Source organism: Chrysemys picta, chromosome 2 (assembly GCF_011386835.1).
Source record: "Chrysemys picta bellii isolate R12L10 chromosome 2, ASM1138683v2, whole genome shotgun sequence".
Lineage (NCBI taxonomy): Eukaryota > Metazoa > Chordata > Testudines > Emydidae > Chrysemys > Chrysemys picta.
Window position 1 is genome coordinate 180075752 of NC_088792.1, and position 268519 is coordinate 180344270.

At 42.1% G+C, this 268519-nt stretch overlaps 5 protein-coding genes and 2 long non-coding RNA genes across 22 annotated transcripts; 3 read left to right on the forward strand and 4 right to left on the reverse strand.

The window, feature by feature from the left end:
• Nucleotides 1–10956: 10956 nt before the first annotated feature.
• PAK1IP1 (PAK1 interacting protein 1) lies at nt 10957–25040 on the reverse strand. 2 transcript variants are annotated; one of them, XM_005309968.5, is made up of 10 exons: nt 24905–25040; nt 22820–22982; nt 22005–22125; nt 21838–21912; nt 19986–20038; nt 18869–19014; nt 18686–18783; nt 16596–16695; nt 13497–13623; nt 10957–12203 (listed from the first exon to the last, which is right to left on the reverse strand). In XM_005309968.5, the coding sequence occupies exons 1-10, from the start codon at nt 24965–24967 to the stop codon at nt 12055–12057; spliced, it is 1095 nt and encodes a 364-aa protein (XP_005310025.2). In that variant the 5' UTR covers nt 24968–25040; the 3' UTR covers nt 10957–12054. The 2 variants fall into 2 exon arrangements, with proteins under 2 accessions (XP_005310025.2, XP_065441087.1); XM_065585015.1 differs by having other exon boundaries at nt 13488–13623.
• LOC101949370 (tRNA selenocysteine 1-associated protein 1) lies at nt 24673–39497 on the forward strand. Of its 9 annotated transcripts, none has more exons than XM_005309971.5 (10): nt 24673–24832; nt 26631–26815; nt 29429–29498; nt 30629–30705; nt 30795–30934; nt 31629–31760; nt 32833–32952; nt 35839–36031; nt 36619–36664; nt 37797–39497. In XM_005309971.5, exons 4-10 carry the CDS (start codon nt 30676–30678, stop codon nt 37931–37933), a joined length of 798 nt encoding a protein of 265 aa, XP_005310028.2. In that variant the 5' UTR covers nt 24673–24832; nt 26631–26815; nt 29429–29498; nt 30629–30675; the 3' UTR covers nt 37934–39497. The 9 variants fall into 9 exon arrangements, with proteins under 9 accessions (XP_005310028.2, XP_042716457.2, XP_042716459.2 ...); XM_042860523.2 differs by having other exon boundaries at nt 30798–30934; XM_005309970.4 differs by lacking the exon at nt 24673–24832 and adding an exon at nt 25166–25301.
• A 6501-nt stretch (nt 39498–45998) lies between these two features.
• LOC101947902 (nuclear pore complex protein Nup153) lies at nt 45999–109345 on the forward strand. 5 transcript variants are annotated; one of them, XM_005309963.5, is made up of 22 exons: nt 45999–46162; nt 67401–67617; nt 69600–69848; nt 71217–71356; nt 71439–71567; nt 73754–73870; nt 74000–74044; nt 74137–74190; nt 76995–77141; nt 82283–82335; nt 87400–87532; nt 89559–89696; nt 90991–91083; nt 91320–91407; nt 93987–94106; nt 94502–95125; nt 99445–99639; nt 100147–100995; nt 103173–103541; nt 105956–106246; nt 107209–107368; nt 107970–109345. In XM_005309963.5, the coding sequence occupies exons 1-22, from the start codon at nt 46055–46057 to the stop codon at nt 108052–108054; spliced, it is 4404 nt and encodes a 1467-aa protein (XP_005310020.2). In that variant the 5' UTR covers nt 45999–46054; the 3' UTR covers nt 108055–109345. The 5 variants fall into 5 exon arrangements, with proteins under 5 accessions (XP_005310020.2, XP_042716451.2, XP_005310022.2 ...); XM_005309964.5 differs by having other exon boundaries at nt 46002–46162; nt 67404–67617; XM_042860517.2 differs by lacking the exon at nt 93987–94106.
• A 2871-nt stretch (nt 109346–112216) lies between these two features.
• Nucleotides 112217–129348, reverse strand: LOC101951932 (protein FAM8A1). Its single transcript, XM_065585014.1, has 5 exons — nt 128893–129348; nt 125830–125950; nt 117911–118034; nt 116719–116858; nt 112217–116176 (listed from the first exon to the last, which is right to left on the reverse strand). Exons 1-5 carry the CDS (start codon nt 129281–129283, stop codon nt 116032–116034), a joined length of 921 nt encoding a protein of 306 aa, XP_065441086.1. The 5' UTR covers nt 129284–129348; the 3' UTR covers nt 112217–116031.
• A 4492-nt stretch (nt 129349–133840) lies between these two features.
• Nucleotides 133841–147304, forward strand: LOC135981645 (uncharacterized). The gene is made up of 3 exons (XR_010598766.1): nt 133841–134360; nt 141911–142085; nt 147210–147304. It is a non-coding gene; the product is annotated as an uncharacterized LOC135981645 (long non-coding RNA).
• Nucleotides 138976–232010, reverse strand: LOC101947464 (cyclase associated actin cytoskeleton regulatory protein 2). 3 transcript variants are annotated; one of them, XM_005309961.3, is made up of 13 exons: nt 231677–232010; nt 219230–219354; nt 215537–215637; nt 189589–189666; nt 170085–170228; nt 169487–169572; nt 167398–167503; nt 148361–148550; nt 147186–147361; nt 145697–145820; nt 145385–145467; nt 142532–142672; nt 138976–140771 (listed from the first exon to the last, which is right to left on the reverse strand). In XM_005309961.3, exons 2-13 carry the CDS (start codon nt 219351–219353, stop codon nt 140688–140690), a joined length of 1437 nt encoding a protein of 478 aa, XP_005310018.1. In that variant the 5' UTR covers nt 219354; nt 231677–232010; the 3' UTR covers nt 138976–140687. The 3 variants fall into 3 exon arrangements, with proteins under 3 accessions (XP_005310018.1, XP_008163553.1, XP_042716449.1); XM_008165331.3 differs by lacking the exons at nt 215537–215637; nt 219230–219354; nt 231677–232010 and adding an exon at nt 195552–195644; XM_042860515.2 differs by lacking the exons at nt 189589–189666; nt 215537–215637; nt 219230–219354; nt 231677–232010 and adding an exon at nt 185017–185157.
• A 16048-nt stretch (nt 232011–248058) lies between these two features.
• LOC135981646 (uncharacterized) lies at nt 248059–253918 on the reverse strand. Its single transcript, XR_010598767.1, has 2 exons — nt 252523–253918; nt 248059–249921 (listed from the first exon to the last, which is right to left on the reverse strand). It is a non-coding gene; the product is annotated as an uncharacterized LOC135981646 (long non-coding RNA).
• Nucleotides 253919–268519: the final 14601 nt, after the last annotated feature.

Genomic DNA, 268519 nt, shown 5'->3' on the forward strand with positions numbered 1-268519 from the left:
CTCCCAGCGGGAGCGAGGGACCGTCCGCCGAATTGCTGCCAAATACCTGGATGCCTCGCCGGAGCGGCCGCCCCAAGCACCTGCTTGTCAGGCTGGTGCCTGGAGCCGGCCCTGGATCTGCAGGGGTGAAAGTAACTTACAGGACTTACCGGTACTGCCGGAGTCCTGAGGGGGCGTGGCCTCATCCGGAAGAGGCAGGGCCTCTCAAGGTTTAAAGGCCCTGGGGCACCGGCTGTGGCTGGGAGCCCCAGGGCCTTTAAGTCAACCCGGGGCTCCCAGCTGCAGAGGTGGCTGGGAGGCCCCCAGGGCTCAGGGGCAAATTAAAGGGCCTGGAGCTCCCGTGGCTGCGGGGAGCCCCGAGCCTTGCCGGGCTGGGGCTGGGATTTAAAGGGCCCGGAGCTCCCGCTGCTGCGGGGAGCCCCGAGCCCTTTAAATCCTGGCCCCGGCCCAGCCGCCGGAGCTGCGGGCAGGATTTAAAGGGCTCTGGGCTCCCCGAAGCGGCAGGGAGCTCCGAGCCCTTTAAATCCTGGCCCCGGCCCAGCCGCCGGAGCTGCGGGCAGGATTTAAAGGGCTCTGGGCTCCCCGAAGCGGCAGGGAGCTCCGAGCCCTTTAAATCCCCACCGCGGAAGCCGGTGCGGTCCGGCACGGCACACTGGCTCTTGCCAGTATGCCGTACAGTACTGGCTTACTTTCACCTCTGGTGATCTGACTGGTTGAACATTTTCAGGTTTAAGTTAGAAGTAGATGGCTATAGAATAAAGTGAATATAATGATGGACAGGGCCATTTACTCAGCTACTCTTCCTTTATTTTTAACATGCGGTCCTGTACTTCTACTGGCACAGACAGGTCTCAGTTATTAGCAGTCTCTCATTCCCCTGTCAAGTCACCTCACTTGCTTTTACTCCTCCCCTCAAAAAGAAAAAAAATCCTCTTTCCTCTCAGACTGGGAGTCAGGAGACCTGGGTTCCATTTCTGGCTTTGCCACTGAATTACCACATGACCTCGAACAGGTCACTTAAATTCTGGATCTCAGTTTCCCTATCTGGAAACAGAGGATAATAATGCTTACCATTTTGTAAAGTGCTCTGAGAAATACTGATCAAAAGGTCAGTGTAAGTTCCAAATGTTGTTCATTACCTCCATCCTGACTGGTCATCTACAGGATGAAGCAAGCTAGTGGAAGCACATTAACAAGCTCTCTGGAGCTCCAATTTATTCACATTTGTGGGCAAAACTCCCACTGAATTCAGTGATATAGGAGCAGGTCCTCGGGTAACAGCAATCTCCTCAGTCCACATTAAACATGGGTCTATCCTAAAAATTGAATGAGGGTTTCCACATAAATTGAGGCCTCCCATTGCAAGAATTTTACAGCTGATGATCCACAGTTCTGTATGAAGGAATGAAAACCAAGAAAAGCAGAACTGGAGCAAGCAGATCAGGGAATAAAGTTCCAAGTGCAAGTATATTCAATGCAGCTCTGCAAAGAAATATTGCTAAATAATTCTGACAGCACAAACAAGTCACACTACTTACAGAAAGGTTAAAATGGAAAGCTGAGCTCTCTAAATACTTGCAGGTACTCTTCTAAATGTACCATTTGTAGAAGTGATAGGGGACCATTTGTAGTGTACAAGATGGTGCTAGTATCAATTATAAAAAACAAAATTAAAAACTACTAACAATTAACCTTTTTATATGTTCTCTGAAAATATATAAGTAGGTCATTGATATTCAAGACATCAGCAATAAAGCCTTTCCGAAGTAAGCTTACTGCGATTCACCCAAAGAACATAAAGGCCATCAGGAGACGACTGGTATGCCTGATTGTGAGCTTATCACAAAAGAACACCAACTCAAATAATACAGCTCTCCACTCCCAATTACAGTGAAAGTTTTGCATAAACCTTAAACTGTCAAAGTTAAGAACAGCATGAATATTTAGATAACCTGTTTTTATAAGAAGTTACACTGTGCAGAAGACTTGATATTTTGCTTTGGCGTGGGGAGGCTGGTTCCGTTTCCCAACATCTGATTCAATTATGCACCAGAGTTTTTGAGGATTTATCAATACTATACCTGCTTTTGCATAGCCAATTATTCCACCTGATGTAACCAATGCTGCATAGCCAAAACCGATCCAGTCCAAACCCATTCTGGGAACATAACAAGGAAATCAGAGCTATATTAATTCTTTTCATTCCCTCCTTCCTTTACCCAGTTTTTATACAATTTATATTTATTTTTAACTTACTTTAATGCTCACAAAGGTATTAGCTTGATAACACTTGAAACGAAGTCCTCTATGTATAATGTACAGATTATGTATAATGACTAAAGGTTGGGCAACAGTAATGCAAACTTCCCTATACGGCTTTGTTTTTAGACAATTATTGGCAATCACTGAGAAACAAGAACAAACATACACCACAAACTTAAAATCCTAAGAACATGAAAGCATATATCATGATACTAGTGTATCTGGATGCAAGTGTGAGGGAGAAACATCCCATATGAATTAACAGTTCTGGACTAAGTGAAAGGATATCACACACATTAAGTACAGAATATAAAAATAGATTTTAAATGCGTTTGATGAACACTGAACCTGAAGCCCAAGGAGAAGCAATGTGTTAGGAAGATGGTTCAGTGTCTAATGGTTTGAGACAGATGCACTAAAGCTGCTCCTTAACAGAGGCCATTGGTAATGTTTCCATGTCAAGCATCTTAAGCAAGTCCCTATAAGGGGTAAAAAAACCCTCATCGTCCTGCAATAGCTCTAGCCCAGAACTTCCCTGAAAAGCCAGAGACTGGGCCATGTTGCCATGATCAGATCTGGATCTGAACTTTCTCCAGGCTCAGGGGTGTCTAGATCTAGGTTTGGGTTCAGCCCAGTACGCACACAGGTGCCAGCCACAAATCTGGACCCAAACCTCCCCACAGTCTGGGGAAACTCAGAGGTGGGGGCTGGTTCAGGCTCGGTTTTGTAAGATGGGTTGACAGACCCCTGCGATCACCCCAGAGGGATGCAGAGTGACTACAGGAAAGCAGTTCTTGAAGCAAATAGAGAACAGTCCTGCCCTGGCAGGGCGAGGAACCAGCCATGACCAGAGGGGAACGTCACCATCTCCAGAGTCTGGGGTCCCCAACCGCAACACACAGAAAACACCTCACTCCCGAATACTAGCACCTCCTCCCCCCAGCACAGCCTAGCTCAACCCCCGCCCTACTGCCCGCGTACAGCTCGGCTCAGCACCAAGCGAGAGGTACAAAGCCAGGTACTTGCCCCCTCTCTTCCCCCCACCCAGGGAGCCCCAGGGCCGGGCGTGTGGGACTGCAGACCAGTACCCTGCAGGCCCGCGGCCACGAGGCGCCCTATCCCCCGCCGCACTGACCTGCCCTCCCCGGCCTGGAGCCGCGCTGTAGCGGAAACCTTGGCACAGGGGAGTCCCGACCTTCCACCCCCGAACCTTCCCGGCGCGGGGCAGCCAATCAGAGCCGCGCCCGCAGTAGCAGGGCGGGGAGAGGGCAGCTAAGCAGCCCGTAGCTCGGGGTTTCCCGCCCTCTCTGCCCAGGGGACTGGCTGACTTGGCTCCCTTTCCCGCCCCTCCCCCCAGCAGCTGAGCACCTCACAGGCCTCCATGTATTTCCTCCCCGTGAGGCGGGGCCGGCCCCGGGGCACGTATGGGTCTTGCGGGGCGATTGCATCTTATGTCAGGGCTCCTTTCCCACAGTCCCTGGGACAGCTCAGAGAAGGGGCGGCCTTGACCCCCTCATTCAGGGGCAGCGAGTTATTTGGACCCGTGGTCCCCGTGCTCCAGCAGTATTCAGGGCCCGGGGGCCCGGCTCCACCAACGTTTGGGGCTGGGTCTCTTCCCCTGCACCTCCCCCTAGTGTCCTCAGCCTCCACTTGCTGCCCCTACACACCTCCCTGGGGTCCCTCTCCCCTGTAGCTCCACACTGACTCCGCTCTTCTGGCTCCCGGCATGAACTGCCCCCGCTGGGTCCTAGTGCCCCCCAACCGGCCTGCCCTGCCCTGCCCCTGCGCTTCTGCCTCGGATCCTTCCTTTTTCTGGCAGGACCCTCCACCAGCACAGGGGGCCCCCTGCCCGCAGTCACCGTGCCTGCCCCACATTGGGTAAGGGACACCCCCATCCCTCACCCCCAGTGAGGGGTAGCAGCAGGGGAGGAGGCGCACATGTTATTTCAGCCCCCCCCCCCCAAGAGGGGAGGCGAGGGGACTTCCTGGATCTGAGAGGGGCCCTAGGAGCATGTCTAGTGACAGTGGTGCAATGTGAGTGTGCTGCTGGCGTGGAGAGGGCTGGGGGAGTCCTCTCTGGCCCCAGCCCTGGGGCAGCCTGCCTGCACCCCAAACTCATCCCCAGCCCTGCCCCACCCCAGAGCCTGCACCCCCAGCCAGAGCCTTCACCGCCCCTGCAACCCTCTGCCCCAGCCCTGAGCCCCTCCCACATCCCAAACCCCTCATCTCCAGCCCTAGCCCTGAGCCCTTCCCAAACCCCTCATTCCCAGCCAGAGCCCTCATCCCCCCGCACCCTAACCCTGTGCCCCAGCCCTGAACCCCCTCCTGCATCATGAACCCCTCACCCCAAACCCCTCACCCCTGCACCCCCTCCCTCCACATCCCCTCCCACCCCCAAGATCCATCCCAGAGCCTGCACACCCACCCCCTTCCCACACACCTTCTCCTGCCCCCATACTCCCTCCCGGAGCCTGCACCCCTCACCCCTTCCTGCACCCCCACCCGCTGCCCCAGCCCGGAGCCTGCACCCAGCAACCAAACTCTGGAGCTTGCACCCCAGACCCCCTTCCCCACCCAAACTCCCTCCCAGATGCCAACCTCTCACCCCCTCTGCACCCAAACTACCTCCCAGAGCCTGCACCCCAATCTCCTGTCCCAGCCCAGGCCCTGCACCCCAGACCTCCTCCCTCCACCCAAACTCCCTCCCAGAGCCTTAGGCAGGTGGGGGGCGGAGTTTGGGGGGCGGGTTCCGGGCACCACCAAAATTTCTACAAACCTGCCACCCCTACCCTCATTCCTCACACAGCCTAAGCGCCACTGCTGTCAAACACAGGGAATTCCCAGCAAGCAGGCTTGGGCCCTTAGAAATAGAGACTCTGAGCACATGCAGATACAGAACGCAAGTCATTAATTAGGGCTGCTTATTTAGATGTGTGTGTGTGTGTCTCGTATTTCGTTAACAGCCACGCTTTGAACCACAGCAGCAAGTTACACATTACATGTCTGGTCCCCTGGCTTGTCCCTGCTCCGGTTACAAGTTAACACCTGATTCCTACAGAAATGAAAGGGAAAAAAAAAGTTGCCTCTCTCATTTGTATTTTTGACAGCACTGTTTCACTGTTCCTCTAGTCAGTCAGTTGCTCAGTTTCCCCCGCTGTCTCCTGAGACGACAACTCCATGGCAGGGATCTCCCTTAATAGTGTGACAAGGGGCAACTGTGACTACGGCATTATTCCTGGTAGGGCAGCTCCATTACAGCCGTGCTGCCAAGAAGCCAGTGATGGGGAGGAATAGCCGGGGCAGACAGCTTAGTGGAGGCACAGAGCCTCCTGTGATCCTTGGAATCAACAGATCCCTGGAGATCCAGCTGTTTTGAAGACCTGCAAAGAGCAGGGATACCAACTTTCATCATCCTTCTAAGAGGACATTGTGAGAGAAACTGTTCAAGGGGAACCTCATAAATTTCCTTCTTCACCAGCTCCCACAGGTTTTACAAAAGAAGAGAGACAGAGCATGCATCAAGAATCTTTCTGACTGGGTATGTCAATTTTTTACATGTTTTAGCTCAGTCACAAACCAACCAGCCACAATGGGTGCAGTTGTGATAAACAGATCATGGGTCATTGTGCCTGGTGCTTCCGATCTCTTCTCAGCCTCATGTCTGTCTTATCAGAGACTTCTCTCCTGGATTTGCCCAGTAAGACAGCAAAAGGTCTTTACTATAGATTTCATAGAGACTGTACTTATTGTGATAAGAACATGCTATCAATGTACAGTGTGGAACATATGTTTCAGCTAAGAAGTGTTGTTTACCTTGCAGGACCTTTTTTTTTTTTTTTTAAACACACAAATATCTTCAGCCCCCACCCTGGTTATTGCTGAATTACACTTGCTAAAAATATCTGACAGGAGCACATGGAAGAAAATGGTTGGTCTGTCACTGCATACACCTCTCTCTCTCTCTCTCTCTCTCTCTCTCTCTCAAAAAAAAGGCTTAATAGATTTTGCTGAAAGGTTTTTGTTGTTGTTTTTTAAACATCACCTCTGACCTATAAAAACCATGAAAAACATTTCTTTTCAGCCCAAAAGGTGTTTGAGAATGTTATCAGTAACTATTTAATAGTAAAAAAATAAAAAGAGAGACTGCAGTTGACAACAGGAGATGCATTTCAGACTTAACTAGGATAACTGCCACTGTAATAACTGAATCCTGACTTATGGAAATTGTGTCCAATATCCAACTTCGGGCCTACAGTTAGCATAAAATAATTTATAGTTTATATACTCCTCTGCAATTAGAGAGGTAAAAACTAGAGATGGGCCTAAGAAGAAACACCAGAGCCAAACCTCACCCACAAATTTTTAGGAAATTCAGATCCAGACAATAACTTGATTACTGGGATCATATCTAGTTAACAGTATTATTCCATTGCAGCTCAGTTCTTATCGAAGTGTAACATGTACATTTCAGATGTTATTGATTAGTAGTTTTTTCCAATATGTTTCTTCTGTCTAGTAATTAGCTGAAAGTCCAGTTACAGAGGATCCTTCTGGCACTCATCAAATACATTCACAACTATAGTAAATGCAACAGCTTCTTCCACTATAGTAAGTATGCAACACTGGCAAAATGGACACATTTGGTGAGGGAAGTGTTTTGCACTAACATTTCCTGCCAACACCTTGTGTACTATGAGGTAAAATATATCCCCAAAGTCATACAAAGAATATAGAAATTTTTTTCTTACAAACCACTAAGATTTAAACAAAACCACCTGAACAAGTGCTTAAACTATCTTCTCACTTTCTTCAATTCAATGGTACTACAGGGTTCAAAGAACCTGAGAGATGTTGAATAGGAATTCAGAGTGCACACCACATTTCTGGTTTCAAAGGAAAAAGGTGAGCAGTCCCAAACCAACACTGTACAGCACTGAACCTTTTAACTAATATTAGAGTCAGAAACAGAAGCAAGCTATAGTCAGCATGAGTATACTTGCACCTGGGGCCACAGAATTGGCTGTGGAGACATTTATGGAAGGGGGCTAACGTCATATAGTTCTTTAGGCCTACATCCTGCAAAGATTTACATGCAACCAATTCCACTGAAGACAATAGGTCTACTCATGTGCAGAAAGCAAGTGCAAAAGTCATGGCAGGATTAGGGTCTTAGCCAAGAAACTCTTAAGTTTTTGATCCACATTCTTAAAAATGTATATGCTTTATTTTTTGGGTACAGATTAATCTGCATATTTCCATGTATTAAAGTGTTTGTGAAAATTCATCCTACATATTTAAAAATCCACAACTGCTATCTACTAGTCTACATGTATAAATGATATCCATCACCTCAGCCCATAGACATATTAAATAGAAATAAAAATAGACATCTGAAAATACTATACAAAATATAGTTCTAAAAGAACCATACAAATCTCTCAATATCTGCCACTAAAATGGCCTAGCAACTAGCAATCAGTTAAAAGTTTGATTGGATACATCTCACACAGCACCCTCAACTGGATCAGGCTTATTTTATATAGGTAGAAGCTATGTATACAACCAGAAGCTTCTAAAAAACTATTTTAGGTCTTAATGTATATCCAGAGTTGTGCAAATTTAAATAAAGGTGTGACTTTAAACTGTCCCTGTGAAGCTAAGCTAAAGCAATATAAACCAGGTTTAAAAATCAAATTAAGACAGACAGGGTTGAGTTCAACTAAATAAGGGGAAAAATTACAAAAGATTAACTTAGATACCTATTCCAAGAGCACATTGCCACCATAAAGTGAATGATCCTAGCAGAGTCCAGAAAATGTTTGTTTTGTTTTTGTGTCAGAGGACCCTTTAGTGCTCAGCCAGAGTCAGGCTGCTGTGCTAAAATACTTTACAGGTTTTATTTTATGTCCCCCCCATGATACACTGCATTCCTTTACCAGTGTGGCCCCATCCATTTTGTTGAGTTTTCCTACCCCTTCAATACTAATCTGATCCTCTATATTCAAGTTCATCAAATTTTTATATAGAGTAGAACAGGGGTTGTTCTCAACCTTTTTCTTTCTGAGGCCCCCACCAATATGCTATAAAAACTCCACAGCAGGGGCATAGCCAGATTCTAACATCAGGGAGAGCGAACACATTAAAAAAAAGGCTCCACCCGACACATCAAATTACTAATTACATACTTTTAAATTCATTATATTTATTTTGTACTTAAAATAAAAACACAAGAATGATATTGTTTTATAAGTACGTGTGTTATTTTGCATTTAAAAAAGCGCCGACAAAAGGGCGAAGACAAAATGTTTAAAAAAAATGTGGGCCTCTTGGGTCTTGCAAGGGATTCAGACTGACTAATGCTGTAGTGGTAAGTGTTACATGTGTACAGATGATGTTTCTACCACATTTGATTATGTGGTGGAAGCTACTGCCCGATACCAGGGGCTTTCCTCTCCCCACGCACCATACCCCCACAATGCCAGATTTGCTGTGTCAGAAGCCCAAGGCTGGGTCCAAGCGGGGGGGAGGGGGCGCCCCCCCCCCCCACTCCGCAAACCCCTCTGCGAGCTCGGGAGAGGCACCAGAGCTAAGCACTGCGAAGCTGGCCCAGCCCCCACTCCCTGGCCTGTGCACACACTGTAGCAAAGGGATCAGCTGAGACCAGCTGGGGTGTGTGTGGGGGGGGCGACACCACCAGGGGTCTGTCTCTCCAAAGCCCCAGCCTCAAACTGCAACCTCCTGGCAGGTGAGTGCTGTAAGGGGAAAGCCCCCCAAAGCGGAGCAGGCAGCCTCTGAGGTGGGGGGGGGGGGGGCAAACTGGGAGCTTACTCCCCATGTGAAAAAAAGACTCCGTATTGTCTGGAGCCACCAGATTTCTGCCTTTTTTAAATTAAAAGCTCCAAAGGAGAAGCAGATTGCTCGCGCCAGGCTCTCCTTCCCTGCGCGGCGCGCGGCTGGAGTCCAGGCACAGCAGACCCAGGAGTGGGCTGGGGCAGGGGATTGGTGCAGGCTCTGGGAGGGAGTTTGGGGATGGGAGGGGTGCAGAGGGATGGGGTGAGGGCTGTTGGGTGTGGCTGCAGATGAGGGGTTTGCAGTGTGGGAGGGGCTCAGGGCGAGAGTAGGGGTGAAGGCTCTGGCTGGGACTGGGGATAAGGTGTTTGGGGTGCTGGAGGGGCTCAGGGCTCGGGCAGAGGGTGCGGTGGAGGGGTGAAAGCTCTGATTGGGGGTGTGGGCTCGGGTGGGGCAGGGCTGGGGATGATTTTAGGGTGCAGGCAGGCTGCTCCAGGACAGGGGCCAGAGAGGACTCCCCCCCAGCCCTTTCCCTGCTGGCAGCAGCAAGCTCTGGGGGAGCCCCCCTTTCCTGCTTCCCTCCCCAGCAGCACATGGTCACTGCATGTGCTCCTACGGCCCCTCTCAGATCCAGGAATCTCCCTCGCCTCCCCCGTGGTGGGTGCCAGAGGGCGCTGCATGCGCCTCCTCCCCTGCTGCTGCCCCTGACTGTAGCCTCACTGGGGGTGAGGGATGGGGCTGCCTCCTTGCCCAGTGTGGGGAAGGAGCAGTGACTGCGTGCGGGGGGCCCCCCTGTGCTGCTGGAGGGTCCTGCTGGAAAAGGGAAGGGTCTGAGGGGGAAGGGCAGGCTGAGGCTCAGAGTCAGTCTGTCCTGGCAGTGGAGATGGGGGGGCACTAGGACCCTGCACATGGAGCCACACACAGGGACACTCTGCTCCGGGGCGGGGGCAGCAAGTCGGGGCCAGGGGAAACTCGGGGAAGGTGTGTGGGGGCCTCAGGGGGACACCGGACCCCAAGTATTACTGGAGCTGGGCCCCCATCTCTCCTCCTCCCAGGAGCGGCCAGCTTGCTGGAGCTCAGCTCTTCCCCCTCCCCGCCACCGATCAGCTGCTCCCTCCTGCTGGGAGACAGCTGATCGGTGGCAGGGCGGGGCGGGGGAAGAAGCTTGGCTGCTGCCCACAAAGCCTGCCTTGATGTAGGAGCCCAGCGCCCGCAGCACCAAGCTTCAGAGCAGAGCGTGGGCCCCACTGGCGCCATGTTAACCCCTAAGGCGCCACTTTTTGACAACATGCTTAGTGGGGTAGCGGCCACTACCCCTGCTCCCCCCCCCAGCTATGCTACTGCTCCACAGCCCACCTGTGCCACAATAACTTATTTTCTGCATATAAAAGCCAGGGCTGGTGTTAGTGGGTAGCAAGCAGGACAATTGCCTGGGGCCCTGGCGAAGCTACATTGCTCAGGCTTCGGCTTCAGCCCCAGGTGGTGGGACTCAGAGCCCCAGGCTTCAGTCCCATGCGATGGGACTTCGGCTTTCTGCCCTGGACCCCAGCAAGTCTAACACTGGCCCTGCTTGGCGGTGCCCTGAAACCTGCTTGTGGCCCCCAGGGATCCCCGGACCCCTGGTTGAGAACCACTGGAGTAGAGAACATTTCTGCTTTAGTGCCTATTGTCAGCCATGATTCTTACTTTGACTACTGAACATTCTCTGCTCATTTTCCTTTAAAGATAGGTGGAATTATGCCCAGTACGAACACTTAGCACAATAGTATAATGGTTCATCAGGGAGGCAACTTTACGTACATAATAAATACTACTCTTTGTCCGTTTTACACAATAAATCTCAGAGCACAGACTTGATAAACATTTTTAGGGGAGAAAAGGAGAAGGAAAGAAATGAATATAAACTTTTCCAACTTAACTAATTTATATTAGATTTCTTTGAACATAAAGATTTAAAACATATAGAACATCTTAAAGTTGTTCTAGCCCACTTCTTATTAACACTGGCATTTCAACAGCTCAAGAGTAAATGTAAATACTTGTAAAATGCCTGCATAAAACTTACCAAAGTGTTTGTTTCAATCATGTAAACCAACTCCTGGAGAAAGAGGACATAAACAGAGTTGAATTTAGGGACACAGACAGGTCTTTTTAAAATTAAAGACTTGAAATATCAGAAGGCAAAAAATATACTGTTTGCTTTTACACCCTCTTTTCATTGCTGTCTCAAGGGTTAAACACAAGTTTTCTTTTTGTGAATATATGAAGGATATTTTTGGTAGTTCTATTTTTCTGACATCATGGAGTATACATTAAGATTGTCTAAAAATAACCCTTAAAGTGATAAAGGCAGGCACATTTTTTAGTACAAAAATCCAGCGTAGTGGGTGTATTTAAAACACAGCTTACCCTGAATTATATAAAAATCTAGCCCCCTCCAAAATTAAGTCCTCCTAGATACAAGTGCCCAAACACTGTGGAAGATCTTTATGGGCTGCCAGTCCTGTTGCAAACAATTTAACATTGTAGAAATGGTTAATTGCAGACATTTTCATTGTATATTTCACTGAAACCTATTTTCAAATTTTAATGATTAAAACCAGAAAATCCAAGTATATTAATACAGAACTGCAGCAATTTTTGTAGTTTTAAACTGAATTTCAGAACTGCTCAAAGAGAATTTTTATACTATACTTGATATAATTAAAATATACATTAGATACTACTACATTATGTGTTTACTTCTGAATGGTATAATTCAAGAGAAGTTAGTACCGTCAGATTTGCCACCTTCCAAAATTCTGAATGGTCATTTCATTTATCAATGTAGAAACATTTTCTACTCCCCAAATTAAGATAGTTTCAGAGATATGTGCCCTGTTGAGATGGCAAAATATGCCTTGAGTAGAAGTGAGAGGTGTAAAAAATGGTTACAGTGATACCGAAATTTACTGATATCAGCTTATTATTTGAATGGTAAAGAAGTTACATTCATTTTGAGCTCTATAGTTTCATTTTCTTCTTTTGCTGTGCACCTTCTGATTTTCGTTTCTTGAGCATCACTTGCCTATCTCCCTTTGCTGATTTATCACTATTATCAGTCCAACAAACTTTCTTTTTCCTAGTTATCAATGGCTGTTCATCTTCATTTACTGAAACAAAGGAGAAAGTTATTCATCATGAGTTTTTAAGTTCAATATTTGGAATCTCTGATGGCATGAAGTACAAATTTATTTCCCCCCATTTTAAAAAGAAATTGAAACAGCATGAGCTCTATAATCTATTTTAGCGGAAGAGATGAGAGTGCCATGGTATGCAGTGTCCAAACATCAAGCGAGCAAGTAAATGTATTTTAGATGGTCAAGCATGACTGCCGAGAAAAAAATACTGGGCTAGATTTTCTAAGTTAGGCCCATGCAATGGGTAAATACATCTGTCCATACCTACTTTATGCATACATACCTGACATGCAAGTGACCTATTAGGTACACAAAACTGCATACGTTTAATTTTGAAAATCTGACCCAACAGGTTTAAGGACACATGCACAGCATCTGCCAGTCAAAAACAGTATCCTAAAAGCCTGAGCATTTTATTTACATAAATATTACCACACTAATTCTTACTTAAAGGTACTTAGAGAAGACTGCAGAGAATTAAGATTTTGGTCAAACTAGCTGTGACCCTCCGAGCACCCCAATGCCAGATGGCCAGGGCCTCACTAGTATATAACAGTAAATCTCAGCTGGCCTGACCAGCTCAATGAATTTCACACACTTGTTATAATATTCATTTAAAAGGTGTCTTGTAATATATCACTGGAAAACCAATAACCCGCTGGTCATTAATATCACTGTGAAATGTGTGTAATAATGCTGTATGTGAAATTATGGATATTCCGATATTATGATTTGGAGTCTGTAAACCAGTGGTTCTCAAACTTTTGTACTGGTGACCCCTTTGACATAGCAAGCCTCTGTGTGCAACCCCCCCTTTTAAATTAAAAACACTTCTTTACGTATTTAACCCCATTATAAATGCTGGAGGCAAAGTGGGGTTTGGGGTGGAGTCTGACAGCTTGCGACCCTCCGTGTAATAACCTTGTGACCCCCTGAGGGGTTCCGACCCCCAGTTTGAGAACCCCTGCTGTAAACAGACAAAAGAGAAAGGCCAACACCTCTATAGCTCAACTGCAGATTGAACCAGGTAAGACAAGAGACAAGGACAATGAGCCATTCATTTGCATCGGAGATTGCAGGAATATCATTTGCACTGTAAATCTCAGGAGACTGCAAAATTAACATGGCATCTGGTCCCCGGTGGAGACAGAATGTTGAGCCCAAAAACTCACACCTGCTCTCATATTTTCTATTTTCTCACTATATTAATAGCACTTAAATAGGAATTATTTTCAACATAAAATAATCAAGATGGACCTCTGTTACCATAAGAAGAGGTTGTAGCATTGTCAGGGTTCTCTTTGGTTTCTGAAGTTCTGTCTAGCCATACTGCTAGACATGTAAGCCTGGCTTTGGTATTGACTTCACATAGCAAAGATGGTCTATCCTGGATCTGAGGAAAATATAGAAACAGATTCATTAAAAGGTTATTTCAATATAGTTTAAGTCACTTAACCTGTACATCTACTTTTAAGGCCTTATATCTCCACGCCACAACTGTTAACTGTGGTTTTGTAATGCTGTCAAAGCCATGGCTGCCTTAAGGGTACATCTTGAGGGGCAAGACGGGTGTGTTTTTTAATCACGTTGGTTCAACTGAGAGAGCTCAACACAACTGAAAACATTAGTTGGCTGGCTGTAGCCTGGGTGAATCTTGGCTACAACAAAGCTAGCTAGTCTGCAACTTAATGGGGCTCAGTGGTGTTAAGCTAACATGACTGAAATATATCCCACCCCCCATTTATTTCATCAAATACAGGGTTATAACTGGTTACAAGTAACGTGGTTCAGTTTATGTGCACACAGCAGCTTTTCTGCAATCACAACCACATTTGTGTATCGACATCTACCATACTGCTTAACTGTGTTTGTATCAGTGTGCTTTGGGAAAATCTGAGCAAACATTCCATAATATCTCATCAAAACAAAGTGTGTCCTGAGAACACACAGAATAGCAATAGCAGCCCATGAAGCACTGCACTTTGGAATGTCCCACCACACAGAGAGTTAGGAGGAGGAAGGAACAGGCACACCAGTTACGTAAACATGTTTAGGACAGCAGCACTTGCGGGGGGGTGGGGGGGGGGGAGCATCCTGAACCAGTAACAGCAAAACAACCATGTGCCAGCCTAGGTCTCTGGCTGAAGCCAAACAAACGCTGTTAGCTGCCATGGTTGCTGAGCTTTAACAATAATGTTTAAATCTTGGAATGTGAACTTCTTGGATCAGGGATTGTCTTTGTGTCATTTGCACAGTGCCTAACACAATGAGGCCCTCTTTGAGGTCCTTAAATGCTACTATAATAACAACAATGATAAAAAAGTGAGGACATAACCCACAATTGGAGCCAACCAAGGCAGTAATTGGCTACAAACTTGGTTAAAAACTGTAGTGAGGACTAGGCCTATCACATTTCAATGAAGAATGAATGATTTATAAACCTTGGCTAACTATAGTTACTAAAACTGTTCATCTTTTGCATCATGGAAAAAGGCATTGGGATAAAAATGAAAAAGACACATTCTGAAGTGATTTTTTTTTCTGCTTTGTTAAAAAATAAAATGTTTGGAATAAATACTGAAATAAAAGTGCTCAATATAAAATTGAAATGCCTAATGTATCACCATCTTTGATTTTTTTCAATCAGGACTGTATTTTTCCCCTCCTGAACACAAAAAATAAATAATACATTTTGTGTTTTTGAAGAGTGGTGTTAGTCACCAACATTACAAACATTATAGTAACCACCAAAGCATAACAGATTGATTAGGAAGCTGTAAGTGTGGCCAGTTAGATATCAGGGAGAGCATAACCTTGCACAAGATGGAGGGGTGAAGTGACTTGAGAATTTCATAATTTTTTTTTTTAAATCACCACTAAAAATTAAAAGTTTTTAAAGTTATGTAAGAGGAATTGATAGCCAAAAGATCTAAGTGCATATAAATAAAAAAATTTCTGATAAACATGGTGTGGATGAAGTTCAGGATTTCTAGATTGCAAACAGGTTGATTCAATATTTAAAAATAATTTGTAAATGCATGTGTGACACTGCACCCCATATTCTTCGCAGTGATATTATTATGATACGATTATGACATCATCATGATTTTATGCAAGATAGGTCATGTGAGGTAGCATTGGAAAAGTTATAATTTGCTGAATATGATTATCCTATTTGTATGCATGTATCATTTTTGTATATGAAGTTATGAATATTGACTATGTATCTATTTCACATGTAGCCATTCCTGGGCAATGCCTACTAGGCAAAATCCTTTCAGTCTAGATGGCTGGCTGGGAAGGGCCCATTCAGGTTAATGAGCCATTAGGAAGAAACAATAGGCTTTAGGAGAAGCATATCTCCACCTGGGGATCCTTCCTGAGGATGCTACAGACAGCATCCAAGTAATGGCTGCTATGACAGGGACATGTGACCAGGTCACCTGGTGCTGGTCCTCCACCTTGGGATATCAGTATTTTTCCACTAACTGGCATGGGAACCAAATTGTGAAACAAAGGGTTCCCACCATATGCAAAAGCTATATAAAGCAGGGGAGTGACATCATTTTGGTTCTTCACTGATTCCCAACCCAAGAAGACTCCTGGAAACACCTAAGAAACAAAGACTGAGTTGGGGGAAGTGCTGGACCCAGGATAAAGGGATTTTTAGCCTGTGAATGGAACATCTGGGAATTCCAAGCTATAAACAAGTGCAACTTGCCTCCTAAGAATCTGCAGCCTGCTTGTATCACTACTTAGGGTGAGAATTTGCTATTCATATCCAATCTCGTTAGTATATTAAGCTTAGTTTGCATTTTTGTTTATTTGCTAGGTAATCTGCTTTGATCTGTTTATTATCCCTTATAATCACTTAAAATCTATCTTTTGCCGTCAAACTATTTTGCTGTATCTAAAACCACTGTGTGGGAGTCATAACTTGGGGCATAAAGCTGTTGTATATTCCTCTCCCCATTGAGGGAGAGGGCGAATTTCATGAGCTTACACTATACAGTTCCCTGCATAGTGCAAGACGGTATAATTTTGGGTTTACACTCCAGAGGGGGTGCATGCCTGAGTAGCTGGGAAGTTTCCTAGCTGGAGCCTTTCCATGCAGGGCTGATCACAGCATCTGCATGTAACTGTAGCTGGGTGTGTTCTGGTGAAAGTGCAGGCTGGAGCCTGGAGAGAGCTTGTCACAGCAATACTGTGTAAAGGGAGCCCAGGCTGGTGGGTCAGGGGGGCTCTGTGGTACGCCAGTTCCAGGAGGTACCCCGGGGGAATCTGTCACAGCATGCTTTTTAAAACCTAATGTTAACCTGCAAATTAGTTCTCCAGAATTTTTCCATGAGTTGTTAATGTACTAACCTTATCAAGTTCAAGACTCCACAATTTAATATATCCATCACTGGATGCAGTAACAATAACCTGTAGTCCTTGCTTTTCAAAACTGTAGATGTCTTTTATTCTAGAACAAAATATAATACCTGGATACTTAATACTATGACAGGTGGCTTCAAACAATAAGGACAAATGGTAAGAAGTTGTCAGAATTTAAAAATGAAGAGAGAACATTCTACACGTCATTTAGAGAGCCACAAACTATGGATGCTTTATGTGAATATTTTTGATTTAGGCATGTAAGATACAGCTCATACACAGGACTAATCTGTTTTGTATTCTGCCATTGGGAGCAATATGTGCCTTTGAAAAATACATGTTGAGGACTGTTAGGACCCTGATTCAGGAAAGCACGTAAGTGCTTAATTTTAAGCACATGCTGAACACTCACTGATATCAACAGCACTTTAGCATATGATTAAGTGCTTTGCTGAATTGGCATCTAAATTAAGACAGAGTACTAGATAGTTCTTTAATGATAAAGGGGAACATATAAGATTCCCTTGCTACTGGCCTGGATGGAGTCCAACTGTGCTATTTTACATAGGTGTCCATTTGGATACCACTGCAAGATTATAAATTGGTAACAGCCTGCTAGTCAATCCTTATGTGGATTCAGGAAAGAAATAAGAGACTCCTTATGCCATTTTTTTCTATTTTTATTCATAGATTCTAAGGCCAGAAGGGACCATTGTGATCTAGTCTGACCGCTTATATAACAAAGGCCATAACTTTACCCAAAATAATTCCTAGAGCACATCTTTTAGAAAAATATCCAATCTAAAAATTAGCATTGATGGACAACTGTTTGAGTTAGTACCTGGTGTTGAGCAAGACTTATGACTGCTTTGTGGGGAAGACCATGGAAAAGGTGCAGACACTACCAAAGCAACTAAGTTCTGGTACATGTTTGTCAAAATACCTGCATAGACATTGTGGTTTGGGCTGGAGATCGGGTTCTCAAACTTGAGGGTTGAGGTGGACTTGAGACCCTTAGCTGCCACGTCAAAGCTACCTCTAAACAGCTATGTTTAGTGCGCTAGTGCGAGCCCCACTGGCATAGATCTGTGGACCTGAGCTGCAAGACTCACTCCCACATGCAGTGTAGACATACCCACTGTGTTTTAGAACAGAAGCACATTCCTCCAATGCAATTTGTTCCACCTCTTTTTCCGCTGTTTCCATCCTTTCTTGGCAATTTATACTTCAAACACACCTTCCTCTCCTTCCTTACATGCTTTGACCATTAGTGAAATATTGAACAATATAGATGACTAAATTATCATCATTGGGCATCTGAGCTAAGACCATTTAGATGAACAGAACAGTTCACACCTCTCCGAGCTATAATTTCCAGTTCTCTGCAGATGCAGGTAAACATCTCTGCATCTGTTTAATTTGTTTTGCTTGTTTTCAAGATTCTCTCCTCAACCACAAGGGCTTGAAATTTTAATTAAAAACAAAAACAAAAAAGAGTAAGCTGAGATTCTGGGAACAAGATAAAAAAATGCTAAGTACCGTTTGGCACCCTCGTGCCGAGGATAGATTAGAAATGAAACCTGAAATTCTTAAAAAGTAGTTCCTCAAGAACTGATTTGAGGCACACTGATGGGGCAAAATAGGTCATTATGCAATTCTTGTGCCTGTGCTGTAACTATTTTATGGATAAAAAAATCATAATCTGGAGGTATAAATCCGTATCTCTTTAGAATACAGCCACGACAATTTAAAATCACATACACACAACAAACTGTATTTAACATATATAAAAAGATCATCATATATATCCAGTGGGGAGGTATTAAAATAAATCTCACACAGGGATTCCTTCATGTTTCATATAACAGGTGTACACTTACACTCAGTGAGAATGCACAAATCTGTATTGAATTTGCAACTCAGTACATCAGAAACAAGGCAGTTTACTTTCTATTTTAAAAATAAAAATAAACTGTATTAAGCCAAGATGTTCTCAATGTCGCCACTAACCAGGCAGTAGTGTGTATTCAGCACTGCCATAAATTTTAAAACAATTTAACAGGACAAATATAAAATACCTGTTTTCATGAGCTTTAAATTCACAAAGGCACTTTTGTGAGTCACAATCGTACAGTCTTATAACTTCATCATCTCCGGCAATAGCAAGAACAGAATCCTTGAAGACGAAGAGAAGAAAATGCAGATGAGGCTAAAGTAATTCAAACAATTTAGTTTCCCACCCCCTTCTTTTATGTACTTACTGTTATAAATCTAACTGAAGAAATTCTCTTCTCAGTTGTGATGGCACCACTGACAGATGCTGTTTCAAGTTTGTAGACATCCACTTTATTAGTTACGACCACCACATACTTCTCTCCACTGGGAGACCATTTAACTATGTGTGCATCTGAACAATTTTAAGTAAAAAACAACCAGAAAGACCATCAGTTTTGCCATAATAATAATTTAAAAACTCTGAATCTCATTCTTGACATCTTCACTCTGGAATCTTTAACATGCAATGTATATGACCCCAATCCTGCAAATATTTATGCCAATGCTTAATTTATTATTATCAGAAGTAGTACTATTGACTTGAATGATGCTCATAGTAGTAAATGTAAGCATATGCATGTGTGTTTTCAGGATAGAAGATTATATTACCACCCGGAAGGGGAAATCATATCAAATCTTCATATCTACTGGAATAAATCTAGTAGTGGCAAAACAGATTTTTAAAGACATTGTTGGGTTCCAAAATTTAGGTTTTGTAAAAACAAGCTTTTACAAAACCCTACCTAAAATCAATGTTCCAAAGAACTAAAAACAGAAACTTCCAATAAAGAGTTATATTTTGAAACAAACATTTTTCTGTAGTCTTTGCAACCCAAATTCATGTTAGTGCATAAGAATCTAAAAGTGAAAATCTTTAGAAACTGTCTAGTCTATTTTCAATGTCCAAGCTGAAATAAATGCAGAAAGTAAAGTAATACAAATACTACTACTACTACCAGAATAAATAGCAAACTATTTTTTTTAATTTTTCGGTTTTGATAATCTAAAGGGTTATAATTAAAAGAGGTACAGAATTAAAAAAAAAAAAGGTTTTTAGCCTAACAATGTGTATTTGAGGAAAGAAATAAGATTTCTGCCATAGTATTACTATAGCCTGTCCATGGCAATTTCTGTATTGAGGATATGTGCTTTTGATATTTAGTATAAGGTAGAGCAGAGGGAATTACCATAATTAAAAAGTCAAACATTTGCAAACCAAAGGCTACTCCAGTGTATCTTTTAAACAAACATGCACATACATAAAAGGAACTCATCTGATTTTAGTTTTAATAAATACTTTGCAGATTAGATTGACACACTCACTTTGCTTCAGATTTTTGATGAAGGCAGATCGTCCTTCTACAAGATTCCATGTTCTGTAAAATACCAAAAAGGGGTTGAATATTCATCACTTAAAATAGCACAGAGAAATTAAAGTACCATTTACTAACCATTGTAAGGCTATGTTTTAGTCACGGGTATTTTTAGTAAAAGTCATGGACAGGTCACAGACCTGTCCATGACTTGTACTATATACCCCTGACTAAATCTTGGGTGCTCTGGAGGGGGGGCTTCGGGGGCACCGCAGGTGCTCTAGGACCGCCGCTGCTGTGTGTGTGTAGGGGGACAGCACGTGGCCGGGGACCCTGCTGGTGCTGGGGAGGGAGGGGTGAGCACACAGCCCGGGACCACCGCTGGTGCTCAGGGGAGGGCGGGGGGAGGAGGGGCAGCGCGGCCCGGGACTACCGCTGGTGCACAACGGGGGGGAGGGGGTGGCAGCATGTGCCCGAGACTGCCACTCGCACTGTTCTTTAAAAGAAATACTTTAAAATGCTGTTGCTATTTTAAAAAATGTAATAGTCTGCACTCCCGTCTAGAGCAGGCCATCCAGTCCTCCTCCCTACACCAATCTCTTAGCTTTGTATTCTTCCCTGAAAGGTTGGCACTTGTTCCACCTGCAACTGACATCAGTCTTGAGACTAACAGAAGACATCAATCAAGCACAGGGGTAGGCAACCTATGGCACGCGTGCAAAGGCGGCACGCGAGCTGATTTTCAGTGGCACTCACACTGCCCGGGTCCTGGCCACTGGTCCAGGGGGCTCTGCATTTTAATTTAATTTTAAATGAAGCTTCTTAAATATTTTAAAACCCTTATTTACTTTACATACAACAGTAGTTTAGTTATATATTATAGACTTACAAAAAGAGACCTTTTAAAAACGTTAAAATGTATTACTGGCACGCGAAACCTTAAATTAGAGTGAATAAATGAAGACTCGGCACACCACTTCTGAAAGGTTGCTGACCCCTGAAGCAGTTTGATAAAGGTGGGCTTCCCTACTCCTTTGTGTTAAAAGGCCAGTTTTGTATACTACAGAGTCAACAGGATGAATATTAACTCTTTAATATTGGAGCTAAGAGGAAATTTCAAAGTGCTAGGTACAGCTACACTATGGAGACTTCACCAGTATAGCTACATCACCATAACTATGCCAGCATGACCCCCTAGTATTCATAGATCATAGAATATCAGGATTGGAAGGGACCTCAGGAGGTCATCTAGTCCAACCCTCTGCTCAAAGCAGGACCAATCCCCAAACAGATTTTTGCCCCAGATCCCTAAATGACCCCCTCAAGGATTGAACTCACAACCCTGGGTTTTGCAGGCCAATCCTCAAACCACTGAGCTATCCCGATGCAGACTAGACTGATGGAACACCTCCTCCCTGAATGATGGTTGCTATGTCAACGGAAGCCCTCTACCATAACCATAGCTGCATCTACGCTGGGGGTTAGGTTGGCATAGCTATGTCGGTCATAGGTGTGCGGGGTTTTTTTTACATCCCTGACTGACATAGCTATGATGACCTAACTTAAGTGTAGGCTCAGGCACAGATGTACTCTGTCTAGATTCTAGAGTGACCCTTATCCCAACCATAATCTCTGCCTGGTATAAAACAAAGTGAAATTCAACGGTACATTTTGATAGACCAGGAATCCTGCAAGTGTGAAAACATACACTGTTACATAGGTTAACTGACAGCAGCGTTACAGATGCTTCCCTGATCCTTGCTTCACAGTCTAGTCCCAATATATAATCCTTGTTTATAATTCAATAAGAGAATTTAGTAGTAAATTTCACTAAGTAAGATTTTCAGCCAGTTTTGACTCACCTTAATGTTTTGTCTGTTCCTACTGACAAAGCTAATTTTCCAGAAGGGTGAATAGAAAGAGATGTCACATGCCCCCTAATAAAATCAACAACAAAAAGTTAATCGTATTTTCTTTGTCACATAAATAACCAAAAATATCTAAAAAAGAAGCAGTTCAGAAGACTCACTTATGTGCTTTAATGGATTTCAGACATTCCCATTTCTTTGTGTCCCAAATACAAATTAATCCATCTTCTGCTCCACTCAATAAGTGTGCATTCCCATAGAACTCCAGGCAAGTTATCGTGCCTACAGAACAAGATCAGCACTATTAAGCTACATTATGACACCCTGAATAAAAATACTACACAAAAATAGTTTTATATAAAATGCAAGATATTCACTTAAAGACATGCTAATATTTTAAAACTTAATTGCATAACTTCCAATAAAGTCACACATATGAAATTGTATTTTGAAGTGCAAAATGAAAGTCACTTAAATTGTTGTCATTTTGCATCACACCTATAACAGATACCTTTTTACATAATACCTGTCTAGGAATTACATCATTATAAGTACACCTCATATATTATTTGCAAGAATAATGCATACACAAAACATGCAGCAATGCCTCTCTATCTGTGAAAGAACAGCCTGCCTCTAACATCCAAACATGCCAGCCTTTTGTTCTGCTTGTTAGATGAAACCTGGCTTACTTACTATATATTTCTTCATGAAAATAAGTTTAACTACCATATTTAGATCACTGATGCCCCTCTATTGTCCTTGTCTGTTGTAACATACAATTTTGAATTCTGTCTGATCCCTCGCTCTCTAAAGTAAGTCACATTTATTTATTTATATACATTTGATAATTCCTTAATCCATTTCAAATGCATCTCAACTGAGGCCCCATTAAAAATTGACAGTTCTCTGTTACAGAAACACACCCACCAGTAAATCATGTAATTAATACCTCTAAAAAGAAAAGTTCCCTTACCATTATGATGCAGCAATGCCCCATGTTCTATCTTCTTTTTCATATCATATATTTGGATTGTTTCATCTCTGCTACCAGTGACTACATATCTGTTATTCACAGCTACTGCTGATAATGAGGCAGTGTGGGCATGATGGGTAAAGTCAGGGATAGGCGTCCAGTTCTGAAAACAAAATATAAAATGAATGAACCTTTTTAGAAACACACCCAGTGTGATGTTTTAACTTGTCTATGATTAGATTGTCAATATCATAGTATAAGACTAATTTTTAAAATAGCAAAAACTAGCCATGCTCATTTTGCCAAACATACAAAAACGTTATATTCTGTTACAAATCTAATGGGACCCTGTGAAGGAAGTTTCCTAGTGGTCACTGTATGATTAGAATGACACCATCAACCTAACAACTCTCCGGTCTCCAGAGCTTCGGTTGTGACTGGTGATGGGGGTGGATTGGTGCTTTGTGGAAAGAGGTTCTATGGCTTCCAGAAGAAAGAGACAAGTCGAGGCTCTTAGGAAAATCCAAGCCAGTCCTGCCCTTTCTCCTTCAGCACTTTGGCAATGACTGCCTAGGAAGGAGTACTGCGGAAACGAATCTAGGGGTTATTTAGTGGATCACAAGCTAAATGAGAGTCAACAGTGTAACACTGTTGCAAAAAAAGCAAACATCATTCTGGGATGTATCAGAAGGATTGTTGTAAGCAAGACATTAGAAGTGATTCTTCCAATCTACTTGGTGCTGATAATACCTCAACTGGAGTATTGTGTCCAGTTCCGGGAGATACATTTCAGGAAAAAAGTGGACAAATTGGAGAAAGTCCAGCAGAGAATAACAAAAATGATTAAAGGTCTAAAAACCATGACCTGCGAGGAAAGATTGGAAAAACTCGGTTTGTTTAGTTTGGAGAAAAGAAGACCGGGGGTGGGGGTGGGGTGTAAATAACAGTTTTCAAGTACATAAAAGGTTGTTACAAGGAGGAGGTGAAAAACTGTTTTCCTTAACCTCTGAGGCCAGGACAAGAAGCAATGAGCTTAAATTGAAGCAAGAGAGATTTAGGCTGGACATTAAGAAAAACGGTTGTGGAATCTTTGTCAATGGAGGTTTTTAAGAACAGGTTAGACAAACACCTGTCGGGAATGGTCTAGTTATTACTTTGTCCTGCCTTGAGTGCAGAGGACTGGACAAGCTGACCTACTGAGGGCCCTTCCAGACTACACTTCTACAATTCTATATTCTCAACATTCCCCTCTCCACCCTTACTATGCAGCCTTGATGCTTCCCTGAGTAGTTGAAGCAGAGGTGGTAAATTGTGGAACTAATGTGCCATTTGCTGCAATCACATAGTTTTTTCTGCAGGTATGTTTTATGCCTTCCACCCCGCTGTATCTGTCTTTTCTAGGTAGGGTGTAAACCCTTCAGATCACAGACCATCTAGTGTTCTATGTCTGGGCAATGCCCAGCAAAACAGGGCCCGATTCTGGGTTGGTTGTTAGGTATTAAGGACCACAATAAATGTACTAAATAATAATCATAAAAAGCGTGGCACTCTGTGCCCCTCTAGAGGTGGCTGGGCCAAAGAGAGTGTGGCTATGCCCATTGCAGCAGGGTAACTCGGGCTGCAAAGGCGCCTGCTTTTAGAGCCCCGCAGGGGACAAGGCCCCCAGAGGACAAGGCCCCCAGATATGCGGAGTTGCACCAGCATGTGGTTGGGTCCAGGGGCAGGGAGGGCTGACATGGAGCTGGCGACGTGCAGCGAGAGGGAGGCGCAGTGTTGGCTGCCCGTCGTGTGCAGCAGGCAGGACTCCCGGCATCCCCTGCTGCAAGCCGGGCCCCGGCGCTGATGAGATCAGCTGCGAGCAGCCACGCCCGGCTCACAGCTCGCGCCGCTCACCGCACCGGCCACGAGCGCCCAGCAGGGGGAACCCATCGGCGGCGCGCGCGCGCGCGCCTGGAGCCACCCTGCTTAAAGCCCGCGTGGAGGCGGGCAGCATTGGACGCGCGCACCTCCGCGGTAGGTTACTGGGACACCCGGGCCCCTGGGTGACGGGAGGGCCACCAGCAGCTGCCACCCCGGCGCCATTACCTCCTCCGGCCGCACCGCGAACCCGAAAAGAATCTGCTCGTAACAGCCGCCGACTAGCTCCATCTCCCGGCGCGACCCCGGTCCTCCTTCCCCCACACTCGGAGGCGACGCCTGGGTCCTTCCATCCACCCGTCGCACAGGCTGTCCAAGCACTGCCTGAGCCGAAATTGACAACGCCCGGACACCCCCGAGCCCGCAGCCCACCCCTCGGGTTTTCTAGCCGGGGTGTATCCCTTGGAGTCCCCGAGTCGGATAGAGAGTGCGCGGGCTGTGGGCGCGGTAGGGCCCTGGGGTTGGGGTAACAGGCGTTGCTGGGGGCAGCCTCAGCGTGAGGTCCCGGGCGGGGGCGGAAGTAGGACCCGTCCTGCTCCTTATGGCGACGCCGTGGATGGGAGACGTTAGTGCCGGGACCGGGTCGGAGGGGGGGAGTGAGGGCCTCGCGAGCAGGGGGAGGCCGAGGGGAGGGGCTTCTCTCGTCCTCCCAGGGTTATCACCCCCGCTCCCGGGGCGGTGTCTGTCCTTCCCCTTCCCCTTCCCCTGGGCCTTTCCCGGAGCCGCCGCCGCCCCTCCCCCTCTCCTGGCGGGCGCCTCCGCCCGCTGACTCCCCGCGCCCCCAGGAGGCCGGGGAAAGTCACCGGGGGAATCCGCCCGTGGGACCATCGGGGGTCGGGTCGCTGCCCTCAGGGTCAAACGGCCGCCCTGGGTCAGCGGGTGAAAATATCCCCCTCTATACTCCCCCCCCCTTACTGATCCTTTAAACGTTCCTGCCCGGGGGGCGCTCTGCGCCTTTGCCACGCAACATAAATACCGTCACACGCAAACCACGGGCAGCAGCTTCCCTCCCCCCATCAACTATAACCAGTTCCCACCCTTACACAGCCCGAGAGTGTCTCCTCTGTTTTACTGTGTAGTGACTTACAGCTTCGAGGTCTTAACCATACCTCTGGATATTTGATTCACTGGCCATGGTTTTTCCATTTTACTATAAAAAGAACAGGAGTACTTGCAGCCTGTAGTCCACGAAAGCTTATGCTCTAATAAATTTGTTAGTCTCCAAGGTGCCACAAGTACTCCTGTTCTTTTTGCAGATACAGACTAACACGGCTGCTACTCTGAAACCTTTCATTTTACTATAAAGTCTGAGAAAAGAATTGGAATTAAGGCTATTTATGCACCAATAGTTGCATAATGGTCTTTTTTTTTTTTTTTTTTTAAGCTTACCTTTACAAATCTTTCCTTCATGCTACTGCCTGAAAAAGTTAGGCCTGGTCTACACTAAAAAAGTTTTACTGATAGGACTGTCAGGTGATATGTTCTACCTATACAGTTATAAGCCATATTTTGGATGCAGTTAGACACGTATAAAGGTGCTTTTTATGCTGGTATAGCTTATTTTGCTTCCCATCCCAGAATAAGTTATACTAGTCTAAGCATTTTGATACAAATATAATTAAATTCACCCTAGGGTATTTTTGTCACTTTAACTATATGAGTATAATTAAAGAGACAAAATTTTCAGTGTAGACAAGCCCTTACGTGCATGCTTAAGGTTAAACGTGAGTAGTCCCATTGAGTAGCTTTATTGGAGTCAAATATTTGAAGTTAAGCATGCAAGTCTTTCCAGGATTGGGACCTTAATAACTAAATGGTAAAGTTAGTATGAAAAAGTAATGTATCCTGTCAATGTGCATGCCTCTAACTTTTTTTAAATTTGTTTGAATTACAGTGAAAAGATCAAATGACAACACTGAAGCTCAGAGAATAAAATACCAAAAATATTGTTTCGTATAGAAGACCATGATAACTGTGATCAAGATATTATTGCCTCACTTTTTTTTCTGATACAATTTTTCTGCGGTCAAATTGCTTTTTTATTGTGCTGCAGCTTGCATTAAATGTGCACACAGAGTGGTAAGTCCAAAAACAAACAGCATAAGTGGTCAAAAGTAAATTGGACAGTTTTTAATCTAAACGCCTAGTATTAGAATTTTATTTTTTTTATACAAAAGTGGAATTCTGTTGGCTCTGTCTCTTTTTAAATAGCAGAACTATAGTAAAACCTTGCTGATGCACATTTTGCTAATATGTGCACTTCATAATTTGTGCAAAATGACATCTATCTCTATCAGGAAAGAGTTAATAGTAGAGTGCTATTGTAAAGTCTCCCATATTGTTAAAAAAAATAATTGCTGAAATTCAAAATGAAGTGCTGATCTTGAAAAAATTAAAGCAGTGGTCTCCAATCTTTTTATGCCCAAGATCACCTTTTGAATTTAAGGGCAACCCAGGATCTACCCCTTCCCTGAGGCCTTGCCCTGCTGACTCCATCCCCCCCCTCCGTCGCTCGCTCTTCCCCATCCTCACTCACTTTAACCGGGCTAAGGAAGGGGGTTGGGGTTCGGGAGGGGGTGCAGGCCCTGTGCCGGGGTCCAAGGGGTTTGTAGTGTGGGAGCAGGCTCTGGGCTGAGCCTGGGGCAGGGGGTGCAAGCTTTGGGAGGGAGTTTGGGTGCAGAAGGGGGTATGAGGTGCTGGCTCTAGGAGGGGAGTCGGGGCAGGGGGTTGGGGTGCTGGATCCAGGAGGGGGTTGGGTTGGGGTGCGGCCTCCCGCAGGGCGGCATTTACCACGAGCAGCTCCTGGTTCACCAATACGAGTGAGGCTAAGGCAGGCTTCCTGCCTGCCCCAGCCCCACACTGCTCCCAGAAGGAGCCAACATGCCCCTGTGACCCTGGAGGGGCACGTAGCTCCACGTGCTGCCCCTCTTTGCCAGCACCGACCCCTCAGCTCCCATTGGCCACAGTTCCCCATTCCCAGCCAATGGGAGCTGCAGTGGTGGTACTTGCAGGCAGGAGCATTGCGCCAAGACCCCTGCCCCCAACCCCAAAGGGGCCGTGGGGCTGTGCTAGCCACTTCCGGGAGCGGAGTGGGGCTGAGGCAGGCAGGGAGCAAGCCTAGCGACAGCCCCGCTGCACCACCGGAGATCGTGATCGACTGGGAGAGTCCCCAGGATTGACTAGTCGATTGCGATCAACTGGGTGGTGACTACTGGATTAAAGCATGTGAATGACTAGTCACATGAATAGTCCCACTGAAGTCAGTGGGGTTGCTCACCTGTTACAAAGTTATGTGCGTGTTTAAGGGCTTGTCTATACATGAAAATTAATTTACATTAAGGAAGGTTGTGAATCTAAAGCCCAGTTGCTGTTCCTGAATAACTCCATATGTAGACAAGCTCGAAGTCTTTGCGGTACTGGGGTTTTAAGTTTTCAAACTGTGTTACTATTGTGATTTACTAAATTTGCAATAGTTCCCATAGTCATTAGAATGAAAGATGTACTACGTATTTTGCTACATAGATCCCACTTTGGGGTAATATGTTACAGAAATCTGTTATGTGGAATAATAGGGGGTGGAATTTCATCAGGCAAGCATTTATTAATGTGTACAAAATACTCTATTGCAAATGATTTTTACATTCAGTAAGAGTTTTAAAAAAATTGTTGAGGGAAAGTGCTGTGTGCAATGACTTGCTTTAATCCCCAACATTGTTTGACTAGCAAGATGATTTAAAAGAAAATACATAGTGAATAGCTATTTCAGATTTTCCTTAAAAATTGTATAGAGCAAGTGAGTGAGCTAAGGGGAAAAGACATTGAAACTAATGAAATGACTGCACAAAGCTGTAGCCCTAGCACGGGCCTTTGGCCGCTATTGTAATACAAATAATAATGAGAGGCTAAATTCAGAGGTGCTAAATGGCTATGTAAATTACAAGTCAGTAAGAGGGTGAAATTTGCATACCAAGCTGGCAGAAGGGCGGTAGCTAGGAAAGATACAGGAGGGCAAAATTCTCCCTTTTCTCTACCTTATATCGTCTTGTTGCTTTTACCGCTACAGCTGCCTCTTCCATATGTACCACTCTGCACTCTTATTGATTTGTAACTTACACCAACAACCAAGGCATCTTTGAGTTTGGCCCAAAGAGAGGAGGAACCAAGGAAACCTCAAAGGCCCATAAAAATGAGCTAGCTATCTTTTTAATCTTTTGGATGATAGATATTTCTTCACTTCTAAGCTGACCTTATATCCCCCACCAACCAAGCACATATTTAAAATAATAGTATGGAAAACCTTGAGGCAGGGGTGGAATAAGAACAAAAACTCGCAACTGTCCTCTAGAATAGAGAAGTTGAAAGATAATTACTGGTCTTGGTGAATAGAAAGGATGTGTGTGCTCATTCCAGGTTATCCCCAAGTCAGGCTGTGTCTCGATATGATGCAATGATGATTTGATCCACAAGTGGTCAGTGGTTGCCAATAGCAGTAGTCTGCATAAGTGTATTATGGTTAGGCTTTTGCAATGCAAGTCTAAGCTCTGGAACCTTTCAAAATTCCCCAATTTAAATCTCTTAAATCAGATTTAAAAGAAAGTGAACAAGTTCTCAGCTGTGCAGCAACAAATGTTTTTAGTTTAAGTTTAATTACTTTTCATAAAAGCTTCTCTCCTCCCCTTTTTCTTTAAATAGAGGATCAGAATAAATTGTGAAACAGTGCAGCATTCCTTGTGAAGAAAACTTCTGAACAGTGGCAAACCAGGTAAGATCATCTGGTGAGAACAAGTCCAGGTCCACAGTGCTTAGGAGGGATTCTAAACCATATCCAGAATTCTGAGCAAATATAAAACTAAAATAGTTTCTCTGAGTAGGTGAATTCTAGCCCTGTGGTTCCTTCAGGTAATTTGCTAATTAATAACTCTCCCCTGCTCTGGAAACCTAATTATATCAACTGAAGCAGGTTGTGGGACCTGACATGAAGCATTGGACTTCCCATTATTTAAAAGTGAGTTCTCATGGAGGGGCTTGCCTGTAACACACTCTGAGCAGGATATATGCAAGCACTCACACAGACATTAATGTTCTACTTCTAGTAAGTAAAATGTATTGAGAAATACCAAATGTATTAACTCTTGGAGCCCTAAGGATGAGAATCCTCATTCTTAAGATTCTAAGATGAGGAACGTGACCTGCGTTAACTCTACAACCATCTCCCTTCTTCTCTTCTCTGTAGTTGTCCTACCTCCTTCCTCTTTTTTTGAGTGAGGCATGCTTTCTGCCTGTTTCTTCTTTGCCCTGCATCTGGGCATGAGTTCCCCTGGGCTCCAAACTAGAGTCTATCTGTGTCCCTCGTCTGCTTTCCCCTTGCATCCCATCTACCAACCTCCTCTTGGTTCTTGGCCTGAGCGAGTGACTGACAACTAGCTGTGAGGAGAGGTGTCTCACAGCAGCAGGAAGGGAAGATCTCCCAGCAAAAGGGAGGCAGGGCCAGTTGAGGCTCATTCTAGGCAAGAGTGATGACCTAGCTGTGCCTTTCAGTCACCCAAAAAAATGCTACTAGAGTGCTCTAGCACAGTGTTTCTCAACCTTTTTTGATGCCAGCGACCAGCGTGCTGCCTTCCTAAACTGTGTCAGGAAGATTTCAGGGACTAGCGCTGGTTCACAGACCGATCATTGAGAAACACTGCTCTAGCAAGTCCTACAGAACATTTAGGTGCAGTCCGGTCCTTAAAGTGATTAACATTTAGGATTGGCCAGCATCTAAGGGATAACTGCTTTATTTTATTTTACTTTTTTTAATTCCAAGAGGAAGCTTTCAATCCTTTAGCCAGATTGACAAGTCAGGGGAATATGGCTGTTCATACAATCCTTTGGCTCTGTTATTTTTGCCAGGCGTTTTCCCCAGAGGCTGCTTTCCCTCATGGGAGGCGGAGGGAGAGATGGGACCCCAGGCTTCTTTCAAGGGCAAGGTGAATATGGGGAAATCACCTGTGGTGATGGGGAGTGGGTGGGAGGAATTTAAATGAGACTAAGTACTATAAAGCTTTTTTCATCCCAGCAGGATACAATGGGAAAGAACAAAAGAGAGTCCCTACAAACCTATAGCTGGTGGAGAGGACCACAGAAAAAACGAAAGAAAAAGAACAAAATAAAAGCAGGAAGAACAGACTATGTTAGTGTTGTTAATCTTCCAATCAGGTAAAAAGCTCTTGAAACAGACCAGAAGAACTAGCCCCTGTCCATAACAATCCATCTAAATCAATAGTGAGCAGTGAATGAATACTTTGAGATTCTTAAATGGAGGTTCTTATGTAAGTGCCAGTATTGTTTATGCTAGTATATTTTGTAAAAGTAATAGTCTTTGTAATGAGATTTCATTACACCACTCTGCTGTCAAATCTTTGCTGAGACGTGAGTGACGCCAATAGTGTATATTTTTTTTTGGGTTACCATTTTACTTAGTACTTTGAGATCCATCAATATGCATTTATTCGTTTGTTGCTGGTATTTTTATTGCTCCTCTTCTTTCCTCTTACTAAGATAGTAAAATCCAGTCAGAGGTGTGGGTGTGTATGTTTTAAGGTGGATTGACTTGGACATCTGCTCTCTCTCAAAGCAGAAATAAAGCTTGTTTAGCTAGAGAAGTAGGCTGGACTCGTTATCTTCGAGAATATTGCGCCACAGTGGTTGTACTACAAGATTTGGACTGATCCTGCAAACATGTACACTGCCAAGTGCAACGATTACTACAGTGTGTAGTGCTATAGACCACAGTGTTTGCAGGATTAGTCCCATAGTTATTTGTTATATGCAATAACTAACAGCTTTCTGACCAGTCTCTTAAGATTTCAATATTCTTGCAATCTAATTACTTCTTTTCAATCCTTTTTAGACCAGATTTCTCAATAGTTGTAGGAGAGCTAACTCCTGAAGTGGATGATTTTCAGCTATATGACTATTTTGTGAAAAGGTACCCTACATGCATTGACTGCAAAATAGCCACAGATCTACTGGGATACTCCAGGTAATTTTTACACAATCAAAATGCTGCTTATAAAAGGACTGTAGACAGTTATTTGTAAACCACTTGGTCAGACTTAAATCTGTATCCTGTTTCTGTGGTGTCGTCGTCTCCCTCTTCTCCTCTCTCCCCTCCCCCCCCCTCCCCGGGGGGGGGGCAAAGAGAGGGTAGAACAGAGGTTAAAGTCTAAAAATAAAGCAGTATTTGAGGAAAATCCCTTGTGCTATTTCAAGTCTTTGTCTGGATTGCACACGTAATAGGCTAAATTGTGATTTCACTGTGCACATATTTGCATGCCAGAAAATTTACCTGGGGAGGCAAAGGAGATGTACATTGAATTAATGGGGCTCTGCTCATGCCCAGCAGTGCATCTAATGCATAATCAAGAGCTGTACTGAGGGCTAAGTATTATCCCCATTTGATGGATGGGGAAAATAGACAAGGGGCCACAAACTGAAGTCAGTGGAGTTGAACCTGCTTATACCAGCAGCAGAAAGGGCCCAGAGAGAGTTTGTGACTTGCCCAAGGCCACCCAATGAATCAGTGGCAGGGCTGGGACTATAACTCTTTGTTGCTAGTTCCCTATTAAGATCACAGTACACTTTGTGGGCAAGAAACACAAAGTACTGAGAAAGTGAACTTTTCTTCTTAAAATGCTAAGTACTTTAAATTGATAGTTCTTGGTTAACACGAATTGAGAATGTGGGTAAATCAGTTGCCATATACTCCATTAATATGAAGTCTGCCTAGATACACAGGTAACTTATTTTTATTTTATTTATTCTTTTGTTGAGAACCACCATTAAAAGAAGCTTGCTCTATTAATCTAACTGCAGTCAGCTGTCAGTATTTGCTTTTTGACACGACTTTGAGCTCTGAGAGAAAGCATTTAGCACAGGTGTTTAAAAACAAAAGAGAAAAGGTAGAAAGCAAATATGTACTGTAAGCCATAGTAGCTACAATGCTAAATAAGGGTTTTGTCTACCGAAGAAAACACTAAACTTATTAACTCTGTTATAATGTTATTGGTGTGTATACTGGGATTACTACAATATCTACATTTTGAAATTTGCAGGGGGTATGGCTTTGTCAGATTTGGTGAACAAGGTGATCAGATGAGAGCACTGCAAGACTGCCAAAATGCACCAGGTCTAGGTGGAAAAAGAATCCGACTGAGTATAGGAATTTCTAAAAGGTAATGAATCAGTCTTGTACTGATACAGGAATTAAAGGTAGTCATTAAACACTGGTAGCTTCACCTTGTCCAAGCATATCTCATCTACTGTAATGGTGGTGTCCTCCCATATTTCATGACATAAAGGATCTAGTTTTGCATTTCTTCTAGTTAGTGTTTCTCTATCTGCTTTTCCTTTCTGGTAACCATGAAGTACCTAGAGCCTGGCCAGAATCCTGGGGTAAATGTTTTTTCAAAAGCACCTAAGTGAGCATGTGCTTAACTTTACTACTGTGAATAGTCCCATTGAAATCAATGTGGCTATTCATAATAGCAAAGTTAAGCACATCATAAGTGATTTCAGGATCAGGGCCTTACAGAGTAAATAAAAAAAAAAGTTTCCCAATGAAAATAGCACAGGGTTTATTTTACAGTGATCTGGTGAAGTGAAGGAGCACTCTTAAGGAGGGAGAACAAAAAAGTCTATAGTACAAAAGCCAAAACCAGATCCCAAATGTGATATACAGAAAATACACCAACTTCCATCAATGTGGTCCAAGGATTCCTGACTTTGAAGTTATTAACATGCAAGTGAGGACTGTGAACCACTCTTAAAAGGTTCCTTGTTCTGCCTCCTAAACTCTTAATCGGTTAAAAAGTGTATATGAGGCAATCCCCGCTTTTTACCAGTTAGGTTTGGGTAGGTTGATATCAAATTGACATACGTTCTCTCATCCAGTACATGGGTGAAATGGCATGTAACAAAGAGGGTGAAACTTCCTAAACATACTTAAATTACCTTGCCTTGTATTCCTGTTAGTCAGTGGAAATATTCAAAAATGAAGCTCCCTTTTCTAGGTATACCCAGACCTTGTAAATATTACCTTTTTCCCCTTAAAGGAGGTAAATCTTCTAATTCAAGTTGGCACTACCCAAAGCTGGTCTGAGAGCTAGATACCATTGTCTTCAAACTGTCAGGTTATGAACAAAATGTCTGTTTCTCCTTTTTGGCGATCCTGTGATGTGGGGTATGTTTAAGTCTTTCACACTCCAAAACAAGATCAGTGTTGGATACTTATAAACAATAAAGAGTGTGGTTTTTTTCTTTTTTTTAAGGTCCTTTCAAAAACTTCAATGCCTTTCTTTGCTAATTTCGTCCTTTTCCATTTGGTAAAAATAACTTGATTGTTCCTCTGTGTAATAATTGAGAAAAGATAACTTGGTTCAGTTTGTTTAAGTATTATCCCATTCTCTTGTTATGCTAGTAACTGTCATTAAAGTGTGGGTGCAGCTTTCATGACAAAGGCACTTATGTGTAGGTCCTATAGTGATTTATATTTCTAATTTAGTGATGACAGACTGGTTGACTTCTGTGCCTTTTACCAAAAAAAAAAAGGAAGACATTACCCAGCTAACATTTAATCTGTTTCAAATTTAGGTTTAAACTAGAGGTTTTACTTTATTTTGGTTTATTTTAGTTTTGCTTTCTTGGTTAAGGGGCAGACCATACAAGTAGCTTTTCTGTGTAGAGAGCTATCAAAGTAAATGGGGGGGGCCCTACAAGTACAGGAGTCTGCCTGCACAGGGCCACATTTAGCATTGGGTATTAAATATTGAAAATCTGATATGTCTCTGGAATGTGCAATCAGTCCATCTGACTTCATTGTATATTGTATAATGATGAATGAGTATCAGATGAATCTAAATTAGGGAGTTTTCTAATTTTTTTGAAGAAAAAATTGTCAAACAACTATTTTACATTTCTTCCTTCACTCTCTATTAGTAAATGAATCCGGCTCCTTTTTAGAGTTTATGTGCTTTTGCTGCTTATTCCCCATTTCTGACTTCATAAATTGTTGTGGCAATGATTGTCATAAACAGGATTACAACTTCAGATGGGAAATAAACTCTGGCAGCTGTTGAATGCCAAACCAGTCTCTATGCAAAACAAGTTCAGGCGGAGTGTGTGTGGGGGAGGAGGGAAATGTGTGTGAGCGGTAGGTTGTGTGGTGGGTTTTTTTTTTTTTGGTTGGTTTGTTTTTCTTTTTTACAAAATAAAAACAAAAGTGTCAGATGCTCCTTAAAATATAATCTGGGATCTCTTTGGGATTTTTTTGTTTCGTCCATCCCCCACCCCGAACAAAGATTTAGTAATTAGCCACACACAACAAAGGGCTAAATAAAAAAGAATGGTTTCAGAGTTACTGCCGTGTTGGTCTGTATTCGCAAAAAGAACAGGAGTAGTTGTTGCACCTTAGAGACTAACAAATTTATTTGAGCATAAGCTTTTGTGGGCTACAGCCCACTTCATCGGATGCATGCAATGGAAAATACAGTAGGAACACACACACACACAACACATGAAACAATGTGATCAGTTAAGGTGAGCTATTATCAGCAGGAGAGCAAAATAACTGTTTGTAGTGGTAATGAAAATGGCCCATTTCCTGCAATTGACAAGAAGATGTGAGGAACTGTGTGTGGGGAGGGGATGAATGTAGCTCAGCTTTAAAGCAGATGTACTTGATAGCTGTCTGACAAGTACTACTTAACCAATCTATAGCAGAGCACGAGGCTTTAGCTGCAGAAACTGTGTTTATGCTGACACTGAAACTTACTTTAAAGTAAATGGATAGAAGTAGTAGTAGTTTCATGGATTTGGATTTTACCCAGGATAGTAATTACTATTGGTATTGGCAGAGGTGAGACCATTTACTTCTCTATAAACACAGATGAAAAGTACTGTGCAGTGATTTCCTCACCCTTTCATTTCTGGCAACTTTTTCAGAGAAATGTTCACCTTCATAATTTGATGTACAAAGACTTACTGAATTGTTTAATTTTAAACTAAAATCAGTCTTGCATCCTGTTCTTAAATTCTAATTATACACTTTTAAATGTTTTTAGAATGAAAGCAGAATTCCAGCGGTATCAGTCCTATAACTATAATGATTATTATCAAGATTATCAGAACTACTACTCACAGTGGGGTTATGATCCTTATGCTGATTACAACTATAGCTATCCTTCCTATGACAACATGCATGCTGTTGGAGATTCTGCTATAAGAGAGTCAATTGTGACTCCAGCTGTATTTGAGGTATTGATGTTACTGAATTTACATTGAAAATCAGTTCTTGCCAAAATCTTAAATCACATAATGAGTTTAATAATTGATAACAGAGCTGTATGTCATTTCCCCCCTTTAGTTTTAACATGGAAACCATGCTTAAAGCCTATGATAATGTATAAGATAAGGACTAAGTGGCAGATTGAAAATCCAAGCCTTTACATGATACACTTCTCTAGCATTAAACCTCTATAATCCTCTAAATGTGTACCATTTGTTCTTGCATTTTTTCCCAAATGTGACTAACATTATCTGTAAGTAACTTTTTATCCTAATAAGTCTGTCCATAATGCACATAATTTAATTCTCTAGTTGTTCTAAGCCATACTAAACTATAAAATTGCCTTTCTCCTGAATGTCTATTTTTTAGAAAGGGAATGGATTGAGGCTGGGGGGGGGGACATTTTTTTTACAGCTTTTAAGACTTTCCTTGAAGATGCATGAATACATTGAAAATCCTTTTTTTCGGATAATGGAATGTAAAAATTTTTGAAGAACCTGGAATTATTAATTCCACTTCTATAAAACTAACACAAACATATTCTTGTTTATTTCAGGAGACCCCAATTGTGGCTGAAAGCAATGATGAACTAATAACTGAAGGTAACGCTAATGCTATCATACTTCGATTGTTTGGTCCTAATAAGGTCTGGCTTTATAAAATTTCTATACAGAACTGCTGATAAAGTAGTGCTAGTTCATGGAAAAAATCTACAAATATTCCATTTTCATTTCCAAATGAACTATTCTAAATACTGGCACAGAGGTCAGCAAGTTGGGAATGTAACGTAACTTACGTTGTATGTAAAATTAGGAGTTTTCAGACTTGGCACTCTTTTTAAAACAAATGACTTTCTTCTAACTTGCTCTTACATGAAGATAAAATAGTCTTTTGTCCCACTCCGCTAATTTTCATCAATGTGCTAATTTCCATCTCATAATTTCTCCAGCTCTTTACAGCCTTGACTCTCTGTTTTAAAAATATCTCAGTAGAAAACAGGTTTCTTAAATGTTTTACAGCATGATTAATATCCATACTGCTTAACAGAATCATATGCTAAAAAGCAAAAGATCTGTTACATTTTGTACAGAACTCTTCTTCTCCCCCCCCCCCCCCCCCCTTGTCCCAAACAAAGTGGGATGCCCTTTCATTTATCTAACCATATTGGCAAGCTAGCTTATGCCAGAGGGCTCTTTCCCTGATTGAATTGCTATTTGTCATGATTGTCTGTCTGAACCTGACCAGATATCAAAGTAAGATTTTGAACCTAAGTCCTTCAGCAACTTTTCACCCTTGTGCCTGAGAAATAAGTGTGTGTTGGATACTGGGATATTAGGAAAGCATATCCTGGCATGCATTTTCTCTCCTTTTTAAATGTAGGGGTAATGATATTTCACAAATTTGTAGCAATGGATGTATAATTTAGGTTAATACCTTCAACAAATCTGTGTAAGTTTGTTTTAATAGAATTTAAATTTTCACAAAGTAGTAATGTAGTCTCTGTACTTTAAAATAAACCCCATACACAACATTCAATTACATTAATGCTTAACCTTAAAGTCCAGTTTGCAGAGGGTTTTTTGATGGTGGTTTTTTGGGGTGGAAAGATTGGTGCAATGAATAACAATAACCACATGTCACGTATGAAGCTCTTGCCATTGCTTTTTTGTGTGCCTGTGTAGGTCTTTTTGTGCTGGGCCAATTTATTTTTATTTACTGGGTTTATTTTTGTAGATCCACAGCTCCATCTGGATATTGATGAAATGAACAGAGAATTTATGGAGAGAAGTGAAGAACTCTATGACTCACTCATGAATTGTCATTGGCAGCCTCTGGATACGGTCACCTCTGAAATCCCTAATGCTTTCTAAAAGTGTCTTACATGAATATATAGCATGACCGTTATGACCAAGGTGCTAACATTACATTTCTTCTACATTACTCTAGACCATACGTTTTAAAGCACAAGGATGGGTGGTTGTTTTGCTAAGCTTTTGACAGCCTTTGTAATTTTTGTTCATCACTCTATTCATGAAGCATCTTGAAATCATGTAAATATTCTAGAAATGTAAAGAGTTGAATAGAATCTCAAGATAGACTTGCTTGTGTAAATAAAATCTCGTTTCTGCAAACCTGTCAGTGGGGAATTTCACTTCTTCACATGTAGTAGTTGGTACACATTCTCTTTTGGGCTTGCAAAATCCAAATGGTCTCCTTGTTTCCATAACTTTCTAACTTCTACTTTGGAACTGACACCATGCTATAGAATGGCTATAGCTAGAGTGAACACTAGATCTAGTATCAAAGAAATATCTGAAAAATAAATATAGATGTGAAGATATTCTGAAGATACTGTTGGTGGCTAACTAATTGAGCCATCAGCCTTAGGGACTCCTGTACGTGGGAATGGAGCATTCATTCCCATGGCTCTCCTGCAGCCTCCTGACACTGAAGAATTGCAGTTGGGCAGCCACTTGCTCCATTGTTTCAGTTTTTTAATAAACTGATTTAAACTAGTTAGAGGCATCCTTAACTTCTGCAGTGATGTGCAGATGGGGCAGTTGGCATCTGGCACGTCTGTCCTACTATTTAATATGTCTATCAGCAGTCCACTTCTATTTGCATAGTGTCCAAAGGTTCAAGGAAACCTTTGGAAAATATCCTTGTCATCTGACATTTACTTATGTACAGAGAGCCCAATATATACCATATTATGTATCCTTAATTCTCCTGTGAAAACTCCATTCTTTTGTACCTTGCTTTCCTCACTGCATTTCCCTTTTCTGGCCCTTTGGCATGCAAGTAAGTTGTACCAACTCAGATTTCTGTTAATTTTTGTTAGGGTTCCTTACATTCAAACTCTGTGCCAAGTTCAGTTGTAACGTGCAAAGGGAGGTGTGTATACAGAGACTCCATTGGGACTTAACTGTTCTCATATTCACACCCTGTGTGTTGGGGGAGCTGGAAGAAGGTGTATGTTCCTCCATTTCTTTCAGTTGGACTCTGAATCGGAGGAGTCCAATTGAAAGACTTCACTACCTATATATAGGACTTTAATCCTTAAGGACAATAAAGTATGTTGCAGGTACAGGGATCCCTTCACTGTGTGTGTAGTTTGAGCCTGAAACTGAAGAATAAAGTTCTTAAGGAGCCACGTAAAAAGAAACTACTGTCATTACTGATTTTTTGCCAGTATTAAGGCTATGGAAGATGCCATACAGTCTTTTAACTGTCACAAGTAATCAGGACCTCACTTTCACATCTGATCCTGGCACCAGCAATATGACATGCTTGTTTTGTTAGGTTGGTGGGAAGGTCATCATTCTAGCTTGTTTAGTCTCTAGTATGATTCATAACGTAAGTGAGGTTTGTAAACCATGTACTGTATCATTACACATTTTTAATAACTGATAAATACAATGGTGGTTGAATCAATGCTCTTTTTTTTTTTTTTTTTTTTTTTTTTTTTTTTAAATAATGCAAATACCTAATCATTGATAGTTAATCCCTTGTACTATAGCTAATGGTGAATTTGGTTCTGAAGTGCAGTGGGCTTAAATTTAGTGTTATGACTTGATTTCAGAGCTTCAGTTTGATACAGTTGTTAGTTTTCTGATAATTTGTTAAAAATAAAGTGGCCAAAACAAAATCTGGGAGGGCTGCCTAAATGGCAAGCAATGGGCCAATTGTGTAACCAGAAGGGGTTCAAATAGCTTTCCCTCCTTTAAGGGGCTGACTGGTGGGAGTTTGCAGACTTCACTTATTGTGCTGTTTCTGTACAGACCAATAGTAGCAGATGAGGAAAAACAGGCTGCTAAAGAATGCAACAGTAACACAATGAGTGCAGTTCACCCACAGTGCGGTGTCTCCATCTTTCCACTCAACTACTCCCCGTGCCCTATGCCACTATTGGCTTTTCTGACTGCTGACCAGAAATTTCTGTTGCTGCTGCTGCTTTCTCTTACCTGCTGTTGGATGCTCTCCCAGCCCTGCCTCTGCTAGGCAGATAGAATTTATACTGGAAGATGCCTCTCATAGACCTGTTAAGCTGTGAGAGTGGAACAGGACCCATAACACAAAGAGCCTCCTGTATGGCAGGGGGCGCAGCAACATAGAGTGCCATCACCAGTACCTTCCTCCCTGCTATTAAGAGCTCCCATGAAGAGCTTGCCCAGTCAGTTCATAGTGTGAAGTGACCAGCTTTGCATCCAGACCTACAGTTTGGGAACCCCTTGAAGAGGGGACTGAAAGAGGAACTGGTGGTCTGGAGGGAGAGTGGATGAGGGTGGGAGGGAGAGTTGATGGATGTGTGTGGGGAGGAGAAGGGAGAGTAATTGATAGACTCAAGGGGAACTGAGGGGGGGGAAGGGGACAGTGATGTATGTGTAGGCCCCTCGAACCTTGATGGAGAAGGTTTGGTAAGGACTTCAAGACCTTTGCAGCTCTGGAAACTGAACTCACTTTGATATAATTTGCCTGTGGTGTTGAGCTCTAGAGTGTGTGGCTTGAATTTTGTACATTGGTAGCAGTGACCCCTACACCTCTGACATGTAAGCTACCTAATTTGGGGTCCAACCTCTATGAAGTTTGTAAGCCCAGATACAGTAGCTGCATGTCATTGCTAAACCCTGGTACAATTGTGCCCTGTAGTCCCCCTGCCCATGCATGATTCTCACTTGGGGCCAATGCCCCCAATGTGAGTCACGTAGTCCAGGGCTTCCCAAATTGTGGGCTGTGGCCCAAATGTGGGCTACAACCCAATCCTGGGTGGTCCACTAGCAAAACTGCATTCTCCAATCAAGTTAAGGGCAGAGACTGGGGCGGGGGGGCTTGTAGGGGCATTGCCCCTTCTCCCCCCCCCCCCCCCCCAAAACTGCATCTTTCCATTCCCTTCCCAACCCTGGCCCCTCAGCACAGCTCCAGAACACAGCCCTATCCACTTGCCCTGCCTGACAGAGCCTGTGCAGGGAAAGCATGTGGGGCTGCACTCAAGGGTTGGAGTCAGCAAGGGGCTGAAAACTGAAGATGAGATCTGGTTGAGCCTCAATAACGTGTCCCCAGCTGGAAAAACTGTACAAGGAGAAGCAGGTACTTCCATCCCATTAAGAAGACGCCTGGCCCGTAAGTTATTTTATATATTTATTTACAATACTTGATTATTTTTTAATTAGCAGAGAGTAGGGTTAGGTCTTTACTTATAAAGCACAGAAATTCAGATTTTACACTTAAAAAAATTGAAAATGTAATATAGTGTTCAAAGTTGGACAACACAATGTGGTGGTTTTTTTTTTTTTAAACAATTTTGTTAAAACCGTTGTTTTGCTTATTTCCAGTTTTATACCAAATTGAGTTTTCCCTGTTTGAACACCACACTTTGGTCTCAACATTTTTTTTTAACATGTAGTTTTACTATAATGGGGTTTCAAAGATTTTTAAGCATTTCTTTGAGTGCATAGTGCTAGGGCATACAATCATTTACGTTAAAATGAAAAAGGAAACGTACATTGTTTATTTCCTGTGAAATTTATATGTAAGTAATCATTAAAATTAATAATTTTCCTCAAGAAGTGTTAATAGTGGGCCACAATGCCTATTGCAGTTGTACAGGTGGGCATCAGGGAAAAAAGTTTGGGAACCCCTGACATAGTCAACCTGGTCTAAGGTCTGAAGAATATTTTGCCCCTCTCAGGCTCGGCCCTACTAAAATGCTCCAGCCTTTGATACCTCACAAGACTCTGCATTCCATCCACTGCCAGAGAAGGGAGCATCTCAGCCCCACAGGGACCAATGGTTCTGTGGTTCCCTCTCCCCCATTCCAGCCCTGCCAGAGGCTGGGGGACAGTGGGAGGGGTGTCCTTTTCCTGTTATCCAGTCAGCCCTGCTCGTTCCCTGAGCCAGGAGGCCATGGCTCTGGGGGTCTGAGCTGATTAGCTGTTTACTCAGGCTCTCCAGACCTTGAGTGCTGCTGCTCCTCCTTTTCCATTCCCTGAGTTACAAACTGGCTGTAAAACTGTCCTGTGCCTCTTGGGTTGGAGAGAGGGGCTGGGGGTGTTCCCAGGTGGCATGAGGATGAGGCTAGGGCTGTTTTGGGTTGGGGCTTCTGTAGAATGTACCTTTCCCCTGTCTTGCCCCCCATGTTCAGCACTTGGCTCCAGGACAGGGAAGTGCCACTTCAAGAGCCCGTGAAGCCATTGCCCCAGAGCCCCTAAAAAACTACATAGGGTCCCCTGCCCTGGAACTGAGAACATGGTGGGAAGAGGGAGCTTTGGGACTGGGTAGTGGGCAGAGCCAGGTGGAGGAGGAAGGAAGCGAGCAGTTCCTTCATAAAGGGTGTAGCTTCCGCAGATGCACATAGTTAATATCAAAGCACCTACACCACGAGCTTCTAGAGGGTGGCGCCCATTGGGCCATTTGCCCCTCTCTCCCATTCTCTTGCAGAGGGTTCCATGATATAAAGGGGGAGTGGCCCCAACCACCCTTCCTTTCCTTCTCATCCTTCCCAAGAGCAGTGCTAGGCACGCTAGGCACTGTATAAACACATTGTCAGAGACAATCCTTGGCCCCAAAATTATTTCATGTTGTTATTATTATTTATTAACTTATACTAGCACCCACTAAGGGCTTGATTCAGGAGAAGTGCTATAACATAACTTTGTAGTTTCTCCAACCATCTATGCAGCTGTCCCTCAAGAATCCTGAATCTAAGTAGTGGATGTAAGATTTTATCTCCTGCAGATTGCTGATCCCTGCTGTTGAGTGTCCATCCTGGGGCTGAAACAGTCCCAGTTCTCATTTAGGTTTATAAAGCAACTATGCAAAGTACTTAACTAGTAGCTTCTGTCACTTCCCCCTTGGTATCTTGGATTTGGCCTTACCATCCAATCTGCAAGCTGAGACCAAGGACTGGCCTGATCATGCTCCAACTGGGATTTACTGGTGCAAAAGAGTTACAGGCTTCTGCACCCCAAGCTGGAGGAAGAAAAAACAGGATCTCTGGATCTAGAAGTGGAGCACAGACACGTGTGGCTCACCATCCTGGCTGAGGAAGGAACAGATGGTCAGTTTCTCCATGGAGGCTAGTGGAAAAAGTCTCACCAAAATTTCTACTCCTTGTTCAGAAGTCTATTGGTGTCCTGCAAATAGTGAATGAGACCCCATAAGTGGTTGGGGGTGAGTGGATTTTGGAAGGTTAAAGACTTTGGGGTACGTTGTAGTCAGATGGATGGGGGCGGACAATATAGACTGTGAATAATTTAGGAAGGAGAAGGGCAATTGGGAAGAAGGAATTGATGCAGGGAAGGAGATGATGAGATATGTAGTGGGAGAAGGGAGAGATCACTGCTCTACAAAAGGGATGGGGAGGTGCATAAGTCCCTAAATGTTGGTGTCCAAGTTAGAAAATGTTGATGTAACACAGTTTTTATGTCAACTTGATTTTATACTTGTGCACAACAGTCTGGGGCTGTGATGGGAACTCATAATGGGCATGCTTGGTGCATGCCACAGGCAAACTCCTGTAGTATTTCCACTGTTGCTGTGGAGTCTGCTAACAGACCATGAACAACTCTTCCCACTGTCCCAAGCAACCCTGCCTTAGTCTCCCTCACTTGGCTTCTTGTCACATTCTCTTCAGCTCGTTCTAGTCTACCAGCACCACTTCTAATAAGAGTTAAATGATTTACATAGAATTCTTCCTGTCAAGACTTTCCATGCCATTCCTCCTGACTTAATTTTATTCCCATCCAAATTTATTTAAAGCCTGTCGCTCCCTGATTGATTTTCTTTCAGCAGTTTGGAAGGGCTGCTTTTCATTGACTCCTGTGGTGTGTCCATTATTTCTGTGAAGTCTGCGGGCTGGAACAACAATGAAGGACTTTGCCCATTCTGTTTTAACAGGGCATCCATTGGTCTTTCAGCCTCAACTAAACAGTGTTCTCATTTTTCTGGGGTTGCCAAGTTGGAATTCTGACTCTCTGGTATCTCCTCAGGTGAACCTTCTGCGTAATTTTGGGCTTAGTCCTGGATCCACCTGTTTTGCTATTCACCACTTCATTTATTCTTGTCAATACTGTACAGAATCCCTCCCAAGGTTAATCAGTTTTAGGGCTCCTACCTTTCCTTCCACTAAGAATGTGGAATCAGATTGTCTCTCTTCCCACCCCCCAAAAAAGTTTCCCCCTATGAACTTTATGGTTGAAGTCTTTTTTTCATTTTCAAATGGTTTCAGATTTTCCCAAGGAAATGTGTGCTTTTTCAGTTTGGGGCTGTGGAATATCTATATCGTTCAAATGATCCAAATTCCTTTGCTCCTTCCCAGAAACTCTATAGGAGATTTCCTGGGTCCCTTGTTTGTCCAAACATGAGGTGAACTGGGGTTCTTTTTGTACTTTAAATGATTGGTATCTTATAGACCATCAAAAATAATGAGAGATGCTGGTTACAGTCTGTTTGATGCTGTTCTGAAAAGGTAGCCTGCTTAACCTTTTTTTGACCCATTCCACCTTCCCACACAATTGTGGTGTGAGTCTTATGGATTTCTAGAATCTTATAAGCCTGTTGAAATACTTTTGATTCATATTTTTTCCCTTGATCTGTGTGCCAATCATCTAGAACCCCAAATCTGGTGAAGAATAAGTTCAGTAAAACTTCAGTGACTGGCGCAGCCTTTTTGTTCCTTATTGATTAAGATTCAGGCCATTTTGTAAAGAAGTCCATCCTATATTTGTGAACTGCTCTCCATAATGAGAAAGAGAACCAGACAGAAATAATAAATAGGCATGTCATGAATGATTGACTGTTTCTTCTCCAGCGATCAGTGAAGGCAATTTGTGGGGCAACATCTTCTCTATTAAATCTATCTGGAAGGGCATTTTTATATTTTACTGCATAGTTGACATAGATTTATAAATATAATGGGCCAGATCATCATCTGGTATAAATCAGCATCACTTCATTGACTTGTTTTAAGCAGCTAAGGTTTGGCCCTTTGTGTGTGTTTGTTTGTATTAATACTTATTTAACTGTAGTGGCTACATTTTTGCTAGACATGTTGGTCTGACTTCACCTAGAAATAGTTCTGACTCTTATGTGTCACTTACAAATCATCTATAAAGGACTTATCTCCGTTGGCCCAGCATGTGCTTCTCCATGCTCACTGCTCTTCCCTGCACCACAACAAAACAACTCTGTCCCTCCACTTGCACGGTGGGCTTTTATAACAGCCAACCAGAATCTGGCCCCCAGAAATTGGTTTATGGACCAAAGCAGTTATGGATCCAGTGGCAGGTGTTACTTTTCTTTACCACATTTTCTGATTATATTGTTTCAAATCTTTTTGATCGCTGCAGAGATTATCCACCAGAGTATGTGCTTGCGTAACCTGAATTTACACAGCACCATTGCCAACCTAAGCCTCTAAAAACGCTAAATAAACCATGCGATAGCCTTAAAAAAATCACACGATGGTGGGGTTCGGCGTATTTGCCTGTGAGGAGTTTTTGCTCAATGCAAGCTGCGATTGGAGCTGGGAAAAAAACACCCCTGGCCAGAACCTGGCTCGGTCTCTACCTGCCCTTCCCCTATCGCCAGCGCCTACAGCCCCTGCCACTTCCCGAAACTACACTTCCCATGAGCGTTTGAGGTGGGGAGCGCTCGCTGCTGGGTAAGACGCAGCAGGATGACGCATCCCGTTGTGCGCGAGTTAGTGACGCAACCTGCCCGGGCGGGCGCTGTGTGGTTGGTCGGACGGGGGGGAGGGGTGCACGGAGTCGGCCGCGGCGCGGGCGGGACGGAGCCGGCAGCCAGCAGCAAGCGCGTGAGGCCCCGGAGTCCGCGAGACAGGCCTTGATGCGCGTGGCGGGGGCATCTCCATAGTGACAGTGACAGCGACAGCACAGAGGGGAGGAGGGAGCGCGCGGCGCGGCCAGGCCGCGGGGGGAAGGGGGAGCGAGCGGGGGCCGGGCCCGCTCTGCGCCGGGGGGCCGGATCCCAGCATGGCCTCGGGCGGGGGAGGCGGCGGCGGCAGCGGCAGCGGAGGGGGGAAGATCCGGACCCGGCGGTACCACCTGGGCGCCTCGAAGCCCTACCCGAGAAACAAGCAGGTGAGAGGCCGGGGATGGGCCGGGCCGCGCCGCTCTGCCAGGCCGGGGGCTCTGACTCACGGGGGCCCGCGGGGTCTGGGAGCCGCCGGGCTGGGCGGAGGATCCCCGGCCTATCCAGGCCCCGCGGGCTGGGGACCCACGTGGAGCCCGGGGGCGGCGGGGCCGCGTGGGGGATCGGGCTGCCGGAGCTGCGGGAGGGCGCTGGGGGCGTGTGAGGAGCCACGGCCCGGGGTTGGGGGACAAGGGACTGGGGGCCTGTGGGGGAGGCTTTCCCATGCGCTGGGGCCGGTATGCATGTGTGGGGGTTTCCTCTCGGGCAGCGGGGAGGGGTTTGGGATTTCCCTCTGGGAGCGCGCGGGGGGCGGGAGTTAGGGATTTCCTGCCTTTTTTTCGGTGAAGCTGGGAGGGGTCACTGGAGGGAAGAGGAAACGTGTTTAGCAGTTGGTGCCATGTGTGAATTAACCCCGTCTCAGTTTGCTTCAAACAGCTTTGACGGGGCGGGAACGGGGGAAAGAAAAGCGTTGGAAGGAAAAATCTGGAGAGCGTTTCCTGTCACAGAGACGAGCTGGTGTAGGGTGCAGATTTTCCCAGGATGTAAACTTTGACTCTGCCCATCGTGTAATATCTCTGGGCCTTTGGGATGGTGTAGCTCCACTCTTGATACAATCTTCTTTTTCTATACTGCTCAACTTACTGGTTGCTTTCCAACTCAGATTGCCAAAAGATATTTATATATTAGCAGGAATGTTTTGGGTTCACTTTTGGGCAAACATTATACACAATCAGGATAAACTTCTAGAATGACATTATCTTAAATAGGTGTTTAGTTAGCATACAGTGAATTTTGAGATTTGAATGTCTTTAAGATCAAACCAACCAAATTTTTAATTCTTATGTACAAGTTTCAAAACATCACACAAACCACTTTGTAAGGGCAGTGTGCAGTTAGTTGTCCTTGTGATAATTTCAGTAGGCGAATAGTTCATAATCTTCAACCGCTCATATAAATTGTTCTGGTACTTCATTCTTATATATCTGTTGCTAGCATATTTTGGGTGCTAATACAGTATAAGTAATAACAGTATTTAAAAAAACTTTTAATTGTTTTTTTAATCTTGCTGAAGTGGTGGATAAATAACAAAATAACTTGTTTATATATTATAGCGCTTGACATTGCAGGGCATTTATAGATAAAAATCCAGAAACTAGATGGGATGGCTGGTGAACAGGCAAATAGATCCTTCATTATTAGTGTGTGTGTTTCTAGGAGTTTTAGGGTGCTCAGATACCTATGTACTGTACAAATCTCATCTGTGTGGGTATATATGTATGCATTTGGGAATGTCTTTATGTAAATTGTTGAACTAGGTTAATACAAATTCAGTTATGTTCTGTTTGTATATAAAGTGAAGGACTATCCAACATAAATCTCATAACATACTGCTTCTCAGAATAATAGAAAGGAATTGTAATTTTTCTACAGCCTTAAGTATACGTATACAATTGTGTAACACTGTTCTGCATCTGTCCCTGAAGCTCTAGGACAGGGGTTCTCAAACTGGGGGTCGAGACCCCTGAAGGGGTCATGAGGTTATTACAGGGAGGCTGACAGCTCGTGACCCCTCACCCCAAACCCCGCTTCACTTCCAGCATTTATAATAGCATTAATTAAAAACACTTTTTTGTATATTTTATATGGGGGGTTGCACTCAGTGGCTTGCTATGTGAAAGGGGTCACCAGTACAAAAGTTTGAGAACCACTGCTCTAGGAGATAGTAGTTTAATGACATTTAAACAGTAAAAATGAGTTTCTTCATCTCGAAGTGTAGTATTGAAACATTTGTGTAAAAGCTAAAGAAGTATTGAAATAGCAAGTAATGAATGTGTTGATCACTGCTAGTTGAGGAGTGACTTTGAAGGAGATGTATGGAAACGTTTAAATAGGGGGTAATTATGGACCTAATCCTCTAGTCTGAATGCACCAGTTGTGTTGTCTTTGTATATTCCCAATGGGTTCATTTGGATAAGTGCTGAAGTAAGGAATATTGGGAATATTTGGAGGATCAGGCCCCAAGAATAGATACTTGAATGTACTGGTCAAATTTACAGATGTAACGTGGTGTAATAAGAAGAAAATTGTTTTCTTTATTGTAATACTTTAAAACTCAGTTTTTCAGGCAAAAATTATAAAGCCTGAAAGCACAATTCTTTGTTTTTCCCCCTGGGGTAAATCAATTTTTACTGGCCAGGCTTTTTAAAGCCTGCCACCAACCTGTATGTTCACTTTAAGGTTCAGACTAGTGGTTTTAATCTTGGGGATATGTCATCTGTAGTTTTAAGGATTTGACTACCTTTTTGTGCAATGGTGTAAAAAGTGACTTGCACTGGCTTATCTGTGTTTGAAACCTGGGTAAGCTGCACCAGTGTAGTATGTCTTCACAAGGGGTTTGCAGTAGTGCAACTACATTGATGTAGTTTTAGCAGGGGTGGGCAAACTTTTTGGCCTGAGGGCCACATCTGGGTATGGAAATTGTATGAATGCTCATGAAATTGGGGGTTGGGGTGTGGGAGGGGGTGAGGGCTCTGGCTGGGGGGGCAGGCTTTGGGGTGGGGCTGGGGATGAGGGCTTGGGGTGCAGGAGGGTGCTCCGGGCTGGGACCGAGGGGTTTGGAGGGCGGGAAGGGGATCAGGGCTGGGGCAGTGGGTTGGGGCACGGGAGGGGGCCCGGGGCATAGGTTCCAGGCGTTTTACCTCAAGCAGCTCTCAGAGGCAGCGACATGTCCCCCCTCTGGCCCCATTCGCAGGCACCGCCCCTGTAGCGCCCATTGGCCGCAGTTCCTGGCCAATGGCAGCTGCAGGGGCAGCGCTTGGGGCGGGGGCAGCGTGTGGAGCCCCCTGCCTGACCCTACGCGTAGGAGCCAGAGGGGGGACATACTGCTGCTTCCAGGAGCCGTGCACAGCAGGGCAAGTTCTGGACCCTGCTCCCCAGTTGGAGCACCAGAGCAGAGCAAGCCCTGGACCCCGCTCCCGAGCAGGAGCTCGAGGGCCAGATTAAAACATCTGGAGGGCTGGATAGTTTGCCCACCTCTGAGCTATAGTATTGCAGCCTCCTCCCAAGTCCTGGTCATGCAAGTTGCTTTGAGCATGTGGAACCCTACTGAAGTCAGTGAGGCTTGATGCCTGGGTCTGCGTGTGCAGAGCAGTTTCAGACCTAATCCTGCATCTACCAGTGCTTTAAATCATTATTTTTTCACGTGCACACGAACAATCCCTGATTCTAAACTGTTGGTTGTTTTGCTTCTGAGTGACATGAAATACAAGAGCCAAAAGAAATAAAAAAATTGTCATATATCTGAACTACCTGCCCTGTTCTGTGAGGAACATCTGATTGCTGCTGAATCATCCTAGGAAGAAAAATGTTTCATGATTAGGCATAACTTTTAGAATTTTGCAATCAACTGTATAATTTGGTGATGTTCTGCAAATGAGACAGATATTTTTTAGTTTAAGAATAATAATGTTCATTTGACTATTTTGTGTGTCTGTCTCTACATGCTTTAGTTCAGTAGTAGGCTGGTGTAAGAAACTGAACACTAACAGGTTTTTAAAGTTTGTCTTTTCTTTCAAGAATTGGGCTATAGTTCATTTCAGCACATATTTTATCTCTGGTACCTTCTATTCGTAAGTGGCAACCATGTTATCAAGAACAGTGTTTAACTATGATTCTTGTTAGCAGGTATTAACACAGTTTCTGCCATCAGCATAAAAAATGACTCCTACTCTACTGGGGCCTATCTACACTGAGAATTTTTAGCAGTTGTCTCGCATTTAGTCTAGCAGTTGTGTCAGTAAAACTGGAAATGCCAATGTAGAGTGGGTGCAGGCATTTTTACCAATTTTCATCTATCTCAACTCACTTTCAATGCAGCTTAGCATAGTTTTGTGAAACAGTTTATAGCACTGTTCATTAGTGTATATTGCCCAGGGACCTCATATTAGCATGCAGTTCCAGCACAAATGTAGACAAGACTGTCGGTTCATAACAGTCCTTATTGGTATATACTTCAGTTCTGTCTCAAGGATTAGGTTCTTTCATTCCCAATGGAAGAATAAAGTTTGTAATGCAGAAAAGTCCTTTCTGAAGGAGAGAAATAATGTTTACATCCGCTTTTGTATATTACCCTAGGTAGTTTATCCATCAATTTAGAACATGAGATTCTCTCTGAGCAAGAACATGCCTAAATTATTTTGTTTAAATTACTGTTTCTAAAAGTGGTCCGTGGACCATGGCTGACTTACGGAAAACTGACAGATCATGTGGTGCAGGCTCTTCTATTTTTCCAGCTGCTGTGTCACATGAAAGACAGCTAAAAATGATTGAATTGTTCATAATATTTTTCTGATATTGTATTAATGCATAAACATCATGCAACTGCAAATTGTGAAAGGGAGGTATTCTGCACAGTCCTGACACAGGAGAAAAAGTGGTCCCCAGTATAATCTTTCTGTTAATACATGATCTGCTATGAAATGTTGAGAATCCCTGGTCTCTACTACATTTTGTATAATACACCCCTGTGGTCACTGGTGCTATAGAAGTAATAATTATGCTGGGTATTCCAAAATGCCACTTTGCAGAAACCCTTTCTTGTAGTCAGTGTTTTTAATTTTGACTCATTAAAACAGAACTTTAGGATTATTCCTCAGTTTGTCCACTCTTTCTGTATTTAGTCTCAAATCTGATTCTTTCCAAGAATAGCCGTGAAAAATTTGGACAACTTTCATGCGTTGCCATCAGATATATCTCAGTCTGTCCCATTGTCTGGGCATTCACCAGATTGAGTGGTTTATTTCTTTATGACACTTCAAATATCTGCCATTTCTTCTTTATCCCATTGTCAAAACGCTTATTGAAGGCTTGTGCACACAAAGTTGCACTGATTTAATTAAAAATGGGAATTTAAATCAATATTTTTAAACAGATAGAAACCCCTGTGTGGATGCTCTTATTTTGGTTTTAGAGCTGTCCTTTCTGGTTCAGTTTAAGACTGCTGGGAACAGGTTTAAGATAAACTGAAATAAGCGACTCTTAGTCCTGGTCTACACGGGGGGGGGGGGAGATCGATCTAAGATATGCAACTTCAGCTACAAGAATAGCGTAGCTGAAGTCGAGAAGTCGACGTGACTTAGATTGAATTCTGGTGTGTGTGTGTGTGTGTGTGTGTGTGTGAAAGATGTTAGCTTCTCCTTCCACCCTTAAATAAAAAGGTTAATATTTTTACATGCAGTTTGAAAAGGAGCTAACAAAACAGCCTATCTTAATTCTCTAACTTTAAAATAACAAATTGCTCTAGTAGTGTTCAGAAGCACAGAAAGATATTTTTCATATTTTTAAAAAGATATTGGTTGGCTCACCTCAGTTCTCCAAGTGTACTGATGGGTTGGTAGCAGTAAGAATTATAGAATACTGTAGGCTATTTTTTATAGATACACACTCCAAAATATTTGGATAAAGCACAATTTGAACTTTTTTCCCACATAAAATGTGGGGTTCCTTTGAGACAGATATTAGCTCCATGTTCTTTACAAATTATTTGCAGGCTTTTGGTTTCTTTAGTGTGAATCTCTTCAGTTTGGCTTATGCAAATTATTTAGTGGAGGCTGTCATGTTAACATTTAGATTCTTTATACAAAGTGTAGAAATATATATAAATTAACATATTCCATTCATGTTTTTTTTTTACTGCAGCTATTACTATGCAGTTGGAGGCTGGTCTACATTGTCTTAAAAAAATTGAAATCAAGTGAATTAAATTAGTGCAGATCTCTAATATAGCTGTACTTAAACTGATTTAACCCTCACTTTAAATTATTTTAACTTAATTTGCTTAGTAAGGGTCAAACAAGTTTAAGTATATCTGTATTAATGAGTTGCACTGTATTAACGAGATCAGTTTTTAATAGCCTTAATTAAACTGGTGCAACTTTTCTAATATAGGCAAGTCCTGATTGCCTTCCAGTACTGCATTAAGTGACATGACTACCATCTGTGTTGGAAAATTTAGGCAATAAAGGAGCAATGTCCTGAATCTTCACAGTACACCTCTACCCCAACATAATACGACCCGATATAACATGAATTCGGATATAACGCGGTAAAGCAGCGTTCTGGGGGGACAGGGCTGCGCACTCTGGCAGATCAAAGTAAGTTTGATATAACGCAGTTTCATCTATAACGCAGTAAGATTTTTTTGGCGCCCGAGGACAGCATTATATCGGGGTAGAGGTGTATATGATGCTACTTATGGCTTTCAGTGTGCTTACCTCATGTTAATTAAAATAAAAAAAACTGCTAATGAAATCTTAAAATTACAGATATAAATACACACAAGTAGGGAAATGGGTATTAACATTAGTGACATTAACTTGCCCACTCAGTATATATTTTTGATTTCCACTTTGCAACTTTAACAGTGCCTTAATATATAATATTAAATTGATGTTTCTTGTGTTTTGTTTTTTTGAGAGACACAAAATGCTTGTGACTGACTGTGTTTGCATTTAAATAGTTCCAATTTGGTTTTGATGTTCACACCTCAATTGAAATTAACAGAGCAGAAGAGCTGTTATTACCATCTTTGCTGCTATTTGGCTGCAGACATCTTCCATATAGGTTAAGAACATATTGGGGCACCTTAATCTTTGCCAGAGAAAAAGAAAATTGGGGCTGGTCTACATTAGACAAGGTACACCCACATATTCAAACCCCTAGTATAGATTCACTTAAGCAGTTTTCAATCTTACATCTGTTTAGCTTAAGTCAATTTAAGCTAAACTGATATAAACAAGGTTTAAACTGATTCAAGTGTATCTATATTAGGGATTTACTCTGGTGTAACTAGATCAATTTTAAATCTGTTTATAAAAATTGCACTGGTGTAACTAATGAACAGTTCTTTATGTTATTAATAGAAGATTAGAATGTACAAAACACTGCAGAATGAATCAGGAATTGTAGACAACCATGATGAAACCTCAGAATCTGCCATTTTTGCAATCACAGGTTTCTCTTGTCCCTGATGTTCCGTCTGTCTTCAGAGGAACTTGTTGTGTGCTTCAGTGGATACGTACAATCTCCCTTAAGTAAACTGTCCAAGTGGCAATTCTTGTGTTTATCAGACTGGTCAGAGAACACATAGCAGGATTAGACAAAATGTAGATTTAAAAACTCTTGAGCCCTGACTAAAGTAACTACAACTTCCACTGTTGCTACCCAAAAGTGAATTTTGGGTCCTAACTCTTCTGTTGTAGACAAGGCCTCTGCATGATGCTTAAAAGTTGATAGGGCTTTGTTCAGCCATGCTAAAAATCTTAGAAGGCCACTGAGCATAATAAAGGTGATTTTTTTAGTTACCTACCTTACTTTAATATTTCCCATTTCATCACCTAAACTTAACAAGGTGCTACTTCTAAATAAGGGCTCTATACATGCAAAGTTTCAAACTTAAGTCTAGTCTACATTAGGATTTTACATGAGTATAGCTACGTCTCTCTGGTGTGAAAGTACACATCCCTGAGAGATGTAGCTATGCTGACCTAATCCCCGGTATAGACAGTGCTAGGTTGACGGAACAATTCTTCTTGTGCTAATGGGTGAATCCTTCCCATTGGTGTAGGTAGTGTCTATAGTGAAGTGCTAAAGAGTTTGTCAAATTCAAAAATTGTATCTTCACTAATAGGGAGGACTCCTGTGAACAAGATGAGATGAATACATAATAGGATTGGCACGTTCAGTGTTTGATTCACAATAGCCCCATCATATATCAGCTCAGTTTGTAATAAGGAAGGGAGATAAAGATAGTACAGCATTGATTCTTGAAGAGTATTTGTCTTATACAAATCATATGGCTAGAGAGTAAACAAAACCAAGCCAACTGCTGACACCACTTGTAAGCAATGAGTAATTTTCCTAGAGTAGACCCTGCTACAATGCTGAAGACACTTAGGAAGTTCTGGGCAGTTAGATGACACAGTCAATGTTTAAAAGGTTGGTTAGTTTATATTAATGCTCCCAGCTGGTATTGCTGCAACAGTGGTAATGAAAGAATAAAAATTATAAGTCTTGGGTGGGCATAGCGGTCTTTTATGTTATGTATGCGTAATGGTGCTAGAACCCACTCTTTGCTAATATTGTTGATGTGCATTCTAAACAGAGTGTAGAAAAAAACAAATATTTGGGACCTGCCTACAAAATTAACCACATTTAAACGTGATTGTGGTTAAGCCATATTATAGCAACTTTTTTTCTTTCTTGCATGGACAGATAACATGTTGAACTAAGTTTTAATCCTGGTTGATATGCCTACACACACACACACACACGTGCACTTAATTGTTTTAGAGAGAGAATGTTACTAAAGTCGGGGTAGCCGTGTTAGTCTGTATCCACACAAAAAACGAGGAGTCCGGTGGCACCTTAAAGACTAACAGATTTATTTGAGCATAAGCTTACTAAAGTGCATTTCCTTTCAACACAGTCACAAAAAATCCAGGAAATCACCAGTTAGGCTACACTAACACCCAGAGCAGCTTCAGTTCATGTAATTTATTGCTGTAGTCTCACCCGTCCCAAACCTTCAAAAACTCTTAACAAAGAAATTCCTGCTGATGCCAACTAGTATCGGCACAGTTGGGGTTCCCTAGTAGACAAGGCTCTAGTGGCTTCGATTGGCTTTACTGCTATGTTAATTAAAGCTGCTAGAGCCTTGTCTTTGCTTAAGCTCCCACTGTTGTTAACATGGGTTCAGCTGAATGTGTAATAACATTAATAGGAAATTCTTTTGTAAATAAAGCGATAGATTCTTTACTTCCACAACAGACTTTCGCTTCCCATATATAACTACCCAGAAAGCACACATCCAGTTTCTCCAAATCACAAAGAAATGCAAAGGTTTAATTATGACCTCAGCAAGACATATTAAGATAAGCATACGTTGCTTCACTGTGCAAGTATATAATGAGTTTTTACAAACTTAAAAATTCAAGGTCTTAGTTAAGGTTTGTATATGAAAGTTGTGGGCTTGGGGAAAATGACAAGGATTTTTATGGAGGCAATGGCAGCAAGTGATGGATTGGGAGGTTTTGGGTTTGAGGGTAAAGAATTTGTCAAGGTAGTAGAGGTGCTTGGAGTTTGGGGGTAGGGAATGATGGGGGTAGTATATAAGGAGCGCTGGGGTACAACACGAGAAAAAGGCAGGGTTTGGCTAGTGTTTCCTTGTTTTCTCCATCCAACAGATGCTCCTGCTGGAATTCTGTGCCACTGCACAATGCAGAATTTGCACAGAATTAATGTTCTCTGCAGAATTTTATTTTTTCATGCAGAATTTGACAGCCAGAGCCCCTGCCGTCCACGCCTGATGGTGGGAGCCCCAGTTGCCCCTTCTCCAGTTTATCTGGATTTTTGGTTATCCAATCTGGCCCCGATCCCAATTAGATTGGATAATCAGGGTTCCACTGTACTTTTATACAGCATATTTTTATATAATGAGTTTGTTTAAATGAAATATGTAATTTCACTGAAACAGAAGATAACTATCAACAAAGATGCATCAAGTTCAGTTTTAATACGCCTAGTAAGGAATCTATTTGTCAAAAAACATGTCCTGAATCTTTTATGTTGTCTGTATTGTTACAGATATACTTGCTGACAGGTATTTTGAAATAAATTACCAAATAATTGAAACTGGCATGATTATATTGTGTTATTTGACAAATAAAATATGCAGAATTTTGTAGAATTTTAAAATATTGTGTACAAAATATTTTAATTTTTTTGGTGCAGAATTCCCCCAGGAGTAAAGAGATGTGCAAAGTCTCAGTGCAGAGTGACTTACTTCCTCAGCAAACTTTGAGATCTGGTGGGTGGAGAAAGCAATAACATTCTAGTGCTTCCCTGGTTTCTTCATTTCCTGTACTTGCATCTCCCCTAACATGGTTGCTCCCTCCTTACGTGCCAGAATCCCACTACATCATACTCTACAAACCTTGCTCCCCTGTATGTTAACACAATCTCACTGCAATTTTCCCCATCATCTGACAGCCCCGGTGGCTATAGTGGCTCAGAGCAGTCTACATGATAGGATGGTAAAAGTGTCGGTATGTAATCTACGCCAATGACTTGTCACTTCTTCGAGTGCTGATCCTTTTGGGTATTCACTATGAATGCTCTGTGTGCCAGTGACCAGAAACTCTTCATTAGCAGTGTCTGTTGGTTTGCACCTTGCACCTCCTCATGCTTTCAAATGAGGGCAGAAGGGGCAGCACAGAATGACCACCTCTCCAGAACCTTCTTTGTCCATTCTCCTCTTCTTCATTCTCCTACCTAGAATCTGTAAATATTGTAAACAATATTTTAGCTGAGATAGTTTAGTCTAGTTTTAGTGCTAATTAGTGGAGGATTGAGGGTCCTCCTCTATTACCTTCCCTTTGTCTTGTTTATCTGTTATGCCCAAGGTACCATGCTTTAAGCTTTGCCTGGCCTGACCCGGGTCTTCCTGGTGAGCAACCTGCATGACAACTGCCTGTATTGCCTTGGGGAGGTTCACATGCCCTTGAGGTGTGGCATTTCTTGCTCTTTCCCGCCATGTACCAGGTAGTCTTATGAACTCAGGCGCTGAAAACACTTCATGTAGCTCTCCATGAGACCCTGCTTGTATCCTGAACCCTCCTGCTCCTCTTCAACCTGTTTGGAGTCACTGGGCAGTGTTCCACTGCCATCTGGTACCAGTGGTTCAAAGTCATTCACCAAGAACAGGGGCTCCATGAGGCAGAAGCATGAGTGGGACAAGCCCCTCACCTCTTCCTCTAGCACCGCCTGAGACTTTGCACCCTGGAACAGGTGCACTCAGAGCTTGTACTAAAAAGGCAGTGTTGATGGTACTGGGAGCTTCCAGTGCCCCAATGCCACACATTGAAGGATCATTAACAACGCCTGTGCTGCATAAAGTCAGAAGGGATTCTCCCCCACTCCTTCATTTCAGTGGTGCCAGCCACTTACAGATCCTCCTCCTCTAATACAGCACCAATTGTGTAGACAAAGCCAAAGACATCAATCAGCCCAAGGCCCTGTCATCTTCTGGAAGATTTAGCTATATATGCAGACCTGACATCTCTGATTTTCTCTGAACTGATCCTGCTCGAGGTGGTCTCAACCCCATCGACTCTCCATTCATTTGCCAATACTATGAACCAGCTGGAGCAAGAGGTCAGCCTGATCCTCTCCACTTCCTGCTTGTCCTTGCTCCTGATTGGTGGGAACCATCCCACTACGCCACCAGCCCCACCATTGGAACATGAAGAATTCTGTTCATCAAACAAAAATGAGCTTGAACTGACTGTCCCTCCAGCTACCCGACAAAGAGCCATCACCCCAGAATGCTTCCAAATGCACTCGCTTTCCCTCATGTCCTCGCCAACAGCATTTGTTGTCCTGGGACTAATGGTAGTCCTTGTGGGGGTCCCCATCAGTACCCCTACACCGCATCCTATATCTCTGTTGAGGTCCCTGGGAACCATACTTCCAGGCACCTGAATATGAGGACCCTATATTCTGCATCCAGTAGTGGTTACCACTAGACGAAGAACCATAGTCACCAAGGGAGCAGCTGATGGAGGAGGAGCAGCTGGATCCACCAGTGAAACTCTTTGTGATCTCCACATGAGGCGCTATCACCAGCTTCTCCTTTATCCCCAGATTATTATAAACATTACCAGGATCACAGGAGAATCACAGATGCTCTCCGAATACCACTAGAGGAGTTCCAGGATCCAACCCACATGCTCTTGCACATCCTCCAGGCTACGTCTCCATTTTAAATGGCAGTCCAGATTGACATGGCCATCATGGAACCTGCCAGAGTTACTTTGCATACTACTGCAACCTGTGCCCCAAAGAGGGCTAAGAAATGTTACTTTGCTCCCCCCAAAGGCGTGGAATTTCTCTTTTCCCACCCTACCTCCAATTCCTTTGTGGTCCAAGCAGTTACAAAAAGAAGCCAGCTACCTCAGCCCAAATCCACTTCACTGAATAAAAATACCAAAGGACTTGGCCTCTTTGGAAGAAAGGTGTTTTTGTCAGCTTAGTTTAGCATTCTGAATAGCAAACTACCAACTTCAGTGTCTAAGTATGACTTCTTGAATTATAGCAAGCTCCTTCAGGAAAACACACCTTGGTTCCAGGCCATCCTGGATGAGAGAAAGCTAGTGTCAAGTTCTTGTCTCCAGGTGTCCTTTGATGCAGTGTCACAATCCATAGTCATGAGATGGGTATCATGGCTTCTGGCCTTGGGGTTCTGCAGGGATGTCCAAACCACACTTGAGGGCCTTCCCTTTGAAGGTCACAATCTCATTAGGGATAAAACCAACAAGTCGCTGCATATTCTCTGCTCTCTGGGTACTTATTCTTCGGCACCCTGTAGAAAATATTCCACGTAGGGTGACCAGATGTCCCGATATTTAACCCTTTGTCCCGCGTCCCGATCAATGTACGATTGGGACGCCATTTGTCCCGATATTCAGCTAAGGAGAAGAGCGGGAGGGAGGTGCTGACCCCGTGGGTGCTCTGGGGCTGGAGCACCCATGAGGAAAAATTGCAGGAAAGCTCCCCCCCTCCTCGCCTCTTATCTCCCCCCCCCTTCCCCCAGTGCACTGCGTCCCCCCTCTTCCCTCCCTCCAGCGCTTCCCGCCGCCTAACAGCTGTTTGGCGGCACTTAGCGCTTTCCAGGAGGGAGGGGGGAGGAGCGGGGACACGGCGTGCTCGGGGGAGGAGGCAGAGAAGAGGCAGGGCAGGGGTGGGGACTTGGGGGAGGGGGGTGGAATGGGGGCGGCGCAAGGTTGATGCAGGGGCGGGAAGAGGCGGGGGCTGGGCGAGCACCCACCCAGCAGAGGAGAAGTCAGTGCCGTAGGGGTGAGTGGCGGGCGAGGGAGTGAAGAGGCGAGCGGGCGGGGAGGCGAGCGGTGGTGGGGGACTGAGGAAGGACGCAGCAAGCCAGCGGCAGGCCGGGGGATGAGGAAGGGCGGGGGGGGGGTGAGAGGGGGGGCAGAGTGGGGGTTGACTGGGAGGGGCTGATGGCACCCCAATGCGTCCCGATATATTTTAGTGTGATGATCTGGTCACCCTAACTCCAGGTCTCCTTTCTGCCTTGACATCAACCACCATCTTCTTCCAACAGAGGATGTGTGAACCCCCAAGGAAATGACAGAGGATCCAGCTGCATAGGCACCCTTCATCACAATCCTCAAGTTTACAGTCACAGCTGCTTCTTGTGTCGTAGCACCTCAGGGTTGACAGCCAGTCTCCACAATGTCTGCTGCTGTCCCCTTCAGAGGCCATGTGGTCCATTTCCTTCTGATGTGGCACACTATTACAATGGACAAATAGGTCCCGGACATGTCAAATGGCTACTCATCAAGTAGGGGTCGGGCATTCCTCTTGTTCTGGAGTATCTTTTCTTGTTAAAGACATGTGGCTTGTCTGTCAGGTCCCAGTGGGTACGTGTGGCAGCTCTTAGCTCTTCCCACCCAGTGGCAGAAGGCTCCTCAGTCTTTACTCATCCTATTACTGCAAAGTTCCTGAAGGATATCATAACGACATTCTCTCCAATTGCAAAACCAGTCCCTGCCTAGGATCTGAGCCTCATCCTCTCTGCTCTCATGAGATGACCGTTTGAACTCTGGCTTTCTGTTCCTTCCTGCACGTTCCTCGAATGTCGTTTTCTTGATGCCAGTTACTTCTGCTAAAAGGGTTGGGGAGCTTGAGTTCCTTATAGCGGACCTGTCTTATACAATTTTTCACTAGAATTAGTTTTCTTTGTGACTACATCCAAAGTTCATACCTAAAATACCTTCTGAGTTTCACCTTACCTAGACTGTTTGCCTTCAAAAACCTGAGCATGCAGGGGACTTGACTCTGTTCCTTGGACTTGTGTAGGGCTCTAGCCTTCTACCTGCACAGAATGGCACCTTTTTTGGAAGTCCCCAAGGTTTGTTTATCACTGTTGCTGAAAAGGTGAAGGAAATGGCTGTCTCTTCCCAAATAGTCTCTAAGTGGATTTCCTCCTGCATCATTCTGTGCTATGATCATATGAAAGTCCATCCTCCTCAAGCTGTCAGGGCCCGTTCTATGAGAGTCCAAGTGCTGTCAGTATTCCCATGACAGGGAATCCTGCTCTCAGAGATATGCAGAGCAGCTACTTGGGGCTCTGTATTCACCTTCACCAGGCACTATGCTCTGGTCCAAACTGTGGCTGTGAAATGCTTCCTTTAGCACAGCAATCCTGCACTCTGTGATGTAACAGACTTCCTTGTGCCCTCCTCCTTAATGAGCACTGCTTGGAGTCACCCAAAGTGAATACCCATAGGTACTAGCACTTGAAGAAGAAAGGAAGGTTACTTAACTTTTAGTAACTAGAGTTCTTTGAGATGTGTGGTCCCTATGAATATTCAAGACTGCCTTCCTTTGCTCAGGTCCTTCTGGGATCCATGTTAGAATCACAGCTGGAGAGGCAGTTGGTCTGTGCTGCCTTTATGCCCTCTGTTGAAAGCACAAGGAGGCACAAGTGCAGACCAATGGACACTGCTGTTGAGAGTTTCTGGTCCCTGGTGTACAGGGTGCAATCACACCCACAGTGACTACCCATAGGGACTATACATCTTGTACTCCAGTTACTATAAGATAAGTAACTTTCTCCATTCCAAGGGTTAGATGATACATTGGTAAAAATGCATAAGTCCTGTCTACACTACAGTTTACATCATTGTTAACTGCATGTGTTAGAGTGGTTCCACTGATAAATTGTGGGGCCTACTTTTTCTAGTCTAAACAAGGCGTTTCTGTCCATATATATTAAACAAAGCAAACACCCCCCCCCCACACACACGCACGCACATATTTGGGTTATGCAATCACATTTAAACAATTTTGGAGAAGGTTACCATAGGATAGTCTATGACTTCCTCATATATGAGTGTGCATCATGTGTGGATGAGTCCTTTATAGATTTAAAAAAACAAAAACACAACGGACTTGTCCTTACTAGTGTCTCACATTTTTATTTTCATGCTTAATTTATTTGAAATATTATTCTGCACACTAACGTAGCCCCACTTTCACGGTTCTTAATTAAGTATGACTACGCTAATTGTTCAGAAATCTAATTGAGGACTTTAAATTCTGATTGTCATTCATTTGCTAAGTATTTTGGCCAAAGGTGTTAAGTTATGATTCTGTTTTATCTTGGGGGTGCTTAGCAATGCAAATTGTCACAAACGGATCACTTCAGTGGTCCATTCTCTGCACTGTCTCCCCATTGAATAGAGAAGTTATCTGTCCTAAATTTCAAAGCTCTTCATGGGAGTGGTGCTCTCTCCCCTCTCCCTGAGAGATTGCCTTTTCTTTGATGACCTTGCATGATAGCTACATTCCACTGGAAGAATAAAATTGTTGACCAATAGGTGGAAGTTTGTAAATGTGGAGACAGAACTTTTACAGCTCTTCCACTGAACTCACAACCAAACATTTAAAAAGTTAATTGAGCTATTTTTTTACAGACTGGGAAGGAAGAGGGGGAGGGGGTTGTTACTCCTATTTTTAAATACTATGTAAGTGTTCAGATAATATGGTGAAGGGCCCATATAAGCACATAATCAATATGAGATGGATTGGAAAAGGTATTTCTGGATGATTTTCTATTCAGTCAAAGTATTTGTCAGGAGTGTTGTACTCTACTTTGCCATCCTGCTGTCATGCCTGTCTTTAAATAAAAGTTCTAATTTTAGTCTGAAACAATTTCTCTTTATATGAAGACTCAGTGCCATTGATTTTGAGCTGGCTTTCCATTATTACAGTTCTAAATTTTGTTTTTGTTCAATTGTAGATGTATTTTACACTATGTAAATCTAGTAGTCTTGCTGCAAACAAAAACAGTTAGCTAAATCCCCAGTCTCTCTTCTTAGGGTTGCCAGGGATTCCTCTGTTTTTCCTTGCATTTTAGTGAAGTGCCCATAATAGTGGTTAAGGTGCATATTAGTATTTTAAATTTATATTTTTCTTTTTTTCTTTCCAGTGTTGTAATTGATGGCTATCTCAAGGTGTTATACCTAGCATGTGCTCTGATAGTAATATGTTGTACCTGATCAGTACTAAGGCTTGCATGCAGACTGTAGTCTCACATTTTCCACTCTTATGTGGTTTTATGAAATGTTTACACTATATACTATAGGATATAAAGATAGAATATATTTACCTAGACAAAGACTCTCAGTCTTGGGGGGGGGGAGCTGGGCAGGAACAGGCTTTAACCAACTGGTACCTTGAATACCTTAGAACCGGGAATGGCTGGGTATGACTTCTCTTGCAGAGTATACACTGTGGATTGGTGGTAATGATAGGCTGGGTGTTTGCTTTGCAGATTTGCAAGCAGTACTAAAATGTAGAACATTGAAATATCTTCTCTGAGATGTTTGGATCTAGTAAACTAGCTAGATATTTTTTAAAATGTTTCCAGGTCTCAATTTAAATAATGAAAGAAAAACAAGCTGGTATCAAGAGACACAATCCTTCATTCGGGATTTTAGAAACAAAATTTTGGAAGTATTCCAATTGCCCTAAATGAAGCAAACATTCCAAAGGATTATGTAATTGGTGGCATGCCAGTAACATGCTGTTTGGAGCAAAATACCGATATTAAATCAGAAATTTACTGATGCTTCATTTAAAAAAAATAAAAATAAAACCAATAATACAGTTCTGTCATATTTTATTCCTGGGGGAATTCTTCACCCAAAATTAAAAATTCTGTGCACAATATTTTAAAATTCTGCATATTTTATTTGTCAAAATAAGACAATACACCTCTACCCCAATATAATGCGGTCCTTGGGAGCCAAAAAATCTCACCGTGTTATAGGTGAGGCCACGTTATATCAGGGTAAGGAGAGGAACCGCTCCCCGCCCCAGCTCACCTCCGCTCTGCCTCTGCCTCCTCCCTGAGTGCGCCGCCGCCGCTCCACTTCTCCCTCCCTCCCTTCCAGGCTTGCCGCGCCAATCTGCTGTTTGGCCCGGCAAGCCTGGAAAGGTGGGGGGGGAGAGAAGCGGAGTGGCGGCGGCGCGCTCAGGGGAGGAGGCAGAGATGAGCTAGAGTGGGGAGCGGTTCCTCTGCGCCCCCCATTACTTGATGCGGCCCTCCCCGGGGCTTCCCTCACCCCAGCTTACCTCCATTCTGCCTCCGCCCATGAGCGCGCTGCAGCTCCGCTTCTCCTCCCTCCCTCCCAGGCTTGCCGCGCCAATCAGCTGTTTGGCGCGGCAAGCCTGGGAGGGAGGAGAAGCGGAACTGCAGCGCACTCATGGGAGGAGGAGGTGGAGCGGAGGTGAGCTGGGGCAGGGAGCGGTTCCTCTGCGCCTCCTCCCTTAATTGCTGCGGCCCCCCCTGGAGGGAGGGAAGGATTGTTAGAGAGTTGGGGAGCATCCTCCATGCAGAACCTGGCTGACCCCTAGCCTCTCCCATTCAGCCAGACACATCTGCCCCTGTCCCCATGTGTCCCAGCATCCAATTCAGCCAGGCATACTGACACATGTCCCCATGTGTCCCTGCACCCCCACTCCCCATTCAGCCAGGCATAGTTGCCCCGTACCCATGTATCCCTGCACCCCCACTCAGTCATCCGCACTTCCTCTATCCCTGTGTGGTTCTGCACCGCCGCCCCATTCAACCCCTGGCTTAATGTTGTCACCCCACTAGCTGCTGTGCCCCCACCCCAATCTGCCCCCCACTAGCCCTTCTAAACCCCCATCTGTGTGAACCCCACCCCCAGCAGCCCCTTGTGTGCTGCTTTATCTCCCCCCCCCCACTTCCATCCAGTGCATCCTTAAAGGCCCTGTGTGCAGGGCTCTGTGAAGAAGGTAGCCTCTGCCCCCTCCCGCTCCACAGCTGGCTGCTCCAGCCCATGGGGCAGCTGCCTCTCTTCTAATGCCACATCAGCCCTGTGAGCGAAAGGTGTAATTGCAACTTCCCTTCACCTCACCATCAGAATCAGTTATTCTGTGGGGGAGAGGGGAATCTGTGGGAGACATTAATTCTGTGCTTGCACTGTGGTGCAGAGTTCCCTCTCAGGAGTAATACTTCAAGATCACTTTGTTACTTACGCATAGCAATATGCAGTTTCATTTTGAGATTCATGCGTTCTAAGAAATTAGAGTAAACTGACAGGAAAAAGGAAAATCTTGAGAACTTGGCTGGACGTGAACATTTACAGCTTGATAAAGATGCTTATTGGTGGCTAATTTCCACTTGTTATTTACGTTAGTCAGTGTATACCTTTGACTATTTGAAGGTATGATCTGAACTTCATGCATAGTCTTTTAGCTTCTGGGTTCATTAAGGCAAATTGCAGTTTTGCAGCTGATGTTCTTTAATGCTATTGGCTTGAAATCTAATTAGTTTTTTTAAAGAAAATAATTTCATGTAATTTCATGTAACACACCTGCTCTGGGTTCCCTTACCACTTGTTGTGGTTTTACAAACACGCTTTCTTCTTTTTAATTTTTTTCTTTCCTATTGCTGTGTGAAAGGCCAATGTAAATAGGTGAAACTGTCACATGCATAAAGTAGTTTCATGGTATGTCTCCGTTTACAGACACTGCACACCCAGCTAGCACGGGTATAAATAGCAATGTAAATGGTGAGGCACAGCTTAGATGAGTAGAGTGACCTACGTGCCTAACCCTAGAGTAGGGGTTCTCAACCTTTTTTTTTTTTTTTCTGAGGCCCCCCCAACATGCCATGAAAACTTCACGGCCCAGCTGTGCCACAGCAATGGTTTTTCTGCATATAAAAGCCAGGACCGGTGCTGGGGGTAGCAAGCAGGGCAGTTGCCTGGGGCCCCACACCACAGGGGGCCCCGCAAAGCTAAGTTGCTTAGTCTTCAGCTTCAGCCCCATGTGGCAGGGCTCATTGTCCTGGGCTGCAGTCCTGCATGATGTGGCTTTGGCTTGCTGCCCTGGATCCTAGCAAGTCTAACTCCAGTCAGACTTCGCAGACCCCCTGAAATCTGCTCATGGCCCCCCAGGGGGCCCTGGACCGCTGGTTGAGAACTAGTGCCCTAGGGTATATACCAGGGGTCGGCAACCTTTCAGAAGTGGTGTGCCGAGTCTTCATTTATTCACTTTAATTTAAGGTTTCGCGTGCCGGTAATACATTTTAACGTTTTTTTAGAAGGGGTCTCTCTCTAAGTGTATATTATATAACTAAACTATTGTTGTATGTAAAGTAAACAAGGTTTTCAAAATGTTTAAGAAGCTTCATTTAAAATTAAATTAAAATGCTGATCTTACGCCGCCAGCCTGCTCAGCCCGCTGGGTGGGGGGTACAGGGCAGAGGGCTGGGTGTGGGGGGGACTCGAGGTCAGGGCAAAGGGCTGGGGTGTGTGTGGAGGTGCAGGGCACAAGGCTGGGTGTGTGTGGGGGGGTCCAGGGCAGAGGGATGGGGCTGTGGGGGTGCAGGGCAGAGGGATGGGTGTGTGTTGGGGTGGGGAAGTGCAGAGCAGAAGGCTGGGGTGCTCGGCTTGTGGGGGTGCTCCCAGCCCCCTGCCCTGAGCGGCTCATGGCAGGGAGTTGGGAGGGATATGACCTGTTCCACCCCCTTTCCCCAGGCCCGTCCCTACCTCTCTGTGCCTGCTCTACGGAGCAGCGAGCACGCTGCGCTCGGCTCTGCTCCTCTGGGAGGAGAAGGGGCCGGAATGCACCACGTTGTGCGAAGAAGCGGGGGAGGGGGAAGCCTGGCTGCCGCAGGACCAAGCTTCTGCCTCCTGCCCCCGCAGGGGAGAGCAGTGGGCGGGGGGGGGGGGGGGGGCGGGATCCCCTCCCCACCGCTCCCCCCTGCGGCGGCAGGAGGCAGAAGCTTGATCCTGTGGCAGCCAGGCTTCCCCCTCCCCCGTTTCTTCCCACAGCGTGGTGCATTCCGGCCCCTCCTCCTCCTCCTCTCAGTGAGCAGCAGCGTGCCACTCAGAATCGGCTCGCGTGCCGTAAGTTGCCAACCCCTGGTATATACCCTACATAGCTCTCTCTTTGCCCAAGCCGTGCTTCCTGGATCTACACTGCTACTTTTAGCAGTGTAGCGTCCCAGTGCCTCCATGCTGCCGGAGCCTTTTCCCACCACAACGAAAGACTCCGGCAGTGAGGGAAGGTTCCGGAAGGGGGAAAGCAGTGGGGAAATGTTCCAACAGCTCTCCCCTGCCAGAGGCCTTCCCCATTGCTTCCTGCCACCACAGGCTTTCACTGTAGTGAGTGTGGATGCAGCCTGCCTTTTACTGTAGTCTGTAGTTACATGTACCCTACACACCACCTCAAGTGTAGACAAGGTCTCAGATGAAGAAAGTAAACTAAAGGATCAGAAGGGTTATTTTAAAATAAAGTTGGGGAATGAAGTTTCTTCCAGGTACTTTTCAACATCAACTTAGTTCAAGAGCACAGTGTCTTCAGCCCTCAAAAATTAATAACCAATTGATGACTCTTTCAATAACACTAATATAACAATGATAAATCAGCATTGATTACTCACTCATATTAACAGTTCATCAGAGGATACAGATATCTGTTCAAAGCACAGTATTTTATAGATCTTGATACAACAAGTCAATGTTTAAAATGCCATGAGCAAAAAATCTTGAGGCTCATGGTTGTTGGAAGTAACTTGATGTCACTGTAGATGTTGACTAAAGGTTTCTTTGCATATATAGTTGTTCCTGATTAACTCCACATAGGCATACATTTATTCTAGAAAAAGAATAGCCACATATGGAATTAATCAGGAGCAACTCCATGTTTAAACAAGCACTAAGAGAAGGGGTAGGAAGAAGGTCTTCTTACACTGGAGGAAAAACGTAGCTTAGTGACCTGGCTCCTGAAGTTCAATCAGAGTTTTGAGAATTAGGTGAGAGAAGGGCATCAGGGAGATTGAGAACTCTGATACAGGGAAATAAATAAATTGTCCAATGAATAGGCTTCATATTTGTCCTCGAGGAATATAATACTTTCTTTAAGGGTTTGAAATTCTTGTCTGTTGTATTCATTTTGTCAGCAACTCTTGCCTGACGTCTGTCTTTAGTGTCTGCGTGTAATGTTGCATGTCAAAATATATTTTTGGGTTCATGCTTGTGGTTAAATATAAGCACTTTCTTTTTCAAGCAGGGAATCATTAGCAGAGTTACAGAATCAGTGAAGAATATCGTACCAGGGTGGTTACAAAGGTACTTCAATAAAAGTGAAGATGAATGTGTAGATGCAAGTGAACCTACAAGCCAGCAGGAAACTCCAGTAAACTACCATCATGGTTATGCCGATGATGACACCCCCGTGTTTGATGGGAGGGTCACTCCTGAGTCAACAAGAATTAATTTAGAAGGTATGTGGGAGATGGCAATCAAAACTGTCGCCAGTTAGTTGAATAATCTTTATTCATAGATTTACATTTCCGAATTAATTATAACTTAAGGGAAATTGGAAGGAAAAGCAATTTTACAAAATCTGATAAAAATGTTTTAATAACTTTTTTCAATTTTAAGTGCAAACATGTCATTTGAACATTGTCTTCCTGTGTTCTCTGAGGAGTGTCCTATAGGGAATTATATGTCAATGAGTTTCACGTAATCCATTAAATAGCTGTTAAATGGTCATGATTTTTAGTCAGGAGTAAGCCGGATTGTTTATAAACAAAAGATCTCTAGATGGAAAAACTCTTATCCCATCACCATAGAAACAATGGTTATGGTTCTTGTTTTGGGAACTGTGATACTGATGAGCAGTCCTAGAATGAGTGGAAGATACCCTCCTTGGAGTCCTGACCTTTTTAATCAGGCTCCTTTGATCAGTAATAGAAGTGATAAATTCAGGTTAGTTCTTAATTACCTTAAAATTAAGATACCTATAAACATGACAAGGTTGGCAGGACATGGAAATAGTTTCTCAGGTTTGCAGTACAGGACTATCCAGATACTCCCATCTGTGAGCATGTATTAAAAATGTTTGCTGTGGTGGTGATCACCAAAACTGCTAGCCTGGGTAAGGAGGTCATTTGTGTGCATCTATCCTTAGATGACTGTCAAATTGGAGAAAGTTAGTTGCCTCTGCTAGCAACACCATCTGAAGAAGACTTTAAGGGCAAATAAGAACATTTACAGCACTCTCAGAGAGCAAGTTTTCATAAAGGAATAGGAGATGTCTTCAGGACTGAGGAACACATACTGTCTTCAATGGAGAAGTACTTACAGGACTTCTCAGCAAGGACAACCACACAGCAGATTTACTCAAACAACTCCAAAGGATTAGGAATTACACTACTATCCAGAACCTTTGACCAGTTATGATGTGAATGGGGAATGCCACAGATAAATCTTAATGACTTGAGAACAGAAAAAACAAACTCCATATAATCAGCTTTCAGGAACCATTGACCTGAAGCACAGATGCTCTCTCCCAGGCTGGACCTTTAGCCTGGTATATATAATTCCTCTCCAGATGTTGTCATAAAAATCGGCTGGAGATTGGGCAGACTGGTTAGTGACCCCACCATGACTCTGGACACTGAGCTAATCCATAGATGCTGATATCAATAGCATTTGCTTTCCTAGAACTTCTGAGTAAGGCCTCGGGCTCCTTTTAGATAAAATATATTGCAATAGCCATCTCCTTCACACAAGAATTATAAGACCTAATCTACCAATAGCCTTTCAGAACTTCAGACCTTTTGATTTATTTGAGAAGTTGCTCATCTGGTTACTATAGGGTGGCATCAGTTTCACACAAACTAAGAGGTTTGTATCCTCTGTATGCTAAAATCCCAGCAATAACTGATGGCAGGGACCCAACATTTTTCATCTGTAGGGGGAGCCAGTACAATAACATTTAGAGAAGATACCAAAAAAGTACCTTTATTACATATAATCAAGTGACTATTAATACTTTTTATCTAACAGAGATTGTATTAATTAGGTGAATTGTCTGTCTGAATCTCATCATTTCTTCATACATGCATTTTGTAAATTTGCATATATTTTGTGTGATGAAAGACCCTATTTGAGAGTAATTGGACATAGGGGACAAAATTAGGGCTGCTAAGGAAACCTTGACATTAAATTTCCTAACTTGTTTGTAGTTTAAAATTTTGTTTAATGTCACAGTAGGTTAAGTATTTGCATGTAGTGCTGCTGCTGTCCGCACCACTGTATGGGTGAGGAAGAAGTTAAATTTGGCTTATCTCTATTTTGTACTTGATACATGGCAGTAGAACGACTGTTGATAAAAAACAGCTCTTGATTTCTGTGTGCTTGTACACTCACCTTGCCTAATAGAATCCTAATTGCGTTTTTTTTTTTAATTCCTCTTTAGAACCGTCCACAAGTAGATCTGCATTAAACTTCTCAGATGTATTAACAAGACCCTCTCTTCATCGGAGTCATTTGAATTGCACCATGTTGGATTCCCCATCAGCACATTGTCAGCCTTCCACATCCTCTGCATTTGCAATTGGCAGTTCTGGACTCTCTCTTGTAAAAGAAATCAAAGATTCTACCTCTCAGCATGATGATGATAACATCTCAACTACTAGTGGCTTCTCCTCTAGAGCATCTGATAAAGGTAACTTTTATTTTGCTACGGTCAAATCTGCCTTATATGATGATCGTGTTTCACAACATGAATAAATTGAGTTTGCTTTGTATGCCATCTGTCATCTTAGTAAATACAAAATTTGTTAGTGCCAATTACTTAGATGTATATCTTCTGGTATTTAAGAATTTAACTTTGTTTAAGTATCTGAAATATTACATCACATTGTAATTTTTAGATGAGTGTTCTGAAAAATGCTGTTATGAGGCTAGGATGTCTCAGGATATGGTGATGGAATACGAAGCCTTTCACCTAGGTTATACTCAAATCTAAGTTGAGGTAGTAGTGACTGACAGCTCATTGTACTCATGAAATGGGGTGATGGTCTCAATCTATTTAATCTTAAATAGATGTTCACATCAAAATCACCAGTGTAATTCAGCCCTGAAAATGGGCTGGGGTGTTCTGCAGGTTAAAGTTGAGGCATATGGTCAGGGTCACATGGGGAGACTTGCACTGCCTGTGCTTTATCTGTTTTGTGGACAGAGGACTTCAGTTTTCAATACTGACAAGTCTGTCACATTTCATGAATACTACATTCACTAAGGAAAAACATTCTCAACATTTTAAAGTAAAAATCTTAAGTTTTGGACTGACACCTTTGGAGACTGAGGTTCTTTATCTTCAGAATAAGTGCTGGACAGCACAGGCAGCCATATTGCAGGTCTCCACATACTGTGCATCTAACATAGCTCTTCCAGAAAGGGGGAGAGCAATCCTTAGGGGTGAGGATAGTTTTTTCCATGCTATTGCAATTCTTGGCCTACCTGAATTTGCCAGTAAGAATGCTGGTGGTTTCTATGGACTATTTGATAGTAACGGGAACAAGAGCATTATCTCATTTCAGATGGATAACTAAACAGTTACCAGACTTATGAATGAGGCATTTCTGACCTGGGCTAGTCTTGAACCATTAACTTACATATGAAGGACTTAGTACCTGATTACCAATCTACCAATCCCCATGTGTTATAGTCTCCTCCTGTCTTCGTCAGAAAGAAGAAATACTCTTTTATAGTAAATCCATCAGTATTGGTCAGTTCTGTTCAGTTCCTTGAATTTCCATTATAAGGGCTAGTTGTGTATGCACTTTTGTGAACAGGGCCTTGGTTCAGGGATGATGTTGGTGCTCCTACTTTTTGATGCAGATTATATTGCCATAATACACAATATTAGTCTGTTTAAAGAACCCTGAAACCTAGGGGTAGAATAGTGCAGGATTAAATATTGGATTTTATTATGTGTCTCCTTAATGCTGTTTTATATCCAATTTTCTGTGTGTATTAACTAATTTACAATTTATAATATGATTTACACACACAATTGTCCTTTTGTCAGATATAGCAGTTTCAAAAAATACATCAGTACCACCACTCTGGTCCACAGAGGCTGAACGATCTCATTCTCTCACACAACATTCTGCTACCAGCTCTAAAAAACCTGCATTCAACTTATCTGCTTTTGGAGCCCTATCCCCTGTGAGTACTGCACAATACAAGTTTTAATCACATTAGTTTTGTGTCCATTTTGCTAACTGCCTGTTAATATGTCTCTCTGCAGTCACTTGGTAATGCTTCTGTCCTTAAGACAAGCCAGCTTGGGGATTCTCCATTTTACCCTGGAAAAACCACTTATGGTGGTGCAGCTGCAGCAGCAAGGCAATCTAAAATACGACTTACTCCTTATCAGGTAAGAAAAACTATTGGTAATCTGGGCAGGGAAGAGCAGTTGAAATGTAAAATGAAAATTTTGTCTTCAAAACGTGCACATAAGATAGATCAAAAACTTACTTTATTATCAAATACTTCAGTAGTAGAGACTAAACTATTATAGAGGTATCACTGACATTTAGTAATGGGTGAGGAAACTGTCAAATGTAGAAGTCTTTAACCAGGAACGCTTCCAGTCTTAAAAGTAAATTTCATGAGCTTATTAACCTGTGGGACTATTGGTGATGAATAGTTGCTTATTAAAGTGATTTTGAGTTTAAAAACTGTTGTAGAGCAACCGTTGCTTCTCCAGTGTGCATACACACTCTTGCACAGTTTTTATATTTCAACAAACAGCCTCTAAAAGGAGTGTTGTAGCCATGTTGATTCCAGGATATGAGAGTCACAAGGTGGGTGAGGTAATATCTCTTAGCGGACCAAATTCTGTTGGTGAAAACTTGAACTCTGTAGCTTGAAAATTTGTCTTTCACCAACAAAAGTTGGTCCAATAAGAAATGTTACCTCACCCACCTTGTCTCACTGGAGGAGTGGTACTCAGTCCTTGGCTCTCATGAAGACCTGTGCTTCTCCTGTTCTTCCTGGATGTAAACCAGAATAAGTGAAACACTGAATACAGGTTTCCATGATGAATTACATGCATCCTAATCTCTGCTGAGTAGAAAAGTAAAGGGTCAGTCAAACTGCCTTGTTTGTGTAATAGTAATGTTGTAGAAGCGATCAGTGAAACTTACAAATAGTACAGTGCTGTTTGTTGTCTGAGAGACAGGGACAAGCTGTATTATAACAAAGTTATACTTGATCATGGAAAACTTATAGCAGAAACAGTAGTGATTGCTTTAAAGTTGCATAACAATTTATATATAATTTGCACGTGCTTAACTATACACATAGTATGTATGTGTATATAGTGTGTGTGTGTGTGTGTGTGTGTGTGTGTGTGTGTGTAAAACATCAGGTAACCTTAACTACAGCAGGAACAGATGTTTGTGCCTATTTGAAAGTTTTCATATTTAAAGTGACCTACTACTTACAAACAAGGTAGTTTTGCTGACATTTATTCTTCTACTCAGCAGAGATTAGGATACAATCCTAAATGCAATGTCAAGATAGACAACATAACACAATCCATTTAAACATTTACATAATCCGAATGGATGTACATGGCACTTTACAAAGATACAACTCTTAAGGACAGAGAATGATTTATAGACTAAGACCATGTCTAATATAATAAATGCTATAAACAGCCAAAAAAAATTGATTGCAATTTTTCAAAAATCAGTTTTAAAAAAATAAACATAATTGGGCCTGGGGAAGGGGAACTAAAATGGCAAGCTTCCTTTGAAGGAGGGACTAAGCTCACATCCTGCCCATGCTATTTGTTGTGGGTTACAGCCAGTATTACTAGCTGCTTGTACCCTCTATGCTTTGCTTCCTGCCTGCACATAGCAACAGTGTGATACACAGCATTCATCTGTGATTACACAAGGGGAACCTAGGATGCCAACAATAAATTAGTATTCAAGAAAGCTTTCCGAGTATTCTTCCTTTGGACCTTTGTTGCTTCTCTTTTATAGTTTTATTTGATATGTATTGTTGTAAATATAAAGGTTTTTCTTCTTTATAAAGAAGTTACAAGGCACTGTAGTAGCAAAATATAAACTCTGAAAATAATTAAAAAGAGAAACTAAAAATTGGAATTCCTGATCATGATGTAAACTGGTTAAGATGATTCACTATACTGTCATGTAAATCTGACTTCTCTTGCTTACTCAAAGTATATTCTTCAGAAGTGACTTGCAATATGAGCCTTTATTTAAATTTTCTTTCCTGCCCTCCTTCAAAAAAGATAGCAGGCCCATTATTTTCTTCTTTTTCAGCCTTTTACATTTTGATTCAAAGAATAGGAATTGAAGTGATTTAAGATGTCACTTTGTCCCACACCTATCTTTCAGGCACATGGGGGGATAATCCAACTCTTGCTGTGAAGTCAGTAGGCTCCCATTTTCTTCAGTTGGTCCTCATTGAGCTCATTCCCCACATCTCTTCTAAAATATTGGGATCCAACCCATTGTTGTCCCAAAACAAATAAATATATGAATGTTGAAGTCCAACATTTTAACATTTATCATGCTAACTTTTCAGACACCAGTCAGAAGACAAATGAAAGCTAAGCAAGCAAATGTGCAATCCTATGGAGTGACAAGTTCCACAGCGCGGCGCATCTTGCAATCTCTGGAGAAGATGTCAAGTCCTTTAGCAGTAAATGGCTCTCATTTTACTCTATTGTGTTTCAGTGCAAGAGCATGTAACACATTCTAAACTTACCTGCACCATATTGGTGAAAACTTTCTTAATATAGTTTAACTTACTGTAATATTTATTCAACAGGATGCTAAAAGGATTCCATCTTCTGTTGCTTCTCCACTGTCTTCTGTAAGTTGGTCTCTAAACTGTCTTCTCTTTTGTTGGCTGCCAACCTCATTGTAAAGAATTTTTCCTCTAACATGTGGCTTTTTTCCTTACAGCCTGTGGACAGGAGCATGGTGGATATTACTCGCTTCCATTCAAAGAGAAAACAGGTAAGGATTCGCTGATACCCAGGTGGTTTATCAATTGAATTAAAATATTCATTACTTTTAAGTACTGTGAAGTTTCTGCAAACCTATAGTGCAGTGGTTCCCAAACTTGTTCCACCGCTTGTGCAGGGAAAGCCCCATGCGGTCCGGGCCGGTTTGTTTACCTGCCACGTCTGCAGGTTCGGCCGATCGCGGCTCCCAATGGCTGCGATTCGCTGCTCCAGGCCAATGGGAGCTGCTGGAAGCGGCGGCCAGGGGCCGAGGGACGTACTGGCCGCTGCTTCCAGCAGTTCCCATTGGCCTGGAGCAGTGAACCACGGCCACTTGGAGCCGCGATTGGCCGAACCTGCAGACGCGGCAGGTAAACAAACCGGCCTGCCAGGGGCTTTCCCTGCACAAGTGGCAGAACAAGTTTGGGAACCACTGCTATAGTGGATATAAGCAATAGGATATTAACTCACATAACATTAAAATTATATTTTGTTTGGGTTATTAATGACTAAAAATGTTCTCTTGTCCACACTATAGCTGGGAGGGCTGGGATGATTATCCACTCCACTTCTGGGGTAGGCTACTTTTGTGTTGCTCTTTGTTGCTGTTACTAAAAGGAACATGGCTGGAACTCTAAAGGGAGCTTTGCTTCTTCCCGTTACTTGTTGGCAAGCAAGGTGTGTGTTAGACAATAGTTTGAGGAAGGTCTTGTGCCAGAAGAGTGACCAGCATTGGGAAAAAATATATATATATTTATAAATGGTGCTAAATGACTTTGCCAGGCTTGTGTTTAAACTAACGATATAAACTTGTTACCTGGGCTTCTTAATGCTTCTGTCTTGAAAAATGGTGGTGTGTCGAGGAGGGAAGGAATTTTGTAATTTCTGGTCATCTCTGTAATTTTAACCAATGTTCTTACACATAAGAATAAGTTTAAACTGTTGTTAAAGAAGCCCTAATTAGTAATAATGGTATGGTAAATCCTGATTCCTGTCATGGTGTTAACAAGTGAAAAATGCTAATGAATTTTTCAAGTTTTTCAGATATTTCTAATATTGCATAAATTTGGGATCTGAGACCACTATAGAAATAGAAATATTGTTTTCCTTCCATAGCATCCACCACGTGAAGTTTTACACAGAAAATGGAGAGAATGTCTCTTACATTTCTATACTGACCTTTTGACTAGAAATATTATTACACTTGACGGTGTACCAGATCATTATAGAATCCAAATCTTTTGTAGTTGAGCATTTGTTGAAAAGATGACACTCTCAAACACGAAGTATAGTGTGTAATTTCTTCAACGTAAGTGTCACTGCAAAGAAAACTGTAGTATAGCATTTTCATTTAAATTATAGAGCCACACCTGTGTTGAGGCATTAAAAAAGATGTAGCAGTTACGCAACAGAGAATCTGGCGATGTCAAACTAAACAAATGTTGCACACAGCTGTCACTGGCTGAAAGGAAAGGAATTGTCTATTCATACTGCAATATTTGGCAAGAAGAGGGAAGCCCTTGATGATAGTAATTGCTGGTCAAGACAAGGATTGTTGGGCGATTTTTGTTTTGTGTTTAGCTGCCAGAGTAAGTGGACTGTTGACAGAACACTTGTGTACTTAGTAAAAACTGTTTCAGTTGATACCAGTGGTGCAGTACATTTCTTATTTTAAAAACCCACGTAGGCCAGAATAGCACTCACATTAGTGCTTTAGATCTGTAATCCAGTATCAGAAAATATTCCACCTACCTTTCCTTATAATGTTTTGATAATGCACATTAAAATTCGCAGTGCAAAATTCTTCCATTTAGAGTGGACTTAAACTTAGTTTAACACATACTTTATGGAAGGTTTCAGAAGGAGACAAGAAGCATTATTGTAATGAGCTTCAAGAAAGATCCTTTTCATGAAATAATCCTTGAAATTACGCTAGGGGAAATAAAATTTTGGCTCCATCCTGAGTTATAGGGATATTGTTAGTTTAAAAATAACATTGTAAATTATTTTCTCTACTGGTGTTTGACAAAACTAGTTTACTGCAAGTGAAGCAGCTTATAAAATTCAGATTAATTTTCATTATTTACATATTCAAACATTTCTTTGTTAGGACAATGAAGACCAATGAAGTCAGTTTAATTTTTAGATATGTAGTGTAGCAATGTATATGTTGCAAATATAGTGCATGTGGTATTTGTTTAAAACAACTCTTAACATTGGAATGTTTTTTAAAAAGAAAATAAATGAAAGATTCTTTTTGTGTTCGTCTTTTTGGTTCTTCTGTAGAAGCTTGATTTATGCAAAATCCAAAATGGGTCTCTTCTTAAAATGGGTCAGTAAAATAAAATGTGGGGTAAAATTTTCAAAGTGCCTGCATAGTTCGAGGGCTTAGTTGACTAATGCTGTTGTATTTTTTTTAGGATGAGATTTGTTGGAGTAATCAAATCCAGAGGGTTGACTGATTAGCCATTAGCACTTTGACATAGAAATCTATTACGTGGCTTCAACTATGAGCACAAATTTCATTGTGTGTGTAAACCAGGATAATACTCTGATGATTTCAGTGAATTAATGTTACTAAAATGTTACTAAAATTAGCTGAGGAATCCTGATTTTAGATTCAAGACACTGTTGGATACTTTGCTTGACTTTCTAATTTCCCCATGCGCATTAAATACCTGTATAGCACACGAAAACACCTCACTGAGTGCAGTGATTGCGTAGATGTTGTTAGCTAGTTTTATTCAGGTTTTTAAGTAAATATAAATGATCCCAAAGCCTCCAAACTAACTATATTGATTGCTGCATCTTTTGAAGGTGGAATCCCTGCACCCTCCAGTCCAGAAATTAGTGACACCGAAGACAATTTCTCAGTCAATGAGTCGGTTACAGTATTTTAAACCATCTCTGACTCCAGCTGCTGAGTCAGGCAAGATTAGACAGAGAGTAGACGTAAAGCACAAAGTAAGTACGCTTTCTCTTAACAGTGGAAAAGCTATAAATAGTTCTCCTATTGAGATGTTCTTACCTGTCAAGACAATTTATAGAACATTCAGGGTAATGCTTAAGACAGTAGGAATCCTTGTAAAAGGAATATTTGAATTTGTGTCAATATTTATTCATGGATCAGTATGTGATTGGTTGGTCATCCTCAGTGTAATGATGTGCTACTGGCTTGGACTATATTTTGGACTGAAAGGATAGCACAGAAGTGCAGTAAATTTTGAGACCTAGTTATGATCAATTCTAGTCTTACAAGAAACATCTGCTGAAATAATTATCTAGCAAAACTTGGATTGCTGTCATGCTAAATAAACACACTTAAGCTGGGTATAAACTACCCTTCAGTTAAGCTATGGTCTCCCAGTGATCTAATTTGTGGCATTTCAGTTTGTGTTACTCTAAAATTTTATAGGTAACTTATAAAACATATAAACTTTTGCAGTTTGTTCTAATATACCATAGTTCCCAGACAAAAATTGTACCTTGTCCTTTTCTATTAAGCAAATACACCTCTACCCCGATATAACGCTGTCCTCGGGAGCCAAAAAATCTTACCACGTTATAGGTGAAACCGCGTTATATCGAACTTGCTTTGATCCACCAGAGTGCGCAGCCCCACCTCCCTGGAGCGCTGCTTTACCACGTTATATCCGAATTTGTGTTCTATTGGGTTGTGTTATATTGGCGTAGAGGTGAACTGGGGACTGGAAAGTTAAGAGGATATCTTTTGAGATGGTTGAACCAGAAGAGTGAGGGAACCCCACTGCCTGTGCTGCTATCTGTTTTGCCAGATATAGTCTATGGAGGAGGATTAAGTAGCACTGGCATGAGTGGGAGGAACCAACCTATGGAAATTTTTGAAAGTTAAGTGAAGTTTATGGGTTGTAAAACGGTTGAACAACCAAGTGGAATAGGCTTGGAGGAAAGAGGGTGCCATTTACATTTCTGTAGAAAGCATAGTTGTTAAAACTCAGAGCAAGTATTGATATTTTCACTACGTATTCTCCCTTGGGCTCTTCTGAGTAAAACTTGAATGGATTTTAGGCAGCACACCAACATATTATTTCCCAGGCACAGACATTTGTAATAGTGTCTATTATGGTGGAGTTGGTTATGGCTCAGTAGTTAAGTCTCAGTTCCCTTTTGTCCTTAAAAGCAGGGATTTAACCTTTTTGTTATTAAAAAACTACAGCATACCCTCCCTAAACTTACAGGACTTGCTCTTTTTACAAAACGAATTTTCTGAGAATTTACAAGTAAATCTGTTAATAAGTTTGAGTTAACTTTCTTAAATGATAGACTTAATCAATCTGTCAAGTCTTTTTGTTTTCTTGACTGATCTTAATAAAAAAAGACAGACACTTCAAACTTCTATGTGCAGTACTTAAAATCAATTGAAATCTTTTGTGCATAGGCTGTATTTGAAGAAATTAGGTTGTAATGAAGCTAAATTAATGATTGTATTTAATTGTTATGAATATAGAGGCTACAGAGTTATGTCACTGCTCAAGTTTGTGACAGTGCTACAGTTTGTTTGCTTGAAGCAGTTCTGTTGGTTGTAATGAGTCAGTGGCATGAGAAGACAGCACTTGTGTGTCAAGAGTTTCTCATTGGTAGATGACTTGGCCCTTAACTGTCTCTACTTTTAGAGGTTCCGTGGCCATAACTTGGGCATTAAGGCCTGAAAGGCTGCCAATGGCACTGCTCCTTGAACTCCCCATTGTGCACCAAGGCAGCACTGCTGGGGGAGCTGAGACAGGAACATACGGTGAGCTGTTACAGTGCAGAGACATTGGGGGCATGTCTGCACTGCAATACAAAACCCACGGCACTATGTCGCAGAGCCACGGTCAGCTAACTCGGGTTCTTGGGGCTCAGGCTGTGGGGCTAAAACTAGAAGTGTAGATGTTCAGGCTCAGACTGGAGCCTGGGCTCTGAAACCCTGCAAAGGGGGAAAGTCTCAGAGCCCGGGTTCCAGCCTGAGCCGGAACATCTACGCTGTTATTTTTAGCCCTGCTGTCTGAGCCTTGCAAGCCTGAGTTGGTTGACCCAAGCTCTGAGATTCGGTGTGGTGGATCTTTTATTGCAGTGTAGATATACTGTGGGACTCAGGGACTGGGCTTGCCCTGCCCCTCTTTTTACAGAGTGCCAGTCTTACAGATTAAGGGCCAGGATCATCACTGCACTTTGACTGACTTGCACTACTTTGGTAATGCAAATCTGCTGTAAACCCAGCTTAGCTGGCCACGATAGTCAGGATGCTGTTTGTTGTACCATTGAAAATCTGCCCTTAAATCTTTTTTTCTTTTAACTTTTAAAGTTGATATTACATATCATACAAATCATTTGAAATATTGGGTGGCAGCATTCTCTTTTGGGTTTTCTTGTTTAGTGTTGCTGTATAATTTTTTAAATTACTTAGAAACCAAGGAAATTCCAAGCAAATAATTATTAAGATGGAATTAAAGTTGAGAGGTAGGTATCCGTAACTTCAGGATAAAAAGCATTACAAGGATGTAGTCAGTATCCCCCAACCAAACATTACAAACCCAGGAAATTCAAAATTAAGGTTACACTTTAAAAGAAATCCAAGCATACTAAGGTATGGGGGACATGCCAGGTAAGGAACCCAAGCAGTCCTAACTTTGACCTGCAGTGATGGGCGAGGACAGAACTTGAGGGTTTTCAGTTTTACAATATAGAACTTAAACTGAAATTTTGAGCTGTTATGTAGATAGCATAAATATTTTATCATGATTTTCATTAGACTCAAAAGTTGTCAGAATCAAATAAAAATATTCAGTGAATTTTGAACTCTAAATGGGAAATGTCTGCTAGTAAATAACACAGCACAGCTGCCATATGTGGGAGTGCCTCAGTTCAGCATTTTTGTGTTTAACATTTCAGTTTGGATTTAAGTATCATGTCTGGAAGGGCCCAGGGAGCAGGAGGATCTGTTTTATGTTGTTGACCTTAACTGCCTCTTGTAACTAATGATGATTACATGGTGATCCAAGTGAGAATCTAGAGAAGAAACTCATTGCACTTTAGAGGGGGGAGTAAAAGTGTTTAATAGAAGAAAAATAAGTAGTTATAAAAAGGAACTAAAGAGAGAAACCTAGTGGTTGTGATCTGTTAGGGCTGCCTTTTTAGTCAGCAAGAGACTAAAGATATTTTGTTCCAATAGCAACTCAGAAAAAATGGCTTTAGCTTATCATAATGCATACCCACAAGAGGTAGAGCTAAGATTATATGTGCAGGCTTAATTTTGAATTTTCTAATTTTTTGAGGGTCTACCTCTTTAACCTTAATGTTATCTTAACATGGAGTTTTATATGGAATATTATGTGTATTTTAGTGACTAGCTTAGACTTCCTGTTACATTAAAGGGGAGAGAGATGAGCTGTATTTCACAGTCATCTGTGTATCTGTTCTAATATTTCCTCACACTGTAAACACTTTGTTTTGAATATAAAGTTCTGTGCAAATGACATAATCAGTGTGGCACATATTAAATGCATTAAGAACTGGCTAATAGAGCTCACAAAGTAATTGTAAGTGAGGAATTGTTATCAAGTGGGGCATGTTTCTAGTGGGGTACCTCAGGAATCTGTTCTTGGCCCAGTGCTATTCATTATCTTCAGTGATCTGAAGGAAAATATACTTTTGCAGATGATGCAAAAATTGGTGGAGTAATAATAATAATAATAAAAAAAAGGTCAGTTCTACAGAGCCTTCTGGATTGCTTAGTAAGCTAGACTCATTTGAACAACTTGTATTTTAATATTGCCAAATGTAAGATACATTTAGGAACAAAAAGTGTATGTCTCACAGTGAGGGACTACATCCTAGAAAGCAGTGATTCTGAAAACAATTTAGAGGGTCATGATAGATGCTGTGCTAAGAGGGCTAACATGATCCTTGTATATATAAGCAGAGGAATATTGAATAGGAGTAGAGAGGTGGCAGTATGTCTACGTATAGTGTTAATGAGACCATTAATGGAGCCCAGCATCCAGTTCTGGTCTCAGTGCTTCAAAAAGGATGTTGAAAAATTGGGGTTCAGAAAAGAAGGTTCAGATGAATGATTAGAGGTGCAGAAAACTGCCTTGCAAAGGAAGATGTAAGAGTTCAATCTGTTTAGTTTATCCAAGAGAAGATTAAGATCACAGTCTGAGTACCTACACAGGGAGAACATTTCTGATTAAAGGGTCTTTAGTCCAGTATACAAAAGCATGACCAAGTCCAGTGTCTGGAAAAAAAACTAGACTAGAAATAAGGCATACATTTTAAATAGGGTAATTAACTGTTGGAACAAATTACCAAGGTATGTGGTAGATTTTCCATCACTTGAAGTCTTAAAATCAAGATTGAATGTCTTTCTGAATATATGCTTTACCTCATATTGAACTTATGGGCTTGATGTAGGAATTACTGAGTGAAATGATAGGATTTGTGTTATGCAGTATCAGAATGGATAATCATAATGGTAATTTCTGGTCTTAATATCTATGAATTCAAAATTGTTTAGGTTGCAGAGTTTGTGTTTTGTCCTGATAGAAGATTATGATGAGAGTCTGATGTCAATAGATGTTTGTTTCTATGATTAATGGGATTGTAAAATGGCATGTGATTTCTAATATAAAAACCTTGCTAGTATTATATGATATACTACTTAATTTCAATAAATATTACCTCAGTGGGAGTTCATGGACTTGTAAGTCAGCCCAGATTTTGGTCCAAAAAGTTTATAATATATAATTTGGAATCCAGTGTTTGTAAAGATTAGTACTTAATGTGTCTTGTATGCAGGCTATGCTAGTGAAATTTGGTTAATATAAAAATAATTGCATCTCCCATAATTTTAATCAGTAATAGTGATAAACTGACACCCATTAGAGCTGCAAAGCTTAATTTGAGTGTGTCTGTAATATTGATTTAACTCTGAAGTCTAAGTAGATGCAGTAAGATTTTTCTAGTTAGATTAACTAATAAAAGAAGCAGAAGAAATTTTGTAAGAATTGGCATAACTATAGTCTTGTTTTGTGCTTGAAATAATAGCAAATTCAGAGAAACCTGAAGTCCTTTTCCTTTATTTGCAGGGAGTGAGGGAGAAGAATTTGACTGCAGAACAGCAAGTAGAGCCACCTGAAAGGTATGTCAAACCTCCTAGATGTAATCTATATTATTTATGTGAGAGGAGTGTGGTGGCTTTGTGCTTCCTTCGCTGGAATCTCCAGGCTTACCCTTTTTGTAAAGGACGTAAGAAATATTTCTTGATCACACAACAGAATGTGAAATTGGGACTCTTTTTAGTTAAGAATTGTTTCTCAGAAATGGCATATGAAATGTCGGAAGTCTCTAAATATACACGTAGAAAAGAGGAGAATGATGATAGATACATTAATAACGATAGCAGTAATTATATTAAATGAAAAAAGGATACATGAGAATAATATGATTTACAAACAACCATTTATTAGCCAGTATGTGTCTTCCTACCAGCAAATGAAGACCGGAAATAAACAAAGTTCTTGCAGTGTCACAAGACAATCCAGGAAGTTTTTGGAAAGTGTAGGGGACAATTTCCTGGTGCAAGTGCTGGAGGAACCAACTAGGGGCAGAGCTCTTCTTGACCTTCTGCTCACAAACCGGGAAGAATTAGTGGGGGAAGCAAAAGTGGATGGGAACCTGGGAGGCAGTGACCATGAGATGGTCGAGTTCAAGATCTTGACGCAAGGAAGAAAGGAGAGCAGCAGAATATGGACCCTGGACTTCAGAAAAGCATACCTTGACTCCCTCAGGAAACTGATGGGCGGGACCCCCTGGGAGAATAACATGAGGGGCAAAGGAGTCCAGGAGAACTGGCTGTATTTTAAAGAATCCTTATTGAGGTTGCAGGAACAAACCATCCTGATGTGTAAAAAGAATAGTAAATATGGCAGGCGACCAGCTTGGCTTAACAGTGAAATCCTTGCTGATCTTAAACGCAAAAAAGAAGCTTACAAGAAGTGAAAGATTGGACAGATGACCAGGGTGGAGTATACAAATATTGCTCAGGCATGCAGGAGTGAAATCAGGAAGGCCAAATTGCACTTGGAGTTGCAGCTAGCAAGAGATGTTAAGAGTAACAAGAAGGGTTTCTTCAGGTATGTTAGCCACAAGAAGAAAGTCAAGGAAAGTGTGGGCCCCTTATTGAATGAGGGAGGCAACCTAGTGACAGAGGATGTGGAAAAAGCTAATGCACTCAATGCTTTTTTTGCCTCTGTCTTCACGAACAAGGTCAGCTCCCAGACTGCTGCACTGGGCAGCACAGCATGGGGAGGAGGTGACCAGCCCTCTGTGGAGAAAGAAGTGGTTCGGAACTATTTAGAAAAGCTGGATGAGCACAAATCCATGGGGCCTGATGTGCTGCATCTGAGGGTGCTAAAGGAGTTGGTGGATGTGATTGCAAAGCCATTGGCCATGATCTTTGAAAACTCATGGTGATTGGGGGAGGTCCTGGATGACTGGAAAGGCTAATGTAGTGCTCATCTTTAAAAAAGGGAAGGAGGAGGATCCGGGGAACTACAGGCCAGTCAGCCTCACCTCAGTCCCTGGAAAAATCATGGAGCAGGTCCTCAAGGAATCAATTCTGAAGCACTTAGAAGAGAGGAAAGTGATCAGGAACAGTCAGCATGGATTCACCAAGGGCAAGTCATGCCTGACTAACCTAATTGCCTTCTATGAGGAGATAACTGGGTCTGTGGATGAGGGGAAAGCAGTGGATGTGTTATGCCTTGACTTTAGCAAAGCTTTTGATACGGTCTCCCGCAGTATTCTTGCCAGCAAGTTAAAGTAGTATGGGCTGGATGAATGGACTGTAAGGTGGATAGAAAGCTGGCTAGATCATCGGGCTCAACGGGTAGTGATCAATGGCTCCATGTCTAGTTGGCAGCCGGTATCAAGCGGAGTGCCCCCGGGGTTGGTCCTGGGGCTGGTTTTGGTCAATATCTTCATTAATGATCTGGAGGATGGCATGGACTACACTCTCAGCAAGTTTGCAAATGACACTAAACTGGGAGGAGTGGTAGATATGCTGGAGGGTAGGGATAGGATACAGAGGGACCTAGACAAATTAGAGGATTGGGCCAAAAGAAACCTGATGAAGGACAAGTGCACAGAGTACTGCATTTAGGACGGAAGAATCCCATGTACTGCTACAGACTAGGGACTGAATGGCTAGGCAGCAGTTCTGCAGAAAAGGACCTAGGGGTTACAGTGGATGCGAAGCTGGATATGAGTCGACAGTGTGCCCTTGTTACCAAGAAGGCTAACGGCATTTTGGGCTGTATAAGTAGGGGCATTGCCAGCAGATTGAAGGACGTGATCATTCCCCTCTATTCGACATTGGTAAGGCCTTATCTGGAGTACTGTGTCCAGTTTTGGGCCCCACACTACAAGAAGGATGTGGAAAAATTGGAAAGAGTCCAGCGGAGGGCAACAAAAATGATTAGGGGGCTGGAGCACATGACTTATGAGGAGAGGCTGAGGGAACTGGGATTGTTGAGTCTGCAGAAGAGAAGAATGAGGGGGGATTTGATAGCTGCTTTCAACTACCTGAAAGGGGGTTCCAAAGAGGATGGATCTAGACTGTTCTCAGTGGTACCAGATGACAGAACAAGGAATAGTGGTCTCAAGTTGCAGTGGGGGAGGTTTAGGTTAGATATTAGGAAAAACTTTTTCACTAGGAGAGTGGTGAAGCACTGGAATGGGTTACCTAGAGAAGTGGTGGAATCTCCTTCCTTAGAGGTTTTTCAGGTCAGGCTTGACAAAGCCCTGACTGGGATGATTTAGTTGGGAATTGGTCCTGCTTTGAGCAGGGGGTTGGACTAGATGACCTCCCGAGGTCCCTTCCAACCCTGATATTCTATGATTCTTGTAGAGGGGGCTGTTTGGCTGGTGAGGCATTGTAATTTCCCTTCTCCAGGAAGGGACAGTGGACAGTTTTCCAGCTAGCTGAACTAAATTTCTGATATTACCTTAGCTCCTTTAGCAATTCTATCAGGATTAGATATTGTAGAAGTAAGGCATTTTGCAGTGAAGATGTTTCTCTTTGTTCATCTGGGCACTCTGTATGGTAGCAGCTTCACTTTTTTCTAATAGTTTGGAATGTGAAACCTTGGTTTAAGGTGCTCTAAGCTGACCTACCACTTCCTATGACATGGCAGAAGTAACCCCCCAGTGCACTAGCCTCTGTGGTTCCACCTGTCCTACCCTGTCTCACCTTCAGTTTTGTCTCATGATATTGAAGAGTATATTAACCTAGCAACCAATTGATGCATCAGTTCTATTGTACGCATATGGTTACTACAGTAAGGTAGGTTCTGTCTGATGGAAGTTCTTTTGAGTGTGACCCAGTACCATTTTCTTAATTGTATCTCATGCTCTTTGTGGAAGGCGGCATGGCCTTATCAGATGCTTTGCTGTGCGTAACATACAGGACAAATTGCTGCTTCATCCCTAGATGAGTCACTAGGCTCTGTTAGCCTTCAGAGCTAGCCCTCACCCTCTTGGAGCAATTCTGTGGGCCTTGGAAATGATTTACCTGAGTGTTCCTCTATGATTTTTATAAGTCTCTCAACTTTCATAGCCTCAGTATCAGTTTCAGTTTAGCATTTCCCCCTCAAAATGGATTATTCTGTAGCAGAAATAGAATTTTTCTCACAAGATATAGTCTGCGTGAAGATCATGAACTTATACAAAGCCTGACCTCTGGGGATTTCTACTCTCCTGCAGAAGGGATAATTACACCCTTTTTTATATTATTTTTTTGCAAGAGAGTCAATCCAGTTGCATTAATTGATCAAGAGAGTCTGCACTCTAATCCATGGGTCTGTTTAGTTTTGGATGGCTCTTGATAAGAAACAAGGGAAGTCCCTTTGGATTTTTGCAGAAGTTTTCCATATGTGAAATCTGGGTAAGGACTTGTAAGTCAGTCTTTCCTTTAGGGACAGAGGAGTGACTTCCTCCATAAGTAACAAACAGGTGTATGCAGAAAAGGTTACATATTTTGCATAAGAGTCTGGTGCAGGAGTAGTTAAATTGAGTAAAATATGAAATTTCTAAAATTCTTGCTGCTCTTTAAGTTTGGATAGTTAAAGGTTGAGCATCCAAGTGCTAGTTAGGCTTTAAGAGGCAACAGAGTGCTCTTCCATAGGTTCCTATCAGAGCTGGAGAGATTATTCTGGAGCACCTCACAAGGTTAAACCAAAGCTCTTCCCTCATCCTCACGGGGACTTGACCTGGGGCTTAAAGCCTTCACGTGTGCTTAAACCTACCTTGGTCAGAAGAAGAGCTTCAATATAGGATTTCTTCTTTCCTTTGGGCACTTCTATGTCTTTCTTCATCTGGGCAAAGTGTAATGCTCGATCTTTTTCCTTAATTTCCTCAGATAGTTTTTCCCCTTTCCACTTGGGTTAGGATATCTTTCCCCTTTTCCAGGCTTTTGGAATGAAAAAGAGAAAATTCCGTTACACTTTATAAAGCCCTTTGATGTATGTATATCTGAAAAGAATTCTGGAATGTTAACACAATCAGAAAACCTCTTTGTTCTGTTGAGGGCCGTATGAAAGATGCAATAGCTTCTAAGGCTTCTGTCTCTCACTGTCATGCTGCAGAAACTGGAGTCTCTGCCTTCTGTCAAGGTTCGTTCCATAACAGTGGCAGACAGGTACCTTGACATCCTTTTTATATTTTCTCTATGCTGAAATCTTGATGTGTCAGTGTTTGCATGTAGTCTGATCTGTTCTCCCTCCCACGATACCCATTCTATCTGGTCTCTCATTTGGTGGTGGGTATTTCATTTGAAATGTCCACTGTCCAGGCTAGCAATAAGGGATGTGGGAGAATAACATATTTTACTAGTTAACTTAATTTTTCCATCTTCTTCTTCTCTGCTGGCTCAGACATCACACCTTGTGGAGTTGGGACTGTTTCTGATTGATTGATTTTTGATTGATTGACTCTTTATTTTGGTTGTAGCTTTTTCTGTTTAGCAATATTCTTATTGCTTGGGATGTCTATTTGTCCAACACAAGACAACTTGGACAAGAACTTTGCTTTTTCCAGACTGTTGGTAGGAATGTTTCTGTTCCAGCGCGGACAGAGGGCATAAGAGCTTAAAACAATTAAGTAATAAGAGTGCGCTCTAATCATATATTGTTTATTTCTGTGCCAGCAATTTCACATACCCCAAATTCAGTACACCTGCATCTAATGGATTATATTCTGGAGTGGGAGGTGGTGGCGGTGGCAAGATGAGAAGGGAAAGAGGAGTACACTATGTATCTCAACCAGGACAAGAAAAACAGGTAAGAGAAATTACTTCAGCTAAATTGCTCTATCACAATGGAATTTTTCAAAGCATGGATGCAGTGAAACTCAAATATTTGGCTCCTAAGAGATTACACAAAAAATTAATAGTTACAAGCCATGTTTGTACATAGCCCAGACCCCATTGTGTTAGGCAATGATTGAAGCTCCTGGGTGCTAGGATAATACAAATAATAAATAATAATAGTTAATTCTGTTGGATATATAAGCCCAAGTCTTCAAAGAGCCGCTGATTTTGTATGCCTCAATTTTGGTACTCAGCTTGAGACACCTGGCCCTGATTTTTCATCAGTGCTGAGACACTTCCATCTCCAGTTGAAGTCAATAGAGGCTGCAGCTGCTTATCACTTCTGGAAATCAGGCCCTAGATTTCTGAAGTTGGGCACCCAAAATGAGAGGCTGCATTTGGAAACTTTGGCCATATTATTTTAGGTGTTCTTCCAATTGTATTGTAGAGTTTCTTACTAGAAGCTGAATGAATCTATACAAGAAACACTGAGTAAATATGTCAGAGTAATATGTATGGTTTATTTTAAAGGATTGAAATATTAAATAAGTGGCAGTAAGCAAATAAAGTATTACTTAAATTCAGAATTCTATCTTATATGACTTAACCATATAGAACAAATCAAAATTTTGAAATGGAATAAAGCTGAAGATAACACTATATGTGCATGCAAAAATATTAAATATGTTAGAGATCTGTGAGTGACATTGACTAATGCTTCCCAGGTGCACAAATCAGCCACTCAGTCTATATTTTTTCATCAAAAAATCAATTTAATAAAACACACAAATAGTAGTACATGTCCACAGAATTATTTCCGTGTTTAGTGTCTCAAATATGTATAGTCCAAAGCATACAATAAACTATACACGGCCTCTTTTGTCTTAAATATTGAGTTATCAATCATTAGGCTAATCTTTTGACTGAACTGATGTAGAGAGAAAATCCATCTGGATATTGGAGATCTTGGAGGGTATTTGTGTAGCACAAATAAGAGAACTTAGTATAAAGATTTGATGGACCTAATTTTCAGTAAATATGTTGAAATGAACCAATATAGAAGTTGGGAACCCAAATTTCTTTGGGTATAAACACAGGGAGAAAGTTAGGTCTTAATTTATCCACACTTAATTGTTTCTGCATAGATCCAAGTGCCACTAATGAGTTGTCATTAAACTAGTTAAATCTTTATAATAATACCCAGTTTAATTTCAGCAGCTAAATACCTTAAAAGAAATGTCTTTATGCTTCAGTAGCTTCTGTGTTTGTTCCATAATTGTCTTGCACCTTACCTTAAACTATATGACATACCATGAAGTCAGACAGGATACTAGACTGGATTGACCACTGGTCTGATCCAGTGTGACAATTCCTGTGTTCCTAAAATAGGGCTTATTCCATTTTGTGTCTCTGTGATGTATAAAGAAGGCCTGAAAGATTTGTTGTTTGTTTTTAAAAAAAGAACAAAACTTGCTTTCTCTGTTTTTTACCTTAGAAATATCAGAAACTTCAAGACTGGTCTTCCTTAGCTTTGCTAGAGGATTTCTTGCATATCTCAGCATGTATTGAAATCCCACATCTTAATTAAAGAATAGGGAAGATCAACTAGCAAAACTATCCTTTCTCTAGAATTTTAGTTATTAAAGTTAAATGATGTTAACAACAAAAACAAGTTTTAAATGGAGAGAAACAACTCAGACTATCTTTCATTCTACGTTATTTTTATGGCACATCCTATGGGCAATGGTTGAATTAGCAACTTTGAGACAGTCTTCCCTGTTCTACCTACTGTACACATGATAATCATAGCATACCCATGGAAAGTGCCTGCCAAAGGTTAAAAATGTTCTAGTAGACTAGAATGGGGGATTGGATATATTTTTATCATTTTATTTTAAATTTGGCTTTGCTGCTTTTAATTTTGTATAGATATTAGAGGGGGAAATGTAGTTTCTAATGTAGAATAGAAAAATAACTAAATAAATGTACAATTTTAGGAGGTGGAGGCACCAGTACTACCCAAAATACCCTTACCAATTAATACTACATCACTGCCTAACTTCAGCTTTGGCTCCCTTGCCAGTACTACTGTGTCGTCATCACCAATCACTAATACACAACCAGTGATTAACAAGGTAATTTTTTACATTGTACGTACGTAAAACTTTACAGGATTAGAATTGGTTTGTCTTGTTCGTTCTCTGTGTTGCGTATCAGATATGTTCTTAGTCAGGAGTTCTCGAACTGGGGGTCGGGGCCCCTTAGGGGGTCACAAGGTTATTGCATGGGGGGGTCGCGAGCTGCCAGCCTCCATCCCAAACCCCGCTTCTCCTCCAGCATTTATAATGGTGTTAAATATATTAAAAAGTGTTTTTATTTTATAAGGGGGGGTAACACTCAGAGGCTTGCTATGTGAAAGGGGTCACCAGTACAAAAGTTTGAGAACCACTGTTCTTAGTAGTATTAAGGGGTAGACTAAGTAGTATTAGCTTATGGCCAACTGAGTAAATGAGGGCCATTATATTCTGATGTGTTATGAGATTGCAGAAAGATTTTGATGTAGTTTCACAAAGTTGTCAGATTAATTATTGGATGGATGAATTATTGGATAATACACCTCTACCTCGATATAACGTTATCCTTGGGAGCCAAAAAATCTTACCGTGTTATAGGTGAAACCATGTTATATCAAACTTTCTTTGATCCGCCGGAGTGCGCAGCCCCGCCCCCATGGAGCAGTGCTTTACCGCATTATATCAGAATTCGCGTTATATCGGGTCGCGTTATATCGGGTTGCGTTATATCGGGGGTAGAGGTGTACTGATGTATGGCTTCTGGAAGTGCTCTGGAAAGCCGGTTCTGGTTATAATATGCCCAGATTTATTCAACAGTTTAGAAGTACCATAAATGGCATTGGAAGCATCAGTAGGAAAGAAATGTCATCACAATAATTAGTGTATATAACTGCAATAAAAATAAACATTAAGACTGTCTAGACACATTTTAATATTTGTGTACAATTTTTTTTTTTTAAAAGAATCAGATCCCCATTTATTTATGGAGGGGCCTGGTAAATGTTGAGTTGAATTTAAGGTTGTTTAGGTGCCTTGGCTGCATTTTTGTACCTTAACATATTTGAATATATTTTCAGCATAACCTCAACTCTGAATTTTCTGAGTTTATATCATATGGTTTGGGAATAATTCAAACATGACTTTAATATATTTTACCAAAAACTACTGATGTGTACTCTGAACCTTAATTGCATTTCATCATAGTTCTTGTCTGGGAATTATAAATCTCAAAACTAGCTTTCCCAAGTTCATTGCAGAACTCCTTATATTTTTATAGCCTTAAATAGTTACCATTTTTTCTTTCAACATATTTTCTTTTTACATAGTCTTAATTTTTTTTATTTTGAAAATTTAGATGCAACCAGCAAGTAATGCTAGCAGTCCTGTGTTCAGATTTTCATCTCCAATTGTAAAATCTACTGAGGCAGAAGTGCTACCTCCACTGTCTGTAAGTAATGCGTGTAGAAACTCAACTGTTGCTGTGGCCTTAGCAAAACATTTCAAAACAGTAAAGTGGCATTAGTGGCAAATAATGGAAAAAGGAACATAGGTTTCGATATTCAGTTGGATGCCAAATAAATTGTATGCCAGAGAATTGAAATCTGAATTTGTACTTGTGTGTTAGACTGGATTAAGATTTTTTCCTTTTGGCATTGAAAATATTTTTTTTTTTTTCTTTATCAGATTGGGTTTACGTTTAGTGTTCCTGTTGTGAAATCAACACAAGCTTCTGGATCCAGTGATACTCCAGTGCCACTTCTGATTAGCCCAGGTAACTAAAACTCCAGCATTTCAGACCTGAAATGTTTTATTTTTTCTAGCACTAGTTCTGGCTGATGGGCATATCCCAGCTGAATTGTCTAACCCACCATTTGCATGCTCTCAGGTGGGGATCATTTTCCACCAGATATTGGAACTAGTGTGTCACCAGGAGGAGTTTCTAGAACAACCCTCCTAACCCCTCACTCTCAACCTTTCACCTTTAATCCTATAGGCTGCTATTTTATCCTTTTGTGTTTCAGTCACATTGCCTAAGTAATGATCATTAGCGTGTTTGGTTTACCTTGAGACTTGAAATTTTATTTCTCTGACTTGTTCCTTCTGAAAGCAATAACAGTTCCCAACCGCAACCCTAAATATTTCTCTCTTCCCTGTTGCAAGGGATGTTTTTTACTTGCATAGCCAGGGTCTCTTCTGGCATAGTGTGTTATATGAAAATGCCACTGAGATGCTATCATGTAAAGCATACTTTAATTTGTGCATAAGTTATGGGGACACTCTAAATTTAAACCACACTACTGTTGGAATACTTTATATACTATTGTTACAAGCAGCACCTAAGATTACTGTAGTGAAAGGTTATAGAGAAAAAAATCTTTTAGTTTAACTTTCTGCATTTGATAGCATTTTTTTTTATATTCCATTTCCCCTGTTAGTGGGTGTCTTTCACGCAGCAAATTTTAGAATTAAAAAAAAAAAAAAAGAATATCTGATTTTTAAACTACAAAAACTGGCAGGGAGACTCAAGGGCCCTGAAAGTATATTTGACTAATTTTTTTTCTAAATTGACTGTTTCCGATTGTTTGTTTAAAATGATACGTCAAATCCACATCTTACACACTAAGGAATTTCAAAACACTTGCTGTGCTGTAGTTACTGCACATGAAAGTCCTGTTATTAACTTATTCCCTTCCCTTCTGAATCTTAATAGCTGTATTCCATCAAAACTGGGGTAACTTCCCAGATTTTTTAGGAACTCTTTCTATATGTCATTTATTAAAACTGCATATTTGTGCCATCACAGCTCAGGTTGTCTCACCATTTTAATGATGAAATCCTATCTTGGGGTATTTATAATTTAGCTATAGAAATGGTCTTCCCAGAACTTTGGCACATATGGCCCCAGTCTAGCAGTACAAAAACTAACAAAAAGTAATAAAAATTGATCTGACATATTAAAAAGTAGTTTACAATGCACTTTGTGTCAGATCAATCATACAAATGCTATATTTATAGCCCAAGAGACTGAAGTCTTCTATCCATAAACAGGCACAATAATAACAGTGTGACAGGCAGATTATTCTCTAAGTATAAAATGTTGGTAGCTTGAAAGCAACTCTTTTCTCTCCTTTTGAGACTTCCTCTTTCCCATTCCCTTTCTTAATTGAAGGCCCTAATAGTTTGTTTTCAATGATAGCAAGGAAGAAAGAAAATCTTCTTGGGGGAAAATTGCAACAGTAGATGTTAATACTATAGCATATAACTACAGTAAAATGAAAATCAGAATTTCTATTCTTCAGGAAATTCTGATATTTCTACATTTCTTTTCAGCCTCAAGTGGAACAAAAAGTTAAAATATCAAAAAAAATGCGAAACAAAAAGTTCTGAAAAATTTATTCAGAAGTAGCAAAATGTTTTCACATATCAGCATTTTTGATCAGAACAAAATGCATTGATATTTCCAAATTGAAACCTTTTGTTTCAGTTCAGTTCAATGTTAAGTTGCATCTTTTTCTGGTGCTGCATTGTCTCATTGGATTTGTAGTTTGGGTGCCTCATGCCTTCACTCTCCCTTAGGGACTGGGCTCTCTAGCCATCCTACATCTCCCATGATACATGAATAGTCATGTGACTCCCATGATGCATCATATGGCCCAGTTACAGGAGAGATTGTTTCATCAGCATCATTGGAGAGGGAGCCTAACGCATAGGAAAGAATGGAGGCATGATAAATCCGAACTACAACTCTCATGGAGCAAAGTGGCAGGATAGGAGGATGCAGTTTAATCTTGAACTGTCTTTATAAACCAAATGTTTTGTTCATTTCAACAAACTGAAATATTTTTATTTGGCATGAACCGACCCAAAGTGAAAAATATTTATTTTCCTGTTGGGGAAAATAGAAATTAAAAAAAACAGCAAAATCAATTTTTTTCTATGAAAAATTTCAGTTTTACAGAAACTGCATTTTCTGTGTTTTTTAAAAAAATGTTTTTTTAATGGAAAATTCCCAACCAGCTCTACATCCAACCTTTCATTGTAGGAGTCCGCATTAATTTTATTATGCTTGTCAACTAAGTTGAAAGTGGGAGGTTGTGTAAGTGTTTCATGAAATTAGAAAGTAACCTTGTAATTATACATAAAAAGTTGATTGGACTTGTATAGTTCTTGTAATAATACACACATACAAAGTTTGTCTTGTGTGAACATAAAATTTTAAAAATCAAATCTTGGAAAGTAGGAAGACTTTTTTGAAGAGTTTATATTTTTGGGAGGGATGGAAGAAGGAAATAACCTTTTGATTTGGTTTGAGCATGTTTCTCCATGAAAGTAGTAAACTTTCTGTTCAAGGTACCACTGCTGTAAATAGCACCAGCAATAAGAAGAAAGAAAAGGAAGAGTACGATGGCGCCTTCAAGCCTGCAAAAGTCTTGAAAGAAGGGAGTGTACTGGATCTTCTAAAAAGTCCTGGTGAGATAATGGGTTCAATTTAAAAAGAACTTACCGTAAAACCTGGACTAGTACGCAGTGTTGCAGTTATAGAGAAACTTTAATTAAATAATTCATCTAAGATTAAGTTTTGCGGACAAATTGAAAACAGGCTCAGTGTTGAAATACTGAATGGTAGTCCACTGTGGTCCAGGACTCCAACATTAACTATAGAACAAAAACAAAAAATGGGTGGATGGTGTAAAGCTTTTTTATAGTGGCTTTACCACTTCTGTTTTTATGGTAGTGGAGACCTCCCCCATCCCCATGATTCCTGTATATATCTCCTGTTGTGTGGTAAGATGATTGAAGGCTAAAAAGAGTTCGTCAAAGTAGCTAATGTAAATGTACCTGATTTTATGTTTATATTTTTCTAGACTTTACTTCTCTGAAGACACACAATCCTACAGCCACACAACCTGTTTCAACAAGCACAGAAGTTTATACACGGCCTGCAATAAGTAATTTTTCTGCAGGTTCATTGGGATTTAGAGAGACCTCTAAACAAGGATCATCATATTGGCGCTGTGACACATGTCTCTTACAAAACAAGGCAACAGACAACAAATGCATCACCTGTCAAGCTGCTAAAGTGCCGACAGCAGATCCTGCTAAACAGACTGGAACGTTGACTCTAAGCAGCACTGTTAAATCAACTGCTCCTGCAACAGGAACACTGGGCTTTGGAGACAAATTTAAAACAGCAGCAGGAACATGGGATTGTGATACATGTCTAGTCCAGAATAAACCTGAAGCTACAAAATGTGTGGCCTGTGAGACACCAAAGCCTGGAACAGGAGTAAAGCCTGCTCTAACATTGCCAGTGGTCACAGAAAATACAATAACAGTGACTTCCTCTCCTAGCTGCACTGAAACTACAGTCACTTTGGGGTTTGGAGACAAATTCAAAAAACCAAAGGGTTCTTGGGACTGTACAGTGTGCCTTGTGTCAAATAAGGCAGAAGACAGTAAATGTGTAGCTTGTCAATGTGAGAGACCAGGTATGATTTTTTTTTGTATTTTAGCTCTCCGTGCTTGCAAATTTACTTAAATACTTTTTTAAAAAACCCTGGTCTTTAAAAAGCATTCTATTTAATTTGAAGCTTAAAGTATAGAATACTGAATACTCTGGTTTTAAAATTGAGGATTAAGATTAATATATAAGCTCTTTAACACATCTGTCTCATGACTTGTGTGACTAAATATCTGATTGTTTTCTGGTTACCATTTCTTCCAAGTGTCTGCTTGTGGGCGACTGCTTTGGAACTAGCATCTGCTTCTCCTCATTGCCTGGAATGAGGTAGTTCTGCCCCAAAGGGTTACTCTTCCCTAAGCTGTAGCCCATCTTCCAGCACAAGTTGATAACTTAGTTGAACTTTTTTTGCAAGACAAATGACTCATTATCCTATGGCGCTTGTAGTACTACATTACAGAGAGGAGAAAGAAACCACATTGTCTTGAACAGTGGTTCCAAAAAGTCTTCAAAAACATATTTACAGATGTACCAATGTGTACTCAGAGAATGAAGGTAGGAATGGACTTCTAGTTTATATCCTGGCAGTGTGTCCACATTCCTTTTATGCTTAAGTAGCGATCAGGCCATTAGTAGAATGTCTCTTGACTTCTAGAGGGCAAGGGAGAGCTTCAGCTATATATTCTTCCTTAATATAAGCACATAACTATTTTGCTATGACTGAGAAATAACAAGAATTTGTGCTGTACGTCGGGGACATATCAGTTGGAAAAGACCTAGGTGCATTGGTCAATCACTGGATGACTATGTGGCCATGAAAAAGGCTGATGCAATCCTAGAATGCATCAGGCAAGGTATTTCCAGTAGAGACAGGGAAGTGTTATTACCATTGTACAAGGCACTTGTGAAACCTCATCTGGAATATTGTATGCAATTCATGTTTAAGAAAGATGAATTCAGAATGGAACAAAAGCAGAGCAGGGCTACTAGCATGATCAGAGGAATGGAGAACCTAACTTACAAGAGAAGTCTTAAGGGGCTTGGCTTGTTTAGCCTAACAGAACGAAGCCTGAAGGGAGATGTGATTGCTCTCCATAAATACATCAAAGGGATAAAACACCAGGGAAGGGGAGGAGTTACTTAAGGGCCAATGTTGGCATAAGAACAAATGGATATAAACTGGCCATCAAGTTTATACTTGAAATTAGACAAAGGTTTCTAACCATCAGAGGAATGAAGTTCTTTAACAGCCTTCCAAGGGGAGTAATGGGGGCATAAAACCCAACTTGTTTCAAGACTATCTTTAATGAGTTTATGGAGGTGATAGTACGATGAGGTTTCCTATAATGGCATATGGCGACTACTATTAGCAAATATTTCCAGTAGCCAGAGATGGGACGGTAGGTAGGGCTCTGAGTTACTACAGAGAATTCTTTCCCTGCCTGCGTCTGTTGCATGTTGCCCACCTGTCAGGGTCTGATTGCCATATTTGGGGTCAGGAAGGAACTTTTCCCCAAGACAGATTGGCAGAGACTCTGGGGGTTTTTGCATTCCTCTGCAGTGTGGGGTACAGGTCACTTACTGGTCTGAACTAGAGTAAATGGTGGATTCTCCATAACTTGAAGTCTTTAAATCATGATTTGAGGACTTCAGTAACACAGCCAGGGCCTATTACAGGAGTGGATGGGTGAGGTTCTGTGGCCTGTAATGTGCAGGTCAGACTAAACAATCATGATGGCTCCTTCTGGCCTCTGGGTCTGAGATGCTACCTGCACATACTTTCATTTTTACAACAGTTGAAGAGAACCACTCTTCCTTGCAGAAGCTTTGAGCTCTTTATAAATATGTTTTGACCCTGAATGCATCTGATTTTTGTGTGTAGGGTATTTATATGTATAAAATTGATGTATGTTTTGATTTGTATTTATAATTGTATGTACCTGACTGCCACGTGGCTACTTTCAGTAAAGCTGGGCAGGAACAGAATGAAGGGAGATGCGCTGAAATAAGGCCATCTATCTTTAGGCAAAAAACTAGGAACATCTTCAAGTTGGGGCACCTTTTGCAGGAATAGGCATCCACAGAGAGCAGCTAGCCCACCCTCCTGGCCTAAGTGATGGCCACCAGAAAGGCCACTCCTACAGAGAGCTAGAAAAAGGGAATCACATTAAGGGTTTGGAAGTGGGGTGGGTCTGCAGACTGCTAAGCCAAGACTCCATACTGACTATTGGCTAAGGCTTAATTTGTAGATTTTCTGTGAGCTGTAAAAATCTAGATTCTAGATTGGTGGGAAATGATGGAAAGCCCTTCCTAAAGGACCCCTGATGGACTTTAAGGATGAGTTGTTCTAGTAATATGTCACGTGCTATCGCCTTTTTAAAGACTTCCTGAAAAATTCTGACAACTGTAAAATGAGCTAGAACCTAGCTCTCCAACCACTCTGCACAGTTAGAGTGGAATTTCTTCCAAATATATATTAAATTCCAGAGGTTGTTGCTTTTGTGGACTTTCAGCACCATAGTGAACATCTTGTTACTTCAGGGACTTGCTTGTGTGAGCTGACCCCTTTGATGTTGCTTGTGAGGCTTAGGGGTATTGCTGAGAAGTGTTCTGGAAATAAAAGAAAGATTACAGTGTGATCCCCATGATGCAGAGAACTGCATGGCCTCTAGATCCATCAAGGATGAGAATTAGAGGGGGGGAGAGACGGCAAAGAATATCTGATCATTCTATAAGATAAGTTGTGGGATGACAGTGAATATCTTCCCTATCTTCCACAGTTGAAGTCAAAGGAGGGTGAATTTAAGGAAAAGAGTAGAAGGTGGCCAGGCAGTTCTTCAATCTGGCTGCTTCGAAGACCCAATTCATTGGGATAAATTTGCTGAGATTAAACTGGTGTTCAGGGAACCCTTTATATACCTGCTGGATTTGGATTTGTGCTTCAATCTGAGTATTTGTTATGGAAGTCAGACTGCCTGCTACGGAAGCAGCATCCACTGACGCTCTTCGTTGGGGGATGACAATGGGCCTAGGTTGCAGGGCAGGAAGAAGGAGCCAGCTACAAATGAGAGCATGCCAGTGCTGCAGATAATACGGTGCATTCCATGTCTCTTCAAAGAAGCCTCTGTTGCTGTTGAAGACAGTTGGTTTGGGTAGGGTTACCATACGTCCTCCTTTTCCCGGACATGTCCGGCTTTTCGGCACTCAAACCCCCGTCCGGGGGGAATTGCCAAAAAGCCGAACATGTCCGGGAAAATGGCGGCTCTGCTCCTCCCCTGACTCTTTGGCTCTGTTTAAGAGCCGAGCTGCCCGAGCGCTACCGGCTTCAGGCAGCCCCCGTGCCTCCGGACCCTGCGCCACCGGAGCCCGGGAGGGGAAGTGCCCGGCTGGGGGCGCAGGGTCTGGGGGCTGCCCGGCAAACTGTGAAGCCGGTAGCTCTCGGGCAGCCCTTTCCGCGTGGCTGGGAGTGGGAGGGAGGAGGGGGCGGAGTTAGGGCGGGGAAGGGGCGGGGTTAGGGCGGGGCTGGGGGGGGAATGGGCGGGGCCAGGGCCCGTGGAGGGTCCTCTTTTTTTTATTTATTAGATATGGTAACCCTAGGTTTGGGTGATTGAGCATAGCATTGGGAGTCTGGAGCTCATGAGATCTAGCTCTTTTATCACTGACAGGGGTATGTGGTTTTAGACAAGTCTCTTCTTTCTGCCTTATCACCAGCCTTTCCTCATCTCCTCTAGTCTTTCACAGTTCTGGCGGGAGGGAGTAGCTTTAGCAACCAGCAAAGAGGAAGGAGGAGGAGGGGAGGAGCCACTGCTGCTGCAGGAGTGTTTTATCCTCTGTTCAGGCTTGCAGGGCAGAGGCAAAGGAGGAAGAGATCTGGTTGGAATTTGCTGATGAGTCTGCCTGGTAAATAACTCCTTACGTCATGTCATTTTACAAATTGGGGTAGCATTAATTCCAACTCTGGTAATTACCTTCTGTCCACCTAAATTTCTCCTGCAGTTTCAGTTCGATACAGACTCCTTCATTGTATATCGTAAATAGCTGAGGTATGTTGCTATAGCCTATGAACTGCATTAGCCCTTTAAACCTAGCGTTGGCTGCATTTTAGGGTGCTTCAAGTAATCCCTCTGTGTAGTCTGTATATTACTTTTAAGTTTGTAAAGCTCTTCAAGATTCTTCAGAGATACTAAATTATATTTAAGATAATCTGGAGGTTTTGTTTCCGCCTCCTGTGCTTGATCAGTTTATACATCTTGAAAGTGTAGCTGAAACTTAAGAGCTTCATAAAATGGTCATATTTATTTATTTTATAATTTAAATAGACTTTTAACACTTTCCTTTGTTTTCTAGGGGGTTCAGTGCCTGTGACTAGTAGCAGCACATCCTCTTTCTCCGCTCCTTCTGGAGGATTTCTGGGATTAGACAAATTCAAGAAACCTGAGGGAAGCTGGGACTGTGAAACATGCTTGGTACAAAACAAAGCAGAGGCCACAAAGTGCATAGCTTGTGAGAATGCAAAACCAGGCACCAAGCCCGAGCTCAAAGGTAACGCTTCATGAAGGAAATAATAATTGCACTCTTTCCGTTGTTTTCTATCAGTTGTAGTGGAAGATTTGCCACATTTTTTCCAGTGTGTGTGTGTTATATCGGGGAAAAAAAACAATTCACAAATGACTTGTTAGGGCTCAGCATTGTCTTTGTGTGTATGTATGGGGGGAAAAAAATCTCTTGTTTGGGGGGGAAATATATTCTTGTTCTTAAAGTATTCCATATCACCAAATCTGTTAACTTTTTATATTCACTTCAAACTTCGGTTTAGAGTGAGTTGTAAGTACAGTTCTTTGATCCTAGTTGCGGATACAGCACCACTCATTTGAGAGGGTCTGTATGCTAAAGTAACTGACAATCTACAAACAAAGGGCATTTCTAGTAAGAGTTTTTGATATAATTGGCTCAGGAGAGGATCAGGATCAGAATAACAGTGTTGTTGCAGAGCAGGACTTAAGTGCATGTGTCTGTATTACAAATGTAGTCTATTATTCCTTTCTACAGGTTTTGGTACTGCTGCTGTGTCCTCAGATGCTGCTGCACCGTCATTTAAATTTGGTATTCAGTCATCATCCTCGGAGTCATCTCAGACATTAGGAAGCACAGAAAGTTTTAAATTTGGAGAACAAGGGGGTTTGAAGTTTGGTATTACATCAGAGTCGGGATCTGTAACAAACAACATGACTGGGGGCTTCAATTTCTCTAAAACTTCAGGGGACTTCAAATTTGGAGTCTCTTCCTCAGACTCTAAATCAGAGGAGAGTAAAAAAGACAGTAAGAATAACAATTTTAACTTTGGACTTCCCTCTGGTACAAGCAATCCATCTACTTCAGCATTTCAGTTTGGGACATCCAATCTTGGACAGCAGGAAAAGAAAGAGGAACCTGTTTTAGGGGGTTTCAGTTTTGGCACAAGTTCTACTGCCCCCATAGCTACATTAGAGAATAAAACAGGAGTGAGTGGATTCAGTTTTGGAACGGTGGCAGAAAAGGAAGTTGCAGCAACTCCTTTTTTATTTAAACAGTCAGAGGAGAAAAAAGATGAAACTCCTTCAGCCAAGGGAGGCTTCACTTTTGGCAGCATGGAGCCTGCATCTGCCTCACAGTTTGTCTTGGGAAGGACAGAGGAGAAACAGGACTCTGTTACCTCTGCTACTTCATTAGTGTTCAGGAAGACGGTTGACAATGAGGAGCCAAAGGCGCAACCCGTCTTTTCATTTGGGAAGTCTGAGCAGACCAAAGAAGAGAGCACAGCAAAACCCCCATTCAGTTTCAACTTAACAAAACCAGGAGAGAAGGAAACTGAGCAAACAAAGCCAGCTTTTACATTTGGGGCACAAACCAATACTGCAGGTAAAGAATTTCTTGCCTTAAACTTTAGTTGTCTGGTCAAGTCCATGAAGTAACAAAATCAAGTCACTGCCAAGAAAACAAATATATTTGAGTGATTTCTTCATGTGTTAGGTCTGTAGAAAAGCTTTTATCTACTACATGAAGATGAATTTACAATTTTGGGACTTAGAGGATAACAGAATTGTTACAATTTCTCTATGGACTTCAGTGGAGTTGAACACCACAGATTGAAACGTTGACAAAATATTTACTGCATATAAGAACCATTTTCTAGTAGGCCTTGCCTAAATACGAAAGTTGTACCTCTCGCTTTCCATACTAGCAGTACAGTGTGGGCGCAGTTATCCCAGTGTAAAGGTGCCTTATACCTGTGCAGCTTATTCCAGTATGGGATGGGGACTATGCTATACTGCTATAACTGTGCCCACATGAGAAGTTATACCAGTATAACTATATCCATAAAAAAAGATAAATCACAGCCCTAACTGAAATAGTTATACTGGTACAAAATCTGGTACTAGTATATTGTCCCGCATTAGCCCATATATTGGTAATATCTCCACCTTTGCAGGTGAAAATGAGCTTTTTAGTGATGTCGCTGCATAGAGGGCTTTCTGGCTGTTAAGTTCCAGTGGTGCCCAACTACCTGTCAGGTTTTAAAACCGACTTTTTTTCTCTAGAGGATTAGCAAAGAGTTTTGTCAGTAACTCTGACTAAAAATAGTGTTTTAATTAGTCTCTTCATAGTGTTATGTTGTTCGAAATCATAAAACTGCATGATGATGTTGCTAGATAAACAAGAGAATGAAGGCCCAGAGTTCTGAGATGAAATACCATGACACACACTTATTTACAGTGCTATTTTAATCCCAGAGTCAGTGTCATCAAGGAGACTTGTTAGTTCTAACTGAAGAGATTTGTGACAGTCCTTTATGGCGAAAGGGGAACCTAATTCCTCAAAGTGGCCCCATCTCCATCCCCAAAGAAAGGGGGAGATGAAACAGAGGCCTAAGTAATAGAAAAATGGAGACTGAGAAATGAAAACAAGATGTCAGACAATTAAGACTGAGAAATGGACACAGCAACAGACTTAGAGAAAGCTTAAAGCAGGGGCTCTCCAACAGGGGTTTGGGACCCCTCAAGGGGTCATGAGGTTATTACATGGGGGGTTGCGAGCTGTCAGCCTCCACCCCAAACCCCGCTTTGCCTCTGGCATTTATAATGGTGTTAAATGTATTACAAAAGTATTTTTAATTTATATGGGGGGGTCGCACTCAGAGGCTTGCTGTGTGAAAGGGGTCACCAGTACAAAAGTTTGAGAACCACTGGCTTAAAGCTTTGCCTTCCAAAATGTGAGTAAACTTAGTTTAATGTCTTAAAACAAAATGGTTGATGAAGAAATCAGACTGAGGAGAGTTAGTCTTCTTTGCTTTTGTAGGAAATCTTGAAGGTACTTAAATATGCATATTTTATATATGCACTTTTACCAGACAATTTTAAATGATTTTCCAGATAGAACAGGGGTTAATTAGTAAACTTTAACCCCCATTAGGGATAAACAGGGCAACCTTGAATTTGTGAAATTGCAACTAGGGCCTGACCTTGCAGCCTTTACACAGGCAAAGTACTCACTTTAATTGTTGAGTTTTGCCTGACTTAGGGAAGCAGGATCAGGTCCTTAGATTCACAGTGGGCTGGAGAAGAAATATCTCTAAATCAGTCTGTCCCTTCTCCCCCCGAAGTAGGATCCATTTAGCACAGCCATGAAACTATTTGTTCTAATGTCTCTTGGAATAATTTACTACCAAGCATTTCCACTACTGATGGCACAAAAACAAAAAAACAAACCTGAAGTACTTGTACATATGTAATGCTAGTTCATATTTCCTTAGCGAACACCCCTACTGTTGCCAGCCACAAGTAGAGCCAAGACAGGAGTGCCTTTCCTCTGCTTTGTAGTCTTCTTAACCCCCTCCCCCCGGATTGTGTTTTTCCTGGGAAAGAGACCAGTTTATGCATTTCACCTTGGTTTTACATGGGTGAGATAGAAGCTCTGATACTTAGGTGTCATCCAGTGTTGTCGTTGGCATACAGTGCTTGAAACAAAACGTATGTTGTGCCTTCAGAGCCTTATTTGCCATTTCTAAAGTAGTTTATGATTGCTTTCCTTCTTTTCAGATCCAGGGGCAGCAAAGCCAGCCTTTGGTTTCTTGAGCTCTGGTTCCTCCAGCACAGCCATACCAAGCACTTCTGCTAACAGTAGTAGTGTGTTTGGCAGCTCCTCCTCTGCCTCAAATCCTCCACCAGTTGCCGCTGCCTTTTTGTTTGGACAGGCCAGCAACACTGTGAGCAGTTCTGCATTTGGCAATGCCTCCGAATCCAATGCCCCTCAGTCATTTGGGTTCTCTCAAGAAAACAAACCAGCAACCACATCCTCCAGCACAGGTGCAGCTGTTGGTTCATTTCTCTTTGGTTCAGGAACAGGCAGTAACAATACTGCAACCCCTGGTTTCAACTTTGGGGCCACAACCACATCAAGTTCTACAGGTATATATACAATTTAGTGCTGGGAATTTCACTGTTGTGGGTAGATGTAGGACCAACACAATTTTATTTCCATCAGCATTTTACTGTGGAGAATACATGGGCTGTGTACAGGGCTATTCATTATTTTTGTATGACAAAGGAGTCAAACAGTCATTAGTGGGGCTATCTTATTATGAAAAAAAATGCCTAGCTCTTAGTACTTTTCATCAGCATATCTCAAGGACTTTGTCACAGAAATTTTTAGGAAAAGTCATAAGGCATTCCTGGTGGAAAAAGGCATAAGTATTAGAAACAGTTTAAGAGCAAAGTGTCACAGGCATTGTTTATACACCACATAACCTCCCTATTTGGTTTCCAGTTCATATAACTAGAGTTCCGCTTCTACTATAGAAACCGTAGAGAAATTTGATTGAAGTTATGGAATATTGCTGTACCAGAACCATTTTTTGAAATTCCAGCTTCCGTTCCCAATTTTTTAAAATGTGAAGAGAGATTTTTTTTTTCTTTTTTCAAAAAACCCTCTTGGAAAAGTTAAAGCTCTCACTAAATGTTGGCTGGTCTGGGTCCATTTGTTGCCACAATATTGTTGCTGTCATCGTTCTGTTGCTGAGCCCTTGGTTCTCAATTCGCCTCCTCTGCAGCTCAGATCAACTTGACAGCACTCAGGTTTCTCAGTGAAAATGGTTCATTTTTTATCTTCCCACTCAATCTTCCACATATGAAAATCCTCAAATGTCATTAGTATTTTTAAGCACAGAATTCTTGACTTCTTTACCTTAATGCAGCCTTCTTCATTAATGCCGTGTTTAAGCACAACACTCATGTGTTTGCTGCTGCTACTATGACAAGTTCATTTAAGATCAGATTTGTTTCTTCCAAGTTAATGGGTTAAGAACAGTGATCCCGTTTATCTGCTACTGATTCAGACAACTTAAACTCAGAGATACAGTGCAAGGCTCAAACCACCCAGTGATTTAAGTAAAATTTATTTTGTTATTCTTTCTATTAAGAAGCAGAATTTAAATTTGGTTGTCTCCAACGCTCATAACCCCGGAAGTTATGTTCAGGAACTCTTTGTGCCAGAAGCAACAGTTCAGAGTTTGGATCTGGAATTGCCATATGAAGAATTCCACATTTTTTAAGAACAAATAATATCCTAACTCTGAATTACAGCTTCTTTGCCAGCACACCAGCGTGTCACTTTGAATAAATTGCACTGAATCTGAGACAAAAATGACATATGAATTTACTATTATTTCTCATGCAGAAATCCAAAATTGTATGTGCAGTTAAACAAATCTGTTTTCCTTCATTCCAAGTTATAGTGCAGTAGACCATGCTCTTTTTCTCAGTTGTGTAAGTGCTGCCTGAAATATCGTTAGACGAAATGAAAAGTCATTGAAATAGTGATACTTTCTACTTGGCAGATGTGTTTCCTGTGCGTTCAGTTATTACTGGATGTCAGTTATATGTTTCTCTACTGCATTTTATTTCTGTTAGCACAGCGGAGCAAAGGCAGCTAGGAGAGTGAGCTAGGTAGGGTTCTATTTCTCCTATGTATCATCAGTAGAATTGTTTTACTGAATTCTAATTATTGTGAAATTATGCACAATTTGAAGAAAGTGAGATTGTCATTGGTGGCCTAATTTGGCCGGCAGGACTTACATTACTGGTGAGTCAGCTGTGACTGCAGCAGAAGGAACCCAGTTTAACTCAGATCTCAGGTTGAGTTTGTGGGCTCACAGTTATTGGAAAAACCCCAAATCTTATTGAGCACATTTGACATGGAATCATTAAGACAATAAACATGGGCACCCTCACCCCTCCACTTCTAGACAGGAGTAGAACCACACTTTAAATGTCTGACAGAAAAGTTACTAAAACTGAATAAATGTAAATAAAAGTTTGCAAACTGCCCTCTTTGTTATTGGCTTGATGTGACACAAATAACTTTTAACAACTATATGAATAAAAATTCACCATTAGTGTGTACCTGCTATTAGATCAGATAATTGTGGTGTTTGTGTTGAACAATTTACTTTATATAGTGACCATTTCATGTTAAGTATGAAATGCAATTTACAGGTATTTAGGCCGGGAGTAAAATTCTCTTTTTAAAAAACTGACAGTAACTCTTTATGCAGAGTAAATGTGCTGTTTTCCATATTAATTTTCATGTTTAATATAATGGTACCAATTGCACTTTTTTCTGTGCTTGAATTGCTACTTTCTGTTTTATGTACTCCAGTTGTTGTAGGGATTATTTCAGCCACTTCAGATTTCTTTTGTAGCATTTGGTTGTTAATCCTGAAAGACGATGCTTTAAAAATGAAAGCCGCCTTGAGTTAGTTTTGTCCTTGCGAAAAAACTGAACGCAATACTTAAGTTTCTGGTCTGCTTCCTTGCTTTTCTAGGTTCTTCCTCTTCATTTGTGTTTGGCTCTGGGTCTTCAGCCCCTGCTGTCGGTCCCAGCCAGCCACCAGCATTTGGTGCCAGCCAGACACCAACATTTGGTCAAAGTCAAGGTGCCAGCCAGCCAAATGCTCCAACTTTTGGATCATTATCATCAACTTCATTATTTTCAGCTGGCTCTCAGCCTGCACCTCCAGCCTTCGGGTCTGTGTCAAGCAGTAGTCAGCCTCCTGTGTTTGGACAGCAAGCAAGCCAACAGCCTGGTTTTGGCTCCGGTACAACACCTAATTCCGGTGAGTGGAAGCCCTTCATGTCTGACATCTATTTTGGTCCCAAGATGTAGATTGTTTCTAGGATGAATTCTCCTTAAATGTTCAATGAGTAATAAGGCTACGTGGGATTTCTTGCCAGCTTTTGGTAAAACGCTACAACTTTTAAGGAATAAATTAAAAAATAAAACAATCTCCTCTCTCAAACATAGTGCATATTAAACACTTTATTACAGATAAGAAATAGAATCTGATTACTCTAACTTGTAATGTCCATTAACAGAATTATTCAGTAATTTGCCTCGTTCCTAGAGGCCAGATGTTAGCCCCCACCTTCATCAGAAACTTCCCCACAAAATTTATTAGGGTGAAATTAAGGTTGCAAGCACATCAGTGGTTTGTGTGTTTATTCTCTTTCAAGAATGTTAGTGTTAAAATTGACAAATCTTAGAAAAATACAGTATGAAATATATGAAATTCACACCATGAGGTTGAAGGCAATGTGACTTGAATATAGTCTAAGCCTGGACAAGGCCCTGCACTCGTGAGGATCCTCTTCTGTCACCGTAGTTTATTATTTATGATTGTTTTGATGATGGTAGCGTAAGTAGTATTTTCTCAGAATAGAATGCATATTTGTTACTAAAGGGGAACATTTCCCAGCTTCCTTGTCTTTGTGTGTGCTGCACATATTAAAAGCTGCTGCATTCACAGGGCCATCACCTTTTATCTGAATCAGCAATGCTGAAGTAGCTGTTGGCTTAAAAGTCCGTCCTCCATGAAGTTGCCCAACTTAAATGAGTTAATATTTTTAGTGTAGATTTTAGGTTAGTTACAGCAATAGCTACTCTGGTATCACTGCTTTAGGGAAGCCTGTAGTCTTGTTGTGACACAAATTTATATGGTAGAATGGCAAAGGGGAAGAAATGTGATTTTTGTGTGTGTGCGCATTGGAGGTTTTAAACGTAGACTTTGTCTTTTTTTAGGTGCTGTATTCCAGTTCGGACGTAGTGATAATTTCAGCTTCACAAGTAATAGCCCAGGAGTGTTTACTTTTGGTGGAAATCCTGGTGCACCAGCGCCACCAACCCAGCCTTCTGGCTCTTCAGGATTTCCATTTAACCCGACTCCAGCATTTGCAATGGGGTAAGAATATCTTTAAGTGACTAAAAGGGTGGTGGGGGGAGGGAGGAATAAGGATCCTAATTCATAGTGTTGAGTATGTGCAGCTTCTAACTCCCAAATCAGTCTTCATTTATATGATTACTGTAGGTGTTCACATGAACATCTATGAACAATGACCTCCATATAAATTCTTAGAATTATGTTAAAAGTGACCGACTAATGGTTTTGGTGCCAAATCTGACATCATCTTAAGGGGGCCTGATTTTCAGATGTTGAGCATCCGTCCTCTGAAGATCAGGTTCTTTTTAAAGTGTCTGAAGTGAGGCACAGAATCACTTTTATGCATGAAAATTAGGCCATCTTTCATGTTTGCAGACTTTGCATCTACTTTAAAGCCAGCTACTTATTCATCTTGTTCTGTACTGTAATACAGCAAACGTGGCTGCTTATTTTGTTTCTGGAATCCTTCTCTTGCTTTGGATTTTATGACTTGTGGGCCTGACTAATTGCTGTCAGAATACATACTATTGCAGATAGTTATTTTAAATTATTACAGAAAAATCCTAAGATTTGCAGTGGCAGCATGCTAGACTTTTGACTACTTCTGAATTCTTTTTGACAGGTCTAACGGGAAAAATATTTTCTCTGCTTCTGGATCTTCAGTTTCTGGGCGGAAGATAAAGACTGCAGTTAGACGTAGAAAATAATTGTCAGTGGTGGTTAGACAGCAACTTTCACAACAGCTGGTGCCCTGCACTTATTGGATTGTACCTCACGCTGGGTTTAGCTGAAGTCAGATCTGCCTAAAGAAATTCAAAACTCTGCTGTCTTTTTTCCCCATTTAGTTTTTTTGGTAAGAAGTAGAGTTGGCAACAGGAAGGTTCTCATGCAAAACTATTTTAGAATCCAGCAATTTCTTTATTCAGACTTGGCATGGTCTGGCTATAGACATGAATATAGCCCGTACAGCAAATAGCTTTGTATAATACCTCTTCATCTGCACCACTATGTGCGCTCATTTGCGTTTACTGACGCCTCAAAATTGTAATTATATCAGTGAAGGGATTCTGTATAGAGTAGAGAATGTTGATAATGAATGATTTCTATGCTGAGTTTGTGCTGGTGTATGTGTGAAGTGAGTGAGTTGGGTGTATTGTGCACTAAAATTTTCTGATAGAGGAAGACTGATTAAAGGATGGTCCCTGCTAAGGACTTGTTAGATCTGTAGTTCTCCATTTAATAATTATATGCTATTTCTATATTTTCATTCTTACGGCTCTTTATCACCTGTCTCGCCTTTTTGTTATTTTATTATGAAAAAGTGTAAATACATTTTTGTTTCTCTTTTTTGGCATAACAAATCTGTGAACTTGAAATTTTAATTTTGTGTTATGGCAATTTTTGTTTAGTATTGTCTCAGATTTTATTATGTAAATCCCATTATTCAAAGTTGCCTAAATCCATTTGGAAAATCTTTAAATAAAATTGGGAATTCTTAAAGTGAGTTTATTGGCTTTTCTGATCCATTTTTGTTTGGACCAAAAACCAGTATTGTACAAAGTATTAAGTATATATTTTTATATTTACAGAAATGGACTGTGGTGACTTTGGATAATAAGGAAAAGTTTAATATTAAAGCCATGTTTATTACAGTATAATTAACATGTTAAACCATGGGATAAATGCCATCAATAAAAATTATGAAATATTGTTTGTTGTAGTTTTAACTCACAATGAAGCCTATCTGTAAGATTAAGCATTGTGTCCATCAGAATAGAGCTCATACCTCCCTGCAACATTTCTGCTTTCAACAGAAATACAGAGATTGGTATAAATGTGTGCTCTGTGATTTAATGGATCCTCTAAACAAGGGGATGTCCAAACTTCTCAACCCAGAGGGGCTGTAACTGGCTACTTACCTAGAGCCTGAGGGCTGCACCTAACTTGCATATACATTTACATACTTTTAAAAATCAAAATAAATGCACCTAACCATAATATTTGCTTGTACTCGTATTTTACTTGATTTAATTAAAAGTGCTGCTGCTTGGAGTTCAACAGCACTGAAAACCAACAAAAGAGCTGTAGCACATGGGACTGAGGCCTAGTGTGTATCAAACTGCAAAGCACTTGCGGGTGACCTGGCTGATTGGTTACGTAAGGCTGGCTCCTTGTCATTGTTCCCAGCTGGAAAATATTTTCCTAGTATTCCATGTAAGCATGTGTAACTGTCATGGGGCTCTTAAGTGATTGCAAGTAGAAGGGATGGTGATCTGTGAGACTCTAGTGAAGATGTTCGAAAGCCTCTAAACATAGAATAATTTTATGGAAATTCTAAAATCCCTACCACCAGGTCATCTGTTTCGGTGGCTTCCACTGTATTGATTAAAACTTCTGAGGCAGCAGTAAGTGTTCTAGCAGTACCTGCAGTGAGCTGGTGTAAGACAAGCTGATCTCAGAGCTCACTGGGGAATGGTCAGACACCCACCTCTGCTGCCAAGATTGTTCACCCCATGGAGTGCTAATTGTTTATGGTCCAGAAACAGACTGGTGGGACAAACACCAGTGGTTGCATTACATAGTTCCAGGAATGCCTCCTTACTTATGTGTACCTTGACAAGAGCATCCATTTCCCTGAGGAAACAAGCTTCCTCAGATTGTTACTGGTCTGTTGGGATGAGGGTGGTTTAGAGGTTGCATGGTATGCAGCAGCATCTGCCACACATCCATTTAGAAGTTTATCCAACTGGACGTTCAGAAACATGAATTTGCTAGAACCCAGGTATCCATTCTACTGTGTTCATAATCTAAGTTATGTTACATGGGCAGAGGAGCTACATGTGGTTAACACTTCAAACTTCTCTGGTGTAGACAAATCCAAAGCCTACTCCAAGGACGACTCCTCACTTAACTTTCTTCAAAGCATGGACCATTTTACATAATGTTCTAGCCTATTAGAATTACTAAAGCACAAGCTAGTACTAAAAATGTTAAAAATTAGGTGTTTTGATAGCTAAGATATGTGGCCTTAATCACTTATCAAATTATATTTTTAAAACGGAAAACAGCTTTGTCATTAAATGTGCTAGTCATCTCTGAAAACAGGGAACTTAGTTATACTCTTAGCTGCTTCATTTCAGAAGTTTGACTGCTGGAACCTCAAGTTTCTCTTCACTTCCAAAATGGGTGGTGGTGGTGGGGGGTTTGACAGAGACATCTATCTTATCTTGCTGTAAAAGCGTAGTGGGGACAAGCTGTAAGTCTGTAGTAGTCTCACCTAGCTCCATTGCTCTAAGCAACATCAGAAGACTTAATAAAAATTATGCTGGTCTGTTTCCAGTAGGGCTCCCCTTGGTGGAGCTGTACAGGTGATGGGAATAGTTGGAAACTTGGGAAGGGCAGCTCACCTACTTCACTACTACTGTACTGATCACCTTTGAAAGCAGTAATTACCTATTTCAAGGGTTCAACTGCCTTCAGTGCAGTTAGTTTACACTGTCTACACTTGAGCTATTACCAAACATTAGCTAACCTCAAGTGACTTTGGTCAAACTACAAAATAACACTGAGGATGCAGCAAGCTCCCACTACTTTATTAAAGCCAGCTCTATATTTGGAAGGCTTTGCTGGAACAGCTATCAGCATCCCACATTGGGAAGCACTCCTAGTGTGGACAGTTTGCCAGCAAAAGTGCACTTTTACTGGTGTTTCCCACATCCCTGGCCTCCCATGAGAGAAACAGATTACACTAGCAAAAGCACTGTTTTGCTGGTATAAGTGCATCTGTTTGAGGGGCTTTTTTGAGCTACAGTTCACAGCAGATGATGGGCTAACTCTCTCAGGTTTAAAGCACCTAATTCAAACTAAGAGCTAGGTGTATGGACAGGAGTTGGATTAAGGCAATACAAGTTGTATGTTGAGTTAACACATCAGTAAAGATAAGCCCTCAAAGTTAACAAGTGTAATACCAAGGAATTATTTTCACTCTCCCCCACTGTGGGCAGAAAATGGCCTTTATACAGGAAGGAAGGAAATTGTAGCAGTTCCTAGAGTATGCCTGAAGTGTTAGCTAAACCTTTAAAATAAACATCCTTTTTATCTTAGCCAAGCCATACTTGCAGTGAAGAGCTACTGAGGCTCTACAGCAGGGGTCAGCAACATTTGGCATGCGGCTTGCCAGGGTAAGCACCCTAGCGGGCCGGGCCAGTTTATTTACCTGCTGATGCATATTTATCTTCTGAAATATGCCTAAAGACTGAAGCAGGACATGCTTATTGCAAAGAGAACTTTTCAACCTACCACCTTCAGGTAGTCTTGTTCACAGAACTCTGAATCGTAATATCTAGGTTGATCTTAATCACTCCCCAGTATTCAAGTGCAGCTCTCCACTCAACACAGTAAAACACTTCTCCAAAAGTGGAGATACACTTCAGTCCATGATTAGCTTGTCCTTTTCCCCTTGCATCTTTCATACCTAATGCTGAAGTAGGAATACAAAAGGGTACTTGTATTTTATACAGACCAGCCTACAGTCACTGATTGGCTTGTAAACTGTGCAATTTGCCATTCATTTTCCACAAGCACAGCTGAGCTATCCAGTTCTGTGATAACTAGCTCCTCCCAGCTGAATCACTAGAGCATAAGTTGGTCACATTTAAATGGATAGGCTAAAGTCTAAAGGCAATTTAGAAGTGACTTCTTAAAGCTTATATTCTAAATAGGCAAACAGCTGTGAATTAACTTTTTTATGAAAGACAGAGCAGGGAAGCCAAACATGTACTAGCTAACAAACTGCAGCTATGACCAAGGAATTAATTTCAAAACTCAAAAGTTTGTGGTAACGTCACTCTTCAAATAAAAGGACACATCGGGGCTTAGATTTTTATTGAGGAACTGAATGGTATAAATGGTCTTTGACCTATCAGACAACTGAATACCCCGACCACTTCCAAACAAAGTGCCAACTGCAAGCAGCCATTTGAGTGTGAGAAACAGAGTGAAGCTAGAGGCAGTGACAGCTGAATTCAAGTACTTTGTAAAAACGAACTTCTCTTTGAGATCAGATTAAATGTATAAACAAGAGAAAGTACAGAGTTAACTGCAGCAATTCACCATAAATTGGTCATATGATTGACATCTTGAGCACTTAAGAGCAGAACCTTAACATGAGATGTCAAGTTTCTTTTTCTTGATTCTATAATCTCTGTTTTGAAGTTTTGCTCTAGCACCGTCTCTACTTTGCAGTCTGTTGCACCATATCATCTATAGGCAACTGATAAGGTAACATGCAGCCTTTTGTGATACATAGAATGAATTCATTTATAGAGAAGAAACTAGATTCTTGTTTAGAATGCAATTAGCCTTTCAGAAATCTTTGATCTGGGTGTTAGTTTTAAAGGTTATGACTAAACTTAAGAGTTCAAAAATGCATATCTTCAGGGAGAAGACCCATACATCATTAGAACAATTTTATGCTGGTACAATTAAGCTTGATCCACACCCATCAGACATTCCCCCAAGAGTTTGGAGTGTTAGACATCACAGCGTTTGTGACTAAAGATTAAATGGGAAGTTATTCTGTCTAGCTGGTGGAATGATTTTACCTTAACTACACTATTTACTATTAAATTTATTAAAACTGTACAATTATCAACTTTACATTTTTGAAGGAAAAGCATGTGCAAAATACATCTCCTTTTAATGCTAATGATTTCCCCCCCTAAAATAGCAAGCCTATCTCCATTTGTTTGCAATGACTATAGTGTAAGATAAACCCACTACTTTTTTAATCTTGTCATCTTCGATTGTAATTTCTTTGGACAGGAATCATTGGACTGTTTGTACAGTGCCATCATAATTTGGGGGGAAGGCAGAGAGGTGCTCTTTTGATGGGTGTAGGTTTGGAATCTGGGTGTCCAGCTGAGAAAGGTTAGGTCAGCGTCCTGATTTTAGATACAGGCAGAAGGCTGCCCATCAAGTTAAATAGCCACCCCATATCTCAGGGATGTGCAAACTTTTTGGCCTGAGGGCCATGAACGTAGGGCTGGGGCAGGAAAGGCCTCAGGGCAAGGATTTGGGGTGCAGAGAGGGCTCAGACCTGTGGGTACCTCCCCTGAAGCTCCTATTGGCTGTGGTTCCCTGTTCCCAGCCAATGGGAGCTGCGGGGGGCAGTACCTGCAGTGCACAGAGCCTTCTGCCCCACAGGGACCTGGTGTCAGCTGCTTCTGGGAGTCGCACAGGGCCAGAGCAGGCAAGGAGGCTGCATTAGCCCCACTGCACCACAGGGCTAGCAATCCCACGGGCCAGACTGAAAGCCCTGACGTGCCGGATCCTGCCCGTGGGCCATACTTTGCCCCCGCCATATCTGTACTGAAAAGCAATGGCCTAAGCAGAGTTAGCCTGTCATTTCTATCTAGCAGTAGTTCATATTCACTGTTACTGTGTGCAAACCTGTCATTCTCCCAAAACCATTTAATTATATTAGTATGACTAACTCAGCTATTTGAGTTTGTGGTGTAGGCTCACCTCCCAGCTTTCTGTTGTCTAACCTATTCATGCTAGTATTTTATCCCAATGGTTGTGCTTACAGCATGTGCAGAACAGGAACCGCTTATTAAGGGAAGAGGAGGGGGGCACACCACACACAGTGTTGGTGAAACCTGCTGCCCTACTGCACAGTGAAACCAGAAAGGAAAGTAGAATACGGTTGTCTTTGTACTGTGGCTGAACTCAGTGTTTATCCACTTCATTAGCTCTAGGAATGAGTATTAGCTGAGGTTCAAATTTTAAACAGTGGCTCTGCAGTTTAAGAAATTGGCAGCTTCTAATCTGATCTGCAGTTAGTAGGCAATACTTTAAAATTGCCATGTTAGTCTGGATCTGTAAAAAGCAACAGAGAGTCCTGTGGCACCTTTAAGACTAACAGATGTATTGGAGCATAAGCTTTCGCTGCATCCGACGAAGTGGGTATTCACCTACAAAAGCTTATGCTCCAATACATCTGTTAGTCTTAAAGGTGCTACAGGACTCTCATGTGTAAGTGGAAACCAAGTTTACAAGAAGCAATGAGCTCACTCCTGCTGGGGGGGGGGGGGGAAGGAGCGGTGTGTGTGTGGAGATCTAATCATGCAAAGAGTACATCTCTCTAAAACAGACATTCAACCTTTTGCAAGTAGTAACCAAAAAGCAGATTAAACACCATTGTAGTGAAAATTAGTTTAGCTTCATGCTTCCTTAGATCAGAATACTCCCTCAGGAACACTTCAATACTTAGCCCTAATGATACACCATTCATTAAAATGCTAAACTATTGTGAAAGTTGATAGTGAAATAATTTAGGAAGGTGAATGCCACTAACAGTAGAAATGCTTGTTCTATATTAAATTGCACATTTTAAAATACCCTCCCACAACACTCCCTTGCACAAAGTAGATGACAGTCAAGAGTAACTGCTGCAACCACTTGTCAATATTTAGTCCTAAGCCAACTACAGACAGTAATGTGGAATTCCAATTCATAAAAAAAACAAAACAAAACAAAACAAAAAAAAACACCTGACATATTTAATCAAGTTTTAACAAAAAGTTGGCACTGTTCTTCAGAAGCTCTTTCCCAGTCAGTATTACATAAAGAATAAACATAAGTTATCAAAGCTATGTAATCATGCAAAATATTAGGCTTCTTTATTCATCAGTAGGTATCCAAGTTATTCTGCATATAGCAGTGATTAGGCAGAATTTTAAAATATAAAGTGAAAACCAATTTTTGAACTTGTCTATAAAGTTAGCCATAAGTTGTGTTCTGGTTGATATTTTCTACATGCTGCATATAAACTCCATCTATCAGTTTACATAGTCTATATGCAACAATTTGAGGGTTTTTCCCCAACTAACGAAAGCAACCATATTCACCTTTTGTTTCCATGATCTATACTGTTAATTTTATAGCTCTGAAGTTATTTACACAAACACCACAGTAATTTATTCTTCCCACAAAGAAGTGGTAACCTAATTTACCTCTTCATTAGGATAGACATAAATAGTGACTTAATGCTTAACACAATCATGCAAAAAACCTGCCACAATACATGTTTAAAGAACACATTTGAAAAGTGGTGAATACAATGCTTGAAGTGAAGGAGTTCACTAAGCCTTTTAGGGGCTGATAATACCCAACCACCGCACAATGTATCGGTTTAATGGCAACACATTATTAGCTATATTTTTGCCTCCATCCCCCCAAGAAACACTGCCATCCCTTCTAAGGGATAGTTTCTGTAATGTGTTTTGTAAACACCAATATAGACCACAACTACATTCTCCAACTTATTTTTGCCATAAAATAATCAAGTTGTAGAACCAGTACTTTTTAGGATGGCAATATTTCCAGGCATCTCCTTTCTGGAGATGGACAGAAACTGTCTTTATGGATAAATATAACCAGTTTCCTTCCTGTCAATCTAATGTTAATACTTCCAAATTGAATAGGTACTATTTCTCTGAAATGTCTTTGGCATTTAAGAAAAATCAATACTTTCAAGATAATCACTGGCACCATACTGGAATGACTCATTGTTTAACGTCTGAATCTGTCTCCAGTTAATTTGGGCAACCAATACTGATGGTCTTCTTTACTTTGTTTTTTAGGAGTTCAAAAAAGTTTGGTAATCTGGGCTTCTTTTAGTATCATCTTACTCCATTTCTTCTTACCACAATAGTTCCTGCTACAATGTCATAGGCTGTTCTGTTATGCTGAAAAAATAGCAGCGTAATGAATGCAGGAAAAAAGGAAGCAATAGAAAAATTCTTGATCAAGGCTCGTATTGTAGACCTAGAATGAGAAGGAAAGCAGTTTGTTTTAATTTTCAGTCCCTGCCCAGAGAAGTTTTGCCACTGATCCAGTACCTCAAATGTATGCAGCACAAAGTGAAACATATGGATTTAGAAATCAAGTATTTTAACATGCAAAGCTAAAATATGCCTTTCTGTTTAGGTGATTAAACAGTCAGGACAGGATTCTTGGGTCACTGCAGGATTCTGTCTGATAAGACTCAGTGCCAAAGAGACTCAAACTTTAAAGCCAGGAAGGACCATCATGATCCTTTAGTCTGACTTCCTGCACATTGCAGACTACAGAACCTTGCCCACCCACTCCTATAATAGACCCATATTTCAGTAGAAATAGAGCCCCTCAATTCTTTAGTTTTAAAAGGCAGACCCCCTCGCTACAAAGTACGTACTGAGAGATCTCATTGTACATGACGGTTTTAATAAGAAAAATTAGCAAAATGCTGGCAAAGTGATCTTATTTCAAATCACGTACTTTCAACCCTATTAATTTGCGAGTGATACAATTAAGTGAAGAATACTTACGTTGTTATGCTAACATTAGAGGATGGAATCACTAACACACGATTTGGTGCAATAAGTACAGATGTATCACATGTCACAACTCGAAGTCCAAGCAGAAACTTCCCTGGGGTTGCCCCACCAGCTCCCCAAATACAGATAATCTGCAAGAGAAATTAGCTATTTTATTTCTGCAATCCATCACTGTTGGTTGCCCAAAACGTATATAATTTTAATAAGTCTGATCTATAAATAAGAGCAATCCAAATGGCACAGAAGTATAAGTCTTAATCATAATACAATGAGTATTTAATTTACATTTATTCTCATGTAGTAAGTTTACATTTATAGTTTTAAAATAAAAGGTTTAAAGTTAGTTTAGCTTGGGTAAGAATTACATGTGTGTGCAGTAAATTGGTTAAAGAGCTAAGCAAATGTAACCAAACCTTGAAAAATAATTGGTTGAAATGCTAAAAAAAAAATGCACCATCTAACAAGACAAGTTTTGGGAGGAGGCTATTCTTGAAATATTGGTAAGAGAACCCTCTCATTAATAAAAACTTGGTTCTTACAGACAAAATGGTTGTGATGAATTTATATTTAATATCTTAAAATATGGGCCCTTGTAAAGAGATAAAAGACCAGCTTTGACACAGATACATTCAAAGAAAAAGGCCCACGCTGCCCAATCCGGTCTTAGCCAAGGTCGATGGAAAGCCAAAAAAAGAGCAGCCCCAGACAGCCGAAAATTGGTTCTTCGCTGAAGTAAGCAATTGGCAATGACATCACTTGTTTGTTATACTGTATAACAAAAAAACATGTTTGCTAAGGGTAGTTGTCATTCCTATCTGATCAAGCTGATGCCCGTCAGAATGAGAGAGATGTCTCTAGGATGGGCCTTTTGAAAGTGTACTGATCAACTTATGTTTGCTATTGTATATATGTGTTGATTGCTTATTGTTATTTAGGTTTTTAGAGCAATTGTATAATTTGGCCTTTGGATTTAATAAAGGAATTTATGGTTCAATGAATTTCTAGTAGTATCCTATATTAGTAATTCCAACAACTTCATGGATCAGACACCAGTTGGTGTACTAGTGTTAGATTTCTTAACCAGTTAACTAATCAGTTTTCAAATACTTCTGATAGTCATGGAACAATATTTGACCTGGACATCCAGTTGATAAGTTAGGATTTAATATTCATGACTAGTTACCTCATAGAAGCAGACTAACAACCTGTAGATAAGGGCCACTATCATCATTTTCTGCAAGTCTTCCATGGATGTGTCTTCATCTATTTCTTCTATTATATAATGCATAGCAAACTTGGAAATGTCCCTGTACAAAAGAAGACTTCACTTTAACAAGTGAGCCATTCCACAAGGCTATTGCATTTGACCTTCATTATGGTATTGCCATACCTGCAGCCACCCCTTTGGAACCTAGGCCTGGTCTACACTGAAAGGTTATATTGGCATAGCTATGTCCATCAGAGATGTGAAAAAAACAATCCCTTGACAGATGTAGCTTTGCCAGCATAATCCCTAGTGCAGATGCAGCTTGCTGACTCAGCCTCATAGCCCAATTCTACACTACAAATTATGTCAACCTAACTTACGTGGACATACAGCCAGCACAATTATTAAATAGCTTGTGCGCACACATTTGGCTCCTTGTGTCAGCAGTGCACATTCTTACCAGGAGTGCTTGGTGTATGGACTATATTGTCAGGGTGGGACATTGCGGGGCAGCTCCTGGAGACCAGCAACAGTCAACATAAGCAACGCAGTGTCTACACTGACACTGCATCGACCTAATTACATCAACCGTGACAATGCCGCTTGGGGAAAGCGGCACAGAGAAGCACATTGGCAGGAACCAAATTTAAGTGAAGACACTTCCACTGCTAGGTCAACGCAAGGCTGCATATGACCTAACTGTAGGCTAGACCAGGCCACAGGCTTTAAGGCCAGAAGGGACCATCATGATCATCCAGTATGACCTCCTGCACGTTGCAGGCCACAGAACCTCACCCACCCAGTCCTGTAATAGGCCCCTGACCTCTGGCTGAGTTACTGAAGTCCTGAAATCATGATTTAAAGACTTCAAGTTACAGACAATCCACCATTTACTCTTGTTTAAAGCTGCAAGTGACCAATGCCCCATGCTGCAGAGGAAGGTGAAAAAACCCCAGGGTCTCTACCAATTTGACCTAAGGGAAAATTCCTTCCCAACCCCAAATATGGTGGTCAATTGGACCCTCAGCATATCAGCAAGACCCAACATTCAGACACCTTGATAAGAATTCCTTGTAGTAACTCAGAGCCCTCCACATCTAGTGTCTCATCACCAGCTGTTGGGGATATTTGCTACTAGCAGTCCCAGCTTGGCTACATGCCATTGTAAACAGTCTCATCACACCATCCCCTCAATAAACGTATCAAGCTCAGTCTTGAAGCCAGTTAGGTTTTATGCCTTCATTGCTCCCCTTCGGAAGCTGTTCCAGAAATTCACTCCTCTGATGGTTAAAAACCTTTGTCTAATTTTAAGCCTAAACTTGTTGATGGCCAGTTTATAGCCATTTGTTCTTGTGTCAACATTGGCACCTAACTTAAATAACTTCTCTCTCCTCCCTGGTATTTATCCCTCTTATGTATTTATAGAGAGCGATCATATCTCCCCTCAGCCTTTGTTTGGTTAGGCTAAACAAGCCAAGCTCTGAGTCTCCTTTGCATAAGAAAGGTTTTCCATTCCTCTCATCATCCTAGCAGCCCTTCTCTGCATCTGTTCCAGTTTGAATTCATCTTTCTTAAATCTGGGAGACCAGAACTGCACACAGTATTCCAGATGAGGTCTCACCAGTGTCTTGTATAATGGTACTAACACCTCCCTCTCTCTACTCTAAATACCTCAACTAATGCATCCTGCATTAGCCTTTTTCACAGCTGCCTCACATTGATGATTCATAGTCATTCTGTAATCAACCAGTGAGCCCAGGTCTTTCTCCTCCTCTGTCACTTCAAACTGATAAGTCCCCAGCTTATAGCAAAAATTCTTTTGTTTCTCCCTACCTGCATGACCTTGCACTACTAAATTTCATCCCATTTCTATTACTCCAGTTTTCAAGGTCATCCAGATCTAGCTCAGTGGTTTGAGCATTGGCCTGCTAAATCCAGGGTTGTGAGCTCAATTCTTGAGGGGGCCATTTAGGGAACTGGGGTAAAAATCTATCTGGGGATTGGACTAGATGATCTCCTGAGGTCCCTTCCAACCCTGATATTCTATGATTCTTGTATGATATTCCCAATATTGAGGAGGACCAGAATAGCTCTCATCTTTTTGTCATCCGCAAATTTTATTAGCACACTCCTACTTTTTGTGTAACCCTCATTAATACAAATGTTAAATTAGATTGGTTCCAAGACGGATCTCTCAGGAATTTCACTAATAACCTCCCTCCAGTCTGACAGTTCACTATTCAATATGACCCACTGTAGTCTTCCCTTTAACTAGTTCCTTATCCATCTTTCAATTCTCATTAATTCACATCATCTCCAAATTAATAATTTCCCCCACCTGGAAATGTATCAAATGCCTTGCTGAAACTAGGTAGATTAGATCTATTTCATTTCCTGTGTCTGAAAAGATCAGAGGGTCCTGTGGCACCTTTAAGACTAACAAGTATTGGAGCATAAGCTTTCGTGGGTGAATGCCCACTTCATCAGAAGCCATTCACCCACGAAAGCTTATGCTCCAATACTTCTGTTAGTCTTAAAGGTGCCACAGGACCCTCTGTTGCTTTTTACAGATTCAGACTAACACGGCTACCCCTCTGATACTTAAAAAGATCAGTTATCTTTTCAAAGAAAGATCAGGTTGGTCTGGCATGATCTACCTTTTGTAAAACCATGTTGCATTTTATCTCAATTACCTTTTAACCTCTGTCCTTAACTACTTTCTCTTTCAAAATCTGTTCCGAAACCTTGCATACAACTGAGGTCATACTAACAGGCCTGCAGTTTCCCGGATCATTTTTATTCTTCCTTAAAAATAGGTACTACAGTGACTCCTTGCTTAACACTGTAGTTATGTTCCTGAAAAATGCTACTTTAAGCAAAACGATGTTACGTGAATCCAATTTCATGTATTGATTGTAATGTATGTATTAATGTAAAGGGGGTAGATTCCAGGGACATTTTTTCTCCAGACAAAATACTATATATATATATATATATATATACACACACACACACACACACTATAAGTTTTAAACAATTTAATACTATACACAGCAATGACGATTGGGAAGCTTGGTTGAGGTGGTGCAGTCAGAGGGTGGGATATTTCCCAGGGAATGCCTTGCTGCTAAATGATGAACTAGCACTCGGCTGAGCCCTCAAGAGTTAACATGTTGTAAATGTAGCCTCACACTCTACAAAGCAGTAGAAATGGAGGGAGAAGACAACAGACGCATGGCAGTGGCTGCAAACATTCCCTGCGGAAACTGAACATGATGATGAACCCATGCTATCCCACTGGAGCGCACCACTTCCCCCACTTTCCAAACTGCCGTGTGTGCGTGTGTGAGAGATGAGAGAGACACGCATTGCCCCTTTAAGTATGCTTGCCCCACTCTAAGTACAATGCCTTTTTAAGTAGATCAGCAAGTCGAGACAGCAGCTGCTGTCAGCAAGCTCCCTCCATCCTAAGCCCTGTCGTGTCCACCCCCTGCTCAGTGGAGATGGGGTACAGGAGCAGGTGGAGGGGGACATCCTGACATCAGCACCCTTCTTCCCCCCGCCCAGCAAGCAGGAGGCTCCTGGGAGCAGCTCCAAGGCAGAGGGCAGGAGCAGCACACAGCAGTGGGGGGGAGGGACACCTAAAATGCCCGGCAATTGACAGCCTGCTGGCCAGCTGCCACACAAGGAAGTTAGGGGAGCTGATATGGAGGCTGCCGGTCCATTCTGGTTCCAAGCCTCCACCAGCTAGCTCCAACGGGCTGCTCTTCCTGCAAGCAATGGACAAAGCAGGCGGCTGCCAAACAACATTATGAAGGAGCATTGCGCAACTTTAAATGAGCACGTTCTAATACATCAGCGACGTAACAACGAAACAACATTAACCTGGACGACGTTAAGGGAAGAGTTACTGTACCATATAGTTAAGCAGTACAACTCCTATGGACATAGTTACAGCAATGTAAAGGTGCTTTATACTGATATAGCTATTCCCATACAGGAAGGAGAATAAGGGCTTGGCTACACTTGCGAGTTACAGCGCAATAAAGGAGCCCTGGGTGCACTAGCTCACTACCTGTCCACGTAGAGTGCTCTGACTCCGCGGCTAGAGCGCTCCTGGTACTCCACCTCGGCGAGTGGAATAACGTTTGCTGCGCCCCAGCTGGAGTGCCCCAGCATCAGTGTGAATGGGGTGTTGCATTACTGCGCTCTGATCGGCCTCCAGAAACATCCCATAATCCCCTTAAGTCAAGTGGCCACTCTTGTCATTGTTTTGAATCGCAGCAGGAATGTGGATATGCCCTTTGAAAGCTCCGTTTCTGACAGCCGGCTGCTTACCTGCCCTGAGACAAAGCAACCATAGTGTGGAATGCTGTGAGTGAGAGAGTGGTGGGGGGAGGAGGAGGTCTGCTGCTGTCTGAACTTACAAGACAGCATGCTGACATGCTCTCAGCCCCCCAAAAACTCACTCTCCCCCCCCACATACACACAACACACTCCACGTCACACTCCACCCCCCCCATTTGAAAAGCATGTTGCAGTCACTTGCATGCTGGGATAGCTGCCCATAATGCACTGCTCCCAATGCCACTGCAAGTGCCGCAAATGTGGCCACGCCAGTGCGCTTGAAGCTGTCAGTGTGGACAGACTGCAGCACTTTCCCTACTGCGCTCTACGAAGGCTGGTTTATCTCAAAGCACTGTACATCTGCAAGTGTAGCCCTAAGCTATACCAGTATAGGGCACATTTATACTGGTTTAACCATTTAAAAGAAGCCACACCCCTAAATGAAATAGTCATACAAGCCTAAATGTCAAACTTGCATACTTCAGTCACACGTATCCAATATACAGTTGTGTTGTAAAGTCTAATAATTTAAAGCATCTCTCCCTCAAAGACTGCTTAAATTAGGTCATCAAGAGTAGGTGGTTCAAACAACACTGATCCCAACTTCCCGTGCAGAGTAGAAAAAAGTTTTTCCATTACTAGGATAGCAGTAGTCCCTATAGCTCCTAATCAAGATCAAACCCCATTGTGCTACATGCTGTGCAAATATGTAGCTACAAGCCCTGCCCTGAACAGTTTACTTTACTTGGAGAAAAATTTCAAAGAGTCAAGGAGAAGCGGACAAGAGTAAAAAACTGGATCATGTTGTTACATAGATTAGCTATGTTGCAGCCTTGTGATTCCAATTATTCTATTTCAAATTAACTCACCTTTCCCATAACTGCTCTACACACACAGACATCATTGGTTGGCTCTCTTAAGTATCACAGCAGAAATGAGTCTGTAGAGAGCAGTAGTCTTATGGATTAATTCAGCGTTCCAAGCATAAGGGCACGCATAGAAAGAATGGAGATGTTTGCAAAAGCAGATAAATCAGCCCTAAAAATCTGCATCATTTGTGCAGACGATAGGGGAACAAACTGAGTTAGAAAGGGCTTTGAAGTTGAGAAAAATCAGTCATCTGTAGCAGATTCCCTCCATTCCTTCTTTTCAACCAAGGAACAGAACCATTTTGACCTCTTAACAGGCCACTTCTGGGCTACTGCACCAGGTTCATTATGCCTCCTTCATTATTCTAGATTGCCTCTTAGTTTTATTAAAATAGATCCTTCCTCTGTATACCCACTTGCAAAATCTGGTGCCCCAGGTGTTGAGCTGAGGGGCTGTCTTGAAAAGCAATATCCTTTGAGGGGCGCACAAGAGATTTTACAGGAAGAAAGCTTCATCACCCAACTCTGTATAAGGGAGGGGAGCTTCAACTACCTCAGTTCCTTCTCTGCTGCCACAGACAGCAAATGGTACTTGCCTTCCTGTCCTAAGGCTAGATCTTCCCTTACTCTATATTATTTCCATATAATGAGTCAGTGCACAGTATAGGATAGTTTAGAGTACACACACTGCCCTTGTCCTGGGGAACAATTGACTCTCCGCTGTAACCAAATTGAGCCCCAAGCTCTTCAAGATGTGTACCTCCTGACTGATCATGCCTTACACATCCAGTACCTTCTACGTCTGGGTTATCAAGTGGGTCTCGCACAGCTTGCCACACCCTCACTCCCTCCCACCCGCACTAGAAGGGGGAGACACTTGAGGCTCAAGATTCATCTGGTTTTTCCATGGCTACAGCCTGATATTCAGATGGGGCCATTGAGGGAACCGAGACTAGCCTCTGTGCCAAGGTCCTCTGACACAGAACCCAAGACAGATATTGCCATTCTGGCCTTAGTGTTGTTGTCTCTCACAGGTCCAAAACTGGAATGTCTTCAGCCTTATACCAGGAGCAAATCCCTTACCCAGCATTGTTAGCAGCAGTTAAATCAGAAGTGGCACGGAAGACCAAACCATCACTGTCTACTGAGGCTCTAAAAGTCTTGGCGACGATGCAGGAAAAACTCATCTCGGCACCTACTCCTCATTTGGCACCAACTTTGGACCTATCTTCCAGTGCCAGTACCTTTGTAGTGATACTGCAAGTCCATGCAGATGCCCATCAGGGAAAAGAAAGCAGACCTTTCCACAAGAGGGGCAGAGTTATCCCTTTCCTCCTTTTTTATTATGAATCAGTATTTGGGGATCTTGATGGATGATCAGCTGAACATGAGGTCCAGGTGAGATGCTGTGGCCAAAAGGGCTAATACAATCCTTGGATGTATAGACATAGGAATATCTAGTAGAATTAGGGAGACTGCATAATCTCTATTTGGCACTGGTGCAACACCCACTGGAATACTATTTTCAATTCTGATACCCACAATTTAGGAAGGATGTTGATAAATTGGAGAGGGTTCAGAGAAGAGCCATGAGAATGATTAAATGATTGGAAAACCTGCCTTATACTGAAAGGCTCAAGGAGCTCAATCTTTTAGCTTAACCAAGAGAAGGTTAAGGGGTGACTTGATCAGTCTAAAACTACCTACATGGGAAACAAATTCAATAGAGGGCTCTTCAATCTAGCAAAGGTATAAGAAGATCTGACGCTAGACAATTCAGACTAGAAGGTACAAGGGACAAGTTTTTAAACAGCAAAGGTAATAACCATTGGAACTTACCAAGGGCTGCAGTGGATTCTCCATCACTGACAATTTTTAAATCAAGATTTGATGTTTTTTCTAAATTTTTCTAGTTCAAAAACAAATTAATTCAGGAGGTCATGCTAGATGATCCCAGTGGTCTCTTCTGACTTTATAATCTACGAATGTTCTCATGCAACATGTTCTCAAGTAGCATTTAAAATTACATTTTATACAAGGAGTAAAGAAAACAGTCAAGGTTGACAGGTTACACATCTGACTTATCTTACCCCCTACCCATACTAAAGAATTGCAAACAAGTGTTTTGTTTAGTAAATGCTACTTAGCCCTTTTTTAAAAATAAATAAATAAAAATTCCACACCAAAGACCGTGGAATTTGTGTAGAACAACTGATGGAGGAACCCTCCAATATATCAGCTTTCAAAGTTTTTCTAAACAGGGCATGTGAGATTTTTGAAAAACCCTGAGTGTCTTTTAAAAGTACAAGCTAGTTTAAAGTGTTTTCCCAACTGCTCATACTCAGAAATTTCATTTTTAAACAAAATTGTGAGTGCCAACTACTAAGGTTAACAAAAAAAAGTAAACATTTGAGAGCATTTCTAGGCATGTACAGTAACTTTTTATAATACACACACCTGTATAATGTGTCACTTTAATAAAGACCTATTTTTAAAAGACAAAATATGTTTGAAAGGAGCCTCTTATCAATAAAGGTTCCATCATGTGCTTCTCCTCTGTGCAACCCTAGCTACTCCAAAATGCACATTTTATATATATATATATATATATATATATGTATTCTTTAATCACAAGAGTGAAAAGCTTTATATAATAATGCCTTAAATGGTTTAACTTACTTTATTCCACTGAGATGCATAATACTTAAGACAATGGTTGCCTTTATAAAGAAAAGAATAAAGAAATCCACCATCTCTGCTATAAACCTGTGTGCCAAGGATGGGATAATGTATTCCCGACCTGTAACAAAAACATTTAATTACCCAAAATTTTACTGTGCTAAAGCAATTTATAACTTAAACCTGAACGTACATTAGTTTGCACTATACAGAATAAGAGGCAATATTAAAATGGTATTCCACATTGTCCCACTGCAGGGAACATTTTAAAAATCCTTATTCTGACCCATGAAAGCCCATATTCCTTTTATTCAATTACCTCCTTAAAATGTAAATAAAAATAAAATAAATTAATGGAGCTATCCCATCTCCTAGACCTGGAAGGGACCTTGAAAGGTCATCGAGTCCAGCCCCCTGCCTTCACTAGCAGGACCAGATCCCTAAGTGGCCCCCTCAAGGACTGAGCTCACAACCCTGGGTTTAGCAGGCCAATGCTCAAATCACTGAGCTATCCCTCCCCCCAGTACTGTACTTTGATACAATGGGAATTGGATGACAAGTTACCTAAGCATGTACCTAAACCAAGCAACATATCTTTGCTGTTGCTCTTCCTCATCCCATCCCTGCTCTGTTTGAGTCACATATTACACCTAAGTAACTAGACATGGTCCCATCCTTGAAGAGCTTACTTTTTGTAGTGTACCATTTTTGCATTCTATTATGATATTTACAAGGAACTTGATATAGAATGTTTTCTTGCAATTTATTTTTTTATCTGGGATTAAAACTGCCTCCTTCCCACCACTCACTCATTCTACCTTAGAGGAAGACTTCAGGAAGAGCTGAGCATCAGCCCTGTGAAAATCAGGCAGGGTCCTTTTAGATCTCTCAAGACAGGTTCCTGAAAATCAGGTATCCTAAATGCCTAGCCACTCTTGGCACCAGATTTTTTTTTTTTTTAACCAAAAGGACAAGTGTCATATAAAAGAATTGTAGCTAGGCTGATTCTCCACATTGTATTTCCTCAGCAGCACTTACAGGGGCGCCTGAATGAAACTTATATTCTAACAATTGCAATTTAAAATATTCATCCATCTGACTTAATATAACCATATTTGTTAAAAGTCACACAAGTATATTTTGGAAGGAAGAAGGAACCCTTTACTATTCCACTTCTTCCCCCACAAAAAACTTCACGACAATAACCTCTCCTACCAAAAAAGCCATCTTCACAAGGCATCCACAGAAGCTGCACAAATGGCACTCTGAATACTAGCCTCAACAAGTTGCTTGAGAGCAGCACAAAGCTCTCAGCCTCTGTGTTCTTGTTTTTAAATGGCAAATACAGTTAGAAGAGTGATTAGGTAAGAAGGGCACCTTCTTAATATTTGCTTCTGAACATCTTCCTTTTATATCTGCTTACCTCACTGACAAAATTACTCTCATTAATGCTAAAGAACAGAAAAACAGATTCAATTCCCATTCTTGCATTGTCATAGTTGTCAAATAAATTCTAATTGTACAATCTTTAACCAAAGATGACGCAAGAATGTGAAGAACACAGCTTGACTTCCTCACGCCAAGTTGTGCATGCAGTACCAGAAGGTCCAAATCAAATGAACTTTCTAAAATGAGCATGTTTAATATGAAAGTTAGTGATATGGAACCTCTCATTTTATTCTTCTGACTATAGCCACACTAATATATTAAATGCAGCAACAACTGGTTAAGATGAAAGCTAAGTGTTAAGACTGTGAAAGTCAGGACTTAAATATGACACACTTGTTAAAGTATCTTAGAATTCTTAAATCTATTAACATGAATGGTGCTACTAATATAATACTGCATATGCTATTCTTTGAGGATAACCGTCTATGGTGAATTAAGAAGAATTATTTTATTGCTTCCATGAAATTCTGACTGTGGTCACAACTATCCTTGATATTCAAAATCACTTTCAGATGCCAGCAGAACACAAAGTACCAAGTATCCGTCATTCCACACATTGTCCCCTGGCATAGCAGATTAGTGTACTAACTTCTGAAGATGAGGATAAAATTGTTGATTCAAGAATAAAATGTTGATTTTATTTAGTATTTGGATCACCCAGGGGCAGCTCCAGGCACCAAGCGTGTGCCTGGGGTGGCAAGCCGCAGGGGGCGGCCTGCCGGTTGCTGTGGGGGTGGCAGTGAGGCAGCCTTCGGCGGCATACCTGCGGGAGGTCCACCGGTCCCGTAGCTTCAGCGGCTGGCACGCCGAAGGTGCGGGACCGGTGGACCTCCCGCAGGCATGCCGCCGAATCCACCTTAGCAGCGGACCTCCCGCAGGCATGCTGCCGAAGGCTGCCTCACTGCCGTGCTTGGGGTAGCAAAATACATAGAGCCGCCCCTGGGATCATCACCATTTCTTTCATTAGGCAGCTAAAGGGGTTGTCATGCACCCAAGTTCAGAGGCAGCTAAAGGGGTTGTCATGCACCCAAGTTCAGAGGCACTAAACAATCCCAATAATATCTGTACTTCTACAAAGCCCTTTGAGGATTTTGAGAAGCGTTGCAACCTTAACATCTAAACCTCGTTAGTCATAGTTCCCTATAGTAAAATGAAGAAACTGAAGCTCAGAGATTAAGTTTGCCTACACATCATAAACCAGTGGCAGGGCCTGGAATGAAATACAGACGCTCCCATTCCCAGGCCAACCACAACGCTACGCTTCGAAAATATAAAATGCTAAATATTAGAGCCGAAGACGGGCTCTGTGTAACTTTTCTCTCCCCCAACAGCAGCCAGTCCAATAATCCCACCTAATCCCGAACAGCAAAGCCCCATCACTGACAAGCCTGGTCCAAGCTCTGCCTGGAGACCAGGCGTGGGATAGGTGGCCAGGGCAGCGCTTGGCACCTTCACAGCACTGGGGCGTCACAACTCCCAGGACACCCCGGCCAGTCAGTTCAGAGATCCCGCCGGGGCCACCCGCTCGAGCCAGAACCACTCGTTAGGAGGCTCCTTCCCCAGCTGCCCCTGAGCCTTCACCTCGGCCGGGGTCTCCCCCCACCCCCATCTCACCTGCCGGCCGGCCGCTCTCCCTCGGGGCGCTGCTGGCGGCGGGGCCGGGCCTGGGCACCGCGGCCAGGCGCGCGGCTCCGGGCCAGGCGGGCGGCGCGCGGGGTCCCGGCGCGGCGGGGGCGGCGAGGAGGTAGCAGGGGGCGTAGTAGGCGGGCGGCGGGGGGCAGCCGGGGGCGGCGGGCGGGCCCGGGCTGCCGTAGGGGGCGGCGGCGAGGAGCGCGGGGAGGCTGCTCTGCCAGCTCCAGTAGCCGCAGTACGAGTCCCAGAGCCACTGGTGCACGCGCCGCGCGTACTCCCCCGCGCTCAGCGCCTTGGCCTCGGAGCCCTCGCCCGCCGCCGCCGCCGCCGCCTCGGGCTCGGGCTCGCCCGGGGCTGCCGCGACCTCCGCCATAGCCCCGTCCCCTCCTCTACCTTCCCTGTGACGCACACACGCTCCCTGACCTCCCTCCCTGACTGCGCAGGCGCGGGGTGCCGCTCCAGCCAATCCACCCGCCAGGACGGGGGAGGCATGAGAGAAACTGAAGAGCTCTCCCCTCCCCCCCCCCTGCGGGGAGATGGTATCGTCCAGGGTTGAGCGGATAGAGCAGGAGCTCCTAGGGTTAGGGGGTGGAGCGCGGGAGCTCGGAGTCCCGGGAATGGAAGGGGGGGCGAGCACTGTAGCGACATCCCTTTCCATCCGCCCAGGTTCAGTGCAATGGGGCCGCACCTAAATCAGATGACCCGGCCGGGGCTGGGAGGATGGACCCTAATTCTGAGGGTTTCAGGGTCACCAGGGGTGGGCGGGTCTAGGGAAATCACCTCCCAACACGTGTTACCCAATTCATGGAGAGCCCCCAGGAGACTGCCCTGCCCTGCCCACCTGGTGACAAAGAAGAGAGATTCCCCGCACCTCCCACCCCCCTAACGCTCCCCGCCACTGCTCTCAGGAGGTCGGACCTGTCACCTGTGTCCTGTCATTGCTGGCCCTTTGTGGTCCCGACGCAGGTGCACGTGGCCACCTCAGCTTTCTCTCTCCTTTTTCCAGTTTGGCCTCATTGTTTTTTGAGGAGAAAACTTTAATGGTGTCTGCTGATTTGAGAAAAATACCCTTCTCGTGCTTCCTCCTAGTGAGTACATAAGAACAGCCATAGTGGGTCAGATCAATGGTCTGTCTAGCCCAGTATCCTCTCTTCTGATAGTGGCCAGTGTCAGGTGCTTTAGTGGCAATGAACAGAAAAGGCAATAATCCAGTAATTGATCCTGTCCACTCCCAGCTTCTGGCAATCAGAGGCTAGGGACGCTCAGAGCATAGGGTTCTGTCCCTGACCATCTTGGCTCATCGCCATTGATGGACCTATCTTCCTTGAGTAAAAAGTGTTTCTCTGGTCCCCACTAGGTTTAGACAGCTTGTGCCTCCTGCTTTCTGCCTCTAGGTTATGGTCACTGGTTTGAGTTCGTGTCAGTCTTAACACATTTCACTGCAGTGTGAGATAGTCTTTTTGTCTGATAGGTCTATGTAGGGATCAGTACTCCGCAGCTAAAGGTGCGGGGAAATGACCACAGGAATTTCCACTGTAAATCATTTAAGATAAAATAATGCCACTAATGCTGGTGAGAGCCCAGAGTGCAGCAAATGTGATGGTGAGAGCATTGCTGAAAGATTTCTCAACAGAAATCTGTGTAGTTGAGTACTGATATCTTTATCAAATGTCTTAGTATTCAGAGTTTCTGAGGGAGACAACTTCACACTCTAAGCTCCTTTAATATCTTCTCAAATCACCTCCTAGTCTTGGGGCTGCCTGCATTGCAATCCACAGAGACAATGTGCACAAAGTTTTGTTTTTGTTTTTTTTTTAAATGTGAGAATGTTAACCTCTAGCTGAAACACATGTAGATAGACCCTTCTTTCCCAAAGGCCTTCAGCTGTATTCCTTAGTTAACAAGTTTCTTTAGTCAATGAGTGAGACATTTGGGGCTGCTCTGTTGATCAGCAAGCATGACTTCATTTCATTGTTCCTATAATTTAAGGTATTTTCATCCCAGTGCTGTCCTCCATCACACCCATGCAATTCTACTGAAGTCAATGGTGTTACATGGGGTGTTAAAGACAGAGTGGATCTTTTGTACAAATCCCATTACCATGTTGAAATTCCATTCTGAATTCAGAACTGAGTTTAAGCTGGTATAACAGATGTGCTAAGGGAGCAGGGCATAAGTTACCACTTCAGCTTTCCATAAACTTACCTCTGAATTTGGTCGACATCACTGATGAATCAGTCTTACCAACAGCTACCTTGTCATGCCAATAAAGCTACTGACATGATTAAAATGTGCTCTCACCCTACCTCTACATTTCTGAGCAGATGTAGCTGGATAAATTGAATTTTCTCTGTTCTTGCCATTGCCCATCTGCTTTCAGCTTGTGGCCTCTGGCTACTTTCAAATCACTTTCTGTTCTGAAAACTGAATTAGCTTTGCAGTTGTATTTTCTAAACTGAAATTAGCTAGAGGCCACAGAATTAGCTAGGGGCATCAAGGCTCAGGAGGATGGGAGGTAGCTAAACGTTGCCATTTTTCTGTATATCCTAGTTGTTTCTAAGGCACTTGTCACCTTGGTATCTAAGTCAGACAGTATCTTTTCCCTTGAGTCCTCGGCCTCTCATCTCTTCTGTCTCCCTCTTCGCACAATTTTGAAGTGTAAGAAACTAAATTGGGAGCCTTACAGCAGCTTCCAACTCAGCTGTCTAAAATTAACTTTACATTTTTAAACTACTTGGTTGGTTTCCAGATGCTGCTGAGCATGACAGCCACTCTTCAGTAGGAAGTGATGGCTTTCCTCTGAAGAGCCACCTTCAACAGGGCTGGCGGCAGTACATCAAAGAAAAACCACGTCTTCCTGCTGCCCAAGTTATGGTACTCAGCAATATTGGAGAAGTAGCTGTCTATATAAGAAAGCCAAAACAAACCTCACAGGGATTAAACCATATTGATTTTAAAGTCAATCTAGTTACTTTGTTGCAACTCCCTAATACAGATGGATTGAAACGCATTTAAATCATGCTTAAACTGATTTAACTGAGAGGGATAGACACATTAGCTAAATCAGTTTAAGCACATCTGTAGTAAGAAGATCCACACTAGTGCATGTTTTCTAATATAGCCCAGATGAAAAGTAGAGATTGGATTAGGCAGATGAATTGAGACCTTCTTATACTGCAAAGTTTGGCATAATGGGGAAAGATGAGAGGAGATGAGGGTAATGCGTAAAGTGGAATGAAAAAAGTGTTTGTGTGGGTCTATTATTTTCTATAGAACTGAAAGCGGTATCACATCTGCCTGTCTCTCTGCAGCCCATCAATTCTGACCTTCCAACCCTTCACATCAGGTCTCCCCCCGCCTTGCCTCATCTCTGGTCCTGCAGCTCTCGCATAGGGTGACCAGACAGCAAGTGTGAAAAATTGGGACAGGGGGTGAGGGGTAATAGGCACCTACATAAGACAAAGCCCCAAATATCAGGATTGTCCCTATAAAATTGGGACATCTGGTCACCCTACTCTTGGGGTTCTTTGCCCGTCTCTCCCAGGCTCAGGGGCTGCACTGGGGTCCCCTCTCCAAGCTCCTTGGAGGAAGCAGCTCCAGGTGCTCTTCACTCCCATACACTTTGCATTCGAAACCCATTTGTTGGGGGGTAGGGTAGTTCACAGGAGTGGAAGAGGGAGTGGAGCTATCCTGTGTTTTTTGTGCTCCCGCTAGTGAGAAGGACTTTGGCTCCTGAAAGGAAGGGGAGAAAGCATGACTTGTTTCCTGCAGCAGCTCTGATTGAGTGGCCCCAGGAGTTGGGCAAGAGAGGAAAGCAGGGCATATTCCCCGCTCCCCCCACCGCAGGCAGGGCTGAAATGTCACCCTGCTTGAGTTGTAGAAATTTTATTTCTGGGCCTTTAACCCAGTGCACTTTAATCACTGAGAGAGGGAAAGGAGAAAAGATAAGAAAGGAGATAAAGAAGACAAGAACTGCACAGTGTGATTCACCTTTTGGATGGAAGACCGCAAGATCAGGAACTCTTACAGTAGAGAACTGCTCTGCTGCTGAATGACTATAGCAAGCCCAGGGATTTTTTTAAGAGATCCTGAAGTGGATTATTAATCCTTAAATGGAGATCTAGTCTGGAAAGGGACTGTAAAATTGGTATCATAGGGCCCCTTGTTCATTACTTTTCACTGATTTTTATATTAACTGTACTTTTTAAAAATTTTGCTTTAAATAGGTTTTCTAATTTCCAGCCCTGCAAATTCAACTAGCCTCCAGAAGTCCAACTTAGTTCTTTCCTTTCTGGGCATTACCAGTTGTATAAAGAATTCTGAAGGCCAAATTAGACCTCCAGTTACATCTGTGCAACCTCCCAGGCTTCAGGTATGCCCTCAGTGACACCTGTGCAATCCCATTGCCCTCAGGGGTTTTACACAGGTGTAACTGGTTGAAATTTAGTATGTAATTCTGCTCTTGAGGCACAACATGAAACAGAATCCAGCTCACTTTCTCACAGCTGTGTTGACTCTGGGGCTGACAAATTTTTTTGAAAAAGCAGCTACAAACATCCTCTTGTTATGTAAGTGAGCAAACAGGACTGTGAATACACACAGAGAACAGATCTGTTGCATAAGAAGGTGCTATTTTTACATAGTCACTTTTCAGAATAGTACTGCACTAATCCCTTGCAAAGTTAATGGAACTTGGTGAAAACATGTAATTCACCTGCAGTGTGGGGTGCTCACAATCAGGTGCACTCTGAGTGTTGTGAGTTATTAATATGAAGTAATTTTATTCCCCTGGAACACTTTTGTAATGCTCAGCTTGGTCTTTGGATTCTCTAGGCACCAACCCTGCAAACTCGGCTGCTTAACTTTAGTACTGTGAATACTGATTGAAATCACTACTCATGATACTCAAGTTAAACACATATGCACATGCAGGATTGGGACCCAACCCCTTATCCATAAATAACAGAATATTTCCGTTGTCTAAGGGTTAGCTATACTCTCTTGTGAAGGAAAATCAAAAGGGGGAAGTGGCCTCTGGTAGCCCAACCTGCCATTTGATGAGAAATAGGAGGGGACGGCCTTTAACAGCTTATTATTTTCTTCTCTAGAGCTGAGACCTAGAGGAAAGCTCTCCATCTCTGTCTTCCTCAGGGTAGCAATAGCTAAGGAGTGGAAGTCTCTCACACTAGGTTCTACCTTTCTTAAATACTTATATGATCCTCATTACTATAGTATCTGAGCACCTCTTTAATATATTTCTCCTCACAACACCCCTGTGAGGCTGGGCAGTATAATTATCCCCATTGTACAGATAGGGGAGCTGAGGCATTGAGAGCTCTTGCTTTCCCTCCTTTACAAGGAATGGACTCTTTCCCTAGAGGTCTGTAGTAACTCATCTGGAATGGAACTTGAGGCACATAAAATACCCCTTGAATGCAGTTAAGGACAAGGTAAGAAAAACATTTAAAATACTTTAATTTCCTTTTATGCCAGACTAATTTTTTTAGTTGGCAGAAGAACTCCAATGTAGAAAGGAGTGGTAGTGTCTGTGTAGAAAGAGGGCTGAGTACATAGTGCTAGTTATGCCTCTGCTATTAATAATGGTATCTGTGACTGCTATAATGTTTTATATGTTTAAAATACTTCACAGACATCAGCTTATTAATCATTACTATATAGACCAAATAACAAATGCTACTATCTCCTCCAATATCTCTCCTTTATTATGTGGGTGCAGAGGACCCTGGATTGAGCTGAGTGGCTATGCATAGTAGCTGTTTGGGGATAGCCTGGGCCAGGCCAGAGAACCCCTTGCCCTCTGGATCCTCTATGCCGTCTCCCCTCACCCTGCTAAGTAATCAGAGGGCATTAGAGGCTGGAGTAATAGTCAGTCTTTCTACCACCATGTGGATCTTCCATTCATCCCCACCCTCTGCAGGTGCAAGGGATATGGGGAGAAATCCTGTCCCCATTGAAGTCAATGGTACCAGCATTTCACCCATGTAGGCTATTTAGCTCTTAGGCTGGAGATCTCCATTGACTACATGATATGGGCTGATGTTTGGGAGTAGAATTTGGGGTTTCAGGTGTAGGTATTTCTGGGATCTGTATATATTACAATGGCACTAAATTAAATACTGGATGCAAGGTCTACAGGGCATGTGACTTGTACAAAGCTGAGCACCCTAACCACACTTAATAATTAATAATAACATGAATGCTTTGGTTGAACACACTGGAAAGATTTCTGTATTTCAAAGGCAGACTGGAAATTATTTCTCCTGTCACCTTCTTTAATAACCCTGCTCACTAGACTTCAGTGTTCTAAGTCAACTAGGTATTTCCTGTTGCATGTATTTTTAAAATGGTTATTCTAGAAGGTTAGCTGAAAATGGATGAGCTGTATTCACTGATACCTAGAACTGGATGTTCTCTCTCTTCCTCCTCCCCCCGGCACTTTCTTAAAAAAAAATAAATCCTTTTATAACTCTGGATTTACTCAAATGATCATTTTCAGAATCAAATAATCTTTTCTTGTTTTTAACAATGTTAATTTTGCCTTGTTTTTGGAGTGTAAACTTTCCTAATTCCTGGATTAGCTGCAATTCTAAATTAATACATGTATTCTATATAAATAGTATAGTTCCTACATTGTCTGATTACCAACAAAGCTTGGAATTGCTTGCACCATAATAGTTTTCTGCCACCTGGTGGATATATAGGGTCAGTACCTCAATACTTACAATCTCTTATGTTTTCCTATATTTTTAATGACAAGTATGATTAATTAAATCAGGATTTTTACAGAGTTTCCTTTTTAAGATAATAAGAAACAAAGGGCCAATTCACCATTTCTTGATAACGGTTGGGGAATTATTGTATTTACTACCTGAGTTTCTGCTTTCAGGGATATATCCTGTCATCAGTCTGTATCAAAAATTGGCACAGATTCTATTATATAATGTTGGGATTATTTCTAGAATTGCATATTCCTTAAAGTACTTAAGGTCTGATCCTGATCCCATTAAAATCCATGGCAAAACTTATGTTTTTAATTTGGCAAGAGCAGGTTCTCTAGGCCCAAATACTACACAAAGTGCAAGGCAGTAGAGACAAAGGCTAAGTGTCAACAAAGGGTGATGAACTTCATATGGGATGTTGCCCCACAGTATCAAGCAATGAAACCTTTATTATTTTGGGGCTTTCTACGAACTTGATCATTCTAACACCATTACATGCGAACTTTGTATTATGCAGTAATTATTTTCATTATTTGGCAACACACCTTGCATTTGTCCTTTTGGCCACATACTTACAGTATCACTGAAATGCAGTCACCTCTGGAGTGGATGGCAGTGGCCGGCCAGCCAGCCAACAAATGGCACAAAAGTGTGGAGAAGGCAGGTCCGTCCTTACCCATATGCAAAATACTCAGCTGCGTAGGGCACCAGGAAACTTGAGGTACCAAATTTCCTGGTGCACTGCACAGCTGCGTGCTGCTCTAGCCCCCACCCCACCTCTGCCCCCACTTCACCCCTTCCCCAAAGTCCCTGCCTCTGCTCTGCTCCCTCCCTTGCCTCTTCCCGCCCCTGAGGAGTGCAGCAGGGTCGGGCCTGCACTCACCGACGGCAGGAAGTGCAGGGACCCGGCCGCAGCCGCGCTGCTGGTGAGTGCTGGGGGGTGGTTCCCCCCAAGCCAACCCCCTCCTCTCCCACAGAGGCCTGAGCCCAGCCCCACACAACCCGTGGAGGCCTGGGGCCCCACACCACCCCTTGTTGGGTGGGGGGGGGGAGCTGCATAGGGCCCCAGAATAGCTAGGGACAGCCCTGGGAGAAGGGACACTTTTGACTAAAAACAATGAAGCAACCCCCTACTTTGTGGAAAGTGTCATAGGATCTCTAACATCCATGCAAAGCAGACAGGCCCTCAGGGAAGGTATGTTAATAATAAAAAAGGACGTACACAGTAAACAACTTATGGTTCTCAGTTTATACACCTTGGAAGGATAAAGGGCGGAATTGATGCCAGAAGGATTTTAACCTGTGGTTCCAAAGTCTAGATATTGTCTCTAGGAGTAAAATGATAACAATCATATTTATCTATAGTTACACTGATGAAAAGAAGTTGAGATGTGTTTAGAAGATACAACCTTGTGTCCTGCATTTATTACCTTGGATACAAGGCTGACTCTTCACTCCTAAAGCTACAACTCTTCAGTCACTGAAACTAGAAGCTGCTGTTTTGGCCACCTCATAACTCCCACCTCTTTCCATTAACAAACAAAAATATACAGAGAATGACAACATTGAGAATAAAGGCTTTAAAGTTCAAAAGGGCCTGTTCTCTGCATTATTTCCAATATTTACATGGGTGCAAAACTTCATGAAAATCACACTACGTTGATTGTGTAATTCTTCATCAAAAAGGCGATAACTGTCCTGCATGCCACAATTATCCCCATAGATAGCACACATGTTTAAATAATTGTTCTCTCAAGATCACTGTATGCACCCAAGTGGGTTCTAGCTAGTGTGGTGCTGTACAATTTAAATGGGTGCAACAGTTGATATCAAGAATAACCACAATTTTGGTACAGAAAAGCACAATGAGGGTGTGACTTGGACACAGCTGGAATCGGCACAAGATAATGCAAAACAATCTTTGCACATTAGGGCTGCTCATTCCTGCTTATTCCTCACCTAAAGTCATGATATATTGGTTGTAGCAACAGAACTGGGGAAGGCATTAAGTGTAGCTCAGAGCTGCAGACAATCGATTGGCACAGCTCATCAGATTGTCATTATGCAGAATGTCGGAAGGATGGAGGCATGTACATTTCTTTACCAACATGATTTTATATATGATTTTCAGTAGAGGATTATTCTTTAGAGGCATCTGTACATAGATGTGTATTAGGTGGAGTCAGAAGCTGGGATTTAAAAAAAAAAATCCTCTTCCTTCACGTCCCATAGATACGTTAAAGATGGGTTTCCACTGTAGGGCAGGGTGCAGCCCATCCTACATGAGAATGCATGGCAAGGAAACTAAACTGCACTTTAAAAAAAGTGTAGCAAGGGCACATGTATCTGATATCAACAGTTAATAGGATAATTTCTTAGAAATGCCTTTTCTGCAATATTTGTAAAACATTTGCAGGAACATAATCCATAGGGAGAAAGCTGTACCACAGTGGTGTTTTCCCTGCAGATATTTAGGAGAAAAGTCATACAAGTATACAGCCCCTCAAACAGCCACTTATTTCAGGGGAGAATCAGTATCCCTGGTTCCTCACGGGGATATTTTGAAATGATTTGCCTGCCTCCTATAAGTCAGAGATGTATATCTGCTTCCTGTTGTTTTTGAGTATTCAACACTTGTTTTGCTTCAGCAGTCCAAAGGGTTGGTTGGCATCATATTACTGAGTGATGACATACATAGTATCCATATCAGATGCAAGATTAGAAGAGAAGTCAGTGGCTCAGGTTTAGAATGTTCCTATGTGTGATTGTTTTACGGCAGAAATTATTAGTGTTCTTAATGTTAATAAACTGTTCTGTCATGACCTACACCGGCCGCCTGTTTCTTTAGGCATGTGCTCTACATCCAGGTGCAATATATTGCACAACTAGTGGATGATGCTATGCTGTGCATCTCTGACAATCAGCCCAAAAGGGACATGCCCATGGGCCCACAATGAGTTAGTGGCAGAGCTGAGACTAGAAACAAAGTTTCTGTGACTCCAACTTGAACTTGGTCATTTCCAGGACATAACCTATGGCACATACAGGTGCACCAAAAAGAGAGAGTGATGTTATACAATGCAATTATTTAAAGTGAGGGCCTCTGAAGTTCTGTGGTTGCCACTAAGGCTTTAATTTTGAAAATACAAGTCTGCCCATTATCACTAATACATTCTATCCAAGCTATTCTCTGGGAGAGGGGAGGGTTGGATATGATGTACAAGAGACACTCGGTCAACAGCAGGGAGTCAGAGCTGCCTCTCGTCATTCAAACCTTTTGAAATGGCACTTTGAACTCGCTGTATTTAAACCAAGTACAGACGCCTTTTTTATTTCAGAATAGGTTTACTGTTCAAAAATGGTATGTACTAAAGCCACAACATTATACATACAGATAAAACATCAGATAATAAAACCTTATTGTATGAGCACTATTGGTTGTAGTACAATCAGATACTTTAAAACTGAAGGAATTTATGTACTCCGAAAAGGTGCAGTAGGCACAATGTATATCCTGTAACTAGCTTTGCAACCGTATAACCATGATTTCACTCTTACAAAGTATTACAAGTGATCAAAAATGTATGCTGAATTTTGACTACTACACGCTGAAATCGTAAAATGTATAGCACACTCCACCTTAGTGTTAAAAAAACATGTAAATAAGAACTGTAACATAGAATCAAGGGTCTTAAACAAGAAATAGTCCCTTTAATTTGGGTTCAGAATTCAGATGGAATACATCTATGGCTTTTATTTATGGACATATTTGAAGATTAGTATGCAAATCTTGCAAGTGGCTTAAAAAACAACCAAACCCTGGGACTACATCCCCAACAGAGGGCTTATACACTAGAATACTTTAGAGAAACAAAATCAGCAAGGAAACCAGGTATAGGGCATCTGACACTTAGCATGTGTCCCAAATCATGAAACAACCCTATCTCAAGCTATGTCTACACTACCATGGAAAGTCGACCTACATTACGCAACTCCAGCTACATGTAGTTGAAGTCGATGTACCTTAGGTCGAGTTACCGCGGGGTCTACACTGCGGGGTGTCGATGGAAGAAACTCTCCCATTGACTTACCTTACTCTTCTCGTTGGGGGTAGAGTACAGGGATCGACTGGAGAGTGATCTGCTGTTGATTTTGGTGGGTCTTCATTAGACCCACTAAATCAACCACCAGTGGATTGATCTCAGAGCATTGATCCTGGCTGTAGTGTAGACCTGCCCTCAGTTTTCAGAGCAGGCTGTGAGGTACTGCGTGAAGAAAAACAAAAAAACCCAATTCCCGCCCTGCCCCAGCCCAAAATAAAGGAACCCAAGAGAAATCAGAGAAGTAATGTTTTCTAGAAGATATTAGGATTAATAATTTACAACCAAAAGGGATACAACAGGTCTGTGTAAACTGAAAGCTGAGGGATACTCTACATATACATATTAGAAAAATGTTTGATTAAAATATCCTGTTTTTATAGTCCACTGGCAATATGTATTGCTGAAAAATTGTACTTTTGCATCTTAAAACCCCCCATGATGATTAGAACAGATCTACAAGAATCACACACTTCCTAGGGGTACATGTTCACCACATCATACATGAATTGTCTAAAAGGTAAAATAAACATCTTAACTGTTAAGATTATTTTTGATTAGCAGAAACGTAAAAAGGAATGCACTGAAACATGATTGTAACAAAGTATATCATGCAATATTTTTGGCTTGTTGTGTGCAGTGTAATAGCCAATAATGCAAATGGAGTATTTTTTTTTTTAAATCCCTTATGTTCACATGACATCATGTAGAATCAAAACCGTAAATGAAGGCAAACTGTGTGGAAACTTTAAAAATAACAGAATGCCTAATAAAAGCGTGCCAGACATGTCATTGTTTCTAATGTACAGAGCTGCTGTTTGAAGACCTACTGCAGCAGTATGAGCTACTGTTACTTCTAGTTCTTTATGTTGCTGTTTTATTTAGGCTGACCTTGGTCTGAGATCGTGGTCAGCAGGTGCTGTATGGCATTAGGAAGTTAACCTACAATCTCTGCAGGTTCAGTGACCAACTTAGATCCATCCCATGCTGTCTTGAACTGTTCAGGAACAGGAAATTCTTTCTGGTAAATGGAAAGAGCAACAACAATTGTTAGATAAACAGTGGATATCTTATAAAAACTGATGGAGTACTATTAGTGCTGCATGATTGACAAGGCATTTATAACTCAGACATGCCTGGATTACAAAGAGGCCTTCTTCATTGCGGGCAGGAAACTGTTTCAATGCCACACAGAAAATAAGCTCATTACTACCATAATTCATATAGCTTTGTTCATGTGCTAGTTTGTAACAGTCCCCTTTCCTCATTATTTGGGCAAACTACGTCAATATACCTTGTTTCAAAAAAGACTATGGACTCCATTAGCAGGCAGCCAAGCTAACTGGATGGGAATGTAGAAAAGAAGGACTTAAACCTGGTAAGGTAATGACAAGACTAACAGGAATTTTAAAGAGAAAAGTGATGTCCTACAGAGCAAAACCCATGGTCAATCCCCAGAATTTGGTGGCAGATTTAATCTCAGACCTCAAGATAATTGTTCACCAGTCTTAGGTGGATGAACAAAGGTGCATGTAACAAAAACACTGTCACATCACCACTTTAACAGTGAAGCATTCCAAAAGACACAATATGTACAGTCAATGATGCAGGACTTCACGGGAGTCCTTAGCTCATTCAGTGGGCACCTGTGAAGGTGGCCAGGGACTCTGTTGGAGCCCTGGCCTCAGGTTATGCACACCCTGTATGGTAAAAATTGTGTGATACTCCTAAGATGTGGAAGAGAGGGCTCCTTTCTTCAGACCCTGCAAGGGCATTCAGTAGACTTACATTTTCTTAAATGACTAGTGATTTTGGGTACCCAGCTCAAGACACGTTTAAAGGGGCCTGATTTACAGAAAGTGCTTAGCAACCATCCTCTGAAAATGAGGCCCTTTTAAGGTGTCTGAAGTTGGGCACCCAGGACCACTAGTCACTGCTGAACATTTAGGGTATAGTGTCTAGTGTGTGTGGTTTTTGTTTTTTTTAAATTAACAAAAAACTCCCCAATGGAATTGGAGCACAAAAATATCAAGAGAACATTAAGATAGCCTGGTTAAGCCCTCAGTAAAGTTGCATACACAACTTTAACCCTGCCCCTTTGTGTGTCTATATTACAACACAGTCTTACTATATGATAACCTGCTACTGTATTGCCTGCAGTGAATGAGGCACGGCTCCACAGGAGGTGTTGAGATACAGCAGTCCTAGGTATAGTATGAGAACCTCCGTAGAAGAGACCTGAAGCAAGGGCTCTGAAACGTGCACCTTATGTATGAATGGCTTTCCTGGACTCTGTCTGGCATGCGCAGAAAGTACTACAAGATACAAGCTTTTTGTAAGTGTATAGTATTTAAAAATACATTGTATTATTTGAGAATTAATATGGGATTATGTTGACTTAACATTGGCATTTCCTGACCTTTGAGTTAATGTTCTTATAATGTGTGGCAGGAAACTATAGTTAGAAATCTATTTCACACAGTCTAGAGACTAAATTGACATAGGAGACACTGAATTATTTTCCATCACAATGGAAGGAGATAAAGGCTCTTTTAATGTACAGAATTACCTTGCACCCCAGGAAAAGGTGTTCTTCGATGGATTGTATCTGAGACTATTGGTGTATGAAAGAGGGTTTATTTCTATGGTTTGAAGCACACCTTGCTGGGGGGAAAATTGTGGCACTTTATAACTCCTACTTGCCTAGTAATATGAAAGGCTAATCACTACACAGATTAAAAGAGGGAGAAAAATTGAGTCTTTTAAAAATATTCCACTTACATAATCTCCATTTAGGGGGATGAGAATGTTCATTTCAGATGACTTGGCACTCACAATCTCACAGTCTAATGAATCTTCACTGAGGTATATGTGGCAGCCTTCTGTCTTGTTAATTGAAATGGTTGGCACTTTCCCCATTACCTGAAGAACAATAAATGCACCTAATACCAAATGAAAGGTTTCAGAAGAAGTGGGCTATAGTCCACGAAAGCTTATGCTCTAATAAATTTGTTAGTCTCTAAGGTGCCACAAGTCCTCCTGTTCTTCTTTTTGCTAATACCAAATGTCACTGTGTCAGTGAAAGTAACAGTTGATAACAAAACCCCCATCCACCTTCTGATCCTGGCTTTGGCCACCAACCTCTGATGCTGCATTTACATTTGGGGATTTAAACAGACTGGCATTGACCAATTAATAGATGGTGGGAAGGCTGCTACCGTTTAACTGTATTAAATGTTATTCTTTAGCCCTGAAGTTCTAAAACATCAACTTTTAAACTACAAGCCTCTACCCCCCCCCCCCCCCACACACACACACACAGAGTCTCCACCCCTTGGCACTCTTTACCAAAGGGGATAAGGTCATGGGATACACACACTCCCACCAGTACTAGTGCATAGCTTGCATGTACGTCAGTGGGACTTATGGGGAAACAGTTCCCCCACACACATACAGAGTGACTGACTGCAAATACTCCTGGACTAGAGAGATGCTCTATAAGTTTCTGCATAAAACATTCTGCAGCCTGAAGGGTCTCTGAGGTATTGCAGCACATAGTAAGAAAGGATTTTTTTTTCTTCCCCTGCCGGCTATGGTACAGCTCTAAAAGTGTATTGAAATTGATTACAATTTAAATTAAACAGACATTTCTGTAAGTCAGTTTGAAAGCAGGTGCAAGATTTACTTGAGGCGAGAAGAGGAAACAAGCCAACTCCTCTTTGCATCTGTGGGGTTGTAAACAACTCCAGAGGACAAAGTGATTGAGTCACTGTTTGTCAGTAAGAATCCCCTTCTCTGCCCTGCCCCACTCCCCCCAAAAGCAGTAACTAGAGCCCCATGGTATATGCTCGCCAAGGTATCAAAAGGACAGAGGTTAGTTAGGGTCAGAAGACAGCAGCAGCAAGGGATATATATTCACATGTAAATAAAAAGGAGTGTTTGCTCACATCATTCACATTAATACATTTCAGATTCAGTTCCTGAACAACATGCTGATAAACACAGAGTGTTAAGTGACCGTGGCTTTGATTCTATGGCTAGTCTGTGCAAGTGGAGCACTGTGTCTAGATTGATTTTAATGGAGCTCCACTGAGGCGAAAGCATGCTCCTATATGGATCATATGTATGACTGGGGATATTTTATTTGATTAAATATTAACCCAGCAGAAAAAAAAAATCAGTAAATCGTTATACTGGTGGGGGTCAAGAGCCAAGAGCATTGCACTATTATTGCTATTTATGGCAAGATCTGCTTGTGAATTCCAGTGATCTGTTACATTAACATATCATTCATATGACCAAACCTGCGAAGTGCTGACAGAGTTCAGGTGCTCAGGATCAAACCCTTAGAAAGAAGACCGCAGCCTGCTTCAAGCAGCTGTTGTTCAGCCTGACTCATACTTTTCTTTAAGTGCAAGACCAGCCATGCTATAAGGCACTGAAATCTTATGCAACATTCATGAAGCCTGAATCATCAAAAGCATTTTGATTTTAGCAAATATATTTCCCCCTTATTTGAATTTTAACAAGATGTGGCATTCCTATTCATTATGTATAGATTTTTCAGCTTTGGTGAATAGTTCTAGTGCTAACAATGAAAATCCTCTATTTATTGAAAAAAGATCACTGTTTCCTAAATAACCATGCCCTTTTTTCTCTCCCAACTGCCTCTTTCCCACAAAAGGAAATGTAGTAATTACCAATAAAATTATTGGTTAACGTTCAGAAGTAGACACGTAGCTAGTAGTAATGGCATCCACTTGTTTAACATTTAAAAGATACAAAATATCTTGCTGTTCCTCTCCCTGTGGTGGCTTTGAGCCATATTTCTGAAGCATGCTACAGTATTCTTCTTTATTAATGTCACTCACTCTGCTGTATCAGCCCATCTACATGTAAGTAGAAGACCCCACTGATTTCAGTGAGGAATGTGAGCCTCGAGACCGATGGCAGGATATGAGCTGATGAATGTTTCGAGGGTTTTATTTTTTATTGATATTTTAAAGAAAAGCCATTGTTTGCCCTTCTCCCAGCAAAGCCGGTGAAGCCATTTCAATTCCATTCTGTTGCTAACAGGGTAGACTTTCAAGGGCGCAGCACCTAGCTCTCAATTAAAGTAATTGAGAGTTAGGTGCCATTTGAAAATCTACCCCAACATCCTCAGTGGGCAAATGGAGAAAATTAGCTGAGCCTCACAACCACCTTCTTGACTTTAGCACCAATTAGGCAAAAATGAGTGGCACTATGCCATGAAGCTTTGCCAAACTCTGGCACTGATGGACCAGGATGCTAGGGACTGTTCATTGAGAGAACCTGACCAGCACTCTCCAGAAGTAACAGTTCCCAGACTATCAGAAAATACCTCTGCTGATCTCAACTACAGCACCAGAACATTAAGGAAAGGTGTTCTCGAAAGGGAGCCTTGATCAGTGGCACTTGAAAACTCAAAAGCAAAAACAATAGTAACTCTCAACCTTTTTCTAGACAAGTTAGAAGAATTTAGTGCATCTAAAAGGTAACTTTTGGAAATATAGAATTTTTTTGTATACTCCAGGGAAGCTGAAATCATCTCGAGTAGCCGAATACCACTTTGAAGTTGTTGGTTCTTTTCTTCTTTTCTAATTGGATGTTTACCTGAATCTGAATATCCCTGGAATTGATCACTTCCACGATACCCACGACGTTGTCAAACACAAGGCCAAACTTTCTGCAGTTGTCTACAAACAAACAAACCCCAAACAAATGAAGGCATAATAAAAAGATGTCTTTTTAAAAAAAAAAAAAAATTACATGACCACATTAGAAACTAAAATGCTTCCACCCTGCAATGACTTACATGTGTGAGTAACTTTACACAGGACTATTCATGTCCATAAAGTTAACTGCATGTGCAAATCTTTCCAGGACTTACTGCCCCAAAGCTCATATGTGAGACTGTTCACTCACCAATTGTAATGGAATTTATTTTTCCTTTCATTTGTAGTGTAGATTTGTTGCATTTAAAAATGTAAGCCACTTGCTTGAGTTCAGTATCAGTAATAACAAGGTCGTTCTTATCCTCTTGGTATTCCTGTTTTAAAAAACGCATATACTGGTTTCACTATCTTTAATAAGGCAGCAATAAGGTAGACTTTAAGCACAACTTATTCCAGTCATTGAATCTTCACATAGAAAGAGAAGGGGGGAAAAAAAGATTCTCACTTATCTCCGCCTGTGATGAGTCTAACTGATTGGGTTTATGAGGGCACATATTCAGTGCTGGGTGTGCATGACTTAGAGCTGAAGTGTCTGTGTTGTGAAGATCTTAACACTGACCAAGGCAAAAAAATGTTTATTTTGGTACTAGGTTCTTATACACTCAACTATTTAAAACTATTCCAGTGAAATTGTTGCTTGGTTACCACCCAGTTTTAGAACAAGTAGGCTCCTTCAAGAATAGAACAAGTTGTTGGTGCCATACTGTTATATAATTCATTAGGGTTAGGTGTGAGCAAAGCAGTATCCAACAAGGAGTAGTGCATGAAGACCATCCCTTCTATTTGTAAGACACTGAGGGCCCATTTTGTGCTCAAGACTTCTAATTGATTTCAATGGGAGACTTGAGGTATGTAAGCTACGCACTGCCTGTCCCAGCATGGTAAAACAGAATTCATAGCAAAATGCTGGTCTACTTAGCATGTACACAGGGGCTCTCCCATGTTTTGCCTTTACTGCACTTTCCTGTCTCAGTGAGAGTACCTGGAATATTCTAACACTAGCATAGCACAACCCATGTAAACAATGGCTGTCCCTCATGCACACTGTGACCCATGCAAACAAGGGCCTATGTAAGCTACCAACTGACTAAATCATGTCTTGTCTTCCCCCCTCTTATAAACAATGTAATTTTCCATTTAATAAGTTCTTTGCATGCACATGCAACCCCCCCCCAAAAAACCCCCTTTGATTAGTTTAATCTGGGAAAGAAGATGAACAATCGTTCTCTCTATTTGTAAATACTATGATATTGTGATGATATGAGTACTGTACCTAGACAGCGGTGCTTCCACTGGCTAATAAATGAGGAGAACTTCCATTGCGTCACAACAACTATATCTCTCGTACGTAAGAATGGCTTGCACGATGGGACCTTACTCAATTGGAGCTCCCTCTGGGTTTCCTGCTGAGGGACTTTTTGACTGAGTTAAGAACTAAAGTATTGGTTCTGAACCTTATAACAGTATTTTCCAGTTCAGGTAAATTATTATACTATTCTCACCAACAAATGAACAAACTATAAATCCTATAAGAATATTAAGGACTAAGCTGTGGCTAAGTGCAGAGCCACTGTGCCCCCAGAGGAGCACTGGAGAGATTGTGCCTCAGGCAGGTACAATCCCTCTAGGAATATTCCAGGCACAAGTACATGTGTATATGAGATGTGAGCTGAACTTACCACTCTCCATTTCTTTCCCTCTAGTTCTAACAAAGGAGAATGGATCTGCTGAGGAGAATTTTTGGGAGAAGTGGGGCTTGGAGTATGGCTTTTTGTAGGAGAACGAACTGGCGGACCCTGAGCACGTAGATTGGGATTCTTATGGGTCTTCTGGTCATCTGAGACATGTCGTAGCCCTAAAAAAACAAACAAAAATAAACAAAGAGATGCTAATATGCCTAAGAGTCTCTCTCACAGCATTAGGCCCCTAGGGAGGTTAATATTAAAACAGGGAAGAGAATACCATAGTTAGTTTGATTACAATTGTATTAAAATGTCCAACATGCTTTTATGCTGCCAAAAAGGAACTCTCTGGCCTCATACTTTTAAATAAAAGTTTTTTTTACTGTGAATGGGCTGGTGTTATGTCTTCACAGATAAGCTTAGCGATGTCTATTGGCATCTCTCTGTATAGATCTAACGGTTCACTATATCTGTAGTGATCTGTGCCTGCTGCCACTCCATTCATTTTATAGATTCATCTGTGAAAATTAGATTCTCTATCTAATCTGATTGTAATGCACCCATCCTCAGAATACCTAGGACCGAAAACTGAACTTTACTGTACTGCGTATATTTCAGCTCAAAGCTGTGCACACTAATTAAGACTATCCAGTCTTCTTGAGAAAAGCTTAATAGCTTTATCTAGGTGTTCTTACAACAACATTATACAGCGGTATAGCAATCGGTACCTGCTTATCTAAACCAATGTCTCCATACAAATCAGTGTACTGGGTGTGAAAATGCAGAGTGGACAAATTCTGGTCTCAGTGACACCTGGGCACTGCCACTGAAGTCAACAGGACCCGAAGTGTCAAACTTGGGTGCTTATAATAAGGTGCCCAAATTCACACTGAGAGATCTAAATAAGTGGCCTGAATTTCAAAGGTGCTGAGCACCTATGAGATCCTAATTATTCAATGGGAGTTGCCAGTGCTCAATATCTCTGAAAATCCGGCTATTTATTTGGGTGGCTCAGTATGAATTTAGATGCCTAAATTCAGGCTTCCAAGCTTAAAAATATACTGGCTTTTGGCTGTATGGATGTGACTGAAGGGAGAATTTGGCTAAGGATGTTTAGCAGTAGCTAGTATCAGTTGGCTGAAGAGTGACCAGTTGAACTATTTCCCTCTAACCTTTGGTAATTGCCTCTCCCTGGTTAAGCTGGGCAAACAAGGCTGAGCGAGACGTGGTTGCTTCATCCTTTCCACTGTCTGTATCGAAGACAGGAGGAGGTCCTGGGGGCAGCGGTGGAGGTGGGGGTGGTGGGAGGCACTGCCCACTTGTTAGAGTGGACAATACAGATGCTGTTGATGCAGTTGGACCCTATGTGTGAGAGAGATGGAAAATATGTTTAATACAGTTTTTCAGAAAACCCTCTATTATGGAATCTCTTACTACTTTTCATCCTTGAATGTCGCTGGAAGTTGGACTTCAGCCACCAGTGGACTTGGGAAAAATTGAGGGCACCAATGAATGAACTTACACTATGAATCTCTCTTAATATGCAAGGAAGAAGGTTTCTTCTTTCCCCAAATACCCAGATAAAATAAAACCCAGAATGATGCACATTCAATATAGGTCAGACAAATAAAAAAGCATTTCACTTTAATTTCCAGTGATGACACAATGAATAACAGGGTGGAACTTGGCCAGCCAGTTATACATATGCAAAGTGGGTATAAAATGCTACCATTCGGATTTTGCATATACTTTGCAACATGGTGTAAGGCTGTGGTGACTCAGGCTGTTAAATTCAACACTATATTTCAGAATTCTGATTTGACTGCTTTTTATTTTTTTTTTAATTTCTATACATTTCTAACACAATAGCTCCAGGGGCATTCATAATACATAATGACTGGAAGATAGCTAATATAATGCCAATATTTAAAAAGGGCTCTAGAGGTGATCCCCGCAATTACAGACCGGTAAGTCTAACGTCGGTACTGGGCAAATTAGTCAAAACAATAGTAAAGAATAAAATTGCCAGACACATAGAAGAACATAAATTGTTGAGCAAAAGTCAACATGGTTTCTCTAAAGGTAAATCGTGTCTTACTAATCTATTAGAGTTCTTCGAAGGGGTCAACAAACATGTGAACAAGGGGGATCCAGTGGACATAGTGTACTTAGATTTCCGGAAAGCCTTTGACAAGGTCCCTTACCAAAGGCTCTTATGTAAATTAAGTTGGCATAGGATAAAAGGGAAGGTCCTTTCATGGATTGAGAACTGGTTAAAAGACAGGGGAAAAGGGTAGGAATTAATGGTAAATTCTCAGAATGGAGAGGGATAACTAGTGGTGTTCCCCAAGGGTCAGTCCTAGGACCAATCCAATTCAACTTATTCATAAATGATCGGGAGAAAGGGGTGAAAAGTGAGGTGGCAAAGTTTGCAGATGATACTAAACTGCTCAAGATAGTTAAGACCAAAGCAGACCGTGAAGAACTTCAAAAAGATCACACAAAACTAAGTGATTGGGCAACAAAATGGCAAATGAAATTTAATGTGAATAATTGTAAAGTAATGCACATTGGAAAAAATAACCCCAACTATACAAACAATATGATGGGGGGGGCTAATTTAGCTACAACAAATCAGGAAAAAGATCTTGGAGTCATAGTGGATAGTTCTCTGAAGATCAGGGCCGGCTCCAGGCACCAGCCCACCAAGCATGTGCTTGGGGGGGCGGCGCGGCGGGGCGCTCTGGCCCGAGAGCGGGGCCGCGACTGGGCTCGCCGCCCTCCCCGCGGCGCTCCTGCCGCTGAGGGCTCTCCACCCTGCTCCCGGCACTCTGGCCGCCGGGGAGAGCGGAGAGCCCTGGCCGGGCTTGCCGCCCTCCCCCCAGCGCTCTGGCCGCCGGGGAGAGCGGAGAGCCCCAGCTGGGCTCTCTGCCCTCCTCCCGGCGCTCTGGCCGCTGGGGGCTCTCTGCCCTCCTCCCAGCGCTCTGGCCGCTGGGGGCTCTCTGCCCTCCTCCCGGCGCTCTGGCCGCTGGGGGCTCTCTGCCCTCCCCCTGGCGCTCTGGCCGCCGGGGAGAGTGGAGAGCCCCAGCCGGGCTCTCCACCCTCCTCCCGGTGCTCTGGCCGCCGGGGGCTCTCCGCCCTCCTCCCGGCGCTCTGGCCGCCGGGGAGAGTGGAGAGCCCCAGCTGGGCTCTCCACCCTCCTCCCGGCGCTCTGGCCGCCGGGGGCTCTCCGCCCTCCTCCCGGCGCTCTGGCCGCCGGGGAGAGTGGAGAGCCGCGGCGGGCTCGCCGCCCTCCCCCAGCGCTCTGGCCGCTGGGGAGAGCGGAGAGCCTCGGCTGGGCTCGCCGGCGCTCCGGCCGGTGGGGGATTGCTCGGCGCCCTCCCCTGCCGCGCTGGCAGGGGTGGGGGGGGCGGCGGGTGGCTTTTTTGCCTAGGGCGGCAAAAAAGCCAGAGCCGGCCCTGCTGAAGATGTCCACGCAGTGTGCAGAGGCGGTCAAAAAAAGCAAACAGGATGTTAGGAATCATTAAAAAGGGGATAGAGAATAAGACGGAGAATATATTATTGCTCTTATATAAATCCATGGTACACCCACATCTTGAATACTGCGTACAGATGTGGTCTCCTCATCTCAAAAAAAGATATACTGGCACTAGAAAAGGTTCAGAGAAGGGCAACTAAAATGATTAGGGGTTTGGAGAGGATCCCATATGAGGAGAGATTAAAGAGGCTAGGACTTTTCAGCTTGGAAAAGAGGAGACTAAGAGGGGATATGATAGAGGTATATAAAATTGAGTGATGTGGAGAAAGTAGATAAGGAAAAGTTATTTACTTATTCCCATAATACAAGAACTAGGGGCCACCAAATGAAATTAATGGGCAGCAGGTTTAAAACAAATAAAAGGAAGTTCTTCTTCACACAGCGCACAGTCAACTTGTGGAACTTCTTACCTGAGGAGGTTGTGAAGGCTAGGACTATTACAGCGTTTAAAAGAGAACTGAATAAATTCATGGAGGTTAAGTCCATTAATGGCTATTAGCCACGATGGGTCAGGAATGGTGTCCCTAGACTCTGTTTGTCAGAGGGTGGAGATGGATGGCAGGAGAGAGATCACTTGATCATTACCTGTTAGGTTCACTCCCTCTGGGGCACCTGGGATTGGCCACTGTCAGGAGACAGGATACTGGGCTAGATGGACCTTTGGTCTGACCCAGTACGGCCGTTCTTATGTAAGTTATAGACACATACTGTAATGAGGGACATGGATATAGTTTGAATAAACTACTCTTTCTAGCAATTGGTTTGTATAATCAGCAGTACACGGTATTGGTCTGTCTGAATTATGTCTATGCCAGTGCACTATGAAAAGAAACAGAATGGCTTTATTAGTAAAAAAAATCAGATTCAGATCTTAGATTTCTAATTTGCCTGACTCACAGGAAAGTCAGGAAGGATCAAAGGAACTGGGATTCCTTTTTTCTGTCTGACCACTCACTGAGTGTCACTCTGATTCCAAGAATCCCTCATCTGGACAGCACCTCTGCGGAGGAGGACAAAGACTATATTTTATAGGATCCATTATGGAAGATCAGACGTTTGGAATCTATACCTGAAAACCTCATTGTTTCAGGCATAACTACCACCTAGAAGCAGCAGCCCAGGCTGGTTATATGGAAGTAGCATGAGGCCCTCTGTACCAATTATATCCTGCATGGAGGCTGCACAGGCGGGTTGCTAGGAGAATGGATTCATAAGAGTACCTTGCATCTGTGTGGGTCCAGCACAATCCAATGGGGAAGGCTACAATGGGATGAGGCTGCTGGAAAGGCCATAGGTTCACATGTGAGCAGAGTCCCTGAATTATTCCAGCCCATAGACTAGAATAGCAGTCAAGAGGGTGAAGGCTAGGCTGGGCTGCACAAAACCTGAGATGGGAAGGTGGATTTTTACCTCCACAGCTACTCCACTCCCATAGAGCACAGATACTTGAGCCTTATGTGGGATGGGTAAATTTCTCCATTAGAGAAAAGATAACTTTTTTGTGTGGTTTTGGGAACATTTCCCCCCCCTCCCCCATGCTGCCCAACTGCCTCACATCCTATTATGGGCCTGGTCTAAAGCCCATTGCAGTCAATGGGAGTCTTTCGTTTTGAGTTCAGCAGGCCTTGGATCAGGCCCTATAACAATAAGGAAGCATTCTGGCAATTGTGTCGGAAGTAAAAACCCTAACCCTAACCTAACCCTAATAATATATTCAACCAACATTACCTCTGTAATGTACTTTCCCACCGTTTCAGTCTGGAGTAAGATCGTTGCATACAAGTTATGACTCATGTAGTGAGTAAAAGATCAGAACTCTAAACACTGTAAAACCACCAGTGTTTTGTATTCCTCCTGCTCCGTGGGCTAAGTAAACAATAGAGGTTACAAAAATCATTATACTTCCACTATTCTCCTAGAATTCATAGCAGCTCTCACTGAGCCATCAAAGATTGAATGGTAAATAAGCTGCATTTTTCTCTTGTTTCTTACTTTTATGCACATTTAGGTGGCTTGGGAAGGGGAGAAGAGAAAATCACAATCAACTTCGTAACAGAAATCAAGGAAGTTCAAGAGTTAAGTTGAACTTCTGTTGCAAAATTCTTTTTCCTGTGTGCCAAATTCTCTTCTCAATTACAGCCAAGCAACATAGACAGAATATCAGCAGACCACAGAGAAATCAATCGGCACAACAGCCTGGAGTACAATCATGGGTTTTGGAAGAAGGCTATAAAAGTTGCTGACACCGAATAGGGAAGTGTCTAGAACAGTCGTTTTCAACCTTTTCTCATTTGTGGACCCCTAAAAAATTTAGAATGGAGGTGCAGATCCTTTTGGAAATCTTAGACAGTCTGTGGACCCCAGGTGAAAATCACTGGTCTAGAAAGAAGAAGAGTTACAGCCAAGTAATCTTATAAAAATCAACAGAATAACATGGGTGTATGTGAGAGCAGAATTTGTCCCCATATTTATGCATAGGAAGAGATTCTCAAAAATTAGTCCCACTTTTTAACCTGTTGTGAGTTTGTCATAATTTAGGCCATTGAGACATCTAAAAACAAATCTAAAGTAATGAGATTGCTGGGGTATAACTCAGGGCTGAGTTTGCTCCAGTGTACGTACACATCTCAAGGCATGAGGGACTCAGCCGAGGTTCCCAAACACACCCAGTGAACACACCTGGGATAGAATGACAAGAAAAAAGACAGACAAATTTAAATAATTAGGAGGCAGACAGAAACATACTGCAAACACTGGTGCTGCTGTCAACTGTCTGTCTCTGTGTGTACTGTGTGTGTCTGTCTCTCTTTTAACCTGTGGAATACTGAGTTGACCAATTGAGATCAAGTAAATATTCATGCTGCATGAAGTTCATTCCATGGAGGAGGACCCATGTGTAGCACAGAGGCTCCTTGGCCAAGAGTCTCCTGTTCTTTTAAAACCAATCTCCCCTCAAACCTGACAATCTCACTACACCAAGCACATGTCTTCCAGGATATTTAGCCATAAAGAGCCACATGTAAGGTATCTACAGTAAGCTTATAACCAGACATGCCAAACCCTGGGGAAAAACGCAGAAATTGGGCTTGTTTTTGGCTTAATTGGCTTGTGAGTTGCTTGTTGGCTAGTTTTTTGGCATGTAGTTTGTTGCTTCTTTTTTTTGATTGGCTCCCGGCAAGCTGGGGCAAGAGAGCGGGAGAGTCAGGGGTGCACAGCAGAGCCACCACAGTCCAGACTGCACGCCGGCGGGATCTAGTCACAGAGAGTGTTGGGGTTCTTAGGGATTGGCTTATTTTGGCCTTGTTTTGAAATGGGATTAGCTTGATTTTTGTCTTATTGTGAAAGTCAGGGTGCTTATTTACCACGTGAAAGTTAGCAACTGTGCTTAGTCTTTGCAAGATATATACGGCTAATATTTAAGGAATAATGTATTTATATTGAAATTAGGCTTTATCAACTTGGAGCAAAAATTAGTCACCAGGGTAGTCTTGGTGATGACATGTTCAAGCAGGAGTTGTCACCCCTCCCTAGTCAGCTGGTGAGGTAATGCAAGATTCTATTGCCTACCCTTGCACATTGACTGTTCTGCAATGGGAAACCATCAAAGACAAATGCCAACAATCAAAACCACTTGGAGGTGGAAAAGAACATTTTAGCAGGCAGGAGATTGCCCTGGCTATGAACAAAAACAAAACACTGTTTCAGTATAACAGAGTGTAGGGAAAGGCGCTCTGGACCCATTCACTGAGGAAACCCTTTAATAAGGGGGCTTTCATGAACATTTGGATCCCAGTTCTTGGGAAACCAGCCAGCTCTGCAACAAGCTGAACTTTGGGGGGAAGCCTACTTTATTGTATAGGAAAGGTAACTATTGATAAGCATAGACCCAGGTTTGTGTTTTACGATTGTTTTTTGTTTGTAACCAGTTGTTTCCATCCCTTTCTCTCTAGTTAACTTCTAGTTAAATCTTTATTCTTTCTTAAATAAACCTACATTTGTTTTATTGTAAGTGTTCACAAGTGCTATGTGGTTTACAGGAGTGGTGGTTTAAGGTTAAACTGGGGTACACTGCACCTCTGGGTGCCGAGAATCTGGAATTTCTGTGAGTAGCCAGTGTCTGGGGCTGGATGTCACAAGGGAATGATTCAAAGGGACTCAAGGCTTGGAGTGCACCTATTGTTACCCTGCAGGGTGAAGACAGGGCTGGCATAGTCCAGAGGAGAGTGCTTGAATGGCTGACAGGTGTCACCTCCCTGACACCACCAGCCTAGTTACCAGAAGGAAAACATCTTCTTGCTGGAGGCAGGGGTAAGAGAGATGACTCACAGTCCTGGGTACCCCAAGAACCATCACACCATGAAAGGCCCTCATGCTGTGGTATCTCAGGGATTCCACATCTTGGCAAGGGGACAGGGAGCAGGCAAGCAGACTGGATGCGCAGGAAAGTCTCTGCATCCCTAGCCTACCAGGGCAATGGGTTTTGTGCTGCTTCCAAATATGCTGGTATGGAGGGCAGTTTTGGAGTGGGTTGGCTTAGGGGGTCCACTGGATCCATAAATTGCTCTAGTACCTAGGAATGGCTGCATAGGGATGACAGTGGGGCAGGAATCACCATACAAGCTGGAGTAGTAGCTATGTAAGGGGTATTTTACGGTTGGGTGACCTGTCCCTGAATTGGGGTGAATTCCATTCCTGTCCAATTTCCACTGAGTTCCCTTCACAAAGCCCATTTATTTGTGCTTTGTATTGCATGGTGTGTGTATGTCTGAGCCCCTGGGAATAGGAAAAACAGCACATTATACACTCACAAAAGTTCATCTTTTCTAATACAGCAGGTGCTTAAAAGGCTTGCTATTTGCAAACAACTCTTTACATTAACTTTGAGCAGATGTCCACAACAATGTATCTTTACACAAAGAGTATTTAAGAGCCATTTGACTAGTGAGGGCTGTTATCTGCAAGCCCCTGTCTTCTATTTTCATTTCAGCTGTTCTCCTTGGTAACAGCTGCTCTCCTCAGTGCCCTGGTTTACATACATCCACTCAAATTATGCTCTGGGATGTTTGTTCCCACTTGCATCTTTGGGTGGTCATTTTCCATTTGTAATTAAGACCTTTTTGTTGAAATGGTGTCATCACTTGCAAATGTGCCCCTTGTAAGAAATATTAGGGAAGTGACTGACTTCAGCACTAGCTAGTTAAAATGACAATTTTATACAAATACAGGAAGACATCTGAGAAGAAGGGACTGTATCCGTAACTTTAAACCCATATACATTTCATCATACAGTACTAGCAATCTCAATGTGGTTTAAAAGCTTGCTTTAGTGAAGATTTATATAATTGGACAAGGAATTCTTTGTAGCTGTCTGAGTAAGATCCTATGAACTTTGGAAAGGCTAGAACCTAGCTCTATGTGGAAATAGCTATGTAGGGGACAGTAACCTCCATGGGATTATCTTCATGGTGTTTCCTCTGCAGCCTTCCATTGGGGTCAGGGTTTGACCCTGTGTAGGTCAGAATCATCTGCAGAGAGGCCCTGTCTCCATACTGCCTCTGGCTCCCCAGCAGCCCCCTGTACCTCAGTGACACAGTTCCAGTGGAGTCATGCTTATACAGCTCCAGCAGCTTGTGCATGCCCCAGGAGCCTCTGTAAAAGGGGGATGCTGCTGTGGAAGGGGTGCAGGAATGTAATAGAGACTGTGGCCGTATTATTTCTCCACCTTTAGCTCCACAGAGCTATGACATGTTCCTCCTGACCTACCTCTTTTCCCCCACTGGATGGGCCAGGAAGGTGAAGGAGTAGAATGTTGGATGGAAGAAGCTGATACCCCTACACCATGCTGGAGGGGTGAGATCAAATGTGCAGATCAGTGGGAAGGGATGTTTGGACCCAAAGCTCTTTATTCTGAGTAGCTTCTATATGGTAGCTCTTGGAGCGTAATTTAAGCCAGGTAATGTGCCTGAGATAACCTGGCCATTCCAAGTACAATGGCATCAGGCACAGAGGGCCAAATTTATTCCTGTGGCAACTCCTTTGATTCAGTGAAATGACATGAGAGATGAATTTGGCCCAATGCCTGTAGGAGTCTGGGTCTTGTTTACAAGAACTTTCTCTACTTGGGGGAAAGCACCTATGGCTTCATCTAGAACACAAAGCAACAGCCCATCTCTTGAGTCACGTTAAATGCTGTATGCACATACCATCAGTGCTCCACGTGCTGCCCTGGCACTACCTGTTTGCTGCTACAGGCAATTCCAGGTGTTGGTTCTGACCTCTTTAGATCTAAATCATGTCTCATCTTTTTTATTTTTTATTTTTATGTCCCAACGCAGGCGTTACAACAACCTACCCAGTCACTCTTGCTGCTAGTTCCCAAGGTTAAGTTCCTAGGAAGTTTCTGTAGGGCTCAAAGCAGAAATGATCTCACTTCTGTCACTCATTGAGTTCAAATTGAGTGAGCCACAGAAAGGTATCTGTCCTTATGGTAGCATCCAGATGCCACAATGAGAAGTGAGGCCTTATTGTGCTAGGTGCTGTACAAACACACATAAAGACATGGGCACGCCTCTCTTTTTGTTCAAGCTTTTAGTGATCTACTGCAGGGTTTTATGTGTAATAACAAGGAAGATGGGAGGATGAGGGTCGTGTGAGATTGCTGCGGAACATTTAAATGGGAACACATCTCATTTTGTAGTCTGATTGCTTTTAGTAAGGAAAGACATTGGGTATAATTAGACATTTCTAAATAATACATACAATTATATTGTATATAACTGATATAAGTTAGAAATAAAATGTATCCCTGTATATCTATTCCAGGATACAGGTATCTAACTGAGGATGAGACAAGTGGTTTTGGGGGGCATAACCCCCTGAAATTCATTGAACACTTTCCTTTTCAAGGCAACAGATGAATAGGACTCCCAATGGGGAGGTTCACTTTCTCCTCATAAAAGGATACCCCACCTCCCTTTTTATAATCCTAGTTTCATGCCTGAAATGATTACTGCTCTGTGTTGTTCTCCTCATACACATGCAGGCACAAAGAGGAGGATCGTAGAGCTCAAAATATCATGTAACCGCCTCTGAGAACAGGTGGACTATGACACAGAGACACAGATCTTTTGTTAAGGTGTTTCTTCCATAAAAGTGGCTTAATGTTATGGCCCTATTAACTACAGCATGTTAGGCCACCTGTCTGCAAGCATTCATGCTGCCCAATGATATGGAAGTTATAAGATGAAACAGCTGATGTGCAGGGGCTGCAGTCTTTGTGAATTAAAAAAAAATCCTCTTTTTCTGGTGCTCGGCAGGATTATTTATCTGTCTGGCTCTCCAGCTCTGAAGCCGCTTTTATGCATTTGTGCCATTTATCACCTGTTAGGGATTTAACATAGGGCCTATGTCGCCACGGAGCAATGGTACCATTCAATCCTGCAATCAGAGATGCTTTACAAAGTCTGGGTTCTCTAAATCACCCCGGAGCTGAATGATGATGTACTATCATTAAGTAAAATAATGGGCCTATTTAAGCTGCTTCTTTTTTAAAAGTAAAAAAAAGTGGAAATACTTTTTGTACATTGATTAGTAGACATCTTTCTCTCCTTTTCCTTCTATGTATGTTCAGTCCTCCCATTCCATCCCCCTGCTTCCGGAAACTATGGCTGTGTTTATACTACAGCTCAAGCTGCACTTGATGGCTGGTGTCAAACAAGCGTCCTCAGGCTTCCCCTTGACCGGGGCTGAATAATGTTCAGCCACTGGTGTAGATAGGGTCAAATTAGTATATAGCGTTGCCAACCCCTGCTAGAAAGAGTGAGCAAGGACACCTTTCTTAGTAGGTGTGTTGGATATAACCAACCCTATCTACACCAGTGGGGAAACTGATTTCAGCACTGGGTGGTGTTCTGCCATGTTTACATTGAATGTCCTGCGTGGCAGTTTCTATAATGTTACTGTCTCGGTGGTGAGACTCTGTCTTACAAGGGAAAGGTGACGGCTGAAGCTTTCTTCAGGAACCTCTGCCAGGCAATCTCCAGCTTGGCACTGCACCAGCAAGTCTCGGAGCACAGCGTGTTCTGTGAAATGGAAGTGGCTAACATTAAAGTGATACAAGCTGGTCAGCAAAAATGAGTGAGAGGGAAATACAACATGGGGCAGAAGGATGTCCCAGAAAAGATTTTTTTTTTTTGCAAGGGGAAGGGCGGGGCAAGCCATGTTCTCTTACCAAGACCTAGAGAATTAAAACACTATGTCCAGATTCTGCCCTTACTTATATTTGTGCAGTCCCACTGAGGTGAGTGGAGCTGCACGGCTATAACTCGGAGTAGAATTTAGCCTGATCATGTTAACCCCTTGTTTTATGAAAGATGAGTGTCGCTGGCAATTGTGGGTGCATCGTTTATTTTCTGAAGTTCTTGTTGGAAACATGGAATTGCATCAGGCGTGTGTTTATACCTTCCCAATATCTCTTCTTTTGAGAGGGTGGTCAGAAAAGAAATACGAACTGTACTCCACATAAGAATGCAAGACTTATAATTCGCCTGGACATGGCTATGTGGCTTCTCGATAAATGGGTCAAACTAAACCTAGCATGACGGATATACTATAAAGATAGCATGAGGTTGCTGGTTGCAAAAATCAGCCTTTGCAGCCTCCTCATCTGAGCAGGCAGATGGTAGGGACGAGACAAAGTTTTATGGGAAAATATTGCGGTGTTAAAGGAAATGGTGGAAATTCCATGAGAGAATGTCTAGAGGAGGCTTATATAGCTGGGAATGAAATGCCAAATGATTGTATTGGGACTAATATACGGGCAGACTGGCATGCTAGTTTATGGGCTGCAGTACTTACCACTGTTTGATCTATCTCTGGTTCTCGCTGAAGATGCTTATGGAAGTTTTAATCAACATTTCAGTTTTTTAAAGAACATTTAAAAATATGTATTCCATTATTAATATTTTAGAAAAATATGTGTTAGGAGGTAAGACTTGCAGACACAGATAAAACTCTCATTGGCTTCAGTGGGAGTAGGATCGGGCCACTGTAAATAAATCTCAATTTTGAAACTGTTGGTAAATTGAAGATTTTCTCCTAGGTATCTGTGTTTGATTTATAAATGGGGAAAATGTTTAGTGTTTTCTTGAGATTGTGTTAAAGAGAACATTATCACTATATTCACTACTATTTTGAGACTATTTCATCAAATTGAAAACTGGTCAATTTTGTCCCAAATGACCATGGTCTACAAAAAAACAATTTATCCCAGCTCTAAACAAGTAAGTTGAGATTAATGTTTTGGAAAATAATCTTCAAGCAGTATTTGTTTGTTAGCACTGATTTGAGGTACAGTTAGCTACAGCAAACTCTCCTTATTGCCAGTTGTTTTCAGGTCATAAAGTAAACCTGCATTGTTTCCCTGGTCCCTCCCAACACACTCAACCCTTCCAGCAAACTAAAACTTTTATGAGACATTCCTGATAGCTTATACTACAGCTGTTCAGTCCTTTTCTCAAAAAAGAGGGGGGGAAAGTGGGGTGGGGGGAGGGAGAGAAAGGTAGTTCAGTAGTCTCTTGCATTTCACCAGTGACAACTGACAGAAGGAACAGTTTATTACTACAGCTGTAGATTTCGTCTAGAGTTCAAAAAGTGGTAACAAGGAAACATGGTTGCAACTGTCACAAAACAGAGCAGTTGTTGTGTGGGGGAAATGCTATGCTGATCATTTTCAACAGTTCATTATAATAATGGCTTTGCACTTCAACAGTCTCTTCTGACATCTGAAAATGTCCAAACATTAATTAATTAAATTTTACAAAGCTCTATTCGGTAAGTAAATATTATTATCCCCATTATACAGATGGGTAAATTGAGGCACAACACTCAGTGACTTACCTAAGGTCACATAGGAAATGTGTAGTAGAACCAGGTATCATGACTCCCACCCTTTCACGTGATTTCTGAATCTTCACACATTCCAATCAATTCAATGACTCCCAAAAACCTTACTTTGAATTATTTTGGATCATACTGGCAAGAACAGCCTCTTTGAGTTAACATTCATTGAAGTTATGCTTGCATATCATGATGAAAAGATAATTCTATATTTTATTCCATGGGTGTCAGTGGGGCTGAGTGGTGGGTGGCCTGTATGCACTGGTCAATTACCAAGTTGCAGTCAGGAGATGAATCGGTGTCAAACTGGGTAAGGACACCAGGGAGTCAGGGTCAGGCACCAAGTTATAGACAGCAGTCAAAGAGCACAGTCTGGGACAAACCAGGGTCAGAAGCCAGAGTCTAGGTTCCAGAGCAAGGCCAGGTCTGGAGAAGAAGCAAGCAGGCAGTCTGTCATTTCTCAGACAATTCCCCATGATGGCTTCCTGGTTTATATACCAGCATGAGACAATCAGTGGGCTGCAGGGGCTGCCACTCCAACCCTGTTGGGCAGTATTTCCTGCAGTGCCTAGCTTCACAGGGCACTCCAGTTTAAACCTAGCTTAAGCTCCCGATGACAATGTTGAATTGTTAGCAGCCCAGAATTCTCATGGTCCAGGTTCTAGTCCCCACCCACCAGTTCTGGGTTGGGTTCTACTTGAGGGTTGGGGGTGGTTCCAGAGCATGAGGTGTGGTGGTGCCCAGGCTGTACCCCCCTACTGGGCCTGGTCTGGTTCATTTCCTGAGCTCTTCTGAGCTGGAGAGGAGGCAAGGGTGTGTTCTGGCACCACACAATAAAAACAGAGCTTCACTGCTGTCTGTTTTCTCCTGAGGTCAGGTGTTGGTGACCCACATTGACCTATATGGATTCAGGACTGGGTCCTACAGGCTTTGGTGTAGAGGGTGGACATGGGGGCATCCAGCCACCCCTCATTTCCTCCTGCTACTCACACAGCTGAGAGTTGATGTGAGTTCAGTAGAGGCCTGTAGGCAGGTGGGGCAGGGTCGCTCATCTTTTACATACTCACTGAGCGCCACCGGAATTGATGTAGTTGGGCAGCATCATTCATTGGACGTCCGCTGCACGCTGTTGGAAATGCCAACATAAGTGGCTGGCCCTTGCTCCTGGCGAAGCTTCCAGAGGGCAGCCTCTGCAGAGCAGCCACAATGTGCGTCATCAAAGATGGTTGAGAAGGCTTGCAAGAAGGAGTCGCAGTCAGAGACCACAGGTCTGCTCTGCTCCAACAGGAGGGAAGCCCAAACGAATGCTTCACAGGCAATCAGGCTGACTATTAGCTCCACCTTTGTCTGGTCTGTGGGGTACATTGGGAGCACAGCAGGAAGAGCAGCCTGCCTTGGTTCAGGAACCCCTGAAATTTCCAACAATCCCTGACAAACTGTTTGGGCAGTGGCACCTCAGGCATTGGTTCAGGCGATGGGTGGTCTGTTGGGCACATACTGTAGCTGCTTCTCCTGTAAGCATGCCAGCTGTTCGTGTAGGGTTGTGCTTTGGCAGTGAGCTGTGTTGCTCAGGTCTGTAGTATGAGGTTCTCCGCCTGCAGGTTGGTGACTTGGTCTTGCAGGTCCCAGGCCCTCGGGGAGCTACTGGTTGGAGGGCAGCCTGCCCCTTCCATCATCTGGGGAGGGGTTGGATGGATTTAGGGGATTAAGGTGGCCTGAGTAAATTGTCAGGGCTGGGCTGTGGGTAGCCTGTGTGCATGGTCAGTTACCAAATTGCAGGCAGGAGAAGAGTAGCAGAGTTGGGGTCAAGCCATGTCAGGATACCAAGATGTCAGGGTCAGGCACCAGGCAAGTAGCAGGGTCAGAGTCAAGCTGGGTTGGGATATCAAGGAATCAGGGACCAAGTTACAGACAGCAGATAAATAATGGAGACTGGGACAAACCAGGGTCAGAAGTCGGAGTCTAGGGTCCAGAGCAAGGTAAGGTCTGGGGCAGAAGCAAGCAGGCAGTCTGTGTCATTGCTCAGACAGCTCGCCATGATGGCTTCCTGGTTTAAATACCAGCATGAGCCGATCAGTGGGCTGTGAGCGGCGGCTACTCAGGCTCTGCTGAGAGGTACTTCCTCCAATGTCTATCTTCACAAAGTCCTCCAGAGGAAACGTGCCGTAGTCCTAGGTTCTAGTCCCTCAGGTTCTTCCAATGGGAGCCAGTCTTGTGAATAGTTTTTCCATGAGCAAAGTGCCCAGAAATGCACTAACCCTATTTATTATTTGTTAAAAAATTTGCAAATACAGGTGGCTCAGTTCTGCCACCTGTATGCATGTTGAGAAGTAACTTACTCTTCAAATAATTACACACATTTCAGTGGGACTGCTTGAGGAATAAGGTATTACTCAACAGGGTTGCAGAATGAAGACCAAAGTGAATAAGGGTGACAGAACAGGGCACATTATCAAAATCTTTCAGTCTGTACAGATCTATATTTATCAGTGTAAGCACAATAATAAAAGCTGTTAGAGTTCCTGTGATTATATTATGAGGGCTGATTGCTTGTGTGTGCTTTCACCCTTATGTGCCCTGTACTAGTGCCTCTATACTGTACTCCATTAAAACCTATCTGGACCCTTCCTCTTAAAGCATCCAGAACTGGCCAGTGCCAGAGACAGAGATACAGTTCTAGATGCCCTAATGGTCTGATCTAATTTGGTAACTCCTATCTTCTTGATTTTTGTACATTTTCCCAAGATATTTGCAAACTGTTTGGGAAAAATTAGTAATTTGCTAATCATTTTCCAAGACACTTTTTCTCTCTTTAAAAACCCCAAAGACACTGATTGATTTATTTTATTTGTGTGTATGTGTGATTTCTAGCATTCCTTGTCCAGTTTTATAAATACCAAAGGCAAATTATTTGTATGACATAGTACTTATAAATATGCATTCAAGTTGTTCAAAAGTTTTTTTTTCTATACACAATAGCAATTCTGTACCAACATTTTCTTTCCATAAACATTCCTCTTTCTCAATGCCTAGCCAACCTACCAGTTTTTTTCCTTTTATGCACATAAGTGGATCCTATTCCTTGCAAGGATTAAGAATTTTGTTTGTAATAGTCCCACAATACCTATCTAAGACCCTGATCCTGCAAACACCTGGGCATGTGCCCAACTTTATGTACTGTGGGACTGGTCCTGACCTGTTGAAGTCCATAGCAAAGATCCCATTGACTTCAATAGTGCAGGATCAGGCCTTGTGAATAGTTCCACTGATTTCACTGGGAGTTAAACCTGTGCTAAATTGGTCAAAAGTTCCCTTTTTAAATGCGGTATCTTTATGATACAGTCACTTTATGCCTGGCCGACACTCTTAGGTGTATCACTTTTGAAAGCCTGAGTATATACTCAGGGATTCACTGAAAACTATCCAAAAACATTGATATGTGACTGTTTAATTCTGACTTTAAAAAGTAAAAGAAAAATCATATTACCATTTTAATAACTCATGGATTTGTTACAGGTGTCTGGTGGAAAATATCTAAACAGAGAAGATACATGCTAATTTATGAAACTTCTGACTTTGTAAGGTTCACTTGATGGTATGTCAAAAGAATTACATATCACATCAATAAGAAAATATGTTTAGAATTTGACATTTGAGTCCCAGGTCACCTGAGATTTAACGGAACCATACTTCAGATATGAGGACATACTTCAAGTGAGTGAAACAAATAATACTATGGATGAAGTAAATAGTCTTTAACCAACTGTGATGGATTGAGTACTGTCTGTGGAGAAGTTATATTTGATATGAACAAATAGTGGGTCTCGCTCTGTTTGCATTCAGCACTCTGACAATTAAACCAAAGGAAACAGAGAGACCCTGGGTGGGAGGTTGAGATGCTGTCTTACAACCAGTCAAATGTATCCTGCAATAGCTACTATTCTGGGAAAGCTTGCAGGTGCACACAAAGCTAAAAATGACTCCTATTTGACAAAATGCAAATGAGATAGCTTTGTCTTATAATATTAGTTCCATACCTGTAAAATTCCATTATGTAAAATAAAATTATTTCTTTTATATATTAGCAGATATAAAATTGGCCCTTATTCTAATGCTCATTTTGCTAACCGGGTAATAGAGTTCCTTAGCCCTGTCTTATAATCATTTCAAAATGGATAATTCTTCTCACACCCACTGACTGGATTAAAATAGAATAGGATGCAGCAAGGGTGTAATTTTATACCAAACACTGAGAAAGAAAGTGAAGTTTAATATTTGAAACCTTTGCTAAATAAAGAACCCCACAAAAAAGCAGCTAATTTCTCAGACACCTCAAAAAAGTTTAATATTTTACTTTGGTTCAGACCAAAAAGTACACGCATTTCAGCAAATGCTAGTTTCTTCTTTGTTTGAACTTGAACTTGCACTTGCTATGCTGCATGGTCTTGCATGGTGCTCAGGAAAGCGTGCAAAGTTGTAGTCCAGTACAAATCTGAGCAAAGGCTATCCCTAGGCACAAGTAACATGATGTACTAGGCACAGTTGTTTTCCCTGAACAGAAGTAAGTTTCAAACTCCTTGAGTGCAAAGCATGTGCAGTGAATGTATGTGTCTAAAGAGACATGTCAAGTGTGATCCTTGGCATCCTAATACGTGTTTCTTTCTCTGGGCCAACATAACTCCTATTAAAATCAGTGGAAAGATTCCCATTGACTACAATAAAAGTTGCATCAGGGCCTTTATCCTGACTCCTACTATTAGGCTGTAGTGATTTGGCAACCATGGGTTTGTAATATTAGAATAAGTCTCAGAAGAGGTGGCTTAGTGGTTAGATGCAGTTTATCACATGGATCTCACCTCACATATGTGTCATATATACTGGGGGCGGGGGAGAGAGGTATCCTCATAGTTGAAGTTAAAGCTAGCCTCCATTATAAAACATTATTTTAGCTCCTCTATGTCTTTGGATTGGAAAACTGTTTTGGCCTGAAACGGTGACATTCTGGTGACTTGTCCTATCCCACTTAATTGCAAATTTTAAAACTGTCTTTATTTGCGTACACAAAAGAAACTATGAACAATATTGTATGTGTGTGCTTTTTAAAAAAAAAAATTAGGATACTCCAAAACCAAAAAACTGTTAATGACATTTCAGGGCCTAAGACATTTTGACTCACATCAAGAATTCCTCTAACTAGATAATAAGTATGTGAGTACATTCTTTAGAATCCCAAGAAGAATCTTAGACTCTTACATTTTTATATTGACAGGGGATCAAAATCCTTGCATGTGTGTCAAACACAGCAAATTCTTTATTCTTAAAGTTTAACCCTATTTAAGAGAAGAATAGACAACAGATTGCCAGATGATCCTCTCATGCGGTTACACATCATAGCTGTAACACAATGAAAATGTACTTATATTGTATATATGTACACACAATATATACACACAGCATGGAGCTCAATAATTATTTATATTCATATAACATAGTAAAATAAAATTATCTATACTATAATAACGTGGTACGTGTCCCTTGTATTTCTTTTTCTCATTATTAAACCTCCCTCTTCTCTGTCTTTCCCTCCCATTCTTCCACCTTTCACTCTCTCTCCTTAATTTTTATCCCCTTCTTAATCTTTTTTCTGCTCTCTATCCCCCCCAGCAATGGCGCACCGGACCTGGAGAATCTAATTTTCCTACTCCTCCCACATTGCTGCTGAGAACTAGGAGCCCAAAGAATTTCTCCCCCTCCCCAAATGTCTAGGCCACAATTGTCCTGAAGCATCGTTCCATCCATCTTTCGCACATGTTTCAGCTGTTCTCAGCAGAGAGCAAAAAGAATGTCACTTCTGCTACTGGCTAAGAACAGTGAGCTGTGACTGTTGCCTGCTCTGCCCTGGAGAAGCACAGTTGTGCAGCAATACAGCCAGCACTATTTTGTCTCTGATTTCTGTAAGATATAAAATTTCTGGGGAGGTTTCACCTCCCTAGGGCCCATCAGTCGTGATGCTTTGGCAAAGTGAAAGGAAAGATGAGGGTAGAGATGGCACTACCCACAAATGCAGATTAAAGAAAGAAAAGTCCTGCAGCCAGCGTGCATTGAGCCTAGTTTGTTCATGTCTGATGACTATTTGATTACGATGTCCACCTCCGCCCGCTCAGGTCTCCATTTTATTTTATCAATGCACCCAACCCACTTTAGATCTTTCATACTAGGAGACTAAGGCTTTGTCTACACCAGCTTTTGTCAGCAAAACTTTTGTCAGTCAGGGGTGTGAAAAAACACTCCCCTGACCAACATCAGTTCCGTCGGCAAAAGTGCCAATGTAGATAGGGCTATGTCGGCGGGAGATGCTCTCCTGACGACATAGCTACCACTGCTCATTGCGGGTGGTTTAATTATGCCAGCAGTAGAGCTCTCTCCTGCCGGCTTAGAGCAGCTACACAGGAGACCTTACAGTGCAGTGGTACAGCTGTGTCGCTGTAAGGTCTGTAGTGTAGACATGGGTAGCTTTTTAGGCTTACTACAATGTTCACTGCTTTGCACTGTCAGCTTTTGTTTTGAATCTTCTTCCTGTGTCACATTTGTCTTATCCCCTTCTTAAAATATTTTAAAATTTTTAAATACAGAAATGTCTTTTTTTTTTTTTTTAGTCCTTTCCTCTCCCAGAGATAATGTTTGGGCTCACTGCAGTAATGCCAGAATCTGGTAAAAGCAGAATCAGCTAGTGTTGTTTTCCTGTTCTGACAGTGAAAGGGGAGGAGCACTCACGGTTTTACTCCAGGTGAGGCCTGTGGTATGATGCTCTTTGATGTAAGCTTGAAGCTCAGTCCAGATGTTCAAGTATGATTTCACCCAATCAACATGACGTAAGTCACTGTAAGGGGGGAAAAAAAAGGAAATATTTCTATGTATGATTTAGTGTTTAAATATAGATACTTGCTACCCTGTATTTAAAGCGGACTAGATACTGCATCTGTCACTGGCCACAGACAATTAAGTTACAAGACTGCTGAAAAGACAGGCAGCCCAGCAAATGGTGAGGCCTAGCAGACTGAGATCCTTGCGGAGGAGAGATAAGGGAACAAGAGGGCTCCGGGACAGAATGCTTCCTGCCGAGGCTCAAAGTGAACCAGGGCAGTAATAAAGCAAGATGGGGCCCTGTGCCAGGAATTCAAACCTGGTTTCCCTCAGTGTTTTGATTTTTAGAAAATTAAAGATCAGCGTATTCTGTAAAGTGTCCTGGCTTCTGAGTCCAAAGGTAGCTTGTCGCTCTCCTTTATGCCTCTCAACCCAGCATGTGCTCTGCTACCCTTTCCCCTTGGAACATTTTAACGAGCACCTTATAAACTCTTAAACGCAACTAAAATATTAATCTCAAAAGAAAAGGAGGAGTTGTCATAAATGAAGGGTGGTCAGGAAGCAAAGATTACGTGTATCTTTAGGCTAGATAATATGGTGTCACATTATAATTTCTGTTAGACTCATATTTATAAGCCAAGATTTTCAAAAATAAGTTAGGTTCCCAAATTATTATTTAGGCACCTAAATAAGTGGCCTAATTTTCCTAAACTCCAAGCACCCGGATGGCTATCATTGACTGCTATGGGACAATGAGTGGAAGTAAGAATATGTACAGGAGTAACTGTTTGTAGGATGGAGCCCTTAATGGTGAAAATCTAGTTAAAGATAATAACAGTGATCACTAAAAGCCTGATCCACGGCCTGCTGGAGTCAATGGAAAGACTCCCATTGATTCCATTGCTTGGCAGTGGGATCAGGTCTTAAAGTAAATGAAGCCTCAGAGGAAAATCTCCACTCTTAAATCCTGTGTCTTGCTTGTTTATTTTTCTATAACTTTTCCAGCTCCAATACTCAGAAATATCTTGGTGTGAAATACTAAACAAACATCATCCCTAAAAATCATGCACGTAGTTTAGTCCTTTTAAAAAGGTGCACTTTCCCCACGGGTGCTTATGCCCCTTCAAAAAGTACATTCTGAAATGGAGCAAAGAATTACCCAGAGTAGATAATTTGGGGCTCCAGCAGGCAATTCATAACTATAATTAAAAGAACTTTCACAAAAATTCAGATCTGCAGATTAATTTTTACTTGGGCAAAAGATTAAATTGTGAGCTGCTTTACCTTGGCTGACCAGAGTGGATGGAAATGTGTAGCAACAGATCTGATCTAAAGACTTAAATCAGGTATGTTCTATAAAAGAACAAAAATGGGTTTTGAATCAGCCTAATTTGTCATGGAAGATGATGGCTCAGGGGAAAAAAAACCAAATTTGCAGATATTGTATTTTAGTAACAATATGGTACTAACGGCTAAAAACTGACCCCTCTGCAAAGGCCAAGCGAATGGGATTTGTGCAAGAGTTCTCCAAAGGGGCTCAGAAAAGGAGTCATCCTCTCTCCATCTCAGGCCACAGAACACCAGAAGCACTGCACCATATCTGCTGCTGCAACTACATGCCTCCCTGTGCCCACACCCTTAAGATCGCTATGCATTGGCGCAAAGAGAGCCCTTTGGAAATACTGCATCAAGGGGCAGTAAAGTCTCAACTGCATGGAGCTGGACTCCAGGTGATAGAGCCAAAGTGCAATTTTTCAAGCAGAAAAGCAAGATGGGCAGTCAGGGAATTCCATCTCTGCAGCAGTGTATCAGTCAGACAGGGTAGTGCTGTAGTTGCCTGTGTGTGTCGGGGGGAAGTTCATGTGTTGAATGCTTTTTAATTTTCAAAACACTTTCTTGTGATGTTTTTGCAAATAATACAGTACTCTCTAGCACCTCAGTAAAGCTAGTTCTAAACTATCTATAGAGAAAGCGTGGACATTAACACCAGGCAACATACCTGTTTTTGTAGTCCTTTAACACCCTGTTAGTATAAAAGGTAGCAGCATCATTCATCTCCTTGACATAAGGGCCTGGTTTAGGAGACTAAGAGAACAGCACCATCACCCAAGTATAGCAAGAAAAAAATAAAAGAAGAGAAGATTTAAAACATTAGTCAAAACCCCCCACCAGTATTTTAGACTAAGAGCTTGTCTTCACTACAGGGGAGATCAACGGGGCTGCGAGCGATGCAGTGGGAGATCGATTTAGCGGGTCTAGTGAAGACCCCCTAAATCGACGACCGAGCGCTCTTCAGTCGACTCTGGTACCCCAGCTCTCCAAGAAGAGTAAGGGAAGTGGACCGGAGAGCATCTCCCATCGACACAGTGCAGTGAACACACTGGGGTAAGTCAATCTAAGCTACATTATTCACGTAGCTGGAATAGCGTAACTTAGGTCGACTTACTCCCCTAGTGTAGACAAGGCCTGAGCTGTAGAGATAAGGAGATGGGAATGCAGAGTTAAATAATATTAGGGACTGCTCTGATTTGATTATTTGTTTATGGAGTACCATTAAGAAGTGTGTTTAAAAATACCCTAGTCTGTGTGTAACTCACCACTGTTATCCACCCAAGTGCAGGAATGCTTTCGCTGACAGCTGAGAGGTGGTTGAACATTTTACTTCCTCGGTTTCTCTCTCTGAAGGTCTGGATTTCCTGGATCTTGTCAGATATTGGTTTGAGCAGCACGGCCATCTCACTCTGCAATAAAACATGAAACTATTGTTAGCACTGGCAGACTGGAAGACTCTGTGCTCAGTATTTCTCTGCGTAGTGCCATCGATTTAGGGAAGGAATAAAGGTCAATGTTTTGTATCACTTGTAAGCTCACCACACAACTTCATTTGCCCCACTCCAATTACAACAGCAAAACATCCACCCATTAAATACTGATGTGCATTGCAACGTAAATTACAGTCAGCACCGGCAGTGTCTGAGATATGTGCAACCTACATAGCAGGGCTGGCCAAACTGTGGCTTGCGAGCCGTTAAAGTGCGGCTCGCAAGCCCCCCACATCCTCCCCCATTCTCCGCCTACCAGACTGGGGGGGAGCTCAGGACCTCTGCCTTGCAGTGGGGTGGTGGGGTAGGGGCTTCTGTCCAGCAGGGGGGGTGTCTTGGGGCTTCAGCCCTGTAGGGCGCACTTGCTGGGGCTCGGGGCTTCAGCAAGAGTGGGGCTGACACCCCGAGCCCCGGCTCCTGCCAAGTGTGCTCCAGCTCTCGAACTTTTGAAGATTTTTGTATGTGGCTCAGAGGGCCAGTAAGTTTGGCCACCCTGCTATATAGTTAAACAGGGACCTGTGCTTCCTGAGACCTGTGATGCTCCCCAAGGGTACCCAGGGTTGTGAGGCACCTCACCACTACCTGCCCTTAGCAGACACAGACAAGACTCCTTCACACTGTGTATCAGCTCCCTGAAACCAATGGCCTCTGGCAGTACAAGCACTGCCTTCCAGGCCTCTGTAGGCTTCACTCCCTCTGAGCAGGTTGGCACACACTAACGGCCAAGCTCTCTCTGAACATTTTCTGTTTTGTCCAGCCCCATATCCACTAAACACCCAGAGAAATACCAGGACACAGAGAACACTCACACTCAGAAACCACACAACGAGAAAACAAACATACACACAAGCATCTTACACCAGCTTGTAAGATTCAGCTCAGGACCAGCGCACTGAGATATATTTATAGTGAAAACAAGAATAAGTTTATTATCAAATAGCAGATATTCAGGAGATAGTGAGTAAGGATACTGGAGACATGGTTACATATGAAACAATATCATAACACGCTTTCTAGAGACAGATTAACCTCCTGTCTAAAGATTTTCAGAATTTTCAACCAAGGCTGGCTGAGATCCCATTTTCATGAATATAAACACATTCATTTACTTCCCAGGTACAAGATGAAGAGGTTGTGATGTTGCACTTCATATGTTTTATGGAAATAGGCTTATGAATCTGAATATGATGCAACTGGAATATGCTTTATGCAAAAGGTCTCTTGTATGGTATCATTAGAAAGCTTGTAATCTACTGAGTGTGTTCATCCTATTTGTTTGCATGTATTATTTCTATGTCTGGAGTTAAGAGAATAAGATATAAACTTGTATTACTGATGTAAACATATTAAGTGGAAGCCATTAAGGGTGCTTCAGAATCAATGAACTGTGAATGGGTTTATTTACCTGCAAGCCTTTCTGTGTATGTGTGGGCCAGCCCATGGATAATGAATGAGGTCTCACAGTGACATGAGACCATGTCACCTGATACTGAAATCCATCTTAAATCTTGTACTTTTCCATTTAGAAGGAGGGGTGGGGGCCAAGCACAGACAAAAAATCCCCGCCTTGTGCCAAACCTATAAAAGAGGGTGGAGCAAGGCAAAGGGGGCTGCCAGTCATGAGAGAGCCCCTGCTTACCACCTGAGATGTCTGCTGGAACTAACAAGGACTGTACCAGGGGCAAGGATTGGGTCCAGACTAAGAAGGAGTCTAGTCTGTGAAAGAAGCTTATTGGAACATCTCTGCGGGTGAGACATTACCTGTAATCAGTTTCTTAATGTATTAGGCTTAGACTTGCGTGTTTTGCTTTATTTTGCTTGGTGACTTACTTTGTTCGGTCTGTTATTACTTGAAACCACTTAAATCCTACTTTTTATACTTAATAAAATCACTTTGGTTTATTAATAAACCCAGAGTAAGTGATTAATACCTGGGGGAGCAAACATCTGTGCATATCTCTCTATCAGTGTAATAAAGGGCGGACAATTTGAGTTTACCCCGTATAAGCTTTGTACAGAGTAAAATGGATTTATTTGGGGTTTGGATCCCATTGGGAATTGAGTGTCTGGGTGCTGGAGAGGTAACCTGCTGAGCTGGTTTTGGTTAAAGTCTGCAGCTTTGGGGACATGGCCCAGACCCTGAGTCTGTGTTGCAGCAGGCTAGCGTGTCTGGCTCAACAAGGCAGGGTTCTGGAGTCTCAAGCTGGCAGGGAAAACGGGCTCAGAGGTAATTTCAGCACATCAGGTGACAGTCCCAAGGGGTCTCTGTGGCTGAACCCGTCACAGGGGTATCTTCTTTGTCTTCTAGATATACCCTGAAGTTCATGGTCTTTATTCACAGACAGGGTAACCTCCCACAGATTGTCTTTTTTCCTGTGTGCCCCTTCCCTGTTTGCTTCACATCTCTTCATTAATATTTGACTTCATATGTAAATGGGCAGCCATTGTGTTAGTTTACAATGCTTAATTTACATCCCGACAGAGAGAGAGAGACATATTTCTTACCTCCCGTTTGGAGGAAAACCTGTTTTTCACCTTTGCTGGTGACAAATATCTTGATACAGACTTAAACATATTTTCAGTGTATATATACATAACTTCTTCATACATTTCACTATGATAGTAATGACCAGTGTGACAATGACTTTAACTTGAGACCTCACGTGACATTCTTTGGTGAACCAAAATGTACATACTAGAATCAGGATATGCCCATAACCTTATCAGCTGGCATTAAGTGATTCTTGGGTCACAGGACCCCACTCCTAAAATGACTCTACATCTTGCAGTTACTGTGACAGTTTTTCATATGATATTCCAGAAACTTCTTTAGGACATTTGGAATGCCCTGGGTTTTCATTTTATCTATCAAAATGTATTTTATGTCTGATTTTGTTTTTTAGAAGTACAAAATATTTATTTTGATGTATTGCTATACCAAGTAGAATTTGCTCTGTGTTTACCAGCATCAAACAGTCCAATAGAATGAGTACTCAGTGCGATGAACAGCGTTTACAATGAAGAGAAAAGCTGGACGAGCACAGACATCATTTAAGCTAATAGTTTATTCAGCATGAATATTAATCATACTTGTCCAGTGTATCAGGTAAACTCATTCAGAACATTAAGTTGTTGGAAAATTTACCACATTCAGAAATATACACATGTTGCTGCAGAATGAGACTCTATCCGCATCTTCTTGTCTGTAATATAAACTATCTTGCGACCCTAAAATATGTTGCCACAAAAGTGGCTCAGTTTTTGATTTTGAAAGTTCAGTCACCTAACACATGCCACACACTGACATGTGACCGACTTGAGAGAGCACCATTCCTCAGTGCCCACACTCTTTCCTCAAATATAACCGAGGGGAGAAGTTGGCCGCTAGTATTTATAGACAAAGTTGTCTGAGACAGATATTTCTTTTCACTTTTCCTAAGAGTGTAACTGTTTGACTGACTTAACTGTTTATTGGAGAAAATTCATTTTTCAGAATACTTTGAGGACCAGCATTACCATGCCACATTATTGTACAATTACCTGCCCAGTCAAGGTGCAGGTCCATTCTGTAGTAAGAAATTGGTATATCAGAGTGCTTAAGTACTACAGTGATGGATGCTATACAATTCCTAAAATAGGTAGGTAGTGTAACAGAGAGATTAATTAGCAGAAAGACTTTCCAGTCAGCAAAAAAAGATTGATTGTAAGTGGCTTCATTTGCAAAAGATGTATCCAAAAGTGGGATTAGTGGAAAAGGTGAAAGCTCCTAAATGGCCTCTTGAGAGCTACACGTTTTTCTTTTCTGTGTTGGGGAGAGTTGTGACATAGAGAAGTTCAAATGTTCCCCAGATCAGCCGAGGAAAACCTTTACAGGATGACCTTCTTCCTCCCTTGCCATTAAAATATCTCATGACTTCTGATTGGGTAACAATATCTCATGACTTCTGATGGCTGTAAAAAATAACACACAGCAGTAAGCTTTGCTTGTTTATTTCCCTCCCCTTTAACATGTGTTTCAAGCCATTCCGCATGACCCAAGCTTCTTAAAATATTCCCCCTACTTAAAATAAATGCGTCAAAGTTACCATAAGTCAACACGTGGTCAAAAGGCTTTCCCAGCAACAGGGGAAAAATCAGGGTTTCAAAAATTTTAAAGGAGTCAGTCTCGAACATTATTATTGTCACATTGAGAAAGACCAGTGCATATGTAAAGTTGGTGATATCTGGCCTGCCTCCACAAAGGGAAAAAATATATTTACAATATTAACTGGATCAGAAAGTTAATATCTCTGGCTCCCCAACTACAAGTCATTAAGTCTAAAAAGACCCTGCGATCGCTTAAAAATTGGTTGTGTGACCATAATATCAAGTTTGGGAAAGTTCTTGTTTGTTTACAATTTTTATTTTTTCATACAACACTCAGGAATCTGAGTATAACAGTGGTTAGCAAAAATGAAATTAAAAAAATAAAGTATTTGCCCTGCTTTTGTGTTGTGCCAATTTGATCCTAGAGTCTAAGGAATGTTTACAGTCTCTAGCTCATCATGAACCTTCATGGTCCAGATCCAAACAACACATCGTAGGGCTTTTAAAGATGAAATATTAAGTGCTAGAGAAACTGAAAGGAGCAGAATTTGGATTCATACAGCAGCTATATTCATCCTCAAAGTGTCTCAGAGCAGTCTACAAAATGAGTTACTGATAGCGTAGTGGCTATGGAAACAGAGCAGCCACAGTAGGCTAGATCCTCAGCCCTGTTCCATCACTTTTGTGTTGCTCGTAAGGAATGATGCAGCTCTTAAGGAAGTGTGTGTGTGTGTGTGTGTGTGTGTGTGTGTGGCTTCTTGTTACTCATGCACCTGGGCAAGGGTCTGTCACAATCCAGCCCTAAGCATCCAAACGTCTTAAAATGAATTAAATGTACTATTAGACTAATGATATATAGTGCATTTGATTATATGGTGAGGGGGAATTAATTAATAAAAGACTCTTACTTCTGGCAGTAATAGCTCTTGATTTGGCTCTACAATAGGAGCAATATGGATCTGCTCAGGATTCTAAAAGAACCAGCTGATTTAATATTCATTGCAATAACGTGAATCTCTATACTGTATCTGTAACAAAAAATCAATTCAAAGAGATTTTCGTTGGAAAAAATTTTCAACATGTCTTCGGCATGTGCTACATTAAATTTCTTGTCATGTAAGACGGCACAGTTATTCAAGGTAATTTAGGACTCTTGGTACATAAACACTAGATACATTCCTATTACAACATCATTTTACTGAAATTTTAAAAATGCAGAATAGTACAACTGAAAAATACCAAATATAATTCTTCTCTCTTACCCTTCAGCCTTTATAATAATTAGTAATGCCAGACAAGAATCTCTTACTGTTATTAGTAAATCTAACCTAAACCAAACTAATCCATTCCATATAATTCTGCATTAAAAAACTAAATCAGAGTGATAAGGCTACTGAAGTGGTTAGTGTAGCTGAAAACACTCCAAAGAAGTCACTGAACGCAAAACACTGGCTTCGGGGGTTTATTTTAACATACTCCGCCCCAGTCCTACAAAATTGCAGTGCACATCCATGATGCACTGTTTATTTCAGCAGACCTTGCTGAACAGGTCACTGCTCCTGGAAACATTTCACTTTATTCACGTGAGAAGTCCCATAGCTGCATTGGCTTGCAGGAATGGGACCTACATATATCAGTGTTGCCAACTCTGGTGACTTTAGCACAAGTCTCGCAATATTTGGTGGTTTTGTAAAGCTCCAGCCTCTGAATCAAGGTGATTATTTGAAAATTTCAGTTTTAATTTAAAAACAAAAGTAAGTTTCTACCTCCCTGCCCCTACCCCCACAGTAGTTGTGGAACAAAGCTTGAAAATGTGAATCCTAAACCACAGGGCAAATAAAAAGAAGCCAACGTATTATTTTTAGTCTCATGACTTTAAGCCAATGTCATAGTGTTTTGAGGCTTGACTCATTTAAAAAAAAAAACCCAAGCACGTGCTTGGGGCGGCACATTTTCAAGGGCGGCATTCTGGCCGTCTTTTTTTCCCCCCCCTTTTTTTGCTTCGGGCGGCAAAAGCCTAAAGCTGGCCCTGGCAGCAGCAGCGTGTCGCCCTGGGGCCGCTGCGGTTTGCACCGCGGGGGAGCAGTGCCCGCACCTTGTGGCTGGGCCGGGCAGGCTCCTAGTGGGGGACACTCAGGCTGGGGCCATGTCACGGAGTGTGCGGGAGAACAGGCCCTGCACCCCTGGCTTCCTGCAATTCACCATGACTCTCAGCCAACCAGTTGAACAGAGGGTTATTTAGACGATAGAAACACAGTCCAAAACAGGTCTTGCCGGTACCGACAACAGCCCCCTCCCCCTTTAGTTAGGTCCATCTGAACACACCCTTCAGACCCCTCCTTTCTGGCCTTTTCCCGGCTCCTCCCCCAGCCTTTGTGTCCTTTGTCCAGTTTCCCTGGCAGAGGTGTCACCTGGCCTCGAACCCCCCCTCCTGAGTTCTCAGGTTACATGCTCAGGTATGCTCCCTTCCCCAATGCAGGCAGCCCCAGAACTCCCCTGCAACCTTCCCAGGTCAATACTCACCACTTAGCATTCAAATAATACATCAAGAACATTCCCACTTTGTCACAGGCCGCCCCTCGGGGCACATGGAGCTGCCTGCAGATGCCGCAGGGTGGCCACCCCCCAGTTAGCACACTAAAAATAACCACGTAGCCAGGGGTAGCACAGGAGCGTCTCAGGCTAGCCACCCAACTACATACCTGTGGGGTTGGGTGTGATTGTATTCAGGCGGAAGTCTGAGCCACTGCCCGTGCTGCTAAGGGACACGGTTATTTTTTTAGCACACTAGCTCCAGCAGAGCTAGCATGTGTCTATATACCTGTGTTTGGAAGCACCCTCCAGCTGCTGTGTAGATATACCCTGAGTTCTCTCCAACCTTGTCCACACTGCAACAGTTAGCTTGAGTTAGTACATTCCAGTTACAGCATCCAGGTTACCTGACTTCGAGTGAGAGCAGAGTGGTCACTGCGAAACAATGCTGGAGCTACACAGAGTGATTGGATTAGCATCTGATGAGTTGCAACCTGAGATGCTGCATCCACACAGCTATCTGGTCATCCTAGATCCTTCCCATCTCGGATTCCAAGTTAGAATAATTCCCTGCACCTCCACCAAGCAGTACAGTATTTCTTTTACTGTGAATTGTGTATGGCCATAAGGTAGGCCAGAGTTAGTGATATCACCGTGTATTGAAGAATAAGGCATTGTAGTTTCTGTTATCGCTGATGAGATGAAACTCTGTTATGGATGGATAAAATCATCTAAGAGTTTCTGGCCTAACTACAGTTGCACAGTTTGGGTGCATTAACTGTGCTTTTCCATACTTTCAAATGTTTGTGTTTCTTTTAAAGGCAATCTGTAAAGAGCATTTTTTTTTAATTGGACTTGGACCCTTCTTTTATTATGCATAAGGAAGACATGAAAGGTTGTTTTGTTTTTGACATTCAAGAATGTCGGCACTGTGATGGAATAATTTTTCTATTTTATTAACAATCTGAACTCAACTGAGGTGGTGCCTGTGTTAGGCTGGCCAATGATTTTCAGAGCTGAATCTAAATAAAACCCAAACAAGCTGCTAAACAGCCTTGAAACTCCAGGGCTTGCTGCTTGGGAAATAGCTGGATCCCTTGAATGGTTACAATTTTCTGTTTGTTTATTTCCTAGCAAAAATGTATCCAGCTTTCAAAGGCAGCTGCCAGACTGTTCCTTTTGCACACTCCTCCTCCTCCATGGAACAAGATGATTCACCCCTCCTTGCACAAATGGGCTTTGTCTTGTGCGAGGTTTGAGTGGGAAGAAATTTCAGCCCCTCTGCATCTGCTACTTCAGCCTATGGGCCAGAATAGCATCCTCTGCCCCTGTGCAGTGGGGAGCAAGTACGTTACTGCTAAATATGTGCAGCTGCAGCTTCAGTAGAACTTCCCCCACCCTGGGCTTACAGGCCCTCACCACACCAGCTTATTCGGGATCAGTACAGATCTGTCTTCAGAGATCACCCTGTGTGACCAATCCACTCAGGGAGGGCTAAAGCAATATTTCCATGCAGGGGGCCTTGTGCAGACCCTCCATACATAAGTGAATTTTCTGATTTTCTTAAATTAAATGTGTCTCCAACACAATTGTACATTTAGGGCTTGTTCCTGCATTCACAGAAGTCCATGGCAAAGCTCCGATTGACTAATAGTGCAGGACGAGGGCCTTAACAAGGTGCGACAAAAGTGTGGGGAAAAATTCCTGGCCTTACCGACTCAGTTGTCTATTGATAGAAGCATGTGATTCAGCAGTGACTTAAATGGCAATTGATGTATTTCTCTTAAAAACCACAGCAATCCCAACCTAATAACGACTAGGTGTTCTGTCAAAACTGACAAATTACTATTTTAGTCACTTGTGGTTTTTATTTTTATGCATAAAATGTTAGGAAAGCAAACAGCCAAGAACATGAAAGATAAATAGCTTCCTAATCAGTGAAGAAACCTGGGGTTGGTGTAAATTTCAGTGGAGCTGTGCCAAGATACACCAACAGAGAATCAGGCCCAATATATTTATCTTGGGAGCCTGGAGTCAGTCTGACAATTTTTATAATTAGAATTGCATGCTACTGCATACCGCGTTACCCTCTGCGGCCATTCTGGCCAGGCAGCGCACTGTATAACCAACAAAGAGACACTCCTACAGTCAAACTGTGAAGACCCATCTAGGTGTTCTGCTACTCCAGGCAAACTGAACAGATTCCACTCCTAACTGTGGGCTGATACTCAGGCAAGAGCAGTTATCAAGCTTTTGATTTGCTCCTAATTTTTGCTGCTCGAGGTAATCCTGGGTTCTGTTTGTTACATGGTATGCCTTACGTTGTATGTTCTAACAATATACTGAAGCAAATTTCAGGATAGAGAATGGCTGTAGGAGAGCACGTGGACTAACTGAAAACACAAGTGCGCAGGAAGACTGAGCTGACTAGCTATATAAGCTTCTCAGGTTTTAAAAAGCAATCACATGTAGTAGTACCACTCCAACATGGGCATTCATGGACACTCCAGCATTAAGCATGGCCGGCTCTAACTTTTTTGCCGCCCCAAGCAGCAAAAAAAAGTGCCGCCCCGCCGTAAGACCCCCCCATTGCTGCCCTGCCCTGCCAAAACACCCCCCCACCAAGTGCCGCGCTGCCGAACCCCCCCAGCTGAGTGCCGCGCCACCAAACAGCCCCCGCTGCGCTGCCGAACACCCTCCACCCCCGCCAAGCGCCGTGCTGCTGAACCCCTTGCACGGAGCACAGCCAAACACCCCCCGCAGAGCGCCATGCCACCGAAACCCCCGCCCCCCCACGGAGCGCCGCGCCACTGAAACTGCCGCTGAACACCACCCTCCCATCCCCCGGCGCGGAGCGCTGCCAAACCCCCTGCGGAGCGCCGCGCTGCTGAACACCCCCGCAGAGCGCCGCACCACCGAACATCCCCGCTGAGCGCCGCGCTGCTGAAAATTCCCCCTGCGCGGAGTGCCGCCGAACCCCTCCCCGCTGAGCTGCCGAACCCCTCCCCGCGGAGCGCCGCACCGCCGAACACCCCCTGCCAAGCGCTGCACCGCCAGAACCCCCCCACCCGCCGAGCTGCCCCCCGCCACCCTAAGATTGGCCGCCCCTTACCAGGTGCCGCCCAAGCATGTGCTTGGTTGGCTGGTGCCTGGAGCCAGCCCTGGCTTTAAGAAGGACAATCATTCTTCTCTAAACACTGCCACTGTTAAAATCCACTAACCGGATTCATCCTGTGTTTATGATGGCAAAAACCCCAATCCCAGGTCACTAGTAGTAGCAAATTTGCCAGAGGTGGAGATTTCAGCAGTGCCCAATCGCCACGTTGTCTCTCCTGCCAGAAGATGTAGTGGGGGTAAGTGCAGCCCAAAAGTGCTGGGAAGTGGGTGGACATGCTGGCCAAGGGAGTGAACTACCTCAGTTCTGGGTGTGCAAAAAATGAAGAACATGGTCCCTAGTGGATTAGGGATTCTTACCAGAATGCTTACATCAAAATGGTTTCATGTAAGCTTATCTGGCTCAAGGGCTTGAGTATGAACATAGCTGCAGGGATTGAAAACTGGCTGAAGGACTATGGAGAAAGGATAAATCCTAAAAGGAAATGTTTCAGGCAGGTATCCAGTAAGGTGCTACAGGGATTATTAGTGTTGGGTCCAGAGGCATTTACTATTTCACTCATGATCCTCGAGAGGCAATGAATAGCATATCCGTTAAAATGGTAAGATGGTGCTCAGCTGCTACATGGATGTGCTATGGGGTCAAAGACGGAAGAAGCCTCCCTCTTACTTGTGTCTGTCCCCTGCATGCGTACATGATGACAGTGCTCACACTGAGAAGTGCAAGGTCTGTGAGAGGCTAGTGCTGGTGGTGGTGTCTGCCCCTCAAAGGGGTGTGAAGAAGCAGGACTGTAGCTCCACCCCCCCCCCCCTTCTGCACTGGCCAGAAGAGCTGGTAGGGTACGGAGAATGGACTTCCTCAATGGCAGCACAACAATCACAGTCTTTCTGTACTCCCTGGAGCTCCAGGTGGCATTATGCCTTCCCGAGGCTAAGTGCCCTGCCTGCAATGCAGGGCTGTATCTCAAACACCTCAAATCATGGAGTTGCAGAAGACATTAATTTGGAAGATTGTGCAGACACCAATGAGGAAAGAGAAACCATACAAGGGGATCTAGAGAGGTTAGCTATGTGGGCAGGAAATAAAATGAGTCTGAAGCTGGTAAAGTGCATCTGGAGAAAAAAAGTGAGAAATATGCAATCAGTGGTGGATAACTACTTGGAAAACAATAATACTTACCAAAAAACAACCAAGGATGGTGGTGGATAACTGGATGCAAGTCTGCAATGCTGATCAAAAAAAGAGCCCATGCAGTTTTGGGCTGCATATAAAAAGGCATCATGCGAAGGAGCTGGGAACTGTATGCTGCCTGTGGACCCTCTTTATATGGCATTAATGAGACCACACGCATCACGCACTGCTAGGTTTATTCATACCTGAAACATGCTGACAATCAGGAAGGAATTCAGAGAACCGGGGGAGTGTGTGTGTGGGGGAGGGGGGAGTGGGCAGGGGCAGAAATAAGGGTCTAATGATACAAGGTACTGAGTGCCTCCTATTAGGTGCTCAGCATTCTCAACTCTCATTCACTTCAACCTCCACACTTTTTATAAGATTGTGCCCTGAGGGTCTAGAAAGATTTAAGAAAGAAGAAAAAATAATTGGACCAAATTCTACTTCTAGTTACAAAGGTGCAGCCTTGCTGAAGTCAACCAAATGAGTAAAACGACAGCAGATCTTGATCTAAAATATTTAGTTTGGCTGAGCAATAACTGAAGAGGGAGGGATATATTTAGAAAATAGGTGGTCCATGGGTAGTATATCTAGGAGCAATCAGTAATGGAATGACAATCAACAAAGAGAAATTCTACATAAGTAATAGGAAAAATCTCTTACTTGAGGCAGTAGTCTCCCATGGGACATAGTGGCCATCCTATCACTGGGGTCATTTTAAAATAAGTTAGTTCCCATGCTACTGCTTGGAGAGCATAGAGGCCACCAAACAAATTATATGCCTCCATAATGTTTTGTCTTGAGCCAAATCTGGCGGGTTACTGGATTAGATGCCTATGAGCAACAGGTTTCTGTTGATACTATCCAGCCATTGTGTTTTAGGTCTTCCGAGGGGTCTTTTCTATCCTGCTTTCATTGGATAAAATAGAAAATAATTCTCTCAGGGGAAGCTGGTGGACATTAGAAGCAAATGACCATACCACCTTAGAGAATGTTGGGTGACCGTCCAAGAGAGTGGGACCTGTTTAGTTGGAAGACGGGTTTCTTCAATTGACTTGAATTCATACCATTTGATGTTTTCGAACGTTTCTGAGATGCTAGCTTCATCTGAATGGTGTTCAACTTCTTTTCAATCTGAACAAAATAGACTGGAGAAAAACGTAAGAATATGATGCTGCGAACAATCCTGCACTTGCAGGAACTAGCTGGCTGGAAACATTCATCTCTAATTTCTATAGACTAAATTTTGATGCATTTATTCAGTCTCTACTCTGGCATGACTTCCATTAAAGTCAGTGGGAATTTGACTAGAGTAAAGGGCCCTTTAAAACCTCAAATTTTGCTCCTACGATTCTACTCTAACTTCCCTACTTTTTGTGGGGTTTTGAGTACAGGTTACTGTGATTTTTTTTTTTAGGTGAGCCCTTCCCATTCCCCACCCCCAAATTGGTTATAGCAGAGGTTCTCAAACTGTGGTCCACGAACCACTAGTGGTCCACGAGCTCCATTCAGGTGGTCTGTGGATAGTTCCCTCTATGGTACATGCCTGGGTGGCCGCACATGTGAGAATGTAGGGACACCCACCTAATTAGTGGAGCCACACAGGCCTGGCTCCACTAATTAGGTGCCTGGAGACCTCCCTCCTTCCCAGCCCCAGCTCAGGGGCTGCCGTGGTGGGGGAGAGAGGGCACATCCATCACATTAGACTACTGATATTAAAATATGAGTTGTGTGCTTTTATTTGTAGAATAAAAAAAGTTAATAATTAAGTTATTTTTATATATAGCGCTTTTATCCAAAGTGCTTTACAATAATTAGCTAATGGTACAAACAACATTTGGAAAGATCATTAAGTGGTCCGCCGAGACCTTCAGCAATTTTCAAGTGGTCTACGAAAAAAAATGTTTGAGAACTACTGGATTATAGTATCTGGACATTAAAGGCAGGTATTTGAGCGGAATGTTTGTCTACAGAATGTTAATATCAGACCAGCTGGGGACTGGCAGACATATGAATTCAATCAGCACTTTTTGTGTGTGTGTGTGTGTGTAAGGAATTATATTCTAGCACCATTTATAGTCTGAACTGCATCTGTCATCTGAATCTAGTTGTGATAATCTTTTATGAACAGTTTCTTACATTTCTAGCTGTGCCTGTTTGTATGGACACTAAATTTTGAATGTAAAGGGCTTTACCTCAGAAGTGCTGTGGTATAATTTTAAATGAATGGACTTAATGGCAAGTCCAGTCATTACATCATGAAAAAAGCAGCCTCTGTCTCCCACAACATATCTGAGGAATAAACTTTAATATGAGAGGTTCCTGATAAAATGGGCTACAACATCTCAGTCCAGTACTATCTGCAGCAATGCGTTTGACACAGATCTAAAGCTGATACTGCTTATACTTATAATAATTCATGGGCAAATTTATCATATTAATGATCCCCTTCGTGGGAACAGTGGTAAAAATAGAAGACCAAACTGACAAAGCAATTTCTTAAGATATTTAAACTCTTGAAGTGAAAAGAAACAGTTACTGAAGAAGCAGTGGCATAAAATTTATCATTCATAGAATATTTACAGCTATGACTTTGAATGGTACCATTCTGGAACAAGAATGCATTTCTTGAAGATCACAAGTAAAAAATTATGTTGTTAAAAAGATAGTTACTCAAGGAAACAAATAACTTTAAATATGCCACAAAATAATATGCTGTTTGATTCAGAATTAGATTTGGAGTAGAATATGTGGAATAGGAAATTCAGTTCAAAACTGTTTCACAATGTTTTGTTATCTTAATTTTTTGAACAGCTCAAAAAACACATAAATCGAAGTACTCAAAATGCCTTTAAAATAATTTCTCACAGAACACAACACACTTACACCTCTTTAGCTCTCTCTTCACCCCCTTCCATTCCCATATATAATTAATTTATGGTAGACAGGTTTACATTTTATAACATTTTAAAATGTAGCATCAGAAAATTACTTCCAATAAGTGGATGAATGTAAGAATTATAGAATTAGTTTGTATCCAGCAGCCACTAGTTGGGAGACAAACATTAATATAAAATGATAGTTTTGTCATGTGATCTTTTCCACTGCACCTCCAAATATAGAACATGACCATAAAAAGTAAGGAGAACATGCACTCTGCTAAGTAATTTATTGCAGTTGATGCAGGATTGGTATGCCATCTGGAACAGCTATTTTCACATATACAGATGATAAAGGCTGTGCACCACAACAAGCTCCGAGATGAAAAAATGTAGAAGCTAATATTAAGAAACAATTCTGAACAAAACCAAGCTAAATGAGTTTAACTATTAGAAGAGCATTTGATAGTAACACACTGACTACAGATATTAAAGAACTAAATTAATTAGTGACCTCAGCATTTGAATAAAAGGAGAAGAGAAAAAAATCCCAGCTTCTACACATTATGTATTTCTATTTTCTGACCCTCAAAGTTATAATATTATCACCACAACAGGCATCTTTTTAATGCTGATTGCCTAATTCATTAGTTTCTTTAGCAAAGACAGCTGAGCTAATTTGTTTTTTCAGGGTTTTTTCTCTTTATTTTTTTTTCTTAAAAAGTCACCATGTGCGACATCCCAACACCACAGGAACTCAGTAAATCCTCTCAGTCTCCACACTGCTGTCTCTGAATATCTACAAAGCTACCATGCCATAATTGCAACTCACTGGCTCTTTCACAGCTTTACATTACTAAAGCAAACAGTCTAGACAGCTGAATGACAGAATTACTCGCTTTTCTCTTGCATTTACAGATACCCTGTTATCTTCATTTGCTTTTCTCTGCCCTGTGCATTCCGATACACTAATGATTAGCTTTCCTGTTTGGATTCCACACTGACTTTGTAGCTTTAGGCTATAAATACAAGCAGACCCAGATGACATCACATTGATATAGTCATGGGGGGGGGTCTCCCCTTCCTTCCCTCTCTTGGGCTATTCTATGCTCACCAGTTTTCATATGTGGTGCAGAAAACAATCTGCAAACCCATTAATCTGTGTAGAATTAGTAACACTTTTTTTTTTCTACCACTGACATGTAGATGTGAAAAGACAGAGTAGTGCCTGGAATTGCATGGACTGCAATGGAAAATACTATTCAAGCTGCTGCCATGCAAACTACATTTTGCACAGAATAAGCAGCAATCAGCAGTGTTCAGGTCTGCCCACAGGATAGCGGAGTGTAAAGCTATGCAAAGAACTGGGTCTGAAAAAAAATCAGAATGAACAGCAATATCCTTTTTATGAAGGCACACCAAAATAAATGTGTATATCAGCAATGCTGTCTAATGCTCTTGATATTAAAACCAACAAATGCACTGGGCTTGGTCTCCCTCAAAAGTGATCAGAAAAAAACCCTTACTGATTTTTCAATACTTATGACATTTTTAACTTTCCAATGGTGTTCGCCTACTATGTGGACCTCCGTCTATAGCTATAACATTCCAGCCTTGACCATGTAAGTCCTAGTGTAGGTTTCAACAAGGTAAACAAAACTGTGTCATGCCGGCCAGAGTGCAAATAAAATTATACACCAAGTTGCCAAGTCTTGTGATTGTATTGCAAGTTCTGCAATATGTGATGTGTTCCTTAAAGTCCCAGCTCCTGGAAAGCGGTGATTTACATGAGAATCTTAGGGGTTGTTTGTTTGTTTGTTTTTTAATTGAAATTCTCAGCAACCACGAGGGCTAGAAAAAAGCCTGAAAATGTGACTCAATTATGCTAAAAGCTCAGAAACAAGAAGACAAAAAAAAAAAAAAGAACCCCAAAATCCATTATTTTTTAAAGCCAATCATAAACTTTTGGGTGGGCCTGACTCATCATTTTTCAGATTAGCATGCCTAGTGCTTAACCTATTGTGACCCAGGAACTTCTTGATTGGCAATCAACCAATTGGCAGAGGGCAAAGGGGGTTCGTAGAGTTTTACAGGGATCCCCTGAATCAGTTATATGGAAAATAATGTGCCAAAGAATGTCATGTAAGGTCTCTACTGAAAGCCTGTCTCACACTGTTCATCACAATCACTGCAAAATATATTACAGATAATATGGAAGAGATCATGTGTGTATATATACTGAAAACTGAATTCTTAAGGTATGTAAGACAGATCACCAGAAGGTGATAAACAGTTTCTGTTCAGACAAGGGATAGGAGACACTTATCTCCCTGGCTGACCATTGTGTATTGGGTGTCTTACAATGGAAGTTAGTCGTTAATGGACACCATTAATGACTGCTCCTTGGAGCAGCTAGTCTTGGAACCCACAAGGGGAGAGGCAATTCTTGATTTCGTACTAAGCGGCACACAGGATCTGGTCCAAGAGGTAAATATAGCTGAACCACTCAGGAATAGCAACCATAATGTAATTAAATTTAACAACCTTGTTAGGGTGACCAGATATCCCAATTTTATAGGGACAGTCCCGTTATTTGGGACTTTTTCTTATATAGGTGCCTATTACCCCCCAGCCCCATCCCGATTTTTCACACTTGCTATCTGGTCACCCTAATTCTTGTAGGGGAGGAAATTCCAAAGAAACCCACCACAGTAGCATTTAACTTCAAAAGGAGAACTACACAAAAATGAGGAAGCTACGTAAATGGAAATTAAAAGGAACAGTCAGCAGAGTGAAATGCCTGCAAGGAAATTTTTTAGAACATCATGCTATATGTATACCTCAAACAGTAAAAGGACCAAAAAATAGCTAAACAAGAGAGTAAAAGAGGCAGTTAGAGACAAAAGGACAAGAAGTCAAATAGAAGGGAGCATAAACTCTGGCAAGCCAAGTGGAAAAGTATAAATAGACAGCACAATTTTTTAAAGTACATCAGAAGCAGGAAGCCTGCTAAACAATCCATGGTGCTAGAGAAGCAGTCAAGGAAGACAAGACTTTTGCCAAGAAGCCAAATGAATTCTTTGGTCTTAACTGCAGACAATGTGAGGGAGATTCCCACACATGAGCCATTATTTTTAGGTGACAAATCTGAGGAACTGTCCCAGATTGAGGTGTCAGGAGAGGTGGTTTTGGACAGTAATAAGTTGTGATCTAATGTGTAATGGATACGCTTGGGTGTACTGCTCCCTTGGGAGCAGAGGATTTAGGATTTCTGTGAATGCCCAGTGTATTGGGGCCTGGATACTGCATGGAGATGCTCAGAGGACTCAGGGGTTGGCGTGTGCCTATCTATCACTAACCCACAGAGGAGACAGTGCAGCCTGCGTGGGCTGAGAGGGGAGGATGTGCGCTACCTATGGCTGGTGGTTTCAGGGAGCTGACCCCTGGCAGGCACAGACAAGGATTCCTCACGCAAAGTGCAGATGCTAATGAGGTGCCTCACAACCCAGGGTAACCTGGAAAGGGTCATACCTACCTTCGTTGTTATAGAACCGTGTTTCTCAAACAGGGGTCGCCGCTTCAGTAGGGAAAGCCCCTGAAGGGCCGGGCCGGTTTGTTTACCTGCCCCGTCCGCAGGTCTGGCCGATCGCGGCTCCCACTGGCCACGGATCGCGGCTCCGGGCCAATGGGAGCTGCTGGAAATTAGTCTCAAATCCATTGCATACCTGTCCCCTTATTCACAAGAGCACAAGGTAAGAAAAAGAAGTCTAAAGTTTATGCACAAGCTGAATGTATCTTGTCAGTGTGTGTCAGGCTGATTTGTATAAACTGTATGGCTCTGACTTCAGTAAAAAGCTTTTAAAACTGAAATAGAGTTAATGCAGGCCATGGGCAGGTTTAATCTCTAGGGCCCTTCAGGATGGTAGAGCACTATAGAGCACTGCCTGAAAGTTGTTATGGCTCAATGTAGGGAAAGGCCACTACAGTTCTCACTAGCAAAGCACAGAGAAAATAATTCTGATACCCCAACATCTAAAAAAGCAAACAATAGCAATCCCAAATAATCAACTTTTTACTCCTGTCAGAGATGCCTATATAACAATAATGAATTGGAGTCTATTGTAAAGGGTTGATCTACCTGTGAGTTTCTATAGCTTCGTGCAGGGCTGGCCTTGCAAGCAGGACAAATGATTGCTTGAGGCCATGCCCTAATGGGAATCATGACCCACTTCTACCCTCTGAGCGCAGGGCCAGATGAGGATACAATTCACAGCCTGATCCCTTCTTGCTCTGGGCTGTGTAAATCAAAGGTCTGGCCTGGAGTTTGCATGTGTCAAGGTTCGGCCCTGTTTTCCTCCTGGAGTGCCCACACCATTAAAAGTACTGATTCAAATATCATTTTATTTGTATCTGTAGGAATGTCAGTGACAGCAGAACCTTCTTAATTCAGATTAGTGACTAGAAACCCTGCTGAGGAATTACTGGATTATACAATTTATCGAGCAAGGAGCCAAAACAAGGGGGTTGAGATTGCAGGCCACGGACAGACTGTTCACAGGGACTCTTCGTTCCCTGCATGCTCCATGAAGGAGGATTTGAGGGTGGGCCCGTGGAGAGACTGGGATATTTGATACAGACAGATCAAAGCCTAGTGTATTACAGAATCTGCAATAGAGGCTCCACAGCAAGTGCATGGCTGCTCCAAGCCCTAGCTTCAAATTGTGAAGAAGGATTCAAATAACTCCGCTTTAAAAAAATAATCATCCTGACAGAGAAATGTTTCCTCCTTCTCCTCATGATACTACCTCCTCGTAGTATTTTCCTCCCAAAATTAGTGTAATCTGGGCCTTAGGCAGGGCATGAGTCAGCCCTGGGCCAATAATAATGTTTCTATACATAAAAAATGTTGTGACTTTCAAGTCTGTTACCTAGTGTTCCTGCAGGGCTAGAAATGGGAGTTTTATTCCATGGAAAACAGGAGATTTCCAACTTCCCAATGAGATACACAGCACTCGGTTCCAGTCCCAGAAGGTCCAAAGGTCCCGTTAGTATTGTGACACTTTTAGGCATGGAAAAACTGTTTTAGGGCATTTGGGGGATTTTATGGCTTACTCTGATCCCTGTGCAATGGAATTTCTAGCTACTAAGGTACCTTGCTTTACAGGTGGAGGGCTGCAAAAACTAGTCCTAGGAAAAAAGTTCTAAAACTCTCTAAAATATTTTTTAAATGTTCTGTCATATATGTGACAAACAGCATAAATAATAGTGTGGTTATATCAGCACTCATTTAAGAGTAGCCGCATCACCCACTTCTAGCTTTGCCACTGGTACTGCTCCCATCCCAAACTCATGTCAGTACAGCATTTATACCACACCTTCAAATATTAGCTCTAAATACAGAGCAGTGACTGCACCAGAGGTTGAGTGCTGCCATTTATACATGCACAGACATTCTAGCAGGTTGCCTCCCAAAATGTTATACTGATTTTCTTACCTCTTGAGGTTCTTGATATTGAGACACTAACAACAGGAAGGCTCTCTGTGCTTGGAAAGCAGCACGTACCATTTCTGCCTATAAGAAGAGGAAAACAAATTAAATTTTAATCTTGGAAGGAAAATAATTGTTAATAGTAACATTAACCTCATCTTTTTAGCATTAACAATTATTCTGTTCCTTCTTTATGCCCTAGTTCCCCCCTACAGCCTTCATTCTTCTAGTTGGTACCTCCAAGTCAAGTGTTATGACTTAATTCTCTCTTTCTGCTTCTAGTCTAACTCCCTGCAGCAGTATAGACTGGCCACAAGACAGTGGTGGTAGGGGAGTCCAGCACCTTACAGGAGGTGCTCAGCTACTGCTAGCAATGGTCCTCTGTGTTTTTGAACATGCACAAACAAGCACAAAACTTGACATGGGCTAGAATGTACCATCTAATCCTCATTCAACTGCAGATCAGGAGAATCCAATACAGGCATAGAAGATAACAAACAGTTCATAAATACATATAGCTACATTTTCAAACAAGCATATCTGTGCTTTCTCCTAGCCAGGGTGGGCAAACGTTTTGTCCTGAGGGCCACATCTGGGTATGGAAATGGTATGGCGGGCCATGAATGCTCACAAAATTGGGGGTTGGGGTGCAGGAGGGTTGAGGGCTCTGGCAGGGGGTGCGGGTTCTGGGGTGGGTCCAGAAATGAGGAGTTCAGGGTGCAGGAGGGGGCTCTGGGCTGGGGCAGGGGGGTTGGGTGTGGGGGAGGGGGCTCTGGGCTGGGGCTGAGGGGTCTGGAATGCGCTGGGGCTATGCAGGAGGTGGGGTCTGTAATGCGGAGGAGGTTTGGATTGGGGCTGAGGAGTCTGGGCTGGGACTCGTGGGGTGGGGTGAGGGCTCCAGCTGAGGGTGCGGGCTCTGGGCTGGGGCTGAGGGGTTTGAGGCGTAGGAGGCTGGGACCAAGGGGTTCGGAGTGCAGAAGGGGGATCAGGGCTGAGGCAGGGGGTCAAGGCACAGGAGGAGGCCAGGGGTGCAGGCTTTGGGCGGTGCTTACCTTGAGCAGCTCCTGGAAGCAGCGGCATGTCCCCCTTCTGGCTCCTACACAGATACATGGCCAGGCGGCTCTGCGCGCTGCCCTGTCTGCAGGAGCCGCCCCTGCAGTTCCCATTGGCCGTGGTTCCCGGCCAATGAGAACTGGAGAGCCCCCTAGCTGCCCCTACGTGTAGGAGCCAGCGGGGGGACATGGCGCTGCTTCCAGAAGCCACGCGGAGTCACGGCACACGCGGAGTAGGGCAAGCCCCCGACCCCGCTCCCCGGTGGGAACTCGAAGGGTGGTTTAAAAGGTCTGACAGGCTGGATATGGCCTGCGGGCCGTAGTTTGTCTCCTCCTCCTCCTCCCCTGTCATACGCTGTCTCTCATGCTTGGGAGGAGCTCCCATAAACATCCACAAAGCTATCTCATTATCCACCTTCAAAACCCTCCTTAAAACTCTCCTTTACCATCAAGCCTACAAAAAGCTTGACAACAGCTAGGCTGTTGGTGTGCTGAAACCATTGTGTATAATGCTGACTAATACTTGTCTCATCGTTTCCTTGTACTCCCCTGTTGGTCTGTCTGCATACAGCCATTGTCTCTGTAAGTTCTCTGTGGGGTAGGGACCATCTTATGGCACCTAGCACAATGGGGTCTTGCTTTCTGAATTCAGTTCTTGGGCACTATGATACTACAACTGTAATAATATCAATAAATGAAAAACAGGATGACTAGGTTAAATTAACCTAATAACTGTAGTTTCAAATGGGAATGTACATATTGGTCCTTTTGTTTTTCCCCATTGTCTTTCCTCTATTTATCTACCCCCCCCATCTAAAAATAAAACAAGGAAATTAAAAAAGTCCATGGGAATATAACTTTTGATTGAAATTTTAAATATGAGTCAGGAAATTCAAAGTTATAGCAACAGTAAATCAGACACATTTGCACATATGAATGTTACCTTTAATATCATACCTAGTAACCTCAGATACTTTGTGAGCGAATTCATGTCTGTGGTGTAATGTTGCTGATTTCCTGTATTCCAGGAATTAATCTGGCTTTAGATACTACAGGCTGCTGCGGGTACCAGAATGCTCATGTTCCTGGCATGAGTATTTAAATCTTGACCAAAAGGTTGCGTTAACATAGCTTTTGCAATTCATATAGTATACTTTTATAAGTCCTTTTATTGGCACTGTTTCCTTCCTTCTCCTGGCAATAATATTTAAAGATGATCCTACTTGAGTTCTACTGCAAATCAATGTTTCTGGAGGTGTGTTGATTTCATTCCACCATGTCCCTGCGAAGTAACACAAATGCTTCTTCACATTGAGAATGCAGTGTCACTGGCTGTAATCTACCACTGCACTTCCTTTTTTAATCATCTCACAGGCTTGGAACTCTATTTTACACATTTCATTGTCACCTACCTGATGAGCCCTGCAAATCCGTGGATATCCACTTTATATCCGCGGACCATTTTTGCAGCTCGCGGATTGGATGCGGACTCACATTTTGTATCCATGCAGGCCTCTACCTACCTGGTTCTAACAAACTAGTTATTTACCTAAACAGATACATTTATTTTTACAGAGAGATGGTCCTTGAATTGGACACTTTATTCAATAGGCAGCCAGTGTAGTGACAGTGAGCACAGGGGTGATGTGTTTACAGTGACTTTTGTGGCTGAGCAGATGGGCTGCTGCATTTTGTATCAGCTGAAGCTTTTAAAGTTTTATTTGGCTTCCTTCCCAGATATGAAATGCAATCTGGAGGTCATAAATGCATGGGTAAACATGGCTAGATTTGTGTCCTACAGGACGAGGCACAATGTCTGGCTAGCTGCGGGTGCCCATGCACATATTTTGCAGCCATGGCTCTCTGGGCATGCAAAATCTTTGGGAGTCCTTTTAGTCTGTTCAAGGCTGGTGCACAGATTTCACAATTAGTGGGCAGGTGCCTTCAGTTGAGGTGTATATTACAGAGGAAGCAGGTTCATCAAAGCACTTCTCTCTTCCTAGTAATCTGCCCTACAGGTGTTCAAAAATACTTCATAGCAAGAGGTGAGGCAACATGATTAACAGATTATGGGCCAGGATGCCAAAGCCTGCCTATATTCTAATCCTGGCTTTGATGTGAGTCCTTAGGCAAGGCACTTAACTTTTCTGCCTCAGTTTCCCCAAGAATAAAATGGGGATGATGACACATTATATTATTACATACCAACCTCAGGGTGTGTTGTATGGACTAATTAGTTGATGACTATACAGTGCTCTGAAGATGAAAATTGCTACAATGACAAGTAGCATTAAAAACAAACAAACAATGAAGCCAATTCCTTTCCTATGGAAGTCTATAGTGCTTCCATTGACTATAAATCAGATAAGGAGTGAGTCCTTCTGTACATTCTCAGTAACATTTATCAATACCCAGGTCTCGCAATAGTGACGCATAGATCACTGTGAACACCTCCTCCCTATGCTCCACTCACTCTGCTGGCTGCATATTGAATAAATAATCCTATTCATGGACCAGCTCCCTGTAAAAAGAATGCTGTCTGTTTAGGTAGATAACACATAGATAACAATGAAATGTGTGAAACAGTCCCAAAGGCTGTGAGGTGTTTAAAAAGGAAGAGCAATGGCATATTACAGGCAGTGACACTGCATTTGTCCTACAAAAGGTCACTGCAGAATTCTGTCTAGATTGCTGTACAGGAACATTATACATAGAACCAGATGTTCAAAAAAGCTCAGCACCCAATAGCTCCTAAATAAGAGGCTGGATTTTAAAAAGAACTCAGGTCCTAATGGCTGTCAATGGGAGCTGCTGAGCTCTTAGCAGTTTCGAAAATCTGCTCCATAATGTACAAGTACTGTAGGGTAAACTATGCATCTAAAAAGCACTGTGGCCTAGTTCTGGCCAGAACTTCCCCTAATCTAGAGAAAGCATGATGGAAAAACAGCATACCTGTATCATCCTAGCTGCTACAACATACACTTAGCTCTGTGCATGACAGCTGACTAAAGAGATTAAATAAACTATAGTGTGTGTGTGTGTGTGTGTGTGTGTGTGTGTGTGTGTGTGAGAGAGAGAGAGAGAGAGAGAGAGAGAGAGAGAAACGGTTTTGAAGCTACCTCTACAATTTCAAATAGGTATATATTTGGGCTGATGCTAGCTAAAATTCAGGCTTTAGTGAAGGCTGTCATCAGTACATATGTTTGCAACATCTGGAGGATACATGTATTTTTACAGTGGCTGGTGGCGGCATGTTCTCAGCAGAGGGTCCTTGATTAAGGAATTCACTTCTCTCCCTTATCCAGCCAAGTAAGGCCTTGTCTACGCTAGAGAATGTTACTGTTCAAAGAATGTTTAGTTCCCCTAGCAGACTTGTAAAATATCTCATGTCCACATACAAAAGTGCTCCGAATGGTTAAACTTCCATTTTGGATTAAATTTCCTGTTAACCAGTCTAAACTACTGCATTGTTTTAGTGCCAGTGTAGATGGAGACCACTGCCCTAATCATAGTGGTTCAAACCACTCTCCCACAAAGCACCCTCATGATGGGGTCTAAATTAGGTGTTACCACTCAAGAAAGAGATCTTGGAGTCATCATAGATAGTTCTCTGAAAGTAGGTTGACCAGATGTCCCGTTTTTATAGGGACAGTCCCATTTTTGGGACTTTTTCTTATATAGGCGCCTATTATCCCCCACTCCCTGTCCCATTTTTTCTCAGTTGCTATCTGGTCACCCTATCTGAAAGCATCCGCTCAATGTGAACCAGCAGTCAAAAAAACTAACAATGTTAGGAACCATTAGGAAAGTGATAGATAATAAGACAGTAAATATCACAATACCACTATATAAATCCCTGGTACACCCACACTTTGAATACTGCATGCAGTTACTCCATCTCAAAAATATATATACACCTCTACCTCGATATAACGCTGTCCTCGGGAGCCAAAATATCTTACCGCGTTATAGGTGAAACCGTGTTATATTGAACTTGCTTTGATCCACCGGAGTGCGCAGCTCCCCCCCCCCCCCCGGAGCGCTGCTTTACTGCGTTATATCCGAATTCGTGTTATATCGGGTTGCGTTATATCGAGGTAGCGGTGTATTAGAATTGGAAAAAGTACAGAGAGAGGCAACAAAAATTATTAGGGGTTTGGAACAGATTCCCTATGAGGAGAGATTAAGAAGACTGGGATTGTCTGAAAAGAGATGGCTAAGGGGAGATGTGACAGAAGTCTACACAATCATGAATGGCGTGGAAAAAGTGAATAAGGAAGTGTTATTTACCCCTTCACATAACACAAGAACCAAGGATCACCCGATGAAATTAATAGGCAGCAGGTTGAAAACAAACAAAAGGAAGTACTTCTTCACATAATGCAAAGACAACCTGTGAAACTCATTGCCCCTAATCCTCTGACTGCCAGATGCTGGGACTAGATGACAGGGGATGGATCACTCAATAATTGCCCTATTCTGTTCATTCACTCTGAAGAATCTGGCACCAGCCACTGTCAGAAGACAGAATACTGGACCAATGGTCTGATCCGGCATGGCCTTTCTTACGTTTGTCCACCACTGGACATCTCCCTGAATGCACTGCTCTAGTAGTGGTGCCAGGAACTCTGGGAGTGATGCCTAGGGAGTATACTGCAATTGAACTGGTTAGAATAGTGCTAGTTTGGACACTGGGCAAAGCTTCATTGGTTCAGAAACGCTGAGCCATTTGTGCTTGAACCAATTCAGTTATGAACAGTTCAGTTCTGTAGTGCAGACATGGCCCTAGGGAATGGTAAGTCCATCCCTTCTCTCAGGCTTTAGGGGTGGTGGTGGTAATTCACTTTGTTTTGGGGCAATGTTTGTTCTTTATTATCTTTGCAAACTATAAATTCTGTATTTGTATACATTTCATACCTGCACCTTGAGTTTGGGAATATGAGTGCTGTAGGCTGGTGGGCTGTTCCAGCAGGCAAGAAAGGGAAGCAAACTCCATGCCCCAGTCCCTGCATGGTAGATAGTTTATAACAAAGGAGATAAACAACACAAAATAACAACTCAGCTGAAAAATGCTGCTCACCATCCCCAGGCTTTTTCTGCCTCAACCAGCCAAGGAGAAAGAGGCCACAGTCTTCTTCCCCTATGACCCAGTTTTTTCTTCCTTATATATCCTGTCCGGCCAGGGATAGCAAGGATCCTGTCATAGGATGACTGGCCCCGTTAAGAGGGAATGGGTACAGTTCACCTGTGATTAATTAGCTGCCTTTCAATGGGGCCTCAGAGAGAATACCTGGCCTCTATAAAGAGCCTTGCAGTAGTTAGGACAGTGAATGCGTGGCTGTACATGTATACTGGTGGAAGCTCTCTGGGAGAGCTACCTGGAGCTTCCCAGAGTCCCCTGGTGAGGGAAGCAGTAGAGAGCTACTGGGGAAAAGGATCAGGGAATTACCCTTGAGCCTGCTCTCCTGTACAAGGGACAGAGTCCTGGGGAAGGACTAGGAGTTTAAGCCCAGGCGAGGGAGGGCAGACACTGATTGCATGGGAGTTTTGTTGAGACCCAGGATGTCTGGATACTATTTATTCAGCTTCATCATTTGGGGCCTTGACAGAGGTGGATTAAGATTTATTGGGGCCCTGGGCACAAATAACATTGCCCCCCGCCCACACACCACACCATGGAGCCCTGTCCCCTGCTCCTCCCCTTACCCCCATGGCCCTGCCTCCTGGCCTGGCCAGAAGCCGGGCTGTGGTAAGAGCTGCCCAGGGAGCCTGGTCTGCTGTGGGGAGCCCTGGACCCTCCACCTGTCCTGGACAGTGCACCCTGGGAGGCTGGGACATGGGCTGGGGGCTGCTTTCAGGCACCCCGGCTCCTCGCCCAGGGCAGGTTCCCCACAGCTGCCCAGGCTCCTTGGGCAGCTTTTATTACAGTCTAGGGTGACCATACGTCTTATTTTGGCCAGGACAGTCCCCTTTTTAAGCCCTGCCCTGGACATCCTGACTTTTTTGGCAAAACTGAGCATTTGTCCATCATCGGTTGGCAAGAGCAAATGGGATAAATGCCCAGCTTTGCCAAAAAGGGACTTGGGGCGGGAGCAGCTCCCTGCAGGGGGAGGGAAGAGAAGGACTCGTGGGGGCCCCTAGAAGGGAAGGTCTGTATACAAATACAGGGAGCAAAGGAGCAGTGTGTATATATGTTTAAAAGAGAGAGGAAATTTTGGCTGTCTAAAAGGCCCATTCAAATAGGGAAGGAATGACAAGTGGCAAACACTTGATTGCTGTCAAGTCTTGCGGTGGTGAGAAACAAGGAGTCCAAACCCTCCCAAAACAATTCAAATGGCCTGTGCCTTGGTTCACTAGGGAGAATGAAAAAAACAGAGCCAAAAATCTCAACTCTTTCCTGGGCCCCGAACACCCAGGTCCTCTCTTACAGTTCTTGACTGCAAAATGTCCCTGGCACAATAGCAATCTGCCGATCTCTCCACCTCCAGTCTCCTCAACTTCTACAATGAAATTTTAAGTTGTCCATACAAAAATCTGCAACACATCGATAAATGACAACTCTAGAGCAGCAAACAAAATAAATAAAATTTAATTATGAAAATAAATGGCCCGGGGGATCCTTACGTAATTAAGATTCATGTTCACTTTTTAAGTACGTTTTAAAAAAAATACCCTCTATTTTTCAATTTGTTTGAAAATGCTGCAGAATTTAAGTTTGCTCTTTAAGTTCAGCACCATGCATGCTGCAGGAGCCTGGTTACAGGATTTAGATTCATCTCGCTGCAGAGTACAAGGGCGCAGATCCTCACCTCGTGTAAACTGTTGTAGTTCAGTTTAAGCCAATGAAGGTATGACAATTTACACCAGCTCAGGATCTGACCCATGAGGCTTATTTACTGAGGTAATATTTTGGTTGATATATTCAAAATTAATTCTCAACCTTGCAGAAGTTTGTGCTCTGAAAGTCACATTATACAATGTATAATTTCTGATGATCATAAAACTGAACCTGATGGCAACAGCTAGAGTCACTTACAGTGCTTCCCTACACAGTACAAGAGATTGCTTCACTACTAATATACACTATCCTGCCATTCTAGTCCTCAGTTTTTCTTACTAAAGAAAATCTGTCTATCATGGCAAATAATATGAGTTCTGTGATATGGATAAGGGCAAATAGCTATTTCATTCGTGACCCACCTATGATTTGAGACCACGATTCCTGAGGTGAAATGCTAATGCTATAAAATAGTGACCACCAAGAATAGCATGTGATTTTCCAAGCAGAAATCATTTAACAAAATTTGAAGGAATAACCTCCGAACCCCATGTCAAAGGTTATAGGGAGTAAACATGACACCAGTGTGATTTGTTTGGAATCATTCCTGAGGATAGCAGGTTGAAAAGGATGGATGGACAGATGCATCACAGCCTGCAAATACATCAACAGAGCAGCATAGACAGCATCTTGGGAAAGGTTATGTCTCTCTTCTTTCTGACTGGATGTTGTGGGCTAGAATGGCAGCCAGTTCAGTGAAAGGGGAATAAAGAGAGGAAAAAAACTACCACTACCCCAACAGGTTAATATGGAATGGAAACTGCTGTACCCAATGCCTTCTTATTTCCCACAAATATTCAAATAGTTTAGTCTAGAGTCATTTGCATTACAGGGACCCAAATTCCATCCCCACATGCAAGCATGCAGTTCCCGCTGAAGTGAATGAAAATCATGTGTATGCAGGGGACAGATTAAAAGCAAGTCATTAAAAAAAACCATTTAGCCCCAGTTCCAAGCAGCTCAAAGACTTTAAGCAGAAGGAATGAGCATCATTAACTCAGGTTCACTTCCCCATGGAAACCTGAGTGCAGACTTCTATTTTTTCTTTTGAGGGCCTGATTGTCCTGTATTAGGGAATTACTCATATAGGGGATTGAAAACCCAATGAGCTTTTCCTCATAATGTTTATGTGGTATCTTTCCCAGGGGCTGGGCTTACCTCCGCAGAATGAACAGGGGCATGGACCCCAAAATTAGCAGATCACCTGAGATCCACAGAGATCTCAGAGAAACCAAAGGGTCTAGAGTCATTCGCACAGAGACCCTGTGCTCTGCACTGGTTCATTCTTCCGCTCTACTCCATGCTGATTAGGCCTCAACTGGAGTATTGTGTTAGTTCTGGGCACCACATTTCAGGAAAGATGTGGACAAATTGGAGAAAGTCCAGAGAAGAGCAACAAAAATGATTAAAGGTCTAGAAAACATGACCTGTGAGGAGGGAAGACTGAAAAAATTGGGTTTGTTTAGTCTGGAGAAGAGAAAACTGAGAGGGGACATGATAACAGTTTTCAAGTACATAAAAGGTGTTACAAGGAGGAGGGAGAAAAAAATATTCTCCTTAACCTCTGAGAATAGGATAAGAAGCAATGGGCTTAAATTGCAGCAAGGGAGGTTTAGGTTGGACATTAGGAAAACTTCCTAACTGTTGGTGGTTAAGCTCTGGAATAAATTGCCTATGGTGGTTGTGAAATCTTCATCATTGGAGATTTTTAAGAGCAGGTTAGACAAACACCTGTCAGGAATGGTCTAGATAATACTTAGTTCTGCCATGAGCGCAGGGGACTGGACTAGATGGCCTCTTGAGATCCCATCCAGTTCTACGATTCTATGGCTCTCATCATTTCCTGACAGGTTAGCTTCCACAAGAACTGTGCTGCTATGTAATCCCTCACCAGCCACTGCCGCAGAAACCTTTCTAAGAAAAGATTCCAACCCGTAGAGGAGAAACTCAGGAGAGGTCATGCTGATGTGAAGAGCAGCCATTCCTCTGTTCTATGTGCTCCCACCTCCAGCCTGCTCCCTTCCAACACATTCAGGCCCTGGCCAACTCCCTGTAACCTGGGATTAATCTAGGGTACAATGTGCAACTATCACAAACAAGTTCTTTATTAAGGTGGCTACTTAGAGTTAATTAAGAAGCTGAAATTGGTGAAGTGCACATGGAAACTTTGAACTTTAGTTAATATATACAAATATAATTGAAATAACAGAAAAATCAATGCACATAACAATAAATACAGTAAAGTGGTTTCCTACATAGTTCATATTTACAATCTTACATTGTGCACACTTGCAACCTTATGGAGGAGACCATTAGAAACAAAGATGGAAGAAACCATCATTGGAGCTCTCCACAAGAGGATGGTGCTGGGCCAGGCTTCCTACCCTGTTACCGCATGTGATCATCCTGGTGTCCCAGCTATGGATAAGTTTGACAACCTTTCCTACACCTTTTTCAATTCCGCCCTCCCACATATATCCAGGACCATATCTCATTAAGACTCAGACCCCTATGCATATTTGGTATTCCAGTTGACCCTAATTACATTTCATAGAATCATAGAATATCAGAGTTGGAAGGGACCTCAAGAGGTCATCTAGTCCAACCCCCTGCTCAAAGCAGGACCAATTCCCAGCTAAATCATCCCAGCCAGGGCTTTGTCAAGCCGGGCCTTAAAAACCTCCAAGGAAGGAGACTCCACCACCTCCCTAGGTAACGCATTCCAGTGTTTCACCACCCTCCTAGTGAAATAGTTTTTCCTGATATCCAACCTGGACCTCCCCCACTGCAACTTGAGACCATTGCTCCTTGTTCTGTCATCTGCCACCACTGAGAACAGCCGAGCTCCATCCTCTTTGGAACCCCCCTTCAGGTAGTTGAAGGCTGCTATCAAATCCCCCCTCATTCTTCTCTTCTGGAGACTAAACAATCCCAGTTCCCTCAGCCTCTCCTCATAAGTCATGTGCTCCAGACCCCTAATCATTTTTGTTGCCCTCCGCTGGACTCTTTCCAATTTTTCCACATCCTTCTTGTAGTGTGGGGCCCAAAACTGGACACAGTATTCCAGATGAGTATTCCTCACCAATGTCGAATAAAGGGGAACGATCACGTTCCTCGATCTGCTGGCAATGCCCCTACTTATACAGCCCAAAATGCCGTTAGCCTTCTTGGCAACAAGAGCACACTGTTGACTCATATCCAGCTTCTCGTCCACTGTGACCCCTAGGTCCTTTTCTGCAGAACTGCTACCTAGCCATTCGGTCCCTAGTCTGTAGCAGTGCATGGGATTCTTCCGTCCTAAGTGCAGGACTCTACACTTGTCCTTGTTGAACCTCATCAGGTTTTTTTCGGCCCAATCCTCTAATTTGTCTAGGTCCCTCTGTATCCGATCCCTACCCTCTAGTGTATCTACCACGCCTCCTAGTTTAGTGTCATCTGCAAACTTGCTGAGAGTGCAGTCCACACCATCCTCCAGATCATTAATAAAGATATTAAACAAAACCGGCCCCAGGACCGACCCTTGGGGCACTCCGCTTGAAACCGGCTGCCAACTAGACATGGAGCCATTGATCACTACCCGTTGAGCCCGACGATCTAGCCAGCTTTCTATCCACCTTACAGTCCATTCATCCAGCCCATACTTCTTTAACTTGGCGGCAAGAATACTGTGGGAGACCGTATCAAAAGCTTTGCTAAAGTCAAGGAATAACAATTTCAGACAGTTAACCCAACCATTTGTGTCAGTCCCTTTTCCAATAGTTTTGATATAGCAATGCCATTAGCTCTTATTGCAAAAAGCCCCTAAAATGCTATCATATATTCTTTTGTAGTTTACCTGTTTGCTATACAATACATTGCTACCTATCACAAGATACATATTGCTAAATTTCATGACCTTCTGGAAAGTACATAATACCGACTTCTACTAGGCTTCACTCTAAGTCTCTAACACTAAATGCTTAAAATCTATAGCCAAGTCTATTTTTAGTACATATATTTTAGTTCTTCTACTTGCTGTTACAGCTTCAGTAACCTCCATTATTATTTCCAGAAGCATCCTTAGCAAATAGATATTTCACCCAAACCTATAGACCCTCCAAGATGAGGTCAACAGTTAATCAAAACTCCCGTGGAGGGGCTTCAATGAGTTTTGGAGGCAGGTGGGGAATGATATGCAATAGCAGTGGCACTTCCTCCTCTGCTTCCCAGATCAATTGGTTTCTCTGAAATGCAATATTAGATGATTTGCAGACACTTGTATTTGTAGTTTAACATGTCTTTGTGAGAAGACTTAGTCAAAAGAAGTTCTGTGAACTTCAGCTATTATGTGTGTAAAGTTGAAAGGTTACGGCATTCTTTGAGGTTTCTCTTCATAAATATTCTTTTTGCTACCTTCACTGGGCTTCCTGATCTCCAAAGGCCCAACTGAAAGACAACACACAGGGGATGAGGTTTTCTCTATATAATCACAAATCTGTCAAAATGCCTCAGTACAAATAATAGATAATTGCTCATTTTTTCTCGTTTGTATTATCTTCAGAAAGAAATCCATGACAAATGAATTCTTACGTTGTTCAGTCATGTGTATGTTATATTTTCTATATACCTAGGTCTAGATTCTGACACCCTTACCCAACTTTCTCTGTGAGTTGTCCTATTGAAATCAGTGATACCATTCAACATGAGTAATGGTGTCAGAATCCTGGCTCCTTTGTATTTGATTTCCATTTATACGGTTTTGGAAGACTCCCAGGCCAAAATTTACAAACGTAGGTGTTTAAAGTTAAGGCATTTAAAACTATATTTAGGTACCTTCTGCTAAAGAGTGGCCTGACTTTCAGAGGTGCTGTGTATCCAGGGTTCTCATTGACTTGGAGTTGCGGGTGCTCAGGATCTCTGAAAAGCACTAAAGAAGGCCAGTTATCTAGGGCCAGGTCGACACTACAAACTTACTTAGGTATAACTACATCGCTCGGAGTGTGAAAAATCTACACCCCTGAGCAACATAGTTATATTGACCTTAACACCTCTGTGTAGATAGCACTATGTTGGTGGGAGAGCTTCTCCCGACATAGCTACCACCTCTCACAGAGGTGGAGTTTTTAAGTCAATGGGAGAGCTCTCTCCCATCAGCTTAGAGCAGGGGTCGGCAACCTTTCAGAAGTGGTGTGCCGAGTCTTCATTTATTCACTCTGATTTAAGGTTTCGTGTGCCAGTAATACATTTTAACGTTTTTAGAAGGTCTCTTTCTATAAGTCTATAATATATAACTAAACTATTGTTGTATGTAAAGTAAATAAGGTTTTTAAAATGTTTAAGAAGCTTAATTTAAAATTAAATTAAAATGCAGAGCCCCCCGGACCGTTAGCCAGGACCGAGCAGCGTGAGTGCCACTGAAAATGAGCTCGCGTGCCGCCTTTGGCATGCGTGCCATATGTTGCCTACCCCTGGCGTAGAGTGTCTTCACCAGAAGTGCTACAGCAGTGCAGCTGCATTGTGCCAATGCAAGTTTGTAGTGTAGACCAGCCCCTATTCATTAAATATGAATGTAGGGGTCTACTTTTAGGCACCATGTTTGAATATTTTGGGCTCTGATTTAATTTTTAGTATCGATTGCAAAGAAAGGTATTAAATATGCAGTTTTGCAACCACCCTTGGTCTCTGTTAAACAGTTATTTTATAAGAATAAGCTCATGAGACTAAATTCTGTCCTCAGTTATACCAGATGTAAATTCAAAGTAACTCCATTGAATTAAATTGATTTATTCCAGGTTCACAGTGATATAACTGAGAGCAGAATTTGGCCTAAGGTCATTCTTTAAATAGGAGGCTATAAAAAGATTTCAGACTTAACTACTGACTTCAAGACCCTGCACCAATCTATTTTACTGCACCTCCAGGAGTTGGGGAGAAATGTGAAATTAAATTTGTAAATAACTAAATAAATTCTGGCATTACCCAATGGTGTTTTTGTGTGTATGTGTGCATAGTTCAGATTGATTATGAAGTGACATAGTTTAGTTTATGATGTCATATGATAACAGAAGTTAGCAACAACAGGATTGTTCCATCCAAATTAACTCTCCAGCATTCATGAAACTGGACATACTGATAATATGCTTCAATCTGAACAAAGAGAGGCAAATGCACATTTACAACACCAGTCGCTCCCCCCTCCTGCAACATCACTCCCAGATTATTTAAAACAACATTCAAACTGCACATCAGTTTCTCTTGTGCCTTGTTAATGCTCATTATTCATTGAACTCCTTTTTTCTAGAAACTAACTGAAGAGCCAGATTCTGAACTCATTGTTTGCATATCTGCTGACTGCAATGAATAACCCCCAGTTTCCAAACCCAGCATTTCTATGTGACTCAAACAGTTGCAGCCACCAACTACAAAAAAAAAAAAGGGGGGAAGGGGAGAAAGGAGTTATGCAGGGCAGTGAGGGCACGTGGTTCCTGGAGAAAATGAGATTGAAAATTAATGAAAAAGCTTGTTCACAGCCTGTAAACAAATAACTTCAATCAAACATAAGAGAGGGGAACCACTGTTTAGCATCAGAGGAAAAGTTGTAAAAATGGACACTGAGGGGTATATTATTCTCAACTTGAAAAACTGGGCTCAGAACTGTAGCACTACAGCTCTGAGATGAAAAAATAATAATACATTCTCCTTCATTGTGAGAGAAATTAAAACCATGGGACAGATTCAATGGTGCAAGAAGCTGTCAACTATAGCTTGATGCGGGGAGCTCGCCCTGATGGGGAGGGCAGGTAATACTGATTCTGCCATTCTCCCTCAGATTTTCTGCTGGATCAGGGCAGCTTCTATTTTGGTGAGGACTCCATAGGAGTCTGCTAGCATTGTGACAGGCACAGAACTCCCATCCTAGAAGGATGGATGGCTATGGCAGCTTTAACCCACCTTTGCACTCTCCCAATCTTGGGCTGTCTGGGGCTGAAGAGGTCCCCAGCATAAGTTAGCCTTGGGGCTGTCTAAGGTATGGCCTCTCAGGACTTATTATTATTTATTTTACCATAGCTCCTAGGAGCCCTAGTCATGGACAAGGACCCCACTACGCTAGGCGCTCTACGAACACAGGGAAAAAAAGATTCCCCAAGGAATTTATAATCTAAGTATAAGACAAGAAACAAGCAATAGGTACATGCAGACAGATAGGGGAGTGCAAGGAAACAATGAGACAGTACTGGTCAGCATGATATGCAGTGGTCTCAGAACACGAAGCAGCCTCACCATTGTCAATTTTTTTTGACAGGCATCACAGCAAAGAAGAGCTTTAAGGAGGACTGCCCTACTGCAGTGGCTCCCAAACTATGAACCGTGACCTCTAGTGGGGTCGCTCCGTTAGCAATCCTGAGTGCGCAGGATTGTAAAATGGAATCCTCCGTACAGCATGACCTCGTATGTATGGTGTATGCGAGATCACACTCCAGGGTGAACACCATTGGTGCGTAGAACAAAAATGCAGCCTGATCTTGCACCTACAAGGTGATGCTGTTCAAGGACACGGTTTTAAAATGGCATCCTTCAGACTGTCTGGGGTCATAGGAAACAATACATCTGAAAATGGGGTCATGCAGGGAAAAGGTTTGGGAACCGTTGTCTAATGGCTGTGAACCTCCAAAGTCTGCCTGCTGCAGTGCCACCCCTGCCAAGCCCCCTATCCTGGGGCTTAGAATGGACTCCTTGGAAGGCAACCCTACAGCTGTCTTCTGCAGTGCGTGTGCAACACCCTGACCCTAATCCCCGACAGAAGAAGCTCCCAGCACCCAGACCCTGGCTGCAGCCCCGGGATGGAGGAGCTCTGACTCCCTGCCACAGCCTCAGGGCTGGGGGAGTTCTCACTCCCCACTGCGGCCCCAGGGCCGTGGCAAGGGAACAGAGTTCTCCAGTCTTGGGGCCACAGTGGGGGGTGGCAGAAAGGAACAAACAGGAGCCGCAGTGGGCGGGGCAGAATGGTGTGGGGCCAGGGGCGGGGCCACAAGCAGAAGGAGCGGAACGGGGGCGGGACCATTGGGAGGGCCCCCCCACTTGCTCTGGCCAGGGCCCCACAAAACCTTAATCTGCCTCTGTCTGAACCTTCCCTATTTTGTCAATATCCATTTTGAGATAAGGATCCCACAATATCCAGTGCTGTACAAACACAGAAGACACTGTCCCTGCCCTGAGAGGCTTACAGTCTAAGGTCATGATCCTACAAACGCTTATGCATGTGTTTAACCTTACTGCCTCCCTCAAGCAGTCCCAGTGGTTTCAGTGGGACAATGTAAATGCTTAAGCATGTGTGTAAATTTATGCAGAATCCAAGCCTAAGGAAGCAGGTTGTTGTATAGAATTGTTGATAGATTGACTATTTTTGTCTGTGGGTTCTTAATGTTCTGACTTGACTTAAATGCCATCTGGAGCACTCCCAGTAGAATTCCCCCCCCCCCCTTAAAACTTACAGGTGCATGCTTCTGGTGCCAGCAATGCACAGCTAGGCATGCTGGGCACCATTTCCCAAGATTTTTAAGCATTGTCTGTTGGACTTTTTTTCTCCTCCTTTTTAAGCTAAAACTGGCATTACTGCAATATTAAGGTAACCTTTCCAACAAAGAACCCAATCCAATTTTCTATTAAAATTAACAGAAAGATTCTGTTTGACTTCAATGGGAGCTGTTTCCAAGCAATCAAAAGTCAGGAAATTCCAAACGTTAATGTTGGTATTGCATTGGGAACTTTGAGAATTTCTGGATTTTTTTAATATTTAATTTTTTTCAATCAACATTACATTAAGACTATTTTTTATTTAATTTTCTCTTTATTTTATGAAAGTGTATTTTGGATATTTTAAAAATATTTTTGCTTCATTATTTTTTCTTTTGCTCTGTTGTTTCCCTACCCTAAAAACGGTTCTATCTAGTGTTTGCTTTCAACAGCTGAGAGACAGCCCCGCTGCATGCTTCTCATTGGGCAGACTGACATCATTCTCTACTTTGAGTCCTGACTCAACTTTTAGCACAATGCCTGAAACCACACAGCCTGTGGGCACAGCAAGATCAACATGAGAGTACACATGTGCATTCTGCTGCCCTGTAAGCACATTGCCTTGTTAATGAGGAATCAGCCAAATAATAGGTTTGATAGTGCATGGTTAAATTAGGCAATATAAATTGTAACAGTGTTTTCTGCCCATCATAGAGAGGAGATCCTGTTGAAAAATCATGACCATGAAAGTCCATTGTCTACTTCTACACATCTCCCTGTAAAGGATAGATGATTTGAGTATAGGGAGTGTCGTATCTTTCAGTAAAATGCTTGTCATGAACAGATGTAGATTATTACTTATTTTGTTTATAGTAGTTACCAACATGAAGAAAAAGAAAGTTACCTTATCTTAGTCTAATTATTATTAATGATTTGGAAACTTGATCAGTTCCACATGTGCTGTGTTTGGTCCATTTGCAAATGGTGGGGCAAGATTCCCAATATCAAAATCCTGAATCGTTGTCAGATGTCTGGCATTCAAAGCATGCTCATAAATACTCAGCTGCGTTAGTCTGGGTATCTCGTTCTATTGTCAACTTGAGAATACTTAGGGCCATATTTTATGGTCATCTAATGCAAGGTACCTGTTCTCATGGTGGCCAATAGAAATGATATAAAGACACACTGAAGTCAAACGTGAAAGTATATCAGGTTGATTCCAACAACTGGGAAGCAACAGCCCACGACAGAGCAAGATGGCTGCAGATATGTCATGTCACCATTAACTGCTTTGAAGCAAGGCGCATTAATACCTTCTGTGAAAAATGTGAACAGCACAAAGCAAGGATACAACAACCTGCAAAGATCATGGACAATCTTGTCTGTCTCCCACATAACTATGTTTCTCGCATTAGTCGCTGGGAGAGAGGCGGAGGAGTTGATTGGCAGGGCTGCCGGCGGACAGGAGGTCCTGGGGGTAAAGGGAGAGCTGGCTGCTAGTGGGTGCTGAGCACCCACTAATTTTTTCCATGGGTGCTCCAGCCCTGGAGTAGTGCTTAGCGGCCTCTATTGAGATTGGGGACCCATTGTGCTAAGTGCTGTGTATATGCACAGCAAGAGAGAGTCCCTGCCTGAACTATCTAAAATCTAAATAGAGAAAGTATGTGGGGGAGAAGGATTATTATCCCCATTTTACAGATGAGGAACAGAGATTAAGGCCCAGATCCTCAAAGGTATGTAGGCACCTAACTTCCATTTATTTTTATTGGGAGTTAGGCACCTAAATACCATTGAGAATCTGGGCCTAAGTGACTTACCCAAGGTCACACAAAAAATCTGTGGCAGAGCTAGGAACTGCACCCAGATCTTCTAAGTCCCAGGCCAGTGTCTTAACTACAAGACCTTCCTAGAACATAAGAACGGCTATACGGGATCAGACCAATGGTCAATCTAGTCCAGTATCCTGTCTTCCGACGGTGGCCAATGCCAGGTGCTTCAGAGGGAATGAACAGAACAGACCGTCATCAAGTGGTCCATCCCATCGTTCACTCCTAGCTTCTGGAAGTCAAAGGCTAGGGACACCTAGGGCATGGGGTTGCATCACTGACTATCTTGGCTAACTGCCATTGATGGACCTATCCTCCATGAACTTATCTAATTTTTTTTTGAATACCATTATACTTTTGGCCTTCACAACACCCCCTGGCAACAAGTTTCACAGGCTGACTCTGTGTTGTGTGAAGAAGTACTTCCTTTTGTTTGTTTTAAACCTTCTGTCTATTAATTTCATTGGATGACCCCTAGTTCTTGTGTGATGTGGAGTAAATAACACTTCCTGATTCATCTTCTCCATGCCATTCATGATTTTATAGACCTTGGATATGTATACCCTTCATCATCTCTTTTCCAAGCCGAACAGTTCCAGTCTTTGTAATCTCTCCTCATACGGAAACTGTTCCATATCCATAATCATTTTTGTTGCCCTTCTCTGTACCTTTTCCAATTCTAATAGATCTTTTTTGAGATGAGGCAACCAGAACTGCACGCAATATTCAAGATGTGGGAGTACCAGGGATTTATATAGAGGCATTATGATATTTTCTGTCTTGTTATTTATCCCTTTCCTAACAATTCCTAACATTGATAGCTTTTTTGGCTGCCACTGCACATGAAGTGGATGTTTTCAGAGGACTATCCATAATGACTTCAAGTTCTTTCTTCTCAAGAAACTACACAGAAACCCAATTTAAATGTCACACACAATATACAGGGGGGTTGATTAATTTTTGCTCATGTATGTATAAAAATCACCCCATCCCCTCCCCTGCATGCCAGCAGGGACAGCTTCATCCCAGGGGTACTGCCAAGGGAAGGCAGCTTTGAAGGACAGCCAGGGCTCCATAGGAGCCCTACAAGCAGAGGCTGCTCAAAGGATTGGCTAAATCAGCACAGCCTGTGGGCATACTCCATGCCTCTTCCGGGATGGCTCCAGGACCCCTGCTGGAGGGGAGAGGGGGAGGGACGAGGAAGTGTCTTGAGACACTGCAACCACTTTTCAGATACACTTTGTGCCACTAGGGACTGCATACTGTTTCTCTGGCAGAAACAGTAGAACCTGGAAGTGAAGAGAGACCAGTAACCTTTTCCTCTATAGACTAAATAAGTTGGAATGTGAGGAAAGGGAACTATGATTAGAGTTAACCAGATAACCAATTCTTTGAATACAGTAACACGTATCATACAATGTGTTTGACAAGGAGACTGTAATTCTTTTCCATCATGTGTCCTACGAAATATTGTCATATGCCAATCTTACGGTATGCACACCTTACCTCAGAAGACTTCTCTACTTGTATGTTCTATTCTTATCATTACATTGTACATCTTATCTTGAACATCATTATTCTAATTTGCTTGAGCCAAAGCATCCCGTAGCCTGGGATATCAGACTCCCACATAACCAACACAAACTGACTCCTACTGAACACTTGACAAAGCCAGGTCCTCGGCCCCTTTGTACTGCCTGACCAGTCTCCTCAATGTAACAGAATCACTAGGTAGAATAGATCTGGCACAGCTGGCTCTTTGTCACCCTCATCACAGTCCTGGGAGGAGGGGATATGGCCAGGCAAAAGGGGATATAGCTGATGCAACTCTGCTCCGGCTATCTGTGGCTGCTGGAATATCTCCACAGGTGCAATTTAAACCAGGAGGCACCTTTGCACTCCCCCTGATTCCTTGGATCTTTTCATCCTTGGACTCAAGTTAGAGCAATCTCACTATGTCAGGGGCTCTGAGAGGCATGGATTAAATATCCAGATAGACAGTTACACTAGTTTTGTGGCCAATATGCATCACCACAGGAGCAGAGCAAGGCCAAAGATCTGGCCATAAACGTTTAATATAGTTTGTTTTCAATAGGCTATACAAAAATCCTAGCTTTTGGTTTTTAATGTGGTTAGCTATTTTAATGCAGTTGACCTCCCAAAATAATCATCACTAGACATGCTATAGTTTGAATTCAAAACCATTCTACTACTAATTGGCTTGGGTCTACGCCGAACTCTTCTTTAGTGAACTAATCTTTCTGAAATCCACTGCACTGTTATGTTCAGCATGGCTTACAAAAGCTAGTTATCAGTCCTCTTTTTTATTTTGTTCTCTTTCCAAAGACTAGCATACAGTATGCTCAGAAAAACATAGGAGTGGGGCACTGCAGCGGACATTAGATGTAGCTGTACTCTTCCTTTCATCAGAAAGGCAAACCACACCGTTCTTACAGCAATCAACATGAAATGCATCACGTTAAATCCCTTATTTCTTTAGCATAATATAACATCCCCTGTGAGCGCTCTCTCATATTACCATCCTGATCAATCAGGTATGTGAGGTTTTCTAGGCAACAGGTGTTTTTTGAAACAAAATACAACCTTCCCTTCAGCTCATTATGTGAAAGAGACAGCAGCTGCAAGCATAATGCTTAGGACACATGGTCTATAAGACACCCAGAAGAAAAACACTCCTCGTTCTGCTTGTTAAGGTAAAGCACAGATGTTGTTGCAGCAGCAGCAAGTAGAAACATAAGGCAACTATGGTTTGCGTTTCATGTTGTAAATTCAGAGACTAAAATTTCAGAATATTTTAATAGGTTACAAACAGAATCCCATTTTCTTTATATGATGGAAACTTGCTAATAGTTTCTGTAGCTCTGAACAAACACTCTTTATTATTATTGTATTTGTATTCCAGTAGCACCCACAATATGCCAGGACTGCCCACACATTCAGGAAGATTAAATCTTTTCATTTAAGTATTCTTTTAAGTGGACTAAATTGTGTATGTCAAATGGTGGCCAGATTAGAGTGGATTTACTCAATTAGCAGAGTTCTGTGGCTGGATTTGCAGTGTACCCATTACCATAGAGGAGATTTGGGATTCCATATGTAAATTAGCCCATGTCATTGTTTTGTTTGTTTGTTAGGATGCAATACTAAGTCTTCCTATTTATCATGGGGTTTTATACTGCTGCCCATCAATTGCAATAGTGAAGTTCATAGTGAACTTCATGGTGGCTCTGGCACTTCTCTATTTTTGAGGTCAAATCTCTGCTTAGGGCCTGGTTTTTGTTTTTAAAAATATTTTATTATTATTTTATAATTTGTATTCCCATAGCACCTAGGAGTCCCCTCCCTTTTTTTCTTGTTTTGTTTTATTTTTTGCTGGTAGGGGTTTCAGGCTAGAAGTGTTGGGAGTGTCATTCTTATGGTAGGAAGACTTTTTCGAAGAGCAAAGTTTTGCAGCAATTTCTAAAGACAGTCAGACTCTGGATCCACCTGATCTCCTGACCCATTCCAATATGCTAGAGCTTCCTGACCGAGGCACTCTAACCCTATTGGACAATAATGTATAAAACCATACAAGAGACCCAGTTCAGAGAGCAACCTCCGAACTCTTGTTCCTCGAGCAGACTGGGTGTAAGGGTCTTTTGAAGGTGATGCTCTCAGCTGGTAAGGTGAGAGTAAAGTAGATACCCTTGATTTGCAAACTAAGTGGAAGCTGCATGTTTTCCTTGCTGCAGGGTTTGTGGGCTAGAGTAGCAGCAGCAATGAATTAGGCACGGATTAATTCATATGGGGAAAGGCATGGACGCACAGCTCTATTGAGATGAGGGAAAATCCCTGACACACTTTCACCCCCAACTCAGATCAGCTAACTGACTTTGAGTGATGAGCCCCCCATGGATAGTCCGGGGCACAGACTATCCAACAAATTCTTGGACTGCATTGCAGACAACTTTTTATTTCAGAAGGTTGAAAAAGCTACTAGGGGGGAAGCTGTTCTAGACTTGATTTTAACAAATAGGGAGGAACTCGTTGAGAATTTGAAAGTAGAAGGCAGCCTGGGTGAAAGTGATCATGAAATCATAGAGTTTGCAATTCTAAGGAAGGGTAGAAGGGAGAACAGCAAAATAGAGACAATGGATTTCAGGAAGGCAGATTTTGGTAAGCTCAGAGAGCTGATAGGTAAGGTCCCATGGGAATCAAGACTGAGGGGAAAAACAACTGAGGAGAGCTGGCAGTTTTTCAAAGGGACACTATTAAGGGCCCAAAAGCAAGCTATTCCGCTGGTTAGGAAAGATAGAAAATGTGGCAGAAGACCACCTTGGCTTAACCACGAGATCTTGCATGATCTAAAAAATAAAAAGGAGTCTCATAAAAAATGGAAACTAGGACAGATTACAAAGGATGAATATAGGCAAACAACACAGGAATGCAGGGGCAAGATTAGAAAGGCAAAGGCACAAAACGAGCTCAAACTAGCTACGGGAATAAAGGGAAACAAGAAGACTTTTTATCAATACATTAGAAACAAGAGGAAGACCAAAGACAGGGTAGGCCCACTGCTTAGTGAAGAGGGAGAAACAGTAACAGGAAACTTGGAAATGGCAGAGATGCTTAATGACTTCTTTGTTTCGGTCTTCACCGAGAAGTTTGAAGGAATGCCTAACATAGTGAATGCTAATGGGAAGGGGGTAGGTTTAGCAGATAAAATAAAAAAAGAACAAGTTAAAAATCACTTAGAAAAGTTAGATGCCTGCAAGTCACAAGGGCCTGATGAAATGCATCCTAGAATACTCAAGGAGCTAATAGAGGAGGTACCTGAGCCTCTAGCTATTATCTTTGGAAAATCATGGGAGATGGGAGAGATTCCAGAAGACTGGAAAAGGGCAAATATAGTGCCGATCTATAAAAAGGGAAATAAAAACAACCCAGGAAACTACAGACCAGTTAGTTTAACTTCTGTGCCAGGGAAGATAATGGAGCAAGTAATTACGGAAATCATCTGCAAACACTTGGAAGGTGGTAAGGTGATAGGGAACAGCCAGCATGGATTTGTGAAGAACAAATCATGTCAAACCAATCTGATAGCTTTCTTTGATAGGATAACGAGCCTTGTGGATAAGGGTGAAGCTGTGGATGTGGTATACCTAGACTTTAGTAAGGCATTTGATACAGTCTCGCATGATATTCTTATCGATAAACTAGGCAAATACAATTTAGATGGGGCTACTATAAGGTGGGTGCATAACTGGCTGGATAACCATACTCAGAGAGTTGTTATTAATGGCTCCCAATCCTGCTGGAAAGGCATAACGAGTGGGGTACCGCAGGGGTCTGTTTTGGGACCGGCTCTGTTCAATATCTTCATCAACGACTTAGATATTGGCATAGAAAGTACGCTTATTAAGTTTGCGGATGATACCAAACTGGGAGGGATTGCAACTGCTTTGGAGGACAGGGTCATAATTCAAAATGATCTGGACAAATTGGAGAAATGGTCTGAGTTAAACAGGATGAAGTTTAACAAAGACAAATGCAAAGTGCTCCACTTAGGAAGGAAAAATCAGTTTCACACATACAGAATGGGAAGAGACTGTCTAGGAAGGAGTACGGCAGAAAGGGATCTAGGGGTTATAGTGGACCACAAGCTAAATATGAGTCAACAGTGTGATGCTGTTGCAAAAAAAGCAAACATGATTCTGGGATGTATTAACAGGAGTGTTGTGAGCAAGACACGAGAAGTCATCCTTCCGCTCTACTCTGCTCTGGTTAGGCCTCAGCTGGAGTATTGTGTCCAGTTCTGGGCACCGCATTTTTAAAAAGATGTGGAGAAATTGGAAAGGGTCCAGAGAAGAGCAACAAGAATGATTAAAGGTCTTGAGAATATGACCTATGAAGGAAGGCTGAAAGAATTGGGTTTGTTTAGTTTGGAAAAGAGAAGACTGAGAGGGGACATGATAGCAGTTTTCAGGTATTTAAAAGGGTGTCATAAGGAGGAGGGAGAAAACTTGTTCACCTTAGCCTCTAAGGATAGAACCAGAAGCAATGGGTTTAAACTGCAGCAAGGGAGGTCTAGGTTGGACATTAGGAAAAAGTTCCTAACTGTCAGGGTGGTTAAACACTGGAATAAATTGCCTAGGGGGGTTGTGGAATCTCCATCTCTGGAGATATTTAAGAGTAGGTTAGATAAATGTCTATCAGGGATGGTCTAGATAGTATTTGGTCCTGCCATGCGGGCAGGGGACTGGACTCGATGACCTCTCGAGGTCCCTTCCAGTCCTAGAATCTATGAATCTATGAATCTATGAATTTGCATGTAGCTTTATGACATTACCAGGATAGACAGGATGTTGCAAGCTGTGATCAGATGAATCCATCCTTCTGCCACAGAAAATACAGTATACTCCTGATTATCCAAACAGTGTGGGGGACACAGATTTTATCTCAGTAATTGGGAGTTCAGATAATCGAGGGCAGGAGCCATTCGGCAGCAGGGTGGTCTCCCCCAGGGCCGGGAGCTCCCTGCACTGCCACGGACGGGGTGACACTTGATCCCTGCAGGTGCAAGGTGAGGGAGGGAGGCTGCGGTCTTGGTGGGGCACAGCAGAGATCCCCATACAGGACTTTGCTCTGCCCTGCCAGGACCCCAGCCTTCCCTGTACCTTGCGCCTACAGGGCACGGGTGTAACTGGCCCTGCAGCTGCTCAGGGAGCCCTCTGCCGTGCTGCTCACTCACTCCCATGACAGCAGGGCTGCAGAGGGCTCCCCTCACTCCCATGAGCAGCATACCGGGGGGCTCCTCCTCCTGCTCCTCCTCGAAGTCGTGGCCAGGGGTCTCTGTGCTGTTATCAGAACCTCATTATCCAAATCCCTTCCTTGTCCCCCAGCATGAGATATATGCTACAGAGAGTTATGTATCTCATGCTGGGGGACCAGGAGGGATTAAGATAATGTGGAGGTTCGGATAATAGGGTTCAGATAAATGGGAGTATATTGTCACTGAATTTTAGAAAAGACAGTTTAAAAAAAATTAAAACCCAGATCACAAAAGGGAGGTTTCAGCACATAACATGACCACATTCAATGTGAACTAACTTTGTCTTTATAAAAATTCCTTGTTACAAAATTTATGGCAAAAGAAAAAAGAAACAGGCATAGATATAAAAAATTGGGCAGATTAAAAACAATTTAATAATTTAAAACAAAATAGGCAAAAGTCCTGAAAATAAAGAAAGTAGATGAGGAATAAAATAAAAAAAACTCAAAACTTAAGATCTGGAACCGAATTGTGCACATTAATACCCTCTGTACTCATGTGATCTTAGTGGTGCTGGATCCTCCTTACTTCATATTGCTTTTTACTCATTTGTTGCACTTTGTCTTTAATTAGGCCCCAATCCTGCAAACATTCATGCTCTTGCTGAACTGTATGCAATGGGACTATTCATATTGTGTATACTAAGGCATATGTGTAAGGGTTTTTTTTCCTACATTACTGCCTTGGATTGTAAACTCTTTGGGACAGGGACTGTATCATATTTTGTGTTCATACAACCACTAGCACAATGTGGTTCTATCTGATTGAGATCTCTGGGAACTACTACTAATAAGAATTAAAGCAACAGCAATGAGAATTCTATCGCCCTCTCCACAGTCCAGACTGGTAGAGGTGGTTTTGTGTATTTAGAGACAACCATAGTTATATTGGGGGGAAATGGGAAAATACTCACGTGTATCTTCACATCACCTTCAAGGACCTTGCTATTCCTGAGAAACTCAGCCACGCTCCCATTTAACAGTCTGTCAAAGGCTTCTACGTACGGTGCTATACCTTTGGGAGAAAGGCATTTCATTACAACCGGTTCATAAAGTCAGTAATTTGTGATACTGTCCTTTGCTGCTGAAAAGAAAAATACTGTAGAAATGGGGAAAAATTGTAATATTTTGCCATATTCACTGACTTGTAAAATCAGTAAAAATTAATGCATAACCATTATTTCCAGCAACAACCAAACAATTTTGCTCCCAGCGGAACCTGGCTAGCCAGGTGAAAATAATGTAATCTGTATACTGTATGTGGCTAGCTGCCTTTGTGCTAAAATAACAGGTGCTAAAATAAATATTCTTCAATATTGCAAAGTCAGAATGGCCAGGTAAGCATGATTTAGACCTTTTTATTGACACAGTGCTATTAATATACATAAAACAAGTGACATCCTCCTAAAGAAATCTGTACTGAACCACTGCTATGTTTATTCCACACATCCATTCCTGAAGCTTTATAAATTGTTTGGCAGACATTAAAAAACAATGTCAATTTCTAGGAAGATGGGGCTTCAATATGGCAATAGTGCATTTCTACGATATAGGGAAACCAGTTCCTAAGCGATCAGTATCAGCACAGCATTGGAAGCACAGCATTGGAATCTCCTTGTTTCATTGTCTGAGTTTGCAAAACTGCAAATTCCATTAATGATAAAACCTCCTCCAGTGACTGGAAAAAAGCTAACTTTACTAAATCATTAATCTCAATGACTATGTGACTTTTAACATACCAAGCTGATGAGTACAAGCATGATTTTTATATAGAGTATACTACTGTATCCTGATACAATGGATTCTATTTAAACTGGACGTGGATTGTCTTGACTATTGGGAAACCCAGGTAAGAATCAGTTTCTTACACCAAACTGGCTTTCTGAATAGCCTTATATATCATTTAAGCCAGAGAAAGTAATCTTTTCTTGGATATTTTCCAGTCCCTTTTTCGCTCCCTGATATGCCGTCTATATATCCTCTCTATGGAGATATATCCTCTCTATGGCCCTCATCCAGCACATGTGTAAATTTAAGCCACTCAAGTGCTTTGCAGAATCAGGGTCAAAATTCTCCCCTTCCTCTCTCCCTGAGCTTCCCCTCTACTTGGTAAAAAGTAAAGCCTGTTCTGAAGGGACACTGGGCTTTGCCCAATGCTGTCTTAACCAGTTGGCACTGCACTACTGCAGAACCCTGATTAATAACCCTGAAAGCTCTTTTTGCAGTAACAGCATTTTGGCCCTTTGACAGAAAACACTAGCTTTGACAATGAGGACTTGGAATTGCCTGTGTTTAGCGTTCTGTGCTTAAGCTGCTTGATGGAATGCCTAGGCTGTCCTGTTCTCCTTATGTCACTTACTTTTCCTCTCACCTTTAATTCTAAGGAATTTCTGGGCTTTCATCCATTTGAAATGTTTATGTGTACGTTTCTTGTGGGACCTACCACACAAAGTTTTTTATGGTGGAGAAGAAAATGTTTTCCAAAGCCCATTTATATTCTTTGTAAAAATCCATGCCAGTCTCCACGACGCTCATTTTAAGCTTTTATTTTGGAGCACAGAGACTCAAAGAGTAGCCCATCAAGTGCACTAACACTGTAGAAAGTCAGAACACAGCTATACCTATTTTTAGGAAGCAAAGCTGCTGATTTCTGAGACCATATCCTAGAGTTTGCTGTGGACCTCTCTGTAATTCAGAAACTGCATGTTTTTCCTGCAAGCCTGCCACCATGATCTTCAGGACCAAAATGTGTACTCTCCTCCCCCGTGCCATGTATGATAAAAATATTAACCAACTAAGATGGAATAAAATATACATTCAAGCCTAACTGATCACACATATATTCCGAAGTAAGCAATGGTAAATTATTTGGGTCATTGCTATGAAAGAACACATACTCTTTTACATGAGTTCCTGTTTTAAAGGACATAAAGACTTCTCAGGAACACTCATGTCTTCTGCTAATTAGCCTATAAAACAGGTGCAACTATAAAGCTCTGACTATTGAGCGATAACGTGGCTTAAAACATGGTATGCCCAGAGCCTCCATCTTTGAGGGACACCGTTAAGGAAAGTGGCGTGAATACAGATGGAGAACTCTATGTGTCATGTTACTGAGCCACATTCATCCCCGGTGAGGAACTTGGGCCATCATGTTTAGCCATAGAGACTATTTGGAATGTGAGAACCTGCCCTGAAACATACCACCACAGGCATATAACTTATAGCTGTGCTCATGGCACCACACACATAACAATGGCCTAAAATGAACACTATTGCTAGAACTGATACATCTCTCCAAACTCATGGATTGCTTGAGTGTGACACTGCACATGATGTGGGCTCTATGCACTCTGCCAGCACAGCCTAGGTTCTGGGCTCACATCTATGGTAATTGCCTGTGGCAGGAGTGCCATACAGGGAACATCCTGTAGTCCCTGCTCCTCCAGGAAACTTGGGACTGACAGATGCAGTCTCCAGAACAGGCAGGGCCAGACCAGCTGGGAGATGTGTTGATTTACAACCTCTCACAGACAGGCTTTGCTGGTTGCGTTCCTGCGCAGCCCAGCCAGGATTTAAAAGCAGCACTTTCCCCAGTGGTGAATCCTCCATCTGATGTAGCTGGCCCCATAGGCACAGGGTTGTGCAAATGTAATGGGTAGATGTGGCTTTGCAATTAAAATAATCACAACAGGGACCTTAGTAACAATGGCTCCAATCCTGCAGTGAGCTTTCTGTGGATGCAGGGGTCTTCCCCAACTGGAGCTCATTGCAGGATTGGAGCCTATGTTTTGAAAATACATCGTTCTTAATAGTTACTTATTTTCCCAGCTTCTGTGTGGGTCATGTGTTCTTGTCTGACTATTCGCTCATGCAGTTTTGCTTAACCTGGAAATGTCAAAGACAACCAAAAGTCTAACTTAAGATCTGTACAGTGTGAGTAAGTATGGCTTGGCAACATGGTACAGACAAGCGTGGGTAGATTGGGATCCTAGCCTTCCTTCCTCTGTTTGGAGGGCTTTGGAGATGCACTTCTGGGGGCAGAGGATGAAAGAGAGTGTCAAATAAGGCCAATGCTGCGCTGGTGGCAGCAATTAGTGAGCAAATGCTTATGAACAAGTTCAGCTGTGATTAAGGGGATCAAGCTATTCAATGCAGTGTTTCCGCACAGTGAAATTCAATTCAGGAGCTGGAAAATAAATCCTGATTGCTGATTTCTTCAGTAAAATGTATATTCTGCCTTTTCAGGAACACTCATGTCTTCTGCTAATTAGCCCCAGCAGACATTTTCAACTGTGAGTGCTCTGTAACAATATAAACAGTAAAACAGAAAGAGCAATAAAGCTTGAAATATGGACTATATATTTAAGACTAGTTCAAATCTTGAATTTTCTAGGGCATGCTAATGTATGATTAAGATTAAGGTTGCCTCCTGACATTTTCCAACTGAGTCTACAAAAAGAAAAAAATTGCTTTCTGCTAATGTGCAGCTCTCAAGGGGCTGGGATTGTTCTTTCTCTCTTGGAACAAAAAACATGCTCCACTTACAGGCTATATATCTGGCATTCCAAAAAAAGGCATGCAGTTCTTGAAAGAGCCACTCATACCTCCATTGACTCCGTTTACAGCTCCACACTCCATTCCAATGGATCTGTGTGAATCTGAAAACAATGATTCAAGTCGAATTACAGCTTTTTCCAGCCTCTCCATCAACACCTGTGTCTCCGCCATTCTGAAAGACAAAAACAATGTTAGACATTTGCATATGAGCACGGTTTTACAGCACTATCATTCTTCTGTAGTTTTTGGTGATTTTAACTTTCATCAATTTCTAGGCTAAGGACAGGTTTACTGATGTCCCTTATAAAAACTACTTAGCTTGCATCATCACAACATTAGAAAAACAATCCCCTCCCCAGTAAATTTGTTATATTTTAAGGGAGTGGTCTCTATTTTTACATCTCCAAATGACAGGTATAAATGACGGTCAGTGCAATTTTGGTTACTTGCACAGCCTGACAGCACCTGTAAATTAGGTACTTGGATATCCAAGTGACTGAAATATAGTTGTAAATAATTGTTGGCATAAGGTTGTGCCTGCAATCATTTGTACCTGCTATTTACAGATACAATATGGAACGCAGTTAAATCTGGACTAAAAGTTAGGTTGTGAATGTACATTCTCTCCTTGGATTTCCTAGATCTTTCCAATCATTGTATATACTGTGGTAAGATTCTGTCTTGGTTGTTTTTACTAATGACTATGCAGCTTCAATTCAAGAAACCAAGAAGGTCTTGTATTTGCTTCTTTAAGATCTGACCTCTCATCAGTTAATGTTGTCTTCTTTCCCTTCTAAAAGTACATGATGTGAACAAATCAAATAAACAGCTAGGTTTCAAAAAGCATGGAACCCCTCCCCCTTCATCATTTACTTAACAGGTTTCACGCACACATGTTCCATTTAAGGTTGTGAACATTTTATCCAAGTAAGTGACATCCAGGGTATGCATATGTTATTTCCTAATAAACATAATTGCTAAAAGTGTTAATCCCTCAGAGATACCACATGTGTAATACTAGATTCCAACAAACTACATTTTATTAAGCTACACTAGCAACCAGAACAAACACCATTGTGCTACTTACCGGTCCCCATACTGTGGGAAGAGTGTCTAAAGTACTATTATTAGATAGCCAAATATGCAACGAGGGTTTTTACCATTATTATTACTACATCTTTTTAATTTTTTAAAAAGATGTAACAGGGTATTAGGATCCTACATAGAGATACAGAGCTCTTCTGCTGATTCACCTTGGCTGTCAGGCTAATGGGTCCTTTTAGCTCAACCCTAGTAGTTTAATAAGGTTTGTGAGTGACTGGGGAGCAAGAAACTAGAAGAAAAGCCAGTGGGTTCTACAGGGAAAAACCCTAGGAACAGACATTTTCAGAAAAAAAGTGTTGGTTGAGGTTTATATTTTGTTCCTATTTATGTTAGCAATAAAGGCAAATCCTTGGACATGGGTAAGCTTGGACTAGATCCACTGTGCGTGTGTACTGTGCTAGGTTCAGGGTGGGAACTCAACCTGCTTACAATAGATGTGTGCATTGTTCTTTTTGCAAAATTTAATCTGCATATCCAGTGAGTGAGTTGGACATAAACATTCCAAAAATTGTTTGTTTTTTAACATACCGGATATTTTGTCTGAATGAAATAAGATAGATGGTACCAGGAGAGATTCCACAATGTGCAAGATTTTGTGAAAATATAAGAACCTTTTCTTAAAATGAGTATTGTTTACCCCTAAAAAAAACTAGACTCTCTTCCTTCCACATTCTACACAAATCTCATGTGCTAAGGTCTAAAAGTGAAGTTGTAAAATACTCTAAAGTGAGGTTGGGCTGACTCATTATCTTGAAATAAGGACCATCTACAGTCTAAGTCAAGACAACTATCTGATTTAAAAAACACAGCTTTCTTTTTCTTCCCAGTAAAGACATAGCCTACCTGAACCTGGAAAAAGCCTGGAACAGTATCTCTGAAAGGTGCTCACTAGGATGTTAACTCAGATGCCCAATGATGATAATTAAATACCAACGCTGTTAACTATTTTATGCATGTAAGAAAGGAGAGGGGGATCATAGACCTGCACAATTTACTGTGATATTTCATTTTGGTGTCACGAGTGGGTGGTGTTGGCAAGGGGTCACCATTTATTTTTTCTCCAAGCCCAAGGAGCCTAGCACATGGGCAGAGCATATTTTATAGGCAAATCTTAAAATAGAATCACCATTCCTTCCACTACCCCCATCTGACCTCTACCTACAAATATACTTATGTCTGTACCTAGGAAAGAACAAAACTGCAGAATAACTTCTCTTGACACTCTTCATCTCAAATATTTGCCAACCTAGCAGACAAAGAAAGAGCAGCACAAATGGGCCTGCTCCTGCTATCATTCTGTATGGCTGACGGGAGAAAACCATATTGCTTTGTCTCAAGTAGAAACAAGCTTTAATGAGTCCATGAGGGTAAGTAGCACAGTGACATAAGAAAATAAAAAAAGTGAAAAAATATGATGACAATCAGAAGAGCAAAGATTCCAGTTTTGAACAGAAGAAAGGTGGTCCTTTCTTAAGTGTAGTTTTACTCTGAAAAGTAACTGTAAAAATAGTATCATAGGGTTCCTTGTTTAGTGGGTCTTTTTGATTCCTTACCATATTCACTCAGTTTAAAATTACAAAGATGTTTTTTTTTCCCTAGCTGCCAGCCCCTTCAAAATGAGCCTGGGATCTGAAAATCAAGCTGGGTCCTTTCTTTCTCACATATTTCCACCACACTGCAGATAGTGCAGGGCAAATTCTGCCCTCGGTTGTTCCAGTGCAACCTCATGAGATGCATTTTAGAAGTTGTGCAACTAAATCCCTTGCACTGCTTGGAGAAATCACTATAATAGTCTCCAAATTATAGTGGCCCATGCATTTGCTCTCTGATAAGATGGAACTGCACTACAAACTATACAAAAACCAAGCCTTCAGTATTCTAAAAAGGGAGCATCTTAAAGCCAACCACAAAGGTATTACAGGTTTAGAGTAGTATGTAGCAATCTATATCAGGAAGGCTTGTTTCATCTGCTAGCTAAGAAAGCAGTATAGCATATACTAAGTTAGGAGAAACATCCCAACATGTTCCTGGTATTCTTCTCAAACTGGAGGAGCATCCAATCATAGAACACAGCCAATATAAGCTGAAATGCAAAGAATAGCTACTTTCCTCTGTAATTGACATGTAACCTCCTTTAAATTGTTACAGGTGTGTTGGTATTGCCTGGTGAGGAACCCAAATCTTTGCTGCTCCCCACACTCAAGTTGTTCATAAAATGAGACCCCACTGTGCCAGCCAATGGCTTATGGTTTTAGGGATTAATTCCCAGTCAGAGAGACACTAAGGGGGGGAGGGGAGAGGAAGAATGGGACTAATTAAGTGCAGCAGAACCTATTTAGTTCCATCACCTTAAGAGGGGTGGGAGGGAAGAAGAGTAGGAGGAAGAAAAGGAAAAGAGTATGGGTGGTGAGTTTGTGTCATTATAAAGCATAAGTGGAAGGAGGAGACAAAATGGGGATTTCTCTCACAGAAGACAGTGTGATAAGAACAGTGTGTTTGCCAGAAGCTCACATATGGCATGTTAGAGAAACAGAAGTGCTACCTTGTATGGTTAGTACTTTGTTTTTATGTTAACTCCATGGAAAGAATGTAGCTAGAGACATGCCAAATTAATGTCAATTTAGATTAAACAAGAATCCCTGCAATAAAACCCTACCTAGAGAGAGGCTGACTTTGTACTCAAACCTGAGCCTTTGGTGAGCTTTCTTCTCATTTTGTCCTTGGCCCTATTGCAGGTTGTTTTAGGAACAGTGCTACTAAGTGTAGAGGACAGCTGTCTGAAAAAAATGTTCTAAATATTTTTTAAAGAATTAATGAAATGCTTTTGCATTTTTATAGCATTTTGATTTTTTTGCCAACAGTTTGACTAGCTTTAACTGCCTTGGAAAAAACTAGGCAAAAAATGTGTGTGGGAGGGGGTTTTTTGGTTAAAAATTTGAAATGGAAAAAAATGTCAGTGTTTGAAGCTTTTGACTGGTTCTAGTATGGTACAAAGTATAAAGGAACTTTCATAGCTGTATCTTGATGGATACAGATGATAGAAACTGATGTTCTATTAATAAAAAATGGGTCTTTTTAGTATAATATATTCTAGGCATACAGGATGGCATCCAAAAGGGTTTTTTTCTGTGAGCTACACTCTTCAGGTACAGTTTTGAGTCTTAAAAGCCTTTTTATCAGACAAGACCTCTCTGGAGAAGGGAAAATCCTGACCTTTCCTTGTTTTCTCCTACTTATCCCCAAGCTTTTTTTCCTTTGTTTGACATCATAGAGTTAGTATACAAATTGCCTAGTACTGCAGAGCCTACCTACTGTGTGTTTGGTTTTTCTGTCACTCTTCCTCTTTCCTGTGTTTTGTCCAACAGACTAAAGTTAAAAAAAAAAAAAAAATCCAAGAGGCAGTGTGACATTTTTATATTTTGATAATATATAAAATATTGGGAGAGCTTTCATTTAAAAAAAAAATCCCATCCAGCAAAACAGAGACTAAGATTAGAAACACATTTTAAGTCTCTTATCACATCCCAATTTAGTCTCCTATAACTATAGGTAAGCAATAGCACATGCCAGGATAATTATTCAAGAATCTGTCTATGCACACACTGAATGTGCTGAGGTCTTTGAAATATTTTACTGATTCACATTTTTGAATACAGTATGTGCATATATATTTAGTATGCCTTGAAATAGCAGTTTATTCTCTAATTACACATGAATATCTAGTTGTTTAAAAAAAAAAAAAGGAAAAAAACCTCCCATCCACAGCTGAATGATTCTTAATGCTTTATCAATGGTGATGACAAAGAAAAGTTCATTATTTAATGATCTACTGTAGCAATCAAGGATTGCTAATTTGATGGAGTTAAAATAACCAAGGCAACCCATTTCTTAGTACACCCTCCTAATCACTTATGCTTCCTTTTATGTCACTGTGTTCCCAGTTCTCTCCTTATCTTTTGTCTGGCTTTACTTGCTTCTCTTCATTCTGTTCTAAGGATAGAACAAGAAGCAATGGGCTTAAACTGCAGCAAGGGAGGTCTAGGTTGGACTTTAGGAAAAAGTTCCTAACTGTCAGGGTGGTTAAACACTGGAATAAATTGCCTAGGGAGGTTATGGAATCTCCATCTCTGGAGATATTTAAGAGTAGGTTAGATAAATGTCTATCAGGGATGGTCTAGACAGTATTTGGTCCTGCCATGCGGGCAGGGGCCTGGACGCGATGACCTCTTGAGGTCCCTTCTAGTCCTAGAATCTATGAATCTTCGTGACAATGAAGTGTAAGATTTTAAGTATTTTTCCCATCAATAGATATACTGTGTTCTTAGGCACCCCTTTGCCATGTATTAGCATAATACTTTTCAAGTAATCAAATCCATAGGGCTTGCAAGCCACTTAATTACATGCCACAAGTCCGATTACTGTATGCAGGCAAACTGCGCTGCTGAACTTGGAGAATATACTGTGGAGAATATACTGTATACGGCCACAGATGTTGGAGCTAGTGAAGTATGGCAACCTCATCCAATAAGATTGAATGGTAAAATCCTTAACTAAATTAGAATTCTATCTAACTTGTGCTTTTAATATGCCTTTGTTCTACAGTAACTCCTCGCTTAACGTTGTAGTTATGTTTCTGAAAAATGCGACTTTAAGCGAAACGATGTTAAGCAAATCCAATTTCCCCATAAGAATTAATGTAAATAAGGGGGTTAGGTTCCAGGGACATTTTTTTTCACCAGACAAACTATATATTCTATAGATATATACACACAGTATACATTTTAAACAAACAATTTAACACTGTTCACAGCTATGATGATTGTGAAGCTTGGTTGAGGTGGTGAAGTTAGAGGGTGGAAGAGGGAGGGATATTTCCCAGGAAATGCCTTGCTGCTAAATGATGAACTAGCACTTGGCTGAGCCCTCAAGGGTTAACACATTGTTGTTAATGTAGCCTCTCACACAAGGCAGCACAAACACGAGGGAGGGGAGACAGCATAGCAGACAGAGACAGACACACCTTGCATGAGGGAGAGAGAGAGATGCACACTGCCCCTTTAAGTAAGCTGACCCACTCTTAACTGCATTGTCTTTTTAAGTGGATCAGGAAGTTGGGGCAGCAGCTGCTGCTCCAGGCTCTCTGTCTCTCTCCGTCCATGTCCCCTCCCTACTCTATATGGAGAAGGGGTAAGTGGGGAGCAGGGGGTAGGGGGCACCCTGTCATTAGCACCCCCCTTTCCTCCTGCACAGCAAGCAGGAGTCTCGGGGAGCAGCTCCAAGGCAGAGGGCAGGAGCAGCACATAGCAGTGGGGGGAGGGACAGCTGAACTGTCCAGCAATTGATAGCCTGCTGGGGTGGCTGCAGCACAGGGAACTTAGGGAGAGCTGATGGTGGGGCTGCCGGTCGACCCTGGTTACAAGCCCCCACCAACTAGCTGAAACGGGCTGCTCTTCCTGAAAGGAGTAGACAAAGCAGGCAGCTGCCAAAGACGTTCGAAGGGAGCATTGCACAACTTTAAACAAGCATGTTTCCTAATTGATCAGCAATGAAACAATGTTAACTGGGACGACTTTAAGAGAGGAGTTACTGTATTTAAAAGGGTATGCTCCCCAGTGCAAAGAAGCTGTCCGGGTTTCACTTCTTTGACCAGCCAGAATTATGGTAACCATCAACAACAAAAGATCATGGTAGGAACGAAGACAATAGTCTCTAGGCAAAACTTCCAGAACCGGCAACCGTTAAGTTGCTGTTACTACCACTTAGGGCAAACTTGATTGTTTCTCTATAGCAGGGGTAGGCAACCTATGGCACGCGTGCTGAAGGCGGCATGCGAGCTGATTTTCAGTGGCACTCACACTGCCCGGGTCCTGGCCACCGGTCCAGGGGGCTCTGCATTTTAATTTAATTTTAAATGAAACTTCTTAAACATTTTAAAAACCTTATTTACTTTACATACAACAACCTTATTTACTTTACATACAACAATATATAAATAGTTATATATTATAGACTGATAGAATGAGACCTTCTAAAAACGTTAACATGTATTACTGGCACGCGAAACCTTAAATTAGAGTGAATAAATGAAGACTTGGCACACCACTTCTGAAAGGTTGCTGACCCCTGCTCTATAGTATACCCTAGCTCTGGAGAATGTCCATACTCTGCCAAATCCTGCATTCCTCATTCAATTTTGTTTTATTCAGACAAAATGCGCTGTCAATGGGTAATCTTTTCTAAATAAAGGAATGCACATCACATTCTCCCATTCAAAGCTGAGTATGTGAGTATTACTCAAGATTTAAGAGAAACCAGGCAGGAATCCTCCTGCAAGTTCAGGAGGTAGGTAGAGAGGGGTAAGTAGCTACTTTGCTGCTATTAATACTGCACTCTGTGGGCTGTATCAGCTGTGGCTTCACAAAGCCTGATTCAACTCCCACTAAAGTCAGTGGAAAGACTCCAATTCTCTTCTAAGAGATTTATATCGAGTTCTAAGTGAGGCCTGTGGCATATTAACTGACCACACTCTCTTAGTCCACTTCCCACCACACCCAAATCCTCTTTCATGCTACCACAGAGAAACATACCATGGATTCGTGTAGCACTCCTCTGTCCTGCCCCTGCTATCCTAGTACTTAGGCTCCTTCCCCATCCTTTTCTTCAAAAGGAGGTAGAATAACATCATTTGAATCTGACTTAAATTAATGAGAATTGGTCCATTTCTGTAAGAGAACTAGGGTAGACTTTTTAACGGGTACTAGTGGATTGAGAAAGGAGGATGGAAAACAGTTACCATGTATATACTACATGATCCAATAAATTTCACAATCAGAAAATGAGGACAGTTCAGCCAATCATAATTATAAAATCCATCACTCATGGACCATATTAGGTCTGAACTTTATAAGCAGAGGAAGCACTTCATTCAATATGGGAATGCAGCCACTTCGGGTGTGACATATAGCATTGGTCTAACAACTCACAGGAGTTTAGAACAAGTGAAGAATACTGCCATATCCTGTTTAAACTACAAAAGAAATGGCAGTTGGAAGAATGTCTGGAATAGGGCTAGGACAAGGTGGATACCATTATTACTGTTACAAAAAGCAATGTGGTCTTTACTGATCACAAGTAATCAGGCCCTTTTTTTCATGTCTCATTCCAAAGACAAAGGCTCTAATACCCCAGTGTCTCCAGAACTATACTGGGGCATGTGTTCGCTTCTGACACAGAATGAAGAGTGCCACCTACTGAATTACCAACAACATTTCTTATAGCACCTTGGTTTCTGTCTGAAGATCTTCCCTCTTAATAGTGACCAAGCTCAACCTTATTCCGTTTATGAGAACTAACCGGCATATATCCCAGGGTGACAGAGTTGTACGCAACTTATCCCACATCAGAGTTTCAGTGTCTGGAATTATGAACTCCAGAATGACCAAGTTAATCCTGATTAGGTCTTGTTTAACTTGACCATTTCTACAGTTAACCTTTTCTAACATGGCTGCTCTGATTGGCATGAAATCTTCATATGGCTGAATTATTCTTTTCCCTAAACCACTGGTGGTTAGGTGCAGAATGTGTTGAATCAGTGGTTCCTTCAGAAAAGTAGCACATTAATATGTAGTTACATTGATGGAAAAACTGGACTGAAATATTACAAATCCTATGCTGTAATAGGATTTGAACTCACTGCCTTGGAACTAAATCAGATACTTTAGCCAATTATGTAGTTGGCCACTTATCTACCTTTTAACTAGGCCACAAACGTTATTCATTGGGCCAGTGATTCCCAATGCACAGTAGTACCTGCACATCAGGCTTTTATAATTAGTACTCTTGACTGTTCCAGCCAGCATAAGTCTTGAGATGCTGAAGACCACCGGCCACTACTGGCTCAACACTTCATAAGAGTGGGTCACTCTTTTGTATGTGTGTTAACACTTGATGAAATGTCCTCTTGCAACCATGAGACTGAAGTCTTCAGCAGCCCAAGTGCCACTGTAAGGGTATGTCTACACTACCCGCTGAATCTAGAGTCTAGACGCGATAAATCGATCCACGAGTGCTCTCCCAAAAACTCCTGTACTCCACCGCCCCAAGAGGTGCAAGCGGAGTCAATTGGGGAGCGGCAGCAGTCGACTCACCGCAGCGAAGACACCGCGGTGACTAGGTCTAAGTACGTCGACTTCAGCTATGTTATTCATGTAGCTGAAGTTGCGTAACTTAGATTGACCTCCCTCCCCAGTGTAGACCAGGCCTAAATTAATATGTATAGATGAACTAGAGGTACGTGCAAAGACTTAGCGCCTGAACAAGCTCTCACTGATATCGATAGGAGTCTGACTGGGCCCTTAGTCTGATAAACTATTATCCGTTTTCCAAACGATTTGGGAACTCTTGGCATAGACTAGACAGCTTTGGTTACCATTCATGGGAATTTATAACTCTTAAGTTAGCTATACAAAATAACTTTCCTTTTGCATTCCAAATACAAGAGAAACATCTAGAATTAAGAAGAAAGAATTTTCAAAAATTGAATAATGCAGCCAAAGTCTCTTCCTTAGTTTGTTATAAGATCTACGTGCCTGAAAACTTAGTGCAAGTCAGGGTTAACTTACTGTTTTGTTTGCCTAATAAATGTGAGAAGTAAAGGAATTTTCCCAATTTTTACTATAAAAGTGTCTAACTAAGACACACCTACTAAAATTCTCTCTTTTTTTTTTTTTTTGCATGTGATTTTTTTAGGGCAATGAAGTCTGCGCAAAACCACAATGAACATTCCATTAAAGGTACTTGGCATGCCAGCATTCTTCCTCTCTGGATCTCAAAGCATTTTACTAAGGTGGGTAAATGTCCTTATTCCTTAAAGACTGTAAACTGAAGTACAGCAAAATTAAATGACTTGTATCAAGTCACACTAAAAGTCAGTGGTAAAGCCAGGAACAAAATATGGGTCTCCCGACTTCCAGTCCTCCTGCCCACTCCACTGGGCCACATTCTTTCTCCAGATTCCCATCAAATGTAGTCCTGTATAGATGGTAATTTTAGTGTTCTTTTGGAGCCACTATCAGGATTGTCAGTATTGCTCTTGCAAGAGAGATTTAGGCGAGTTATGGTTTGCAATGTGGAAGTCTGATATGAACATAAAGAAATATTTGTTTACCTGTTTATACTTTAGTTAATATAGGATCTTAGTGTACCAAGATCACTCACCATTAGCTATAGGACTGAGGATACTAAGCATTTTTTTCACTGAAGTATTTGCTATTGTCTACAATGGATGACTAAGCCATGTAATGTGTTAGACCTACTGTAGTAAATAATGCACACCTTTTTCATTTTTATTTAATAGAGAAAACATATTTTATTCATTACACTTGGAGTTCTGCCTATGCACCGTCTAGATCTGAGCAGTGCTCACTTTCTTGAGGGAGAAAGGTTGATGAATCACAGAAATATTCTAAGGACCCTGTAACACTTTATTACAACAAAGATCTAAAATGTCATATTATTCTACACACCTTGCTTCCCTATAGAAAAAGCACTGTTCATAGTACTACATTGTTTAAAAGCTTCCCTTGTTCTCCCCCCCAACCTTCAATTTTGTTATGAAATTCTTGTTTTAAAGTTTATAGTGTTAAACAAAAGCTAAAGGAAACTTTACCATTCTGTGAGCTGTAAACAAAAGAAAAACCTGCTTCAATATGTCTGAGGCATAAAAATTAGGATGTGAAAATATTCACTTTGCTAATGTATTAATACCTTATGCAATAAGGACATCTTTGAGAAAGTATTTAACAGCTTGCAATTTAAAAATACCACTCACTCCCTGAAATATGAATGGTTTGCAGATAATGATTTCATAGAACAATGAAGCATGGTACCCACTGAACCAAACACTTTTGTCTTTATATCCTGCAGCATTTTTTAAAAACACAGTAGTCCCCTTTTTTAAACTGTTAATATAGCTGTCTCTAGATCAATGTTTTTTTCTTTAAATATATTCTATCATTGTATTAGTCATTAGTCATTTTTTTCAAAAGTCCTTTATTTAAATTTTTTTACTGATTTTGATTAAATTTGGTTTGATTTGATATAAGCCATCAGCTGTGTTTGTCTATTGCAAACATATAGCTCTAAATTCCCAGTCATTTAAAAAAAATACATTTATTTTATAGTCTTTCAGGTGGGCTCATGATTAATTCTACTCTGCTATTGTGCAAAATGAATCTGTCGAGAGTATTCCTTTAAAATGTTAATTTATTTCAAAATGCAAGGTGTAGGCTTTGAGTTCCTTGATTCTTCTCTCTTGACCCCCCTCCCGCCCCCAACCTTCCTCCTTTGGTTTTGTAGCATCCCTGTAAGTAGTGTCTCTCTGTTACATGTTCTCCCTTGCGATAGTATATCCTAAATTGCTCTTTAACCCTTTGCTTTCCACGAAGCTATACCTGTAGGCTAATCACTAACCTAAATCTCTTGTCACCTAAAATTTTGCTTCTGTGGCTCTAGGTGTTTCCTGGCACAATTTAAGCCTAGCCACCATCAAACAGCCCTGGCTCCTGAACAAAATTAGCTAATCTTAGTCTTGCACCCTCCGAATCAGCAGGGCATCACTTGACACCTTCAGATCTAAACGAACAACCAGACGGTTTCCGACAATCTCTTAGAAAAACAGGGTGATGCGGGTGTGGGGTGTCTAATCCAACAAATTTTATGGCTCTATCTACCCTCAACAAGTCAAATCCTGCAGTGCTGCTCTCAGGGGCTGTCACACACCTTCCCTTCTCCTCCTCAGTTGAATACGAGGTTGAAAAGCAGAATATGCAGGTACAGCTGTAATAATAAAAGCCCTGGTTCTCTGGAAGCGCTTCTCTGGTGCTGCGTGCAGCTGTCAGCCTGGCTTCAGTGCGGACGGGGGGCGGGGGGAAGGGAGAGGTGATGTTGGGGCTTTTCAGGGGCTGAGCCGAAAGTTGAAGAGCGGGCCGGGGCCCTGGCCAGCAGCAGGCCACCGCCCAGAGCATGTGGGGGAGGCAGCACGACTGTGTAGAGCTGACCCAGATAGAGGAGGCAAAGGCAGCTCTGTCGCTATGCAGCCCCGCCCCCGAAGCCCGCAAGGGCAGCACTGCTTGGGGATCATGGTACAATAAACCCCCTACCGCACCCCTCAGCATCCCTCCCTCCCCCAAGATGTCCTCTGCAGGCAGCAGCCGCTTGGCAACGCAAGGCCCCTCTGCATGGCCCCCTGCAGCCGCCGCTCCGCCTCGCGCGCGTACACACACATACCGCCCCGCTCCGAATCGCCCCGCAAGGCTGCCCCCACCCCAGCCCTCCTGCGGCACCTCCACAGCGGGCTCCGCCCGGCCCGCCGCGGGCTGCTCTGGAATTACCTGGCTGGAGGAGCCCCCTGCTCGCGTCCTTGCTGCGGGGAAAATCCCTGGCCGCTGCCGCCGCCGCCGCCGCCTCCTCCTCTCCGTGGGAGCTGGTGTCAGTCAGGCCGGCAGAGAGACACGCACCGCAGCTTCCGGGAGCGCCAAATAAAGCCAAGTCCAGCAAGAGAGAGATGGAGAAAGACAGCAAAGGGGGTGAGGGGCTGTGTGAAAATGGAGTGAGAGCGAGAGCTGTCTCTCAGCAGCTCCACCAACCGCCCTGTGTAACAGGCGGAGAGGAAATGGAAATCTTAGCACATCACTAGGGAGCAGGCAGCCTGGGAGGAGGCTGGGAAAAGTGGGCTCACGGAGGCCAAGGGGAAAGACAGCAGGTGGGGTGGGGGGAGTAATGGAGCAGGCGTGGGAAGCAAGGATCTGGGGTAATACCTGGGCAAGAGAAAAGGAAATCTACTCTGCCTGGCTACCCAGGGCAGTCCTGCTTGGTCTTCCCTCTCTAATAGGGAGACAAGGTGGGTGTGAGGTAATAACACCTTTTATTGGACCAACTTCTGTTGGTGAGACAAGAAGCAAGCTTTGGAGCTCTTCTTCAAGGCGGGAAAAGAGCTCTCTGGAGTGCCAGAGTTTCTCTCTCTCTCTGTCCAACTGAAGTTGGTCCAATATAAGATGTCACCTCACTTACCTTGTCTCTCTCATATCCTGGGATCAGCATGGGTGTCTGTAACAACACTGCACGTTTACTGAGATACACAGCCAGGACAGTGCCCTTCATTGTCTCTCAAACATAAGGGCAGATTCAGTCCAGGTTGAATTCTGCTGAAGTCAATGGAATGAGGCATGGTCTATGCTAGAAGAGTTATAAGGGTATAAATATATTGGTTAGTGCCATGGGGTTTTTTGTTTTGTTTTACTGTAAAAGCCATAGTGTGGATGCAGTTGTATCAGTATAGCTTATTTTGATTCCTGAAATGGAATAAGCTATAACAGCACTTTTATAATGATAACTGCATCCACACTGGGATGGGGGTTACTGCTTTAACTATACTGGTATAATTAAAGCATCAAGATTTTCTAGTGTAGATAAGCCCTTGTGCTAGGGATGAAGTTATGTGCTTTAGGCTAAATGCAAAATGCTATTACTCTGCACTTAGATAGCATTTGTCCTCACAGGATCTCATATTACACATGTCCATCATCCTGTGATCTGCTCTCTCTCTAGGTCTCAGTAAGTTAAACATCTGCAGTTAAATGTAGAGGGGGGGAAAGCAGAATGTTTTTAAATTCAGGAGGTCTAGAAAAGGCAGTTTGCCTCTAAAAGGAAAATAATTGCCTGACATAAAAAATATTTATTTTTATAGTCAACCACACAGATGGGATGTGTGGCAGTTTCCCCTGTTGTAGGTACATATATATTTTAAAAGTCCTTCTGTAACACTGTAGATGATTTTCTAGAATTTAATTTAACACTATAAAATATGGAAAATAAAATGTTTGTTTTGATTTACATAAGTGTTAATTGGGATTGAGGAAACGATACATTAATGAAGTACTGTCCAACCAATTCAGCAGAGCTATATATTTGTATATGGTGAGATATAAGAAAATATGATAGAGAAAAGCTGATGGCAAAGATCAACAAAAAATGTCTTGCAAGCCAAACTGTCATCTTGCTGGATAGTGAATTAGTTCATTAGTGACAGGAACTGGTGCTGCATCACCATATACACAATTATGAAAATATATCTATTTGGCTCGTAGGCTTTGATCAAACTCCTACTGAATCAGTAGAATGAATTCCATTTACTATACAGGTTTTAGGAGGGAAACAGATTTATATGAACTGAGGTATCGAAGATACTCACAAATAGAGCATAGAAACAAGACTTAAATGAAAAGAGGGAGACAAGAGAAAAGAAAGTATGGAGAAACAGAGAGAAATGGAAAGATCAAAAGTTTACTGAATATATTACATTCTGAAAGATCCATTTGAATGTTCCTTTGTAGTCTGGGGAGATAATAGGTTAATGTGATAAACAGAAGGTTCAAGATGATAAAATGTAAACAGATTTCTTCCTTCCAAATAATGGAAAGTTCATTTGAGACAATGGAATACTGTCAAGATCAAAAGAGATTTACAAGCAAATTGTTAAACAATCATTTGTAAGCACCTGGAGGAAAATAGGATTATAAGGAATAGTCATAATGGATTTGTCAAAAACAAATCATGCTAAACCAACTTAATTTCCTCCTTTGACAGGGTTACTGACCTAGTGGATGGGGGGAAGCAGTAGATGTGATATACCTTGCTTTTACTAAGGCTTTTGACACAATTCTGCATGACATTCTCAGATGTAAACTAGGGAAATGTGGTCTAGATGAAGTTACTATAAGATGGGTGCACAACCAGCTGAAAGACCATACTCAAAGAGTAGTTATTAATGGTTTGCTGTCAAATTGGGAGGAGATATCTAGGGGGGCCCTGCAGGGGTCAGTCCTGGGTCCAATACTCTTCAGTATTTTCATTAATGACTTGGATAATAGAGTGAAGAATATGCTTATAAAATCTGTAGATGACACCAAGCTGGGAGGAGTTGCTAGCACTTTGGAGAAGAACATTAGAATTCAAAATGACCTTGACAAATTGGTCTGAATTCAACAAGATGAAATTCAATAAAGACAAGTACAAAGTATTTCACTTAGGAAGGAAACATCAAATGCACAGTTACAAAATGGGGAATAACTATTGAGGTAGCAGTACTGCTGGAAAGGATCTGGGGGTTATAGTGGACCACAAACTGAATATGAGTCATCAATGTGATGCAGCTGCAAAAAAACCTAACATGATTCTGGGGTGTATTAACAGGAGTGTTGTATGTAAGACAAAGGAGGTAATTGTCCCATTTTACTCCGCATTGGTGAGGCCCCAGCTGGAGTATTGTGTCCAATTCTTGGCATCACAATTTAGGAAGGATGTGGACAAATTGGAAAGAGCTCAGAGGAGAGCAACAAAAATGCTAAATGTTTAGAAAACCTGATCTATGAGGAAAGGTTGAAAAAACTGGCCATATTTAGTCTTGAGAAAAGAAGACTGAAGGGCGACCTGATAACAGTCTTCCAATATGTTAAGGGCTGTTATAAAGAGGCTGAAGATCAATTGTTCTCCGTGTTCACTGAAGATCGGATAAGAAATAATGGGCTTAATCAGCAGCAGGGGAGATTTAGGTTAGATATTAGGAGAAACTTTCTAACAATAAGGGTAGTTAAGCTATGGAATAGGCTTCCTAGGGGGATTGTGGAGTCCCCATCACTGGAAGCTTTTAAAAACAAGCTGGAAAAACACCTGTCAGGGATGGTCTAGGTTTACTTGATCCTGCCACAAGTGCTAGAGGCTGGACTTGATAACTTCTTGATGTCCCTCCCAGCCCTATATTTCTATGATTCTATAAGCAAAAATACAATACATCTAGCCAAGCACTATGGTTATAAACATCACCCATTTGTATTATAGACTCATAGAAATTAGAGATGGAAAAGACCTAATAGGTCAATCCCCTTGGCAGAGTGGGACTGTTCACTTGGGTACCAATATCATAGGTGCTCTATAAATATAGTTCCCTACAATATATTTTCTAGTGCTTTGTTCATTCTGGTTTCGAACATCTTAAACAGGAGCTACAGCTATCAATAAAACAAAATAAATGAGAATGGGCATCCATCACTTCCTTTAAGAGAGGCCTTGTCTACGCTACGGGGAGAGATTGGTCTAAGTTACGCAACTTCAGCTACATGAATAACGTAGCTGAAGTCAATGTAGGTGGATCTACTTAATGCAGGGTCCACACTATGTGATGTCGACTGGAGATGCTCTCCCATCAACTCCCCTTACTCTTCTCGTTCAGGTGGAGTACAGGAGTCGACGGGAGAGTGATTGTGGTCGATTTAGCAGGTCTAGACCCACTAAATCAACCACTGATGCATCGATCGCTGCATGTTGAACCCCCAGTAAGTGTAGACAAGCCCAGAGTGTTGGATGACATCAACAGCAAAGGGAACAGCAACACATGGTAAATTCAATAAGAGGAGAAAATGAATATGATATTGTAAATGACCTTGAAGTACAGAGGAAACCTAGTAAAAACAAAAGACCTAAAAACAGGTATATGTCAAAATATACAGTCTTAAGAGCCATGTCCACATGCGTCCAAAGAAGTGGGATGTAGCCCACGAAAGCTTATGCTCAAATAAATTTGTTAGTCTCTAAGGTGCCACAAGTACTCCTGTTCTTTTTATGTCCACTTCTGTTGCTATATAAATAATAAAAATAATATTAAAAGACAATACCAGGAAATAGAATTCTTATTAATGGTCTTCTAAAAAGTAAAAAAGGATAAAAGACCTGCAAAATAAGCCTATTTGTAGTTTACAGAATACTGTATATGCACAGGTAATGAACAGATGACTCATTATAAACCATTTCAACCTCTCAAGAAAAAAAGACAGGCTTTGGATTGCAATAGAGCAGGTGATATGAAACCATATGATACTGACTTTAAATGGAAATACGTGTGTACGTAAGGATTGCAGGATCAGGCTATAATGGCGGAGCACTCTGCCCATGATCCAGCAAAACATTTATCCAGGTGCTTAACTTTATGCACATGAGTTGTCCCATTGACGTCAATAACAAATAATAATGATTACCTTTCAGCATGTACTTAATTATTTTTCTGGATTGTCAGTGTGTTCAGTCTCTTTCAGGATAAAACCCTAAATCTTCAGAGAGACTTCAATACTACTTTTTAATTTATGGAGGCCTGTCCTACAATTCTTACTCAAGCAAAACTCCCATTGAAATTAACAGGCGCTTTGACTGAGTTAAAAACTGCAGTAGTAGCCTCTTGCTAGAAAATTTCTGAGATTAAATTTTAATGCTGCATGAAGTGTGTTGTGTTGTATTTTAATGGATCATGTTTAATATACCTTTGGTTGTATCATTTTTTCATTTTGCTTTTTGACTTTCACACAGATTGTTGCTGCACCTAGGGCTTACATACGTTAGTTCCTTTTCTGGAAGAAAGAGTAGTTCTGAAATTCTGAACAGGTCCCACAATGAACTAGAGAGTCTGCTACAGAGATATTCTATGTCAAGCTCTATAAAAAAAGAGAATTATATTCTATTAAAAATACTATGATGCACTTTTTTACCTGCATACTCATTTTTACAGAGAAGAAAACAGAGGAAAATGTTAAAAATCCTCTCCTCAATCCCTATAATAATACACTGGGAATAAAATTACAAAGCATATGTTTGAATTTGTACTGTTGAAAATTTTACCAATGACATAAGCCATATCTGAATGATAGATGAAACTTGGAAACAAACAAATATGCTTATTAGTTACCTTGATTTTATAAAGGCTATTTTGTTGAAGCATTGCAGAACAAAATACCATTGATTAATATTAATTAGATATTGATTTCAAGCCAATATATGTATATAACACAAATGGGAATAGCTTATTGAGAACATCTTGGCAGTTTGAATTGCGAGACATACCTATCTCATATTGCAATCTATTCAGGACATATCTTGATATCTTTCATCTATAAAATCTGCATCTTAACCTATTGAACCAAGTACATATATATAATTAATTAATTGAATGGAGCATTTTGTAGACACCTTGCCTGTATCAGATGTCAAGATATGCAATGAATGAAACAGATACTACCAAAAAAGCAGAAATATAAGCAAATTAGTTAAAAACAAGGGGAGAATCTGTCTTCATCCAATTTGACCACCTGTAAGAAAAGGTTAGAGCAGATTCAGATTACATGTAGTCTCAGGGTGTTATACTGCCTCTTTTTGGTCTCATTTACTTGTTATGTCTTATCTTTTAGATTGTAAGTTCTTTGGGGCAGTTACTGTTAATTAATGTATATTTGTACAGTGCCTAGCCCAAGAGGGTCGTGAGGTGGCTGACCTTTAAGTATGACCACATACAAATGTTAAATAATAAACACATGGTTAGCTTTAAGCATGTGGATAATCCTTTCCCTATTTAGCACAGCACATAAGCATTCCACATGTGTTTGGATATATCTACATAACAAAAGCTTGAATCCAGCTAGCATGAGTAAAAATAGAGTGAAGACAGCATAGCATGGAATTCAGAAAGGGTTAGCAAGCCAAGTACACCTTTACCTCGATATTATGCTGTCCTCGGGAGCCAAAAAATCTTACCGCGTTATAGGTGAAACCACGTTATATTGAACTTGCTTTGATCTACCGGATCGCGCAGCCCCACCCCCCCACCCCTCCCGAACACTGCTTTACCACGTTATATCCGAATTCGTGTTATATTGGGTCGCATTATATCGAGGAGCGGTGTACATACCCGGGTCCTTACCAGGCTTGGACTGCCCACAATGTGTTGTCTTCACTGATATTGTTACCTGTCCTAGCTGGATTCAAGTTAGGGCTAGCCTAACTCATCTATGCACAGCTTTTGCTTAAGTGGTTTGCTAATCAGAGATGGAATTACTCTCACACTTAAAGTTCAGTAGATGCTTAAGTGTTTTGCTGAATCAGGGCCTTAATTTAAAAAAAAAGGTGTAATCTAGTGTCCTGAGCACTTTACTAACATAAATAAAGTTATTCAGGTGTCCGTTTCATTAAGTTCAGGGGACAGTTAACATGGGTAAAGCACAGGATAAGGCCCTAAATGTGCTCCGTTTTTGCATTGCGCTACTCCATCTCTGTGACGAAAGGATGGGTAATGATTTAGGGTTACAATATACCGGTATTCATTCTATTGCTAAAAGAAAAAGTCCTTCCCTACAATATTGCTTTTCTGAATCAGTTTCAAATGAAGTTTTATGTTTTCAATACAAAATAAATAAAAACACAACAAACACACATACAAACCCAAGTGTTTTCAAGCAGGGTTACTTATTTGAGAACCAGGAAAAGCAACAAAAAAAGAACAAATTCAGTTTTCATGAGAGCCAGCACAGTGTTGCTCTGTATGGATTTACAGCACTGCCCCTCACCAGAGAGCTTCACATTTAAAGGTGCAGCACACACTGACCCAGACTAACTTTTTGATGCACTTCTGTCTCATTAGTGTGTAAGCACCAATGAAACAATAACTCCAAAGCAGTTGTGTACTCTTAGCCATAATGGGCTATTAACTTTTTCAGCATCTGACTTTGAGCCCTATTGATCTTCCCATGCTTTTGGCTCTCTATTCTTTTCATTATTCTTTTCACCCATGCAGACTGGGTTCCTTTAAGAGATTATCCGTATGTCTTGGTGGTATTGCAGTTGGATGGAATGAGGCACTACTTCCAGCATAGTAATTGAATGCACTGCCTCTGCTTTACGACAAACTCCAGCAGTAGGCCACCATGCCTGCCCCAAATGCAAGTTCTGAAGCATCTGAGTAGGGTAATTACAGCTAGTTAAGTGTCAGTGCTGGAAACCTGGTCATTGCTCAGGGCTTTGTAATCCATCTGTGCCTGGGGAGTAGATGTGAAAACCTGCTGCTTTCTGCATTTGAGAAGCAATACCAAAAGTTCTACCTCTCTTCTCCAGACCACTGATTCTCCCTTGTTGGGTTCATTCAGAATGCCTTATCCAGGAGCTCCAATCATCCTCAGGCCCTGTAAGTGGTTCAGGCCTAAGAGTGTAAGGAGGGTTCTTACTCTCCCATAAATGGGCTTGTACTGCGAGTCACAATCTAGCCATAAATAAATATCTCCTGTAGACAGATTGAGTAATCTTAGCACAATGAATGGCCATGTCAATATTATTATTTAGGTGATCGCACTCATGAAAGGTACTGAACGAAACTAACCCATATTTTTTCCCCACAGAACAGGATTGGGGCAGCTGCAGTGTGAGCTTTCCCCAAACTCCATTACCTCTGTGCCTCAACCAAGAACTTGGAAGAATCACATCTAGGATGCAGGATATCTCAGTCTCTGTGTCCTTCTCTGTCCTCTTAAATGAGAGTGATGACATGGATGCCAAGGTACATTACATTATATTAATTGTTCAGTTTAGTCTATCTGAATCAATATCTTTTACAAGTGATGGTTCTTTCTGCAGGATTTGTTATCGCTGAAGCTTTTTTTTCAAAAAAGAAATCAAATGTAGCCTTACTGTTTTGGGGTCTTTGCAGTGTTGATTCATATTGGCCCTAGCCTTAAAAATGGCATTGTACCCAATATAAGCATGTTTAGTGTCCTATCAGCACAGTGTGTGACTGGGGACAATGCCTTTAAGGGCTGAGCTTCCCAGGTGGAGAATCTGTGTGAGGTGCTATGAAGCATCTTGTTATGCACAGCCAGTTGGAACTTATTACCAGAGACAGAATAAAGCAGAGCTCTTGAAATCATCTGAAGCATTGAATGATCAATGACAACCACACAGTGGTTCTCCAAACTGCAGTCTGAGAACTCCCTAACAACCTGTGAAAAGCTGGATGGGGCTAACTCACCTTGTTTCCAACAGATAAGATGAAAATCAAAAGAAAATTTAAAATAACATTAAATACTTTTCTAATATTAATTTTCCACATCAGCAACTGATGTAGTTGCTACAGTAATGTCATGAATGTGAGAGAAGCGTCTGCGAGACAGTTGTTCTGCTACAGTGTGATCCAAGCTATGAAATCTAGGGTGGTCATTTTGTATTGTAAAATACTGGTGAAAAAAATAAAGGGCATCCTGCAGACTTGACTCAGGCACAATTTTCATTCAGGTCAGTGAGCAAGGGACTGCATGATTGGTGTAGGTATGCTCAGTCTTTCCATTATGATACTCCATCACTGTAAAGAAAGGACTGGTATCTTTTTAATTTTTCAATTTGCAAAGGGTTCTTTTATGGTCAAAATAAAATAACTTCATCTGCAGTCTCTGCTTTTGCCATTCAATTTCAGCAGAAGGTCATCTTTCTTTCAGTAAAAAAGAAATAATAATGTGTGTTCTCCCTTTGTAAGTATTGCAGTATGAGGGTCTTAACAGACCCAGCTTTCTTCTTGTACCTTGGTTTTTGAATTGTGCTCATCTCTGGATGAATTTCTACAATGAAAATACAGAATACATAAAAAATAAAGAAAGCGAGAGGGAGGGAGGCTTTAAGATGAATGTTGGCATTGCAAAGGCTCTCATTCCATTTACCATATTTTGCTTTAAAAATGTAGCAAAAATTAATTCATATTGATGCATGAAAAATGGACTAGAATGATCTGTAGATGCTTCAGGCTCTACGGGTGAAATCCCAGTCCCATTGAAATCAATGGGAGTTTTGCCACTGCCTTCAAAGGGTCCAGAATTTCACTCCAAGTTCCAAGACTAAAGTTTGGCTTGAATAAAGATAGGCTAAAATATTTATGTAGGAAAGTTCAATACCATGTGTCAGAAATATTTTTCTTTTTATTTCCAAACCATTCCTTCATTTAATACCCTCTCTTTCTCACACACCTCCGTCCCTGTATTTACACTAGCTCTGTACCATATATAAAAAGGCTATAATTTTCCTTGGAAAAGGAATTGTTTGTTCTGCTAAATATTTCCTCTTCAAAGTTCTCTTATTAATTCCATCAAATATTCTATTCCAACATCTTTCAGAGAGAAAAGAAATGAACAAAACATTCTAAAGCTGATTTATGAATTAAAACATGAACATAAAAAACCCATAAAGGATCATTACAAATTAGAACTTCAGGCCAGATTCTGATTTCAGTTGCACCTGTGTAAATGTGGAATAAGTTCACTGACTACAGGTTTTGATCCGTGTAACGAAGATCAGAATTGGGTTCTTTACATTGTTTGAAAGATAAGCATAAGAGAGAGGATTTGAGGGAAATGTGGTATTTATTCCTGGAACAATATAGTGAATGATTACAAGAGATTTTGGGGAAAAGATATTAGTTTGTATAATGGTTAGATACCAGAATTAACATAATACAAACACTACAGTAGACAGAATATGGTTTGTAATGTGTGCATCTGCAACCACTTCCTTTATCACTTTTCTTCCCAAATATGTTGGTAAACTACAAATACTTTAAAAAGAAAGGAAAAAACCATAGTGTAGCCACTAAAAAACTGTGGCACAGAGTTACACCACGTGTTCAATCTTTCACTCTACCTACTAACCTATATTAAATCCATAAATGAGATCAGTGAAGCGGCCTTTTGGCAGCATGCACCGAAGTTCAATTGGAGCCTGTCAGTCTCATCTGCAGGAGGTCATCTAGCCCAGCTGTTGAGTTGGAGTATCTCCAAGGATTTGTTGAAAGGGGACCCAAGCTAACTATACTTTCGTCTGTACAAGAAGGGTTCACACCTAGCATCTTACATTGAAGTGTTGTTTCCAAGTCCTATAGCTCATGGATGCTCATAAAACAATGCGGGATAATAACCAGAACAGTTTTATAGTATCTCCTTGAAGAAGGTGTAAAGAAATGTTTAAGGTCAAGATCATATTAAACACACATGTTGATTCCATAACATTTAGACATATTAAAAATATATAAAAGACAGTTAAATTACATCTCAGCTGTCAAGTATCAGAGGGGTAGCCGTGTTAGTCTGGATCTGTAAAAAGCAACAGAGAGTCCTGTGGCACCTTTAAGACTAACAGGTGTATTGGAGCATAAGCTTTCGTGGGTGAATACCCACTTCGTCAGACGCTGGTCTCAGCTGTGCAATCCTGAAATCTCAACCTCTCTCAGCTTCTTCAGAAAATATGTCTTCCTGTTCCACTTGGCTCATGATAACCAGGAGAACTGGTTTTCCATTTCTATAATCGGTTGTCTCCGCATGCAGTGCTCCATATCTTGATCACAATTGTTTTCTGCAGCTTCTGTGGGCAACCCCTTGTAGTCCGTTGCGGGGAGTGGCTCCTCCTCCTCCGGGTCTGTGGGCGGCCAGTCCGTCCCACTACATCTCCGAGGGTCGCCTGACGTGGGGAATCAGTGGAGCAACGGCAGACATGAGCTTGGGCCTGTGGTCAGGGCCAAATAATAAACACAGTTACGGAGCCCCAGCCACTAGTCGAGGTGGGGTAGCAAAGAATCTCACACTCAGGCCTGTACTCAGGCTGGGCAGCCAACAGTCAGTTAGCCCAGACCCTTGATCAGGGCGGGGCAGTAGCGAGTCTAAGGGCTCAGGCCTGCACTCTGGCTGAGTAGCAAACAGTCAATCCGCCTAGGCTCTGGTTCAGAGCGGGGCAGTAAAAAAAGTCACTCAGCTCCAACCTGCACTCAGGTGGGGCTGCGAACAAAGTCAGTTAACTCAGGCTTTCCTTCAGCTAGCCTGAAGGAGGGGGAGACTGCCACCCACCACTTGGCTGGCAGGGGGGACATAGGCTCTCCCACTCCACTGCGTCCCGGCCCAGGGCCCTAAGGGTGGGGGAGGGGCCTGCCACCGCTTCAGCGGGGATCCACACCGCAAAACGCTGACTCACTCTCTGCCAGCGCTGCAGCCACACAGGGGTCTACTACCCCTGGGCCACTTCCACACTCCCCCTCCAAGGGTACCTGCTGGTCCGGTGAGGTAAGGTAATCGGCAGGGGCCTCAGTTGCCAGCAGAAGCTCTGCTGGGGTTGTGCCAGCCAGCGGTCTGGGCCAGCTGTCTGTGTCCTGCGGGATCAGGTCATCCCAGGGTCTGGGTGGTCTGGGCCAGTCGTCTGCTTCCTGTGAGGTCAGGTTGTCCAGGAGTCCACGTGGTCCGGGCCAGTCATCTGCTTCCCCCGGGGTCAGGTCAAGTTAGTCCAGGGGGTCCAGGTCAGTCGTCTGCACTCTGCAGGCCTCCGGCCACCTCCCAGTGCGAGTGCTCAGGGGATGCGTCTGTCCCCTCCAGTGGCTGGGCCCCTACTGAGCTTCCGGGTCTTGCCTTTATACTTCTGGCCCCAGCCCTTGGCTTCCAGGGGGCGGAGCTAGGGGTTAGGGCTCCTCCCACAAGGGGATGGAACCACCCTCTTCCTCTGTGTCTGGAGAGGGCCAGTCCACCTCACTACACCCTCCATGATTAATGAGCAAGGCCATGGACCACACTGTAGGACTCAATGGTCACATTTATTCTGTGGTCCAGACTATAACCTCTCCTGTTGTGTACACAGAGGACAGTGAGCAATGGACTGCTGAGAGTTTTTTGTGCAGTACTAAATGAGACAAAATTAGAAAGGAGTTAAGGAAGGGGTAAACTGAATTGTCATTTGGAAAAGAAAAGAAAAGAAAGAGTCCCCATGTTAAAATATTCTGCAGGTAGATCTACAGTATCAGTCGCAGGGAGCAACATATGCAATATCTTGATTTATAAGCCATCAATAAAAGTTTAAAGTCATTCATCAGACGTCCCATTTTTAAAGGGACAGTCCTGTATTTTAGCCCTCCTGCAGGTGTCCTGACTTTTTCTTAAAAATGGGCAAATCGTCCCGTATTTTCTGGCTCCCCCGCATCAGTACTAGCGGGTCCTGCTACTGGCCGGATCCCTGCTTGCCAGCCGCCCGCCCACCAGTGGTGAGTCGGGGGAGGGGAGTCCAGTGGCTGACAATGGGGGTTGGTGTGCAAGGCTGGTGATGGGGCAAAGTTGCAGCTGATAGGGCTGGCTGCTCTTCCTGCAGGTCCTTCAGTGCGGCCCCTGCTGTGTGCCGGCTCTGGGCCAGCAGGGCCCTGCCCTCCGTCCCGTTTCCAGCCCGCACTGGCTGCACGCTGTGAGCTGCAGTGGCTGGTGCCTCACCTGCTCACCCATTGGCCCTTTACATGTTCCCCCTCTCACTGTCTTCTCCATGCTTTGCCCCTTCACACATACACCCCAGCACCACTACTCCTTCATATCTCCCCCAACTGGGTGCATCCCACTCCCAGTGTTGTGCCGAGAACCAGTCCCTGGTCGGAGCGCTCAGCTCACCAACAGTCTGGCTGATGGCTGATTCCTTCCCCCACTGCCTTGGGCTGGTGCCCCGGGAAAAGCCCAAGACCCTCCAGCCCCGGGCACTGGCCAGGAGGAGCCGAGCCCTGTGTGTGCCAAAGCCCTGAACAGCACTGGCACGGGCCATCCCCTCTGCCCCTCAGCTAAGCTCTGGAGTGGCAGGGGAAAGCAATTTCCAGCCTTTTTGCACCCCAACCCTGCAGGCTCCACAGCAGCCCCTGCGGCAGGGGCTTAGAATTTTCTTCACCTGCCCCCCGCCGCCCCAGGGAGCATGGGGTTGCTCCATCTCTTAGGCACCCTCCTCTGCAGAGCCTCCTCTCTGGCCAGGTTCACTGAAGCCCTTACAGTCAGGTTCCCTGGGGCTTGGTGCATCCTTAGGGCTTAACACCTTCCTGCCCTCCCTGGGTTATGTTGGTGGCCAGCAGCAGCCTGGAGGTGTTAGCTGCCTTTCGACACTGTGTGGGCAGGAAGGGAGAAGCTGCTTCCAGCCACGGGAGGGGTGGGGGAGAAGAGATGAGCTCTGCAAAAACAGGGGCCAGGTCATCCCTCCTCTCCCCCTCCCCTGTGGCTGGAAGCAGCTCCTGTCCCTTCCCTCCCACATAGTGCTGAAAGGCTGCTGCTGGCCACATTCTGGTGTGAACCCTGGCAGAAATCTGGGGAGGAGGGCATGTGACCCTGCGTGCCCCCCCCCATCACTTCGGGAAGATGCAGTGCCAGGTCCTAGGAGAGGCATGTCTGTCACGGAGGCCAAGCCAGACATGGAGGGCGGAGAGCGCCAGGCAGGAAGGGTCGGGTTGGTCGGTCACCTTCCCCCCCCCCCCCCCCCCGGGTGAGAGAGGTGTACGGGAGTGTAGGTGTGTCACCTTTCCCCCGTGAACCCTAAAGCCTTAAAGATAAAGTAAATAAAAAGAATCCAACTACACAGTACACCTCTACCTCGATATAACGCTGTCCTCGGGAGCCAAAAAATCTTACCGCGTTATAGGTGAAACAGCGTTATATCGAACTTGCTTTAATCCACCGGAGTGCGCAGCTCCGCCCCCTCCCCGGAGCACTGTTTTACCGCATTATATCCGAATTCATGTTATATCCGGTCACATTATATCGAGGTAGAGGTGTATTTCTTTTTAACAGGGGCTCAGTCAACTTGATGTTAATTTGAACATTTGTACTGCATAGTTCTGATTGATTGCCTTTAGACTCGCTTGAATACGAGTAATTTTACCAAGTGTCCCGTATTCAGCATAGGGAAATATGGTCACCCTAATCATTGGCTGACCTGATAACATTTAAACCAGATAAAGTATGTTTAATGTGCACAACTTTCCCTTGAAGTATCTGTGCATTCCAGAAACACTTCCTTACATCTTTTTTCAATGTCAGTGCACAAGTCTGTCAGAGAATCCAATATTTCATGGCATTCCATATAGTACTTGGAACCATGTTTTTTTAAATACCCCAGTGTCCCAACCAAAACGTTGTAGTCCTTTTGTATGGGCTTGGTCACTCTCCCATTCCAATATTGTTTGGACAGCTGTGGGAGCTATGAATATGTCTCTGCTCTAAATTCTAATATTTATTAGCACTACATTTTCTCTGCTGTTGTCATTCCTGTGATGTTGGTTCTAAGAGATGATTAGTCACTACTCTGCGCTTAACATGACTCATAATACCATGTTTTTCAAGAAGTGCAAAGTTCATGTTATAAGTAATAAACTAAGCTAAGATTCAAATTGACCAAGACTGATTTCTGATTGGTTGCATGCCAACAAATTACAGCAGTTAAAAAATTAGCTTCACATAATCATAAAAAAAAGAAGTGGTGATTATTTTTCATATTTAGGATCTGATCCTGCACCATTGGAAGGTTAGCCATTGAAGTTAATGGGCGCAGCCGCAGGCCCTTAGATCCCAATCCAGCACCAGTTGAAGTCAATAGGGATCTTTGCTTAGGAGTTGGCTGGGGCCTTTGGTCTAATATGAGGATTAATATAATAGCATAGTGGACAGTGGCATGTACAGCCAGATCAGGTTCTATAGTTCAGAGTACAGCTAGTCAAAAATATTCAAAATGAAAAAAAAAATTATGTAAAAAAGGGACACACATTTTACAAAAATGTTTGTGAAAAATGGTCTCAAAAGCATAAAGGACCATGAGTTATTATTTTAAATTTTGATGAGGAAGGGTGCCCCCTGGTTAGGGTGTTAGCCTTGGACTTGGGGGATGTGAGTTCAATTCCTTGCTCTGTCTCAGACTTCCTCTATGACCTTCAGCAAGTCATTTAATTTTACTGTTCTTTAGTTCCCCATCTGTAAAATGGGGACAATGGCACTTCCCTTCCTCACAGGGCTGTTGTGAGGATAAGTAGGTTAAAGATTGTGAAATGCTCAGATATTAAGGTGATGGGGAATATATAAATATCTAAAATAGGTAGCTAGGTAGGTAGATTATAGTAACACCAAAAGGCTCCAAATGAGATCAGGCCGCACTCTGCTAGGCACTGTATACATGTTATAAGAGACAGTCCCTTTCCCAAATAGATAAGATCGACAAAGGGTGTGAGAAAGGGACTATTATTATCCTCACTTTACAGATAGGGAATGGAGGCACAGGGAGGTCTGTACCAGAGTCAAGAATTGAAGCCAGAGTTCTGTGGCTTACCCTTCCTTTCTGGAGTTCAGTAAATATTGTGCTCCTGAACCTTTTCAAAGTTGAGTCACCTGCAGTTTTGGAGGACACTATTCACTCTCCGACACCATAAAGTTATAGACTAGAACAGCAACAGTGTGCGTGCGTGTGTGTGTATGTCCAGCAGTCACCATTCACTGGTGGAGTATTTCACCAGTCACATTGTGTCTCCATAGGGACTGATTACTCAGTTTCTATGCAGCTGCAGTGGATTTCACCTGGAATGAATACCTAATCAAAAGGCATTTATCCTGCATGTCCTCACTTTAAAAAAAACACCAAAAAACTTAATGTAGATGCTAGGATGAAAGTCAGTGGCCAAATTCTGAGTTCAGGCACAGCTATATGACCTCCATGGCTGCACAGTTGTGGCTGAGGGTAAAATTATAACTGAACAGTACCAGATCTGGAGGGGGCTGTCTCTCACTATGTGTATATGCAGCCCCAAGCACAATAAGGCCCTGATCTATATTGGAGTGTCTAGGTGCTACTATAATGAAATTAAATAATACCATATTTGTCCTTGTTACATACATTGTTTTAAATACAATATGCTACTTCAAAAACACAGTGGACCAGAAACTAAAAAGAAATTCCATTTGCTCCCTCCTCTCCCTCCCCCCCCAATCCTTTCCTTCATTGATACTTTTTTGATTTGTGCCCTGGATTTTTTTTAAAGATAGATGTTTATTCTGCTGTAGTTTTCCATCACTTACCTGATTTTCTACATCCATAGTGAATGCACTCATGTGGAAAACGAAAGTCTTTTATTTAACATCTTTTATCCAAAAGAATGACAAGATTCCCAGGCAGTGCAAACCATCATACTTAATTGACATTGAGAGTGTTAAACTGATTTACACCATTTGAGAATCTGGTCTCTTTTGAATTGGTCTAAGCTCTCTTTCTATATTTAAAGTCTTCTACTTGTTCAAAGAGCTGGTTTGGTCACTCCATATCTGAGCCACACCTTGAAAACTGAAAGTCTTTACACACCTAATTTAGAATTTAGTCTAATATTAACACTTAACCTTTTATTTTGTTCTAACTTCCAAAGTATCCTTACACTTAGAGTGCCATTGTACTCCAGTTTTTGGTTTGTTTAGCAAATCAGTTTAATATAAAATGTAGTGAGTTAGAATCAGATTCCCTAAAAAAATAATTTTAGGGGCATGTTAGATAAGCAATTGGATAGGGCACAAAATGGAAGCAACAATCATAAATATGTAGCGGGCTCATTTTCTTCCATCAATAGTCATTGTAAAAAAAGAAAAAAAAAATATGTCTCTTGAAAAGTGCGTGTAGTGCAGTGAACAGAGTCAGACTGATAGTACTGTAACCTAAAGTCCTCCATTTATCCATAGAACAGAGACAACTCAGACAGCAGCAAATCAAGCTTCCTCACATTATCTTGCCAATGTCCTTCAACCCTTGACCTAGTGAGTGTAGTATAGCCTTTATGTCCATGGTGTCCTTCACTCCTCTGCTGAGATTTTTAGCAGTGGTTACAGTTAGAGCTATTTGCTTTGGTGTTTTTTTTTTTTTATGTGGACACTTGTTAAATGGACTGATCCCACCAACTGATTTCACCTAAGAAATGGCAAAGATTTGAAAAACAATCTCTTATTGATTTCTGTCCTTTTAGAGCTTGATGACGATCTAGCCTAAAATATCCACAGCCTTCTGAGCAGCAGAATCCCTGGAAGGCTGGGGAACCTGATTCCATGACAGGCTGACCTTTTCTGAGGAAAGGTCAGCCTGCCACACACAGACCAGCCAAATCTATTGCTTTTCACAGTAGACTAATGCTTTTGGTCCCTTTCTACAGGTCTGTTATGAAGCTTGACCAGCCTACCTCTTTTTGTGATTTTGGGCACACTGGGAGTGGGAGGGGGATTTTGTATTAAATCAGAGTGATTTGTGTGTGTGCTGGAAATAGACTTGGGAATAAAAATGTTAAAAAGTCATCTTCTGACTTCCTGAATTATCTTCTAATATAGATTTTATTATTCCAGACTCTCTAACAAAACAAAATTCTAACAAAATATTTTTTTCTCTCTCATTTTCATGTCCACACTTCTTATTTCATCCCATTAAAGTTTGAAATGTATGTGTTCTTCTGGGAGTTACCTTGCAATTGTTCAAATTATTCTAGGGTCCGAAGGTAAACTCTCTGGCAAAGGAGAAAATGGGAAGGTGAGGTTTCTACTTTTATTTTATGGGTCCTTGACTTTCCAGTTTAAATCTCAACACATCATTGCCAGTTCTCCTGCGTACATCAGTACAAATGAATCACAATTGACCTTTTTTGGCATCAGTTGATGAATAGATCAAGTGATAGTACTAAAGGCACATGTTCTCCTCATCTTCCACCTTTTCTTGGAACTTGTCTCGGTGAGGAAGATAAAAGGAATAATACTGGAAATATAGCAGAAGCTGAATAACAACATGATCTTGTTGTTCTAAGCCTTTTCCTTTCTCACCACATCCTCCCTACTGCTCTTTATCCCCACTCACTGTGTTGTGTCTAATATTAAATTGTAATCTCTTCAGCACACGGAACCATATCTTCATAAGTTGATCTTATGTAAGATGCCTAGGATGCCTTTGGGCACTGTAAAGTTAAAAAATAGAGAAATATCTTAGACGTATATTGATTTTATTTTATATTTATATTAAGAACCTATCGTAATTACTGTGGGCCTGATTCTCCCTTGAAAGTCACCATAGCTGCATTGAAGTCTTACATCAGTTAAGATCTGGTCCTGTGTGCCCCATAATGCGTGTAATTATCTTCCTTTGGGGTTTTGTTAGAATGTAACTTCAAAATAGGAAGGTGCATACTTCTGGTAGTTCGTACCTAAATTTATGTGAATTTATATGCAAGTTTGCAAACTATTGCTTTTTTGTTATAGGATGTTGTCAGGTCTTCATGGAAGCCCCAAAATAGAAATAATAACAGTAATTTTAAAAAGTAGCTCTCTGGCTGCAGATTGTGAAGCCACCCAGATAGTCAGGTCAGATAACATCTACTGTGTTTCACAATGCTTGTTTAGGGGTCCTCTAACCTTCCCTTCCCAGCTGTAAATCAAGCCATAGTCACTCCATAACTCTCCTGTGTCAACAAATAAGGCAGACAGGTTCAGTTGTCAGAGGCTGGGAGTGAAGGGTTCCTTCTGGCTGCCCTTTTAATTTTTCCCCCCTAAAACTTTAATAGCCTAATAGTTCAGCATTTCTTTTTTTTCCTCTTCTGTTCTTCCCCAATCACCTTTTAAAAAACAAAGACATTAAATTTAAAAGAAAATTAATGTGATTTTAAGTTTGAAAAACCAGTCAACAGTTAGAAAATTCCTTAAATTAAGGTTGCTCTTATAATGTTAACTGAGCAATATTGCACATTTCTAGTATTTGACATTCCTGTTTTCTTCATTAACTATGATTCTTAAAGTATTTGTCTTTTCACAAAGACTGGCTATGAATAGCAGTATGGAGGCAGTTGTTTGGAATATGTCCATCCCACATTCAAACCTTTATACCAGACTATGACATCATGTATTTAGTCTCTCATTCTCCCCCTTCAATATACGGTCCCCATAACAAATTATGGGTTGAGGAGATTGCATTTGGCTCTAATTTAGATCTCCAGGTTCAAGGCCAAATCAGGATTAAGGTTTGTGATCGGATTAGATGATATCAAAATGCCACAAGCTGTTCTCACGAAGTTTTGGTCCAAAAGGTTGAAATGAAGACAAATCAGCTATTCTCATGATGTTCCAACCACATCCAAAGGGAGACTAGAAAACAGACACATTCCTACTTTTGGATTTAACACAGATTATCATATAATATCAATAGAAGCTTGGCAGAGATCCAAAGAGACTCAGAAAATTGTGGTGCTGGATAGTTTAGGGATGAAGAGTTAGGAGTCTATGTTCATGGGTCAACATGCAAAAAATAGAGAACAATGGGGAGAAACTCAGTGAAGGAAAGAGAGAGGGAGACACATAAACTTCTGGTTTTCTGGTAAATCTACAGGAAGTAGAAAGAAATTGCACCAAAATCTTTGCAATCTGGTGCAAGGAACTGTTCTATGCCAACCAGCTTAATAAAAAAGCATAACAGGCAACTAAAACAAGTTGTTGCACATCATAACTTAAAGGGAAGACTGACATTGTCAGATTACATTATACACTGATTCAGAAAATTCTCAGTTAGATCAGCCAGGTCCCTCTGAATTAGGAGCTGTAACAAAAAGCTCAGTTTGTGAATGTGTTAGCAAGTTGCCCAAGATTGTATTTGTTACAAAGAGGCTCAAGCTTCTTACTATCAAAAAAAGATCAAAGAAGTCCTGCCTTTGAATGAGTGCTCGTCAGGGAGCGGCAGTTTTTCCCCCCCTTGTTTACTAGTTTGGGTGAACTGGGAAGTTGGAAATAAGAATGTTGGACTTGAAAGTAGGTGCTCTCAGACTGTGGTATTGATGGGTGTCTCATGTGAAGCATCACTGATATGTGTATTGGACATCAGCATTTTGAAAAAAGATGTCACTTTATTAATTTCATTGACCATTTGGTAAGCCTCAATCCAGATGTTTACTAGTGGAACAGAAGGGGAAAAAATCAAGTTCCTGAAATTTGTAATGGCACCTTGGCTATCAAGAACAGTCCATTTTCAAATCATAGGAAATCAAAGGTAAATTAGATGGTAGTTATTTGCAGATTGTCCTGCTTGTAGTAAAGTTCCCGCTCAATTCCAGCAGTCAGAAATACATACTGGATCAGCAGGACTTTAAAGAGCACTATTACTTCTCAGTCACTTAGCAAGGATATAACTAGGTCAGTTTTGCAAAATGCATAAGTAATTTAGGGTATTTCTGCACTATGGAGCCTATATTGGCATAGCTATGCCGGCATAGCCCCCTAGTGTGGATGGAGCTTACACTGACAGAGTTTTTCTGTCAGTGTCGGAACACCGCCTTCCCGAACAACATTAGCTATGTGGACAGAAGCCCTCTTCCATTGACATAGCTACATCTATATTGGGGATTATGTTGGCACAGCTATGTTGATCGGGGTGATTTTTTCGCACCTCTGACTGACGTAGCTACACCAACATAACTTTTAAGTGTAGACCAAGCTTTAGTGTATATCTATACTACAAGTGTTACAGCGGCACAGCTGCACCTATCCTCCTGTAGCACTGGAGTAGAGACACTTACTTCAGCGGTGAAAGGGGTTTTTCCATCACTGCAGTAAATCCACCCCCTCAAGAGACAGTAGTTAGGTCAATGGAAGAATTCTTCTGTTGGAGTTTCACCAGGCAAGTAGGTGTTGGAACAGAGCAATAATTCTGAAGGTCCTGTGGTTACTGATTCTCCTGTACAACCGCAAAAAGACAAGAAGAAAGTAATAAAGACCAGCTGTAGGATTCTAATGGACTCTACTCATGTTTCCATTAGGGAATCCACCTGAATATCAGTTGGATTTTGTTACTTTATTTTCATTGTCACTGCCACTGAGTGCAGAGAACAAGAAATTCAAGACCACTTTAAAATTAGTATTTGGCATTTTTAATTCCTGTCAGGATTATATATTATCACTGATTACTGGAAAGAGCCTCATTGTTAAAGACCACAAATCAAAGCACATTTTGCCAATGTTTCACCTTCTTTGATTAACTGAGTACACACTTTATTGCCCAAAATGTATAGAAAGAGCTGTCTGAGAAGAAGTAATTCTTCCCTATTCTGGCCTGTTCTTTGGCAAAATATTAATTGCCGCATGTGACACTTGAAGGGGTGCTAAGTAGACCACATTCTCATGTATGTATGATTTGTTTAGCGTTTCTCATCCAGTGGTTTGTGACCTCCAGAGGGGTTTCTCATCCAGTGGTTTGTGACCTCCAGAGGGGTCAGAAGAGGCAATCAGTGGGAGGAGGTGTTTGCAAGATGTTGAAAATGTTATTACAGTTTAAAGCAAAGAAAATCTCACTCCCCCACTCCCTGCACATCCTTACTCTTCAAGGTCAAGTATTCTCTCTCAACTTCTCAAAACATACACAAATAAATTATATAGGCTTATCATTATTATCATTGATACAATTTTTACACTGGCTTTTATAGTAAATCTAACAGGGCACTTGGAAGAAGGGGTCATGAGCCTGAGAAGGTTGAGAAACACTGATTTATAGCATAGTTCCTGATGTGTCTAAATAGCTTCTTCTCTAGTGATTTCATAGGTTCTCTTGGGTTATTTGTGTTCTATGGCATTAGACCCAGCCAGAATTGTTTTGCAGTTTAAAAAAACAAATGTTATAAAGGCACAAAACAAGCAGGTAGTGTTTGGGTGCAGATTGTAAATTCTTCGTAGGGAGGTCAGTCTGTCTCTTGTGTATTTACAGAGAAGTTATTTGTATTAAATATGTCTTATACAAATGTAGAATTATTTTCTCCCTTCCAGTTTATCATGTTTGGGAGATGGACAACAGTCCAGCTGCAACATGATATCCATAACAAACTGGTGATTCACCATATTTAGGCATTAGGAGATGCTGCTAATAAGAGAAATGAGCACATCGCAAATCTACTGCATGCGCTGCATTTTACAGTGTCACTGATTTGGCAGTTTCCAAGTAAAAAATAAATAAACAAATGAGACTCCATCACATCCAGTGTTATTTCCCCCCCGCCCCCCAAATTGCTAGTTATTTTGGATCCATGTGTCAACGACACCAAATGCAAGGGGCTTCATAGTACACAGTTGGGATTAAAAGATCAGACATTGAACTTTGTGCTGGACTTTATAGGAATAACGCTGCATTATCTTTGTATTTGAGAGTCTGAGGGATATCTGTTATTAAGGATGCAGGACTCTTCTGGTTGCAGTATAACTCAGTTTAGCATAAATGTGTTCACATTTATGTATTTCCCAAGGTATGTAACAAGTTCCATCCGATCAAGACTGCATCCTGGTTATATATTTTTGATGGTTAAAGATGCAAACAGATAATTTGTTTCAGGGTCCGTGGGAGAAGGCAAGGGAGTACATTTAAATCTGATCTTCTGGTGGTTGATATATGATAGTAATTGCATTTTCTTTTAAGTTCTGTCTGTTTCAGAAGGGTGACAGACCTGAGTTTGTGGGTGTCCTGTCCTTTGGAAGGCCTAGAAGGAAGCCAGTTATTAGATGGACAGAGAGGTATATTTGAGTCTGGCAGTGGTAGCAGTTATTTGGGCAAGTGTCAGAAGGGATGAACTGTGATTAGCAGATACTCACATTGTGTGTGTTTAGTAGCAAACATTTGGTTGTCTCCATGGGTTGTATCCATAGACAGGATATCTTTGGTGAGTCAAGAGTCCAAAAAATGTGAGGTATTAATGGCAGAAATGCATAACACAGTGTTCAAATGTGTATTATTGCTGTGTTGCAATAATTGAAGGTATGTTAGCTTTTCCATTCTGATCCCCTAATTTTAGGGATTTGAAAGTCTGATGTAAAGATTCACCAAAAAGTGAAACTTCCTAGCAATTTTCAGATCACATGTGAATGTATTGTACAACTTTTAATATAGCCCCTCTCCCTCCAAATATTACTAGTTTCCAATTATCTTATTAAACAATTACTCCATAACATGGGCCAATCCCATGCATTAATTTTTATAACAAAATTAACCTTTGAATCAGTACTTCTTTCCAGATTACCGGTCCTACTAGTGCTTTAGGGGATTTTAGAAGTAGTGCGTGCCTCTCCCTTCAAATGGTGGACATGGCATAATTAATCTTGAAAACCAGTGTCTTTATTTTCCTAATAATTACTTTTCAGAGAACATTCACAGTAGAAAATTATGGGACAAAATCATTGGGATTACACCAGGGTGAAACCTGGTTTATTGATTCCACAGTTATACCATAGCTAATAAACCCCAAAAAAACATATTAATCGTATTTCTTAAAACACTACAGAGTTTACAGTCTGTGCCCGGATTAGAAATTTGTAAAGATCTGAACCATGAGGCACCTAAAATATTTGGAAACCATACATGGTCGTCCTAGGCTATTTGCCACTTCATGATACTCCATTCTGTATGAATTATCTGGTGATCCCATCTCCCACATTTCACAAATTCTTTCTTAATCCACAGGTGCATGCACACACATAACTACACCTAATAATAAGTGAGTGCTCAAACTGATATTGTAGTGTGTACCATGTACAACATGGGATTTACTGATGCAGAGAGGATTTAAAAATAATTATATATTATGCATATAACCAAAAATTTTATCTCAAGCTCACAATTTTGTGAAAATTAACAGAAAATAATCCCGTGTGGAAAAGACATATGTGTATTATACACATAATGGATTACATATTACATATGTGTGTAAGCTTTTATATTAGTTCCTATCTGAGACCAAACTAGGAATATATTTAATATATAAATATGTAAAACAATGCACTATTTATATTGTATTTGCATATTACCTTCATATTTTTTCCATGTGGGAGAAATTATATCTATCTATCTATAAAAATGGGATATTTGTTTGTGTCTTTGAGATAACATTGCAAATGATCATTTGTATAAGACAGTGGCTCTCAACCTTTCAAGATTATTCTACCCCTTTCAAGAGTCTGATTTGTCTTGCACACCCCAAGTTTTACCTCACTTAAAAAGTACTTGCGTACAAAATCAGATATAAAAATACAAAAGGGTCACAGCACACTATTACTGAAAAATTGCTGACTTTCTCATTTTTACCATACAATTATAAAATAAATCAATTGGAATATAAATAGTGTACTTTCATTTCAGTGTATAGTATATAGAGCAGTATAAACAAGTCATTGTCTGTATGAAATTTTAGTTTGTACTGACTTCACTAGTGCTTTTTATGTAGCCTGTTGTAAAAATAGGTAAATATCTAGATGAGTTGATGTTCCCCCGGAAGACCTCTGCGTACCCCCAGGGGTACGTGTACCTCTGGTTGAGAACCACTGGTATAAGCTAAATAAAAATATGGTGTTTTTTTAATCTTTCTCTGCATAAGTACTGTAGAGTGTGCATGCAACAATATCAGTTTGATTATTCACTAAATACTAAATTTGTTGAAAGAGCACACTGTAAAAGAGTCAAAACAAAATATTTATATCTTTCCTCTACAAGTACTTACAGATAATCCTTTTCCCTCCCATTCATAAACGTATGTAATTAATAGTAAAGCTAGTTGAAATTTTTTTAACATAAAGGTATTTTCATTTAAAAATTACCTTTTTCCATTTTTTTGTGATAGTTATCAACATTTTTCATTTACCAAAAAATGTTTTTTGGGTGTTTTGGGTTTTTTTTCCCTGTAAATTTTTTATTTAAAGCTCCAGTTTTCAGTAAATAAAAATGTTGATAATGGTTTCAATAAAGAAAAAAAAAACAGAATAGGAATTCAGTAAATGAAAAATCAGTCCATTATGATCCCTGTGAAACAGAAACAGCTTTGAAATATCTCATGGAAATTTTTAATTATTTTGACTCACTGTACTTAATAGTTAGCATGTCTTGTACGTATCTCTTATTATTAATCTTCTTCATTATCACTTAATGTTGTGTCTTTCACACTGATAATATGATTGTTCTAAAAGCTAGCAACAAAATAATAATGCTGGTAATAACAATAGATTCCCAAACTATAGCTTGGCTGCATTGTTTTTATGATGGTCTATACAATCTATCTTTAGTTGATTGTCTAACAGTTCAGTCTTAAGTTAGAGACTCAAGCTAAGGCACTGGTTGTATTAAATATTTAGTTTGAAAAAAGTAAAGGAGAGCTCCATAAAGGCAATCCAACTTTTAATAAAATAAATGGGAATTCATCTGAGATTCTCTTAATTAGCTACAAGTACAGTTTTGGATTAAGAATTTCTTTTAAAACTAAATGTATATCCAACAGAGTGCAATACTGTGGACTGGTAAAATGCAATATACAGTGAATTAAACAGTGTTTCTGTCTAATTCACTTTAATGGGGGGGGGACATAAATATCTTCTAATCTCAAATATATGTTTTATCCCATTCCTGTTACCAAATTTGATATATCCCTTGATCATCCAAAAGGGTGGAGCTGTGTGGGTATGCTGAACACAGAGACATACCCGGTACTCTACTTTCTCACCTGTCAAAGATATCTGGTGATCTAATATGGGAAGTTCACAGTCCGGTATTACAGTGAGCATATTTGGTTTCTTTGAAACTAGGGCATCATTGGCTTAGTCTTTTCCAAATAACAGCATTTCTTATTAATAGAGTTCTTCACATGGCCATGGATTATTGATAGTGCTTGATCGTTATGTAGACCTGCTTGCTATCCTAGACCTACGTGGCCGATGAACTATTTAGTTGTAGAGTTTACCTCTGCTGCAGCTCTTGAGCTAACACACAAAACCAAGTTTTCTCAGACTGTTGTCAGAGATTCTTTTGGGGGCAGTAAAATCTGAGTAGGGGAACAATATTGGGATTCTTGTTCTCTGGCCTGGTGATGATCAGGTACCTTACCAAGACCCTAGGGTTGACATAACAACATTACACATTATTAAATACCACTGCCTTTGTCTGCACTAAGTTTGAAAATATGTTGATTAACCCGTTAGCTAACATTTGTTAAAAACACCTAATTTCCTAGTCTAAACAGGGCCTCATGCTTGATCCGAAGCTCATTGAAGTCAATGGACATTTTCCTACTGATTTCACTAGGCTTTGGATCAGGCCATTAGACTCTGAGGAAGGGCAATGGATGTATTCTCAAAACACATGCCCTACTGGCTAATACATGGAGCACCACCTGCTTTGATCTTGGAGGATGTCACTCAACCAGCCCATTAAGGTGGGGGAGGTAGAGTGGTCCAAGATTATACCAGGATAAATAGTTGCGTTACAGTGAAACTATGCAGCTACTGTGATTCAGATAGGAAGTAAAGCTATGCAATGATAAGACCTTTATGTTCTGTCTTTTGTATTACTTTATGATCCTTCAAGGATGTTTTGTTCAGATGGCATTTTCCTATGGGGCTTTTATAGAGTCCTAGCCAGGTTTTACATAATATCTCCTATGTACCTTCAAGTTTGTAAGCACTTTCAAAAGTCTTTCTTGACTTCAGCCAAAATAGTGGAAGACACTAAAGGCTTAATAGTAATGTTTGTCGAGGTTAATTTAGAAATTAACTTCTGCAGCGAATGTGAAAATTCATCACAGTAGCAGAACTAGCCAATGATCACAAGGTACTTAGGCTACCCCAGATTCGGGTTTAGGTGCCTAATCCCAGTTTTAGGCTCCACTGTTATCCACAAAACTCCCACTGAACCCTGTAGGGATCTAAACTTATTTGGCACCTGACTTTTCAGGATAATAGTTCCCTCAGCACCTTGTTTATGCCTCTGGGCATATCCACTGTTGCCTCACTCTAGGCATCTGGAGGCCTATTTTCTGCCTAAGCCCCACAGCAATACATGAGCCATGGGGAGCTAGGCATTCATCCACCTATCTTGCATGCAGGGCTCGATCTGGTAGAAGTGCTCAGAGGCCACCTACCGGATTGGGTCTTATTCAAAATCTGGCTGCTGGAGGAGGAGGTGCCACCCACCTTATAACTTTTAGTTCAATGGTTACAGCACTCCTCTGGGATGTGGGAGACACAGGTTCAATTCTCACCTCTGCCTGAATTTGAATAGTGGTCTCCCACCTCTTAGGAGCATGCTCTAGCCTCTGGGCAATGGGATAGTCTGATGTGGGGCTCCCTCAGTCTCTCCTGTTGAAGCTGTTCCACTTTGTATAAATACTTAGGGTTTATCACAGAGCAAGAGTGATAATGACTCTGTAGCCTGGTGCTTAAGGCAGCCACATGAGAGACCCGTGGTCCAGTCCCCCTGCTCCAATCACTCTTTTGTTAGTTATACACAGTGGAACAGCTTCAACAGGAGAGACTGTGGGAGCCCAACATCAGAATAGCCCACAGCTCAGTGTTTAAAGCACGTGCCTGTGTGTAAAAGGCTGCTGTTCAAATCCTTTCTCCCCCTTAGGCAGAGTGGGGCATTGAACCTAGCACTCCCACATCCCACGAGAGTGTGCCAACCACTGGACTAAAAAGTTATAAGGTGGCTGTTACCACTGCCCCTGCAATCCAAAACAATAGTTTAAGAATTAGGTTTTTGGTGTATTGATGACATTAATTGCATGCTGCAGGAGTAAGGAAAGAATCAGGAAATTGGTTTACCTAATCATTCTGAGTTGTTGTTTGAAATTTTTCTATATTTCAGTATTTACATTTTGAATGTAATGAGGGATGCTGAGTAGATTTCCTTAAACAGAGGGTGTTACAAACTCCATGAAATGATCATAACTGAGCTTTAGTCATACTAAGGCAAAGAGAAATCTTGTACAATCATGTCTTTGATAATTTAGCACCATGTGTCTTTCTGTCAGCTTCCCAGCTTTGTCCTTAGCCATAAGGAACTCACAGTTGGATTCATGACAACTGTGAAAAGCTTAGATGAGATTCTCTTTAATAGATTTCTATATGGTAAGAAAAAATTCCGATTTTGGAAGACAATCATCCTTGTAAAATTAATCCACGATAACATGCTAAAAAAACATATTCTGGGGAAGAGGGGGGAAAGGGGGAATGAAAGATGTCTGGAGAGCCAAATGTGGCAGCTGGAGGAGAGAAAAAATAGACAGATGGAGTAGGCAAGAAATGCTACAAGGGGTAAGAGAGGCAGCTGGGAGATTTAAAAGAGATGGCCTGAGAGATGCCAGGAGTCTGTCGGAGAGAGAGACTGGGAGCTACGTGGCTCTGGCTGTAACAAGAAATGTGCCAAAAATGAGAAGAAAAACAGCTGTAGGAAACAGAACTTCAAATGTTTTAAAAAACATTGGTGGATGTGCAAATTTTATAACTACTAAATGAGTACATGGATTAACCGCTCCTTTTCTTCCGGGGTACCTGCTCTTTCGTGGCTCTGAAACCGCGCTACCCTCCCAGCTCGGCTTTCACCCGGGACCTCTTCTTCCTCCAGGCCCTTTAAGATTCTTCTCCTGCTCCCATGTCGTACACCCTGGTTTCCTGATGCTCCAGTGACCCCCTCTACTGCTGTTCCTGGATGCCTTCTCCTCTGCGCTCTTGGAGTCTGATCCAAAGCCTGCTGAAGGCAAGGGACACTACCATTCACTTCAATTGACTTTGTGCCAGGCCCCCTGTACTGCCTCTTTTGCAGTTCATCTTTCATTTCCTGGCCAGCTCCTGTCCATTATTCAGAGAATGTCAGTTTTAATAGTGGGACATCTGTCTCTCTAAAGAGGATGTGCTGGCAGCAGACAGTTTTAATAGCTCCTACCCATAAGGAGTTTTTACTATAAGTTTCAAAGGCTTATACTCTAAAGCGCTAATTGGAAGAGGAGCAGGAATTGGCAGAATTGAAGTGTCTGACTGAACAGTTCCTAGAACTGGCAGGTTCTTTCACAAGCTTGTAATGAGCACACACTGTCTTTGATGAAAAGGAAACAGAAAAAACATGGATGGTTAGGCACTTAACAGGCCATGTGCATGTACAAATGTACAAGCTGTGCACACACATATAAGCTAGGCAGATGCCAATGTCTGTAAAGTATATACTTGTATGCTCCTAACTTCGAAAACCTGGCCCTGTTGTTGTTAATCAGCAGTAATGACAAAGGGAAAGAATGATCAGAAGGAATTAAGGTTGTGGAATGAAGGGCCTGGAGCAGGACTGGAGGAGATCATGGTGAACCCCCTCCCATTGTTAGTTGCCTCTCTCCCCCCATTCATTCTATAGGGAGCGTAGGCACCTAACTCACGCTTTGTGGATCCCAATGTTGATCCAGTGATTTCTTAGGCACCTAAAGGTTAGGTGTTGCAACCCCTAAGTCCCTTTGTGGATCCAGGCCTTACTGCCTCAATCAGATAGTGTGATATCTATCTATGGAAGGACAGAACCCAGCAAAAATGGAGATGAGCCTCTTTAGATCATGAATAGGGCAGGAGGTGCCTGATGCTTTTGGAGTACATTCTTGGGCCTACCTCAGATGTCAAGATTTGCTCTGTAGCTCCATTCTGTAACAGATGATCTGGAGTAAATCTGGCAGTCCTCCGTTCAGTTGGATCTTCCAAGGAAAAGTGGGAGGAATTGAATCTCTCAAAGTCATTAGAGAATCCACGAGCTCTGTCCCTTCCCAGGACAGGATTGTTGTACAGTATTTTCTCTAATGTTTTGCCCAGTTTGTTTATAAAAATTCTACCCACTTCCCATGAGACACTATCCTCTAAACTGATAGATATCACGCCACCAGTCATCAGCAGTAATAGAACCTGAGGCCTTCAGCACCTAAAATACAATATTCTACCCTCTTCCTCCTTGTTTCACATTACAATAAAGAGAATAGGAAAACAAAAACAAAACCAACAAACCCTCCCTCCCCCATATTCATAATTAAAAAAAAAATCATGACAGCAATCACAGCCGGTCAGAGCCTGTTTATGTACACTGGAACAGCCAGAAGCTATGGCAACTCTTTTCTGAAGAGAGGTCATTGAATTATGGGATTGGTGAGCCAAGCTGTGAAGTTGTTTTGGTTTGGTTTTTTCTTGAGATGATTTCTGTTTTATGAAGGCCACAATACTTTTGTTGTTCTAAATTTCTCACCTATCTTTATGACAAAGAGCTCAGACTATGTAATAACCTGGGCTAGATTTAACCTAGTAAAGGGTCCACAGTCTCATTACCAAACTCCTGCATTCCCCTTGCTCTAACGTTGTAAGATTCTATTGGTTTTGTCTTTGAGAATCATGAAAACTGGAATAATTTCACTAATTTTTTACCAATAATGATCTGGAAGTTCTGGTTTTACATTTTCCTTCCCAGTATTATTACTTGAGACTATTCTATCGTAAGAAATAACACCACAGCGAATGGGAGGAATCTGGAGTCATTGGAAGTCTCTAGATGAGTTCATGTGATAGCAGTGTCAGTTACCGGGGGTACTGAGCTTTCTGACCCTTTTTGGTCTCTTCGAGTGCACCTTTTTTAGGTCTCCGGCATTGAGCCATCACGTCTCTTTCAAGGTGGAATCAGGCGATTTTCCCACTCAGACTGGGCACTGAATTGCAGGTTCTCGTGTATCAACTGTGTTTACCTCAGCAGATCTGGCTTATGCCTAGATGCTGCAGTTCTGTTCCCTCTGGAGCAATGAGAGTGGTAATTAGAGCTCAAATAGCTTCTTTACAGCAAATACCATTTATTTAGAACAGAAATGTTTCAGAGAAGACAAACTAAATGCAATGCCTGCTTTTCCCTAAGGCTCACCATACCCAGCTCCTTCAGTGTCTTTCTCTCTCTCTGTCAGCCTGTCCCCTTGACAGCTGCTCAGACGTGCCCATCTTCACAAGAATCAAAATACTTTATTCATAGCCTTTTGATCTGGTAGGACCCAGCATTGCAAAACAATGTTTACAGCATGTTAGAGACAAGATACAGGATCTCTGAAGCTGACAGCTTGGTCCATTGCCTTTCTAGGATGTACTCAAGTGTTCTTATTTTATCTTAAACCAGTGTGTTACTTCCCTGGTTGCTCTTAACTTTATTAAATTAGATCAGTACATTCACACCACAAAGTCTTATAACCCCAATATAATCTATACAGTGATAACTAGGTTACAGATCCGTATCCTTAGGTACTTACATCACAGCTCCTACAGTATTTATGACATAACTACATATCGCCTGCACTTCTGTCATGAGCACTTTGAAGTTTGAACAGCACACTTCTGTTTTCACAATCCACAACTACTCTCTGGGTTTCAATCTAAATTTTGATTTCTTTTGGCAGGTTCTCAGGTGTTGTTATACAAGACGGGAAAATTGCTGTTCTTGATAAGGTCACAGGAGAGCCAGGGCTAAGATACAGTAGTGTAAGTGGAACTGGTGACATTTTAAAAAGATCAAAGCTTAGAGATTCTTGAAAATTACCTTATGCTTTTGCAGTTGAACTCTGTCTTGTATGAATGACAATTTATAGCATTATTACGTTCAGATGTTACTCAAAGAATGCATTTCATAAAATAAATGTATCCTTTTTCATTTATTCTTAATAGTTCACCGAAGGAAAAAACCACTACATATGAAAAATAAACAAAATATGCTTAGACTTGCAAACTACAGTATAATAATATTGGATTTTAAAAAGACTATATTTTCCTTAAATAGTGGTTCTGATAACATCTACTCCTATGAAGGGAAACTGCATTGCAGTTTGTTTTATGATAAAATAGGATTTGTATGCATCACCTATGACTAGCAAATTAAATATAATATGAATATTCTAAGGTTAGTGATAGCACATTGGACTAGGAGAGCAGCATACTCAGTGTGCTACATAACTAATGTGATGAACAAATGCACTGGATTTTGTTTAGTGCAATAGTCAAAAGAATGACTAAAATGGTCTTTGAAATATCATAGGGATGGGCAACTTTTGAAATATCCAGAGTTTTAATTCAGTTAATCCTGCCCTGCCCCCCAGATTTTCATACCTTAACCAGAACTTATCCAAATTATTTAAACATCCTGAGTCTTCATAATCCAGTTGGAAATCTTGTGAGAACAAGATTTGTCTCCAGCTTTCAGTATTTCATAAATATTACACTAACAACCGGGAGATGCATATTCTGGTAGTCTGTGCAAATGACAAGGAACCAGGGAGTCCTGGATTCTAACTGTGGCTTTGGCACTACCTCTGTGGCCTTGGGGTGAGTCTCCCTATCAGCTTCCCTCTCCGTAAGACGGATAACTGCCTGTTTCACAGGGGCGTTGTGAAGACTATGTAATGCACTTAGATACTGCGGTGAAGGGCACTATTAAGAAGCCTACGATAGATCAGAAGTTCCCAAATATTTTTTCTGTGCCCCCTCCCCCACCACTTTACAGATTCATCTCTCGTGTGCCCTGCCCACCCTAGAAGAAACAGTATTTCAGTATTTCTGAAAATGATAAGGGACTGGGAGCCCATCTTGGCCACTCTGCCCCACTGCTCCCTGGCCTGCAAATGTCCCTTCCTGGGACATACTCCGAGTGGACGGTTCTAGCAGGACACAGCCAGCCAGGTTGTACCCCTATCCTCATGCTCCTGGCCCTGGGAACAACCCAGAATCACTCACAGGCCATAGGCTCCTCTGGCCTTGATGCAATCCCATGCTCACATGCGCAAGAGTCTCCCAAGAGAATGCATGCACATCAGCCTTTGGAGAGACTAACAAGTTGGAATACCCCCTTGTACAGGAAGAGGCCACACCCCCTTGCTCCTCATCTCTCCCTCCTCCTAGGTCTTCCAGCCTGACAGTAGCAGAAGGAGATCCAGATAGTGAGAGGAATTCTTATTTTATTAACAATATTTTCAAGAAACAAGAAAAAAATTCTTAATCAGTCAGGTCCTCGCCACCCCTCCCAGCCAATAATCTCATTGCTCCCTGCATGGGGGCACACCCCACAGTGTGAAAAACAATGTGATAGATAACGAGTGTACAGGGTATTACAGATGAACACCTACCCTGTATAAAATGGTAAGATTTCCTATTCGGCACCCCTGGTTCTTGCCTCAGATGGCATATGGAAGTGCAGAAGACAGTACATAATGGAGAGAAGGTGGGAGGAAGGAATTGTTATCTAAACATTTTCAGACTTCACAAGGCTGCTCAGTTCAACTTCCGACGAAGGAATCAGGGTTTTTCTTGTTTTAACCCAACTGCTTCACTCATTTTGAAATGGAAAGCAAATGAACCACTGCTGGAACCCCCGATGCAATGCAGCAGAACCGAGCACACAACACAGAGTTCCCACCTTTGCAAAGGCTCAAACTACTAAGCCCAGGATAGTTCTAAAGTAAAACCAAAAGGGGTTGAACAAATTGGTGACATTGGATATAGCGGGCCTTGTAGCAATTAACTCTGCTTTCCTTAGCCTTTCACCTCTATGTGCTGTGTGCTGAATTAAGCTTTGTTCTTTATTCCAAACAAGGAAAATAAATAAATAGAAAGACATGGGCCCAAATTCAGTTCTGGCATAAACTGGCCCAACTCCATAGATTTTAATGGAGAACTTGGCCAGTCGATTGAAAACAACTATGTTTCAGAACTGAGCTCCTACCATTGTGAAGGGCTGATACTCTCTGTATATTTCTGGTTGCTTTGAGCACTCTGTGCCATATTTCAATTTTTTGCTTACCCTTTGGCATTATACCTGATCAATTCTTGCTCTCAGCTTTACACTGAGCTTTCCCCCCCCCTTTTTTTTGGAGCGGGGGAGATATGTAATTTGTCTCTGTGAGCATTTCATTGTAGTTCACGCTGAGCTCACAGTGAAAACTCATCTATGCCTTTAAAGGAGTCTGCACTTACTGCTTATGACAAGATATTGTCTTAGTTCCATTTTGTCATAGGTCGGGGGTACTGCACCTGTATTTCCCCTCGGGGGTCCAGCAACAGCACCTGCTCTCAGGCTTCTGGTTCCCCTGGCAGTCACCTCTCTGGGGTGGAAACACAGGTCTCTCTTCCTTCTAACTGAACAGCTCCCTGTCTTCACTGTGTTATTCCCAGCAGAGACTGGCTGCCCAAGCAGGCCTGCTTGCTTTCTCTTCAGAGAAGGTAAACAGTGTGACTGCCCACAATTATAGTGACCAGACAGCTCTTTTTATGCAAGTCTATGTTATTCTTAAGGTAAAAGCACTACAGAGAAAACATTAAAAACAATAAAAGAACGTATACAATACTAATGAGCTTACCAGAGATCACCCCAACCCTAGTATGGGCCCTGGGAGGAGCAGTCCTTCAAACCCCACCCAAGGGGTTTCCTTGTGGTTTCAAGTTCATCACAGGTTCAGCTCAGAACAAGCATGCAGTCTTATGGGGCCTTGTTAGCCCAGTCCTTCTAACCCGTTCCTAAGGATTGGGTCCTTCTGTGGACTAGAGGTCTTGTCCATTTACTGGATCAGGAAGGAGGCCAGGGGAGTGTTTAAAACTAGGCTATTTATCCAAAAAAAAATCTATGTCTTTTGGTCCCTGGAGAATCCAGTTGGAATTAGTATATGTGTAGATAAATCTCTGATAATTTTCATATGACTTTACATTGTGCCTCTTCATATAACCTTGTAGTGGGTCTACCCCCGTGTGACCTCTGTTTTCATGAAACTTTGTATCAAGGCCTAATATAGAAACCTTGTACTGATGTCAAGTATCAGAGGGGTAGCCGTGTTAGTCTGGATCTGTAAAAAGCTCCTGTGGCACCTTTAAGACTAGCAGATGTATTGGAGCATAAGCTTTCGTGGGTAAATACCCACTTCGTCAGATGCATGTAATGGAAATTTCCAGGGGCAGGTATAAATATGCAGGCAAGAATCAGTCTGGAGATAACGAGATTAGTTCAGTCAGGGAGGGTGAGGTCCTCTGCTAGCAGTTGAGGTGTGAACACCAAGGGAGGAGAAACTGCTTTTGTAGTTGGCTAGCCATTCACAGTCTTTGTTTAATCCTGATCTGATGGTGTCAAATTTGCAAGTGAACTGAAGCTCAGCAGTTTCTCTTTGGAGTTTGGTCTAATACATCTGTTAGTCTTAAAGGTACCACAGGACTCTCTGTTGCTTGTACTGATGAGCCTTAGTATATGGAAACTTTGTATCAAAGCCTCATGTAGAAACTTTGTGTTAAGCCTCGGTATAATGTTATAGCCCCTAAGGATAGTTAAAGTAGAAGAAAAATGTCTTTTTGCTAGGAGTAGAATAAGATCTCCCCCCCCCAACTCCCTTAATCAATTGCCCTGTTGAATGAATGAGGTGTGAATGAGGAAGGCATGGAAGGTAGCACCTCCAGACAGCTGCAACAGTTGGAGAGGGGCTGGGAGCCAGACCCAAGGACAATAAAACGTGTCAAGTGGGCTCACTAAAGAAGAGCAGACATATTGACGGCCTGGGGGGGGGGGAGGAGAGGGTTAGAAGCGAGCACCTTCTTTTGAAAACACCCTCTTGGAACAGCATTGAGATAACACCCAGAGGAAGCAGCACAAAGGAACAACGGACAGATTTGCATGAGAGGGAAGCTACTATAAATGTGAGGTGTCTTGCAGAGGACCCCGGGTCTCGTCTTGTCAACATGGGAGCATCGATCCGGATTGCAGAAGCCCAGCTCCACCCCTTCCCCCATCTAACTCACCTGGCCAGTGAAGTTAAGGGGAGCAACTAGTTGGTAACAACAACAAGATGGAGTGTGTGTATGAGCTGAGGGGTGAAAACATGATCTAATATCTATCATATGCATATGATACAGTGTTAATTAATACATGTATTACTAATAAATGTGGCATTTTGACTTATTCTCCCTGAAAAGATCCTGTGCAGTACTTTAAGTACAACATATGAACCTCTCCAGGAGCTGATAACTAGAGGAATTGCATCATCATCCCCCTCCTCCTAGAGGAGTTGCATACAATTCTACAATAACACACACACAATTGCATTTTTAATACAGTAGACCCAAAGGTATTCAGCCTAATTCAATAAAAGTTTACCCAGGATATTGTCAGCCTGTCACACAGTTCATGCCAATACAGCACACATGCTCCTTGGATTCTTACTGCCAACTGAGATACTAATTTGAAAGCACGACTTCTACCAGCACTAGCATGAAAGATTGTGATTATTTCTCCGCCATTACCCTAAAAACTAAGCTCAGTCATACAGCATCCCCCTAATGTTTTCAGCAATATATCTGGATGCAAACTTTCCAAACTTGTATCTTGTTATAGTCTTCTTGACATCCAACCTATCACATGGATGCTGTACAATACTGATATGTGTTTAAAAGAAGAATATTTTTCCATTTCTTATGTTATCCTAGTCTCCTCTTTCTTACATTCACAGGAGCTAATGCTACACTTAAAGTTGGAACTCAACTTCTATCACAATTCCCAGTTTTCGTTCATTCATTCATTACTTCATCAAAAATTCCCTGAAGGCTAAAACGTTATATGCTTAGACTTTGCTCAGAGGTTGTTTTATTGTAAGTCTGAGGAAATTTCACTTATGTGCTTTTGAGTTACATGAACAGAAAAGAAATGGATACTTTCTGCTTTGAAAATGTTGTTTAGATGTTTACTTGTGCACAAATAACTGA

Bases quoted from the DNA above. Each gene is read 5' to 3' on its own strand.
- PAK1IP1 (XM_065585015.1), bottom strand. From the start codon at position 24,967: ATGGAGCTAGTCGGCGGCTGTTACGAGCAGATTCTTTTCGGGTTCGCG. The intron at 22,126-22,819 runs GTAAGGGAACTT...CTTGTTCTGTAG, and splicing joins GGCATTGCTGCATCATAATG to GCACGATAACTTGCCTGGAG. The intron at 20,039-21,837 runs GTGAGTCAAAAC...GGTATTTTACAG, and splicing joins GGAACAGACAAAACATTAAG to AACATGGAATCTTGTAGAAG.
- LOC101949370 (XM_005309971.5), top strand. From the start codon at position 30,676: ATGGGACCCCAGGCTTCTTTCAAGGGCAAG. The intron at 30,706-30,794 runs GTGAATATGGGG...TTTTCATCCCAG, and splicing joins AGGCTTCTTTCAAGGGCAAG to CAGGATACAATGGGAAAGAA. The intron at 30,935-31,628 runs GTAAAAAGCTCT...AATCCTTTTTAG, and splicing joins GTTGTTAATCTTCCAATCAG to ACCAGATTTCTCAATAGTTG.
- LOC101947902 (XM_005309963.5), top strand. From the start codon at position 46,055: ATGGCCTCGGGCGGGGGAGGCGGCGGCGGCAGCGGCAGCGGAGGGGGG. The intron at 73,871-73,999 runs GTAAATGGCTCT...TTTATTCAACAG, and splicing joins AGATGTCAAGTCCTTTAGCA to GATGCTAAAAGGATTCCATC. The intron at 77,142-82,282 runs GTAAGTACGCTT...CTTTATTTGCAG, and splicing joins GAGTAGACGTAAAGCACAAA to GGAGTGAGGGAGAAGAATTT.
- LOC101951932 (XM_065585014.1), bottom strand. From the start codon at position 129,283: ATGGCGGAGGTCGCGGCAGCCCCGGGCGAGCCCGAGCCCGAGGCGGCG. The intron at 125,951-128,892 runs GTGAGATGGGGG...TTTTTGTTACAG, and splicing joins GGAGAGCGGCCGGCCGGCAG to GTCGGGAATACATTATCCCA. The intron at 118,035-125,829 runs GTAAGTTAAACC...TCTTTTGTACAG, and splicing joins ATGCATCTCAGTGGAATAAA to GGACATTTCCAAGTTTGCTA.
- LOC101947464 (XM_005309961.3), bottom strand. From the start codon at position 219,353: ATGGCGGAGACACAGGTGTTGATGGAGAGGCTGGAAAAAGCTGTAATT. The intron at 215,638-219,229 runs GTATGAGTGGCT...TTTCTCCCAAAG, and splicing joins TGTAAACGGAGTCAATGGAG to GTATAGCACCGTACGTAGAA. The intron at 145,821-147,185 runs GTAAGTTCAGCT...TTTTTAAAACAG, and splicing joins AGGGAAAGAAATGGAGAGTG to GAATACCAAGAGGATAAGAA.